At 37.8% G+C, this 246,375-nt stretch overlaps 1 protein-coding gene, 2 non-coding genes and 1 pseudogene across 8 annotated transcripts; 2 read left to right on the top strand and 2 right to left on the bottom strand.

Annotated features, from left to right (window-relative positions):
• Positions 1 to 18,705: 18,705 nt before the first annotated feature.
• Positions 18,706 to 204,626, bottom strand: DMXL1 (Dmx like 1). Of its 6 annotated transcripts, none has more exons than XM_063665156.1 (45): positions 204,556 to 204,593; positions 203,997 to 204,098; positions 177,522 to 177,647; positions 173,969 to 174,040; positions 170,721 to 170,799; positions 165,711 to 165,843; positions 161,146 to 161,212; positions 159,344 to 159,522; positions 156,612 to 156,801; positions 154,477 to 154,645; positions 140,661 to 140,873; positions 134,209 to 134,462; positions 133,416 to 134,100; positions 133,205 to 133,326; positions 123,680 to 123,769; positions 122,964 to 123,066; positions 120,641 to 120,760; positions 120,132 to 120,353; positions 117,218 to 118,900; positions 115,594 to 115,701; positions 102,968 to 103,137; positions 102,360 to 102,457; positions 100,854 to 101,019; positions 99,775 to 100,036; positions 96,364 to 97,454; positions 95,686 to 95,877; positions 92,414 to 92,490; positions 90,260 to 90,387; positions 89,496 to 89,744; positions 77,871 to 78,049; positions 73,806 to 73,948; positions 71,331 to 71,416; positions 69,837 to 70,038; positions 64,406 to 64,523; positions 60,932 to 60,994; positions 50,928 to 51,014; positions 47,336 to 47,457; positions 46,851 to 46,992; positions 43,163 to 43,223; positions 34,412 to 34,539; positions 30,451 to 30,543; positions 28,749 to 28,840; positions 27,357 to 27,409; positions 23,243 to 23,460; positions 18,706 to 20,837 (listed from the first exon to the last, which is right to left on the bottom strand). In XM_063665156.1, exons 2-45 carry the CDS (start codon positions 204,081 to 204,083, stop codon positions 20,613 to 20,615), a joined length of 9,147 nt encoding a protein of 3,048 aa, XP_063521226.1. In that variant the 5' UTR covers positions 204,084 to 204,098; positions 204,556 to 204,593; the 3' UTR covers positions 18,706 to 20,612. The 6 variants fall into 6 exon arrangements, with proteins under 6 accessions (XP_063521226.1, XP_063521227.1, XP_063521228.1 ...); XM_063665157.1 differs by having other exon boundaries at positions 204,396 to 204,566; XM_063665158.1 differs by lacking the exon at positions 60,932 to 60,994 and having other exon boundaries at positions 204,556 to 204,626.
• LOC129037619 (U6 spliceosomal RNA) lies at positions 128,619 to 128,725 on the bottom strand. The gene has a single exon (XR_008502863.1). It is a non-coding gene; the product is annotated as a U6 spliceosomal RNA (small nuclear RNA).
• Positions 141,640 to 143,321, top strand: LOC129037547 (septin-7-like; annotated as a pseudogene).
• Positions 204,627 to 206,318: 1,692 nt separating the features above from the next.
• Positions 206,319 to 206,422, top strand: LOC129037743 (small nucleolar RNA U13). Its single transcript, XR_008502968.1, has one exon. It is a non-coding gene; the product is annotated as a small nucleolar RNA U13 (small nucleolar RNA).
• The last annotated feature ends 39,953 nt before the right edge of the window (positions 206,423 to 246,375 follow it).

Raw genomic sequence — 246,375 nt, 5'->3', positions numbered from 1 at the left:
CTCACAACAATCTGTGATATAGATCCTGTCGCTGTCCCTGTTTTACAAAGGGAAAGGGAGACATCGTGAAGTAAATAGCCTTCCCAAAGAAAGTTACACGTTTGGGAAATGGCCGAGTTTGGCTTGGAGAGAGGAAAGTAAACTCTTGATAGGTGAAATAGACAAAATCACAACACATTTGGGTTTAATGCAAAAGATAGAAACATACACAAGGTACGGAGGTTTTTAAAAGAGGACCTTGTCCTGTGGTTATAACTGGGGAAGGGCGTCAGGGAGATCTTCTTGGAGTAGGTGATGTCTGAGCTGGGTTTGGAAGAAGAAATGGGAGCTTCAAAGGCAGCTTATAAGTGAAGAAGAATCACAGTAAATTTTTCAAGCCTGAATAAGGATGGAGGAGAAGTGGAATGGTGGCCGGAATGAAGCTAAAACAGTAAAACAGGACCAAACTCAAGGGCTGTTTTCCTATAGAAACTAAACAACATTAATTTGACCTTTGATTGGTAGGAAGCCAAAAGGGTTTTAAGCACAGGAGATATGTCAGGTGTGGTTCTAGAAAGTTTAATCTGGAAACATAGAAGATCCCAGAACCAAGAAACTTGCTTAGGAAATATTGAAATATGTCAGGGTGAAATACTTCAGTAGGCAGAATTAGTAGAGTTACAGATAGAGGTCCACTTCTTAATCCCTGGAACCTGTAAATATGTTATCTTACATGGCAAAAGAATTTTTGCAGGTGTTACCTTCTCATTCGGTCATGGAAAAAGAATAAAGAAATTTTGCAGGTGTGATTAAGATTGATGCCATTGAGATGGGGGATTATCCTGGATTATTTCAGTAAGCCCAATCTAATCACATGAATCCCCTAAAATGGAAGAAGAGTGGGTCAAAGAGATACAAAGTGTGAGAGGGACTCAACCTGAACCATGAACGAAGGACTGTGGATAGCCTCCAGGAGCTGGGAAAGGACCTTAGCTGACAGCCAACAAAAAATTCACTTTCTTTTTCTGGTCTAGACTTGCATTTCTTCCACAGTCCTACAACAGCAGAAACTGAATTCTGCCAATAACCCAAATGAGCAAGGAAATGCATCCTCCCTTAGAGTCTTCAGAAAGTAATTGAGCTCTACTGACACCTTAATTTTATCCTGGTGAGACTAATACTGATTTATGGCCTACAGAACTGTAAAGTAATACATTTGTGTTATTTTAAACCCCTAAATTTGTGATCATTTGCTATGGCAATAGTAGAAAACTAATACAGATGCTGAGGGCCTAAACTATGTGGATGGAAAGGAGAGTATGCATTCAAGACTTACAAAAGCCTGGAGATTGAGGGGATGGAGGGAGTGAAGGAAGGTGAGTCATGTAGGTAGATTTAAAGGGTTTCAGGACTGGCAGGGTCAGTCGTTGGTGGTGTCATTCAGTGGAAAGAAAGAAAAAGATAGGTACTTTCTATATACCTCTGGATTCTGCAGTAGTGCAACTAAACTAGGATTTAAAGGATTAAAAGGGTTTGTAGACACCCAACCTCTCCCATCCCCAAATAATCAGAAACTATCTCTGAATGCCAATTGAGAGTTCTAATACTGGATCTGCTTTGTTTAAGCTGGATGACTCTGGGCAAAGCACAAAACCTTAATGAGACTTAACTTCTACTGTGTGAGATAGAAGGAGAAGCTCCATCTGCATGATTGCTGTGAGAGTCACCCAGGATGTCATGGTGTTTGAAACCTCAACCCCAGAAACTTTCACCATTGCTTGATTTTAGTCTCCCTTGTCCCCGGCTGCACCCTATAGCAGCACCCTCGGAGCCACCTCTACCTTTACCTTTATTATCTGTATCTCTGACATTCTATACCCCAGCTACAACCTCCCACCCTTGATCCCCACACTCTTCTTTTATCTGATCTGATTTATCTGATCTAGATTTGCATTTCTTCCACTCAGCCTCTTTTCCTATCCAGCCTAACTCCGAGAGTCAACACATCAGTCACTCCCTTGCTCGTCCTCCCTATTCCTTTTATCCCATTCCTTTATCCCATTGTCCTTTCCCTATACCCACCTGGCAAATCTTTTTAGCCATCCACATTTTTCATATGGACTACTTAACAACCAAAAAGTGTGAAACTTGGTACCACTACAGATTTATGACCTCAAGTCTCCACTAAGCCATCCTGCAGCCTGCATATCCTCCAGCATCATGGATGGGAAGGAGAAGGGGTTTAATCTTTTTACTATGTCCTGAAGACATTTTTCCCACTCTCTTGATATATAATTTCACTTCCTAGTTCACAGGAAATTTAGAGATCATCAATAGAGAATTGTCCTGACATCATGCCCCAGCCACCCAAAATGCTCTCTGCATCCACATTCATCTTGACTTCCTTTCTTCTTGTCTCAATGGATCAGAGCAAACTCATTCACCAGTTCTCTGGGTCCTCCATGATCACTTTCTTCTATCTACAGAGGCCGTATTCCATTAACTATTCATTCCCTTTTATCCTCAATCTTTCATTTCTATACTTCCCCTGCAAAACATAAAAATGCTAAAATTAAAAAAAAATACAAAATTTAAAATTCTACATGGAGGTCCCAGTCTCTCGGTATGACCCACTTGCTAGAACCATCTAAACCTAAGAGACGAGAGACTCTAATGGTAGAAACAATGCAGAGTGACCATTGTCTCAGTGTTTACTTTTGGGGAGGAATGGAGAGTGGGGCACCCCTGAAATCTTAGGCAACTTGCATCCTATCAGTGGGCTAACCGCCCAATGTATTTAGAAAACAATTCTATGGCACTGGCTTTTGAAAAAAGAAAAAGCGTTATTGCAAGTTGACTGGCAAGGTGGTAGGACGCAATGCTCAAATCTGTCTCCCCAGGCTGGGGTCTGGAGGCAGGGTTTATAGGCAGAGGATAACCGTGAGAGAGACAGAACAATGCAAGGAGGCATGATCTGCTTGGGTCATGCAAAGAGGTGATGCTGGGTCCTTGGCTCTTAAATCCATACTGCAGCAAAACACAGTACCCCTCAGTTCTTAATTCCATCCCCATTCCTCAATCTGAGTACTTAGATGTGGTTGGCTCCAGGGTCATGAATTGGGAACACTTCATGTTTATCTGGTCACGCTCAGGTTATGTGACTTGCAACTCTGGGGTCCTTTGCATTGAGAATCAATTCATCATTTTGTTACTAATGAAATTGAATAGGGCTTTTTTTCCTCTCCGCCTTATTTCATAGTGTGATGATGTTTAGAAATTAGCAAGATAACTAACTTTGCTGTCTTATTTGGGCCAATAGATACTTGGGTCATTTCCTTTTCAAGCTAGCTCTTTCGTGTTTCCAATTTGGGGCCAATAAAACACATTGGAATCTAGAAGCTCCTAATAATTAGTCCATTACTCAATGGCTAAATATATTCTAAAATAATTGTAGCTACATCTAAATTGATGAATCCTCTCAGACCCAAAAACTCCCAAACTCCATAAATCACATGAAGTAGAGATAGCTGTTACTGTAGCTGCATGCTAAAAATACCTCTGTGAATGCCTTCTATTTTTGTTTCTGTCCAGCTGAAGGTAAGGAAACTAACTCCAGAGAAAGTTGTGAAGTTTTAAAAAATCTTCTAACCCAGTTTTCTTTTGTACTCTTCTCTTTTGCTCCAAGCCCCTACTCTGCTTACTCAGAAGAAAGCATCTTCTTTTTGAGTGTAAGGAAATAATTGTGTGGCACTGTGATACATGCAATAAAAAATCTATGCACAAATAGTCTGGGAGGAGAGAAAAGAAGTAGCTCACATTCCCTGGGAAAATGGGGAAGATTTCACAAAGGAGGTTCCATCCAGTTGAGTCAAAAGGATGAACTGGAGTTCACCAAGCAAAGGAGGATACTATGGGCAAAAGTAAGAGAAAAGGGAAAGATAGGTTTAACATTTTCCAGCAAGCTGCAAAGTACTGAAGCAAAGATGTGCAACTTAAATGCAGCCCACATAAAGGTTTATGTAGCCTTTGTACCTTAACTACATCTTTGTGGGAATGTGCCAATGAACATGGCTGATTCAAAGCATGGCTGTAATTTCACCATTCTTCCAAATTACTCTTTAATTGTCCACTGTTTCAACTCTATCTTTCAAGTCCTATTTATTTTTGGAGGATTATCATAAAATCTTATCTTGTCCTCAAAGTAACCAGATGAATGAGATAAAGAGTATAGTTTTTTTTCTATTAAATAATAGAAACTCTGGGATAGAATAAGAATCTTAAATAAGAATTTAAGATAGTGATCTCTTCCCATTGCTTTAATAGACCTCAATCGCCTCTCCTGGCTATTACGTATCACTAGTGACTGTACCTCCATTTTAGAGTATTTTTCATTCTTTAAGCAGAATTATTTACCTCCTATGATAACGTGGGCACAAAAACACCTCTCTTCCTAAGAAAGCTTGCTAGAACTATAGGCTGCTTCAAAATGTGACTTTATCTACAGCTGTCCCCACTTGAGTCAGCCACACTCCCCATGAAACCAAGTTCTCTGCGTGTTTCTAATTGGTCACCCCTTAAGACATTCTTAGGAATTATAGTGTTGTCTGTAGCCGGAATCCTTATTTTTCTATGATTGCACCATTGGTTTCTCTGCATGGGTTCTTCCCCACCTGAACTATTTTCTCCTTTTGGACCGTCTCAAATCTCATGTGAATCTATCCCAAATACCACAATGACCAGTTTTGTTTTGTCTTGTTCTTGAAGACACAATTTTACTTTTTCAGCTCCTTTTAGCGCCTTTTAAAATAAATAAATATAGCTTAAAGTCCTGGCTCTATTGACAGAGCTATCTTGTATACCTCTGCTCACCAAATGCTAGTCCACGTTGGGAATGCTCTACTTGATTTCAAGCAAGACAAGTTCCCATCTTAGTCCTGTATTGCTCCAAGCACAGCACCCTTACCTAGTAGATTTTGACTTCCATGTTGTTCTCCTTCAATAGCCTTACTTCTTTCATTATAAATACCAATCCTCAGGGTAAAGAGTTGGTATACTGCTTACTATCATGTATGAGTTCTCACTCTTCATAGCAATGGCCTTCTGGACTTAAAAAATTTATTCAACATCGTTGTGGATTAAAAATGATCTCAGCCGGGCACGGTGGTTCACGCCTGTAATCCCAGCACTTTGGGAGGCCGAGGCGGGAGGATCCCAAGGTCAGGAGATCGAGACCATCCTGGCTAACACAGTGAAACCCCATCTCTACTAAAAATACAAAAAATTAGCTGGGCATGGTGGCAGGCGCCTGTAGTCCCAGCTACTCGGGAGGCTGAGGCAGGAGAATGGTGTGAACCCGGGAGGCTGGAGCTTGCAGTCAGCCGAGATCGCGCCACTGCACTCCAGCCTGGGTGACAGAGCGAGACTCCGTCTCAAAAAAAAAAAGATCTCAAAGTAAAGATATAGCCAAGATTTTAGTTGTTATTCCCTTTGTTAAGATCTCAGAAGGATTTAAGGGTGTGCCATGTAGACCTTTTCTGTGAGACACTAGGATTTCTAAGAATCTGAAGGTGGTACACCACAGCAATCTCACACGTGGCCCAAGGTAAAGAATAGCCTGTCTCAGAAAAAAAAATACTGGTGTGGCTTTTGTCGAGTGGAGGGGTTTATAATTCAATATATAAGAAATCCACAAAGTTTTAAAAAGAATTTTACTAGATTGAACTGTAAAAGACAGGAATCGCATAAAATTTAAAGAAGCCTTTGAACCTTCAAACTTCTATGGCCAGAAATCAGGCTGAGAAGACTAATCAGTTGAAACCGTGGTCCACTTTTATGGAAAAGGAAGAATGACTGGGAGTGGGGATGGGGTGGCGGGAAGCCCAGAGGGAGGAGCCAAGATCTGTGGAGAGTAACTCCCAGGAAAAAGGGTTATTCAAGGAACTGGCAACACGTGCCTATCTAAATTTTAGAATCTCTATGGACCAGGGACTGCTATGTAATTCTAATGTTTCCTCCTTTTTGAATGGGAGAGAGCTCTTCTATCTTTGTTTCATCACTGTATGCTTGGTGTGTAGGAGGCACACAATTTGTCTCTTTAGTTCACCAGTCTTCAGAATGAAAGGTATCATACTTTTAAAACCTCATTTAAGAAGCCTAGTAGAGGCCGGGCACAGTGGCTTAGGCCTGCAATCCCAGCACTTTGGGAGGCCAAGGTGGGCAGATTACTTGAGGTGAGGAGTTCGACACCAGCCTGGCCAACGTGGCGAAACCCCGTCTCTACGAAAATACAAAAATTAGCCAGGCGTGGTGGCGGGCACCTGTAATTGCAGCTACTCAGGAGGCTGAGATAGAAGAATCACTTGAACCCGGGAGGCAGAGGTTGCAGTGAGCCGAGATCATGCCACTGCACTCCAGCTTGGGCGACGAGACTGTGTCTCAAAAAAAAAAAGCCTAATAGATACTTGGACCTGATTTAAATAATGGGGATCCTGAGGCTTGAGTCTGGTCCTAATGTCCTGATGATGTGGTAGGATGAAACTACTAGAGTTTTATAAGGAGGGAGTTTATTTTGTATGTAAGAGAAACATAATTTATGGACAGAGGGTGGACTGTGGTAGATTTTAGGTGGACACAACTAGTTCTTTGACACTTTTACCCATCAGAGATGGAGGGTATGGCCTCCTCTCTTAAAGCTGGATGGGCTCTGTGAAGTTTTGACCAATAAAATATGATAGAAATGACATTGTGCAAGTTTCTAGGTCCAACCTTAAGTGACTGTTTTCTTCACCTATCTCTTGGAACATTTATTCTTGGAGCCCTAAGCCATAATGTAAGATTGTCTGGACCCTGTTGAAGAGACAGTATGGAAAGGCCCTGAAACTACATGTAGAGGGAGAGTTCCGCCTGAGCCCATACTTCTGGTCATGCCCTCTAAGGTGTGTTAGTAAACCTGTCTTTGGCACTCCAGACTAGCTATGCTGCCTGCTGACTATTACTGGGCCACCCCACTTGATGCCACATGGAGCAGCAGAATTACCCAGATGAGTCCTCTGAATTCCTGACTCACAAAGCCATGGAACATTACATTATCAAATGGTTGCTATTTTAAACCACTAAATTAGGGAGTAGTTGGTTACACAGCATACAAAGTTTAACATTTAATTAACACTACATTTGATGATCAAATTATTGTAAATTTGACCAGTGGAAATGCTTTTGGTTTGTTCTGGCACAACTAAAAAACTACATGATCACTACAACAGACCAGGCGGCTTAAACAACAGAAATTTATTTTCTCACAGTACTGAAGGCTGGAAGTCCAAGATCGAGGTAATACATCTGGTTTCTCTACAGGCCTCTCTCCTTGGCTTGCAGATGACCACTTTCTTGCTGTATCCTCACATGGTCTTTGGTTTGTGCATGCACATATCAAACATCTGTCTCTCTCTTTAGTCTCTGTTCTTACAGGGAAATCAGTCATATTGAATTAGGGCCCCACCTGTAGGATCTCATTTAACCTTAATTACCTCTTTAAAGGCCTATCTCCAAATACAGTCACAGTGGGGCTTAGGGATTCAATATATGAATTTCGTCAAGGACACAATTCAAGCCATAACAATCATCTTCATAAAGGATATTAAAAATAACGCCCTTTGTATTATGATTGTCATACAGTTTACTTCTACTTATGCATTAATAACTGTAAAAAGTTATTTTTTGCTTTAAACAAATATATATATTATATATATATATATATAATATATATATATATATTTTTTTAGACGTAGTCTCGCTCTGTCACCCAGGCTGGACTGCGGTGGCGCGATCTCATCTCACTGCAGCCTCTGCCTCCTGGGTTCCAGTTCCAGCCACGATGCCCAGCCATCTTTTGAAAAAGTTAAAACAGAAGAAAAGTTTTAAAAATATATGCTCACTTATTTAGTATATTTGGGACTCTTAATTTTTAATGTAGATCCAAGTTTCCATCAAGTATTCCTTTTAGCCTTTTAGCCTGAAGAAATTCCTTTTTTAATTTTCTTTTTTAAAAAAATTTGACTCCTTAAAAAAAGGAACTCTTGGCCAGGCACAGTGGCTTACGCCTGGAATCCTAGCACTTTGGGAAGCTGAGGCGGGCAAATCACAAGGTCAGGAGTTCGAGGCCAGCCTGGCCAATATGGTGAAACCCCGTCTGTACTAAAAATACAAAAATTAGCCGGGCGTGGTGACGCATGCCTGTAGTCCCCGCTACTCAGGATGCTGAGGCAGAAGAATCGCTTGAAGACGGGAGGCAGAGGTTGCAGTGAGCCAAGATTGTGCCACTGTACTCCAACCTGGGTGACAGAACGAGGCTCTATCTCAAAAAAAAAAAAAAAAAAAAAGGAACTCTTTTTTTTTTTTTTTTTTTTTGGTTTTAACATTTCCTTTTTAACTTTTAGGTTCAGGGGTACCTGTGCAGGTTTGTTAAATAGGCAGACTTGTGTCACAGGAGTTTGTTGTACAGATTATTTCATCACTCAGGTACTAAGTCTAGGACCCAATAGTTATTTTTTCTGCTCCTCTCCTTTTTTCCACCCTCCACCCTCAAGTAGGCCCCAGTGTCTGTTGTTCCCCTCGTTCGTGTCCACGTGTTCTCATCATTTAGCTCCCACTTATAGGTGACAGCATGCAGTATTTGGTTTTCTGTTCCTGCATTAGTTTGCTAAGAATAATTGCCTTCTCCTCCATTCATGTTCCCACAAAAGACACAATCTCATTCTTTTTTATGACTGCATGATATTCCATGGCATATGTATACCACATTTTCTTTATCCATTCTGTCATTGATGGGCATTTAGGTTGGTTCCATGTCTTTGCTATCGTGAATAATGCTGCTGTGTGAATAATTCACATGCTGTGAATACATGTGCATGTGTCTTTATGGTAGAATGATTTATATTTCTCTGGGTATATACCCAGTAATAGGACTGCTTGGTCAAATGATAGTTCATTTTTAGCTCACTGAGGAATTGCCATACTGCTTTCCACAATGGTTGAACTAATTTACACTTCCACCAACAGTGTATAAGTGTTCCCTTTTCTCTGCAACATTGCCAGCATGTTGTTTTTTGATTTTATTAAAAAGTCAAAAAATGATAATAGTATCCCATTGTGGTTTTGATTTGCATTTCTCAAATGATCAGTGGTATTGAGCTTTTCTCATATGCTTGTTGGCTTCATGTATGTCTTCTTTTGCAAAGTGTCTGTTCATATGCTTTGCTCACTTTTTAATGGGGTTGTTTGTCTTTCTCTTGTAAATCTGTTGAAGTTCCTTATAGATCCTGGATATTAGATCTTTGTCAGATGCATAGTTTGCAAATATTTTCTCCCATTCTATAGGTTGTCTCTTTGCTCTGTAGAGAGTTTCTTTTGCTGTGCAGAAGCTCTTAAGTTTAATTAGATCACTGTTGTTAATATTTGCTTTTGTTCCAGTTGCTTCTTGGCGTCCTTGTCATAAAATCTTTGCCCATTCCTATATCCAGGATGGTATTGCCTAGGTTGTCTTCCAGGGTTTTTATAGTTTTGATTTTTATATGTAAGTCTTTAATCCATCTTGAGTTAATTTTTGTATATGGTGTAAGGAAGGGGTCCAGCTTCAATCTTCTGCATATAGCTAGCCAGTTATCCCAGCACCATTTATTGATGGGAAGTCCTTTCCCCTGTTCTGGTTACTGTAGCCCTGTGGTATAGTTTGAAGTCAGGTAATGTGATGCCTCCAGTTTTCTTCTTTTTGATTAGGATTTCCATGGCTATTTGGGCTCTTTTTTGATTCTACATGAATTTTAAAATAGTTTTTTTCTAGTTTTGTGAAGAATGTCATTGGTAGTTTGACAGGAATAGCACTGAATCTTTAAAAAACATCCTTTTATACTTCTTGTAGTTCAGATGCATTGGCAACAAATTACAAATTCACTAGTTTCTTTTGTCTAAAAGGGCTTTGTTTTGCCCTCATGTTTGAAGGATATTTTTGCTGGATATAGATTTTTTGTTTGTCTTTGTTGTTTCCTCAGCACTTTAAAGGTATTGTTCCATTGTCTTCTGACTTGCATAATTTCTGAGAAAAGCCTGGTTTATATTGTTTTTCTTTGCCTAATATATTGCTTTCTCTGGCTACATTTATCATTTCCTCATTATCACTGATTTTCAGCAATGCCATTATGAGGTATCATGGCAGTATGTATGTGTGTTAATCCAGTTATGGAGGCCAGGCACAGTGGCTCACACCTGTAATCTCAGCACTTTGGGAGGCTGAGGTGGGCAGATTGCTTGAGCTCGAGAGTTCGAGATCAACCTGGGCAACTGGAGAGACCCCATTTCTACTAAAAATACAAAAAAAAAAAATAGCCAGGCGTGGTGGTGTATGCCTGTAGTGCCAGCTACTCAGGAGGCTGAGGTGGGAGGATCACTTGAGCCTGGGAGATGGAGGTTGCAGTGAGATGACATCATGCCACTGCACTGCAGCCTAGGCAATAGAGCCAGACCTTGTCTCAACTATGGGTTTTTGAGTTTCCTGTATCTTCAGGTTTATAGTTTTCATCAAGTTTGGAAAATTTTAAAGCTATTTTTTAAAGTATTTTTTCTTCCTCTTATTTTCATTCTCCTGGGACTCTAAGTAGATGTATCATACCACTTGGTATTATAGCATCATTAATTGATCAGTGTTCCTTGCTCTCTTGTATTTTTTCTAATTTTTTTTTTTACTATGTTTGCTTTCTCTTTAATAGCTTCACTTGCCATGTCTTTAAATTCTCTGATCTTTTCTTCAAAAGTGTTTTAGAATTAAGCCCATCCAGTGAATTATTTCAGATATTGTATTTTTCATCTCTAAAAGTTCAATATAGTTCTTTCTACCATCCGCTTTTATTACATTAATGTTTTTCCTCCGATCTTGTGCATACTTACAATAGCTGTTTTACAGCCCTTTTCTATTAATTCCATTATGTGTCATTTCTGAGTCTTTTTTCTTTTATGCTTTTATTGTTTTTAATTGACACAATTATACATACTGATTTTTCCCCTCATATCTTATGTCATTTTTTTTATTTCCTTAAGTTGGACTTCACATTTCTCTGGTGACTCCTTGATTAGCTTAATAATTGACCTTCTGAATTCTTTTTCTGGCAATTCAGGGATTTTGTCTTGGTTTGGATCCATTTCTGGTGAGCTAGTGTGATTTTTGGGGGGTGTTAAGGAACCTTAATTTGTCATATTACAATTGTTTTTCTGTTTCCTTCTCATTTGGGTAGGCTATGTCAGAGGGAAAATCTGGGGTTCAAGGCTGCCATTCAGGTTCTTTTGTCCCATGAGGTGCTCCCTTGATGTAGTACTCTCCCCCTTTTCCTGGGGATGTGGCTTCCTGAGAGCCAAATTGTAGTGATTGTTATTTCTCTTCTGTATCTAGCCACTCAGCAGGGCTGCCAGGCTCTGGGCTGCTACTCGGGGGTGTCAGCGCAGAGGCCTGTGATGTGAATCATCTTCAGGTCTCTCAGCCATGGATACCAGTACCTGCTTTTGTGGAGGTGGCGGATGAGTGAAATGGACTCTGAGTGTCTTTAGTTGTAGTTGTTTAATGCACTAGTTTTGTGCTGGTTGGCCGCTTACCAGGAGGTGGTGCTATCAAGAGAGCATCTGCTGTGGTAGTATAGAGGAGGATCAGCCAGTGGGCAGGGCCCTGGAACTCCCAAGAGAATATGACCTTTGTCTTTAGCTACCAGGTTGGGTAGGGAAGGACCATCAGGTAGGGGCAGGGTTAGGCATGTCTGAGTTCAGACTCTCCTTGGGCAGGGCTTGGTGCGGTGGCTGTTGGGGATGGGGGTGTGGCTCCCAGGTCAATGGAGTTAGGTTCCCAGGAGGATTACGGCTGTCCCTGCTGTGTCATGCAGGTTGTCAGGGAAGTGCGGGAAAGCTGGCAGTTACAGGCCTCACCCGGTTCCCATGTAATTGAAAAGGCTGATCTCACTCTCACCGTGCCCCCCAACCAACAGCACCTAGCTGGTTTCCAGGCGGTGGGCAAGCAGGGCTGAGAACTTGCCCCAGGCTACCAGCCTCCTGGGTGAGGAAGCAAGCAGGGCTTTCACTCCTCCCCGCCTATCGGTCTGCACACTGGATTCACACCATCCCCAGAGTTCTGGCCAGCAGACTTTGTGTTCAGTTGGAAGTGTTACAAAGTTCAGCTGGAGGTTTCTTTCTCCCTGTGGTCTTTTCCCTGTTCCTCTGGCAGACCTTCCCAAGGATACCTGTGAGACAAGTCAGAAATGGCTTTCGTGGGGACCCAGAGAGCCCACAGGGCTTTTCCCACTGCTTCCTCTACCCATGTAATTTGCTTGGCTTTCTAAATTGTCTTAGCTTCTGGTAAGGTCAAATCCTTCTCCTATGATCTGAACCTTCGGGTTCCCCAGTGAGGGTGTGTGTTCAGGGGCAGATGATCCCTCTTTCCCACTTTCACAGTTTGGGCACTCACAGTATTTGGGCTATCTCCTGGGTCCTGCAGGAACAATCCACTTCCTTCAAAGGGTCTGTGGATTCACTCATCTTTCCTGGTATATTCCTGCAGTAGTTCTTGGAGCAAGAGTTCACAATGTGTCTCCACCCACTGCTCTGTATGAGTCGGAGCTGTGATTTAGTCCTGCCTCCTATCCGTTTTTTTTTTTTTTTTTTTTTTTTTTTGGTGTCCAAGGTATTGAGGGGAGTTGCTACAATCCTCATTCCTACCTCCATATTGAAAAGAGAAGTTCCTCCTGGTTTTCAGCTAATCCTAGTTGGGGAATGGGGTGGTAGAGGCCCAATGTTTTCTTCTGTTTTCCAGGTGGCCATCTGTTTCTGTTCCCATCCAGATTTATGTTACTCCTCTGAGACACTTTGGCACTCTCCCTCTGTTTTATTTTTGTTTGTTGTTTTTAAAATGTTGTGTTTTGTTTTGAGACAGGGTCTCACTGTTGTCCAGGCTGGAGGGCAGTGATGCAATCATAGCTCACTGTGATACACCTCAAACTCCTGGGCAATACTCCTATCTCAGCCTCCCTAGTAGCTAGGACTACAGGAATGCACCACTCACGTCTGGCTAATTTTTAAATAATTTTTTGTAGAGATGGAGTCTTGCTATGTTGCCTAGGCTGGTCTCAAACTTCTGGCTTCAAGGGATCCTTTCACTTCATCTTCCCAAAGTAGTGGGATTACAGACATGAGCCACTATGCCCAGACTAAAATGTAGTTTTCATTGTTTTGGTTGTCCTTGTGAGAGAGACAAGTGCCAGAACTTCTAGTCTGCCATGTTTTCTGTTTCTTTTTTTTTTTTGAGACGGAGTCTTGCTCTGTCTCCCAGGCTGGAGTGCAGTGGCGTGACCTCTGCTCACTGCAAACTCCGCCTCCTGGGTTCCTGCCATTCTCCTGCCTCAGCCTCCCGAGTAGCTGGGACTACAGGCGCCCACCACCGTGCCCGACTAATTTTTTTGTATTTTTTAGTACAGATGGGGTTTCACCATGTTAGCCAGAATGGTCTTGATCTCCTGACCTCGTGATCCACCCGCCTTGGCCTCCCAAAGTGCTGGGATTACAGGCGTGAGCCACCACGCCTGGCCCATGTTTTCTGTTTCTACTGACTGATATTTCTCTCGTATGAGTCACATTTTTCAGCTTCTGTTCCTGTCCAGTAATTTTTGATGGGGTGCTGACATTGTCCCAAGCAATTTCAAAGAACAGCAGGGAAAATTCCATTCAGCTTCAAGGCCTGAGAATAACCCTGTGATTCAAAGCTCTGCTCTCTGGGATTGCAACTCCTGGCTCTGCACCCAGAGTTCTGCCTTCCCGTAAACATTGCATATTTGTCTGTGTTCTTTATCTATTATTTTCTCTACAACAATTTTTTACTTCATTTTTTGGCTCATTTAATTTCTGTCCTCTCTGTTACGTGTGTGCTTTCAGTCATATCTCTTCTCCCTTGGGCCATCTCTAATTTAGCCTTGATTTATGAGATAATTTTGCTGTTTTCATTCCTGAGTAAATGCAGGTCCTGTAAATGCAGCCTGGGCAAGAGACCCTGTCGATCAATTAATAAGTTAGAATGTTTTGAATTACTGCTTTCCTCTGTTTCATGAAATTATTGACGGTGGTTTATATTTTTATTTTTGAGACTGTCTCACTCTGTCACCCAGGCTGGAGTGCAGTGGCACAATCATGGCTCACTGCAGCCTTGGTCTCCCCAGGCTCAGGTAATCCTCTCATCTCAGCCTCCTGAGTAGCTGGGACTACAGGCACTTAACACCATGCATGACTAATTTTTCTATTTTTTTTTTTTTTCTTTTGTAGAAGGGGTTTCACCATGTTTCCCAGGCTGGTCTTGAACTCCTGGACTCAAGCAATCCTCCCACTTTGACCTCTCCAAGTGCTGGGGTTACAGACATGAGCCACCCCTCCTCCCCCGCTTTTTTTGAGACATGGTCTCACTTTGGACCCAGGCTGAAGTAGTGGTGTGATCACTACTCACTGCAGCCTCAACCTCCCCAGCTCAGACAATCCTCCTGCCTCAAGTAGCTGGGATCACAAGAACGTGCTACCATGCCTGGCTAATTTTTAAATTATTTGTAGAGATGGGGGTCTTCCTGTGTTGCCCAGGCTGGTCTTGAACTCTTAGGCTCAAGCAATCCTCTTGCCTGGGCCTCCCAGTGCTGGGATTACAGGAACTGGCCACTGCACGTGGCCTAGAGCGTTTTTGTATGTTCAAAGAAACGTTTTGAGAGTAAATTTGTGTGGACTTTTTTTTCACATGTGGTGTAAACTATTCACGTTACAATAGTAAACAATCTTATGGACAAGTGTAGGAAAGAATGTGGGGGGCTGTTTTGTTCATTCAGGAGCGCAGTGCTTTATTTGTAAAATGAATCACGATTTCCTTTAAAAAAATCACACACCTTTATGGAGGATATTTTTGGATTCTTTGATATCTTGTTAAATGACACCTTCATTTACTTCCTTTTTTCCCTTCACCAATAAGCCTCCAAAGGACATCAGTTCCTCTGAAGATGGCCTATTTCCGAACTAATTTCCCAAAATATTCACATCTAATCACATACAATTTCCAACTCTATTTTTCAGTAGCCAGTTATTTGTTCTATTTCACCATTCAGAATGAGACCCTCTCCTTCTAAACTCCAGTTCATATTGTGTCAGTACCAGTAGAATCCTTCTGCACTCTTCTATGTACCCCTTTTCCAATCATTTTCTGCTACAGTGTGGGGTCTGGGAGACTCAGATGTTTATTGCCTAAATTATATGTAATTTAAAGGTTGCTGTCTTCTCTGCCATCTAATATGCTTAGGTATGGTATCTGAGTGATTTGTTCTTTTTCTTCTTTAAAGGGATTTGTGAAACAGTTGAAATTTAGGTGACTGTCATTACTGTATAAGAATCTTGGGCTTCTGACTATGAGGTACAGGGCCATGGTGAATGCTTATATAACTTATTAGGGGGATGTGTTGGGGTGAAGTCTAGCCCTCGCTTCATTTGCTAAGCTGTTTCTTGTGGAACTGCATTATCAGAAGAAGTGCCTCATTTGTGGGGCTACATCCATCTACACATGAAATTTTCTCTAATGTAAACTCCAGATGGGGCATTCCTCCCTGTCATAAAGCTTCTCATTAGGAAAAAGCCCTATGAGATCTTAAAATACATTGCAAGTATTGTAGCTTGCTTACTTATCTTCATGTCTGAATGGCTATAGTAATCTGATGCATTTTCTGCAAAACACAGAATGAAACACCCAAATACAGACAACCAGATCCTATTTTAAGGAATTATCTTTGCTTGTGTTCAGAATAAACTGAAAAAAAAAAAAAAAAAAAGGTATGGCTTCAGAAAATAAATATGCTGCAATTTCAGAAATGATGCTAAGAGTAGATTCCAAAGGATTTTTAAAACTTATTTAACATATGTCCAGGGATACACCATACTGGCTGAGTTCTGTTACACAGGTCATACCTGTACATTGAATAGAAAATTGATTGTCCATGAATAAAGCATTTTTTCCACTGTGGAGTGAAATGTGTTGTCACACCAATTGTTTCTATTACTCAACTGTATGTGCAGTGGAAGAACTTAAAAGTGTTTTTGTTCCAAGGACCCCTGTGAAACAATGTGACACTCTCAGTGTTAGTTCCTTGAGTAATGGACCATATATATGCAATGACAGCCAAGCAGAAAGAAAAAAACATCTTGGAAAGCTCAAAAACAGATTCAGCTTTGAAAATAACTGTACTAAAATCTACACACATTTCTAGAATACTAACAGGCACATTCCAATAATCTATGACCAACTTTTTCCAGGTACTCCAACGCAGCAATCCCCAACCTTTTTGGCACCAGGGACTGGTTTCATGGGAAGACAATTATTCCATGGAGCCAGATGGTTTCAGGTGATTCAAGCGCATTACACTTATTGTGCAGTTTATTATTACATTGTAATATATGATGAAATAATTATACAACTCACCATGACATAAAATCAGTGGGAGCTTGTTTTCCTACAACTAGATGGTCCCATCTGGGGGTGATGGGAGACAGTGACAGATAATCAGGCATCACTCTCATAATGAGTGCACAATCTAGATCCCTTGCATGCGCAGTTCACAATAGGGTTCCTGCTCCTATGAGAATCGAATGCCTCCACTGATCTGACAGGAGGCGGAGCTCAGGTGGTAATGCAAGCAATGGGGAGCAGCTGTAAATACACATGAAGCTTTGCCCAACACTCACCTCCTGCTGTGCAGCCCAGTACCAGTTGTGGCCCATGGGTTGGGGACTCCTGCTCCAAAGGGTAACATTTTAACATTCAGCTTAAATAAATTTCACCAAAAATATCTCAACGATTCAAAGAGGAGTGTTCCTGACACCAGATCACTTTATTCAACAGAGCAGCTCCCGAAGTCATGAAGTACTACTTGGTTTAAAAATAAAGCTATTTTTTCCCATGTACTCACATTCAACAAAACTATCTCTGGTATTACTTTACTGAGTGAGGTTTAAAGGAGTTTGGAAAAATATTACACCCTTCTTCCTTTTCCCAATGCTAAAAGTTTTGGGTATTTTTTCCACACGCATTTCTTTGTTCATATATATTTTAAAAAATCTAAACAATACAGGATATTGTATTTTTTGCTCTGTAATTTTTTTTCCTCATCAACCTCTTCTCAGGCCAACAGATACATATCTAACATTCTTTTTAGTGGTGAGAGAATATTCTATAATATTACATATATGTACCACAATTTATTCAAGCATTTACTTGATAATTAACATTTAGATTTCCAGTTTTTTATTTTTTATTTTTGAGACAGACTTTTGCTCTGTCACCCAGGCTGGAGTGCAGTGGCGTGATCTCGGCTCACTGCAACCTCCACCTCCTGGGTTCAAGCGGTTCTCCTGCCTCAGCCTCCTGAGTAGCTGGGACTACAGGCACACAACCCCATACTCCACTAATTTTTGTATTTTTAGTAGAGATGGGTTTCACCATGTTGGCCAGGCTGGCCACAAACTCCTGACCTCAAGTGATCTGTGCTTGCTTCAGCCTCCTAAAGTGCTGAGATTACAGGTGTAAGCTACCACGCCCGGCCTCTAGAATTTGTTTCAATAAACATCTGTGTGCTTACATTTTTGTGCATGGAAGCTTTTATTTTTATAATTTCTCAGAAGGTTGTTCACTGAAAGTTACGTGTATTCGATTTTAATTCACACCCAGATAACTTTGCCAGCAATGTTTCTGCCAATTTCCTTGCATCTTCACCAAAATGGATATTGTCACTATTTAACCTTAAACCAATCTGATAAAAACTAGTATTACAGTAATACTTTTTAAAAAACATTCCATTAACCCTTATAATGAAGATGAACATACTTTGTATTTGTTGACTTTTTCAATGTCCTGTTCTGTGAATTGCTTATTCACAGTGTGACCACTTCTCCAATAACTTAAACTTCTCTTTGTATACAGGGACACTGACACGTTTCCTATTAGTATACAAATATTTTTTCTAGTCTACTTGTTGTTTTAACTTTGACTCTGGTCCCTGCCATATGACATTTAAATTTTTTATTAAGTAAAATATGTCTGTGTTTCCAATCTTGTTAAAAAGATCACTTCCACCCTAAGGTTGTATAGACTTTTCTTTGAATGTGTCTTTGTATTGTGTTTCCATTGTTGAGACCAATGTGAGAAATTTCTGCAATTTTTAAAAAAAATTTTTTTTTTTTCAAAGAAGGGAGGGCAAGGGCAAAGAGCAAGAAAGGAGGATGGAGATGACTGGTCCATGGTTTTAGTTAAGAAAAATCCTAGATATCAGAAAATAAGATTTGTTAATGTTGTGAATCCTTATACGATCACAAAGCCACATTCTTAGGAAACACACAATTAAAAAATGTATTTTGATGTATCCACTCCATTAATGTGGATAATGAAATTTTACATATATGTATATCATTTTATACTTAAAACATTTCAACAATTTTTATTCCCACCTTCCTTGAATGCTGCTTACCTATCAACTTAAAAAGACTGTAGAAAAGAACAGGGTATTTGGGAAAGTTATTCCATCCTCCTTACATTAACTAAATACAAATATAGAAATTCTTGATTTTAAAATGTCACATATTTTAAGTCAGCTAAATTGGCAAAGATATTAAAACAATAGTACACCCCTTAAAAAAGTTTCTGCATGATTGTTTATTTAAAATATTATGACTCTGGATGTAAATACATATGGGCTTACATAATGTATGATTATCCATATAAATGCTCAATTAAAATATTTAGTTTATCCTTAACACCTTTTGTTCTAATAAGCATAATAGTAAATATTTTATCTCATTGGAAGTGTTTAAAGCTGTTTGAATCTTGATTTGTGAAGAAATTACTGAAAAATAACTTAAGGTTAACTACATCAAACAATACTATTGTTTGCAATGCTGTCAGATTTCTCCATGGCAAAACAGTCACATATTGTTATTGCACAATTTATAGGTACAGGTTATCATGTGCATATAAACTCTCTACATAATGACAGTGTTTTCACTGCAACTTGCTCAACACACTTAAAATTGTTGAAATACAATTTACAAAATCTTTAACAACATACTTTTAAGATAAAAGTATCCTGAGGATATTACAAAATTCATTTTACCAGCCCTTCATTTCCTTGCTTTGACTCTTTAATTTCCAAGATAATCGTTGCCCATATTTTATTACATAAAATGCTATTATTATATATCTCCTATTAAACAAAATATATTTAAGTTAAATAGTATATAATTGTCCCATAAACACTTAGTCCCATCTGCCTGTAGTCTCATTGGTTAAAATCAAGTATTTATCAAGTTTTCTATAATTCTGAATCAGAAAAGGTACAGCACAAAACAGACAGAAACAGGGTTAGCACATTTAAGTTAAAAGCATTGTGCATTTTAAATATTTTGGTCATATTTTATAATAAAATATTTTGGCAAAAATAAAATATAAGGTTTAGTTTATTTTCTATTAATGGTAGATCTGGAGAGTATTTTACATTTCTAAATAGTATCTACTTAATTTGACTGCTTTCACATTTGTTTCTGAAAACACTGCTATTAGCTTTTCAGAATTTTGAGATTAAAAGCACCTAAAAATAAGATAAAATAAAATTTAAGTAAAATATTTGTTTGATGCTCAAAAAGTTGACAAATTCACAAACTTACTTTAAGTGTCTTACATGATATATGCCACCACAGAAACTTTATTGCCTGCTAAGACTTATCTGACTAAATCTAATCTTTAAAATAATAATCCTGACAGTCTCCTTGAAACTTACTTGAAAATTAGGATGCGAATTCAAAAATTTTTTAAAAATGAAAAGCACAGTTGCAAAAAAAAGTTATTCTGGTGGCAATAGTTGTTATGGCACAAAAACACATGAAAAAACAGTTTTCACTAATATATACAACTAAGTTCAAATAAGATGTGTAAGATACACACACACACACACACACACACGTATACATACATATAACTTGGGTTCCAGAGGGTAAACTACTGAAAACCTTACATAATGAGCCATCTGGCTCATTTATCACTGACGTCTCAATGACAATTTTAATGAAGATGTTCATTATTTTTTTCATTCTTACTCAAATATCTATCATTAATTAAGAGAAGAGTTTGAGATGTATAAGGCTAATAAAGGAAGTGAGAGTGTGATGAATTAAGTGATGAGTATTATGTACAATTGCCTTTACAAAAAAGGTATTTTTACTGTGGAAGAAATTCATGCAGAGATGCCTGTGGAAAAGTATCAATAAGAAAACAAAACACCTTTAACACTATGACATACTGATTATAATATACTATGATATGTATTATTACAGCATTACTTACACATTCTACTTTAGGCAATGTAATCTACTTCTGAATGACCTTGTTAATTTTTAAGGCATCAGTGCATCAAGGGCAAAGCTCCATAAAATAAATATAAAAACAAGAAAGCATTAGCTAATTTGTGGCATAGAGAATGATCACTGTATATTACATCTGTTGGCCACTTCCATGTAGGTAATAAATTGTACATCTTATTGTAAAAATGTTATAGCATAAATTTCACATCATTTTTCAACACTTCATTTAAAGGGCTAAACTGATCTGGCAGTATTCTCATTTTCATTGTTCCATCAGCTCCACAGGAGAAAATGTGATTTGCAGGCCCTGTCTCAATTTGCATCACTCCAGTTCCAATATTTCTAAAAATGGACTGCCGAGCATGTTCACTGACAAAAGTATGGAGCAGACCAAAGGTAGAGAGACTCCAAATCTGAAATATATTAAGAACAAATGGAAAATTAGGGTTGATGATGACCTTAAGAAATCAAATGAGGCCAGGTGCAGTGGCTTATGCCTGTAATCACAGCACTTTGGGAGATCAAGGCGGGCGGACCACCTAAGGTAAGGAGTTCAAGACCAGCCTGACCAACACAGAGAAGCCCCATCTCTACTAAAAATACAAAACTAGCTGGGCGAGGTGGCACATGTCTGTAATCCCAGCTACTCAGGAGGCTGAGGCAGGAGAATTGCTTCGAACCGTGAGGTGGAGTTTGTAGTGACCCAAGATCAGACCATTGCACTCGAGCCTGGGCAACAAGAGTGAAACTCCATCTCAAAAAAAAAAAGGAAAAGAAAAGAAACCAAATGAAAATTTTAGGCCTACATTCCTGTGCAGTAAGGAATTTCCAAAACAAAAATAGACAAAAATCTGTGTAGGCCTAGGATCATGACACCTTGATTCTGTATAGAGTGTTGTAATTTACCAATTGCTTTAACACAAAATACTTAAAAATCCATCCAGTAAGAGAGTAAGAGAAACAATGTAGGTAACAAAGAGGTTAAGTGTACAATGCTACAGAAACTTACAATACTATAGGGATTAAAATCAAGGTTTCCTATCTCTCAGCAGAGCTTTTGCTGTATAGTTGTACAGTAAGGTAATCTCTTCTTTATATTATTGAATGCTCACCAGGGATCAGAACAGCTAGAAAGAGGGAAGTACTTGACACCTAGAGGCCCTCTGACCAGGCAAAGCTATGTTTTAACTATAAGACAAAGTCAATTATTACAATTTCAGGATACTTACTTTACTAAGATTTTGTTATTTCCAGCCGTTATAGAAATAAATGTGCCTGTTTGTAAAGCAAATTATAAGCATCTTTACTTATGTGAAGAACTTAAATGCTTTCAGGACATGTATTTTAGGTTTAGCGAAACCAACTTATTTCCTGGTTTTATTGGAGATCATTTTTCTAAACGTTTATTTACTCTAAGAAATTCATTAATTCATACTACCCTGCATATGAATTTGTTAAATTAGGGCTTCCGAATACATTGTATATTTCCAAGACTTTTTTTTTTTTAACCTTGATTAAACAATAAACCACAGGATCAAAGTACAAACTAAAGAACCAATCTAGGCCAGGCGCGGTGGCTCACAACTGTAATCCCAGCACTTTGGGAGGCAGAGGCAGGCAGGCGGATCACAAGGTCAGGAGATGGAGACCATCCTGGCCAACATGGCGAAACCCAGTCTCTACTAAAATACCAAAAATTAGCATGGTGTAGTGGCGCACGCCTGTAGTCCCAGCTACTCCGGAAGCTGAGGCAAGGAAATCTCTTGAACCCGGGAGGTGGAGGTTGCAGTGAGCCGAGATCGTGCCACTGCACTCCAGCCTGGCGACAGAGTAAGACTCCGTCTCAAATAAAAAAGAACCAACCTAACTATGGCATATTCTAAACTAGAGAGTCAGTCCAAATAAGAAAGTAGTTTCAAACTGAAGGAAAATAATTCTGTTGGTATATATATATATTTGATTTTAAGAAAAAGGCTTTTAAAAATTCCATAATTCTAGTCTTTTCCTGGTTGAGAATTATGAAAACAATTTGCTGGTTTTAAAAAACCCATCTGATTCTACTAAATAAGTGCTTAAATTAATAAATTCGATGAAACTAAACCCCCCTAGTCTAGGGTTGCTGACCATTAAAATAACACAGAGATTAGTCTAAACTGATTTACCAATTACCAAACAGGGCCAAAAGACCCTGCATTAAAATTACTAGGTGTGTTATTAAAATGCAGATCCCTGAGTCTTGGACTTACTTATCAACTGAGTATTTCTGGGATGAGACCCAGCAATTTGCATATTTAATAAGCTGTTTAACATTTTTAACAAGCTGCTTAACATTTGAAACAACCTGTCTTAAGTTTTCAACACAATGGACTCTGAAAAGAACTGCTAAAGGCAAGGTTTATCCAGAATTCTTGAATTAGGACTGAGTGACTAGATAATAATATATATGAAAAAATGGCGAGCAATGTGGGATAAAAGAAAATATCAATACATTTCTCAGCCCCTGGAAATTAAATTCAGTAAATTATGTAACTCTGAACATGGAGTCAGGACAAATTCTAATATCTGAATTATGTTTATATCCATGGAAAATTTGATGTTTTAGTATGAATTAAACATATTTTCAAACAACTGAAAAACAAAATTTTCAAGTTAAATATTCCATTCATTGAAAGATTAAATAGCAATTAGCATTGCTGACTACAAAGGAATTAATATAACTATTATTTAAATAGACTGATGTCATCGCTACGATTAAAGAGCTAAGGTTTCTGAAGATTTCTTTTCATTTTGTAGATGTTGTGGCATCAACTATATTTACCTTTATATTGCCTTCGGCAGATCCTGTAACAAAGTACTCTTCAGTTGGATCAACAGCAATGGCTTTAACAGGAGAATCATGGCTCTGGAAAAGCTGCCTCTGTTGTCGTTGACAAAGGTCAAATACATATGTAAAACCTTTTCTGCCACCTGATATTAGTAGCTGATGTTTTGGAGCATATGCTAAAACTGTGGCTCCACTGTCATGGCAGGTAAATGCTGAAATTAAAAAAAAACAAAAAACACTTAACAATAAAAGAAACAGACTTCTGGCTTTTGGCTAAGGTGAAATAATAGACCAGATTTGCAATCTTGCCTGAAACAATTAAAAAATCAAATGAAATATAAAAACCAACGATTTGAGACACTGGATATAAGGTAATGAAGAATGATCTCTGAGAGATGGGAAACAAACTGGCTGAGTCATAAAACTGCCCTAGCTTACTACTTAGAGTTTTCTGACCATGGCACCAGGAGAGGAAACCTGGTTGAAATGGTTCCATACCAGCCTCGGTGGAGTACTCAGAAGCATTTGAATCCGTAGCGGAGGAAAATCAGCCCTAGACCAAATGCTGCTTTGGTCCTGTTTAACCAAGGTCCCCCAGATTCAACTGTTTCCAAGTAAGTTAGACTTGTCCCTGAGCAAAGCTCAAGAACATTTACAGAATACAAAAATAATAGGCAGTTAATGAAGTAAAATTCACAATGCTTGCCATCTAATAATAAATTAACAGGAATGTGATAAAGCAGAAAATATAACCCATAAGGAGAAGAAAAATCCATCAACTGAAACTAACCCAGAAATGACAGAGATGACAGATTTATTAGGTAAGGAAATTAAAAGTCCATTATAATTGTAAGTTAAGTAGAGGCATGAAAGGCCGAAATCAAAATTTAACAGGTTAAAAACAGCGAGGCTCAAGATAAAAAAGGAACTGGATGGGATTAACAGCAGATTAAGCCTTGTAAAATAAAAGATTCATGAATTTGAAGACACAGCAGTATCAGAAATATAAAAATACCCTATTATTTTTCTTTAAAAAAGAGTCCAGCCGAACAAATTTTAGGGAAAAAAATCTGCATATAGCTCAAAGAGAATATTGCATAATGAACAGTGAGGATTCTGGAGTTAGATTGCCTGGGTTTCAATCCTGGTTTCTGTGTGAGATTAAATGTGTACTTCTGCTGAATTACTTACCTAAGTCTCAGTTTCATCATTTGTAAAAGAGATTATCACCTACCTAATAGGGTTGCCTGAGGATTTAATTATGCAGATCATGTATAGTCCATGGCATAAACTAAACACTTAGTTATTATTGTAAGACTTGAAATAAAATTAATTATAGAGAAGGAACTTTGACCAGCACTTTAAGATATCACTTCCCAGAGGAAAATGCACACTTTTTAAGTAATACCTTGATGAGCACTGACAAATGAATACATCTGTGTAACCATCATTAAGATTAAGGTACAGAATATTTTCATCATCCCAGAAGGTTCCTTCATGCCCCTTCATGGTCGATTCTCCTCCCCAACAAAAGCAATCACTATTCTGACTTCTATCCAATTAGTTCATTCCAGAAGTTTTATTATTTTGCATATGACATGCAGGTTTATGGTCCATTTTGAGTTAATTTTTATGAAAGGTGAGGTCTGTATCTGGGTTCAATTTTTTATATGTTGACATTAAATTGTTCTGGCATTATTTGTTGAAAAGACTATCGTTTCTCCACTGAATTGCCTCTGTGACATTAAAGATAAGTCTACTATATATGTGAGTCTATTAGTGGGCTCTCCATTCTGTTCTATGATCTATATGTATATTCTTAAGCTAATACCACAATGTCTTGATTACTGTAGCTTTTAAGTGTTGAAATCAGATAGTATAATGTGAGTCCCACAAGTGTGTTTTTCTCTAGTATTTGGTTGGCTATTCCTTTGCTTTCCCATATAAACTTCAGAATCAGTTTGTTGATATCTACAAAGTAGCATGCTGGAATTTTGATTAGGATTGTGTTGAATCTATAAAATCAAGACGAACTGACATCTTAAGAATATTGAGTCTTCTAATCTGTGAATGTGGAGTATCACTCATTTATTTAGATCTTCTTTGATTTAAATCATTTTTATGGTTTTCTGCATACAAACCCTGTACATATTTTGTTAGATTTATGCCTCAGTATTTCATTATTTTGGGTGCTATTGTAAATGGTAATATTCTTTAAATTTCAAATTGCAATTGTTCATTGTTGATGCATCAAAAAGCAACTGAATTTAGTACAGCTGACCCTTCAACAACACTGGTTTGAAATGTGTGGGTCCACTTAGATGTGGTTTATTCAATAGATATATTGGAACATTTTTTAAAGATTTGAGATAATTTGAAAAACCTTGCAGACAACCCACATAGCCAAGAAATACCCAAAAAATTAAGAAAAAGTATGCCATGAATGCATAAAATATATGTAGATACTAGTCTATTTTATCATTTACTATCATAAAATATACACAAATTATAAAAAGTTAAATTTATTGAAACGTACGCACACAAATAGCTTGTAAGTGGTGCCATTGACAGTCGAGAAATGTAAACAAAAATAGTATGAAATCATAAGTGCATAAAATTAATTACAGCACATACTGTACTACTGTTATAATTTAGTAGCCACCTCCTGTTGCTATTGCAGTTAGCTCAAGTGTTGCGAGTATATACTTAAAATGTTGTGTGATGCTAATCATGTCCATGTGAGCAGGTCCTCTCTCCAGTAAACTGTATATTGCAGTGAAAAGTGATCTCCTGTGGTACTTGTGAATTTTTCATTGTATTTAGTGCAACAGTGTAAACCTTGAATAACACCATGGGAACCATACAACATGCCACTAGTAATGCTGGAAGTGCTCCCAAAAAGCAGAGAAAGGTCAAGACATCACAAGAAAAAAGTTGAATTGCTTGATATGCCCCACAAATTGAGGTCTGCAGCTGTAGTTGCTTGCCATTTCAGACAGATAATTCATCTTTTTTGTTTTTTTTTTTTTTTTTTTTTTTGAGACGGAGTCTTGCTCTGTCGCCCAGGCTGGAGTGCAGTGGTTCGATCTCAGCTCACTGCAAGCTCCGCCTCCCGGGTTCACACCATTCTCCTGCCTCAGCTTCCCGAGTAGCTGGGACTACAGGCACCCACCACAACGCCTGGCTAATTTTTTTTTTGGTATTTTAAGTAGAGATGGGGTTTCACCGTGTTAGCCAGGATGGTCTCGATCTCCTGACCTCGTGATCCACCCGCCTCGGCCTCCCAAAGTGCTGGGATTACAGGCGTGAGCCACTGCGCCCGGCCTCAGACAGAAAATTCATCTTGTAAACAGATGACATAAACTTTACAGTATCAATAAATACAGTACACTACTGTATGGACTCATGATTTTCATAACATTTTCTTTTTTCTAGCTTCCTACATAACACATATACAAAATATGTGTTAATTGACTATATTATTAATAAGGTATCCAGTAAACACTAGGCTATTAGTAGTTAAATTCTGGGGGGAATAAAAAATTATAATATAATTTTCATCTGTGCAGGAGTCAGCATCCCAATCCTTATGTTGTTCAAGGATCAACTGTATATCGACCTTGTATCCGGGGACCTTGCTATACTTGTGAATTTCTTTTGTAGATTCTTTGGGATATTTTACATAAAATTATGTTTTCTGTGAATAAAGACAGTTTTATTTCTTCCCTTCCATTTATATACATTTTATTTCCTATTATTGTGTTACTGCATTAGCTAGGACTTCCAGTGCAATGTTGAATCGGAGTGGTGAAAGGGGACATAATATTGAGTTTACATCATGTTTACAGTGATAACCTGTGGCTATCAGATTCAAAGTAAAGACAAATGATTTTTATATTATCGATGTCTCACTGCCCCCCATCAAGGTATAGTGAAAAGTTAATTATGTATATTGCATCTTTTTGTTTTCAAATCCTGCCATCATGGGCAAAAGAAATCTCACGGGTTAATAAATATATGTGTCATTAGTAACAAATCCATTTATAAATAATATTTAGCTTATGAATTTCCTGACTTTCAAAATTTATAAAATGCTTTGAAAACTTACCATGGACTAAACTATTGGCAGGTGCTACAAGAGTATCCCACAAACATACGTTTCTGGAAAAAAAAAAAAGATTACTTCTGAGTGACACAAAAAGCTAACAACAGAATAAAAAATATGTCATATATAACTGTGTGACCTTTAAACCTTGCTGTCACAGAAGGTTCTTAAAATTATAAAAGCAACAAATACAAGTAACCAACAAATTTATATGAAATTAATTTTTATATAAAAAAAGAGTGCAGTGGTGGAATCTTGGCTCACTGCAGCCTCGACCTTCCGGGCTCAAGCAATCTTCCCACCTCAATGTTCTGAGTAGCTGGGACTACAGACGTGTGCCACCATGTCTGGCTAATTTTTTAAATTTTTTGTAGAGATGGGGTCTCCCTATGTTGCCCAGCCTGGTCTCAAACTCCCGGGCTGAAATGATCCTCCTGCCTCAGCCTGCCAAGGCACTGGGATTACAGGTATGAGCCACCATGCTCTGGCCACAATTTTTTTTTTTTTTTTTTTTTTTTTTTGAGACGGAGTTTTGCACTCTTGTTGCCTAGGCTGGAGTGCAATGGTGTGATCTTGGCTCACTGCAACCTCTGCCTCCCGGGTTCAAGCGATTCTCCTGCCTCAGCCCCCAGAGTAGCTGGGATTACAGGCACCTGCCACCAAGCCTGGTTAATTTTTTGTATTTTTAGTAGAGATAGGGTTTCACCATGTTGGCCAGGCTGGACTCAAACTCCTGGCCTCAAGTGATCCGCCCACCTCGGCCTCCCAAAGTGCTGGGATTACAAGCATGAGCCACTGTGCCCGACCCACAGTTTTTACAGAAAATTTAAAGCTACTATTATAGCTTAAAAATTTGAATAACTTTAGATTAACATGCATTTACAAATAATAATATATGAAGGCTGAATATGGAAACTTCTTTTTGTATTCACTGAATCTCTAACAGTTGGACTGACATACATTAATAGGAGAGATGCTGAATTTTCTTAAGCAACAAAGAAAACTTGTTTCTACTGTGTGGGGGGACCAATATACATAAGAAATATCTACGGAAGACGAGCTTAAGAATCTATAGTCTTACAATCCTGTTTCTAGTGCAAAGTGTGGCCTTACCGATAAATATAAAAGCTAAGCAAACTTAGTGGATCTCAGAACTCAGTTATATGACAGAAATCAAAAGAGGCAGACAGACATTGGGGCAGGAGATGACACTTTCTTACAACCACAGCTTTTGGGGGTGGGGCTGGAATAACATGGCCAATAAATAATAGTTTTTAGAATAAAAATACTGTATCTAAAGCCATAAGTAAACTTTAGTCAAACACAAGGACAGAAACAATAAAAAAAAGTTCAGCTATACTTTCTCATACTTCAATTTTAGCTATCATCTCTTACCTATTGTCAGTTGAAAGACCAGCTGTAGCTATCAGAGAGGAGGAACTAACGAAGACAAAATCATTGGCTGTTTTGTTATGACACTGCCAAGTCTGGAATGGTTACAAATAATACGTGTTACTGCTCTCACTAAAAATGTCATAACCAGGTAAATGTATTCTTCAAAAGTGATCATGTAGTTTCTGGCTTTTTTAAAACCTCTGTATCATTTTTTTCCTTTGAACTTTAGAAAAATTGTAAAAGTAATACAGAGAACTTTCATATACCTTTTACCCAGATACAGCAACTTTTTAACATTTTGGCACATTTGTTTTGCCTCTACTTCTCTTTCATATTTGTAGACACCCACACATACACACACTTTTCCTGAACTATTTAAGTAGGCTGCATATATCATGACCCATTATGAATCTCTTTGCTTTTGTTCAACCAAAAGTTCAAAGGAAAACATAAAGAGGTTAAACTTAAAGATTTTCCCCTAGCATAATGAAAATTTCTGTTTCAGAAGACAGAAACTAGAATTTTAGATGATACCAGACTTTTGTTAAATAATTGACATATATTTTTCAAAAATATTTAAGCTTTTAAAAATTCAAGTACATGAAAAAAATTACTAATAGTTTTAAAAATTAGAAAACATATAGCATTTTTCAATATTCTACCAAACAGTACACTTAATTATGAGGTTTCTTCATTTATAAAAGCTTCAAAATTATGTTTTAGATATTTCTCTTTAATAAAAAATGATTTTTTTTAAGTATCCCAAAATCACCACACCAAAGATTATTCCTTTGAGCCACCTCCCCATTTCCCCTGGAACACTACTGGAGCTGGGCTAGATGATGTATCCTTGAAACAGACAAAATCCTCTTAATCTCCAAAAGCCAGTTATTCACAATTTAAACCAATTCATTTTTTTTAAAGTTAAAAAAAAAAACAGTCCCTTAGATAACAAACTTATACATCTAAATCTTTAGGCTTAATAAAAATATGAGAAACAGCTAATATTCTTTCAAGGTACCCTAATCAATCCTCCCATGCTTGCTTGCTTTTACTTAGATCAGTACTGTATTCTAGCAATTAACCTTGGGCAAATTACCAGAATCTTAACCTATATTCTTCATTTGATCCCAGCCAAAAAGCCAAGAAGTGACTAATCTATATTCTTAACTTTTTTTCTGATAGGAATTGCTTAGTCCTATAAAGAGTTTCACTGAAGAATATGAAATATAAATTCAGTATTCTATGAAGCCACAGAAAGTTCATAAAAGCCTGCATAATCCTGAATTAAAAGAGATGAACAAGAAAATAACAGTACCAGCTATAGGATGTCCCTGTCACTTTGTTTGTTCATAAGAGATAATTGCAGAAAAATAACCTGGTAATCATTCTATTTAGGCATAATATAATAACCAGCTTAGTGAGGTTAGAAAAGGGCTCTAGTAATCCATAGGATGTATAGGTATCTGGGGGTATCATGTTGCTTCTATACATGTCGACTTTCCAAATTATCAGAGACTAAGGAATTTTATGCTTCACAGAGTAATTTTCATATAACACAAGGACAGAATCTTACAGTAAAGTGACTGAGAACACAGGACTACATTTTATTTATTCTATATTTCTTGTCTCAAATACATATTCTTGGTTTATTTAAAATGAAAATTCAAATTTTATTTAAAGGTAGAAATTCTTGGCTTACCAGGTATGGCTTAGGCATGCTTCCAGTAACTGGACAACATTTCCAGTTTGTTTGATACAAACTTAAATATCCATCAGCATCAACTATTCCAAACTTAGAGAAAGAAAATATTTAAAAGTATTTAATATAAATATAAAAGCATATATTTATCCTTACCCTCAGTGTGACACCCATATTTTGACTCATAAACATTTGATTGTATGTCATTTGATTTTTCACTTCACCTATACATAGATCTATTTCAGAAAAACATTCAGCTACTACTTTAAAAATCCCAGAGTGAACATTAAGAGAACAAACATCAGACACCCATTTTATTACAGTGGGCTCTAGCATAGTCTATGTATTCTCTGTAAGTATTACAAAAACAGGATACTGGATTAACAGATTATGCTATATGACAGAACTTTATCATATATAAGAAAGAAAACTGTTCATCTCCAAAAAGACAAAATAAGGATTTTCAGAAACAAACAATAAGGAAAACACATGAACAAGAGTACAAAGTACAATGATATAAGGATTATCAAAGTAAAATAATTCCGCTGTGGGAGCTCAGGGCAAGTCTGACTGGTAAGATGTCAAAATAATCCACTAAGGGACGTATGTGATACAGATCTTGAAGGATGAGTAAGACAGCTAAAATTTTTTCCTTTGATTATAAAAATAATGCAGCTTATTATAAAGTATATAAAATAAAACAAATGTCTGCTTTGGACTCCTACCCTCCTCTGCCTCTAGATCTAACATCTATTAAAAATTTGATGTGTTTCCCTTCAGATTTGTTTCTATGAGTATTCAAAAATTCACAATATAGCATTTAAAAAATTGGGATAATAATAATACCATTACACAATTACATTTTTGATTATAGCTATCTTTCCCTGGTAATTACACATAAATTTAGCTCATTCTTTTGCTGTGTGTAGTATTACACTGTACAGTGGTATTATAATTTAAAACTTTCCCCATATCGTTTTCAATTTTCTGTAATACAAAAAGGGCTGGTTTGAACATTCCTATATATACATATACCTTTGCATAATTATGTAGGATAGACATCTAGAAATGGGAAAGTTTTGTTAAAGAGCATCACTTAAAATTAATAGACTATGCCACAATTAAATCCTATGTGGTAATATAAATGGATACAGTCATTTTTCTTACACTTTAGTTAACATGGGGTATTTTTAAAATCTAAAATACTTGTTAATTTTATGCAGACAAGAATAAGTCTCAATTTATTTGCATTTCTTCAATTATTAGTGAGGGTAGAAGGCTACTGGCCAGGCATAGTTTCTTGGTAAACTGACTGTTAATATCTTTTATCTATTTCTCTACTATTTGTCTTTGAAAAAATTTGACTGATATGAGTAATATTATGAATATTAACCTATTGTTTTTATATTTGTTAATAATATTTTCCCAGGTATATTCCTTTTTCTAGTTTATCTTACGTTTTCTGCAGTAGATCTAGGTATGTTCTTCAGAAAGGGTATACACATGGAATGCGTTAAGTCTCTGTATACCTAAAAATACGTTTATTTTGCTAGCAAATTTGAATGATAGTTTGGATGCACATCAACTCAGTTCCCATTCCTTGTCCATCAGAATTCTGTGGATATTGTTCTCCTACCTATTTGTGATAGGCCAACGACATTTAGTGGCAGGGTGGGATGTGGGTTGTAAGTAACCTTTTTCATTCTCACTCCTTTTTAGAACCTTATAAGATTTCCTCTTTAACTCTAAAAACCAAAAGTTACACAAACAGGATGTGTGCAGGTACGTGTTGTTTCTCAATACTTGGTAGGCCCTTTCTCTTACAATATTCTATTCTTTGCTTTGGGGAAGTATCTATTATTCCTTTGAATATTGTTTTTCCTCCATTTTTTTTCTTCTGAAATATTTCCTAAATTGTCATCATTATGGGATAATTTCTTAATTTGTGCTTCCCAGCAACAAACCTGATTTTCAACTATTTCCATTCTGCTGTTCAGCTTTTCTAATAAGTAGTTCCCCCACTGACCACATTTTTGGGAATCGTATTTTTAATTTCCAATAACTCTTTTCTGTTTTCCTACTGTCCTTGTTTAATGCTAGTGTGTTTTTGTTTTATAAATGTAATATATTCTTGAATCTCTGAGGAATTAGTCCTCATAGGTTATTTATTATTTATTCTGCTTAATACCCCTTTCCAGACACTTAGCTTTTCTGAAATACTCACTGGTTTTTGGCAGTGTATTTCTATTCATAATTGAATATCAAATTCATCAGAATTACTGTGATACAGTGTGGGTCATCTCTTCCATTTACCTTAAGAGGCTTCCCTACTAGAAGAGATAGCATGCTTAGGGGCTGTGCTGTTAGACTTCATCAAGGCTAAGATGAATGAATAGTAAGTTGACTGCCTGTCAAAGATACTTGGGCAGGCAAAGACAAGCGGTTTTTTGTGCCTTAAAATAGCCTATGCAGAAGGCTGTAGTGAGTGTTAAAGCCGAAAAATAAAGTCACATTATAGAAGGTCTTAAATACTTGTTAAAGAAGTTGACATGAGGAGCCTTGAGGGTTCTTGAAAAAAATTATAATGTGATCTCACCTATATTGTAATCATGTAGCTATGTTTTTTGTTATATAATACTGTTGGCAAGATGCATTAGAGAGATAAGGGTTCAGGTGTAGAGATTAGTTAGGAGCAATATAAAACTGACAACCAAAGTTGAAATGCATGACCACAAAAAGCACATTGATAGAGAATACAACTGAAAGTACAGTAGAATTATACAGGCATCTGTACTAAGTTCCCTTAATTTCCCACTAAGGAGCTAAGAATGTTGCTAATTAGTATTAAGAAACAAGCTCTCAAAATTTTGTTTCACAACTACATAAAATTATATTGACTTTTGTGAAATGAAAATAGAGCCATGTGACAAACATGGCAGACAAAAAAGGTTGCAGCACACAATGATAAAAGGAATGTGTGAAGAGAATTTAATGTGTGAGGGAGGCTGAGGGGAAAGAAAAGGCAAGGTGGAACCATCAGTTGAAGTCTGTGAGAGTAATTTTTGGTGCAGCATGGCTCTGAAGACAAAAAGAAGATTGATTTACTCTTTAATTACTTTGTAAAGGGCTAATAAGATATTAGGAGCAAAAAGAGGCAGTTTGGGCTGGCTGCGGGTGCACTGCCTCTGAACTAGCCCTGCTTCACAAGGAGCACTACTGTTCAATAAAAGATTGCTGTCTAACATAAAAGTCGGGGGGCAGTTTGAAGAAAGGATTGTGAGAAGTGAAGACAGTAAAGGATGCTCTAGAGCAGGTCTGGCAAACTTTTTCTTAGGTGGCCACATAATAAATATTTTATTTTGCCAGCTATAAGGTCTTTGTCCTCCTGAACTATGCTGCTGTAGTAGGAAGTAGCCAAAGAAAAATAATGAATGGGGGTAACTGTGGTCCAACAAAACTTTATTTATAAAGCAGGTGGCTAGGATGTAGTTTGCTGATGTTGTTCTGGAGCAGTACCTCTTAAAAAACTTTAATATTTGTACAAATCACAACAATATCGGGTTAAAATGCGGATGGTGATTCAGTACATCTGGAGAAGGAACAATAATATGCATTTATAATAAGCTCTAGATGTTACTTGCTGCTGGATCACACGTTGAGTAGGTTCCAAGGGATAAAGAGAGTAGGAGCATTTAATAATAAAAAGTGTGTAATATAAGGTGAACTTATAATCGTTTGGTCATTAAGAATCACTTAACTGAGTTTTAATGGACACCTATATAACATACTTCTAGGAAGAACAAGTGAAGTTAAGTGTTCTTTGAGAAGAATTTAAAAAAATCTATATAGATCAACACTTTACTACTACCCACGGAGCTGTTCTTTTCAGAAACCCAAACTAGTGGAATTCATAAACCTCCAACACAATAAATTTTTTACCATTTACATTTTTATATAATACCTTATTTCCCTGATAGTTAAATCTCATTCTTGTAACTCTTGAATTGCCACCAGATCGAAAACAGGTTATTTGTTGAGAATGGCCCCATTCAAACATTCTGACACTTCCATCTTGAGCTCCTGTCAGATCTGCATTATAAGAGGGCAAAAATTACATATTTATTTCAAGAATCCTTGGGAAAAGTTATTTCTTAATCCTATGTGAAAATCTTTATGAAAGAAACATCTAAATCAACTTATATAAATTTACCTTTGTATGAAATTTCAGTTGAATACTCTTCATCATAAAAATAGTTATACAATACACTTTCATTTGACTAAGAACACATCCTCAAATACGATAGGAGCATTTAGATCACAGCTCCATAAATTTTATTTCCCTTTAAAGTTATCTCAATGATGTCTTAACAGCCTTTTATTTTTTATAATAAATTATATATTACTCACTATAACAAATTCTTAGGTTAGAATCAATCCTTATCATACTATTAATGTTTAAATGTATATACATTTTTCTTTGAAAAAAATCAGATTAAAGAAGGTTTTAAATGCCATACTAAAGAAAAAAATCAGTTCTAAAAGTTATCCTGAGTTACCTAATATCTCAAATATATATTATCTGTTTTTTTTTTATTTTGTAGTGTGCTTTTTTTTTTTTTTTTTTAGAGACAGGGTCTTGCAGTGTTGCCCAGGCTGGTCTTTAACTCTTGGCCTCAAGTGATCCTCCCACTTCAGCCTCTAAGAGGCTGGGGTTTATAGGCACGTGCCACTGCACCGGACTTGTTGTTTCACTGAGAAATATGAATAAGATAAATGACTATTAATTCTTCACGTTGCCATTTATTATTTGTGTTATACTAGGAAATTTACTTAATCTCTCTGAGACTATTTCCTTCCTGTAAAAAGGGACTAATGATATATAAGTCACTGGACAGTTGTGGGTAGAAAATGAGATCACATATATAAGGCACTCAGAAATATGCCTAACATATAATACTCAATTTATAGAGTATAATTATCAATATTAATGTGGTATGGAGGTAGTAAAAAAATTACATTTATATAAAACATCTAGCACTTGCTAGTCACATATCAGTCAAGTTTCCCTCATTCCTTATCAAATATGTAAAATAAATGAACTTCAATTGGTTTGAAATGTTTTACTATTGGGCAGCGGTAGGAGGTAGAGTTTTTTGAGACTAGGTATTTGACTGGCTCTACTCCCTTTCCCCCAGTGTGCTTGCATAGCTTCATCAGAAAAATAAATTGGGGTGGTTGCACTAAAATCGCTCAACTTTGTTATTATTATTTATGATGTTAAAAAAATTAAGAGCTGGGTTTGGTGGCACACATCTATAGTACTAGCTACTCAGGAGACTGAGGCAGAAAAATCACTTGAGCCCCGGAGTTCAAAGCTGTACTGTGCCTTGATTGTGCTGTAAGTAGCCATAAAACTCCTGCCTGGGCAACATAATGAGACCCTGTCTCTTAAAAAAATTAAAAAAAAGAAATTAATTGGGAGGCTATTAGGCTAAGACAGCTCCAGGGCCTTGCATGCCTATATGAGCAAATCAAAACTCAATTCAATGTAAACAGTAAAATGAAGCTTAAGCTTAACCAATCAAAAACCACCAACTAACTTCTAACTAGACGCTTATCAATTAGAAACCCCCAACTAACCTCTAACTAAGGACTTTCCACTTAACCAATCAAATACTGTCTTTGTTGTGCTTCCTTGAACACCTTATAAAAGTTTTCCCCTCATGCCACCTCGGTGAAGCCTTGATGGCTTCTGGTCTGATGTTGTCCAGTTCATGAATTTGAGCTGAATGCTCAAATAAACTCATTAAATTTTTAATGTGCCTATGTTTTAAGAGTTCTCAGCAGAGGAACATGAAGGAGACCCCCTGATGATGACCTCCAGGAGCAACAAGCAAGCAGGCACAGGTACCTCCTGGTAGGCCCAGTGTCCTTACTGTTTTTCACTGTGCATTTGAAGGTTACCACTTGACCTGAAACCTGCAACTTTTATCCTTTAAGCATTTTTCATCCACATCAGGTCTAGAAGTCAGACTGAACCTGACTGGATTGGGTCCAGTCAGAGGCCTCAGGTAGATAAGATTTTGGAAGGACAAGAAATCATGGGTTCATCTGAATTTAAGGAATTCAAAAACTCCTCCAACTGGAACTCCAGCTAATTTTATGTATAAACATTATGGACCCAGAACCTGTGCTTTCCTAGAGAAATGAGTATATTTACCAAAGACAATTTAGAATTATGGTGGCAACAGGGAAGTTTTTAATTTACACCAAATTGTCCATCTACAGGAAGCACTAAATAAAAGGGAATCTCTAATGCTTCACAAACAGTGGGAGGCATTTTTTGATTGGTATGCAGAGCCTACTAGAAGACTAAATAAATTGCAAATTGTCTCTCTAAAAGAGTCTTTACAAAAGACAAACGAGAAATCTTAAAAGTTTTCAACAAATACTAGTAAAGTTTTAGCAATCTGGGTAGGTAATCTTGTCCTATTTTCAGAAACACAATTTGGATCCAGATATCCTATTTATTTATTTATTTATTTATTTATTTATTTATGAGACGGAGTCTCGTTCTGTCGCCCAGGCTGGAGTGCAATGGTGCAATCTCGGCTCACTGTAACCTCTGCCTCCTGGGTTCAAGTGATTCTCCTGCCTCAGCCTCCTGAGTAGATGGGACTACAGGCGCGTGCCACCACGCCCAGCTAATTTTTTGTATTTTTAGTAGAGGTGAGGTTTTACCATGTTAGCCAGGTTGGTATCAATCTCCTGACCTTGTGATCTGCCCGCCTTGGCCTCCCAAAGTGCTGGGATTACAGGCGTGAGCCACTGTGCCCGGCCCAGATATCCTTTTTATAAACGACTGAGTTTGATATTTTATTATCTGGCAGATCACTAAAATTTAGAAGGAAAACTATAGAATCCGCTTCTCCCTGTATGTTTGTGTATGACTTTATATATGTTAAATATATGTAATATTTTTCTATCACCAGATGGTATTGTCAAAATTAATTTTTAATAATTATATATAATGGGCTTAAAATAAGCACTTATATAAATTAAGTATTCCTTAAACTTTTAGAAAGATAGAAACAGACCCAAATGTTTTTCAAGTTCATCTGATGTGGGATAATCCTTGGTAAATGAAAGCTAATTTAAGTTTGTTGGTTTAATTAAAGCAGGCATAACCTTAGAGTTACCAACACTAAATATAATGTGATATACAACTTTTATCTTACTTAGGCTTACTAGTCAAATACACTCATGTTATCTTTGTTAAAAAATTTGTCAGCAAAAAATAAATAATAACTAACTTGATGGCTGGCCTTGTCTGGTGTTATGTCGACTTCAAAACAGTTTTCCAAATCCCTTTGACAACTTATACCCTTAGTATTTCATTAAGTTAAATTAAATGATGGATATTAATTGAATATCTAGATCACTTCCAAATTACATAAAATACTAAAACATCAATTGCTAAACATAAGCTTATCCACTTTTGGCTTCTTATTGCAGAAGAATAAAGATATTTGGGTCTGTTAGTAAAGGTGTCCTGCAACACACTGAAAAACTACACTATGAAAAAGAACATGCTTCTGTAAATTATGAAAGATATAGATGTGCTACTCTATAGAATGCTGGTGTGACTGACAGTGCACAACTGCTTATTACCTAGTTTTCACTAGAAACTAACATCACTAACAGTTAAGAATTCTAATCAATATATGTAATTAAAACTACTGAAAATAGATAAATAATTTTGTATGTCAGGAAAGTAAGATGTTTTTGGAATGTGAAGCTATGAGGTATGAAGGATGTTTTTCTTATGGGAAAAAGAATAATTTTTGTCCTAAAGCAGACTGTTCCATATTGGGAAAGAGGAAGAGTACGGAACAAAATATGCATGGATACAAGAATGCTATATAGGGTTTGTGTAAGAGGAATTTGGAAAAATAATTTTATGTGTGGCCAAGCTGGCTAATATGTGTGTATTTATATATGTTATTAAAAGAATGATGAGCCTTAATATTAGAAGTACATTGGTGCAAAGTTTTACTGGAGTATTGGTTTTCTCTTGACAAGAGATTGTGAAAGGTTTTCCTTTACCTTTTAAGCAATCTGACTACAAAATCGAGATTTTGTTTTATCAAGATAATTTCCTGTGCTTCATGTCTTTTTAGGTCTTTGATTACCTAAGACCTAATGTTAATATTATTATTTTTACCTTTTAAGCAATCTGATTACAAAATCGAGATTTTGTTTTTTTTGTCTTTTTTTTTTTTCCTTTATTGTGGAGAATGAGGTCTCCCTATATTGCCCAGGCAGGTCTTGAACTCCTGGGCTCAAGCTATCCCCACACCTCTGCCTCCCTAAGAGGTGGGATTACAGACATGAGCCACCGCGCCCAGCTGAGATTTTGTTTTATCAAGATAATTTCCTGTGCTTCATGTATTTTTAGGTCTTTGATTACCTAAGACCTAACGTTAATATTAACATTATTATTAAATTAGCTATATTTCAATATTAAAATATCTAAGGTTTTTTTCTACAACATTAAAATAGCTAAGGATTTTTCTGCAACAACATAACTTTCTGTATTTGCCTTTGAAGTCTTTTAATTATCACTCTAGTTAAATATTTTTCCACAGTAACCTTATTATAATCAAGTGTTTTAAACTTTGATATTTTTGACAAATTTCCCAAAAATACATTATAAATGAAGTACTTGTGACCTCACTCTAACTTTGCGAGTTTCCAAAGGGCCCTTGGAATATCTCAAAAAAAATTTGTTCTTGCTCCCTCTAAAAAGAAGAATGTTAAAATAATTAGGCTTTGTTAAAACTAATTAGGCTTAATTGATATGTTAAATTGCATGGGAAGCATTGTCAAATAACGGTGATACCTTCTTATATTATATTTGTATGGGTATATACTATTAGATAAGTATTCCAGAAATTGCATGAAGTTTCTAAAAATCTGATGTGTCCTTGTATAATGTTATCAGCCACACTTCCAGTTATTTTGTTAAAATATTGTATGCCACAGAAGCAATCAAATTTACTTGTCAATTGTGCATTATGATAATGAATTGATCTTTAGCTATGGCCATGTTAAGTCTTTTGTCACTGACAGATGGTTATTGTTTCTCCTGATCTTCACTGAAAGTGTTTGCAAGTAACTATAATTCTAAAGTGCTCTGTCTTCAAGGAGATTCATAAAAAAGACTCTGAAAGGTACTGGTTTCTGGTAACATTTAGATCCTATCATTGGACAGTGTAAGAACTTCCAGAACTCTAAGGGAACAAACTTATAAATTCATTAAACTGCTAACCAAGATCAAGCCGAACAAGAATTAAGTATGAGAGGCTGAATAACTTATTGAAGAAAATCTATGGTTTTTTAAGAATTATGGTTTTGAAACATTGCTAGTTCTTTAATATTTTGTTTTCCAGATTTAAGAAAACTTTTTTCTTTTCTCTTAAGATATTCAATAGTTTATGGAAATTTGGCAAAGTATGCCTTCGTGAACAAAGATAAAACAATTACTTTTTCTCCCTACCTGATCCCTCCAGAATTCGGAAGCTATTAGTGAGTACTCTTATTTTCATGGCAATATAGTTATTTGCGTAAGTTCAGTAAGAATCTGTTTTTTACAGCTTGCCAGGAGTAAAAGCAAAAAGAACCTGTCCTTCTTATAGCAGGACATAATTGGAAACATGGGTCACATTACCAAGGCTTTGACTCATATATCATATTGGAGACTATGCACAGAATCAGATATGACCCAGACAGTTTTAAGGAACCAAAGGCTGACAGAGCAAATAAGACACCTTGAAAAAAAACCAAAAAACAGAAAAACTGGCCTGGTACTGTACATATATAGTCCCTTACATGGTTGCCTTACAGAAGAGTAAAGACTATCACTTCCTGGCAGACAAAGGAACCCCAGGATTTTCTGAGGACCTCAAGAAAAGAGGAATTCACCCGAATCTATAGGACTGCGGGTGAAATCAGATGGCAAGTCCTTCGCTTGGCTTCTGAGACTCAAGAGGTTTTTAAAAGTCTTATCTGAGATTCCTTATTAATGTTCCAGCAGAGCAGCCTTCACTTTTACTCAGCTAGATATAGAACCTATCAAGTGTATGATTTCAACAAATACTTATTAAAAAGGGAAAACACATTAAACATTTTAGAAGGGGAAAAAAATTAAAAAGGGAAAACACACTAAACATTTTAGAAGGGGAAAAAAAATGACCCAGTGTGACGCAAAATACATATTTGCTCTTTGTCCCTGGATCCTGGCATACAGCTACTAAAATCCATGGAAGAGCACCTGAATTTACGCTAATGCAGTGACTTAGATGGGGTCCCACAGATAGCCTAAAGCACTGAAACTTTCAGTTCCACTCGCCAACCTCCAGAAAAGGGTGGGAAAGGGAGCTGGAGATTAAGTTCTATAAAAACTCTTGAACAAGGAGATTTGATGAGCTTCTTGGCTGGTGAACACATGCATGTGCCAGGTTTGTAGCGCACCCTAACTCCAAGGGGACAGAACCTCCTCTGCTTCGGAGTCTTACAAACCTCATTCTATGTACTTTTCATCTGTTTCTTTTATGATTATCTTTTATAATACACTGATAAACGTAAGTAAAGCGTTTTCCCTGAGTTCTGTGAATCAGTGTAACAAATTAATCAAACCCAAGGAGGGAGCTGTGGGCACTCTGATTTATAGCCAGTACGCCACATGTGTAGGTGAAAACTGATAACCTGCGATTGGTGTCTGAAGTAAGGTGCAGTTTTGTGGGACTGAGCCCTTAACCTGCAGGATATGATTCTGACTCCAGGTAGACTGTGTCATAATTAAACCAAATTATAAGGCACCCAGCCAGTACTTGGAGAGGTAGAGAATGGCTTGGGGTGGACAAAAGCCAACACATCTGATATCAGAAGTGTACATGACAGCATAGAGAAACAGTGTGTTTTCTACTCAGAAAATTATAAAATGTACTAGGCTAACTTCTAAAAAGTTCTTTAAGAATTTTTCAAAAGATCTATTCCAAGGAAAGAAAACAGCTATCTTGAGGTATCTGAACTTCAGACTAATATTTTTAAAAATCCTGTCTCATAACATTTTCACAACACGAAGTGTTTGTTATCAAACTAAATTACTACCTGTGGGACTTGTTTGTGACATGAAAAGATATACTGAAAAAAAAAATCCAGTAATTAAATTAGCTTTTAATTTTTCAGGTGTCTTATTTGCTAGTTATAGCAGTTCTCTAAACAGAGAAAGTATTTATCTCTCAAGACAGCAGTAACTGATGCTACCTAACACCTCTGACAATAGGTCCATCAATTACCTTTGAAAAATCGAGCGTGGCCTCTTTAAGTTTATGGGCTTAAGGTATAGGATATTTACACCTGCCAGGACACATGGTATGGGACTGAGAGAAAAATGGGGTCCCTTCAGTATCTCAGAAAACTTCCAAACCAGACTGCATAGAATAGGGTAGTTTTAAGCAATATCAAGTATTTCTTGATGTGGAATAATATTATTTAAATTTTATATATAAAACACACTTTGACTCCTTACACTATAGGCTTCATGACTGTTTTTTAGTTCTCACTTGACATTAAACTTGTAGGTAAAAAATACACACTTCTAGTGATGAATAAATTTGATGTAGTGAAAACAGACACATTTTTTATGTTATTTTATACCTCTACCATAAGTAACAGATGTTATTCTCTTCATTTTACATATATGGTTCTCTTGAGCCTTGTTTTGTACAGAGTATACAACTTTGATAATAGATTATTTCAGCATTTATCATAAAAGAAGCAGAAAAGAATACTGATTTTGTTAACTGCATTTTAACAGAATATCTCCCAAGAGAAAAGTTTGTAAAGTTTTTAATAGGCTACTAAACTGGCGGGACATGAATACCCATTAATTAACATGCATTATTCTTGTTACTATGTAGTAGGACAACTTGACGAAGGGCATAACTTAAAAAAAATATTAAAAAACTTGGGATACTCACACACCAGTATGAGTATTGATTCCAACCCACCAGAATCAATACCTCCAATAAATTCCCCATTAATTAAGTTCTTGGTTGAAGGAAGAGAAACTTTTAAGATTCCTAGGAAGATTAACTGAAAACACATATATTCTGCCTTAGAATAGAAAAACTTACTAATAATAATTTCCTATGTTTACTATTAATGTGTCTCACAAAAGACCAACTGAAAAAAAGTAATAAAATACAAACTGAGTATAATGAGGTAATAAATAATTGAGGTATGGTTGTGGCTTATGTAATAAAGGTTGGCAGTGTTTCTATTATTAAAATAATTATTCACTATAATTTAGCATGATCAAAGAAATCCAGAAATGTTCAAAGATAAAATGTGTTAACTTAGAAATACACAAATTTTGTGTATTGGTAGTCGCAAATTTTGATTGGTACTCAAAACGTCAAAAAATTTACTTCATTAAATCAGCCTTCTCTTTTAGGGAAATATCTTTTTCTATTTTTACCCAGTTTTGAAATCAAGATTTTATTTACTGGCAAATATTCTCTAGAAAAAAAGTCAAATAAATGCTTTCAATTAAAACAAAAAGGTTCCCATACATTTCTTATAATAAAATTACCAAAAATAGATTTAAGAATAAGAAAGGACAATTGCTAATTATTATTCAACTTACAGTAAGGAAGAGTTGGATGAGAAGTCATTCTTCTAACATTATTAATGGCTTTCTTAATCATCTGGTAAAATAGAAAAATGATTTTATAGCCATAATAAAAAGGATTAAACATTTAAATTGTGACAGGAAATTCAAATAACATTCATTTATTTATTTTTACATGAGTTCATAGCTATCATTATGGGTGCTAAAAATACTAAACATGATAACAGAAATTTAATAGTGCAGCTCTTATATTTGCACATATATTCTGGGCATTACTGACTAGGATCTAAAGATAAATTCCTCTCAAGAATTTAGTCTTCCCTCCTTTCTTGTCAATTCTTTTCTGATCCCATTAAATTTATTATTCAGTAATAATCCTGAATAGTATAAGTTTAAAAGACAGGAGCATGTGAAAATAAAAGAAGAGAAAATTACATAAATTTAAAAACAGATAGTTTGGAACTATGTATTTACTCATTTTAAAGTTATGCTTTGAATAATTTAACTAGCCTGTCAAGTAAGAGTAAAACAAACACATAAAATTAAAGGAAAAATGTATAGAACATTTCCGATTTATATAGCATCATAACTACAAATATATGTTATCTTAAATTTGTAGCATCAGTCTCAGGTAGGTTTTGTTATTGTTATTCTTTTGGATTTTAAATGGTTCAATTAGCCTAAAGTTGTGGAGAAGGTGGGGAGTTAGTAGGGAGAACAGAGACTAGGCCACAGAAAAGATGAGGGATAAATAAAACTGAAACACATATATGGATGCAGTTATACTCCAAAATAGCAGAAGCTGGTCATAATGATTTTTTTTTGCTATTAGTTTTTATCATTTGATAAACTGAAAGGATTAAGAAAATATTTTATCAATTCTCTAGAAAAAATAAAAACCTGCTGCATATGACTTCTGTTTAGTAAACTTCATATTTAAATTCCATGTTCTTCTTAATTAAAGAAATGCCTGAAGGTTCCTATTCTTGCTTTTGTCTTCTTTTTTTAATATTCACAGGAGAACCAGAAGTAAAAAAATACACAAATACAGGTTTAAAAAAGTTTCTGAAAGCATATGTAAAATACGTAAAATCATTATTTTAGAAGATCCATGTAAAAAAGAACAACCTTATTCTACTGGTGTCTTTTTGTTGAGGGTAGAGTGAGGCAATCCCAACCCTTATGTTAACAAATCACAGTTATCCGAAATAAAAAGATGTCATAAGATTTAGGTAGGAAGAAAATTCAATCCTTAGTGTTATGCCTATGGTAGATTTCTGTATTACAATGCTTTGGAGTATAGACACATTTTTCTGAACACCTACTATACGTCCAATACCATCTAGTTAGAAATCATCAATCTGCAAGGCAGGCAGAATCCAAGCTCTTGAAGAGCTTAGATTCCAGGGCATATAAAAAAGACAACTTGAGGCAGGGCACGGTGGCACATGCCTGTAATCCCAGCATTTTGGGAGGCCAAGGCGGGTGCATCACTTGAGGCCAGGAGTTCAAGACCAGCCTGGCCAACATGGCAAAACCCCATCTCTACTAAAAATACAAAAATTAGCCGGGCATGGTAGTGCATGCCTGTAATCCCAGCTACTAGGGAGGCTGAGGCAGGAGAATTGCTTGAACCTGGGGGGTGGAGGTTGCAGTGAGCCAATATTGCACCACTGCACTGTGGACTGGACAACAGAGCGAGACTCCATCTCAAAAAAAAAAAAAAAAGACAACTACATAATGAATAATTTCAATAACTGGTAAGTGCAAGGGATAATAAAGATGATAAAATATAAGGTGACTGGGGGTAGAGTGGGTAGGGGCAAATGCCTTAATTAGGGAAGCCAGGGAAATCTGGGGGGATTTCAGTTGAGATGTGAATGGTACAACAGAGGGATAGAGCATTTTAAGCAGAAGGAAAGGCAAGGGCTCCTGACAACCATGAGCGTAATATGTTCAAGAGACAGAAAGAAGCCAGTGTAACTACAGCAAAGAGAATCAGATGTAGAATAAAGGGAGATGAGATGGCAGAAGGTTAAATTTTGTAGGGCCCTATTAATGACTTGTTATTTAAAAGTTGTATTGGGAAATCTGAAATTTTTTAGAAAGTGAGTGACAATCTGAATGATGTTTTAGAAAAGAGTAACTGGCTGCTACTGTGTAAAGAACAGAAGTAGGAAGAGACCAACAAGAAAGATGTTACAGGAAGAACTATATTGTAATCTCTGAGGTTGGAATTCAAAAAAGTGCCTATTAGTCCTATTCACTTCTTTGGCATATATTCCCTTTGAGTTCTCCTTTAAAAGAATATAATATCAGTAAGTTTTACCAATGAATTGTAACATATCTGTCAGCTGGAAAAATTATTTAACCACTACTGAGCAAGTCATTTCATTTGAATAATTACTAGATTGCTTTTCAAGTTCATTTTATTCCTTAAAACACTGCTACTTGAAATCACTGAACTAAGGAGAACAGAGGGCTTTAAAACAAGCTCTACCATACATTTAACAAAGTGACATAAGTTGATCCACTTGACCTTTCTGGATCTCAAGCTTCATCTGAAGAATGTTTAAGTACGAGTAAATAACAACTACAACAGATACTGCAAATTATAAGGTTATAGCAACTATAAAGGAACTGCATTAGGTACAAAATATTACAAGGTATTATTAAAGATAACTGAGATTTTACTTGAACAATTACTCATACTAATTAATGAAAAATAATTTTTTTTTGGCCAAGGAAAGCATTCTACAGGACTTATGAAATTCTGAAAAACCCTACCAACTTTCTTTGCTTCTTCAAATCTGTTCATTAGTTCCTACAACCTAAGTAATAATAAAGGAAACTCTTGGAAGTACAAATATGAATCACATCTCTAGGTAATCAGGGCTAAAACAGATCCTCCATCACTACAGAAAAATTACGTTTCAGTTCATCATTATATTACTTTTTGCTTAACTAAAAAATTATATTGTTTTTGTTAAAAAAAAAAGAATATTTGTCCTGGCATTTAAAAAAGTGATACTTAATATGGATATAGTTATTAATTGATATCCATTAAAAGATACCTAGACAAGGGGTTAGCAAACTTTTTTTTATAAAGGACTGGATAGCAAGTGTTTTGGCTTTATGGGCATTTACTTTCTGTTGCAGATACTCAATTCTGCCACTGTAGTGTGAAGGCATCCACAGACAAAATAGAAACAAATGACTATGGCTGTGTTCCTATAAAACTTTATTTATAAAAAGACACTGAAATCAAGTTTCATGTAATTTTCATGTGTCAAAAAATACTATATTTGTTTTTTCAACCACTGAAAAAACAATGTATACACCATTTCACTAAAATGTATACACCATTCTTAGCATATTAGCTATATAAAAACAGGTCATGGGTAGTATTTGATCTAAGGGGAATACCTTGCTGAAGCCTGATCTGAACCATGTTTCAAATAATTCTTAATTAAAATATAGCTCTTTGGTTTTCAAGCAAAGTATATTTTTAAAACAATTTATTATTACCCTTTCAAATGAAAACATGCTATTCTTCATTATCAAAATTTACAATTTCCAACATGTAAGACTTACTAAAACTTTAGGAATTAAGAAAAATGTTTTAAATCATCCTTTATCCATTAACCTAGAGGAAAAAAATAAAAGTTACATATAACTTAAATTTATTTTTAACTTTACATACCACAGATGCTCCTCTGCCAGTCTGTGTACTACCAAGCCATGGCATGTTGATTGGAGTGCCAGGATTGCTATGTGTATATGGAGTTGTACCTTGAACAGCTGTTAAATCATCACGAGCATGTATAACCAAGAAATCTTCTGATCTATAAAGGAATGTCAACCAGAATAAAAACAACTCATCATTTCTTTCTTTTTTACACTTGAAAGGTCTAAAATTTGAATTTATAGTTCCCTTTAAAATTAATTTTCTTCAGCTCTTATTTGTAACTCACAATGACCTCATACCTGAACAATTTCTGTTCCCTTCACTTACTCTTCTCTCAATTCCCTTATTTAAAGCTCTTGCCACCCCTCATTCAGCACATCAGCTTCTACTCTGCTTACAATCTATAAATTGCTTTAAAGAATCTTTTGAAAGTTTTAGTTCAGTAAATATAGTCACTCATATTGCAACATTACTAAATAAAAACAAAGTATGAAGGGTACCCTTTGGTTTCCACTTCTATATCATCATCTACCCAAGTGTAGACCTGTGTGGCCAGAATTCCAGAAACATCCAGTTCTTGAACATCATGACTGGAAGCGATTGCTATGCAGTTTCTATTTGCCTGAAAAATAAGTCAAACGGTAATTTTAAAAGAAATAGGCAAAAGAGATAGTATATGAGCTGCTTTTGAAAATGGTAGTTTTGAAATAACCTCTAGCAGTGATAACTAAAGTACAGGATGTACAGCATTCTTACTTTTAGTGAAATAATAAGCTTCAGTTTGGAGATATGTTTATGTTCTAGGAAAAGTACATCCAATAGAAAGCCAGTATAAATGGCAATACATGCAGCATTTTATTTCCTCTCCCAGTACTGTCTTTCTAGACTGCTAGAATGCTATGATTGCTCTAAGGTTTGCACAATTCAGAAATGTGGAGGAAGATGCTGAAAAAGATAGGAACCTGCAGGGTACAGAAAGGTGAGGGCAATAAGGAACTCCAAACTAAAAACATAATTATTAATTATTTAAGTAAAACAACTTTCTCCTAAAGCTTTTCAATCTTAGGCAAAAAAAAAAAAAAAAAAAAAAGAAGTGGGAAAGGGTCACAGAAAAAAGGTGTAGGGGCAGAAATATAGTGGGAGAAGTATGCCAGAAAAAGATCACAAATGAAAAGTTGCTAAGGTTAAATGACATGAAATTTTAAATGCCTATGAATCAAAAATGTACATCTTGGCTGGGGGCGGTGGCTCACGTCTATAATCCTACCACTTTAGGAGGCTAAAGCAGGCAGACAGTTTGAGCTCAGGAGTTCGATAGTAGCCTGGGCAACATGGCAAAACACTGTCTCTACAAAAAATACAAAAATTAGTTGGGCACGGTGGCATGCACCTGTAGTCCCAGCTACTTGGGAGAATGAGGTGAAAGGATTGCTTGAGCCCAGAAGGTCGAGGCTGCAGTGAGCTGACACTGCACCACAGCCCTGGGCACCAGGCATGAGACCCTGTCTCAATAAATAAATAAATTAATTAATTAATTAAATGTGTACCTTTGAAACAGAAAACAGGAAGATATTGACAGCAAAGAGAAAATAGGATTACCATTACTGCTATGTTAGATTCTAACATAAACTATTAAGAAAAAACTGAGACCTTAGAAATAAATGAAAAAATGACATAGCTAGATTATTGGGTGGTAATTCTCCATGGGTATCTCAAATTCTGCATGTTTTATAAGTGAGTCATGTCTGCCCTTTTTTCTGCAGTATAATTGCCAGGATGTTTGTATAACTATCGTCTCTCCCTCCAGAGCAAAGGGCAAGTATGCTTACTATCTATTATAAAAGATTTGGGTTCCCTAAACTCAGCGATCCTCTCCTGTAATATAACCTACTATGTGTGTAGGTAAGGTAGGTATCATCTGGCCCTCTTCCTGTCATTCTCTGGAAATTGTGGCTCAGGTAACCAGTGTAAAGTGCTGATTTTCTGGTTATTGCTTTTGCTGTTAGACATAAACTGTCCTTTGTCTCTGATCCAAGAGTCGTATGTCTTCTAACAGCATCCACTAAAGTGTTTAATGGATCAATTAAACGGACTGTTTAAACAATCCACTGCCTGCCTCAAACAGAACTGTTTCTGTGGCAACTAACAGAAACAGAAAGCTAACTGTTAGTTTTAATTTAAGGTAAAATCTGAGACCCTTCATAGTTTTCAACACGGGTCGTTCCGAACTAAACAAATGGCAAAAAAGTCTCAATGGCATTTAAAAAAATGCAACTTAAAGCAAAAGGTATTATTTCTCAGCTGCAAATTTAGTAAGGATATTAAAAATAGCAAATCAGCTGGGCGCAGTGGCTCAGGCCTGTAATCCCAGCACTTTGGGAGGCCGAGGCAGGCGGATCACTAGGTAAAGCAATCGAGACCATCCTGGCCAACCAATATGGTGAAACACTGTCTCTACTAAAAATACAAAAATTAGCTGGGTGTAGTGGCGCACACCTGTAGTCCCAGCTACTTGGGAGGCTGAGGCAGGAGAATCGCTTGAACCTGGGAGGCAGAGGTTGCAGTAAGCCAAGATCGCACCACTGCACTCCAGCCTGGGCAACAGAGCGAGACTCTGTCTCAAAATAAAATAAAATAAAGTAAAATAAAATAAAATAAAATAAATAAAAATAGCAAATCTGGGGAAATAAAAATTAAACAGGCATATTCATAGACAGTAACCTGTAGACTTTATATATGTGAATAACTATTCATTACCAGTACTTATATATAAACCCCCAAGAAGAAAACAACTAGTTTCTTTTATAGCACAGAATATTTTAAATCATATTTTCTTCAAGAAAGAGCAGGTAATGCAGGTATAGATAATAATTTTTTTTTGTAGAGACAGGGTCTCACAATGTTGCCCAGGCTGGTATCAAACTCCTGGCCTCTAGTGATCCTACTGCCTTGGCCTCCCAAAGTGTTGGGATGACAGGTGTGAGCAACCACACCTGGCCAATAATTTTGTATTTGACATGTATATATAATATCATGTCATATAGATATTACAACTGGCTAAGGGGCTGACTCCAGATTTGCCTGTTTCAAACAGAGCTGTTTCTTTGACAACAGAACTGTTTGAAGCAGGCAAATCTGGAATCAGCCCCTTAGCCAGTCTTTGCTCAACAGTGTCTAAGAAGGAAATTAAGTGAAGGACACAGAACAACAAAGATACTGTCCAGAAGAATTCAGAGAAGACAGACATAGCACAGAAAGATAGAAAACCGACTGGTGAAAGGATTACTAAATGGGTAATTTCCCTGTATATCACACTTCCCTGTATATATTACAGGGTATGTATCTACATAACATTTAACAATTATTTTAAAATTAGGAACATATGAACATTTTATATATACGTATACAATATCTCCTTTAGGTATCTTCTAGGAATACATAAAAAGTAGATACACATATCCTTTAAGTTAATGGAAGGAAAACAAAAGAATAACTAGAAGTCATCAGGAACTATACAGCAAGGCAATCAGGGGAGACAGAAGGGGAAAATGATTAAGACAGATTTCAATCTTGGACTATAGTACCTAAGGCCACCTCTTCTGTGAGGAGCATATAGACATCTAAGGAGGATGTTAAGTAGAAATTTAAGAAATACTAAGAAAATACACATGTTGGGCAGCTATTGGAGGTATAAATCAAAGAGGGAGAATTTGAGTCATATATAAGCTTAAATCTTACCAAATACCCAGAACCACATTTGACATATTCATAAGGAATATAAAAAACTTTTTCTGTGGGTTAACTACTATACTACACTGTATAAATTCTAAAGCAATTGTCTATATATTTGGTACTTCTCTCTGCATAGTAATAAAACATTATGTATTTTATCAGCTGTATCTCCAAAATCATATAATAACAAAATCACATTATGAAATAATATCATTTTATAAAATTAAAAAAGTATCCAGATTGCAATTTAAGGAACTGGAAGCAGCTTTGGGAAAGAAATACTGGATAAACTGATAAAATAGAAGATATTATCCAACTATAAATACTTAATAAACAAAAGAAGAATGTCTATGTACTTACCTTATTAACAGCAAATGCAGTAATGATATCAGATTCCTTATGAATAATTCTTGCTTTACCTCCAGGATATCCCAAATCTGCTTCTATCTAAATAAAAGGAAACAAAACACAAAAATGCACTGATTTTAGTAATAGAACTAATAATATATGCCAATCTATCAATCAGTACTTGCATAAATTATTTTAAGAAACTAGATATTTCAATTCTAAAGGTATTATTGTATATGCTAATTATCCCTAAAACAAAATTTGACAAGGGAAATTTAAATTTCTTCAAACTTGCTTTTTTACACATAAAAAAACAGCTGATACAACATACAACTTCATTAAGTGGCTATCCTCCCGAGATACAGTTAATTAACTTTAAAGGATCAACACATTCTAATTATTAAAGCAAAATGTATTTACCAAGTTTCTTAGCATTATAATTCTTTAATATTATTTTTTAGAAATTTAAAAGGTCAGATAGTCAATATTTTAGGTTTTGCAGACCACAAAGGGTCACTGTTGCATTTTTTCCAAACCCTTTAAAAATTCTCAGCTCATGGACTATATAGAAGCAGGTGAGATTTGGCCAGATGGCTGTAGTTAACCTTTGATTTATAGAGAAACCTGAAATCCTGAAAGGCAATGTAACTTGCCCAAGTGAGTAATCATTTTAGTAGCTAAATAAACCACCATTCTAAGTACTTTAGATGAGGGACATATATTTGACTTTCCGCTTACTCCAGACAAAGTGTATACATCTTTGGACTTAGAAAAGAATACTATATAAAATCGACACTTACTAAAATAAGCTGAAAAGAGGAGGCAATTAAAGAGTTGAAATGTTGCCTAATATAAGACATTATTTCATATTATCCTGTCTTTTTTTTTTTTTTTTTTTTTGAGATGGATGCTCTTGTCGCCCAGGCTGGAGGGCAGTGGCCCACAGTCTCAGCTCACTGCAACCTCTGCCTCCCAGGTTGAAGCGATTCTCCTGCTTCAGACTCCCAAGTAGCTGGGATTACAGGTGCCTGCCACCACACCGGGCTAATTTTTGTATTTTTAGTAGAGACAGGGTTTCACTATTTTGGCCAGGCTGGTCTCGAACTCCAGACTTCAGGTGATTTGGCCGCCTTGGCCTCCCAAATGCTAGGATTATGGGCGTGAGCCACCACACCCAGCCATTCTAACTTTCAATCTTTTAAAATGAATTAGGTTTACAGACTTATTGTGAAATGCATAAATTATCTGAAATCAGCATACAATAAATTCACTTACGGCAAAATTTTTATAGAAATATCACCAATGCCTGGCCATTGACCACAGAACTGATCAGAATATGCAGTGTTTTAAAAATAGCAACTAAGGTCAGGTGTGGTGGCTCACGCCTGTAATCCCAGCACTTTGAGAGGCTGAGGTGAGTGGATCACTTGAGGTCAGGAGTGGCCAACATGGAGAAACCCTGCCTTTACTAAAAATACAAAAATTAGCCAGGCGTGATGGTGCGCATCGGTAATCCCAGCTACTTGAGTGGCTGAGGCATGAGAATCACTTGAACCCAGGAGGCAGAGACTGCAGTAAGCCAAGATCGAGCCATTGTACTCCAGCCCAGGCAACAGAGCAAGACCCTGTCTCAAAAAAATAAATAAATAAAATAAAGGCAATTAAGATGACTGTTCAATTGGAAAGTTCAAAGAGACTTACAAGATAACCAAACCAAAGTACCCCTGCACAAACAAAAATCAGTCGCCAGATATAAAGAGTCAAATATATTCTAATCTAAAGTATAATTTGCTTAGGAAGAATTTCAGTATTCGCTGAACATTCTGGCTGACTTGAGGATCAACTTGTCTTCTAAGGAAAGTCTCAGCTCTGACTACAAAAGGCTGATCATCCGTTAACGATGTACAAGTCAAATTCCATAATTTTATGACAAAATTCCAACTTACCCACCAATCTGCCTGGTGTCTAAAGTATACTAAATGTTCATTCTTAGGTTATGAAGAAATTGGCAACAGAGAAAGATGATGGCTCCATGGAATAGAGGGATGTGCCACTTGCTGGTAATGGTTGGATGGGGGATCATACCAGTTTCACCTGGGGAGCTTTTTCAAACTTTACATGTATGGGAAGAAAGCTCCTGCAGGTATGAACTTCAAAAAACCTTTCTCTATGTAGGAATACATTCCTGTCCTCGTTATTTACTAAAAACATTGTTTCTCAATAAGGTGGTGTCAAGATAACCTGAATAAGAATCAACTGAGGTGATTTTTTTAAAAATACAAATATTCTGAACCCCATGTCAGATACATAATCAGAATGTCATGGGGGTGGGTCAAAGAAATAGTGGTATCTCAGAAGTCTTAACTTAAATTTGTGAATGACCATAAGTGGCAGAAGATAAGATTGGAGATAAAGGTAGAGGTTCAGCTCTTGCAGGGCCTTAAAAGACATAATAAAGAGTTCAAATCCTGTTCTAAGGCAGAGAAACCATTGATGGATTTTGAAAAGTCAGGCTACTGTGAGATAAAACATAAAGGGTTTGAGAATGACTATCAGAAAACCAGTTAAAAGGCGACTACAGTAGCTGAAGTATGAGATCATAGTGGGTTGGATTAGGGCAGTAGGAATGGTGATAGTGATAAGTGGCTGGAATTGGGATACATTTTGTTAATGGACTGTAATCATAGTGTGAATAAAAGAAGGAAAGAAAAAGGATGAATCCTAGTTGTCAGGCCTGACAGGTGGGTGAGCAAAGGTACCATTTACTGAGATGGACAGAAGTGAAGGAAACAGTGGGGAGTAGGTTCGGAGCAGGCAATGTCTGGAGTTGGGGAAATTAGTTGGGACTAGAGAGATTTGAGAGTTGTCAGCATACAGATTATATTAATATTTAAACTGTAAGATAACCCAAGGAGAGAGTACAGATAGGAAAGATAAAAAGTTAGAGAAGTGAATTCTGGGGACACCAATATTTCAAGGATGGGAAAAAGGACAATTCAGTAGTTATCAATTAGCTAACATAAGAAATAGAAGAGTTTGATATTATGGAAACTGAGTGAGGAAACAATTTTAGAAAATGTTATGGGTCAACACTACCAAATGATTATTAAGAAGATGAATCATATGAAGATAGATAATTGACTACTAAATTTAGTATACTGGAAGTCAATGGTGACTATGTCTAGGACAATCTCAGTGGAGTAGGCTGGAGATAATTACCAAATTAGAGAGAATGTGATATCTGGTGAATAAGAAGGGGAGTCCACAGGGAAAGGATCACAGAGACATTCAACTGAATTGATAATGTTTTATTTCTTAAGCTGGGTGGTTTGTTTATGGTGTTTCAATATTATTGTTTAAATCTTGAAGGACTTTACAGGCAACTCTAAGTGAATTTTGCTACATAGGAGACTAGAGAAATGGAGTATTTTTTAAAGGCAAAACATTAAAATATATTTGCTCATGCTGATGAGAATAATTTGAGAGAGGTAAACATTTATTGACAAGGAGAGAGGGAGATGGGCTTCAGTTATTAAGAACTGAAGACAAGTCCTTGGGTAGGTGAAAGCAGATAAGATCTGTGCACAAGTGAAAGCTCTGGCCTTGAATAAAAGGGTGACAGTTCACTCACTGTTAGAGGAGGCAGAAGAAAATATCTGCATACAGAGCAGAAATTAGATGATGATGGGCAGGTTAGGCTAAATCACTGCTGACTGCACTTATTTTGACAGCAAAATATATTGATCTGTGGGGAGTGGGAAACAAATACTGGAAGTTTGAGGAAACAGGGAAAAAGTATGAAAATGAAAATGAAAAAACAGATTTGCTATAGAGCAATTTATTATGACTGCAGAGTAGTTTTATATTAATTTGGGATTTGTGCTAATAAATTTAAAGTGAGGCAAGCTCCAGGGTTTCTGCTTTTCCTCCAAACATGTTCAGCTGCTTGAGTGCAGGCACAGAATAGGACAAAGAGTTGGGTTTAAGAAGGTTTGGGAATTTTCAAGGCAAGTAGGAAGAACAGGGATAAGGATGTTTGCAAGTGACTGACTGATTCCATGATGGATCATGAAATCTAAGCTGGGAAGGGAAGGAAGTAGGAACATGATACAGTCAGCTAAAAACAGAGACAGAACTTGCGTGTGCTATGAATATAGTTTTATTTGTTAAAGACCTCACGACATAACATTATAGTTAAAAAAAAAAAATCACAATGAATATGGTCTTAAAAGATCTCCTAAAGTTTCAAGTCACACTTTGTAAAGATGTCATGCTTTGATTGGGCTGGACATGTAAAGAAAAAACAATCCAAATATTAACGCTAAAAGAGATTTAAAGAGATTATGCAGATCAAAAACTAAACACAGAACTGCTATATGATCTAGCAATTCCACTTCTGTATATACCCCAAAAAACTGAAAGCAGAGATTCAGACATTTGTATATTAATGTTCATAGCACCATTATTCACAATAACCAAGACACACACAACTCAAATGTCCACTAACTGACGAATGGATAAACAAAATGTATGAACATACATTAGAATACTATTCAGCCTTAAAAAGAAAGGAAATTCTGACACATGCTAAAATATGGAAGAACCTTAAAGACATTATGCTTGGTGAAATAAACTAGTCACAAAAGGATAACTATTATACAATTCCATTTATATGAGGTACCTAGGGATAGTAAAATTCATAGATACAAAAAGCAGAATGGTGGTTGCCTGGAGTGGGGGCCAGAGGAATGGGGAGCTGTTGTTTAGTGGGCACAAAGTTTCAGTTTGGAGAGGATGAAAAAGTTCTGGAGATGGATGGTGTGTTGGTTGCAGAGCAGTGTAAATGTACTTATGGCCACTGGGCTGCTTTACAAATGGTTAAAATGGTAACTTTTATGTTATTTATATTTTACCACAAAAAGGAATTATGCAGAAACTGATCTGAACTTTGCTTGGGTTCCACAGAGCTGCCATTAGAAGCTGGAGGAGAAAGGGATAGTTATAATAGATTAACACTAGGATCCTACGGAATATTTCAATTAGAGAAGCAACAGGTTTAAAATTATCAGCCCTAATTTTACACGTCAGTAAATGAAGCTCCAAGAGTGGAAGAAGTGAAAGGTCATACAGCAGATCCATGGAAAAAGTGACTGAGACCCTGGGTAGTCAGTGGTAATTTTCATTTACTAAAACCTACAATATAAGGTTGTGTACTTGGAATACTTCATTGCCACTCTAACGACACAAATATGAAGTAAAATGATATCTAAAGAATACTGAAGGCATAACTGAAAGAAAATAGGAAGCAATCAGGTGAACATAAAATGGTGTCAATACCCCAAATATTAGGGAATATAAATACTACAGAAGACATAATTTGGTTTTCAAAGTCATAGCAGAAGAAGGAGAGGCAGCATCACCATGTATTCTACACATATTTTAATAGGGCAACATGATAACTTTATGCCAGTAAGTCTGACAACAAATGAAATGTACACTTCTTGAAAGACATGTACTACCAAAACTGACTCAAGAAATAGATAAACCTGAATTGCCCTATATCTGTTAAGGAAATTAAATTTGTCATTTAAAAAACTTCAGGATTCTACCAAACACTTCAGAAATAACACTAATTCTATAAAAATTATTCCCCAAAATTAAAGAGGACAGAACCTTCGTCAATTCATTCTAAGAGTCTAGCATTAATCTGAGACCAACACAAACAACATTGTAAGAAAACTACAAACCAATATCCCTCATGAACATAGATGTAAAAATTCTTAAAATTTTATCAAATGTAACTATATATAAAAAGGATAACACATCATGACCAAGCATAGCTTATGCTGGGAATGCTAGATTGGTTTAACATTAAAAAAAAAAATCCTTAACCTATCATACTAAAAAAGAAAAAAGGATGATCATTTCAATAGTAGGCAAAAAAAAAAAAATCATTTGATAAAATCCAACATCCTTTCCTTATTAAAAACTCTTAACAAAGTAGGAATGCAAAGAAATGTCCTCAAACTTAGGGCATCTACAACAAACTTAAAGAAAACATTATACTTAATAATAAAAGACTGCTTTCCCCAAGATCAGAAACAAGATAATAATGTCTGCTGGTGATCACTTCTATTCAACATTGGACTGGAAGTTGTAAGTCAGAGTGATAAGGCAAAAAAAAAAAAAAAAAAAGAAAAGAACTTAGAAGAATAATATATTTGAATGACTTACAATACATGACTTCAAGATTTATTATAAAGTTATAGTGATAAAGACAGTGAGCTATTACCATAAAGATGGATCAATGGCCCAAAACAGACTCCAGAATTAGACCTACACATCTGTGTCAAATGATTTTTGAAAAGGTGAAAGAGGTAGTTTAGTGAAAGAAAAGATAGTCTTTTCAACAAATAATGCTGTAACAATTGACATACAGATGCAAAAACAACAACAGTAACAAAGAACTGAGGTCTATACTTCACACCATGTAAATAAATTAACTTGAAGTGGATTATAGACCTAAATGTAATACTGAAACTCAAAAACACTTAGAACAGGAGAAAGTTTTTGTGATCTTAGGTTAGGCAAAGATTTCTTAAATACAACACCAAAAAGAAAGTGAATAACCAGAACTAACACATTAGACATCATCAAAATTAAGAACTTCTGCACTTCAAAAGAACTTGTGGCCGGCTGCGGTGGTTCACGCTCCTAATCCCAACACTTTAGGAGACCAAGGTGGGCAGATCACTTGAGCCCAGGAGTTTGAGACCAGCCTGGGTAACATTGTGAAATCCAGTCTACTCATCTGCTAAAAATATAAAAATTAGCCGGGTGTGGTAGTGCACACCTGAGGTATGAGAATCGCTTGTACCCAGGAGGTGGAGATTGCAGTGAGCCAAGATCATACCACTGCACTCCAGCGTAGGCAACAGAGCAAGACTTTGTTTAAAAAATAAATAAATAAAATGAAAACACCTTGTAAACAGAATGAAAAGACAAGCCATAGAGTAAGAGAAAATATTTGCAAATCACATTTCTGATAAATTACTTTTATCCAGAACATACAAATAACTGTTAAAATTGAATCAAGAAAACAAGCAACCTAATACAAAATAAACACAAGATTTGAAGGCAATTCATGCAGAAAGATAGACAAATGGCAAATAAGCATGTGATAAGATGCTTGATGCAAATTAAAACCACAATGAACTACTACTACATACCTACTAGAATGGTTAAAATGAAAATATAGACTACACACCAACTGTTGGTAAGAATGTGATGAGAGGCTGGGCATTGTGGGTCACACCTGTAATCCGAACACTTCAGGAAGCTGAGGTGGGAAGACTGCTTGAGCCCAGAAGTTTGAGACCAGCCTGAGCAACATGGAGAAACCCCATCTCTACAAAAAATAAAAATGAGCTGGGCATGGTGATACATGCCTGTAGTCCCAGCTGCTCACAAGGCTGAGGCAAGAGAACTGCTTGAGCCCAGGAGGTTGAGACTGCAGTGAGCCGTAATCACACCACTGCACCCAGCCTGGGAGACACAGCGAGACCCTGCCTTTAAAAAAAAAAAAAAAAAATAGAATGGGATTTCGTACACCATCCATTGAGAATATACATAAATGGTACAACCACCTTGGAAAATATTTGAATAGTTTCACAAAACGTTTAACATATACCTACACATGATCCAGTCTTTCTACTCCTAGGCATTTACACAAGAGAAATGAAAGTATTTTTCCATAAAATGTGACTTTTGCATGAATATTCAAAGCAGCCTTATTTGGAATAGGTCCAAAATAAAATCAGCTCAAGTGTTCATTAACAGGTAAATAAACTATGGTATATCCATATAATGTAATAAGCATCATAATAAAAAGAATGAACTACTAAAACACACAACATAGATGAATCTTGAAATAATTGTGCTAAGTCAATGGACACAGACTAAAAACCAAAAATGATGTATTATATGATTCTATTTACATAAAATTCCAGAAGACAACAAATGAATCTTTAACACCAGCAAAAAGTTTGGTAGCTGCCTGGGGAAGAGGGTACAGGTGGGAGAGAAAAAAAAATGGAGAGATTAAATTCTGGGGACTGATGGATATAATCATTATCCTGGTTGTGGTGATGGCTTCGCTAGTGTATACACATGCCAAAATTGAACAAGTTGTACACTTTAAATATATGTAGTTATTTTAGGTCAGGCATACCTTACAAAGACTTGTTTTTAAAACTATGTAGCAGTGGGCTTGGAAAAATGCTGGCCAAAATGATGTTAACCCTCCCCTCAAAAAGACTGCATTTTGATGTAGCATGAAGCCGACTATAGAAATACATTATGATTATTAACATTTTATAAACAGTATCAAAACAAAAATGTTTGTATAAGAATTCCTGATATGTGGCTGGGCACGGTGTCTCACACCTGTAATCCCAGCACTTTGGGAGGCCAAGGCAGGCAGATCACCTGAGGTTGGGAGTTTAAGACCAGCCGGACCAACATGGAGAAACCCTGTCTCTATTAAAAATACAAAAATTAGCTGGATGTGGTGGTCCATGCGTGTAATCCCAGCTACTCGGGAGGCTGAGGCAGGAGAATCGCTTGAACACGGGAGGCGGAGCTTGCAGTAAGCTGAGATCGCGCGACTGCACTCCAGTCCGGGCAACCAGAGCGAAACTCCATCTCCAAAAAAAAAAAAAAAAATTCCTGATAATGTGTAGACAGTAATAAGTAATCATCAAAACCCAGGCAAGGAAAATTGTTAACTGATTAAAAGTTTGAATTATATTCCCTCAAAACCCCCAAAGGCCACTAGATATTTTCAAAGTATGAATGACATATAAACTTATTTTGCAAAGTTTTAGTTATAATATACACCTGATATCAAATCAGGCTTTTTAATTAATTGCACAGAATTATTTCTCCTATTTTACCAAAGGATTCCCGTTGGAAAGAATAAGGGGTAGAAATTAGTAACCTTAAAAATTTTTTTGAGCAATTTTTCACTTAAAAATCACTGCTGAGATTGTTCTAAATACAGAATATGAAAAACATGAGTTAAATATTAACCTCATAAAGTCATAGTTGAATTGGCCAGGCGTGGTGGCTCACGCCTGTAATCCTAGCACTTTGGGAGGCCAAGGCAGGTGGATCACCTGAGGTCAGGAGTTTGACATCAGCCTGGCCAACATGGCAAAACCCCATCACTACTAAAAATACAAAAAGAATTAGCCAGGTATGGTGGTGGGCGACTATAATCCCAGCTACTCGGGAGGCTGAGGCAGGAGAATCGCTTGAACCTGGGGGGCAGAAGTTGCAGTGAACCAAGACTGTGCCACTTCACTCCAGCCTGGGCAAAAGAGCGAAACTCCATCTCAAAAATAAAATAAAATAAAGTCATAGTTGAATATGCAATCATAGGACACCTAGGAGTTATTTCATAATTATACAGATTCTCATCTTTTGTGCTTTGGTTCTCAAGTACCATGAACACTTACAATGTATCCTTAAGGCACTTTGCTACATGCTATTGCTACCAGTAAAATAAATGCTATGTAACAGTATTTACTATATTTTTAGGAATATCATTAATTCCTAATTTTAATTTTTTAATATCATTAATTAATTTTAATATCATTAATTCCTAATTTGAATTTTACCTTCAAAAGTGATATCTGCAGAATTAAAACAATACTACTAAACAATTGCTATTGTAATCACATGTATTAAGAACTTTAGTTGTATTTACTCAGAAAAATTTGTAGCCAAAACAAGATACATTCAACTCCCTTTAAAATTGCATTCTCTTATGTAACAAAACAGAAACCACTTTTACAACTGCAGTATTTAAGTTGTTAAAATAAAAGGAGAATAATTTGAGGGAACAATACTTTAAATCCATTGGAAACAAAGACCAGTTTAAAACTAAAATGCAAATGCTTTGTTCTTTTGTGAAAGAATGCAATTTCTAATTTCAGTTGAATGATATTTTGTACCTTATTGATGTTTGGCTCCTCCATCATAGAATTTTTGATGGTTTCACTGTTGTCCTCTAATGACTTCATCAAGAAAGAATAACCACATGACAAAGAGTGAAGATGAGCTGTACCGTGCAAAATACTGGGGATTGTTTAAATGTTATATTTTAAACCAAATTTACTAGAAAAGAACATTATATGGAGTTACTATTCTTAAAATTTCATACACCTTATAAGAAGCATGTGTGAGGGTGCATGCTTAGCGAATGAGCAAAACTTAATCCCTCAGAACTCATTAACCACCACTATAAATTTTATTCTATCCCTAAGAAGTTTTTACTCAATTTCGAAATGTTGACATTAAAGCACGATTGAAACCAAAATACTTTATATTAAAGTAATCAGAGCTACTGCTGTCAGAGTACTATGAACAAAGTCGAATTATTCTCTTACTCACTGCTATGTCTTATTTCCACATCTGAACCTTCAGGAAAATCTCTTGATTAGAAAATTTCAATTTCTACATTTATCTAATTCTCTTACACTGACGAAGCCAGAAATAGTCAATAAATTGCTGGGAAGCACATATACTTCTTAAAAGGGAACAGTAGTACTTATTAAAGAAAGAGTTGTTCCAAGACTTTTAGTTCTTCTCAGAAAGTCAAACAAAACAAAACAAAAAAAAAACAGAAAAAGGAATTGGGAACAATGATGGGAGTTGTCAAGTCCCAATTTTTTATTAAGAATGACTTAATCTAATTGCAGTTGTCTGTACTTTCTATTTAAATACAAAGAGAAGACATTCTATTTTAAAACACAGGTACCAGTAAACTTTACCAAACAGGAAAAGAAAAGATCTGAGAAAACCAGGATTTTAGGGTCAGATGAAGAAACCGTAAAATTTCATTTTCAAACACATAAAGAAATAAAGAAACAGCAGTTCTCAGAATACTCTCCCATCACCTGCCATCCAAAATACAGGGCCTGTCATATATGTATCTCCTAACCATCTGGAAAATCACAGTGACTTTGACTAAATATTTAAGCATAATCATCATTTTAGAAAAATAAGAGATGGAAGGTGATTTTGTTAATACTAAAAATAGGCTAATAACCTTCCCAGTAAAGATTAATTTCACACAAATTCTATATTCTATTTAATTCCATTCAAATCTATGCTTTACTATATAACATTTTTCTTTTCATATTCTTTATCAAAAAGACACTATTTTAAGAGTATCACTATCAAGAATAAAACAACAAAGCAATAACAACAAACTTTTAATAACTACCATTAATTGTGTGAAGGTTTAAATAAGTTAAATCTATTTATCAAAACATTGCAAAGTAAGGGCTATTATAGTCATTTTGCATTAAAAAAACAAAATTCAGAGAAAATATTTAGCTTACTGATAGTCACAAAACTGTTAGTCCAACATTCATATTCATGCTCCTGATTAAAATAATTACAATAAAAATAATTTTAAAATTTTCTTGAGATATTATGAAACTCCAAAGAATAACAGAAATTTTAAAATGTGTAGTTATACTTATTATTTGCTATGTTTATGTATTCTGGCTTGACTATACTACTCTATTTCTTTAATGAGTCTATTCCTGAATCAACTAGACAATCTAATGGCTCCAATAGTTTTTTTGTATTGTTTTCAGAACTACTTCATTTCCCAAATACCCAAATATATCAGCAGTAGAAAAATAAGATTTTTGTAAGATTAATACAATATGTCAATTTTTTTAAAAAAAGATCAAATAAACAAATGAAATACATTCATGTTTGTCTAAATTTCAATATTACACCAAGGTACTCCAGTCAAAAGTCTTCTAAGTCAGCAAGAATACTACATACTATTTCCTGACTTGGTCGATTTGAATATATTTACAAAATGAGGCAAATAGTAAATAACAGCATATACAGTTTCCACTTAAAATTGGTGCTTAAATTGAGAGACAATGAGATATATATGTAATTTTCCTTTAAGGCAGAAAGGTTAGATGTCAATCTTGCTTTTTGCTTACTTGTCTATTGTGAAGCCATTCAATTTATTTCTTCAACTGAAATATCTTCAGTGTTTCCTCCAACTTCAAAAACTGTTCAAAGCTTGCTGTCAGACTAGTTCAATGCTACTCAAAATGTGGTTCACATACCAAATGTCAGTTCTGAACTCTTCATTACCAGTCCAGGAGACAAAAAGAATTGACTACATCACTGTATCTACTGATTAGTTCACCTGAACTTTTCAGTAACAAAACTTTCCCAATGAAAGAAGCAAGTTCCCCATATTATCAAACTGATACTTATTACTAGCACTAAACTAAATGACAAAAAAAAAAACCCATTATGATAATATTAAGGTATAAGCAACCAGTTACACTATAGGTTAATTTGGGTTTGTAAAATTTCATTAATTTAAGCATAATCCACAGAAAAGAAAATGTACATATTTAAAAAGTTGGCTGGGTGCAGTGGCTCAAGCCTATTATCTCAGCACTTTGGGAGGCCAAGGCAGGTAGATCACCTGAGCTCAGGAATTCAAGACCACCCTGGGCAATATGGTGAAACCCTGTCTCTACCAAAAATACAAAAAATTAGCCGGGCATGGTGGCATGCATCTGCAGTCCCAGCTACTAGGGAGGCTGAGGTGGAAGGATCGCTTGAGCCTGGGAGGCAGAGGTTGCAGTGAGCTGAAATGGTGCCACTGTACTCCAACCTGTGTGACAGAGTGAGACTCCATCTCAAAAACAATAAATAAATACAATAAAAATTTTTCAGGCCGGGCGTGGTGGTTCACACCTGTAATCCCAGCACTTTGGGAGGCTGAGGCGGGTGGATCACGAGGTCAGGAGATCGAGACCATCCTGGCTAACACAGTGAAACCCCGTCTCTACTAAAAATACAAAAAAATTAGTTGGGCGTGGTGGCGGGCACCTGTAGTCCCAGCTACTCGGGAGGCTGAGGCAGGAGAATGGTGTGAACCTGGGAGGTACGGAGCGTGCAGTAGCTGAGATCGCACCACTGCACTCCAGCCTGGGTGACAGAGCAAGACTCTGTCTCCAAAGAAAAAATAAATAAATAAATAAATAAATAAAAAATTTTCAGTATACAATTAAACTTCTAAGTTACAATTAAACTTCTAAGATAGACTTCTTTTAACTGTCACATGAAAATCATAGAAAATTTCTATCTTGTCTCTTAAATTGATGATCATGACAATTCAAAATACAAGATGCAGAATATTAACCATTTTTTTCGAGAAAAAAAGTCCCAAATACATTTGAATTAATTAAATTCAATTGATTTATGAAAATACTGCCCCTCTTCTAAATTACACTGTTCTAAGCATTAATTGCCTATGTTTATGATATAAAATGTGTTTTCAAAAAATCTGTAAAATACAACTCATTTTAATGGTTACATGATAATATAAAAGACTTCAATAATAAAATAGTAAACAAGTTTTAACTTATACAGACCTCATTTAGACACCGTTTCTTTGTGAATATATTTTTGATAAAGGTTTCCTGAATTTCTTCCTGCTTCACCAAATACTGCCAAAGCCTCTTCACAGACAGTGCCAGATGGTGTTTGGATCTACAGAGAGAGACAGCAAATTTAATTATAAACTTCAGAAATTTCTGATTAACTTGATAACAATTTCTTGGTGCCACATAAATTATAATAAATTAACTGCAATCAGACCGTATGACTGGAGGCAGATCATGTCGCCAACCTTTTCCTTAAAGGATTAGTAAATAATTTAGGCTTTGTGGACCATATGGTCTCTGTCACAACTACTCAAGTCTGATATTGTACAGGTAAAGTATCCCTTATCTAAAATACTTGGGACCAGAAGTATTTTGAATTTCATATATTTTCAGATTTTGAAATATTTGAATATATGTCTAAATTAAAAATTCATTTATGTTTCATATACATCTTATATGCATAACCTGAAGGTAAGAAATTATATATATATATATATTTTTTTTTTTTTTTTGAGATGGAATCTCAATCTTTGGCCCAGACTGGAGTGCCACAGGGTGATCTTGGCTCACCGCAACCTCCACCTCCTGGGTTCAAGCGATTCTCCTGCCTCAGCCTCCCGAGTAGCTGGGATTACAGGCACCTGACACCATGCCCAGCTAATTTTTGTATTTTTAGTAGAGAAAGGGTTTCACCATGTTGGCAGGCTGGTCTTGAACTCCTGACCTCAGGTGATCCACCCACTTCGGCCTTCCAAAGTGCTGGGATTACAGGCAGTGAAGGTGAGAAATTATATTTTTAATAATTGTGTGCATGAAACAAAGTTTGTGTTAAATAGTTATATGTGGCATTTTCTACTTATAGCATCATGTTGGTGCTCAAAAAATTTTCAATTTTGGAGCATTTTAGATCTGAATTAGGGACTGTCAACTTGCAGTGGGAAAGCAACTACTGCCAATATGCAATTGAGAGCATTTATGGCTATAATCCAATAAAACTTTATTTAAAGAAGCATGGAGAGGTCTGGATTTCACCTGTGGGGATGGCCATAGTTTGTTGATCCCTAACCTAGGGCCACAGGATCTAACAAAAGAAGGTATGCTTTACCAAAATCTCTGGGATATAGCTAAGGCAGCATTAAGAGGGAAATTCATAGCACTAAATGTCCACATCAAAAAGTTAGAAAGATCTCAAATTAACAACCTAACATCATAATGGAAAATATCAGAGAAGCAAGAACAAATAAACCCCAAAGCTAGCAGAAGATAAAAAATAACAAAAATCAGAGCTGAAATGAAAGAAATCGAGACACACAAAACCATTCAAAAGGTCAATGAATCCAGGAGTTGGTCTTTTGAAAAAAGTAGTAAGACAGACAGACTGCCAGCTAGACTAATAAAAAAGAAAAGAGAGAAGATACAAATAAACACAAGTAGAAATGACCAAGGAGATGTTACCACTGACCCCACAGAAATAAAAATAACCATCAGAAACTACTATGGACACCTCAATGCACACAGACTACAAAACCTACAAGAGATGGATAAATTCCTGGACACATACACCCTCCCAAGACTGAACCTGGAAGAAATGATTCCCTGACCAAACTAATAATGAGCTCTGAAATTCAATCAGTAATGAATAGCATACCAACCAAAAAGGGCATAGAACCAGATGGATTCACAGCCAAATTCTACCAAATGTACAAAGAAAAGCTGGTACCATTCCTACTAAAACTATACCAAAAAACTGAGGAGGTAGAACTCCTCCACACCTAATTCTATGAAGTCAACATTATCCTGATACCAAAACCTGGCAGAGATAACAACAAAAAAACAAAGCTGCAAGCCAATATCCTTGATGAATGTCAATACAAAAATCCTCAATAAAATACCTGCAAACTAAACCCAGCAGCACGTCAAAAAGCTAATTCACCATGATCAAGTAGGCTTAATTCCCAGGATGCAAGTTTGGTTCAACATATGCAAATCAATAAATGTGATGAATCACATAAACAGAACTAAAGACAAAAACCACATAATTATATCAATAGATGAAGAAAAGGCTTTTGATAAAATTCAACATCAATCTATGCAAAAACTCTCAATAAACTAGGTATTCAAAGAACATACTTCAAAATAGTAAGAGCCATCTATGACAAACCCACAGCCAACATACTGAATGGGCAAAAGAAGGAAGCATTCTCCTAGAAAACCAACACAAGACAAGGATGCTTTGTCTCACCACTCGTATTCAACCTAGTATTGAAAGTCCTGGCCAGAGCAATCAGGAAAGAGGAAGAAATAAAAGGCATCCACATAGGCAGAGAGGAAGTAAAACTATGCCTGTTTGTAGATGACATGATTCTATATCTAGAAAACCCCATGTCTCAGCCCAAAAGCTCCTAGATCTGATAAACAACTTAGCAAAGTTTCAGGATACAAAAATCAGTGTACAAGAAATCACTAGCATTCCTATAGACCAACAACAGCTAAGCTGCGAGCCAAATCAGGAAGGTAGCCCCATTCACAACTGCCACAAAAAGAATAATATACCTAGGAATACAGCTAACCAGGAGGTGAAAGATCTCTACAGTGAGAATTACAAAACACTGTGCAAAGAAATCAGATAAGACACAAACAAATGGAAAAAACATCCCATGTTCATGGAGAAGAAGAATCAATATCATTAAACTGACCATATTGCCCAAAGCAATTTACAGATTCAATGCTATTCCTAACAAACCACCACCAACATTCTTCACAGAACTAGAGAAACCTATTTTAAAATTAATATGGAACATAAAAAGAGCCTGAATAGCAAGGCAATCCTAAGCAAAAAGAACAAAACTGGAATCACATTACCTGATTTCGATGTATACTACAAAAATACAGTAACCAAAACAGAACAGTATTGGTACAAAAACAGGCACATTGACCACTGGAACAGAATAGAGAACTGGGAAGTAAGGTGACACACCTCTGGCCATCTGATCTTCGACAAAGCTGACAAAAACAAGCAATCAAGAAAAGACTCCCTATTCTATAAATGGTGCTGGGATAACCGGTTAGCCAAATGCAGAAGATTGAAACTGAACCCCTTCCTTGCAACATACACAAAAATCAACTCAAGATGGATTAAAGACTTACATGTAAAACCAAAAGCTATAAAAATTTTAGCAAACAACCTAGGCAACACCACCCCGGACATAGGAACAGGCAAAGATTTTATGACAAGGACCCCAAAAGAAATTGCAACAAAAGCAAAAATTGACAAATAGGATCTAATTAAACTTAAGAGCTTCTGCACAACAAAAGAAACTATCAACAGAGTAAACAGACAACCTACAGAATGGGAGAAAATATTTTCTAACTATGTACCTGACAAAGGTCTAATATCCAGCATCTATAACGAACATCAACCAATTTAAAAAAGAAAAACAAACAACACCATTAAAAAGTGGGCAAAGGACATGAACAGACACTGACTGCACAAGAAGACGTACATACCAATGAGCCTAAGAAAAAAGCTCAGTATCACTGATCATTTGAGAAAAGCAAATCAAAAGCACAATGAGATACCATCTCACACCAGTCAGAATGTTATCATTAAAAAATAAGAGTATTTATAAAAAATAACAGATGCTGGGAAGGTCGCAGAGAAAAGGGAACACTTATGCACTGTCAGTGGGAGTGTAAATTACTTCAATCATTGTGGAAAGCAGTATGGTGATTCCTCAAAGAGCTAAAAATAGAACTATCATTTGACCCAGCAATCCCATTACTGGGTATATACCTAGGGTAATATAAATCATTCTACCATAAAAGACACATGCACACAAGTGTTTGCTGCAGCATTATTCACAATAGCAAAGACATGGAACCTAAATGCTCATCAGTGACAGACTGGATAAAGAAAATGTGGTACAGATACAAGAAATACTATGCAGCCATAAAAAAGAATGAGATCATGTCTTTTGTGGGAACATGGATGGAGCTGGAGGTTACTATCCTTAGCAAACTAGCACAAGAACAGAAAACCAAATACTGTATGTTCTCACTTGTAAGTGGGAGCTAAATGTTGAGAACTTGTGAACACAAAGAAGGGAACAACAGATAGTGGGGTCTACTTGAGGGGGAAGTGGGGAGGACAAAGAGGATCAGAAAAAAAAACTATTGGGGGCCAGGCATGGTGGCTCACAGCTAAAATCCCAGCACTTTGGGGGGCTGTGGCAGGCGGACTGCTTGAGCACAGAAGTTTGAGACCAGCCTGAGTAACAAGGTGAAACCTTGTCTCTACAAAAAATACAAAAAATTAGCTGGGCGTGGTGGTGTGTGCCTGTGATCCCAGCTACTCAGGAGGGTGAGACAGGAGGACTGTTTGTGCCCAGGAGGTGGAGGCTGCAGTGAGCTGTGATCGTGCCACTGCACTCCAGCCTGGTTAATAGAGCAAGACTTTGTCTCCAAAAAAGGAAAAATAACTACCGGGTACCAGGCTTAGTACTACCTGAGTGATGAAATAACTTGTAGAACAAATCCTCATGATGTGAGTTTATTTCTGGGTTCTCTATTTTGTTCCACTGGTCTATTTGTCTATTTTTGTACCAGTACCACGCTGTTTTGGTTACTGTTGCTTTGTAGTATAGTTTGAAGTCAGGTAACGTGATGCCTTGTTCTTTTTGCTGGGAACTGCTTTGGTATTCCAGCTCTCTACTGGTTCCATGTGAATTTTAGAATAATTTTTTTCTAATTCTGTTAAGAATGATGTTGGTAATTTGACAGGAATTGTGCTGAATCTGTTGACTGCTTGTTGTTTAGTGCTGTAAACTTTCCTCTTAACACTTTTGTGACCAGCTATTTTGAAAAGCATTGTTCTAGAGTAGGCATCAATAAACTACAGCTCGCAGTCCAAATCTAGCCTACCTACCATTTTAAGAAATAAAGTTTATTGGACAAAAACTGAATATATTTGTGTACATGTTGTCTATGGTTGCTTTTACTCTACAATGGCAGGGTTGAGTAGTTATGACAAGAACGTACAGCCCAAAAAGTAAAACTCCTATCTTAAAAACAGTATTCAGGGCGGGTGCGATGGCTCATGCCTGTAATCCCAGCACTTTGGGAGGCTGAGGTGGGTGGATCACCTGAGGTCAGGAGTTTGAGACCAGCCTGGCCAACATGGTGAAACCCCATCTCTACTAAAAACACAAAAATTAACCAGGCGTGGTGGCAGGCGCCTGTAATCCCAGCTACCCAGGATTCTGAGGCAGGAGAATTGCTTGAACCCAGGAGGCAGAGGCTGCAGTGAGCTGAGATTGTGCCACCGCACTCCAGCCTGGATGACAGAGCAAGATGCCATCTCAAAAAACAAACAAACATAAACAAACAAAAAAACCCAACTAGCATTCATAAGAAAACCTACTTGAAAGGAGTGTTTGTAGGTTCCAGTAAAGCTTTGTGGCGAAGAATTGCAGGACCTGCAGACAAACTCTCTTCGGTGGTATGACTTGCGATATAATTTTGAGGTGGCCCACCATGAATTTCAAGTCGTCGGAGAAGAACTTGTTCCCAACATTGAAGAGTTTTTAGAACCGCATGACAAAGAGGTGAACTAACTGGAAGCTCTAAAATGGGAACATTGACTCATATTAATCTTATGCAGTAAAATGCCATATTCAATTTTAAGAAAGACTGAAATGAGAGAGGGGAGAGCAGATGCAGGGAAAAAAAAAAGACTGAGATGAAATATTAACATACACTTTGGCAGGGAAGATGTGAAAGGTGAGGTAGGCAAAGAAACCCAGTGGATTACAAAAGGTATGCCATAAATCTGTGTAAGTATTTCAACATTACTGCTTTTGACTTTAATATTACAAGAAAAACGTATCTGAAGATTATGAAAATATGTATGTGGGGAAAATTAATTGCTTTAAATCAAACTTGTCCAACCCATGGCCCACAGGCTGCATGCGGCCCAGACAGCTTTGAATAAAGCCCAATACAAATTCATAAACTTTCTTAAAACATTATGAAATTTTTTGTGATTTTTCTTTTTAGCTCATCATCTACTGTTAGTATGAATGTATTTTATGTGTGGCCCAAGGCAATTATTCTTCTTCCTGTGTGGCCCAGGGAAGCCAAAAGATTGGACACCCCTGCTTTAATTTGTATCAGACTAATTTCTGTACGGCATATAACTCTTTAAGATCTATAGAAAATGAAAACAATACATAAAGTTAAAATTAAATAATACTTGCCATGGAACTCAGCACTTAGCAGTTCTGCCCATTCATACTCTTGAATCCTGATCTCACTTTCAACTTTTAGTTATTCCTACTACTTACCTCCCTATATCTAAATAACATGCTTAATACTTAATTTTTCAATTTTAGAAATGACCTACTGATTTACTACTACGGCGTAATGAGAATAAACTCCTCTGTCCATCATTATGATAGAGTGTCATAAAAATCTTTGGTTAAAGTGGCATTCTTGTGTTTACCTTATCACATATAGAGAACTATAGTTCATAGCAGAATCACTTAGTATGTTATCATGCCCCTTTCTTTCCTGTACAATCTTTTCCTCCTTTGAAGTTAATAATTGCTAGCTTTTGCATTTGCTTAGTTTTCTCTCCATTGTAAAATCCCTCAACACTTGGCTAGAGTATAAATAGAATCTCAATATAGTCAATCACATCACATTCAGTGCCCTTGATTTCTTGGACGTTGCCATCCTCAATCACCTAACAGTATGACAGATACATTTACAGATGGTTGGTTTAGTTAAAAGAAATCTAACCTCTATAACAAGAAATCACTAAACTTTTCCCCCAGTCCAGACAAAAAGAAAAAAAAAAACAGAGCAGTAAGTCAAAAGCAATGGCACCATTAGCTCATGTTGAGCTATTTATTACCTGCAAGATCATGACCTGCAAAGGGATAAAAAGTCTTCAAATTGTTGAGTACCAATTGCACCATCGCCAACCGCATCAAGGACCAACTAAAAATAAAGCAACGATGGATCTGTTAACGATTTCTATAGGGATTTAGAAGAGTATACTACCCTTTGACTCAACAAATTCCACTATTAGGAATCAACCTGAACATACCCCTCTACGAAAACAAAATAATATATGCGTAGAGGTAGTCATGTCAGCATTATCTACAATAGCAGAAGTGTAGAAATAACCAAAATTGTCCATGAGGAGAGTACCTGTTGAATAACTATTTTTGACCTACGGAATATTATGGTAACCATAAGGAAGAATGAAGAAGGATCTCTAAGTGTTAATATGGAGTAAGTTTTGGTATGTACTAATAAATAAAAAGCAGGTAGCAGAACACTATATGTAGTATGCTACCCTCTCTACAAGAAAGCAGGGGGAATAAGTTTAGATAGATGCTTTTGCTTATTTTTGCAAACAGAAGGATAAACCAGAAGCTAATAAAAGTGGTTAGCTGTAGAGGATGTGCAGAAGAAATTGGATAAAGAGAAGTTTAAGTAAAACTTGTGATTTCACATTTTTATATAGTTTGATTTAAAAAAATGTCAGCTTCTCTTTTATTTCAAGTGGAACATATTTATTTCTTAAAGGATTGAATTTTTAGTTATTTTTTAATGGTAAAATACAAAAACATAAAATTTACCATTTTGGCCATTTTTAAGTTTATAGTTCAGGGGCATTAAGTACATTCACATTGCTGTGCAACCACCATCACCATCCAACTCCAGAATTCCTTTCATCTTGCAAAGCTGAAACTCTAAATTCATTCCCCATTCTCCCCCCACCGCCAGCCCTTGAAAACCACTATTTTATTTTTATTCTTTATGTATTTCACTATTCTATGTACCTCATGTAAGTGAAATCACATACTATAACCCTTTCTGTGACTGATTTATTTCACTTAGCATTATATCCATGTTGTAGCATGTGTCAGAATTTCCTTCCTAAGGCTGAATAATACTCCGTTGAACGTACATAGCACATTTTGTTTAGTAATTCATCTGTTAAAACGCACTTGATTGTTTCTTCCCCTCGGTTACTGTAAATAATGCTGCTAAGAACATAGGAAGTACAAATACCTGTTTCAGTCCCTGTTTTCAATATTTTCAGGTATATATCCATAGTGGAAATGCTGGATCATATGGTAATTCTATTTTTAACTTTTCAAGGAAACAGTATACCGTTTTCCACAGTTGCTGCATCATTTTACGTTCCCACCAAAAGTGCACAAATACTCCAATTTCTCCTCATCCTTGCCAGCACTGTTTTTTTTTTTTTTTTTTTTTGTAGCCATCCTAATGTGTATGAGATGTTGTCTCATTGGGAAACTGATCTGCATTTCTCTAATGATTAATGATATTGAGCATCTTTTCACATGCTTATTGGCTATTTTCATATCGTCTTTGGAGAAATGTCTATTCAAGTTTTTTGTTTATTAAATTTTTTTTTTTTTTAGAAATATAGATGGGGTTTTGCCATGTTGCCTGGGCTGGTCTTGAACTCCTGGGCTCAAGTGATCTGACCACCTCGGCCTCCCAATGTGCTGGGATTACAGGCATAGGCCACCACGCCCAGCCCTTTGATCATTTTTTTAATTATTTGTCTTTTTGTTGTTGAGTTGTGCAGTTTGACTTTTAAATGATTTATATATTCAAAAAGTAAAATTCATTCAGCAGGGGGAAAAAAACCTCAATAAACCAGGAAGTAAAAATCTCATGGTAACTTTTAAATAAAGAATGACTTCAACGTCCCTCATATATTTACTTCTTTTGGAAAATTTACATTTTTTATCACACCATTAACATACCATGTTTTAGTAAAACACACATATGTTTTAGATGTAAACATATCAACAGAGACTAGATAATATTCCATCATTCATGAATGTAAGAATAACGCAGTATTGGAGCTAGAGGTGAGCATTTAGAACATTTATATGACATACAGAGTACTTTTTGAAGATAGTACCTATTGACATCTTATAGTACTAGTGTTCTACTGAAAATATTTTATATTTTCTAGACGAAAACAGTAGAACTTGTTTATGTTAGAGCCCAAAATGCAAGGTATAATCTTGGAGCAAGATGTGTGAGGAATGATGCAAATTATGGATGGTCCATTAATGGACAACCAAAGGTATGTGATAAATTATTGTTAAGGAAAGGAATTTAACAATTTTAACTAAAGAAATCTGAGTTACAACGTGTTATAAAGTCAACAGAGAAATTATTGTTAAGGAAAGGAATTTAACAATTTCAACTAAAGAAATCTGGGTTATATGTTATAAAGTCAACAAGCTATTAATTTTGCATGTAAGTTTTTCAAAAATATTATTTATATAAACCATTATTTTTAAAAAGAAATTTAAAATAAAATATTCCGTACCTATATGAATTTGAATTAGAATGTTCCTGGAGATGGAAATCTGATGCTAAAACATCATCATCATCATCATCGTCATCATCATCACTTCCCAGACTCTCCTCTGAATCATATTCGGCTCTACTTTGAGAAGGGGGTAGAAAAGGCTAAAATAAAGAAATCATGAAATTTAGCAGCCACATATCTAATTTAATACATTCAAACATATAGTCTAATAGTAATAATTCATCTCATTTGCAGATACTTCATTATAAGAGAGTTAAGTAACTATTATCTTACCATCCTATGCCTTTGACATCACTTGATACAATTCCATTATTTATTCATCCATTCAACAAAAATTTATTAAGTATCCACTGTGCGGCAAGAATTCTACTTGATTTAAGAATTTTTAAGACAGATACAATCACGACCCTCATTTACTTTTTACATGTTGGTGGAAAAAATAGGCAAATAACAGAAAACTAAATACAAACTGTATTATGTGCTACAAAGAAAAGAAATGGAGAATAAGGAGAATTGAGATAAGCTGATCATGGAAGGCCTCTTTGAAAAGTATGAGAACTAAATGACAAGAAGGAACAAGCCATATAACAAGAGGGAAGAAAAGCATTTTAGACAGGGGAAAAATAATGCGGAAAGAGTTTGGTTTGAAAATAGTAGTTTGATTGAGTCTGCTAAGCAAAAAAATGTTGGGAGAAAGGTGGGAGAGAATAGCAAATGACGGTTCAGACGGGGTCTTGTAGGCCATGGTAAAGGAAAGTAAGGGAATGCCACCAATAAGTTGTAGGTAGAAGACAGGTACTGAGGTTTATATGCTAAGTATATCACTATGATCACTCTCTTACGAGAGAAAAGCTAAACGGCAAGGGTAGAAATGGAGACATCAGTAACTAAAACAGGAGGTGGCAGGTTGGATATAGGTGGTTAGTAATGAAGCTAGAGAGAAGTAGTAGATTTAAGATATATTTTGGAGAAATCACCAACAGGCCTGCTGATAGATTCGGAGAACAAGAGAAGGTGAGGAAAAATGAATGATTCCTAGGTTTTTGGCCTGAGCAACTATAAGGATGAATATACAATTTCATAAAATGGAAAGACTGGGTATGAGAGGGAAGGTTTTGGGGAAAATCGATATAAAATGCCCAAATCATGAAGACCAAGATTCATGTGTCAAATAGAAGAGGAAGGATGAAGAAAGAAGATTATGAAGGAATAAATAGTAAGTTTAAGAAAAAAAGCTACAAGAGACTGTCATCAAGAGAAAAGGAGAGAAAAGCTTTTCAATGTGGGAGTAGTGAAGAATGTTGAATGATGCTAAGAAGACAGATAAGAAAATAATTTAAAAGTTTCCACTACATTTGACATGGATATCACCTGAATCTCAACAAGAGCAGTTTTAATGGGTGTAACTGGGTCAGAAAGTTATATAAGTAAGTATGAAAGGGACAAAAGGCAGTAGAAAGCAAATGTGTCTAGTTTTGAAAAGCTGAATGTCAGTGGGAACGGAGAAATGGGATAGCAGCTGGAAAAAGTTTCAGGGTCAAAGCAGGGGTTTGGAATGGGAGATACTAAAGCACATTTCTGTCCTGATGTGAAGGATTCAACAGAGAGGAAGAGAACTGAAAACACAGGGGAGAGTAGAGAAGAAAAGAAAGAATGCGATTCAGAGTAAAACTCGAGAAAAGGTCTCTGATAGAAGGACTCTCCCTCCATTATAACAGGAGGAAATAAGACAGAAGCAAATGTAATTGATCTATAACTTTAAATTGGGATGATGAAAAAGTTTTGTCTGATTTTATTTTTCTCAGTGACTTACAAGGTGAGGTCATCAATTAAGAGTGAGGATAGGATGGAAGGGGAGATGCAGGAAGTTTGAAAAAAAGGTTGTAAAACCTTGGAAGACCAACAAAGAAACACAGCAGGAAGAGTGGAACTTCTGGAACAGCTGAGTAAAGACCTTGGTAAGTCCTTTCTCCAAAAAGCAACAATAAAATTGAACAAAATTGTAGAAAACAAACAATGGCTGACCCATGCATATAACACATAGAGAAGTATTTATTTTTAAAAATCTATGGGATCTGATCTGGGTAAAACAGTGAGAACTTGGTCAGGAGCTGTTCCCATCCCACCCCAATCTCTGTGGTGTAGGTGTTCCACCAGTGTCAGCAGGACGGGCTGTGACGACTAAAAGTTCTGATGCCCTGCCAGACAGGATTGTCTTTAAAATTCTAGGCCCACAGGCACTATCAAAAGCAAAAGAGATCTCAGTAGCAAACAATTAGGGAAGGTAACATCTCAACTACTTTGAGGTTGTGATATTGATTGGGTGTAAGGGCAGACCCTAGATATTTAACAAAAAGATTCAGAAACAAGATAGCTAAAGAAGGCCTTGCTAACCAACAATCCTATATCCAGCAAAACTTTCCATCAAAATATGGAGGTGAAATAAAGATATTCCTAGATAAATGAAGTGCTTAATAAACATTTGTTGAATATATGAATGAATAAATGACTCAAAAAAGGGCAGTGAGGAACAAGGAGACACGAATGCCCTTCATTACCCTTAAGCATGTAGGATATGAGAAAAATAAAAGCCATAGCTTAGCAGGCCTGGGAGACTTGTGTCACCAGAGAACAGTTAGAGATAGATGTCAATTTGTGCAGGAGAACGTCTGGAAATTGAGAATGTGAGGGATGTGGCTGATGACACAAAAAGTGAAAGATACTTATATAGGCAGTCGTTTTGCACAGTACTGCATGCCTACAAAAATGACCATGCACGCAGAAACTATACAGAGCAATAATAATGGGAAAAGTTACAAATGTTTTGTGACCTTTAAAGATATTTGTCAAAACACTAAAAACTCTTACCATCAGCTATAAATGTATAGAAAAAGTTTTTTTAAATAAACTAATTTAACATACTGTAATTAAAACATTAGGAATACAAAGAAATAAAACATTTTATCAAGAGTAGTTTGAACAGCGATTGCCTTCTATCTCTGTAACTCAGGATATGAAGCAAGCATTTCTTCTGTGCCTTAAACAAACTGCCACATTTCTAAGATTTTATCAGCTTCCAACATACTGTTCTTTGCATTTTCAATGTTGTGAATCCCTTTAATGTAAAGTTTTTTGGCAAAGTCACTATCTCTGAACATCTTCATCATTTTATCACAACTACTTTCTACATTTGTAAGTTCACTTTCACTAAATTCCTCTGGCTGTTCATCTAGAGTCTTTCAAATGGCAGCACTGTCAACATACCCACAGTTGGCTATTTTCTCTCTAACTTCATTTATGTTCAACTTGAATTTCACTCTCAGTATTATCATTTTATGGATGCACTTTCATCTTAGTTGGCCACTTCCCTCTTTTGATCAAATCCAATTTTGTACACTATCATATGGGTTTATCACAGGAGATGAAGCAAAACAACTGCATGCTTTGCTGTGTATGAACTGAGTAACAGGTGCTACATAATCAATCACTGAAAGACTTTAAAAGAACTGACATGATTGGTCACTGATCAAAAAGTGCATATTTACAAAGTGATTTCTAGAATGAAGCGCTAGCAGGGATGTTCACTCATATTTAATGTACTGTGGTAACAAATCTGAACCATGTTGTTGAGGGAATAATGTTACTTAACACTGGTAATTGAAATTTATGCATTTCAGAATAATGAGAGACTGCTGTAGTATTAAAAAAAAAGTATATGGATAATAGATGACCAGAGCACTTTGATTCCTTAATCACCATCAAGTACATTAACACGAAGATGTTACGCAAATTCTCTTTTATCTTATAAGAAATATAAACAAATGCAAAAGCTATTGTTTAAAATGCAAACGTCATAATTTACCAAAAAACTGCCTTAAAAACTATATGAAATATGGTCAAAATATTCTAGGGTATATATTTTTGGAATGTAGCCTCATACTAATGAAAATTTTCTAAACCAAAGTGGGAAAACATTTGGAAGCACCAAAAATGACACTTATTTCTGATATTCTCATTTCTATTTGACTATGAAAATATTGATCTAGATAGCACTTTGATTACCTTAGCTATGAAATAGTCCCAGATACTGAGCTCAGGTGGGATGAACTTTTCTTTAACTGCCAGTGACTCCTGGCTTACTGGTGCTGAGGAAGGGGTCAGTGGGGCAGATTCTCTGCAAGACATTTTTGACGGCCTAAAACGTTTGTTCTGTTTTTCTCCTTCTTCAACTAGTGAAGAAACTAACAAAAAGAAAAGAAAATGTTACTGAAGTACTATTCTCATTGCATTTATTTCACCTGTGTTTATATACGATCTAAGGTTAACTACAAATAAGCACACACAAAAAAATAAGACTAAGATTATGAAAGTACACAGCAGGTAAAGTAGAGGAAGACAAAAATCATTTCTGTCTAGCAACCTCTGCTTTTTCCTCAATTTGTCCCTCACTCTCTAAATGCTGACTGACCTGTTGTATGTGAAAAATAAAAGGATGTAATATCCGCCCATAAATCAGTCCACAATTTAACTAGGAACATGATAGGAAATTTCCAACATCCTTCTACTTTGCTTTTTTTAAAGATTATCATGGGATGTCACTGTTAATTAAAAGCAACAACTCCCTTCTGAGATTCTTCCGTAATGATGTGGCCTTATATCTAAAACTATATTTTTCATTAGAAAATATAAACAAAATTCAGGCACCATAACTACTTAAACTGATTCAAACTTTCGGAAATGGCTCAGAGATAGAATTTTCTAGTCAATGGAATTACAAAGAAGAAAATAATGCAATTTTGTTGCTTTATTTTGTGAACACTCTACAATTAGATAGTATTTTTTTAGTATATTACCTCAGAATACTAAAGATACTAGCATTAAAAAAGTTATACAAATCTTTAATCAACCTTGAGTTACAAAATGCAAATCACCAGTAGCCAATCAAGGATTTTGCAGACAAAGGCATGATCTAATACACCGGCAAACAATTCCACATTAAGGCACACCAATATTCTCCTTTAATGGTTCCAATGAGATTTTACTCACCTTCCAAAGGAATGCAAATACTTGTGCTGTAATACAATTTGGTTTTATTGTTTGAAGCGTCTCAGCTTGCAGACACAGCATGCACATGCATTATGACAAGCTATAATCAAGCTGAGTTTAACACAGTAATTTGGTTATTTCAGAAAAAGGCAAAGATGAATAAAATATTAGTATTCTAAGAGATTACTAAAAAGTGGCATGATTACTACTTAATCTTTCAAATGATTTTAAAAGGAACTGTGAGATTAAATGTGCAAATTTTTTTCTTTGTTCTTACTAACATTTGATAACCAACAATCAAGTTTCCAGTATTACTGCTGCATACATTAACACACATTCTAAAACTTAAACGGTAGTTTACCAACTTCTCATCAAGTGAAAAGTGAGAACTATAGAGGTATTTTTTTACCTTTCAAAAACTTAATGCTAAGTTTTAAGATAAATTTATCAATTTATCATTTGGCTTTAACATTACTGTTTTGTCTTTTTTAAGAGATGGAGGTCTCCTTATGTCGCCTAGGCTGGATTTAATCCCTTAACTCAAGGGATACCCACACCTCAGATGCCTGAGTAGCTGGGGCTACAGGCTTGTGCCACTGTACCTGGCTGTTTTTATGTTATTAAAAAGCATGTGAACCAAGAAGTATAGACAATCTCTGAAAAAAATAAAACGTACAATGTTAAATTAATAGATTTTTGCCAAGATTAGTATGTCATAAAAATAGTTTTCTTTTTTTCTTTTACTGACCCACTGGTAGATAAAAATAGTTTTAAAAGTAAAATATAAGAGAGTTTTTAAAGACAGAAACATTTGAAACTACAAGCTGTGAATCCAGTCACATGACATGAAAATACTAACCACACTGGGAGGAAATGTTTAAAATTTACAGACTCAACACCAGGAAGTATAAAACCACTTATTAAAACACTTTTTGGCTGGGTGTGGTGGCTCACGCCTATAATCCCAGCACTTTGGGAGGCAGAGGCGGGCAGATCACCTGAGGTCAGGATCCAGCCTGGCCAACATGGTGAAACCCTGCCTTTACTAAAAATACAAAAATTAGCCAGGTGTGGTGGCATGTGCCTGTAATCCCAGCTACTCGGGAGGCTTAGGCAGGAGAATCGCTTGAACCTGGGAGGAGGAGGTTGCAGTGAGCCAAGATCACACCACTGCACTCCAGCCTGGGCAACAGAGCAAGACTCCATCTCAAAAACAACAGCAACAAAAACAACACTTTTAATGAAGCAGGACCAAAGGAAAAAAAATTGGCAGTTTTACAGTAATGAATGTGTATTACTTTAGATGCTTTAACTAAAAGGACCTTAGCGATGCCACCCAGTAAACAAGAAACGACCTGTGACTTGTCAATAGGGTAGTTACTCCCTCTTCTTTGTCCTCCAATTGTAGGAAGACTTAAGGCAATTTTATGCTTTAATCCTGCTGGGTCAGATTGGTCGTGAAGCTTAGGGGCACCAATAAAAACTATAGCTGCTGGGTGTTCAACTGGTTGTTTTTGAAAATGCTAATAATCAAATATCAAGAACGTTTGCCACTCCTTGGGTGCAAACTAACCCTATGGTTATATTATTATGGGAAAACAGCTACTTTATTAGTAACAGAAGAAAGGAAATAGTATTAGGGAGAAATTAAGAGCAACTTGAATATAGAGTTTATGAATTTTAAGAGGTATAGGGAGGCTAGAAAGTGGCTGAAGAAAAACTAAGGCATTCACAGGAAAAACAGAATCATGCCCTGACATAAATTTTAAAAATAAGTTTCAGTTGTTTTCCCTGGAAGTACTTTTTTTTTAAAAAAATTATACTTTAAGGTCTATCGTACACGTGCACAACGTGCAGGTTTGTTACATAAGTATACACGTGCCATGTTGGTGTGCTGCACCCATTAACTCGTCATTTACATTAGATATATCTCCTAATGCTATCCCTCCCCAATCCCCCCATCCCACGACAGACCCCAGTGTGTGATGTTCCCCTTCTTGTACTTTTTAAAACAAAGCTTCCATGTCAAGATAGTAGACAGTACAGACAAATACACCTTCCTTCCCTTAAGAATCCTTTCCTCACCCTCAGAATATCTGCACTGTGGTTTTCTAAGAATTATAAAAGTAACTCCCCAAAGAACCCAAAACAGAAATGGGAAATGGCTAACAGGCTACACATAGGGAAGGGGAGGAGCAGAGGAATAAGACCACATTCCTTCCTATAAATTCTTCTGTACTACTAGACTTGTTACCACACACATATATTGCTGTGATTAAAACTAAAATATAAGGGGAAGGTTTTTAAGTTAATATTTATTTTTCAGTTTATCATTTAAAATCAGCACAATGAAATTAATATTCTGAATGTAGATTTAAATGTCATTTCTTTAAAAACTGAACTTAGAGTTCAAGACCAGCCTGGGCAACATGGTGAAACCCAGTCTCTACAAAAAAATACAAAAATTAGCTGGGCATGGTGGCACATGCCTGTAGTCCCAGCTACTTGGGAGGATCACTTGAGCCCAGGAGGTGGAGGTTGCAGTGAGCTGAGATCACACCATTGCACTCCAGCCTGGGCAACAGAACAAGACCCTGTCTCAACAACAAAACAAACAACAAAATTACTGAACTTAAAGTAACCAGCAGGTCTCACTCTCTATTTCTCAATCTAAGGCACCCATATTCACAGAGCTATTCATGAGTGTGCCAGAGTATACATGAAGCTTCAGGAGGCACATTAGTCTGGACCTTCAAACTGAGCCCCCCATATATGAAAAAGATAAAAGTCACGTAAGTTTAAGACAAATAGATTTCAAATTTATTTCTTGCTTTCAGCAAGCCAATTCAGTCTAAGTCCTCAGTCTCCTAAGAGGTATATATTAACCTTTATCTTCAGGTAAAAAGTGTGAGAACTACAAATGTACGTGAACACTAAGTATAAAACAAATCCTCAAAATTAAATGTAAAACATGATTTTCCCAGTAAACTTCAAATATTCCAAAAATAAAAGGATTAAAGAAGCAATTAATTGAAGGTACTTCTTAATCATCAAAGAATAAGATTAGTGATTAAAAAAAAAAAGTCTGGCCAGGCACAGTGGATCGTGCCTGTAATCCCAGCACTTTGGGAGGCTCAGGCAGGCAGACCACGTGAGACCAGGAGTTTGAGACCAGCCTGGCCAAAATGGCAAAACCTCATCTCTACTAAAAATACAAAAATTAGCCAAGTGTTGTGGTGTGCACCTGTAGTCCCAGCTGCTTGGGAAGCTGAGATACAAGAATCACCTGAACCTGGGAGGCAGAGGTTGCAGTGAGCCAAGATCATGCCAGTGCACTCCAGCCTGGGTGACAGAGTGCGACTCTGTCTCAAAAAAACAAACAAACAAACAAACAAAAAAGTCTGGAAGATGATACTATCCAGCTTTTAGAAAGACTGACCCTCAAAGTCTTCCTAGGATCATTGCCATATGCAGTATCTTGAACATGGCTCCATAAATATCTATAAAAATGAAATAATAAATATCTTAATAGAAAGCAGTGATTTGTCTCCAAACCACAGAGCAAGGCAGTCTCCATAATAATTGGTGTGCAAAATGATTCACCAGAATATGGAAGGAAAATACTACAACTTCTATTTAGATTTATTTTTTGATAAATAGGGGGAAAGGGCAGAAGGAGAAGGGAAGGAGGTAGAAAAGAAGAAAGGGACAGGGGAAGAAGTAGAGGGAAAGGAGAAGGGACAAGAAGAAAGGAGAGATAGGGGCAGGGAGAGGAGAAAGCAGAGGAAAGAAGGGAAAGAAGGGAAAGAAGGAAAGTAAGGAGAAGAAACTAAATTTTGTCAATGTTTAACATCTGGATCGATAGTAGTAGATATCAATATACATATATTGAGAATTTGGTCAAGCATGTTTTATGGATAAGGTAATGTATTCAAAAGCCTGAAGTCACTGCCCTAGAGTAGTACTTACTTTTCAATCACTCTGAATGCCACAACACGGTTCTGTATATAAGATTTCAACCCAAACTCAACAAACTTATTGAAAATGTGAATGGAATATACACACACAATGGAACATTCAGCATTAAAAAAGAAGGAAATTCTGTCGCAAGCTACAACATGGATGAACATTACACTAGGTGAAATAAGCCAGTCACAAAAAGACAAAACACTATATAATTCCACTTATATGAGGTATATAAAGTAATCAAATTCCTGGAAACAGAGTAGAATGGTGATTACCAGGGATTGTATGAAGTGGGGGAATTGTTTAATGGGTATAGTTTCAGATTTGCAAGATGAAAAGGTTACAGAGATTTGTTTCACCACATGATAGACTTACTACTAAACTATATACTTAAAAATGGTTCACTTGGTAAATTTTATATCATGTGTTTTTAGTCATAATAAAAAACTATAATGGAGAAAATATATTCAAGCCATTTTGCTGCAGGACCTAGGACTTAGAAATATTAGAAAACTGGGTTGAAGAGAGAGATCACATGATTGGTCTCAGTAAGGTACACAGAAATATTGAATTAAGCAGGACATGGTGGCTCACACCTGTAATCCCAGCAATTTGGGAGGCTGAGGTGGGAAGATCACTTGAGTCCAGGAGTCCAAGACCAGCCTGGGTAAAGTGAGACCTTGTCTCTACAAAAATAAAACCTAAAAAATTAACTAAGCTAATCAATGATGGCCTGCACCTGCAGTCCCAGCTACCTGGGGCACCGAGGTGGAAGGATCACTTGAGCCCAGGAGGCCAAGGCTGTAAAATGAGCTGTGATCGCACCACTTCACTGCACTCTGTCTGGGCGACAGAGCAAGACCCTGTCTCAAAAAAAAAAAAAAAGAGAAGAAAACATTGAATGAGGGAGTCTAGGTCAGATAAACGAATGTTGCATTTCTTATAGGGTTAGTTTCTTCTTTTGTCATCAGGCTTTAGCAGTGAAATAAAAGATTATATGTAAAAATCCATACATGCACATTTCTTGGAGTTTCTTTTATCCTCTATGCTTTCTCTACTCTTGTATAAAAATTTGCCTTCCTGAGTCATTTGTAAAATGAATGAATACTTTTTAAACTTTAAATTAAAATTTATATTATATGGTCTTCAATGAAAAGTCTAACAAAAATGTACTCCTGGCCAGGCGTGATGGCTCACACTTGTAATCCAAGCACTTTAGGAGGCCAGGGCAGGCGGAACACTGAAGGTCAGGAGTTTGAGACCAGCCCAGCCCGTCTCTATCAAAAAACACAAAAATTAGCCAGGTGTGGTGGTGCACGCCTGTAATCCCAGCTACTTGGGAGGCTGAGGTGGGAGAATCGCTTGAACCCGGGAGGCGGAGGCTGCAGTGAGCTGAGATCACGCCACTGCACTCCAGCCTGGGCGACAGTACAAGACTGCCTCACAAAGAAAAGAAAAGCAAAGTATTCCCTTCCACAGAATTAGTTACTTTGAAGTTCAGCAGTCTTTTAAAAGTTCCTTATAATAAACCACCAGTTAAATGTTTGGCATATTCAATTATATTTTAAATCACCTATTTTGTTTTATATTTTAATATGCTCAAGTCTTTTCTGGTCAAGATATTTTGCTGTTTTGCTTATTTTGCTAAAGGAATGTTAGCAATGACGTGATAATCACTGACTACTGAACTCAGAACTTTCATTTTTACACAAGTTTTATAAGAAAAAGCAAAAAAATGGATTTTCTGATCTGTTTTAGCGTAATAAGTCAGAAATAAACTTTATGTCTAGAATATCATTGGCAATCTCATAGTAAAAAATACATGACATGCTTACCACAAATAAAATGTTCATTTTATATTTCCATTCCTCAACTTGGAGACATAAAAAAATCATTACTACGAATTTATTAAGATAAAGAGATAATTCACAGTTCTTATAAATGCAAGTATCACAAAACACAGTAACAATTCTTACAAACATTGCTTTATTTATAATACAGAATGAAAAGCAAAAGTATGGATTTCTAACTGTTAGCAGAAAAAGTAATTTTTTGAAAATTGCTATTGCTTAGCTGGTTCTCTTCTTCAAAATTGACCATAAAAAAACAATTCAGAGCTCCATGAACATACACCTGCACTACAGTTTCAGTTAATTAGAAAAATCAAACTCTTCATTAATATATAATGTGGAATTCACAAAAAATAATGTGATTAAAAATTAAGTACATTAACATTTTTGTTAAGAATTTTGACCTGCCAGACTACAGTCTAATAAAAATCTATCATTTTCTTCAGTTATGAAGCTTAACTTATCTTTAAATATTATGTTACTACAAGAATACATTAAGTATATAATAGATATATAGAAAGAAATATAATCTAGTTCATGAGGCCATCAATGCAAAGAAAATTTAAATCCAAATTTATAACAGAACAAGGAAAACAAATGATGGCTTTCAAATTCCTCTCATAATACAGTACCTAAACTTACGGAACACTTTTAGAAAATATGTTTAAGGGTATTTCATCTTCAATATACAATGTATTTCATCTTCAATATACAATGTATTTCAATATGCATGTATTTCATCTTCAATATACAATGCTTTGACACTGGTTTGAGTAGTCAGGAAAATGAAATATTCTAGATTTGTCAGCTTTCATTGGCCAAATTTAAAAGATAAAAATTTTTAAATATACATTAATTTTAACTGGATTCAAGTCAACTTTTCTAAAACACACAGTTTTATTCCCTTGGTCACCAATGTATATTGAACATTACTTAATGCAATTAGACTCCTGGTACATCATGATTATGATTAGCAGTAATCCAAACACACAGGACTGCTTACCTACAACCTAAGATTTATCAGGTTGCTGTCCTGCCTCGGTAAGTTTTCAGGGCAACAGAATAATGCCTTAAAAAAACTGAGATTTCTGAACGTTACTTTATATTGAAAGACAATGCTGCTAGTAGTTCCTTGTCTTGGTTGACTTTCTGTTCTGAGATTTTCTCTCTCTAGTTTTCAGTGGATCCCTACTCCATAGGACCTTCACTTCTTTCCCTTTCTCTTCGCTTGTTTCCTTTTCTCTTTCTGCCTGCTCCTTTTCTTTTCTTTTTTGAGATGGAGTCTCGCTCTGTTGCCCAGGCTGGAGTGCAGTGGCGCAATCTCAGCTCACTGCAACCTCCACCTCCCAGGTTCAAGCGATTCTCCTGCCTCAGCCTCCTGAGTAGCTGGGTCTACAGGGACACGCCACCACGCCCGGCTAATTTTTGTAGAGACAGTGTTTCACCTTGTTGTCCAGGCTGGTCTCAAACTCCTGACCTCAGGTGATCTGCCCACCTAGGCCTCCCAAAATGCTAGGATTACAGGTGTGAGCCACCATGCCCAGCCCTCCTGCTCCTTTTCAAATTAGCTTGGCTTTGAAACCAGCAGGCCTTTAGTTCTCATCATTCAGTGAATATATTCCTTTTTTTCTGGTTAGCAAATGGACAAATCGTACCATTCATGTTTTCTTTAAGTACTCCTTCAGTTACTTCCATGATTGTATTTAGAATACTTTCTGGGTACTCAAGGACAGATGAGCACCACATAACCTGGATATGACCATATCCAGCCCTACCACTAAGTGAACAATATGTTTTAAGTATTCCTTTTTATCAGCTGAGGTTAAACATATAGATGCAGATAATTTTAGGTCACTTTATTTTTTACTTGGGGTTAAATAAGTGGTAGGATACAGCTTATGACGGATTTATAATGGCCCCCCCAAAATAATTTATGTAATGGTATTTTTGCCTACAACCAATAACTAGAGTGGTTAATAAGATTGGTGCAAAAGTAACTGCGGTTTTGCTATTGCTTTTGCACCAATCTTATACAAAGATCAACCTGGACTTTCAGTAAGGTTCCTTACATATATCTGTGCTCAGGAAAAATGGATGAAATTGAGACCTGATGGCTAGTAAGAATGTATTTTCATTTTCTTTTTTATGGATATCTGGACATTCCTTAGCAACAATTTATCCCTTTTTAACATTTTAAATCAACAAGATCAGAGTCTTAACAAATGAATTTTTCTCAGAACATATTAAAAACATGGTCAAAATTAATTTACCAATTTTTAATTTAAAATTAAACTCAACAGAGCTATGGATCTTACTTTCCTTAGACTTTGAAAGTTTTTCCTTAATTGAATTCAGATATCTCAAGTATAAATATAGTCCAAGGCAAATTTCATGTGAAATTAGTCTTTAAAAAAAACTATACAAAAAGCACAATAAACAACTTTTTAAAAAACAGAAAAGGAATGTTACAAAAACAAAATACTTAATATTTTAATAAGCAAAGGTAAATCTGGCAAATAAGGTAAATTTGCATATGAAATCTGACATGCATAAGAAGAAAAAGTAGAAGTAAATGAGTTTAATTTAAGGCAAATGGGAGGGACGAGAGAGAGAAAACAGCCATCAAAGTAGTAAGCAAAGTGTGGTAGGTGGATGAGTAATAGGCAGGATCCTATCAGGTTTCTGGAGAAGTCATGTTAGCATTCTACATTTTCAGTATTTTACAACAGCAAAAACTGAATTAGCCCCTAGATTGGCTCAAGGAAGCTAAGGGCCATGGCAGGGAAGATTATAAATTATCCCTCTGATGCCACTTACACTATTTCATAAGTACAATTTGTGGTTAGGTCAAATACTTTAAGAGACCCACAGTGAGCTCTATGTCCCAAAATATTAACTTTAGTTGTTCTTAAAACCTGAAATTCCTTTAACAGGCAAGGCAAATATTCTATTCCAAATAGAGCAATAATAAAATGCTTCTACTTGTAAAGCAGGGGTTGGCAAATTGCAATCCAACAAATAAATAATGTTTTATTAGAAGACAGCTATACTCATCTGTTTACAAATGGTCTATGGCTGCTTTTGTGCTACAAGGGCAGAACTAAATAGTTGTGAAATACCAAATGGACTCCAAAACCTAAAATAGATATTTGGCCTTTTACAGAAAAAGCTAGTTGAACTCTGCTGAAAGTTATAAACTGAATTTGCCTCATGGTAAGTATTATACATAAAGAAATTCCTGCCTGTTTTTTCTTGATGGAAGAAAGAGGCAGGACCCAGACTAGAAAGTATGAGAGTCCTAGGTACCTGAAGAAACAATTTCAATTAAGGAGAGGAAGTAGAAGGTAGGCCATCATGATTTTTTGCTATATAGTCATGCAGGGCCACAGGTTAGTGGAAACTGCTTTTGAAAAGTATAATATATGCCAACATTGCTACTAATAACTTTTAAATATTTTAACAAGATAACAACTTTTCTAACTTCTTTTTAATATGCTTCATTCAAAGAATATTCATCAATCATGGTATAGATTTTGGCAATAATTTTTTTCCCAAATAATGAAGCCAAATTCAAGTTTTTCGTATTCTCTCATGTCCCTCACCAACTGCTTGACCTCCCAAAACATATATATCCAAGCCCACATACACCTATATGTACAAGCATATGTTCAGTGTAAACGTCAGGGAAGAAGTGAATGAAAATTCATAAAGAGATAAATAACCTTGCTGAGCTTCTCTCAAGTGTATGCATAGGGCTTTTTTTTTTTTTGGAAAAACATTTAACATTTTCAATTTATTCAACATCAATATAGAATGAAATAAGTTTTCAAGTACTATATATTAAAAATAAAGCTACTCCTCATGCCCTCCATAATTGGAAAACCAAGATTATCACACATGGGCTAATACATGAAAAAAATACAGTTTTAACATTAGAAAGTTTTTAAATGGGGATACAATTGTTTAAAAAATTTACTTTTCATGGTATTATGAACACTTAGAAATCCAAAAACTCCAATGGCCAGAATCATAATATGCAAATCATAAAGCAGCCTAATTTGAAATGTTTTTCTAGTCATTTCAAGCCATAGTCTGATTTTCTATGATTAGCACTGACAGTGTTATATTTTTATACACTTTAAAATGTTAAAGTCTAAGGGACAGAAATATAAAAAAACAAAGAATTTAAAAGCAGAATAAAATAGCAGAGAGTTTTCTAAACTGCTAATCATTGTTTTAAATCAAAAATATGGCTTGATCAAAGGAAACTTCTCAATTTTCTATAAATGACAAACAAAATAAAACTGGCCCACTGTACCCCAACCCCTCAAAACAACACAAAGCAAGCTGAATGATAAAAGCCTATTTCTAAAGCTCATATCTTGCCTGCAAGACTGGGAGGGCTATGAGAACTGATGGCTGAAAGAGCTTTGGAAAAGCCCACACATTCCATGGAGAATACCACTACCTGGTGGGGGCTAGGCATAGCAAAGTGCCTTCCTGCCAAAGAAAGAAGAAAGAATCTGTATTTGGGATAGAACAAAAACCAATATTACAGTGTGTTTCAAAACAAAAGTTTCAACAGCAAAATATTTAATAAATTTACATAAGATCGTTCTAATTATTGGTACAAGAATATCTTAAAGATTAAAAACCACACCAGAAACTTTAATACTGCATTTTCACCGTATGACTATTTGTTTATGCTTTTTGCAAATGGTCTGTAACAAGAACTTTCTATAACTAAATTAAAATGTCATTACGTTTGAGAATGATATCACTCAGATAAATAAAGCTTCAGTCCTAAAAAAAATTTTAAACTCACCAGGTAAAGTTTTTGAATGTGTCTGTTCTTTGCTAGGAACATGTGCACCTCCACCAAATACAGCAGACCACATTTTCTCATTTAGAGGATGGGCCACAATCCGAAATAGCTCATTACTTGAATGTGTGGCCAGGCCATGGATGAAGAGACTAAGATACACTGCTGTGAGAATTTCACAGAGCAAGACTGTAAGCCCTGACTGGGCTTCCTCGCCAGAAGAATTCAAAAGTCGAATTAGACAAGTTATTCCTAGAACAAACAAACAAACATAGCTGTCACTGACTATAAATTTTTAAAATTTTAAAAATTAACTATATTTTTCTAATTTTAGGAAAAAATGTATTGCATCAGGATTTAATACTGTATCTTCTTCCCTAGATTCACAGACTAGTAGGGTTATTACAGTTAAGCACAAATGAGCTATTTGAGAGAAACATTAAAAATCTTTAATATTAAACATTAAAATCTTCCATGACTAAGATCTCATAGATAAATTTTCATAGAGGGGTTTTTCTAGTATGTCAAAAGCAAAATGATTTAAAAAATGGTATTACAAAACATTTGAGTTATATTAGTATAATGATCAAGGGAATACTAATGTTAAGTAACTGTGTAATTCAGAATGAGTGGTGAATACTTAACTGGTATCAATTCTAACAATATTTAACAATGATTATCATGTGGCAAAACTAAAATAGTCTTTTTACTTATCTAAGATTATAAATAAGACTAAGAAAAAACTGATTTATACATAAAAATTATACCTGGCCATTGAGCTGGTGATGTATTGGGAGTTAATGCTTCATCTAAGCTTCCTGTTTTCAAAGAATGTCGATGAGGAAGCAGTACTGTCTGATATACCATTCCAGTAAACTGATTTGTTTGAAATGAACTAAGAGAAGAAAACAATATTTAAATCTATGATAAATTTTATATAATATTTTCATGTTTCAGATCTAATTTCAAGAGTATCAATTTTTATTTATTAATTATACTGCTAGTACATCTAAGTAGTATAATGTACAGTCTAGTGCTATATAAAAACAAAGTATCCTTTAAGTGTAAATATACACATTTTCTAAATTAAAACACATTTTAAGGGACAGAATAAGTACAAATGAGAAAACTAAATCGCTATGTACCACAAGAAGCAAGATTACATATTTGACTTAAAAACATAGTTATCTGGTTGAAAATGAAGTCAGTTTAGGCTCACTTTTATGTACAATGGCTAGCCTACCCTACATCAGGCACTGTAGCAGGTACTAGGCATATAAGGAATAACAATGTTTCTGTCCCCATAAAATTTAATAGGGGAACAAAACACAAATAATGTTATCATACTACTCTTAAAAGATGAAACCTATGCATACGATGCTATCAAGGCAAAACAGAGGAGTATTTCACACAATTTGAGAATTCAGGATAAGCTTCCCCAAGTAAAAGATGCAAAGCGAAGACTAACAGATGAATGAACAAAAAAACTTGCAGCTTGACATAAACTATGAAATACTTCTGACAGAAAATGGTATAAGGAATTTCCTTTAGAAATTCCTATATCATACATTAGGTACATGAATATAATACTTAAATATAACGCATTTATTGGTGTAAATCTGTTATGATTGGCAAATCTCATTGGTTATAACATTTTGATGCCTTTGTAGTTTCTCTTGCTTTACTTTCCAGTTTCAAGATGGCAGAGTAACAACAAAAAAACACTCCCTCATTCCTATAGAAATCATAGATAGGAAAGATAAAAAGAAGTTAATGAAAATAAAGCCTAAATAATAAGAAAGTGAATTCTTGAAGGATCAGGGTTAAAGAAATAAAGTGGAAGCTACCTTGGGAAATATACAACCAGAGTGGTAAGTAAGGCTACCCATAGAAAATTCAAAAACATAAAATGGACAGACAACCAAAAATTAACAAGGAAGGCTGACACCATGTAAGAAATAACAAACTCAACAAAAGATCTTCATCTGAGAAACCCAACTTATCAGTAAAGTACTCCATACTCAAAAAAATTTTTTTAAATCAAGAAATGTTATAGAAACAGAAGCAAATACTAAATTCAACAGGAGATCCTGAAAATGAAAAATAGAATTTCTAAAATATACATTATTGCTAAATCAGACAGGACATTACTGAATAATGAATCCGTGTTTGGAAAATGAAGCTAGAATTTCTCCTGAAATGAAACAAAAAGAGATAAAGAAAAGGAATATAGGACGGGAAAGTTAAAAGAACATTAAGAAATGACCCAGAAGTTGCAGTATCTGTTTAATAGGAAAGATAGAAGAGAGATGAGACAATACTTGAAGAAATAGAGTATTTCAAAGAACTAAAGATAGATATAGAAAGACCCCAGAGGGTAACAAACTATTTTTTTAAAGCCTAGAAAAATTACAGTAAAACTTTATAACATAAAGAGAAATACAGAGAAATATCCTATACATCAATTATGCGGTAAAATTTTTCTCAATTCCAAGTTACTCCCTCCCCTGTGGTCCCTGAGCCTTTTACTATCTACTGTCTTATTATAGTTACCATTTTAGTACTATGTCATATTACATACATATCATTTATCAACTCACATGTTTGTTTCTAACTAGACTGACCCTAAGAAATAGACCTTATCATATTATTCGCGTTAAAATTCTCAGTGCCAATCACAATGTCTGACATAAGGCAGTGACCAGTAATAGGCTGCTAAATAAGTCATACAGAATAAGGGTTTGAGATTCATTTGCCATAAAAATTTCAAATATGAACAAAAAGTACTCAAAACCTCAACCATATGCTTTTTGCATTATTTAAAATAGACTGTTATATATAGTTCTAAACCACTAACATACAAAATATGAAACCTCATTGCTTACTGTAAGCATTCTTAAATTTCATAAAAAGATAGTTACCTGTAGTTATGACTACCACAAAGGCACTGATAAATACAAGCAGAAAGTGAGGCTGCTAAAGTATGCATTACATACACCTGGAAAACAAAAACAAAATTACTTTAAGTAAAACCTTTTTAAAGTACAGATTTTTTTTCAAGACCTAATATAATCAGCATTTTTAAAAGAATGAAAAAATTTTTGATTCTTTGCCTTCATAAACTATTTCCTTTTTTTCTATAACACTCATTTTTATCTACATGAGTCTTACTACAGAAAATTTAAAGAAAACACGCTAAAGTCTTCAGCAGAAATTATAAAACACATTTGCTACCTAATTTCTTTTTCTAGAGCAAAGGGGAACACATGTCAGCTCTCCAGTAGAGCATGAACCATGTATTAAAGTAAGCCCTCCAACACTCAATCTGCTTTTTCCTCAACCAAAATATGAAGAGACAGCCTGATAACTGACAGTTCACCAATGGACAGGTCACTGAAGAATATGCTACCACATATTCTAGTTACCTTAAAAACAATTTGAAGAGAGTGAAACTAGAGAAAAGAGAAAGGATATAAGGTATGAAAGGCAGTAACTGAAAGGCAGTGGAGTCAGGCATTTGTTTTAAGGAAGAGAAGACTCTAAACATGGCATGGCAAGGGCCGTAACATTAGGCAGAACTGAGGATGAAGGAGAAGCTTCAGCTAGGTAAGAAAGCAAACTAGACCAGAATATTAAAAGACCAGATTCTTCATCTGATTGTGAAGTATGCCAGTCTTTTTGTAGATAAAAATGGAAAATGACAAATCAAATCTAATTGCTAATTTTTCCTTCAAATGTCAATAAAACGTGGTATGAATTAAAAGATATTATATAATTGAAGATGACAAAAACTATGTATGGGAGCTTGCAAAAATGATCACAATATTTTGCAGCTTCTGCAAGAGAGAGTTGGATGTACTTCTCCACTCACTGAATCTGAGCTGGGCTTCACTTGTTTGACCAAGAGGACCCAACAGAAGTGAAGGGTGAGTTCTGAATCTACACCTCAAAAAGCCTTGCAAATTCTATTCTTGCTGCTCTTGAACCCCTGAAATCACCATTTGAAAAAAATCTAGGTGTGACTGGGCCATGGGGTGCACAGACATTTGATCAAACGTAATTCTGGGTGTCTGTGAGATGTTTTCAGACGAGACAAACATTTGAATCAGACTGAATAAAGCAGATTGTGCTCTGTAATGTGAGTAGACTCAATTGGCAAGACCTGAACAGAACAAAAAGGCTGAGTAACTCGCATCTAACTGCACTGAGCTGGGTCATTGCTTTTCCTGTCTTCAGACTTGAACTAAAACATCAGCTCTTTTTGGGTCTTCAGCCTGCTGACTTTCTGACCTGAACTTAAATTACAGCTCTCCTGGTTCTCAGGCCTTCTGATTTGGACTGGAACTACATCATCAGCTCTCCTGGGTCTCCAACTGCAGATCTTGGGACTTTTCAGCCTCCAAAACCACATAAACCAATTCCTTATAATAAATCTATCTCTCATTTTATATATATATATATACACACACACATACATACATACATACATCCTACTGATTCTGTTTCTTTGGTGGATCCAGACAAATATATTAGGCTTGCCTGTGGAGGATGAGATACATATGACCCAGATTCTCCTGTCAGTGCTGTCAACATGTGCCAACCAACAGAAATGTAAATGATGCCATCTTAGATCATCTAGAACCCGATTAACCCACCAGTTGACCAAAGATGAATGAGAGAGTCCAGACATTAGTAGAGATGGCCCAAACCAAAGAACTAATGAACCAACTCACAGAATTATAAGCAAAATAAATGATGGCTTTTTAAGCCACTAATGTTTCAGGACAGTTTTTTTTTTTTTTTTTTTGGCGGGGGGTGGGCGCGGAGTTTTGCTCTTGTTGCCCAGGTTGGAGTGCAATGGTGCAATCTTGGCTCACCGCAACCTCTGCCTCCCGGGTTCAAGTGATTCTCCTGCCTCAGCCTCCCGAGCAAATGGGATTACAGGCATGTGTCACTATGCCTGGCTAATTTTTTGTATTTTTAGTAGAGACAAGGTTTCTCCACGTTGGTCAGGCTGGTCTCGAATTCCTGGCCTCAGGTGATCTGCCTGCCTCGACCTCCCAAAATGCTGGGATTAGAGGTGTGAACCACCACGCTGGCCTCAGGACAGTTCTTAAGCAGCAAAAGGTTAACTGATACACCACAGGTATGCTATAATTAGTTTTAAATATGAAATACAGTTTGGCTAAAATGAGCACAATCTGAAAGAAATTAAATTCCAAACTGTATAACAAGAACTATGGGCATTTATACTACAGAGCAGTACAGAAAAATAAGTAGTGAAATTTAATTACAAGGATTAAGGTAACTAAAGAGGGTAAAATTGTAGGACAGTCCACCATCAGGCAAACAGAAAATCGAATTGGTGTGATACAACCTGTGAGGTAGATGAGAGCTATATGATAGACTATTAAAAAAAAAAAACCAGAAAAAACCACTAGGGATATATGAAAATGGTCAAAGTCAGTTATACTTCAAAGGATTTCAATATGTCTGAAAAGTAAAGATAAAATATGACATTAACAGCAGATAAAGTAATGATGAATAGGATGCTTTGGTTGATTAGAAAATTAACTATAACAATATAATTATTGCATGCATTAGAATCACACAAGGAGCTTCTTTAAAAATATACATTCCTGGGACATACTCTCACAAACTGATCGAATAAGTTTGGAGTGAACTTGAGAATCCAGACTTTTAACAAGCACTGCAGCTGATTCTGTTGTAGCTGGTTCACAAAGTACTGTCTACCCTAGAAGAATGACAGGGGCAAATAGTTCACATTATCCTTAAAATGTGGATTTCTTTAGTATTAACAAGGGAAAACTTCATTTACATATTAGTGCCTTTACATTAAAATATTAAGTTTCTATATTTAAAAAACAATGAGCTTTTTGGTTAAATGTACTACTAAAGCACTCATATGCACCTATTTTTCTTAAAGCAGCTAGACTAAATAACTAGGCATTGTGATAAAAAATTCAAGAACTCTATTGGGTGTAAGTAACATGAGTAAGATAAGCCAGTCTACAACCAGATTTCTTTAATAGGAGTCAACATAAACTTGACAATGTAACAACTGCTATGCTTAGTCTGATGTTTAAAATTACTTAAAAAAAAACCTTAATATTTATCTTGTAATTTTATCATTGTATAGACGAATTAAAAGCTTGAAACCAAGCATACTTACTTTATTGCTTTGGATATCAGGGTGGGGTGGTGAATCAAAGTTTACTATGGCATGAAGAATATCATGTGTCAGATTACTAAGGTGCAATAATGGATTGGCAACTACTGTTTTGGCATTGGCTGTACAAGCAAAGAGGAGAGGCACTGAGGTTTGCTCTGACAGAGGGCTAGAAAACAGTGGTTCTGATGTTTCCTTAAAAACAAAGAGGGATAAAAGGTTAACCAGCTATTTACAGTTACAAACCATTACTTCAGTAAATCAAGGGCTCTTTAAAACACTTCAAAACAATTAAAAAATAAAAGCATAATACAAACTTAGAAGGGATGTGAAGAAGTCAGCATTCCAATAATAATATTTAAAAATAAGAAATTGAGGGGCACAGAGAGGGAAAAAAAAAATAAGACAATATCCTCTTGCAATAAGAAGTCTGTCACCCTACAAGGCATTCAGACAACACTTTGGAGTGTGAATTAAGCAGGTCATAAGGCCTGATACTGAATCATCTGAAACTACTATAAATACTCTACTAATTCATAATATGAAGGACCACACAAAAGGGAGCATTCCCTAAAGCAACTGTAATGAAGAAAATCAAGTCTTAGTATTCAAAACCAAAAAAGAAACACCAAAAACAGTTTTAGACATGTACTATTTTTGACTATCAAGTAAATTACATACCTGCTGAGATTCTTGCAAAAGCAAAATCAATTCCATTCTTACAGATGCAAGACCCCCACCATGGGATCCATGAAGTATGCAGTAACTAAGAAACATTCTCAAAAGTGACTGATACTTCAAGAGCCACTGTCTTTTTTCCTGAAAATTTTCTCTCAGTTGTTTCACTTTTGTTTGGTGAGGCAAATCTTCAGCATCCTCATTTAATCCAAATTCATCTTCATTTCTGCCAAATGCAGACTGTAGTTCTTCAGCATCTGAGCAAAAGTCACAAGTCCTCTGAAGAGCTATCACCTCTTTTTCAAGCCAGTGGTATAGTTGGTAACGCAATTTTCCACCATCTATTTCATAGCCGGTAGATAAAGTACGAAGTTCTACTGTGAGAATCTTTAAACACGCTCTAAATTTTAACTGAACTGCAATTATATCTTCTGATGGATTTAAAAGGTCATTTTCATCTAGTGTGCTGAAAGATTCTGTGTAGTTAGAACTTATGTCATCCAATTTTTTATCTGTTTTTCTCTGTAAAGGTTTTAGTTCTTTCATTGAAATAGGGACATCCTCATCTTCTTCATCATTATCACTGTCCCATTTTAACTCTAAAGAGTCATCCTGAAACACAACACTTGGTTGGCTCCAGTCAAAAGAAAGAGTGGAGTTTGATTGCTTCTCTGAGGAACCCTCTGAAGAAGATCCAAAACCATTTATCAGTGACTGTGACCAATCAATAGCAGAAGACTTATCTTCCCTTGCATCCAACTTTAATGGAGAAGAAGGAGAACAGTCTTTACTAGTATCCAGAAAACCAGAAGCTCTATAAAAAGGTCTTGTTTTCTTGATGACTTTAGGCATCTTTGATAATACTTCCAAAGCCAACATTGGGCAGCCAGCTTTTAAATGAGCACTGGCAGTGGTAAAAAATAATCGTCTTTCACTTAAATTAATTGTTCCTGCCAGTCCACTTTTTCCTGTTAGACTCATATGTGTGGAAAATGTATCAGATGATCCAAAATGACGTTTCAGCAAAAGAGGATGTGTTCTCAGATAATTGTAGAAATTAAAAACTGTAGGATTACAGGATGATAAAACTTGATCTGAAAGTAAATTCATTTTATGAGCCAAGAAAAGTTATGAACTGTGTGTTTGTATTGTAGTGTCTTTTCTCTATCTACTATGACACCTTTATCCACAGTCTTTTAACAAAATTTTACTAATAGGCCACAATGATCCACGGCACTGAAGAGACAACAACACATTTATAATGAACATGTTCTAACAAAGTAGGAAAACAAAGATTATGCTGCTTTCCCATTGAAACAAATCTCTTCAGGTAATATTCTAGGATAATTTAAAACATCCAGTTATAGACTCTTAGTTCTTTTTCTTGTACTTCCCTGAACACTTCTCCTCAGTCTGCTTTGCTAGTCCTCCTCATCTTCTCTACCTTTGAACGCTGAGAGTCTCCTAGGGTTCAACTGCTGACTTATTTTCTATCTATATTCCCTGAGTTGAATTCATATAGTCCCATGACTTTCAATAACATCTACACGCTGATAACTTGGACATCATTTCTATCTCCAGTCCCAACTTCACACTGAAAACCTAAACTCCTATATCCAAAGGCCTACGTTTCATTTTTACTTACGTGTATAAACTCTTGCTTTGGGGCCTTTTTATTTAGTGTGCCCTTGACCCAAACCACTCTTTACCTATATCTACACTGATTAACTCACTCATTTCAACCAGTTCTCTGCTCAAAGTTCACCTTATCAGAGAAAGCTTCATGATCTAAAACAATTCTTCCCCATATCATCTACCTATTGTTCAATCTAAAAAGCTGAGTTACCTTTGACTCCTAATTCCTTTACACTCCTTATCAAATCCAGTCCTACGTAATCAATCTTAAAATCATATCCCAAATCCAACCACATCTCTCTGCCTCCATTCCAATCATTCTGGTCCAAGTCGCTATTATTTTTTGCAATATTCTTCTAGAAGAATACAAGTTTAATTCATAATAAAAGTATGTAAAAATGTACTAGTCCCAAATCAAAATACAATTTTTACATGAATATGTGTAAGTATAAGAAAGTGGGCCAGGGCCGGGTGTGGTGGCTCATGCCTGTAATCCCAGCACTTTGAGCTCAGGAGTTCAAGACCACCCTGGGCAACATGGTGAAACCCCATCTCCAGCAAAAATACAAAAAAATTAGCTGGGCATGGTGGCACACACCTGTGGTCCCCGCTACTCAGGAGGCTGGGGTGGGAAGATTGCTTGAGCTTGGGAGGTGGAAGCTGCAGTGAGGTGAGATAGCACCACTGCACTCCAGCCTGGGTGAGAGTGAGACTCCATCTCAAGAAAGAAGAAAAAGAAAGAAGAAAGAAAAGAGAAAAGAAAAGAGAAAAGGAAAGAGGAAGGGAAAGGGAAAGGGAAAGGGGGCCAGGCACAGTAGCTCATGCCTGTAATTCCAGACTTTGGGAGGCTGAGGTGGGAGGACAGCTAGATGCCAGGTGTTTGAGATGAACCAGGGCAACAAAGCAAGAAATGGTGACTAAATTTTTTTTTTTTTTTAATAAAAACACTAAAAAAAGAAAGTGGCTGGAAAAGGCATTTACATTTTCCCTCCATTACATAGAGGCTAGTTTGAAAATCTTTAGCTTAAATGGCTAGGAGACTTAAACAAATGAGTCACACACCTTTCTCAAAGGTTTAGAAAGTAAGGCAAAGGCCACTTCCTCATTAAATGATAGCACATAAAAATCTATGAACTAGACCCTTTTCCAATTAGTATTCCAAATAATATAATACCTATTTTATCAGCTACCAAACACAATTCAATCTATGAAAAAATATCTGAAAAGTAAATCTTATTTTTATATGCATCTATATAAAGAATTCCATTTTATACTGGCCTCTAAGAAAGCTTTAGCAAAGAGGATTTCTAAAAGAAAAGGTACTAGTAGACTCAAAAGAGTACATAAGCTCTACCAGTTCATAACAAGACAGTCAAAAGTTTATCTAGCTAAAGATTTTCTAATCACATCACTTTTTTTTACACTGAACACATTTTTCACTGTAAGAATTCTAAAACTGATTGACAAACACACTAAATTCAACCTAAGATTTAAAAACTGGCTTTATAGCAGTATTTCTTCAAAATGTTTATATTCAAGTGTTGACAATATTTATGTTCAATATTTATGTAAATCTATTTTGTAAAAACAGAAAATCCAATGTTGTTTTCAAAGGATTTATCTTTCTGGAGGAAAAAACCAACGAACCAACCAAAAACTGTTATAAAGACCATGAATTCAATTTGTTTGTATTACCCTTACTACCTAATAGAGTGATCTGCACATGTAGCAATTACCAATAATACTCTTAATCATTAACATCTTAGACGTGCAGCTTACCATCATTCTCTCTGATAGGTTGCTTTATTAATGTTTCCAGAGCACCACTATAATCTTCCAAAATCCAATATGCCACGCTCCGAAGAAAAGGATCGTGATGCATATTTATGTTCAATGAACACAGTTCACTGTCAGGAGAATCGATTCCCAAAACTTTTTTACGTAAAATAGATTTATATGCTGCAGATGTATCAAATTCAGACTCATAGAGTCTTGCTATTACAAGAGCCAACTGAACGTCATTCAATTTCTCAAGACATACCTTTAAAAAAAATATTGTTTTTAAATAAGCAGAAGCAGGTTTCATTTTAGGATAAATTCAGTTAACTAACTAATAACTAGAAAAATATAAAGCCTTATAAATATCCAAAATTAGCAAAGAAGGATGAGAAACAAAACATATGCTGCTTGCTTTTAGCAAATCTACTTGACAACATTTAATAACTGCAAACCTACCTTCTAGTACTAAATATATACATACATATGTGCAAAACTTAAACTAAATGAGGAAACAATGGATAATTTAAATGATGTCAATTTAAGCTATATTATTTTATTTTTGTCTTGAACCTCTACTATTCTCCATCCGCCCCTGGAGACTTTAGTCTCCATATTAAAAGGTTGTTTTGAATTACTTGTATGAAACTCCGAGCAAAAGGGCAATTTGAGACAGAAATGTTATATCTTAAATATTCATAATTTTTTTAAGGTTTACTAAGAAATAATCAGTTAAGGATTTTCTAACATTCATCAAATAATACAGAGCCAGATATGGGGTTCAAATATGTTTAAACTGGTAGGACAAACCTTTTAATTTTTTGAATATTCTTAAGAGTCAAATCAATTACCTATCTCTACCAACTAACAAACACCATTTGGTTAATCTTAATTCTGTATAAATACCGTTCAAGTTAACAGTCAAATTTTTAAATGTCTTTATTAAATATTAACAGTTATTTCAGATATTTGGCCTTGTGTTATTTCCAATAAAGTTGAATTTAAAAAAATAAAAATTTAAGCACTATGGAGCTTTAAAAGATGACATTGCTATTCTTTCCTATTTAAATTTCACTCATTACCTCAATTGCATCTCTGAGGCAACCAGCTAAAAGAAAAAATGCTGCAGAATGTTCAAATCTTTGTTTGCCTAGCAAAGAAAAAGCATTCTTTAAAGCTGCTTTACGCCACCTCTCATCCTCAAAATTGTGTCCAAAAAACTGTGTCATCCTGGTGTTTTTTTCAGCTCTATAAAGGAAAAAAAATGATGTGAAAATTTTGGAATACAATTTTTTTTACATCAGAATCAATTTTCTAAAGTTAGGATTTGGCTAAGTCTAAATAGAAACATCTGCCAGTTCATAACTTACTATGTATCTGCTTCTTTTCCCAGTAAAAATTATATTAGGTAAATATTTGTTATATAAGTCTCAGAGATTACAAAAAATGTTTCTTTCTAAATACAAAGAAAACTACATTAGCAGGACTGTGAAAATTATTTTTAAATCCATGCAAAATGTTTGATTTATATTAACTTGTGTGCCACCATTGAAACTCATCAGTATCTTTTCACCCCTGCCATCTGAGAATGACCTAAGAGATAAAAATCTAAAGAACGTGCCTTGAATCAAAACAACCGTAAATCATCAAGTCTCTTAGAAAACCGATTTGTTATCATGATTTTTCCCCCAAAGGGGAAACAGATTTTGCTGTTCATGTGGGTCATCTGGAAATAAACTCAAAACAAATGATGAACTATTTATGATAATCACGTTCACCAGTCTTGCTCAGAAGTGAGAGAGAAAAATTCTAAGTGAATTCAGCTCAGAAAGAAGGTGGGGCCCACAGGAAGGAGATAGTTTTGTGGGGTAAGCTGGCCCATAGTGCAGAGGTAAATGCCTGTTCCAGACTCCACCATTTAATTCATCTTCTTCCCTGTCCAAAGTGTAAGTTTCTGGTTTAGTTACCTGATATGGTTTGGCGTGTCCCCACCCAAATCTCATCTTGAATTCTCAAATGCTGTGGGAGGGACCCAGTGGGAGGTAATTGAATCATCGGGGCAAGTCTTTCCCATGCTATTCTTGTGACAGTGAATAAGCCTCAAGAGACTTGTTGGTTTTACAAACAGGAGTTTCCCTGCACAAGATCTGTTTTGTCTTGTCTGCTGCCATGTGAGACATGCCTTTCACCTTCTGCCATGATTGTGAGGCCTTCCCAGCCACGTGGAACTGTTAAGTCCAATAAACCTCTTTCTTTTGTAAATTGCCCAGTCTTGGGTATGTCTTTATTAGCAACATGAAAACGGACTAATACATTACCTTTGTTTTATAGGAGCATAATGAGAAGTTCTTAAGCAAAATATTGTTTCTGGACTGATAAATCTGAAAACAAATTAAACTGACCTCATCAGGTTTCTTCCACTCTGAAAAACACTTGGGGCTTTTTCCTTATGAAATCTCTTTTAAATACAAAACAACTAAGAATCTACATGAATCAACATCAACAAGAACAACAAATCTTACTTCATTCATTTACTTCTTATGAACAGGTTTTCACATTGAAGCACCCTTTTTTTTTTTTTTACCTACCTATATAATCCCCAAATCACAGCTTTCTTTTTCATTGCAAGGTAAAAAATGGCAGCATCTAAAGGATCATTCTTTCTATAAAAGGCTGCTTTAGCTACCTATAATCAAAAAATATTGATCAAAATTTCACAGAAACAGTTTTGAACAAGTAATTTCTTTCATATGCAAGGCTGGCACATATCCGCTGAAGGTTTAATAAAATTTTAAAAATATGTATATGAATAATGCGTGCATTTATATATAAAATAATAACAAAAGTGACTTACAGTGGTGGCTTCAATGGATACAGAGAATAATAGGACTATTGCCTTTCATTACAAGTTCTTCCATACTATTTTTAAATTTTTCTAAACATATACATATATTATTTTGTAAAAATCAGACATATACTACTAACAAGTGTGTCAATTAAAAACCTGGGAATTAGAATACACATTTTAAAACTTTAGATATTTTGAAACACGTTATAAATGAAATATAAAGACTATTCAAAAGCCTTTTGCTGCTTCAAAAACAAGAGGGAGTAATGGCAGAGAAGATAGGAAATGCCATTTAAAGAAATGTCCAAAAAATATTAATTCACTTATACACCAAAATAAAACACTTACTTTTTCTATGCATTTGCGTAAGATGCGGGTATTCCGGACCCACCACCCCACACCCATAGCTCTTAGTTCAGACCAAGTGGGATCATCTTTCTGCATGGCTGGCAACATGTTCAGCAGTTCTTCTTCTGCTACTGAGTGAAATGCCCAAGCAAAATGACTTGTAGACAGGCCTGAAGAAATGTAAAAAATGATGTTTATAAGAATTATAAATATGCTTATATGATTATCAGAAATGTATGTTCCATATTTTCAATATAAATGTGTAAACTTCTATGAGACTCACAGTTTAAGATTGGAAATATGGGCTTTTTTAAGTTTTTCCTTCTTCAAATAACTATATCAATATTGTTCAAATAACCAATGAGCATATATATGTTTTGCAAAAATAGCATATTTTTTGAAAGGAAAAGAAAAAATGCTTATGGCAAATTCCACTGTGCTGATGTATTTCTGATCCTTTTTAAAAAATGAGAAACACTTAAAGCATTATTTTATGTTGATATATTTCTATCTTCAAAGCTGCTTTTCACCTTCGTTTGGTCAACATTTGTTTTGTGGATGTAATTCCACGGAATTAATAAAAAAAAATCAAGTAAGCAGTTCAGGTTGATGAATTAGGAATAGCACTGCAAAGACTCCAGAATCATAATGCATACATTAAATTCCAACTCTAGCCGGGTGTGGTGGCTTACGCCTGTAATCCCAGCACTTTGGGAGGCCTAGGTGGGTGGATGACTTGAGGTCAGAAGTTCGAGACCAGTCTGGCCAACATGGTGAAACCCCGTCTCTACTTCAAAAACAGACAATTAGGCCGGGCGCGGTGGCTCATGCCTGTAATCCCAGCACTTTGGGAGGCCGAGGCAGGCGGATCACGAGGTCAGGAGATCGAGACCATCCTGGCTAACACGGCGAAACCCCATCTCTACTAAAAATACAAAACATTAGCCAGGCGTGGTAGTCCCAGCTACTCCGTAGGCTGAGGCAGGAGAATGGTGTGAACCCAGGAGGCAGAGGTTGCAGTGAGCCGAGATTGTGCCACTGCACTCCAGCCTGGGCAACAGAGTGAGACTCTGTCTTGAAAACAAAACAAAACAAAACAAAACCATACAATTAGCTGGGCATGGTGGTATGTGCCCGTAATCTCAGCTACTCAAGAAGCTGAGGCAGAAGAATCACTTGAACCGGGGAGGTAGAGGTGGCAGTGAGTCAAGATCGTGCCACTGCACTCCAGCCTCAGCAACAGAACTCAAAAATGAAAATAAAAACAAAAATAAATTCCAGCTCTATTGTTGACTATTAAGTTGGTACAAAAGTAATTGCAGGTGGTTTCTGCCATTAAAAAAAGCAAAAACTACAATTGCTTTTGTACCAGCATAATATATTCATATAATCTTTGGATAAGTTATGTTGTCTTTTAATGCCTCAATTTCTCTGTATGTAAAAATGCAAATAATCATGGAACTATCTTATAACATAGTTTTGATAATTAAATAATATAGTTATAAAATTTAGAATAGAATCTGGCACACAGTAATTATTACTCCATATCGCCATATTAATAAGATATTTGTATATTTATACAACATCATTTATGTCAGTAATTCTCTCCCCAGTGGCCTACACATGTTTATTGCTCAGCTTCTATTTTCACTTTTCATAATACATTTTGTTTAGCATTACTAGGTAAAGTAAATGATTAATTATAGCATGCGGCTTTGAGATACATGACCTCAAATTTTTAACCTAGGCCAAGCAAGGAATCACCTCCCATGCCAAGCAATGTGAAATGCTTTCTATACGGAACACTTTGAAAATAAATGAAAGATAAAAACAAAACAAAAAAACCCTACATTGTGAATGGACTATTATTCTAAATCAAATTTTTGGATTCCTGTTCTCTCTCCAGCAACTTCAATACATTTTCATAAATAATTAAAGAATCTGATTTAGACATCAGTAAGATGACAGGAAAAGAAGTCCCAGGTTTCATTCCTTGCTATGATTTGCATATTTATATCCCTTCAGATTTCATGTTGAAACTTAACCTGCAATGTAACAGCATTAAGAGGCACAGCCTTAAGGAGATAACTAGGCATTGCCCTCGTGAATGGGATTAACGTCCTTATAAAAAGGATCAAGGGAAATAGGTAGTCCTTTTTACCAGTTCCATCATTTAAGGATGTACTAACAAGGTGTCAACTATGGAGCAGAGATCAAGCCCTTACCAGACACCAAATTTGCTGGTGTCTTGATCTTGGACTTCCCAGCCTGCAGAAATATGAAAAATAAATTGTTCCTATTTATAAATTAACCAGTCTATTTGTTATAGAAGCCCCAAAAGACAGACACCCCCGCACAAAGAGAGTTTAAGTAGCAACTAGCCACAGACTAGAAAATGCCATTTTACCCCCAAACTTGGGAATGAGCTGAGACACCTGCGAGGACCACAGAACCAAACAAAAACTGCAGTAGAAGGGTAAGAGTAACAGTCTCACTTCGAGCACACCATCTGTTCCCATCCAAGCTGATTTGCGGGACAAGAAGAAAATTCCCTAGATCCACAGTTTGTACAGTGGGAAAAGAAAGCCACGGTCAGACATTGAGCTTCCCCAGTGTTCTAAAATGTTTCCCAGGAAGCTCACGCTGGTCTCCCCTCAAGGGAAACAATGTGGGCAATGTCACAGCTAGATCATCTGGTGTTGGGTAGAAACAAAGAAAGGAGGTAGACCTTATAGCAACTAGCCTACAGATGTTGGTGGTAGCTCTGTGTTCCTGCCAGTGGTAGCATCCACTTAGAGGTAACAGCCAATAGCATATCTTACCTGCAAAGTCAAGCTGGTTGCTTCCAGAAGTATGGTAAAAAATTCAACCTGGCTTCAGTCCTTATTTGGCCAACCTCCACATTCAGCCTCAGAGCCCACCCCAAAGCCCCGCCCAGACTGGTAGACACCTACCTCAGCATATTTCAGCAAAGCTCAGGGGCTAGACCTGCCCAACCAGAGAGTTCAAACAGTGGCTTCGCTCAGCCTCAAACACCACTCCCAGGTCCTACCCAGGCAGGGAGACACCGATCACTGTGTACTTCCTTAGAGGACAGGCCTGCCCAACCTGGGAGGCCAAACAGGGGCTTGGCCCAGCCCCAGGCCTCACGCCAAGGTTCCGTTCAGGCAGGAGGGCAAGCTTCAAACACGCATTTCTATAAAACACAGCCTCTGAATCTGTCCATCTGGAATAACAACTCTGCCTAACCTCGGGGCCAGCCTGCAACCCTGCCCAACTTCAGAACCCAAACGATAATACTGCCTGGCCAGAGAACACATCCTGTGACACAGCCCAATTAGAGACTATCACAGTGCCCAGCCAGCAGCTCTGACTGACAGCAGAGACCAGCCAGTGGTCTTGCCAGACAGCAGAACCTAGAGAGTAGCAACATCCAACCTCAGAACCTAAAGGCAGGGGTCTAGCCACCTAGAGAAACCAACCGCAAGCCCTGCCTCCCTGGGGTCATTTCAGGCTGAACCACGCATAATCAGAGGCTAGATTTAATAGTGAAGCTCTATCTTGGCCAGAAATCACCTATAAAGCCCAGAAGAAGTTGCTGTCTCCTCAAATGAGCAGACCCCAAAGCAAATACATGAGAATGGTGAAGAATCAGGGAATCATTATATCTCAAAAACAAACTAATAAATTTCCAATAATGAACCCAAAGGAAACAGATCTATGAAATGACTGACGAATATTTGGAATAATCCACTTAAAAAGTTCAGTGAACTACTTGAATATATAGAGGAAAATTAAAATAAATTTATTCTTGTTTAATAAATCCTACTCAAATAGAAACCGAAAGAGAATGGGGGTAGCTATACTTAGACAAAATAGACTTTAAGTCAAAAACTGTAAAAGGAGACAAAGAAGTATGTTACATAATGATAAAGGGGTCAATTCATCCAGAGGATATTAATAATTATAAATCTATATGTACTCAACATCAGAGGCACTTAGACTTCGAAAGCAAATATTAAAGAAACTAGAGGGAGAGATAGATTACAATACAGTAATAATAGGGGGATTCAATACCCTACTTTCAACAAAGGACAGATCATCCAGACAGAATGTTTAGTCTCTCAGACCAAATGTACCTAAAAGACATGCACAGAACATTCTACCAAACAGCAAGAGAATACGCATTCTTTTTGTGCACACAAAGAATATTCCCCAGAATAGATACTATGTTAGATTACAAAGCAAGTTTTAAAAAATTCAAGTGTATGTAAATCATGTCAAGTATCTTTTCTGATCACAATAGCATGAAACGAGAAATAAATAACAGGAGAAATCTTGGAAAAGTCACCAATTTGTGGAAATTAAACAACATGCTCCTGAAAAAAACAATGAGTCAAAGAAGAAATCAAAAGAGAAATTAAAAATTATCTTGAGACAAACAAATACAAAAACAGAATATGCTAAAATTTATGGGATGCAGCAAAACCATTTCTAAGAGAGAAAATTACAGCATTCAATGCCTCCCCCCATATATATATATCTCTCTCTGTCAAATAAGCAACCTACTATTATACATCAAGGAACTAAAAATAGAAGAAACTCAGCCCAAAGTTAGCAGAAAAAAGGAAATAAAGATCAGAGGAGAAATAAATAAAGTATAAACTAGAAAAATGACAGGGAAAAAAACCCTAAAAACTTTCCCGTTTTCTGGAAAGATAAATATAATTGACAACTCCTTAGCAAGATTAAGAAAAAGAAGGGCCAGGAGCAGTGGCCCATGCCTGTAATCCCAGCACTTTAGGAGACGGAGGCAGGCAGATCACTTGAGGTCAGGAGTTCGAGACCAGCCTGGCCAACATGGCAAAACCCTGTTTCTACTAAAAATACAAAAATTAGCTGGGTGTGGTGGAGCAAGCCTGTAATCCCAGCTACTTGAGAGGCTGAGGCAGGAGAATCGCTTGGACCCAGGAGGCACAGGTTGCAGTGAGCTGCGAGGCGCCACGGCACTCCAGCCTGGGCAACGGAGCAAGACTCTACCTCAATAAATAAATAAACCAAAGACTAAAAATAAAATTAGAAGTTAACGAAGAGACACTACAACTGATACCACAAATAATCATAAGAGATTAATATGCAGATATATGCCAACAAATTGGATAACCCAGAAGAAATAGATAACTTCCTAGACACAGACAACCTGCCAGAACTGAAATATGAAAAAATAAAATACCAGAACAGATTGATGATGAGTAAGGACATAAATCAGTAATACAAAGCCTCCCATCAGGCCGGGCATGGTGTCTCACGCCTGTAACCCCAGCACTTTGGGAGGCCAAGGCAGACAGATCACTTGAGGTCAGAAGTTCCAAACCAGCCTTGCCAACATGGCGAAATTCTGTCTCTACTAAAAATACCCCAGCTACTCAGGAGGCTGAAGTAGGAGGATCACTTGAAACCCGGAGGCAGAAGTTGCAGTGAGCCGAGATTGCACCGCTGCACTCCAGCGTTGGGTGACAAGAGCAAGACTCTGTCTCAAAAAAAAAAGTCTCCCATCAACCCATCAAAAGAAAAGCCTAGAATCTGATCACATCACAGATGAATTCTACTAAACATTTAAAGAAAAACTAACACCAATCCTTCTTAAACTCTTCCAAAGAACAGAAAGGAAAGAAAAGTTCCTCTTTTTATGAGACCAGGATTTCCCTGATGCCAATGCCAGGCAAAATGAATTAAAAAAAAATTATAGGCCATTATCCCCGATAAATACAAATGTGAAACCCTCCACAAAATACTAACAAACCAAATTAACAGCACAATAAAAGGATCACCCACTATGATCAAGTAGGAATTATGCCATGGGTTCAAGATTAGCTCAACATGTGCAAATTAACTGATGTCATTCTGTTCATATTAACAAAATTAAGGACAAAACCATATGATCCTCTCAACAGATGCAAAAAAAGCATCTGATAAAATTCAACATCCTTTCATGACAAAAACTCTCAACAAATTAGGTGTAGAAGGAATGTTCCTCAACACAATAAAGGCCATAAATGACAAGCCCAGAGCTAAACATCATACCCAACAGTGAAAATTTAAAAGCTTTTCCTCTAAGATCAGAAAGAAGATAAGGATGCACTCTCTCACAATTTCTACTCAACTATGATAGTACTAGAAGTCCCTGCCAGAGCAATTAGACAAGAGAAAGAAATAAAAAGCCATCCAAATAGGAAATGAAGAAGTGAAAATGTCACTATTTGCTAACAACACAATCTTACATACAGAAAACACAAAAGACTCCACCAAAGAAACAGAACTAATAAACAACTACATTAAACATGAAGGATACAAAATTAAAACGCAAAAAGCAGTGGCATTTCCATATAGTAACAACAAATTATCTGATCTGATTTAAAAAATAAATAAAATAATCTCATTAATCATTGCTACTAAAAAAAAAAAAAATCTTAGAAATATATCAGCCAGGCCGGTGGCTCACATCCATAATCCCAGCACTTTGGGAGGCCGGGGTGGCAGGATCATTTGAGCTCAGGAGTTTAAGAACAGCCTGGGCAACACAGCAAGACCCCATCTCATTAAAAACAAAAATTTAACCAAGGAGGTAAAAGAGCTCTAAAATAAAAACTGTAAAATATTGATGAAAAAATTTGAAGACACAAATAAATGGTAAGATATCCAGTGTTCACAGATTGGAAAAATTAATTTGTTAAATTTCTAATTTGTTAAAACATTCAAACTATCCAAAATGATCTACAGATTCAATGCAATCTCTATCAAAATACTGATGTCATTTTTCACAGAAATAGAAAAAAAAAACCCTAAAATTCATTGGGAATACCAAGAAACACCAAATACTCAAAGTAAACTTGAGATGAAAGAACAAACCTAGAGACATCACACTAACTGATTTCAAACTATATTACAAAGCTAGGGTAATCAAAATAGCATGGTACTGGTGTAAAAACAGAAACACAGACCAATGGAACAGAATAGAAGGTGTGGAAATCAACCCATGCATTTATACTCAATTGATTTTTGTCAAAGGTGCCGGGAACACACAATGGGAAAGGATAGTTTCTTCAAAAAATGGTGCTGGGAAAACTAGATAACCACATGCAGAAGAATGAAATTGGACCACTACCTTACACCATATACAAAAATAGGTCAAAATGGATTAAAGACTTAAACATAAGACCTGCATTATAAAACTACTAGAAGAAAACACAGAGGGAAAACTACATGTCATCAGTCTGGGCAATGATTTTTTTGGATATGACACCAAAGGGACGGGCAACAAAAGCAAAAATGAACAAATGGGATTACATCAAACTGAAAATGTCTGCATAACAAAGAATACAATTAGCAGAGTGAAGAGAAAAGCCGTGGATTGGGAAATAATATTTGCAATCTGTGTATCTGATAAGGAGTTAATATCCAAAATATATCAAGAACTCGAGTAACCCAATAGCAAGAAAACAACTCAATTAAAAAATGGGCATGCCAGGCACAAATGGTGCACACCTGTAGTCCCAGCTATTTGAGAGGCTGAGGCAGGAGGATGGCTTGAGGCCAGGAGTTTGACTCCAGCATGGGCAACAGAGTAAGACCCTCAACTCTTGGTGGGGGGGGAACCAGAGGGACAAATGAACTGAACAGATATTTCTCAAATGAAGACATATGAATGTCCAACAGATAAATGAAAAAAGTGCTTGATATCTATAATCATCAGGAAAATGCAAATTAAAGCCATAATGAGATAACAACTCACACCTGCTAGAATGTCTATTATCAGAAAGAGAAAAAAACAAACAGTTTTCATAAAGAAGTGGCGAAAAGGGGAGCCTCATACACTGCTAGTGGGAACGTAAATTAGTACAGCCATTATGGAAGAGGGTATGAAGGTTCCTCAAATATCTAAAAATATTCTGGGACAATGTTTTATTAAAAGAGAAGAAAAGAAAAAAAATTTTAAATAAAAAAATACAAAAGAAAAAATTTAAAAACAAAATTACCACGATCCACCAATCCCACTTACGTGTATATAGTCAAAGGATGTGAAATCAGTATGTTGAAGAGATAGCTGCACTCCAATGTTAAGTGCACTTTTATTCATAATAGTTTAGTTATCAAATCAACCTAAGTATCCATCAATAAATTAATAAAGAAAATGTCGTATACATAGGCAGATCTTGGAGATACCATGGGTTCGATTTCAGACCACCACAATAAAGCAAACACTGCAATAAAATGAGTAACACAATTTTTTGTTTCCCAGTGCATATACAAGTTATGGTTACATCATACTGTGGTCTATTAACTGTGCAATAGCATTATGTCTAAAATGAGTGTACATACCTTAATTAAAAAATACATCATTGCTAAAACATAACTATCATCTGAGCCTTAAGCAAGTCATAATTTTTGCTGATGGAGAATCTTGCCTTGATGTTACCGGCTGCTGACTGATCAGGGTAGAGGTTACTGAAAGCTGGGATGGCTGTAGCAATTTCTTAAAATAAGGCAACAATGAAGTGTGCCACATAGATAGACTCTTCCTTTTATGTAAGATTTCTCTATACCATGTAATTCTATTTGATAGAATTTAGAACTTTCAAAATTGGAGTCAGTCCTCTCAAACCCTGCCAGTGTTCTATCAACTAAGTTTACAGACTATTCTAAATCCTTTGTTGTCATTTCAACCATGTTCACTGCATCTTCACCAGGAATAGAGTCCACCTTAAGAAACCACATTCATTGCTCATCCTTTAAGAAGCAACTCCTCATCTGCTGAAGTTTTTTTTTTTTTTTTTGAGACAGGGTCTCCTCCTGTTGCCCAGGCTGGAGTGCAGTGGTGTGATCATGGCTCGTTGCAGTCTTGACCTCCTGGACTCAAGTGATATTCCTATTCAGCTCCCTGAATAGCTAGGACTACAGGCACGTATCACTAAACCTACCTAAATTTTTTTCAGAGATGGGGTCTATGTTGCCCAGGCTGATCCTAAACTCCTGGCCTCAAGCGATCCTCCCACCTCAATATTCCAAAGTGTTGAGATTACAGGCATGAGCCATCGTGCCTGGCTCTGCTGAAGTTTTACCCTGAGATTGCAGCAATTCAGTCACATCTTCAGGTTCTACTTTTAATTCTAGTTCCCTTGCTATTTCTACCATATCTGCAATTACTTCCTCTACTGAAGTCTCGAACCTCTCAAAGTCATCTGTGAAGACTAGAATCAACTTCTTCCAAACTCTTGTTAATGTTGATATTTTGACCTCCTCCCATGAATTACGCATGTCCCCAATGGCATCTAGAATGGTGAAGCCTTTCCAGCGGTTTTCAATTTACTTTGTCCAGATCCATCAGAGGAATCATTATCTAATAGCAGCTATAGCCTTATGAAATGTATTTCTTAAATGATAAGACTTAAAAGTTGGAAGCATTCCTTGATTCATGGACTGCAAAATGAATGTTGTGTTAGCAGGCATAAAAACTATATTAATCTCCTTGTACATCTGCATCAGAGCTCTTGCGTGAACAGGTCACTGTCAATAACAGCAATATTCTGAAAGGAAATCTTTTTTCTCAACAGAAGGTCTCGATAGTGGGCTGAAAATATTCAGTAAATTATGCTATAAACAGAGGTGCTGCCATTGGGCTTTGTTGTTCCATGTGTAGAGCACAGGCAGAATAGGTTTCACATAATTCTTAAACACTCTAGGATTTTCAGAATGGTAAATGGACATTGGCTTCAACTTAGTTACCAGCTGCATTAGCCCCTAACAAGAGTCAGTCTGTCCTCTGAAGCCAGGCACTGACTTCTCTCTAACTATGAAAGTCCTAGATGGCATCTTCTTCCAACAGAAGGCTGTTCCATGTACTTTAAAAATCTGTCCTTTTGTGTAGCCACCTTCATCCATTATCTTAGCTAGATCTTCTGGAAAACATGCTGAAGCAAGTGCTGAATGACATAGAAGCTTCAGCATGTTATCCAGAAGACCTAGCTTCACCTTCTACTTGTAATTTACGGAGAAGGCTTCTTTCCTTAAACCTCATGGACCAACCTCTGCTAGCTTCAAACTTTAATTGTGCAGCTTCCTCACTTCTCTCAGCTTTCATGAAATTAAGACGAGTTACAGCCTTGTTCTGGATTAGGTTTTGGCATAAGAGAATCTTGTGGCTAGTTCGATCCATTTAGACCACTCAAACTTTCTCCACATAAGCAATAAGGCTACTTTGCTTTCTTATCATTTATGTGTTCAATGGAGAACATTTAGTTTCCTTTGGACCTTGTCCTTTGCATTTACAATTTGGTAAACTGTTTGGCACAAGAGGCTTAGCTTTCAGCCTATCTCGGCTTTCGACATGCCTTCCTTACTAAGCTTAGTCATTTTTCTAGCTTTTGATTTAAAGCGAGAGATATGCAGCTCTTCCTTTCACTTGAACACTTAGAAGACATTATAGGGTTGTTAAACTGTCCTAATTTCTATATTGTTATGTCTCAGTGAATAGGGAGGTCTGAGCAGAGGGAGAAATACAGGGGAATGGCTGATCAGTGTTGTAGCCACAGTACACACAACATTTATTGATTAAATTCATTGTCCTACATAGGCGGAGTTCATGGCACTCCAAAACCATTATAATAGCAACAAAGATCACTGATCACAGATGACAGAAAAAGTCTGAAATATTGTGAGAATTACCAAAATGAGACACAGAGACATGAAGTGAACATATGCTGTTGGAAAAATGGTGCTGACAGACTTGCTCAACAAAGGGCTGCCACAAAGCTTCAATTTGTAAAAACTGCTGTATTTGCAAAATGCAAACTAGCAGAACACAATAAAAAGGAGTATGCCTGTATACACACTGGAGTACCAGTCAGCCTTAAAAAACGAAATCTTGCCATTTGCAACAACATGGATGAACCTGGAGAACATTACAGTAAGTGAAATAAGCCAGTCATAGACAAATATTGCATGATCTCACTTATCTGTGGAACTGAATACAATTGAAATCAAAGAAACAGAGAATAAATGGTATTTGCCCAAGGCTGGAGACAGCATGAGAAGGGAGACATTGGTCAAAGGGTACAAAGTTTCAGTTAGGAGGAATACATTTTTGATATCTACTGCACAGCATGGTAGCTACCTTTAATAATAGTGTATTGTATATTTCAATATTGCTAAGACATTACATTTCAAATATTCTTACCACAAATATGTTACATATCTGAGGTGATGGATATGTTTAGTTTGACTTAATCATTCCACTTTGTGTACATATATCACAACATTACTTTGTACCCTATAAATACATACAATTTTAATGGGCTAACTTACAATTTAAAAATTTTAAAGAGAATTTGGCCTGGCAAGGTGGCTCATGCCTGTAATGCCCAACACTTTGGGAGGCCGAGGCAGGTGGATTGCTTGAGGTCAGGAGTTCAAGACTAGCCTGGCCAATATGGTGAAACCCCATCTCTACTAAAAATACAAAAATTAGCTGGGCGTGGTGGTGTGCGCCTGTAGTCCCAGGTATTTGGGAGGCTGAGGCAGGAGAATCACTTGAACCCAGGAAATGGACGTTGCAGTGTGTGGAAATCACACCACTGTACTCCAGCCTGGGTGACAGAGCAAGACTCTATCTCAAAAAGAAAAAAAAAAAAAAGAAAAGAATTTGATTTAGAATTTTCAACTTTACTTTTTTCAAAGCTATATGCAAAATGAGAAAAAGATAATAGAAAGAGAAACAAAGAGACAGAGACAAAAGGTACGAGCAAGAGACTGAGACCAAGGAGCAGAGGCTAAAAGGCTAAACTGCAAAGTCTCAATAACACTTTTTAAACCTATAGTTCCAATAATGCTGAAAGCCAGCTCTATTTCTTGAACTTCCCGGGAGATGAGCCAAAAAACATGCTGTTTTGTTTAAGTGAACTTAACTGAGATTTCTCTTACTTTGAACTCTCTGAGACAATGTTATTTTCTGGTACCTACAATAATCGTTTAATAAGAATCTATTAAGTTATGCTAAGACAGTTCAAAGTCTAAGATAGTTCAAAGTAAGAGAACTAACAGTATCTGAAATAAAGCACTATAGAATACATGAAATATACTAAACTAATATCTGAAATACATATATTATCAGTAGTTTTAAGTGTGGGTAAATTTACACTTTCAATATTCTGTACTCTGTGAAACATTTAAAATTTGAGAATGTATTATAACAAAAATGTTATTCGAAGTTTGGTGGGAAAACCGAATTTAGATAAATGTCAAAAAAAAAAGGAGAAAGACAATCTAAAGAAGAAATTAAAGAAAATGAAACAATACTAATTTGCCTTGAACATATCATGCATTTAAAAAGATAACACAGAATATCCCCAGTATCTGTTTCTTCATTAACTCCTTTTGCCTACCATTAAAAATTCCAACGTTTTAAGCAAAGAAGATTATGAGGAAATAAACATTTTAACAAATAAAGGAAACTTAAAATGTGTTAAATTTGTCATCATTATCATTTTTGGGTAAAAACAAGTTTAAAAACTCCCAAGTCTCTCATTTTCTACTCGCTTTATTTCCCTTTAATAGATTACTATCAAAATCACCTTGGTGAAGGAGTTGAGCTCGATAGGCTGGAAGGGAAGTTGTAAGAAAGGTATGGAGTCGAACAGCCAAAAGAAATTTTAACCCACATTCATCAAGAGTTTCTCCACCTGCAATGGGAGAAAGGGGAAGCAATGTATTAAAAAAAAATTGTAAGCAAAAGAACACCAAATATAGGCATATAACATTCTTAACCTGATCAAAAAAAAAGTTATCAGTCTAAAATATTTTATAATATTTATCTTTTTCTACACAATTTTACATTACAGAAAAAATAGTATAAAGAATTGGAAAAATAATAAAGAAGAGAATAAAGAGAATCTGATACTCTTTATAAACTGACCTCTTCTGACTGAAATCTTATTTAAATTAAAATGTGACTGATTTTTGAACAGTTTAATCTTTTCTGTGGCACATGTACAGTATTATCTTTAATCAATACAGTTTGTTCGAATCATACATCTACCCCAATAATCTGCTGTTAACACTGGAAGAAATAGTTCTATGGTAGGAGGGCCTGATATTTTTTCCTTGAAGCAAAAACTAAAAACATAAAACACCTATAACATATTCACATCAAAAATAGTATCTACTAGTAATATCTCTAAAAGCGTCAAGATTCATAACCAACTTAATTTTTCTTAAATTTAAATTTTGTTATTATATTAAATTTACCCTATATTTTCCTTTCTAGTTTCGTTCAAAGGGATACTGACATATATATGGTCCACAAGGCTCAATTTGTTCATTTCAGAACTTACTTGAGATTTTATGGGAAACTGTTCATAACTCAGCAGTATTTTTTTTTTAAATGCTCTCTGGGTGAGGAAAAGACCTAATTACATTATGCTTTTCTAGGTAGGAGCATACACTAATGCTAATTTTAAAAAAATTCAATGTTTTAAAAACCAAATTATAATTGTTAATAGTGGATTATTACAAAATGAGGGAAAAAAACCCAGAAGTCACCTTCTATTTTTAGGTACCTAAAATAATTGTTTAATAAGAATCTGTCAAATTTTGCTAAACTCAGAAAGATTCAGTTGGATTTTTTATACTAATAAGCAGACAATTAGTAAAAATGACCGGCATAACGAGTCTTTGTGCACTTGCTCATAGTACTATGATTTACAGGATAAATAGTGCATATTAAGAGTTTGCTGTTTATGATAGTCTCGGGGGGGGGAAAAAAGTTAAAACTGTTGTGAAGGTAGCAAAGATGTTTCCAAAAAAAACCTTCATGGTATTTTTTTTTTTAAGAGACAGGATCTTGCTCTATTGTCTAGGCTGTAGTGCAGTGGCACAATCAATTCACTGCCACATCAACCTCCTGGGCTCAAGCATCATCCCACCTCAGCCTCCTGAGTAGCTAGGACTATAGGCATGAGGCAACCTATCTGGCTAATTTTTTTTTGTTTTCATAGAGATGGGGGTCTCAACTATGTTGCCCAGGCTGGTCTTAAACTCCTGGGTTCAAGTGATCCTCCTGCCTCAGCCTCCCAAAGAGCTGAATTTATAGGCATAAGCCCCTATGCCTAGCCAATGGCATCATTTTAATAAAAATTATTTAAAATCATTTTCTGTGAAAATAAGTAAAAATGTTATCAGTATGGAGTTTAGTTTTACCTTGGCTTCTGTCTCGGCTTTCTCCAATATCAGTGCTTGTAGTTGCAATTGTATCTGCTAAGGCCATCAAAGACATCTGCTCCATCCGGCTGAGTCCTGGTAAACTAGAATGAAGTAAGTGGCCAGAAAGAACCTGAGCATGCTCAGGTCCAAAGTAAGTCGGGCTGTATTGTGAAAGGTCAATAACTCTAGGCTTTGTATTTTCTTCGTCTGTCTCTAACATATCAGTATCAGTCATTAGAAGTTGAGTCTGAAAAAGCTCATCATAACTTTCTTTTGATAATTGGTTTGATTTACTTAAGGTACTCTCATTACTAGATTTCTCCAAAGATGAGTAACAGCTATCATCATCTGCTGCAAGTAAGGCATATAAAGGAAGTGGAGGAACAGAATCTATTTCTGTGTAATCTGTATTTTCAGCCTTATTGAATGCCTGGGGGTCTCTGGTAGTGCTTCCACTAGCACTGATTGTGAGAGACCTAAGGCGGCGTTCATGATTAGATTCAGCTTCATTCAGAGCCACAACTTCCCCAGCAATGCACTTAACAAGATGGGACAAGATGGCCTTGGCTCTCCGAACTTTACCAAGATCCATGAGTTCCAAAAGCTGCAAGGGATGATACTGAGGTAGAGTCGGGGAAAGTACATGAGCTGCTTCAAAAAGACCTGAATCTTCCATATCCACTGAAGGATCCAATGCAGTCTTCTTTCCACAGATTTTCTGTGCAAGACTGGTCATGGATCGAGTCAGAGTTTTCTTTGGAGGATGTAACCCAGAACTGGAGTTACTCTGTTTTATTAAACTTGTTATAGATGGAGTGCTCCCACTGTACGAATCTGTTATAACAGGTTCTTGTTTAGAAGATGGCTGCCATTGGGAATACACATGCATTTCACAGTCCATTCCTACCACAAGGATGCCATCCCGGACCCACGATAAAGAAACAGGAAAAGGTGGGGAGCCATCTACAGAAGAAACCAGGTCCACACTTCGTAATAGTACAAATTTAGAAAGGGGCACAACTTTGGCACTCTCCCAGAGAGGAAATGCCAGGGTTTCCTTACCAGTTTGGTCTTGTACCTTGCCAGCCAGGGGTCCATACATAAAAAGTTTTGATCCAATTCCTACAGTCAGGATATGAGAACCATCTTCTCTAGACATCCAATCTAAGTGAACTAAATGCTTTGTGTTTGATGTGATATTCTCTTTACTAGATAAATACATCTCTTGTTTATTATAGGCCACTAAATTGCTATCAACACTAATGCCAGAATCCAATACTGTGCTTAACTCATCTAAATGAATTGTCTGTTCAAGGACCCAACATGAACCTCCTGTTGACTCACATTCAAAAATACTTACATGCATCACAAAGTCCTGGGAAGATCTACTATTAGATGCAGGCTGCTTATAAGCTACTGCTAAACGATTTGTATGTGCACAGCTAACTTCTACAGGCCTACCAGGTACAGTTATACTACTATTGCTCTGAAGTCCATCTTCAATAAGTAATGGCCATTCTTCCCAAATGTATGCAAGATCAATTTTTCCATTCTTTGATGTGGCAGATTCTCCATCTGTTACTCTGCATCTCCAGAATCTTACTTTCTCATCTGAACATGAAGTTGCCAATAAATAAGGAGCACTGCATGCAGGATATATAGAAGATGAACTCAGATGTCCTAAAATAAAAATAATCCATTAACACAATGTCAAATTTGGTTAAATACTTCTCTTTTTATGTACTTACGATTTTAGTCTTTTGTATTAACTACTGTTAAGAACATGACAGCCTATATTTATTTAAGTTAAGAAGGGGCAGCAAGAATAGTAAGAAAGAGGCTTTTAATGACATCAGAAAGGTATATAAAAAGAAAGTATCACCAAAACCTAGAGTTGAAAGGGAACTCTGAGATAATTTACTTCAATTCTTGAAGGTTAAACATCTTGGGCCTAAATCAAACAACTTAGGAATAGGCAGAATTTAAAAACTTGAATTCTAGTTAATCCAGAATTTGTTTCACAGCTCTTTGCTAGTTTTATACATTATAAATCTAATTTTAAAGCTATCAATGCATTTTTTTTTTAATTTGTCAACACTCACTGGCTCCTTCTCTTTCACATTTTTCAATATAAATGTGAATGGCCTATGTTTACTTAAGTACTGAATGGTCACTTTACAGGGCCCTTCATGATTGAGGTATATTTGCCATAACAAATGCTGACAAGATTCCTAACTACAACTTAACATTTGCTTAGACTTAAAGTAATCATGCACTATTAGTTTCCTAAAACAGGAGCCTTGATTTTTATTGTTGATTAGTATTCTTGATACTCCACAACAGTGGTTCTTGACCTTTTGCATGCATAAGAATCACTTTAAAGGTCTGTAAGACCAGGCCACTGGGCCCCATCCCAGAGTTTGAGATTCAGCAACCCTGGGTGGCCCAAGAAATGGAGTGGCCCATTTCTAACAAGTTTCCGGGACACTGATGCTGCTAGCCTGGGGACACTTTGAAAAACACTGCTCTAGAATAAGGATAACAAACATATAGCAGAAACCACACAATCAGAATCATGGCTCCAGGCAGCTATTGCCAATACCATCAAAGTTTGCAAATAAGGTACAACTTAGTTACCATCTCCGCTCTAGAAACTGTCCCTTTGTCTTCCCAAAAAGACAAAGAAAATTTGTTTTAGAAATCAATATTTAAGACTAGAACTGGCTGATAAATGTCAGAGTAATCTGAAAACATAATGAGAACTGTAAGTCTTCAATTTAGGGTACTTGAATATATTATTTCCATTTCTAGTTCTGTGTGGATTTAAGAGGTAGTTGCAGCACCTATTTTTAAATACCTGGTAAATACTCATGTGTTAGAAAATTAGTCTCTTTTCATAAAATTTACAAACCTGCTGATGGCTTAATACTTATTATCTCAACTCCTTCTGGTAAATGCAATTCTTGGCTATAAACCATTTCTGAAAACAGAGTCAACTTGCTGGTACTCTGGAGATTTGCTCTGCAAGTCTGATACTTTTGTGAAAAAGGAGATAGGATCTTCTCTGGAGAAGAAGAATAAAGTTCTTCTGGGGGCCAAACTGCTTCGGATAATTTTGTATCTACTTTTTCATCTACAAAACATAAGAACCAAAAACTGAGGCAGGGGAACCCTATAAATATTGCAATTGCTACATTTTACAATCCAAAACTGCCTTGTAAAAGATACAATAGTAAACACATTAATATGATTCTTCACAGAAAGAAAATAAGAAAAGCTTTTTGAATTAATTGAATAATCTACAGTTATCAACATTTAATGAGAATGGCTTTAAGAAATATGTCCCAAATTATCTAACTTTGTGTAATTTGTTAACTTACACCTATTAAAGTTACACAAGCACACACACAAAAGACTCACCTAATGAGACAGGAACTGACTTTAGATGTAAATTCCACATGTGTAACAGTGAACGGTTGTCTTGAGTGCATTCTATTACAATTAGGTAGAACTTCTCAGAAAATCCATTAGGTAAGCTGCCTGTTGGTATTAATGATATTTTTCACTGTTACTATGTGTAAAAGAGACAACTTGCTAAATATGCCAAGTTAAAATAATTGGACTTTAAAAAAAGAAAATTAAAAACTTTTACCTAAGGCTTCAAACACAAGTGGTATTATATATTCAAATCCTTTACCACATGAATTTGTATTAACTTAAAATTTTTACAGTAATATGTATGCTATTTCATGTTTGAATTGATAGGTTTACATTCATCATCATCAAATTGTTCACAAAGATTAAACCATAAGAAGTAGGAAATTTCAAAACAGATAGGAACTACGTAATATACACTTCAACTCAACATATCATGATGAAATGGTGGTGCCAAACATTTTTCAAATGAATAAGTTCTATATGGATGACTTCATGATATTTATCCAATGGCCAAACTGTAAGTTTTCATTATAAAACATATCATTCAAGAAAATTTGTCTTCGTCCAAATTGCATAAACAGTACACGAGTTGCTCAAAATAAACATATCTTTTTAAAATACATCAGAAAAATCAATGATTTATTACTGCCTGAAAAACCTTTTTAACAATAGATTTTAATCCAAGTTTTCTTCATTATAATCCATTATTCACTATGTGCACAATTAGGTAAACGAAAATTACATTATAAAAACAAAATAAATCATAGAACATGTAAAACATGAGAAAGCAGGTATTATTAGAGCACAAAGACTTTGCCCTTTTATAAATTTGCATAGGAAAAAAATAAAAAAAGGTAACCATAAATGTTTTAAATCATCTTGTATTGAGAGACTAAATGAAAAGGTAACTTTGGTAATGTATTCTAAGTTAGGCATCCAAAATACAGAAATTAAAAGAAAAGGATAAAGATTATAACAAAAGAAAAAAGAATAGAAATCAATCCTAGTTTTGATAATTTCACTAACAAAAAATGCTCTAATAATGAAAATATTTGTAAAACATTTTTCTTCTTCATAATAGAGCAAAAGAAATGAAACCATAACTCCTTAGGTATTTTCTAGGAAACTCTAATAATGAACATAATAGTTTTTGGGTAAAAGTAAAAATTTCCTTAATATTTTAAGAAAAATCTTAGCCTTAAAGAGAATAAAAATACATTAAAAATTGAAGAATCCGAAAAAAGAAAATGCTAGAATACAAGAAGAACATAGAAAAACTCAACCTTATGCAAAGGAGAGTAACTTCTTTTAAAAGTTTTAAAGAGACTTAAATTGTTAACAATATTAACATGTTCATTAATATTTTAATATGAAAAGAAAGGATAGTTTTGTTTATACAATAAATAATCTTATCTCTTACACCTGATATCTTTAATCCCCATTTTTAGCATACTTCCAACATGTTCAGAGTTTTAAAAAAGACATAAATAAAGTGTATTTGCACAGCTCATTAACTCAGGGAAAACTGATAGAAGACTAAAAGCAATGGTAAGAAATTAGATGTCAACATAAAAGTGCAGAACTCTAAGGAGTACTTCTCATAAAAGAAGAAAAATGGAAAAGGTGGCAGAAAGACATGATGTAAAAGAGAAGAAAAAAGTCTGAACAAATGGAGAAGATATGAATCTTGATAACTTCTTTGTGCAACAGGCACATACTGTATAATTGATTTTTAAGATTGTGATATTCAAGAATGCCATTTTTGAGTTTGGTTTGGCTCTGTAATCTCAAGTGATGACCAAGAGATTTTAGCTTTATTTTACTCAGTGTGCCTTCATGTAAAGTAATAATTAATGTTGATGAGAGGAGTTTAACATTTTAAAAACTGTTTTATTATAAAAACATTAATTAAGACAATTAATTTTTAAATTAAGGACCTTCTAGCTTGAAGTTTTAAGCTACTTCTTTAAATTATAAATTTTCAAAAGGCAGGAGGTCCATAATATCCAAATGGATGGGTAGGACCCATTCCATGCAAAAAGCTCTCACATGTTAATAATAAAGCATTTCTATTATGCAGTTTAAAAAACATACAACCAAGATGCCCCTTTAATTTTGTTCATATTTATTACCTGGTTAAGAATAAAAAGATACTCATATTTATGATAAATATTCAATAAACAAACCTACCCCAAACAATTTTTACTTCAAATAGACTATGTAAAGCATTTTACCAATTCATCTTTATTAACTGCCTAACGTACTGTACATAGTATTTCTCATTCCATAAATAATTCTTCCTTACCTGCATTAGATAAAATGCTGTCTTTGCCAAGGCTTTTCTTCTCAAGGTTATTCAAAATGAAGTCTTCTTGAAAAACATGAAGCAGTTGGGTTTTTCTGCCATGCTGAATATAAATAAATATCAACGTAAGTTGACCTATGTGTTATTTACCTAATGCTAAATAGCCAGAAAAATAAAACTTCATAATGAGATATTTAAAGGCAGAATAAGTCAAAAGTTCAGCAGAACATAAGTGCATGGCACCTCCATTAGATTAAACAGATGAATATAAAAATTTAGGTCAAGATGATTTGCTTTCATTACAATGAGTCTTTATAAGTAAGAAATAATATCCACCAATGTTTTTTATTTAGCCACAAATGGGAACCTAGTTTTCTTTTCAGTGATTTTCAATAACCACGGATGAGGAACCTAACACCACTTTATTAAAGCTAATGGTAATATGATAATATTAATATTTGTAATATGTTTGAGTCAAATTTTGAAAATTTATTTGGTTGTGAATATAGTAATGAGGGTAATTTGTTTTCTAGTTTGAAGTCTAGGAAGTAAAATATACAATAGTATGTTATCTATTATGTGATGAGTTAATTACTGAATCTACTTTACCTGTAAATATATAGCAAATTTTCAAATTACATTAATATACAGATTTTACGCAAAATGCTTTCATAAACTTTTTTTTAATATACCTCCCCCCCAAAATTAATACTTACAAGTTTGGTAATGGGATCTAATGCAATAATGCATCCTGGCCTGGCTGTTGATTGTTGACTGACGATGTTAAAGACTTCACCAACATATTTCTGTTTTTTTTAAAAAAATTGATAATTTACTAAACAATTCATATGCAAATAAGAGTAAATAATAAAATTTCAGGCATAACAGATAAATGACAATAAAATTCAAGTGGGCCTAAATATAGTCCCTTTCAACTATAAAAATTCTAGGTCTTTAGTCTTTATAGGAATTAACATACAAATGAAAAAGCATTACAGCTCAGTTGCTACAGAGAAAAATAAAAGCAATGCTTGATAACTGCTAAGGAAAAAAATTACATCCATAAATGTGAAAAATTAATTTCAATCTCCTAGAAATGTTCTAATAATTAGTGCTTTTTAAACATTAATTTTGAGGTAAGAAGGATAGAGCAAAAGAAACAACATTACATACTATTCAAATATGCTGATTTCTTGAGCCATTCATGTCCTGACTACTTTAGTCAAGGTCACACTGCTAAATTCAGTGGTCTATTTTCAAATCTTTATCAGACTTGCTTTATCAGCAGTATCTGATCTTGGTAATCATTCCTTCTTCCTCCTTGAAATATTTTTTTTCTTTTGCCTTCCATTATACACCACATTCACTCTTGTATTTCCACCCTACTTTTAACAGAGCATTCCAGCATTCAATCTTTAATTTTTTTTAACTTTCATTGTAGGTTTGGGAGTACTTGTGCTAAACTCATGTCACAGGGCTTTGTTGTACAGATTATTTCATCATCCAGGTACTAAGCCTAGTACCCGATAGTTATTTTTTCTGGTCCTCTCTCTCCTCCCACCTTCCACCATGAAGAAGTCCCCAGTGTCTGTTTTTCCATTCTTTGGGTTCATGAGTTCTCATCATTTAGCTCCCACTTATAAGTGAGAACATGCAGTATCTGGTTTTCTATTCCTGCATTAGTTTGCTAAGGATAATGGCCTCCTTAAAGAATGGCCTCCATAAAGAAGTTGCTTTGTGAATGCCAGCTCCACCCATGTTCCTGCAAATTACATCATTTCATTCTTTTTTATGGCTGCACAGTATTCCATGGTGTGTATGTACCACATTTTCTTAATCCAATCTGTCACTCATGGGCATTTGGGTTGATTCTATATCTTTGCTATTTGTGAATAATGCTGCAATGAACATTTGCATGCATATGCCCTTAACACAGAATGATTTATACTCCTCTAGGTACATGGCCAGTAATGGGATTGCTGGGTCGAAAGGCAGTTCTGTTTTTAGCTCTTTGAGGAATCACAGTACTGCTTTCCACAATGGTTGAACTAATTTACACTCCCATCAACAGTGTGTAAGTGTTCCCTTTTCACTGCAACCTCACCAGCATGTTTTGTTTTTTTTTTTGACTTTTTAATAATAGCCATTCTGACTGGTGTGAGATGGTGTCACGCTGCGGTTTTTATTTGCATTTCTCTAATGATCAGTGATATTGAGCTTTTTATCATGTTTGTTGCCACATGTGTGTCTTCTTTTGAAAAGTGCTCATGTCCTTTACCCACTTTCTGATGGAGCTGTTTTTCTCTTGTAAATTTAAGTTCCTTACAGATGTTGGATATTCAGATCTTTCTCAGAAGCACAGTTTGCAAATATTTTCTCCTATTCTGTAGGTTGTCTATTTACTCTGTTATGATTGCTTTTGATGTCTTTGTCATGAAATCACTGCCCATTCCTATGTCCAGAATGGTATTGCCTAGATTGTCTTCCAGGGTTTTTAGAGTTTTAAGTTTTACATTTAAGTCTTTAATCCATCTTGAGTTTATTTCTGTATATGATCCAGTTTCAATTTTCTGCATATGGCTAGCCAATTCTGTCAGCACCATTTATTAATGGAATCCTTTCCCCACTGCTTGTTTTTGTCAGGTTTGTCAAAGATCAGACAGTTGTAGGTGTGTGGTCTTGTATCTGGATTCCCTATTGTGTTCCATTGGTCAATGTGCCTGTTTTTGTACCACTACTATGCTGTTTTGATTACTGTATCCCTGTAGTATAGTTTGAAGTCAGGTAACATGATACCTCAAAGCTTTTTTTTTTTTTTTTACGATTGCCTTGGCTACACAGGCTCTTATTTTGGTTCCATATGACTTTTAAAATAGGTTTCTCTAGTTCTGTGAACAATGTTATTGGTAGTTTGATAGGAATAGCATAGAATCTGTAAATTACTTTGGGCAGTATGGCCATTTTAATGATACTGATTCTTCCTATCCATCAACATAGGATGTTTTTCCCATGTGTTTGTGTCTTCTCTGATTTATTTGAGCAATGTTTTGTAATTCTCATTGTAGAGATCTTCCACCCCCCTGGACAGCTGTATTCCTAGGTATTTTATTCTTTTTGTGGCAGTTGGGAATGGAACTGTCTTCCTGAATTGGTTCTCAGCTTAGCTGTTGTTGGTGTATAGAAATGCTAGTCATTTCTTGTACACTGATTTTTGTATCCTGAAACTTTACTGAAGCTGTTTATCAGATCTAGGAGCTTTTGGGCCGAGACATAGGGTTATCTAGATATAGAAACATGTCATGTACAAACAGTGATAGTTTTACTTCCTCTCTTCCTATTTAGATGCCCTTTATTCCTCTTTCCTGATTGCTCTGGTCAGCACTTCCAATAATATGCTGAATAGGAGTGGCAAGACAGGGCATCCTTGCCTTGTGTCAGTTTTCAGGGGGAATGCTTCCAGCTTTTGCCCATTCAGTATGATGTTGGCTGTGAGTCTGTCAAAGATGGCTCTTATTATTCTGAGGTATGTTCCTTCAACACCTAGTTTATTGAGAGTTTTTAACATGAAAGAATGTTGAATTTTATCAAAAACCTTTTCTACATCTATCGAAATAATCATGTTTTTTGTCTTCAGTTCTCCTTATGTGATAAATCACATTTAATTTTCGTATGTTGAACAAAACTTGCATCCCGGGAATTAAGCCTACTTGATCACTGTGAACTAGCTTTTTAATGTGCTACTGGATTTGGTTTGCCAGTATTTTGTCAAGGATTTTTGCATTGATATTCATAGAGGATACTGGGCTAAAGTTTTCTTTGTGTGTGTGTCTGCCAGGTTTTGGTATCAGGATAATGCTGGCCTCAAAAAATCAGTTGGGGAGGAGTCCCTCCTCCTCAGTTTTTTGGAATAGTTTCAGTAGGAATGGTACCAGCTCTTCTTTGTGCATCTGGTGGAATTCAGCTATGAATCCCTCAGATCCTGGGTTTTTCGGTTGGTAGGCTATTTATTACTGACTCAGTTTCGGAGCTCGTATTAGTCTGTTAGGGAAATCAATTTCTTCCTGGTTCAGTCTTAGGAGGGGGTATATGTCCAGGAATTTATCCATCCCTTGTAGGTTTTGTAGTCTGTGTGCATAGAGGTGGTCGTAGTAGTTTCTGATTATTTTTTTTATTTCTGTAGAGTCAGTGATTAACATCCCCTTGGTAATTTCTAATTGGGTTTATTTGGATTTTCTATTAGCTTAGTTAGCAACGTACCTATCTTATTAATTTTTTCAAAAAGCCAATTCCTGGAATTGTTGATCTTTTGAATGGTATTTGGTGTTTCGATTTCCTTCAGTTCATCTCCGATTTTGATTATTCTTATCTTCTGCTAGATTTGGGGTTGATTTGTTTTTCCCTCTCTAGTTCTTTCAGTTGTGATGTTAGGTTATTAGTTTGAGATCTTTCTGACTTTTTGATGTGGGCATTTAGCACTATAAATTTCCGTCTTAACACTGCCTTAGCTGTGTCCCAGAGATTCTGGCATGTTATATCTTTATTCCCATTACTTTCATAGAACTTCTTGGTTTCTGTCTTAATTTCACTATTTACCCAAAAGTCATTCAGGAGCATGTTTTTAATATCCATGTAATTGACTGGTTTAAGCTATTTTTTAAATTCTGACTTCTATTTTTATTGCACTGTGGTCCAACAGTGTGTTTGGTATGATTTTGGTTCTTCTGCATTTGCTGAGGATTGTTTTATGTCCAATTATGTGGCCCAATTTAGAGTATGTGACATGTGGCAATGAGAGCAATATACATTCTGTTGTTTTGGGTGGAGAGTTCTGCAGCAGTCTGTCAGATACATTTGGTCCAATGTTGACTTCAGGTCCGGAATATCTCTGTTACTTTTCTGCCTTGATGATCTGTCTAATACTGACAGTGAAGTGTTGAAGTCTCCCACTATTATTGTGTGGGAGTCTATGTCTCTTTGTAGGTTTCTAAGAAGTTGTTTTATGAATCTGGGTGCTTCTGTGTTGGTTGCATATATATTTACCATAGTTAGGTCTTCTTGTTGAATTGAACCCTTTACCATTGTGTAATGCCCTTCTTTGTCTTTCTAATCTTTGTTGGTTTAGAGTCTGCTTTGTCTGAAATCAGGATGGCAACCCGGCTTCTTTCTGATTTCCATTTACTTGGTAGATTTTTCTCCACCCCTTTATTTTGAGCCTATGGGTGTCATTACATGTGAGAGGGGTCTCTTGAAGACCACATACCACTGTTTTTTTAAATCCAGTGTGCCACTCTATACCTTTTACGTGGGGCATTAAGCCTGTTTACATTCAAGGTTAGCACTGATATGTGTGGATCTGATTGTGTTATTGTGTTGTTAGCTGGTTACTATGCTGGCTTGTTTGTGTGGTTGCTTTATAGTGTTACTGGTCTGTGTATTTAAGTGTGTTTTTATATTAGGTGGTAGTGATCTTTCCATTCAATATTTAGTACTCCCTTCAAGACCTCTTGTAAGGCAGACTCCCTCAACATTTGTTTATCTAAAAAGGATCTTATTTCTTCTTCACTTAGGAAGCTTAGTTTGACTAGATATGAAATTCTTGGTTGAAGACTTTTTTTTCTTTAAGGATGTTGAATATAGGTCCCCAGTCTCTTCTGGAGAAATATGGAACACTTCACAAATTTGCATGTCATCCTTGCACAGGAGCCATGCTCATCTTCTCAGTATTATTCCAATTCCAGTTTATGCGCTGCTGAAGTGAGCACACATTCAATCTATTACTTCTTAAGATGGTGTCTCTCTCTGTCACCCAAGGCTGGAGTGCAGTGGTGTAATCTGGGCTCACTGCAACCTCTGCCTCCCAGGTTCAAGCAATTCTCCTGCCTCAGCCTCCCAGGTAGCTGAGACTACAGGTTCCTGCCACCACATCTGGCTAATTTTTATATTTTTAATAAATGGGGTTTCATCATGTTGGCCAAGCTTGTCTCAAACTTCTGACCTCAAGTGATCCACCTGCCTCGGCCTCCAAAAGTGCTGGGACTACAGGCATGAGCCATCGCTCCTGGCTTAACACTTCTGTTTTCTAACTATAGTCTCATCCTTGACAATCTCATCCACTTCCACAACTTCAAATTTATATGCTGACAACTACTGCATATTTTCAGGCCAGACCTCTTTCTGAACTCCAGATACTAACCTACTATGTCTTTTGGACGTAAACAGGCATCTCAAAATTAACATGACCAAAGCCAGACTCTTGAGTTTCCCTGCCCCTCAAAACCTGCTACCTCTACATTCTTCCACATCTCAATTCACAGCAATTCTATTCTTCCTAATATTCAATCACAAACCTTGGGAGTCCACTTTTTTTCTCACACACATACCGCATCCAGTCCATTCATAGCTATTCAATGTTCTAAACAACATCTTGAATTTGGCCATTCTTATCATCTCTGCCATTACCACTTGCTACATTCTAAGCTCCTTTTTTCCCTCTCCTGGACTACTGTAATTGGTTCCTAAATTGGTCTCTCTGGATCTACTTCTGCATCCCACATCTAATCTATATAGCCACCAGAGGAATCATTTAAAACCTAAATCATTTCATACCTCTTCTATAGTTTCCATGTTATTCAGAGTAAAAGCTGAAGTTACCACAATGGCCTATCAGGCTTCATATGACCTGGCCAGGCTAACTTTCTGACTTTATCCCTGACTATTTTCCACCTCACGTGCTCTGCTCCAGCCACAGTGGCCTTCTTGCTGTTCCTTTACATACTGTATTAGTCCATTTTCACACTGCTATAAATAAATACCTGAGACTGGGTAATTTTAATGGACTCACAGTTCTGCATGGCAGGGGAGCCCTCAGGAAACTTACAATCATGGCAGAAGATGAAGGAGAAGCAAGCACCTTCTTCACAAGGTGGCAGGAAAAAAAGCATGCAGGGGAAACTGACACTTTTTAAACCATGAGATCTTGTGAGAACTTGCTCACTATAATGCAAATAGCATAAGAGAAATGGCCCCCATGTTCCAAGCACCTCCCACTAGGTGCCTCCCTTGACATGTGGCAATTATAATTCGAGATGAGATTTGGGTGAGCACACAGCAATAAACCATATCAATCCACCCAAGACCCTCCCAAATCCCCTTTTCACATTTCAAAACCAATCATGCCTTCCCAATAGTTCCCCAAAGTCTTAACTCCTTCCAGCATTAACCCAAAATTCCAAGTCCAAAGTATCATCTGAGACAAGGGTAGTCCCTTCTGCCTATGAGCCTGTAAAACCAAAAGCAAGTTGGTTACTTCCAAGATACAATGGGAGCACAGGCATTGGGTAAATATTCTGTTCCAAATAGAAGAAACTGGCCAAAACAAAGGGGCCATAGGCTCCATGCAAGTCTGAAACCTGACCAGGCAGTCATTAAATCTTAAGCTCCAAAATCTCCTTTGACTACATGTCTTGCATCCAGGGCACACTGACACAGGGGTGGGTTCCCACGGCCTTCAGAAGCTCTGCCCCTGTGGCTCTGCAGGGTACAGTGCCTGTGGCTGCTTTCACAGGCTAGTGTTGAGTGCTTATGGCTTTTCCAGGCACATGGTGCAAACTGTCAGTGGATCTACCTTTTTGGGGTCTGGAGGATGGTGGCCCTCTTCTCCCAGTTCCATGAGGCAGGCCCCAGTGGGGACTCTGTGGGATGCTCCAACTCCACATTCTCCCTCTGCATTGCCCTAGTATAAGTTCTCCATGAGGGCTTCGCCCCTGCTGCAGACCTCTGCCTGAACATCCAGGTGTTTCCATACATTCTCTGAAATCTAGGTGGTTGCTGCCAAGCCTCAACTCTCACCTTCTGCACACCCACAGGCCCAACACCATGTGGCAGCCACCAAGGCTTGGGGCTTGCACTCTATGAAGCAACAGCCCGAGCTGTACCATGGCCCCTTTTAGCCATGGCTGGAGCTAGAGCAGCTGGGAGGCAGGGCACTGAATCCCAAGGCTGCATGGAGCAGCTGGGCCCTGGGCCTGGCCCATGAAACCATTTTCCCGCCTAGGCCTCTGGACCTCTGATGGGAGGGGCTGCCATGAAGATCTCTGACATGTCCTGGAGACATTTTCCCCATTGCCTTGGCTATTAACATTCAGCTCCTGGTTACTTATGCAAATTTCTGTAGCCCTTCAATTCTTCTCCAGAAATGAGTTTTTCTTTTCTACCACATGGTCAGGCTGCATATTTTCTAAACTTTATGCTCTGCTTCCCTTTTAAATGTAAATTAACATAAATTTCAATTTCAAACTATCTCTTTGTAAACACATATAACTGAATGCATTGAGAATAAGCCAGGTGACCTCTTGAATGCTTTGCTGCTTAGAAATTTCTTCTGCCAGATAACCTAAATCATCTCTCTCAAGTTCAAAATTCCACAGATCTCTAGAGCAGGGCCAAAATGCCACCAGTCTCTTTGCTAAAGCATTAACATGAGTGATCTTTGCTCCAGATCCCAGTAAGTTCGTCATCTCCATCAGAGACTACCTCAGCCAGGACTGCATTGTCCATATCACTATCAGCATTTTGGTCAAAACCATTCAACAAGTCTCTAGGAAGTTCCAAACTTTCCCACATCTTCCTGTCTTCTTCTGAGCCCTCCAAACTATTCCAACCTCTGCCTGTTACCCAGTTCCAATGCCGCTTCCACATTTTTGGGTTATCCTTACAGCAGTGCCCCACTCCCGGTACCAATTATCTGTATTAGGCTGTTTTTACACTCTATGGAGGAATACCTGAGACTGGGTAATTTATACATAAGTTTAATTGATTCACAATTCTACATGGCTCAGGAAGCCTCAGGACTTACAATCATGGCAGAAGGCAAAGGAGAAGCAAGCACCTTCTTCACAGGTGTCAGGAGAGGACACGTGCACAGGGGAAACTGCCAGTTTTAAGACCATCAGATCTTGTGAGAACTCCCTCACTATCATGAGAACAGGATGGGAGAACTGCCCCCATGATCCAATCACCTCCCACCAGGTCCCTCCCTCAACATGTGGGGAGTATAATTCAAGATGAGATGTGGGTGGGACACAGAGCCAAACCTTATCACATACCAAACATGCTCTGGCCTTGGGATCTCTGAACTGGCTGTCTCTTTTCCCAAATCACTCTCCCTTTAATAAATATCTACATATCTAGTTCCCACATCTCCTTCAGATCTTTACTCAAATAGTACTTTTTCTGTGAAATTTTCCCTGACCAGCAACTTACTTGGCAATTCCTAATTCTTCTGCAACACTGTTTCTATCCATAGTATTTTAAATTAATATATTTTATCTGTTTTCTTCCTATCTCCTTTCACCAGAATATAAGCTCTATGATACAAATTTTTACCTGTTTTCTTCACATCTAAATTCCCATTACTTAAAAATGCCTGATAAATAGAAGACCCCCCCCCAAAAATATATTCATTTCTACTGTAATACTATATACATGTTTTGGAAAACCTTGTGTTCTGCAAAATTATGCATTAAAATTAACTCACAGAAAAAAATAGGATTGGAACAGATCACTGACATTTATGCAACTCTGTAAGCCGAGCATTAACAAATACATTAATTGGTAGTCAGGGAGATGGCTTGAATCTCCTAAATAGAAAGCTTGGTACAGCTGAAGGCTGCCTCTGGGAATACCAAAAGAAAAATCGCCAAAACCAGAAAAGTGGAAATGCTTGCTTGTTGGATGTTCTAAGACAATGCAGTCAGAAGGTTGTTATTAGGTGGGTATGAGAACAAATGTGGCCTGTCATAAGGCAAAAGCCTTACAACAATACCGAAAGAACTCTTGTCTGAACTGTAACCAAGCTAAGGGCTCTTTCTTTTCATGTTTAAGATTAAAATTCTATTCTTGTTGTTCCAGCTCCTCCTGCCTATAAAATAATTGCAGGGGGGCCGATACAACTTCTACATTATACTGTCAGTAGTCCTCATTTATCTATGAGGAAAGAAGTGTTACAGAAACATATTACAGGAGACCAGACTCCATTTTCTTTCAAAGAGTGAAAGAAATGGTTTCCTTTTAAAGGAGCTTTGAATCATTACAAGAGGACAATACAAATGTGAAAAAATAAAACAAAGATACAAATGCTTATTACAAATTATAGGTCACAATTGTAGAACATGCCCAATAAATATAAAATATCTAAAAACATAATATTATATACTTAAGCTGTTTTAAAGTACATTACTTACAGAAATTTCAGGGTTAGAAAGCTCAGATAAAAGTTTCTTAGCATCAATAACTGCTTCATATAATCTCAGATATTGTCCATCACTGGCTACAAAGCATGCACTAGGAGAGTTGCAGTATGCACCTAGAAAGTATTTACAAATATTAAAATTTCACCCTTTAATGATAATGTCAGCAAATCTAAATTACTGTAATAAAAACCAGAATACTTACCCAGACAATAACTGGGTATAAGAGTGGGCAGCCATGCCACATTGGAAAAGGCAGAAACATGAAGAGAATTAATCCGGGCGAGCTCAGAAACTCCTCCAGAAAAAGACAATGGCCCAACTGGGTCAACCCTCCAAAGAATAAGCTCACTGTAAACTGCACTGGGATCCTGAAATGCCACGTCAACAGCGCTTTTATTTTGTTGTGTCAAAGAGCATTCTTCAATATTTAGAGCATCAAATGGTTGCTTTGGGTTATCGACATCTGGTGTCCTTAATGCATTATGGTGTGATGTTGTCAGCAATAATGGTAATACTGAGTGGCAAGCTAAATCATTAAGGTGAAAACGATGACCACAATATCTGGATTTGTGGGAAATACTGAGAACAGTAGAAAAAGCAGATTCCTCGGCAAAACTGACCAGCCACTGATTCAGAGAACCATCAGCGTGTTTTGAAATCATCATAACATTAGGGGTAAAAATACTTAATTTTAAACTATTAGATGATTTATTGTGACCAGAAGAAATAAGCATTGACGTGGAACGGGTGAGGCCAGAAGGTTTTTGTTTCCCCTGCTGAATAGCCAAGTCAACATTCTTGGTACAGGCATACATCATTATGCTTTTACAGAGAGAGTTTGCATCACCTGTGGGGAAAGCTACTGGAATTCTGGAAACAAAGGACACCTAGAATTAAGAAAGCAAGTGTTAGAACATATAAAATTATATAAAGAGGTATTAGAAAACAGTACCCACATAAACAAGGAAGTAGCTCTCCAGAAATAATAGTAGTACCTGTACTTGACGAAACATACCAGGCTGGTATTCATCCAGCCAATCCACATGCCAAACTAGCAAAGAACCATCCATGGGATGAATACTAAAGAGCATATCTGCATTTTTACTCCATTCAGACAGAAGTACTTCAATCTGATGATCAATGGCAGCTGACGATAATGACGTAAAACTTGAGTTTGGTACCATTTTATCACGGCCTAATTCCTTCTTTTCGGGATTTATTTTCAGATCATCAACACCATCATCCGTTTCTATAAGCAAAAGAGTTCATGAACCAAGTAAATACAAACAGGTTATTACTATAAATTAAGAATTACCGAGCTTCTGGATAGCTGAACAAATGGAGATTTCATGCCTAAGGAGAGCATGGAAGCTCCGTACCCCTTCCGCCATACCTCACCCTACACATCTCTTTATCTGTATTCTTTGCAATATACTTTATAATAAACCAGTAAACGTAATGCTTAATGATAATGCTCCAGAGCACACTTTGAGATCTAGTTTCTTATCTACTTTTGCCCTTGCACAGATGAAAGGAGAAAACTTGGACTTTCAAAAAATATAAGTATCATTTGTTACTATAACACCTACCAAGTAGTTCAATTTAATCATTTACCTTTGGTGGTGAGTTTCATAGCCAGCAGCAATGCCAATATAGGACTAACTGTCAACCCAGAAAAGGGACTTGCTCCATTATTTGAACAACTGAGACAAATTGTGGAAGTTTCTTTTTTTTTTTTTTGAGACGGAGTCTTACTCTCGCCCAAGCTGGAGTACAGTGGCGTGATCTCAGCTCACTGCAACCTCTGCTGCCCGGGTCCAAGCAATTCCGCCTCAGCCTCCCAAGTAGCTGGGATTACAAGTGCCTGCCACTGCGCCCGGCTAATTTTTGTACTTTTTAGTAGAGACGGGGTTTCACCATCTTGGTCAAGCTGGTCTTGAACTCCTGACCTCGTGATCCACCTGCCTCGGCCTCCCAAAGTACTGGCATTACAGGCGTGAGCCACTGTGCCCGGCCAAGTTATGGAAGTTTCTTAATATGACAGTGGTATATGCACCTTATCTTCATTATAACAACACAAAATCAATCCAGCAATCTATAGACGACAATAATACTTTTATTAACCATGTGCTCAAGACAGGGGCCTCTTTTGCCACCTTATAATAATAAAGAGCCTATAGACATAATTTATAGCCAGATCAATTGTTACATATTCTAGTGTAGAGCCTTTTCTTATTTAGTGAGATGTGGGGATATCACCAGAATGGTTCAATCTATCACAGCCCCCACAGAGTTAGTCCAGTCATCAAATATGAATGAGATTCTATTTAGTGGATCAGCATCAAACTGGTACTTTGATCCCCTTGAGCCATTAAGTATTGTACAATATGCCCAGATCTGCATAAAGAAGACTCTTTTTATTTTGAAGAAGTATATATTTTTCTTCAGATTATGTTTTATTTCTTTGCCTTGAGTGTGAGGAACATAAAATGCCTTAGTAAAACTAATACAATTAGTACAAACACACACACAAATAAATATCTTTATAAATGGATTCAAGATGAAAAACATAACAGTTTTCATATTAATAAGAAATGGGCTCTGCATTAAAAGTAACTTTGCTCCAGGAATATAAGGTCACTGAAGTTCACTAAGTAATCAGCAGCCATACAGGACTGAGTCAGTTATCACTGGTAGAAGACCCAATATTAAACTGGAAAATAAGTAAACTGGCTTCTCAATGCAGATGTTCTATATTTAACCACTCAGCTAACCTTTAGTAACACACACTACTTTTCTGGACCTCAGTTTTGCTCATGGTAAAAAGAGGGAATTGGAACTGGAACTAAAATTGGGACTAAGTTTTTAAAATAAATTATTTCAGTGTAATTTGTACTTTAAAGTACCAGGTTTATCGAAACCTCAGTATGCTACATTAGTTATCCTCTAGGTGTATGGACTTGTAACTGCTATGGCATCTTAAAGAAACCATTTCAAGGGAATGCATTTATGGTGCCAATTTCCAGGTTTCCTTCAACACCTTAGTAATAAAAAATAAACTGTATATCAACTTATCAATACAGGTAAATATGTATATTCTTTCCTCTTTCAAAAATCCCAGTCCCCTCACCCTCCCCCAATTCCTGGTTAGCAATATAGAGCCTTTCTCTGAAGAGACATATATTTTTTTAAGTTTTGACTGTTTACCAGATTTAAAAAGTAAGTCAATATCCTTGATGAACACTGATGTAAAAATCTTCAATAAAATACTGGCAAACCGAATCCAGCAGCACATCAAAAAGCTTATCCACCATGATCAAGTGGGCTTCATCCCTGGGATGCAAGGCTGGTTCAATACACGCAAATCAATAAATGTAATCCAGCATATAAACAGAACCAAAGACAAAAAACACATGATTATCTCAATAGATGCAGAAAAGGCCTTTGACAAAATTCAACAACGCTTCATGCTAAAAACTCTCAACAAATTAGGTATTGATGGGACGTATCTCAAAATAATAAGAGCTATCTATGACAAACCTACAGCCAATATCATACTGAATGGGCAAAAACTGGAAGCATTCCCTTTGAAAACTGGCACAAGACAGGGAGGCCCTCTCTCACCAGTCCTATTCAACATAGTGTTGGAAGTTCTGGCCAGGGCAACTAGGCAGGAGAAGGAAATAAAGGGTATTCAATTAGGAAAACAGGAAGTCAAATTGTCCCTGTTTGCAGATGACATGATTGTATATCTAGAAAACCCCACTGTCTCAGTCCAAAATCTCCTTAAGCTGATAAGCAACTTCAGCAAAGTCTCAGGATACAAAATCAATGTACAAAAATCACAAGCATTCTTATACACCAATAACAGACAAACAGAGAGCCAAATCATGAGTGAACTCCCATTCACAATTGCTTCAAAGAGAATAAAATACCTAGGAATCCAACTTACAAGGGACGTGAAGAAGGACCTCTTCAAGGAGCACTACAAACCACTGCTCAATGAAATAAAAGAGGATAAAAACAAATGGAAGAACATTCCATGCTCATGGTTAGGAAGAATCAATATCATGAAAATGGCCATACTGCCCAAGGTAATTTATAGATTCAATGCTATCCCCACCAAGCTACCAATGACTTTCTTCACACAATTGGAAAAACTACTTTAAAGTTCACATGGAACCAAAAAAGAGCCCGCATTGCCAAGTCAATCCTAAGCCAAAAGAACAAAGCTGGAGGCATCACGCTACCTGACTTCAAACTATACTACAAGGCTACAGTAACCAAAACAGCATGGTACTGGTACCAAAACAGAGATATAGATCAATGGAACAGAACAGAGCCCTCAGAAATAACGCCGCATATCTACAAGTATCTGATCTTTGACAAACCTGAGAAAAACAAGCAATGGGGAAAGGATTCCCTATTTAATAAATGGTGCTGGGAAAACTGGCTAGCCATATGTAGAAAGCTGAAACTGGATCCCTTCCTTACACCTTATACAAAAATTAATTCAAGATGGATTAAAGACTTAAACATTAGACCTAAAACCATAAAAACCCTAGAAGAAAACCTAGGCATTACCATTCAGGACATAGGCATGGGCAAGGACTTCATGTCTAAAACACCAAAAGCAATGGCAACAAAAGCCAAAACTGACAAATGGGATCTAATTAAACTAAAGAGCTTCTGCACAGCAAAAGAAACTACGATCAGAGTGAACAGGAAACCTACAGAATGGGAGAAAATTTTCGCAACCTACTCATCTGACAAAGGGCTAATATCCACAATGTACAATGAACTCAAACAAATTTACAAGAAAAAAACAAACAACCCCATCAAAAAGTGGGCGAAGGACATGAACAGACACTTCTAAAAGAAGACATTTATGCAGCCAAAAAACACATGAAAAAATGCTCACCATCACTGGCCATCAGAGAAATGCAAATCAAAACCACAATGAGATACCATCTCACACCAGTTAGAATGGCAATCATTAAAAAGTCAGGAAACAACAGGTGCTGGAGACGATGTGCAGAAATAGGAACACTTTTACACGGTTGGTGGGACTGTAAACTAGTTCAACCTTTGTGGAAGTCAGTGTGGCGATTCCTCAAGGATCCAGAACTGGAAATACCATTTGACCCAGCCAACCCATTACTGGGTACATACCCAAATGACTATATATCATGCTGCTATAAAGACACATGCACACGTATGTTTACTGCGGCACTATTCACAATAGCAAGGACTTGGAACTAACCCAAATGTCCAACAGTGATAGACTGGATTAAGAAAATGTGGCACATATATACCATGGAATACTATGCAGCCATAAAAAATGATGAGTTCATGTCCTTTGTAGGGACATGGATAAAATTGGAAATCATCATTCTCAGTAAACTATCGCAAGGACAAAGAACCAAACACCGCATATTCTCACTCATAGGTGGGAATTGAACAATGAGAACACATGGACACAGGAAGGGGAACATCACACTCTGGGGACTGTTGTGGGGTGGGGGGAGGGGGGAAGGATAGCTTTAGGAGACATACCTAATGCTTAATGACGAGTTAATGGGTGCAGCACGTCAGCATAGCACATGTATACATATGTAACTAACCTGCACATTGTGCACATGTACCCTAAAACTTAAAGTATAATAATAATAAAAAAAAAAGTAAGTCAAGATATACAAATCAATAAGAAAAAAAAAAAACTCAGCAGGAAATTAGATAAAGGGCATTAAAAGGTAAGCCACAGAAGGGCAAAAATATAATAAAAGATATTCTGCTTAATTTGCATCAAGAAAACGCAAAGTAAAACAAGATGTCCATTGTCCCCTTATCAACTGGCAAAAAAAAAAAGGAATATAATGAAAACATCCAGTGTTGATAAGGATGTAAAGCATATATTTAGATACACTTAGAGGAAGTATAAACTGGTAAAACATTTCTGGAGGGCAACTGTCAGAAGTTATTGATAGTTAAAATTGCTATACTCCCTGGAAATTCCCCATCTAGAAATCAAGATTATAGAAAAACTCACACAAAAATGAAAAAGACAAGTCATTGTACCTAGAATAATGAAAAACAATTTAAATTAATTTAAATGTCTGTCAATAGAAGACCTGTTAGACATTTCTCTTAGACATGGAATACTCAGCAGCTGTTAAATACAATGATAAGAAAAACTACCCATTACTGACTGAATTAAAACAAAGCACAGTCCGGGCATGGTAATTACAGTCTCACGCCTGTAATCCCAGCACTTTGGGAGGCCCAGGTGGATGGATCACCTGAGGTCAGGAGTTCGAGACCAGTCTGGCTAACATGGTGAAACCCTGTCTCAACTAAAAATACAAAAATTAGCTGGGCGTGGTGGCGGGTGCCTTAATCCCAGCTACTCAGGAGGCTGAGGCAGGAGAACTGCTTGAACCCGGGAGGTGGAGGCTGCAGTGAGCCAAGATTGCGCCACTGCACTCCAGCCTGGGTGACAGAGCAAGACCCCATTAAAAAAAAACAAAAAACAAAAAACAAAAAACACAAAGTGCAGAACATTATTTCTGTATAAAAATGAACACCCATAGTACAACTTTTAAGTGTCTGTATTTAGATGTTTGTATGAGCATAAGAAAAGAATCAAACTGGAAGGATACTTATCAAACAACAATGTGGAAACTTTATAACTATCTGTGTACCTGTTTGATTTTTCTTCCCTAATGATCATAAATAATCTTGAAATTAAAAATTAAACAAATTAAAACAAAACTTAAAAAAAAAAACCAAACACATTTATGAACCACAGACTGTCAGAGAGATGGCTAGCTGCCCACCACAGTTCCTTACTTCCCATTTCTCAGTATATAAAGCCTACAGAGTCAGGAACTACACTGTGAATTCCAGCTGAATGTTCTTGCCAGCTGAATGACAGTGTAAGTGATATGTGTCAATCAAGGTAGTTGAAAAATAGCTATGCTTTCTTTCTCTCTACCTCTCTCTCTACACCAACTGAAGGCCAAAGGCAGAGAAATTTAATGTCCTAGTTTTAATGCTTCTCAAACTTTAATGTACATACAAATCACCTGGAAATTTCATTAAATTGCAGATTCTGGTTTGGTGGGTCTGTGTGGACCTTGAGACATGCATTCTAACAAGCTCCTGGGTAACACCAATGCTGCTAGTCTACAGAAGGTCCTTTATATGGGAAAGTCCTAAGGGCTAACAAAACCAGAAGAATGAGAACCCGCAGTCCTTAAATAACCATGTGGAAGAAAGCCACCGGTAAGAGAAATATCTACATTAGATTATTAAATGAGCTAGTCCATGTTTGGATCATGTCATTGCAATTTTCAAGTTTATTACAAGTAGCTAGTTTTACCCTAATATGAAAATGTTTGCTATTTTGAACAAAACTTTAAATTTTTCTTTCTTCTTAAAGTTTTACCTTCATCAGATTTTACATCTGCCTGATTAGAATCTTCTACACTGGCTTCAGAAGATGGTTGTTCAAAACTTTTTCTAAGTTGCTGTAAAAAAACTTCCATGGACAAAGTAAAATGCAGTTCTTTATTGTTTAGCCAGTGTACAACAAAAGGTCCAGTCTTCTCTTCATTTTCATTTAGACTCAGAGATGTAATAGATGGAAGAAGTGGAATGTCTATAAGAGAAAAAAAGATAAAATTAAAATTTTTACCTTCTAGCATATAAAACATCCATGTTTCATATTTTTATTACTATTACATTTATATTTTGTTTGCCTGAAAGTCTTTCTCCTTCACTTTTTAATTTTATTTTGAGATTTTGTTTTTTTGAGACGGAATTTCGCTCTGTTGCCAGGCTGGAGTGCACTGGTGCGATCTTGGCTTACTGCAAACTCCGTGGTTCAAGCCATTCTCCTGCCTCAGCCTCCCGAGTAGCTGTGATTTTACAGGCACACGCCACCACGCCCAGCTAATTTTTGTATTCTCAGTAGAGATAGGGTTTCACCATGTTGGCCAAGATGGTCTCGATCTCCCAACCTCGTGATCCGCCTGCCTCAGCCTCTCAAAGTGCTGGGATTACAGACGTGAGCCACCGCGCCCGGCCTATTTTAAGATTTTTTAAATACTATTTTTTAGAGTAGTTTTAAGTTCATAGCAAAATTCAAAGGTACAGCCATATTCCCCATCCCACATATGCATAGCCTCCCACATTATCAACATCCACTACCAAAGTGGTACATTTATTACAATTGATGAATCTACACTGACACATCACTATCACCCAACGTCTATAGTTTACCTTAGGGTTCATTCTTGGTGTTGTACATTCTATGGGTCTGAACAAATTTATAATATTTCATTTATCTTTAAATCTCTGGAACACATTTTATTTAACCTCTAAATAAGATTTCCAGCTGGGGCTAGTCATGGAGTAGGGAGGGGATGTTGGTCATCAAGAGATCTGCTGCTGAGGAGAGAAGCATCAACAGCAGCATGGTAGCTCAACAGAAGAACCCTGCAGTCTATGTGGGATTTTCCAATCTCCCAAATCAAATATCCAGAAAATCAGAGAAGAGAGGGTTGGAATTCATACTTATGGCAGTGGGTAAATCTGGATTCGGGAACTTTACATTAACCAACTCATTATTCCTCACTCTGTATTCTCCAGAGTATCCAGATCCTTCTCATAGAATTAAAAAGACTGTGCAGGTGGAACTATGCAAAGTTTTAATCAAAGAAGGTGGTGTTCAGTTGCTGCTCACAAGAGTAGATATCCCATGATTTAGAGTTGCAATGGGTAACAGTAATTGTTGGTTACTGACTACACTGATAGTAAACTGAGGACCACCTAAATGGAGAATCATGATAAAACAGATGTCAGATGCCTGATAACAGGGTGCAGTGTTGTTTATACTTCATTGCTCCTTCAGGACATGGACTTAAACCATTGGATACTAAGTTTATGAAGCTTTTGCTTGAAAAAGTGAATATCATTCCCACTTATTGCCAAAGCAGACATGCTGATACCAGAGAAATGCCAATAGTTTAAAAACAGATAATGAAAGAAAGCTAAGAACATAAAATTAAATACATGAATTTCCAAAAACACATGATGAAGAAAATAAACTTGTTAAAAAGATAAAGGACTGGCTGGGTGCAGCAGCTCATGTCTGCAATGCCAGCACTCTGGGAGGCCGGAGCAGTCAAATCACTTGAGGCCAGGGGTTCGAGACCAGCTTGGTCAACATGACGAAACCCCATCTCTACTAAAAATACAAAAATTAGCCGGGCATGGTGGCATGTGCCTGTAATCCCAACTACTTGGGAGGCTGAGTCACAAGAATCACTTGAAGCCAGGAGGCAGAAGTTGCAGTGAGCTATCGGTCACTGCACTCCAGATTACCAGACTAAGTAATTCTGTGAGTAATTCTGTAAGTTTAAAGTTGAACTAAAATTCTATCCTGGACAACCAGCTATCACCAGGCTTGCCTGGGTGACAAAGCGAGACTCTGTCTCAAGAAAAAAAAAAAAAAAAAAAAGGATAAAGGACTGTTTACCACTTGCTGTGGTAGCCAGTAATACTACTATTGAAGTTAATGGCAAGAGAGTCACAGGAAGGCAGTATCCTAGGGGTGTTGCTGATGTTGAATATGGTGAACACTGTAATTTTACAATTCTAAGGAATATCTTGATAGGAACACACATACAAGACTTGAAAGATGTTCCTGATAATGCCCACTACGAAAACCACAGAAGCAGAAAACTGGCAGCTGACTTACAATGGAGTTGATAACAACAAGAATAAAGGGCAGCTTACTAAGAGCCCTCTGGCACAAACGGAAGAGGAAAGAAGAGAGCATGTAGCTAAAATGAAGAAGATGGAGATAGAGATGAAGCAGGTGTTCAAGATGAAGGTCAAAAAAAAAAAAGGTCAAAAACTGAAGGACTCTGAAACTGAGCTCCAAACAGTGCGAAGAGCAAAAAGGAATATAAGCACAGCACACAGAACTAGAGGAAAAACGTCATCAGTTTGAGAATGAGAAAGCAAACTGAGAAGCTCAACTCAACAACATATTTTAGAACAGAACTCTTCAAGACCCCTGGAAAAGAACAATAGAAAGTGAAGATCTTTCAAACTCTCTATTGACCACTAGTTATGCATTAGTTGCCAACGCCAGCTTGGACATCAGTGTTAGATCAATCTGTCTAATCAATCTGCACAAGTTCTGTCTATAATGATGGATTTTAACAGCAGGACAAAAATATTTTTTTGTTATTGATGGAGATTATGATGCCTTGAATTGTCCACGGTGTTGTGCACTTAGAAAGTAACAGCTCTAAGTAGTACATTTCCTACATTTTCTTTTTTGTCTTTTATTGAACAGATACCCTCAATTTAATGCAAGAGAATATTTTATTGTTATATAGTCATGTCCTGGTGGTATGACTGTTGACAGGATATTCCAAAATAAAAGGATGCTGCAAGGTTTTCAATGAGGATAAATTGCTATGACGCAAACTTTTTTGATAATTATAATATAAAGGTTCCATTCAATGCAGCATATACAATAATGTTTTTATTTTATTTTATTTTATTTTATTTTTGAGACAGAGTTTCACTCTTGCTGCCCAGGCTGGAGGGCAATGGCACAATCTCAGCTCACTGCAACCTCTGCCTCCCAAGTTCAAGCGATTCTCCTGCCTCAGCCTCCCAAGCAGCTGGGATTACAGGCATGCGTCACTACGCCTGGCTAATTTTGTATTTTTAGCAGAGACGGGGTTTCACCATGTTGGCCAGGCTGGTCTCAAATTCCTGACTTCACCACCGCCTCGGCCTCCCAAAGTGCTGGGATTAGAGGCGTGAACCATCGCACCCAGTCAATAACATAATTTAGTCTAACACAGTTGACTCTTCCATTGTTTAAAAATACACATGAAAAAAAGAAAAAAACCTATATGCTTACAGTGCATACAGACCTTTTTTATAGCAACCTTTGTTTGTTTTGGATTATTTAAATATATATTGGCTGGGCGCGGTGGCTCACACCTGTATTCCCAGTGCTTTGGGAGGCCAAGGTGGGTGGATCACGAGGTCAGGAGATTGAGACCATCCTGGCTAACACGGTGAAACCCCACCTCTATTAAAAATGCAAAAAAGTAGCCAGGAGTGGTGGCAGGCGTCTGTAGTTCCAGCTACTTGTGAGGCTGAGGCAGGAGAATGGCATGAACCCGGGAGGTGGAGTTTGCTGTGAGCCAAGATCACACCACTGCACTTCAGCTTGGGCAACAGAGTGAGACTTCATCTCAAAAATAATAACAATAATAATAATTATATATATATATATATATATATATATAAACACACACAAAATCCTCATTTAGTGCCCTCCTTAGCTAGAATCTCATTAGTAATTCATTTTTGTAACAGCATTTAATTTAGATATTTTCCATATAGTGGCCCTGCTAAAATAGAATACAGCATCTTTCTTATGGTAGTAACCAACAAGGAAACTTTCCTTTAACTTCCTTTTTATACTTTTGGTAAGTAGCAGGGGGGGAAATGCATTTATAGATCATTTCTAGGCAAAACTGTAAAGCTAACGAACCAATCTTTTTCTATTCATGCAGTCTCTTTCACTAGAAGAGAAAAAAAGTCTTTTTACCCTTGAAGAGAAAAAAGTCACCATTCTGTATTTAGCTATATTCATATATTGTATTTCTGTATTTTTGTTTCTGTCAAAAATTCACACAACAATGTTGTGATGTAAAAGAAAAGATTTCCAACATAATGTTTGCCACTATTATTAATGGTAACAGATTTAAACAGTAAATTTAATGTATCTATTGCAAAGGAGATTAAATTATATATTCTAGGTCATATAGTATAATTTATTTAACCATAAATGTTTAACACTGAAAAATATTCACATGATAAAATGTCTATAATTTGTAGCTCTGTTAATAGAAATATCTTAATTTATAACAAATTTTGGTAACAAGCAAATTTTAAACTGATCCACAATTAAAAAAAAAAAAAAATGTTGGCTGGGTGCAGTGGCTCACGCCTGTAATCCCAGCACCTTGGGAGGCCAAGGCAAGCGGATCATGAGGAGGTCAGGAGTTCGAGACCAGCCTGGCCAACATGGTGAACCACCATCTCTATTAAAAATACAAAAATTAGCCAGGCATGGTGGCGCGTGCCTGTAATCCCAGCTACTCAGGAGGCTGAGGCAGAAGAATCCCTTGAACCCGAGAGGCAGAGGTTGCAGTGAGCCTTGATTACACCACTGCACTCCAGCTTGGCGAGAGAGCAAGACTCTGTCTCAAAAAAAAAAAAAAAAGTCATCACCATAATGTCAAAGGAACTAGTAACATATGTATCTTAATATCAACAACAATTAGTTTTTACTTAATAGACTGACCTATCAACCTCTTTAATGAGCTAATTCTAAGATGGACTGCTTATTTGTTAGCATCAAGACTGAAGTTGAGGTTCCCTTCTCACACTCAAGGAAAGCATTCAAGACAGTCACCTCAGCTAAAAAAGTATTTGTTCCTTGGTATTACTTACTTTTTTTTTTTTTTTTTGAGATGGAGTCTCGCTCTGTCACCCAGGGGGCTGGAGTGCAGTGGTGTAATCTCAGCTCACCACAACCTCTGCCTTCCAGGTTCAAGCAATTCTCCTGCCCCTGCCTCCCAAGTAGCTGGGACTACAGGCGCCTGCCACCACAGCCGGCTAATTTTTTTTTGTATTTTTGGTAGAGACAGGGTTTTACCATGTTAGCCAGGCTGGTCTTGAACTCCTGGCCTCAGGTGATCTGCCCGCCTCAGCCTCCCAAAGTGTTGGGATTACAGGTATGAGCAACCACGCCCAGCTCCTTGGTGTTACTTTTGATATGAATGTTAAACTGAATACACTGAAGTACAAATCCAGTGAATTGCTGCAAATAATCCCTAATTAGTAGAAGTAAGCAAAAATTTAAGTATCACATTAAATCAAACCTGGATCATGTTGGTGTCTGCTAAACTGTAAAGGCTAGAGTGAACTCAAGGAGTGTAAACAATTTTCTCCAAAACAAATCTACGTTTTAAAAGAAAGGTAGAGAAAGGCCAGGCACGGTGGCTCCCGCCTGTAATCCCAGCACTTTGGGAGGCCGAGGCAGGCGGATCACAAGGTCAGGAGTTTGAGACAAGCTTGGCCAACAGGGTGAAACCTGGTCTCTACCAAAAATATAAAAAATTAGCTGGGCGTGGTGGTGGGCGCCTGTAATTCCAGCTACTCAGGAGGCTGAGGCAGGAGAATCGCTTGACCCAGGAGGCGGAGGTTGCTATGAGCTGAGATCACACCACTGCACTGCAGCCTGGGCAATAGAGCAAGCGTCCATCTCAAAAAAAAAAAAGAATATTCCATAATAAACAAAAATTCATCAATAGTTGTTAGTGGTTGTTTTCTAGGGAGAGGGAAAAAGGTGGAGTAGAGGTGAAACGAGGCTTTTACTTTTCACTTTTTGTGCAAATAACACCTTATGCAAATATGGCCTTTAATGTTTTCCTCAAGTAATATTCCAGGATCTACTTTAAATGCTCCAATTGTGACAACTAGTTTTTATACTCATAAAAATTATTTACTCGAGGCAGACAGAATGCTTGAGGCCTAGAGTTCAGTATCAGCCTGGCCAACATGGTGAAAACCCATCTCTATTAAAAATGCCAAAATTAGCTGGGCACGGTGGCACATTCCTGTAATCCCAGCTTCTTGGGAGGCTGAGGCATGAGAATCGCTTGACCCCGAGAGATGGAGGTTGCAGTGAGTCAAGATCGCATCACTGCATTCCAGCCTGGGCAATGGAGCAAGACTCTGTCCAAAAAAGGCCGGGTGCGGTGGCTCACACCTGTAATCTCAGCACTTTGGGAGGCCGAGGCAGGCGGATCACAAGGTCAGGAGATCGAGACCATCCTGGCTAACACAGTGAAACCCCGTCTCTACTAAAAAATACAAAAAAATTAGCCCAGCGTGGTGGCAGGCGCCTGTAATCCCAGCTACTGACGAGGCTGAGGCAGGAGAACGGCATGAACCTGGGAGGCTGAGCTTGCAGTGAGCAGAGATTGCCCCACTGCACTCCAGCCTGGGAGACAGAGCAAGACTCTGTCTCAAAAAAAAAAAAAAAAAAAAAAAAAAAAAAAAAAAAAAAAGGAGGGTTCCAAGATGGCCGAATAAGAACAGCTCCAGTCTATAGCTCCCAGCATGAGCAACACAGAAGATGGGTGATTTCTGCATTTCCAACTGAGGTACCAGGTTCATCTCATGGGGGCTTGTCAGACAGTGGGGGCAGGACAGTGGGTGCAGCCCAACGAGCCTGAGCCTAAGCAGGGTGAGGCATCGCCTCACCAGGGAAGCGCAAGGGGTCAGGGAATTCCCCTTCCTAGCCAAGGGAAGCAGTGACAGACGGCACCTGGAAAATTGGGTCACTCTCACCCTAATACCACGCTTTTCCAATGGTCTCAGCAAATGGCACAACAGGAGATTATATCACGCACCTGGCTCAGAGGGTTCCACGCCCAAGGAGCTTCGCTCATTGCTAGCACAGCAGTCTGAGATGGAACTGCAAGGCGGCAGCAAGGCTGGGGGAGGGGCGTCGCCATTGCTGAGGCTTGAGTAGGTAAACAAAGCAGCTGGGAAGCTCAAACTGAGCAGAGCCCACCTCAGCTCAAGGAGGCCTGCCTGCCTCTATAGACTCCACCTCTGGGGGCAGGGCATAGCTGAACAAAAGGCAGCAGAAACCTCTGCAGACTCAAATGTCCCTGTCTGACAGCTTTGAAGAGAGTAATGGTTCTCCCAGCATGCAGTTTGAGATCTGAGAACGGACAGACGGCCTCCTCAAGTGGGTCACTGACCCCCGAGTAGCCTAACTGGGAGACACCCTCCAGTAGGGCCAGACTGATACCTCACAGGGCTGGGTACCCCTCTGAGACGAAGCTTTCAGAGGAGCGATCAGGCAGCAAGATTTGCTGTTCAGCAATACTCGCTGTTCTGCAGCCTCCACTGCTGATACCCAGGCAAACAGGGTCTGAAGTGGACCTCCAGCAAACTCCAACAGACCTGCAGCTCAGCGTCCTGACTGTTAGAAGGAAAACTAACAAACAGAAAGGACATCCACACCAAAAACCCATCTGTACGTCACCATCATCAAAGACCAAAGGTAGATAAAACCACAAAGATGGGGAAAAAACAGAGCAGAAAAGCTGAAAATTCTAAAAATCAGAGTGCCTTTCACCCTCCAAAGGAACGCAGCTCCTCTCCAGCAACGGAATAAAGCTGGACGGAGAATGACTTTGATGAGTTGAGAGAAGGCTTCAGACGATCAAACTTCTCCAAGCTAAAAGAGGAAGTTCAAACCCATCGCAAAGAAGTTAAAAACTTTGAAAAAAGATGAGACGAATGGCTAACTAGAATAACCAATGCAGAGAAGTCCTTAAATGATCTGGTGGAGCTGAAAACCATGGCACGAGAACTACTTGATGAATGCACAAGCTTCAGTAGCTGATTTGATCAACTGGAAGAAAGGGTATCAGTGATTGAAGATTAAATGAATGAAATGAAGCGAGAAGAGAAGTCTAGAGAAAAAAGAATAAAAAGAAACGAACAAAGCCTCCAAGAAATATGGGACAATGTGAAAAGACCAAATCTACATCTGATTGGTGCACCTGAAAGTGACGGGGAGAATGCAACCAAGTTGAAAACACTCTGCAGGATATTATCCAGGAGAACTTCCCCAATCTAGCAAGGCAGGCCAACATTCAGATTCAGAAAATACAGAGAACGCCACAAAGATACTCCTCAAGAACGGCAACTCCAAGACACATAATCCTCAGATTCATCAAAGTTGAAATGAAGGAAAAAATGTTAAGGGCAGCCAGAGAGAAAGGTCGGGTTACCCACAAAGGGAAGCCCATCAGACTAACAGCTGATCTCTCGGCAAAAACTCTACAAGCCAGAAGAGAGTGGGGGCCAATATTCAACATTCTTAAAGAAAAGAATTTTCAACCTAGAATTTCATATCCAGCCAAACTAAGCTTCATAAGTGAAGGAGAAGTAAAATCCTTTAAGGACAAGCAAATGCTGAGAGATTTTGTCAACACCAGGCCTGCCCTAAAAGAGCTCCTGAAGGAAGCACTAAACATGGAAAGGAACAATCAGTACCAGCCACTACAAAAACATGCCAAATTGTAAAGACCATCAATGCCGGGAAGAAACTGCATCAACTAACAAGCAAAATAACCAGCCAACATCATAATGACAGGATCAAATTCACACATAACAATATTAACCTTAAATGTAAATGGGCTAAATGCTCCAGTTAAAAGACACAGACTGGCAAACTGGATAAAGAATCAAGACCCATGAGTGTGCTGTACTCAGGAGACCCATCTCATGTGCAGAGACACACATACGCACAAAATAAAGGGATGGAGGAGATCTACCAAGCAAATAGAAAGAAAAAAAAAAAAAAGGCAGGGGTTGCAATCCTAGTCTCTGATAAAACAGACTTTAAACCAACAAAGATCAAAACAGACAAAGAAGGCCATTACATAATGGTAAAGGGATCAATTCAACAAGAAGAGCTAACTATCCTAAATATATATGCACCCTATACAGGAGCATCCAGATTCATAAAGCAAGTCCTTAGAGACCTACAGAGACTTAGACTCCCACACAATAATAATGGGAGATTTTAACACCCCACTGTCAACATTACAAAGATCAACGAGACAGAAAGTTAACAAGGATATCCAGGAATTAAACTCAGCTCTGCACCAAGCAGACCTAACAGACATCTATGGAACTTGCCACCCCAAATCAACAGAATATACATTCTTCTCAGCACCACATCACACTTATTCCAAAACTGACCACACAGTTGGAAGTAAAGCACTCCTCTGCAAGTGTAAAAGCACAGAAATTATAACAAACTGTCTCTCAGACCACAGTGCAATCAAACTAGAACTCAGGATTAAGAAACTCACTCAAAACCACTCAACTACATGGAAACTGAACAACCTGCTCCTGAATGACTACTAGGTACATAACAAAAAGAAGGCAGAAAGAAAGATGTTCTTTGAAACCCATGAGAATAAAGACACAACATACCAGAATCTCTGGGACACATTTAAAGCAGTGTGTAGAGGGAAATTTATAGCACTAAATGCCCACAAGAGAAAGCAGGAAAGATCTAAAACTGACATCCTACCATCCCAATTAAAAGAACTAGTGAAGCAAGAGCAAACACATTCAAAAGCTAGCAGAAGGCAAGAAACTAAGATCAGAGCAGAACTGAAGGAGATAGAGACACAAAAAACCCTTCAAAAATCAATGAATCCAGGAGCTGGTTTTTTGAAAAGATCAACAAAATTGATAAACCACTAGCAAGACTAATAAAGAAGAAAAGAGAGAAGAATCAAAGAGACGCAATAAAAAATGATAAAGGGGATATCACCACCGATCCCACAGAAATACAAACTACCATCAGAGAATACTATAAACACCTCTACGCAAATAAACTAGAAAATCTAGAAGAAATGGATAAATTCCTGGACACATATACCCTCCCAAGACTAAACCAGGAAGAAGTTGAATCCCTGAATAGACCAGTAACGGGCTCTGAAATTGAGGCAATAATTAACAGCCTACCAATCAAAAAAAGTCTAGGACCAGACAGATTCACAGCCGAATTCTAACAGAGGTACAAGGAGGAACTGGTACCATTCCTTCTGAAACTATTCCGATTGATAGAAACAGAGGGAATCCTCCCTAACTCATTTTATGAGGCCAGCATCATCCTGATACCAAAGCCTGGCAGAGACACAGCAAAAAAAGAGAATTTTAGACCAATATCCTTGATGAACATTGATGCAAAAATCCTCAATAAAATACTGGCAAACCGAATCCAGAAGCACATCAAAAAGCTTATCCACCATGATCAGGTCGGCTTCATCCCTGGGATGCAAGGCTAGTTCAACATACGCAAATCAATAAACATAATCCGTCACATAAACCAAACCAACGACAAAAACCACAAGATTATCTCAATAGATGCAGAAAAGGCCTTTGACAAAATTCAACAGCCCTTCATGCTAAAAACTCTCAACAAATTAGGTACTGATGGGACGTATCTCAAAATAATAAGAGCTATTTATGACAAACCCACAGCCAATATCATACTGAATGGGCAAAAACTGGAAGCATTCCCTTTGAAAACTGGCACAAGACAGGGAGGCCCTCTCTCACCACTCCTATTCAACATAGTGTTGGAAGTTCTGGCCAGGGCAATTAGACAGGAGAAAGAAATAAAGGGTATTCAGTTAGGAAAAAAGGAAGTCAAATTGTCCCTGTTTGCAGATGACATGACTGTATATCTAGAAAACTCCAATGTCTCAGCCCAAAATCTCCTTAAGCTGATAGGCAACTTCAGCAAAGTCTCAGGATATAAATTCAATGTGTAAAAATCACAAGCATTCTTATACACCAATAACAGACAAACAGAGAGCCAAATCATGAGTGAACTCCCATTCACAATTGCTTCAAAGAGAATAAAATACCTAGGAATCCAACTTACAAAGGACGTGAAGGACCTCTTCAAGGAGAACTACAAACCACTGCTGAATGAAATAAGAGGACACAAACAAATGGAGGAACATTCCATGTTCACAGATAAGAAGAATCAATATTATGAAAATGGCCATACTGCCCAAGGTAATTTATAGATTCAATGCCATCCCCATCAAGCTACCAATGACTTTCTTCACAAAATTGGAAAAAACTACTTTAAAGTTCATATGGAACCAAAAAAGAGCCTGCATTGCCAAGTCAATCCTGAGCCAAAAGAACAAAGCTGGAGGCATCATGCTGACTTCAAACTATACTACAAGGCTACAGTAACCAAAACAGCATGGTACTGGTACCAAAACAGAGATATAGAACAATGGAACAGAACAGAGCCCTCAGAAATAATACCACACATCTACAACCATCTGTTCTTTGACAAACCTGAGAAAAACAAGCAATGGGGAAAAGATTCCCTATTTAATAAATGGTGCTGGGAAAACTGGCTAGCCATATGTAGAAAGCTGAAACTGGATCCCTTCCTTACACCTTATACAAAAATTAATTCAGAATGGATTAGACTTACATGTTAGACCTAAAACCATAAAAACCCTAGAAGAAAACCTAGGCATTACCATTCAGGACACAGGCATGGGCAAGGACTTCATGTCTAAAACACCAAAAGCAATGGCAACAAAAGCCAAAACTGACAAATGGGATCTAATTGAACTAAAGAGATTCTGCACAGCAAAAGAAACTACCATCAGAGTGAATAGGAAACCTACAGAATGGGAGAAAATTTTTTCAATCTACTCATCTGACAAAGGGCTAATATCCAGAATCTACAAAAGAACTTAAACAAATTTACAAGAAAAAAACAAACAACCCCATCGAAAAGTGGGTGAAGGATATGAACAGACACTTCTCAAAAGAAGACATTTATACAGCCAACAGAGACATGAAAAAATGCTCATCGTCACTGGCCATCAGAGAAATGCAAATCAAAACCACAATGAGATACCATTTCACACCAGTTAGAATGGAGATCATTAAAAAGTCAGGAAACAACAGGTGCTGGAGAGGATGTGGAGAAACAGGAATGCTTTTACACTGTTGACGGGACTGTAAACTAGTTCAACCATCGTGGAAGACAGTGTGGCGATTCCTCGAGGATCTAGAACTAGAAATACCATTTGACCCAGCCATCCCATTACTGCATATATACCCAAAGGATTATAAATCATGCTGCTATAAAGACACATGCACACATATGTTTATTGCGGCACTATTCACAATAGCAAAGACTTGGAACCAAGCCAAATGTCCAATAATGATAGACTGGATAAAGAAAATGTGGCCCATATACACCATGGAATACTATGCAGCCATAAAAAAAGGATTAGTTCATGTCCTCTGTGGGGACATGGATGAAGCTGGAAACCATCATTCTCAGCAAACTATCACAAGGACAAAAAACCAAACACCGCATGTTCTCTCTCATAGGTGGGAATTGAACAATGAGAACACTTGGACACAGGAAGGGGAACATCACATACCAGGGCCTGTTGTGGGGTCGGGGAAGGGGGGAGGGATAGCATTAGGAGATATACCTAATATAAATGATGAGTTAATGGGTGCAGCACACCAACATGGCACATGTATACATATGTAACAAACCTGCACATTGTGCACATGTACCCTAGAACTTAAAGTATAATAAAAAAAAAAATTACTAAAATAGTAAGTCCTGGCTAGGTACAGTGGCTCAGGCCTGTAATCTCAACACTTTAGGAGGCCAAGGCAGGTGGAACTCTTGAGCCCAGGAGTTCGAGACCAGCCTAGAAACATGGTGAAACTGAGTATCTACTAAAAATACAAACAATTAGCTGGGCATGGTCGTATGCACCTAAAGTCCCAGCTACTTGGGTGGCTGAGATGCGAGAATCACCTGGCCTTGGGAAGTCGAGGTTGCAGCGAACCATGTTCGTGCCACTGCACTCCAACGTGGGTAATGGGAGTGATTCCTCATCTCAAAAATAATAAGTACTTAAATTTTCAAATTCATAGGCAGACCCAGATATTCTAGATCTCTTAGTCTAATAGTACATATTTGACTACAGAGATAAGTTTCTTAATTCTCCCAGTAATAACTTTTACATATTTCTGCCCTCTTCACAGAATTGGCTCCAAAGATCAAGTGCCAAACACAAAGATTTTAAGAACTATAGGATCATTATAAAATACTACTTTTAGAGGTTGGGCATGGTGGCTCATGCTGGTAATGTCCCAGCACTTTGGGAGGCCAAGGCAAGAAGATTGCTTGAGGCCAAGAGTTTGAGACCAGCCTGGGCAACACAGTGAGACTCCATGTCTATAAAAAATAAAAATTGAAAAAATACAATACTACATCTGTAGTACTAACCTTTATTAAGTAACAGTTCAAATACCAATTTTTGAATAAACTAATAATGAACTTCAACGCCTTATCAAGATCCTAAATCTCAAGTCAAATCATGGCCTTAAAGGGCAAGTAGAAATCAGTGAGCTTGCTACAATGAAAAGTGGGCTAAGAAAGTCACCTCCAATATTTTACTTATTTGAAAACTAAAAGTATAACTTACTTGTTATAAAATCAATCTATTCAATTTCAGAAACATGTTTTAACAATGTTTCATTACCTGTGGCTGGGTTGATGCTGGCTGCAATATGAAAGTGGCAAAGTGCATTGGCATGCAGTGGAGTGTTCCTGTGAACATGATGAGGATCCTGCTGATGTGGCAGATATCCCGTATGTGCTACCAGTGCAAGTGATCTCCTCCGACCTCTACGAAAATGTCTCAGATTTACCTGTGTGAATAGAAACAAAACTAATACCTATATTGTCAAAAGTCGTATATGTATAGGTTACATAATGATTGTCAGAAGTTACACATATCCTAGTTCAGAACATTTTATATGTTTTATATGTAAAAATGCCTTTTAACATTTTATATGTAAAAACACCTTTCAATATTTTGGTATAGCAAATCTGAATCCTGAAGAATAAAGTTATGACTTAAAGTACCTGGCTGTTCTCTTAATCCTCACACAGTATTTTGCAATTTTTATTAGGCTTATTTTCTTAAAATGTATTTTCTAAAATCAAATGTTAAAAATTTTTTTTCCAATACTATTGTTTGTGAATGGTATCTCTATATACACTGTCCTCTTTTGTCTATAGCTAACTCCTTGTGACCACATAGTATTAAATAATATTACCACTGCACTTGGGACATTTCATAATTTACAAAGCATTTTCATAGAGATCATCCCATTTGATGCCATGAGGCAGGCAGTGCAAATATTGTTATTCCCATCTTTCATATGATAAAATAGTCTATACAGATCCCAAGATCATCTAGCTAAGAAGAGGCAGGGCAAAAGGTAGAACAAGTCTTCAGATTCCTGGTCAGTAACTTCTTGCAGCTATTACTACATGTAACCATTCTATTCGTTGTTGAATCAATATAGAATTTATTATACTGTGAGGCATCAGAATACTATTCAAATTAGAAAAACAGTTGCTGCATAATCATACAAAGCATTCAAAGATAAATGTTTTAAAATCACTTCTGTTTTCAGGGCCGGGCATGGTGGCTCACATCTGTGATCCCAGCACTTTGGGAGGCCAAGGCAGGCAGATCACTTGAGGCCAGGAGTTCGAGACCAACCTGGGTGGGAGGATTACTTGAGCCAACATGGCAAAACCCCATCTCCACTTTAAATACAAAAATTAGCCAGACGTGGTGGCATGCACCTGTAATCCCAGCTACTCGGGAGGCTGAGGTGGGAGAACTGCTTGAACCCGGGAGGCAGAGGTTGCAGTGAGCTGATATCGCCCCACTATACTCCATCCTGGGTGACAGACAGAGACTCTGTCTCAAAAAACAACAAAACAACCCCCCCACCCAAAAAAAAAATCCACAAAAAATAAAATCACTTCTTGTTTTCAATATTAAGAAAATAACAGGCCGAGAGCCATGGCTTATGCCTGTAATCCCAGCCCTTTGGGAGGCCGAGGCAGGTAGATCACTTGAGGTCAAGGGTTCGAGACCAGCCCAGGCCAACACGGTAAAGCCCTCTCCCTATTAAGAATACAAAAATTAACTGGGTGTGGTGATGCACACCTGTAATTCCAGCTACTCAGGAGGCTAAGGCCAGGAATACAGTGAGCCAAGATCTTGCCACTGCACTCCAACCTGGTTGACAGTGTGAGAATCTGCCTCAGAAAAAAAAAAAAAATTTAGAAGAATCTGTATTACTATTCTACTACTGTTTCTCAGCCTTTAGGCTACGATCAAATGTATTACTATTCTACCTTTAGCGTGTCCAAAAATCAAAAATTGACTTTTACTTTCAATATTAATTTGTAAAGACCCCCAAGTTCTGGGGGTGGGGTGGGGTTTCTAAAGATAAAATGGTAGAAGAACAGAACAGGATAAACTACTCAAGCTCTAAGAAGGAAAAAATAAGTTATTTTTAGAGTTAAATCTTTGCATTCTCAGATTTTACTTCATGTTACTTCAGCTAAGTCAAATGTAATCATCCTTTTATCATCATCAGTAAACCTAAGAGTAACTTCATAATTACAGGTAGTTTTGTGTTCCAGACAAAATCTAGATAAAAATATGTTTTTTGAACCAAATAGAACTGAAAATTTTCTAAGAATTATTTTGCTAGGATATAGATTTTTTATAACATTACTTTGTTACCAAAAAGGCAACATACCAAAGGTTTTAAAACTTGTAGTAAGTAATGTAACAAAAACACTCACTTCTAAAGCATTTTGAACTCGTTCTTTACTGGAAGCATTTCTCTTGAAGTTATTTGTTAAATTAATTGATTCAGTCCAATGGCTGCAGTCACCGCCGTATAGCAAACAATCATTTGGTAAAAATGTCTCTACCCAAAGACGACACACATTATCTTTGCAGCAAGTCAACAGTACATTACATACAGAAGCCCTAAGGAATGAAAAGATTTTAGAAGCAAAAATACAAATGTCACATAGTATCACAGACAATTCTACAATGTTTCTGTAATTACTTAAATGTACCAACTAAGGTACCAATGAAGAAAATATCAATATGTACAGATTTCATCACAGCAAATGCTTGCCAACCTATTTCTTTTCTGCCTAGAATTTAGTAGTTCTTGTTTCAATAATCTTGCCAAACGTTCTTTCTTTTTTTTAAGAGATGTGGTCTCACTATGTTGCCCAGGGTGCTCTCAAACTCCTGGGTTCAAGCAATCCTCTGGCTCAAGTAATCCTCCCGCCTCATCCTGGGATTACAGGTGTGTGCCACCATCCCAGCACTCAATAAGATTCTTTTTACATCTAAAAAAACAAAGACTGAGATTAAGCCACAATCTCTCAGTTGACACATAAGAAATAACCACATCTTCTAATAAAATTTTCTGATTTATTGAGTGGATAGTTCTTTGAATTATATCATATGCTTCATTTCTACTTCCTATAAAGGCACCTGCACACTGTCACAAAAAGCTACAGTAACTACTGAGTACACTTATCCTCTCCTTGCCTAACAGATGCCCAAAGCAGTGAAATGCAAGAATTGAATATTCATGATAAAGTACTAAACACTTCTCCCTCCTTAGTCATCCTTGACTTTCAGTTAATTTCCTTTTTGCCACCTCCTTAAAATAAAAGCAAAAATCAATTACATATATGTTAATAAGTCCCATAAGCATCAAGAGCTCAAAGGCTGAAACCCTATCAAGGACTACCTTCCATCAGGGAATTCAGTAAGTTTAGAAGAAAGAAAGAAAAAGTCACAATATTTTGTAGTAGTAACTTGTTCCAGCATACATATCTGATTTTTAAAAACGGAACAATCTGCAGGTTTTATCAGTAACTCAGTGAGTTAAAGTAAATGAGGAAAGAAATCAAAATATTGTCTAGTAGCCACTTTGTTAAACATACCTACCTGACTAAAAAAGAAGTTGCAGAAGAGAAAGGAGAACAGCATGATTTGTAGGTTGCTCTCTCCTTCTCCTTCCCTCCTCCATTCTTGCATCTCTCTCCCTCTGGCTCCCTCTCCTCTTTCTGTCTACTTCCTTGTCTTCTTCTCCCTTTCTACCTCCTCTCCGGGCTTCCCTCTCCCACCATTCCTTGCTTTCACAGCCATTCCAGGCCACCTTCCCTTTCTACCTCTCTCCTTCTGTCCCCTACCTCTCCCTTCCTAGCATCTTTTTTTCTTTCCTTCCCCAACCCCTTGTTTCTCCTCCTGTCCCCTACCTCTCCCTTCCTAGCATCTTTTTTTCTTTCCTTCCCCAACCCCTTGTTTCTCCTCCTTTCCCCATCCTCACACCCATCTCCCTCCATTTTTTCTCACTCTCTTTTCTCTATCCCTGTCCTGGCTATAGCTACACTATAGCTCAAAACATCTAGTCAGCAAAATTCATAAAACAGTGAAAAGGTAGGAAAAAAATGCCACATGGTGTGGCCAAGTTGAAAATGGCCATATGGTACAAAATGGGATTTCTGGCTGCGCACATGGCTCATGCTTGTAATTCCAGCACTTTGGGAGACTGAGGCAGGCAGATCGCCTGAGCTCAGGAGTTCAAGACAAGCCTGGGCAACATGGCAAATCCCCATCTCTACAAAAAATCCAAAAAGAAAAAAATATATTAGCCCAGCATGGTGGCACACACCTGTAGTCCCCGCTATTTGAGAAGCTGAGGCGGGAGGATCACTTGAGCCCAGGAGGTGGAGGTTGCAGTGAGCCATGACTGGGGCACTGCACTCCAGTCTGGGTGACAAAGCAAGAAAGACCCTGTCTTAAAACTAAACAAAACAAAAACACATAAAAAACAAACAAAAACAGGGAATTTATACCTGTATTTAAGTAATAGGTCTCTATAACCTACTAAAATTCAGTATTATATTAACTCTTTCCAGAACTACAGAAAAAAAAAAGAAGGTACTGAGGGTATGTATGTGTGTGTCACTGTGTGCTTTTGTGGTTAAACTTATACCTGTTTCAAAGAAGAATAATGTAGGGTATTAACCTACTCTCTCTTTTCCTCAGATATGCTGGGTGCAGTCAAATAAACATACAAGAACTCATGGTATATCCTCTTAATAAAGCTATTTTTTAAAGGAAGAAAACCAGGGAAGACATACTAGAAGGTACAAGACGACAGAATATTTACGTAAAAATATAAACAAACAACAATCTGGAGAAAATAGATGACAGAATTAGACACAAAACACAAAGAAAAAGAAAATATGTACAACTCTGTGACTTAAAGACATCTGATATGGAGTAAACTATCCCAGCTTAAACTCCTTTAATATGGCTCTTATCCTAAGCATCAAACATAGTTGACCCACAGCCAGAGATGTGCAGGCCAGAGACTATTTAATATTACTCTAATCTTCAGAAGTCCTGTAACTATGGACTCTCAAAAGTGAGAGAAGCAATCAAAGTAACCAAGATGATGTTCCCTTAATATGTGGGGGAAAATGACCAATCCACTGACCTAGGCATATATTTGCTTGTTTTACGCCAGGAAAATCCATTTACTGCTCGAGGATGGGCCAGATACACAAAAGAAAAGTCAATTTCTCCTTGGGATTGTTTTTCTGAACTTCCATCTGGAGAAGTAACAGCTGTCCGCCAGTTTTCTACATTATACCATACCTTCAAAAGACAGTCATCCTAAGGAAAAAAAAAAAAAAGAAAAAAAACACAACAGAAAAACATGCAGATCAGAATTAAAGATTAAATCAAATAGCAAAAGTAAGAATTTTCTCCCCAATGGCAAGAACTTGGGGATGGGAAGAGACGTTGGGCACAGAGGAATTAAGAAAATTCTGATTCTGGCACTTTTCTATCAGCATTGCCTAACTGTGCTTTAAAAACTGAAGTGTGTGAATGTGTGTATTCTGTGTTCAAGAAAAATGCTTGTTAATTACTAGAGTATGGGGAATGGAGTCATTCAGGAAAGACTGAAAGATAAAATTAAGGATTTCTTTTCCAGTAAGCCAAATATTAAATAAGAAATCAACACCACTAGCAGACTTACGAAGACTGCTAATTATTGAAAAAAAAAGATACTTTTCATGAATTTTCATGTGACTTTTCAAAGAAAATGTTGATGATGAAAAAAAGAGTTAATATATAAATACTATATAAAATATTCTATGTACAATCAAATTTATAGTCCTAATTTGGGAAATAAAGGAAAAGCAAAGGAGACTAGAATGTACCAGGTACTGCTTTTAAGCTATAACTGAGTTCCCACCTGTAAAGTCAATCAGAATAAACAGCTCAACTTCTCTCCTAAAAAACAAAAACCTTACTGTGGTTTTAGAGTATCTTACACTCTTAGTTTGCAGAAGGCTTTGAGCCACGAGAACAATAATTTGACTTATTAGCAGCTCATGAAATGCTCTATGAACTAATGAATAAAAATAACTTCAAAGAAATACATTGCTTTAAAATAAATAGGTAATAAAGTATGCACACTAAAGAAATGGTTACTAGTATCTTTCTAGAAAGCCTATGAAGTCTTATATATTAAAAACAGCCTAATATACATCAGCTAAAAGGTAATATAAATTGAAGCTATGCTTTATTGATTGTATACTACACGAAAGGCACTGTGCCGGTCACTCTATACTGCATATATTGTCTAAATTAATCCTATGATTAATGACCTATGAGGTAGGTGTTTTTATCCTCATATTACACATGAGAAAAGAAAGGCTCAATAAGATTAACTTGTCCAAGATGATAAAGCTGGTAAATGGCAGATTTATATTCAGATCTGCCCCTAAGTCTATGTTATTTCAATTATATCACACAGTCTTTTAACACCACAATAATGGAGTCAATTTTTGCTACTTAAAATTTTTAATGGCCGGGCATGGTGGCTCACGCCTGTAATCTCAGCACTTTGGGAGGCCGAGGTGGGCGGATCACGAGGTCAGGAGTTCAAGACCAGCCTGGTCAATATGGTGAAATCCCGTCTCTATTAAAAAATACAAAAATTAGCCGGGCGTAGTGGTGCGTGGCTATAGTCCCAGCTACTTGGGAGGCTGAGGCAAGAGAATCGCTTGAATCTGGGAGGCGGAGGCTGCAGTAAGCCGAGATTGCGCCACTGCACTCCAGTCTGGGTGACAGAGTGAGTCTCCATCTCAAAAAAACAAAAAAACAAATTTTTAATGGAAACTAGTATTTTCAAGTTAAATAAATAAAAGAATGAAGCCAGTTAATGTTTTTTAAGTTTCAAAGTAAACTATAACCACATAATTTGGCAATAGCATTTTCACAATTTACCTTCCCAGCAGTGGCAAAAAATTCTCCATCTGGTGAAAATTTCATTAAATGAACTTGGGAAGCAGTTCTGTAAATTAAACAGAGAAGGAATAATTTGCAATGAAAACTAAAAAGAAAAAGTTCAATATTCTCAAAAATATAAATCAGCAATTGGTTCAAAAGACAGAAAATGTTATAAGTTTCACACTCACATCTTTGTGTACCTGAAAAATGAACTAGTTAGTAAGATAAACTTTAAATATAAAAACATACATCCACAGACTCACGGAAGGAACGGCTTGTCAAAATCTTTAAAGCCTAAAACGAAAGTCGTAACTTTCATTCCCTTAGAATGAGAGAGAATGGTTTCATTTTTTAAATCTGGAAATCTAGTTTCCAAAACCATGGATCCCTACATGCCAACGTACATTTTCATGGATAATATATAATAAGTTTGCCTTAGGGTAATACTTACCTAATTAAAGATTATGTGTGGGTTAACAGGGGACTTGCAGCAATTAGGGATTCAGCCTACCAGCTTCACCTATATACTTGGTACATACTTGCCTTTTCTTCTCAAAGGAACTTTGGTTCATTTCTCTTCATTGCCTTCCCTTACAGCTACTCATATATATTGATCTCAAGACACTCACCACTATCACTACTTTCCTTTTCTTTGCCCAAATTCATGATTAGATAGGTCAATTCTAAATTTATTTGTAAAGATATCCAAAGAGGAATTCTGTCACATTTCATTTCAGATACAAATAACTTCTTTTTCTGATTTTAAGCATAATACATTACAGAAAAGTTGATACAGGTAGATAAAAAGCAAATGAAATCATTTACATTTTTCACCAATACCACTACATCCTTTCCTCAGACAAAGCCAATGTTAACATTTTAATACATAAACTTCCAAATCCTTCTCTCCACTCTCTCTACTTTCTGCAGGAAAAGGTGGGAGAAGTAGGGCTAGAAACTGAAGTCATACTTATCACCCACTAAAAAACATGTCACGGGCTGGGCACAGTGGCTCACGCCTGTAATCCCAGCACTTTGGGAGCCTGAAGTAGGCAGACCACAAGGTCAGGAGTTCTAGACCAGCCTGGCCAACATGATGAAACCCCATCTCTACTAAAAATACAAAAAATTAGCCAGGCATGGTGGCATGCCCCTGTAATCCCAGCTACTTGGGAGGCTGAGGCAGGAGAATTGCTTGAACGCAGGAGGTGGAGGTTGCAGTCAGCCAAGATCATGCCACCATACTCAGCCTGGGTGACAGAGCAAGACTGTCTCGAACAACAACAACAAAAATATGTCACGAACATCTTTGAATATAGATGCAAAAGATGTGTATACGTGTGCAGCTGTACAGATCTACATTATTACTTTATTGGCTTATATTCCATTGTATATGTTTACATATATATACAAACAATGATTTCAAATAATTTTTCACTGCTGTTTTCCAATTTTTGCTGCAACAACAAAAAAGAGAAGTGAACATGCCTGCACACACATTTTTAGAACATCTGGTTAATCCTAAGGATATCCTTAAGACAAAATATTATTATTTTTTTTCTTTTTTTTACTGAGATGGAGTCTCACTCTATTGCCCAGGCTGGAGTGCAGTGGTGTGATCTCGGCTCACTGTAACCTCCGCCACTCGGGTTCAAGCTATTCTCATGCCTCAGCCTCCCAAGTAGCTGGGATTACAGGCATGCGCCACCATGCCTGGCTAATTTTTGTATTTTTAGTAGAGACGGGATTTCGCCGTGTTGGCCAGGCTGGTCTTGAATTGCCGACCTCAGGTGATCCACCAACCTCGGCCTCCCAAAGTGCTGAGATTACAGGCGTGAGCCACCATGCCCGGCCTACAGCTCTTTCTAAAGAATTATTTATGCAAAATTCTGTTCCCTTTCTACATGTTAATCCATTACCTATCTGAGGGGTGCAAAATACATGGAACCAGCTCATTTGAAATCTCCTCTGTAAATTCTACATATGGGATATCTGCCTTACTTTGGTATGTGATATTTATGCTATCACCACTTCATATAAACCTAGTCAGTTTCACTTAAATCCTGTTATACCAGTTTACTGGTTTATTTTCTGTCTACCCCTATCTGTTCTTTGCAATATTCTAAGCATCTTTAAAGCTGCCTGGAACCATTCAACAAATATTTGTTGAATGAATGAATGAAACCTGGAAATCTTATTTAAAGGATATGAAAAAAATTAAGCCTGTTGAATCATACTTCCAAAATGTGCTCTAGAAAGATATTATCAGGCCGGGCATGGTGGCTCATGCCTGTTAATCCCAGCACTTTGGGAGGCTGAGGCAGGCAGATCAGGAGGTCGGGAGATTAAGACCATCCTGGCTAACATGGTGAAACCCCGTTTCCACTAAAAATACAAAAAATCAGGCCGGGCGCGGTGGCTCACGCCTGTAATCCCAGCACTTTGGGAGGCCGAGGCGAGCGGATCACAAGGTCAGGATATCGAGACCATCCTGGCTAATGCGGTGAAACCCCGTCTCTACTAAAAATACAAAAAATTAGCCGGGCGAAGTGGCGGGCGCCTGTAGTCCCAGCTACTCGGGAGGCTGAGGCAGGAGAATGGTGTGAACCCGGGAGGCGGAGCTTGCAGTGAGCCAAGATCGCGCCACTGCACTCCAGCCTGGGCGACAGAGCGAGACTCCGTCTCAAAAAAAAAAAAAAAAAAAAAAAAAAAAAAAATCAGCCGGGCGTGGTGGTGAGCACCTGTAGTCCCAACTACTTGGGAGGCCAAGGCAGGAGAATGGTATGAACCCGGGGGGCGGAGCTTGCAGTGAGCCGAGATCACACCACTGCATTCCAGCCTGGGCGACAGAGTGAGACTTCATCTCAAAAAAAAAAAATAAAGATAATATCAACTGTACTCCCTTATTGACAGTATACAAGAGCACCTATTTCTCTAAACACTATTAGATAAGATTCACCCTTTTTCTGAACATTTCACATTCTTGATTTCAAGTGAGATCACCTCTTATTGCACTTATTTTTAATATGTTCTATACCTTGTTAAAATTTTCTCTCTATTGCCCAATGTTGCTTACTATTGTTATACCTGTTCTTTTCTAACTAATTTAAGGCCTACTTTTAAAAACGCATTTGCCCAAAACTGCACATATTTCTCCTCATGTTTGTGTTTCTTTCCTTGTGGACAATATGCTTTATAGAAATGTTTTATTGATACGGTTAGAACTGTTAATTTTTCCTAGCCTATCCATTTCCAGTTTGGGTGTCCTTCTTAGTCTTTCCCTAACTCTAAAGCAGCATTTCTTGTCGAACAGCAATATAACATAAATGACAAATGTTAGCCAAATATGTAATTTTAAATTTCCTATCAGCCGCATTTTTAAAAAAAGTTAAAACAGGCGAAATTAATATTTTTTATTTAACCTAATATATAAAAACATCATTTCAACATTTTTTTAAAAATGTTAGAGATATTTTACACTATTTTTAATATTAAACTTTTGAAGTCCAGCACATCTCAATTTGGACTAGTTGCATTTCAAGTGCTCAATAATAACATGTAGTTAGTGGCTATCATACTGGACAATGTAGCTCTAAAATATAAAATTTCACCTGTATTTTCCTCTAATATTTGTTTCATTTTATAGAAATTTTTTCCTCCATCTCACATTTGTTTTGGTATCAGGTATGAAAGACTCTAACTTAATTTCCCATCTACAGAGCTAGCTAGTTTTCCCTGCTATAAAAGACTACCTTAAGGCTGAGCACAGTGGCTCACACCTGTAATGCCAGCACTTTGGGAGGCTGAGGCGGGTGGATCACCTGAGGTCAGGAGTTCAAGACCAGCCTTGCCAACATGGTGAAACCCCGTCTCTACTAAAAATACAAAAATTAGCCAGGTGTGGCGGCACGTGCCTGTAATCCCAGCACCTCAGGAGGCTGAAGTAGGAGAACTGCTTGAAACAGGGAGGTGGAGGTTGCAGTAAGCCTCACATCATTGCACTCCAGAGCCTAATCCTGGATCCTAATCTGTCTGTTCCTACATCAATAACAAAATGCTTGATCATCTGTGGCGTTAGAATTCATTTTACTATACTGTATATCTTTATTCTTCTTTTCTTTCAGAATTTCTCTGACTTTCCCATATTTGTCCTTTTAAGTAGAGTTTAGAACTATGCTTAATAGAAATTCCACTCAGATTTTGGCAAGGATTATGTTCAATATATAGATTATGTGGGAAAAATAGATTTCTTCACAATAGGAAGTCTTCCATTCAAAAGCATGAAAGTCATCTATCTTTTCATATAATTTGGCAAGTTTGTATTTAATGGTCTTCATGTAAGCCTTACACGTTTGTTTCTTCCTATTTTATTTGACATTTTTAAAAAATGTATTTGTAGAACACGGGAAATAGAGAATTATCTGTGTATAACAAAAAGCATATCAAAGACTAAAAATCAATACTTTTTATGTCAGTGTGGTTTTACACAACTAAAATACATTTATAATAAAACCACACAGAACAACAGGTTTATCAGTTTACTCTCCTGATTAATTGCTTACTTGCAATGCCAAATGCATCTCCAATCTCCAAAGTTAAGATCTGTTTTATTTAAATTTTCATCTTCAGTTGGCTTCTCCAAGTTAGTATTGGACCAGAGCTGCAAATAGCTGGAACCAGTTAAAAGACGACTGCCTAAAAAAAAATATTATTCATCATTTATTATTTAGGTATTTAATAGTGACTTAATTTACATGCTCAAGAATTTCATATAAAACAACTTCTAAAAAAAGTCAAATATAAAAAAAAATTTTGAAGAACGGAGGAGAAGGCTGTATTTTAATTTTGTTAAAATAGCTTGAGATAGAAAGGAAGAAATCTTATAATCTCTCATTTAACAAGTATTTAATGAGCATCTTCTTTGTTCCAGGCACTGTGCTAGACATTGGAAATACAATGACAAACAAAACACTGTCATTTTTCATGAGTTCATATTTCAGTAGAAAGACATGGAAATATGATACCATGTAGAAGTGTTACATACATGATAGAAATGCGTGCAAAGCTTTATGGAAGCCCACAGGAAGGAGACATTAATGTGTACCTGTAGTAAAAGGGCCAGGAAAAGTGATGAAATGCAACCTGGTCCTTAATGGATGAATAAACAGAAGAGACAGGCATTTCAGAAAGGAAACATAACATGAACAAAGGCATGAAGACATGTAAGTTCATATATTTTCCCAAGAATGCCTCTTAATCTGGTATATGTTAACGAATAATGTACACGGAAAGGCTAGAAAAAAATTACTATGGAAAAAATGCCAAGGTGAGACTGTGAAGAGTTTTTCAAGTTCACAGCGTTTGGACTTTGTTATAGGTAGTTGGGAGTAAAAGATTTTCAAGTGGCAGTGGGGGATTGTGGGGGAGTTGTTACAAAATTGGATCTGTATTTCAGAACAAGAGGGCTTAACTGGAAGAGGGGCAGTCAACAGATGGAGAGGCCTGTGAGTCTCCCTCTATTGAGATAACATATAAAAATCACACATACAATATGTGCATAAACTTTCATCAAAATTTCAAAGACTCTAGTATACAAAGAAGGTTAAAAATACTTTTTAGAAAACAACTCGAGACAGACAACATCAGGGAAAACGTAAGTGTGTGGTTAACCAACTATTAAACTATTAAACCTGGTTAATTAACTACAGAAATTCAGATGGTAGGCCAGACACAGTGGCTCACACCTGTAATCCCAGCACTTTGGGAGGCCAAGGCGGGTGGATCACCTGAGGTCGGGAGTCCAAGATTAACCTGACCAACATGGAGAAACCCCATCCCTACTAAAAATATAAAATTAGCCGGGCATGGTGGAGCATGCCTGTAAACCCAGCTACTCAGGAGGCTGAGGCAGGAGAATCACTTGAACCCAGGAGGCAGAGGTTGCAGTGAGTTCAGATCACGCCATTGCACTCCAGCCTGAGCAACAAGAGCGAAACTCCATCTCAAAAAAAAAAAAATTCAGATGGTAAATAATGAGGATCTCAACCAAATATTTAAAAAGCAAGCAATTGAAAGCCATTTCAAAAAGTATTGTCAAGGCTGGGTGCAGTGGCTCACACCTGTAATACTACCACTTTGGGAGGCCAAGGTGGGAGGACTGCTTGAGCCCAGGAGTTCAAGACCTGCCTGGGCAACATAGTGAAACCCTGTCTCTACAGAAAAAAATTACAAAAATTAGTTAGACACGCACTTGTAGTACCAGACACTAGGGAGGCTGAGGTGAAAGGATCACTCAAGCCTGGGAGGTCAAGGCTGCAGTGAGCTATGATTGTGTTACTGCAGTCTAGCCTGGGCAACAGAGCAAGACCCTGTCTCAAGAAAAAATCAAAAAAAGAATTGTCAAGATTTGACACCAAATAAATACAGAAAAAAAAACAAGAGGTTTAAAGGACAGATTCCAACTCTATGACTTGGGAATTAAGTAGAAGGTCGTGCTATCATTCATACAAAAGACAAGCAATTTCGGCAAAAAAGCTGACAATAAAGATAGCATTCACCTTGGCAATTAAAGACTATAGATTTGTGTATTTCTAGAATAATCACTTTGTTTAATTTTTTGCAGAGACAGGGTCTTGCTATGTTGCCCAGGCTGGTCTCAAACTCCTGGGCTCAAGCAATCCTCCCAACTTAGCCTCCCAAACTGCTGGGATTACAGGTATGGGCCAGCATGCTTGGCCCTCGTTTTCTTGTTTCAAAAGGAAAGTGGATCTCTGGCATAGACTTTAGATCAGAAATCCCTGTCTCTAAATCCCAAGTAAGATGCTTAATTAGCCATGTGAATTTGATCTAGTTGGGTAATTTCTGAGCTTCAGTTTTCTCATCTATAAAATTTGAGGTTTAAATACAGTTGTTGTAAGGATTAGCTATATAATATGCACAAAGTCTCTAGCACAGGCCAGGCACTAAGCAGAAGCTCAATAAATAGTAGAGCAACTAGATAGAAGATTTCATAGACAGGAGGGAAAAAAAAGCACAAGAAGTAATGAAACATTCCATTTAAATATGTTGATTATTCCACTTTTGAACTTACCAACAGATACAAGTTTTCTTGCTTAATATAAACTGAAGACAAAATTAAGATATCCCATAAAAGATTAAGAATTTAATACAGAATACAAAATTAATCCCAGGTATGGAATGGAACAAAAGTAGGTAAGATATAATAAGGTATACTGATTTCAAACTCTAAGAATTAGATATTACAGATATTAAATTACATATATTAAAGCAGGATATTATGGATAGTAAAGCAGGAAAAAAGTATAAAAAGTCTAAAACAGAAAATCTTATGATTTAGGCAAGATACAATAGTAAATTTGGACACAAAAGAAAGGCATTAATCAGTTTACCAATATTTTTATCTCTCTCTCTGATGACTTCTATGTCTCAAAGATAACTTTTCTTTTTTTTTTTTTTTTTTTCCTGAGACAAAGTCTTGCTCTGTCACCCAGGCTAGAAAGCAGTAGCACAATCATGGCTCACTGCAGACTCAACCTCCTGGGCTCAAACAAGCCTCCCACCTCAGCCTCCTGAATAGCTGAGACCTCAGGTGCCAGCCACCAAGCCTGACTAACTTTTCAAAAATTTTTTTGTAGAGATGGAGTCTCCCTATGTTGCCCAGGCTGGTCTCAAACTCCTGGGCTCAAGCAATTCTCCCCACTCAGCCTCCTGAAGTGCTGATACTACAGGCTTGAACCACCGTGCCCAGCCCCAAAGATAACTTTTTATGTTCGAGATTCAAATGTCTATATATTGCTTTATGATACACAAGCTTCTCAAGGTCCATATATACAATTAATACCTTATGTTCCACACTACCTCTAACTCCTACATATTACTCTTTGTGTGGTCATAGATACTCTCAAAGTAATTTCAAATCCAGTTGTCAAGTAATGTCAATTCTACTGCCTAAACACATTTCATATCCACTTACACCTTTCACTATTCATTAATTCATTTAATATTAATTGAGCACCTACTATGGAAAAGGCATTGAAATAAGTTCTTATTTCTCATCCAGACTAATGAGAATACAACCTCTCCAAAGGTCACTCCTCCTCCTGTTGCATTTGCCACTGACCCTTCTAACTCACTTCTAACTCTCAAAAACATAAATCTTATATCACTAGCCTCTTTTGAAAACCTATAGTTTTTAGACAACCATAAAGAATTAAATTCAAATTTTTTAGCATGACTTTAAAGGTCTCCTATAACACGGTAAGGTCTTATCTCCTTACCACCACTGAGACTCAGCACAGTGAAGTACTAATCCTTATTATAATGTATCTTATGCTTTCTTTCTCTGTGCCTTCCCTCACTTTCATGAAATGGTAAAAATGGCTCCCAATAAATTATGTATCCCTGTGTTGATGTCTCCATGTAATATGACTTTGCCATATCTTTCATCAAGAGGTGGAGTCTATGTCTCCCATCCCTTAATATTAGCTGGACTTGTGACCATATAATGTGGCAGCAATAACATTCTGGGACTTCCTTGCAGCTTCTACTTTCACTCTCACAATGCAGCCACCATGTAAAATCCAGGCTGCCCTGCTAGAGAGAGCCATAGAAGAGGCCATGTGGAGGAGAACAAAGGCATTCCAGTAGATAGCAAGCAGCAAGGCCCAGATATGTGAACAAAGCCTTTCTTGGATCTTTTAGCTGCAGATAAATTGCTTCAGTCACTACCACATGGAACAATAGATAAGCCATTCCCACAGAGCCTTCCTGACCAACAGAATCATAAGCAATAAAATGACGGATGTTATAAGCCATCTATCATTTTGGAGGATGCTTTTCTAATGCAGAAATAGATAACTGATACATATATTCATTATATTTTCTTCCTTTTTTTTTTTTTGAGACAGAGTTTCACTCTTGTTGCCCAGGCTGGAGTGCAGTGGCATGATCTCAGCTCACCGCAACCCCACCTTCCAGGTTCAAACGATTCTCCAGCCTCAGCCTCCCAAGTAGCTGGGATTACAGGCACGCGCCACTACGCCCGGCTAATTTTTTGTATTTTTAGTAGAGACAGGGTTTCTCCATGTTGGTCAGGCTGGTCTTGAACTCCCGACCTCAGGTGATCTGCCCACCTCAGCCTCCCAAAGTGCTGGGAATACAGGCGTGAGCCACCACGCCCAGCATATATTTTCTTAAATTTCACTTTTTTCCTGTTCCATCTATGCAATGAGAGTTTAGCAACTCTCATTGCTAAACTCTGTTTACTCTCAGGTCCAAAGGCTCCTTTTCAATGAGACCTTAATTCTCCAGAGAAATATCTCTTTCCAAAAACAATGGGTATCCTATTATGGCACTTAGAACATTCTCTCATTTCTTACAGTGCATATCTGTCTTCATTTCAGTATAAACTCTAAAAGGGCATAATCCATTTTACTTCTTTGGTATTCCCCACAATCTCACACACAGCAGAAGTGAAATACATGAGAGTAATAAAAATAAGAACAACTAAGCAAGTGATATTTCATTTTAGTTAATCCTGCTTATTTTCTTACCTGTGGGATCCCAGGTTATATTGTGTGCTATTGATTCCAGAAAAAATTGGCCACTTTTCTGCCACTGACTATATAATTCCTAAAATTGAGAAAAGAGTCATTTAGCCCATTATGATTGGCATATTTTCTCTGTCAAATGTGTACGTTTATGCTTGTTATTCTTACAATAACACAGGCAGTCAATTTTAAAGATAACAAAATGTTCAATTCGGTCAACAAAAATAGAGAACACATGATAAAGAAGGTATGTGAGAGAATATCCATAACTGGTGGTCAAAATTCTATCTTTAGTATAAACAATCAATAACCATATGCTACCTTGGATAACAGTCTTATTAGCCTCAGATTTAATTATTACTTTATTATTATTACAGTTAAAAATTTAATTTTAAATGTGTCTGTGGCTTTACTATTTGACGTTTCCTTCTCTTTTACTGTTTTGTCCCCATCTGAGATCATAATAGTATGTGGGAAAATTCAGAATAAAAGATGTAACATTTTGATACTACTATATAATTTATGGCCTTACAACTTCTTAAAGCGAAATTTTTCCCTTTTTTTCTGCCTGCAAATCAGTAAGAAATATACAATGTACATGTCCTCTGACCCAGAACACACACACATACAAATAAATATAACCTATGTTTGACCTTATTACATGTGACATACTCTGATATTTTCTCTATTTCATTCTCTTTTTAAATTCAGGTTGTGGCCTACACTAAGTTGAGTTCACAGCCCAATTACAGATTGAGATTCATACTCTCTTAATGTGGTGGCTCTCAAACTTTGGTACAACAAATAATAGCCTGAGATGTTACTAAAAATTCAAATTTCCAAGACCTGTGCCCAAAAATTCAGGTTCAAAAGCTTCAGGATGGGGCACAGAAACCTGTACTTTAACATCCCAGGTGATTTTGACATAGGTGACCTACAGAATATGCTTTCATGAAACACTGCCTCGCAGGAATGTCTTTCAATCACAGTACATACCAGAACCCTCTCTAGAACAAGACATATAAGTGCATAGACACAATCCCACAGCTACAGATTTAGAAATTCCCAGGGCAGGATCTGGGCACATGTATCCAATGGTAGTTGTGATGTGCAACTCTCATGAAGACCACCACCTTACAAGAATACTCCATAATATACAAAGAAAAGGAAAGAATATATTTTTACAAGGATCTAAAGATTCTGAGACTATATTTTAGAATCATAGATTTTACACATCTTTCAAGTCTATAACTTTACCATTTGATCCACTTTTGCCCTTCTTCATCAAGTTTTTTATTATCCTTTCTGCAAAGTCAGTGCTGATAAGCCAATAAACCAGCCTCTTTTTGAGTTTTATAGATTACATTCATCAATTATAATTAGTAAAGGAGAAAATGGGCAAACACTGAAATTCTCTATTCTATCCTTCCCAATAAAGGCATTTTAACATAACATACTGATTTTCAAAAGCTACTTATTTTATTTAATAAATATTTATTGAGTATTGAAATACACTGTTCTGGGCTGGGTGGGGTAATCACCTTAAAAAATTCTTTTTAGTACTGCCAATTACTAATTCTTAAGGCTTTAAGAGGCTCAAATATTGGATTCACTAGGCAATCTATAAAAACAAATAGAAATCAGAAGTGTGAACACTATTTCCATGAAATTTAAAGATAAAAATTAACTCAGAAAGTAGTTTTCATTAACACAAGGTAACGAAAGAACACTCACACCTACGAATCAATACAGATGGTTTTACTCTTAGTTCTGTGGCTTAACAGCTGCTTCACTGGTCAAGTCACTATATTCTTTGAGCCTACTCCACTGCCTTATTCGTAAAAAGAAGAAATAATAGCTGCACAAACTAGGTTTGAAGTAATTTGTAAAATACTAATGAGCTAAGTGAAGATGACATGAAAACTATCGAAAGATATATAAAGGTATGTCTGCTATTAAAACAGTTTAGTCCTTTATAATTAATACATTCCTAAACCGTCTTTGACATGTTAGCCTAATAATATTCCCATCAAGACTGAACAGATATTAATCAATTTGAGAGTTAAGCAAAGAATTTCATAAGGCTGACTTACCTAAGACCAACTAGCTAGATAGACCCAGAAATAGAAACCAGTCCTATGACTCCCAATACACTGCTCTTTTTTAAAAAAAAAAAAAAATCTTTTAATTTTAGGTTTGGGAGTACATGTGAAGGTTTGTTACATAAGTAAATTTGTGTCAAGGGATTTTCTTATACAGATTATTTCATCACCCAGGTATTAAGCCCAGTACCCAATAGTTATCTTTTCTGCTCCCCTCCCTCCTGCCACACTCCACCCTCAAGTAGACCTCAGTGTCTGTTGTTTCCTTCTTTGTGTTCATAATTTCTCATCATTTAGCTCCCTTACAGTGCTCTTTCAATGACACTATACTTATCTTCTTTCAGATGGTTTGTTTTTATTTTTATTTTAGAGACAGGGTCTCTCTGTGTCACCCTGGCTGGAATGCAGTGGTGCGAACATTGCTCACCGCAACCTCAAATTTTTGGGCTCAAATGATCCTCCTGTCTCAGCCTCCTGAGCAGCTGAGACTGTAGCCATGTGCCACCATACCTGGCTAAACTTTTTTTAAAATCTTGCCCAGGCTGGTTTCAAACTCCTGGCCTTATACAATCCTCCTGCCTCAGCCTCCCAAATAGAGAGGATTACAGGCACGAGCATTAAAGAACCTATAAAATCTGCTAACATGATCCGAATATTTATAAACTATTGGGTAACCAGTTTTCAGAACTATTTCTGAGTACAGCTTCCTTATTAAGAAAAACATTCATTGACCTGTTAACGACTGTATTACATGATCTAAATAATGCAAGAAAGTTAAGCCCTGAAGAGGCAGAAAACCTGTATAAAGGTAGATTATGAAACAAAGGAAAAAGTACCACATATGGCTGGACAACGGTATTTGATACTAGCAATAAAGTAGTGCCAAACTTTAGGTTACTGACTTGAAATATTATAAAATTAAAAATGTCAGAAATAAAATAATAAAGCATTTCAACAATTCATTGGCACAATTTATTTGAGTTCTATTCCAATGAAAAATTTATTTTTAATATCAAAATGGAATTTAACATGTGGGTTCAATTACAGTATATAAGTTATACCGATCTACTCGATGATCACTCTGATTTTACACTCTTTCAATACCTAAAACATTTCAATTCCTAAAAGAAGAAATCATAAATTACTGACCAAATTTTTCTTTTGTTTCGGTAGGTTAACTGGTTCAAAAATGGAGATAACATTTCCATAAGATGCTGCAATCTTTTAAAAAGAAAAAAGGAACTTATTAGGGATATGTTAACTTACTTATGAATCAAAAAAAGCAAAGAAATGAATACTCTAACTTTAAATATGCCAATACACACAATTTCATTCACTGATGCTTAAGAATGTCAGTTTTGAAGACTATCACATCTGCATTAGACTCCTAGAACTGCTACTTACTACGTAACTAGCCACTTAATCTCTCCAAACGTTAGTTTCCATAACAGTGTTCATAATATGTACAATACTATCTTCCTAACAGCATTATTTTGAGGGTTGAAATAACATTTGTAAAACACCTAGCATATAAGTGACAAACAATATGCACAGTAAATGTTAATTGTCGTCATCTATCCTCTAAATTGACAATTCTGTCAGTGTACATTAACTTTTCAAAAATATAACTTAGTTCTATTCCTCTGGAAACTCCCTGAGTACATTTTAAAACATATTCTACTTTATCCTTTGAATTTACTTTTTAAAGTGATGGATCATAACCTTTCCTGGCTCTGTTTTATAAGGTAACTACTACTATAACTTGAGTGAGTCTCATATAAAGAACATCAAAATATTGGAAATCAAACACAGAGAGAGATTAAATGAATGAATCAGGGATAGAAAAAAGAACATATGATCTAGTAAAGAGAAGGTAAGAAATGAGGACACAACAAACATGGAGAAAAAACTGTGAATGGATATTTTAAGCGTTCTGAGTTCTTAGGATATAGATATCACTTGTGCTGCATTGATCTGGAGGAAGTGTTTAGTTTGGGCCTTTAATTATGGGTGGGATTTCAAAAAGCAGTGAGTATTCAACTTTATAAATAGGGCATAGTATGAAAACAGGTGTAAAGATTAAAAGAGGCAATGTATGTTTAGAGGTGAATGACCACCATCCCACCAAGAAGAGAGTGCTCCTTATAACAGAATAGTGTACCTGAGACTAAAAAGGCAGATCTGAGCCAGGTTGTAAAAGGCCTCACACCAAGGTGAACAATTTGAACTTTTCCAACGTAATAGGCTAAGAATACTTTGAAGCTGATGAATAAAAGGATAAATGAGGATTAATTTTCTCAGAAAAATGAATTAGGTGGTAGTACAGTACAAAGAAAAAAACAGTAATAATAAAAATACAGGTGCCTATGATGTTAACATTTCCTTCTTTTTTTTTTTTTTGAGACGGAGTCTCACACTGTTACCCAGGTTGAAGTGCAGTGGCACAATCTCAGCTCACTGCAACCTCTGCCTTCCGGGTTCAAGTGATTCTCCGCCTCAGCCTCCTGAGTAGCTGAGATTACAGGCGCCCGCCACCACACCCAGCTAATTTTTTTTTGTATTTTTTAGTAGAGACGGGGTTTCTCTATTTTGGCCAGAATGGTCTTGAACTCCTGACCTCATGATCCACCTGCCTCGGCTTCCCAAAGAACATTTCCTTTTTAAATGTAAACAGTCAGAAGTCCCCAGGTACCAGAACCTGCCAATTTTCTTCCTGATACTTTAAGGAACCACTATGATAATACTGATATCTGTAAACGAAGAAAATATTTCTTCATTAGAATGATTATAAAACCAAATGAGTTCTTAATTCCTCTTTTTGTTTTTCTTTGTAGAGATGGGGTCTTGCTTTGTCACCCAGGCTGCAGTGCAGTGGTGCCATCAGAGCTGACTGCAGCCTGGAACTCCTGGGCTCAAGTGATTCTCCCGCCTCAGCTCCCCGGGTAGCTAGGACTACAGGAGCATACCACCACGTCTGGCTATTTACTTCTTATTTTTATTTTTGTAGAGACAGAGTTGCCCCAGGCTGGTCTCAAACTCCTGGTCTCAAGCGATTTGCCCACCTTGACCCTCCTAAAGCTCTGGGATTACAGGCATGAGCCACCACACCTGGCCATGATTTCTTCATTCTAACCTGGACTGTCATATAGTCTATCACAAAAAGATAGCTCATATTGGAAAGTATTAAATTAGATTTTTAACATTAACCAGCTCCATGTGAGCCTAGATGGTATTAAGCAAGTTTTTATACAGTTAAGAAAGATTACAGAACAAAAGAGCTAGGAGATCAAACAAACATGAAGAGAATGAAAATAAAAATTTCAAGGATAGGCTGGGCGCAGTGGCTCACGTAATCCCAGCACTTTGGGAGGCCGAGGAGGGCGAATCACAAGGTCAGGAGATTGAAACCAGACTTACCAACATAATGAAACCCCGTTTCTATTAAAAATACAAAAATTAGCCGGGTATGATGGTGGGCACCTGTAATTCCAGCTATTTGGGAGGCTGAGGCAGGAGAATTGTTTGAACCCGGAAGCCAGAGGCTGCAGTGAGCCGAGATTGCACTACTGCACTCCAGCCTGGGCAACAGAGCGAGACTCCATCTGAAAAACAAAAAACAAAACAAACAAACAAAAAACAAAAAAAAAAATCTCAAGGATTTTCAGCATTCCATAATAAAGATCATTTTCGTTGTATAGTGAGAAGTCATAAAAGGCCACAACAAAAGATAGGGGACACTTGTAACTATATTAAAGGGAAGGACTACCATGTAACAAAAAGAACAGTAGTCCAACAAATATGTGAAGATTCAGAAAACAGAAACTCTTTTTATAATTAATAGCTTTAAGTCCCAGGTGGCAACTTTTAATCCTAGAAAGTTTACCTCAAATGAAGATTAGATTTAAAAACAAATGATTGGGTCCATGGACTCTTAATATGACCATTTTGATTGCTTACACAAAATGTTCTAGTGGAATCATATATTTGCGAAGTTCAGTCCAGTCTAGCTACAACTGTATATAGGCCTTACCATCTACGCCTATATGGAGTTATTTTAAGCTATATATTATGCTGCCTTGCCTAGTAGTATGACTTTCTCATTTTGGTACTACAGGAACTGTATTTAACCTGATCTAGAAGAATTTTATACTTTGTTTCTTTTGTTTATGTTGTTGCTATTTTACTTTCAAGGTTACCTTTCTACTTTTCATATGCAAATAGAAGTCCAGATAAAGTTTTTCACTTTTCTTATGGGCTTAGAATATTATAAACTCTCGAAGAGTTTTTCATTTCCACAAAAAGTTACACAGCCCTTGTTACACAGAAGTTACAAGGAGATAACTACCTGTTTACAGACAAAAAAAAAAATACTCTAAATCATTTCCTTTAGTTTATTTGTAAATATTGAAGATTTACTGTTACTCCTTTTCCCCAATCCAATCACCTTTTAAATATGTAAGCTTTAGACTCATTCTATATCAGTAAGTATTATATTTCTTTCTCAGAGAAGATGATGCTATAACTTAAAATTATATAAGAATAGAATTTCTGGCACTCTACAGAATGCATCTTAGAGAGCCAAAAATTTTTCTAGCTACACTATCTTTGAAACAAAGCCAATTCAATAGGAAATACACACTTCAGAGATTATCCTGACAAAAACCATATTCCAAACAAATTTGTATATTAGAAGATTACAAACCTTGCCTTGTTGCATTGAACAGTCTACACATCCCACTTGAATATTTCCATGTTTAGCTCCTGGGATTATCTGTAATCTTTCAAAATCGCTTCCCAGTATTACAATGTCACATCCAGATGCATAAGCCTAAAAAAAAAAATAAATAAAAATTATATAAGTGTCAAGGAAACATTTACTATGTAGAATACTAGTATTAACTATCATGTTTTAAGGCAGGGAGAATAAATGTTTTAAAAGACCAATTTTAGGTGTTTTCTTAAAAAAAAAAATCTACATTTGGCACTATTTCCCTTACCTCCCCATACATAGCCTATTAGCAAATTCTGTCAGTCCTTTCTGCAAAATATGCATCAACTCTGAACTCTGTCCACTTTTTTCTTTTTTCTTTTTTTTTTTTTTTTTTTGAGACGGAGTCTCGATCTGTCGCCCAGGCTGGAGTGCAGTGGCGCGATCTCGCCTCACTCCAAGTTCCGCCTCCCAGGTTCATGCCATTCTCCTGCCTCAGCTTCCCGAGTAGCTGGGACTACAGGCGCCCGCCACCACACCCAGCTAATTTTTTGTATTTTTAGTAGAGACGGGGTTTCACTGTGTTAGCCAGGATGGTCTCGATCTCCTGACCTCGTGATCCGCCTGCCTCGGCCTTCCAAAGTGCTGGGATCACAGGTGTGAGCCACCACGCCCGGCCCACTTTTTTCATCTCCAGTGAATGCTACCACCCTTGTCTAAACTGAACCATGATTATCTCTCTCCTATTCTACTAATAGCAAACTTCCATTCTTGCCTCCCTCTAATGCATTTCCACGAAGAGTGATATTTGAAAAATGTTTATTGCACCAAGTAATTTTCCTGCTTAAACCCCTCAACAGTTTTCCACTGCACTTGGAATAAAATCTCAACACCTTACCATGGTCAATATCCTAAATGGTGGTCCTTCTATAAACCCATCTCAGGCTATTCTTTCCTTCTCTCAGTTGGCTCTTGTTTCTGTTCCTTTTTACATCTCAAGGTGTTTATCTGCCTTTTATCTGCCTGGTCTTTTCTAGTTAGCTGCTTTCCAACATTCAGGCCACAATTCCCAACCCCTATCTCTCCCATTACTTTCTATCACATTACTGTTTATTTTCTTCACGGCATATATCACAATTTTTAAATGTCTTGTTTATTTTCCATATCTATTATTAAAAGTTGAATTCCAAAAAGGAAGGATTCAAGTTTATCTTGTTCTCTACTCTAGTCCTCAATTCTAACACAAGGGCCTAGAATGCAGCTAATAATTTATAAATGGAATAAATGAAGCATTTAATTTCACAAAAACAGTCACCACAACAAAAGAAAGTATACATAGTTCAAGACTTGTTGGCAATCATTTCATAGCTCTTTTTCAATTTTACAACAGTTAGCATAACTCTCCCAACTAGAACTCTTCTTTTGTGTGTCCTTTTCCCTACCACCTTCTTTGATCACAGGAGTTTTTTCCATTACAGGGTACATGGTTGTTCTCCTAGGATTCATAGTATAGACTGGCACACATTACAACAATAACACATCTAACACAAACTGTTTTCCAACCTGAGTTCATGAAGTTTTTATCAACTCTCTACTTGCTCCTCATTTTTGTGAAAGCACATATATTTAAAAATTATACTTCAGGCTGGGCGTGGTGGCTCATGCCTGTAATCCCAGCACTCTGGCAAGCTGAGGCAGGTGGATCACCTGAGGTCTGGAGTTCAAGACCAGCCTCACCAACATGCAGAAACCCCGTCTCTACTAAAAATACAAAATTAGCCGGGCATGGTCATGCATGCCTGTAATCTCAGCTACTTGGGAGGCTGAGGCAGGAGAATCACTTGAACCTGGGAGGTGGAGGTTGCAGCAAGCTGAGATCGCGCCATTGCACTCCAGCCTACGCAACAAGAGCAAAACTCCGTCTCAAAAAAAAAAAAAAAATTATACTTCATATATACCTTATCTTAATTCCTACCAAAACCAAAATTATTCTGTATACTCTATCAAAAAATATTAAAAATGGGACTTGAGAGAACATACAAATGAATGTGCTATATGGAAAAGAAAATCAAGGCCCAAATAAGTTGATAACGTCTTAGTGGCAGAGTGGGGCTTCAGAACCTGATCTCTTGATTCTTGGTCTCCTGCTATTTCCATGGTACCAACAGGGCCTTCCCTAGTTAACATGCTTGCCTGGAATTTTACCTAAAAATAAGAAAGAATAATCAAGTATGATTCCACTAGTTTCACAAAGTGAAAAGAACTGCCTCAAACAAACAAAAAAAATCACATGATGATCTCCTCTCCTATATAAATATCCATGATGGGATCATAAGGCTTGTCATAAGACCATTAGCAAGAATAAATTCCAAAGGCTAATTTTAAGAGAAGTTGTCTTTCAAATAATTTAGAAACTAATTTTTCTCCTTGATATTAAATTTTGAGAATACTGATTGTCACTGTTTCTCAAAATATTGTGTTGAATTTTACTTGTTTACAATTTAGATTTGCTCCCTTCTAAACAACATTTTCAGTTTCCTTTCAGTGGAATAAAAAACTCTTATCTTCATAACTTCACCTTTGTTATACCTGAAATTATCTACCTAATTTCAGATATTACGTTGCAAGTATTTTGTCAAACATGACCCAAAATTTTCCCACATCAAGTCTATATTAATTTTGAAGCCCACACAAATTACTATTTAATACAAATATTACACTTGCAGAGTTGAGAAATGTAAAGTAATCCCAGAAATAAACACTTAGTACTATACAGAGGAAAATACCAACTCATAACACAATTACCACTTCATCATTCAATGACTTATCTAGTTCTGAATTACCCTTGTTCTTTTGCTGCTGCTGCATCATACTACTACTATTCGACTTTTTCTCAGCGATGGTACTAGAAGTTACAAAGCTGTCTCTGTAGTCTCGGTAAATTTTAAATCAAATAAAATTATGGAACTTGGCTGAGCATGGTGGCTCACACCTGTAACCCCAGAACCCTGGGAGGCCAAGACAGGTGAGTCGCTTGGGTCCAGGAGTTAAAGACTAGCTTAGGCAACATGGCGAAACCAGCTCTACGGAAAACACAAAAAATTAGCTGGTTGCAGTGGCGCACACCTGTAGTCTCAGCTACCCAAAAGGCTGAGGTGAGAGGATAATCTGAGCCCAGAAGGTCAAGGCTGTGGTGAGCATCACTACATTCCAGCCCAGGCAACAGAGTGAGACCTTGTCTAAAAATAAAAAATAAAAAATAAAAAAAGATTGTGCAAGTCTGCAGTTACTTCCTCTACTGAAGACTTGAACCCCTCAAAGTAATTTGTGAAGGTTGAAATCAACTTCTTCCAAACTCTTGGTAGTGTTGATATTTTGACCTCCTCCTATGAATTGCAAATGTCCCTAATGGCATCTAGAATGGTGAAGCCTTTCCAGAAGGTTTTCAATTTACTTTGTCCAGATCCATCGGAGGAATCATTATCTATAGCAGCTATGGCCTTATGAAATGTATTTCTTAAATAAGACTTTAAAAATTGGAAGCATTTCTTGGTTCATGGACTACAGAATGAATGTTTTAGCAAGCATAAAAACTACATTAATCTCCTTGTACACGTGCATCAGAGCACAGGTCATTGTCAATGAACAGCAATATTTTGAAAGGAAATCTTTTTTCTCAGCAGTAGGTCTCAACAGCGGGCTGGACATATTTAGTAAACTGTGCTGTAAACATAGGTGCTATCATCCGGGCTTTGTTGTTCCACTTGTAGAGCACAGGCAGACTAGGTTTAGCATAATTCTTAAAGACTCTAGGATTCTCAGAATGATAAATGGGCATGGGCTTCAACTTAAAGTTACCAACTGCATTAGCCCCTAACAAGAGTCAGCCTGTCCTTTGAAGCTTTGAAGCCAGGCATTGACCTCTCCTCTCTAGCTATGAAAGGCCTAGATGGCATCTTCTTCCAACAGAAGGCTGTTCCATCTACTTTAAAATATGTTCTTTCGCATAGCCACCTTCATCAATTATCTCAGCTAGATCTTCTGGATAACATGCTGAAGCTTCTACATCACTCAGTGCTTGCTGCTTTACCTTGCACTTACAGGTTATAAAGATGACTTCTTTCCTTAAACCTCATGAACCAACCTCTGCTGGCTTCAAACTTTAATTTTGCAGCTTCCTCACTTCTCCCAGCCTTCAAGGAATTGAGAAGAGTTAGGGCCTTGCTCTGGATTAGGCTTTGGCTTAAAGGAATGTTGTGGCTGGTCTGATCTTCTAGCCAGACCACTCAAACTTTCTCCATATAAGCAATAATGCTATTTTGCTTCCTTATCATTCATGTGTTCAATGGAGCAGAACTTTTATTAATAGTTTCCTTTGGAATTTGCCCTTTGCATTTACAACAGCTAACCAGCACAATAGGCCTAGCTTTTGGCCCATCTTGACACACGCTCCTCACTAAACTTAATCATTTCTAGCTTTTGATTTAAAGAAAGAGATGTGCAACTCTTCCTTTTACCTGAACACTTAAAAGACACTGTAGGGTTGTAACTATTCTAATTTCTATATCATTGTGTCTCAGTGAATAGGGAGGTCTGAGCAGAAAAGAGATATGAGAGAAAAGCCAATTGGTGGTGTAGTCACAATACACAAAACATTTATTAAGTTTACTGTCCTACAGGAGTGCAGTTCATTGGCACTCCACAACCATTACAATAGTAACAAAGATCACTGATCACCATAACAGATATAATAATAATTTTAAAAGGGGCCAGGCATGGTGGCTTACACCTGTAATCCCAGCACTTTGGGAGGCCAAGGAAGGCAGATCACTTGAGGTCAGGAGCTCAAGACCAGTCTGGCCAACATGGTGAAATCCAGTCTTTACTAAAAATAGGAAAATTAGTTTTTCAGTAAAGAAAGCCTCATAACTCCCTAATTTTTACAACCACTCCTGTAGACATTCAACCCCAAATTGAAGGATTCAGTGAACGAACTCCTGAGACACCCACATTTCAAAATGTGCAACTCGCCCTTAATTTGAAAAGTTAGGGATAAACCATTGAGCAAGGCCAACTAAGAAGCTGAAGTTCAAACACATAGAAACATGAGAGAAAATGCAAAACAAACAGAAAAGAGCTTCCAACAGCTCTTAGCACACAGTATAATTAGACCAGCTCCAGCACAACTGGCCACAACCTGCAGTCAGAATTAATCCAAAACCAAATTCCTTATCTCCCCACATAAGTCACTATTTCTGGGAAAGCCTCCATCATTTTCTCATTAGCATTGGTTGAGAACCTCCAAGCCATCTCTGACACTCTCCCTCAAGCGAGTTTCCCACAGGTGCCAAATCCTACTAATTCTATCTTGAGAACTCCTCTTCCTTTCTCCTGTCCCTGCCCTAGTTACCTCTCACCAGGCCTAGGGCAACAGCCTCTAAACTGGTTTCACTTTCTCTCTCTTCCAACCCCAATACAATTCATACCATGCCGCTGTATCTATACTCTTTATTATTATTATTATTATTATGGTTTTGAAAGCCCACATAATAAAAAATTTACCATCTTAACCATTAAAAAAAAATAAAAATAATAAAAAATAAAAATAAAAATAGGAAAATTAGCCAGACATGCTCATTTGAACCCAGGAGGCAGAGGTTGCACTGAACCAAGATCGTGTTGCTGCACTCCAGCCTGGACAACAGAGCAAGACTCTGTTCAAAAATAATAATAATAAAAGTTTGAAATATTTTGAGAATTACCAAAATGTGACACAGAGACACAAAGTGAGCGCATGCAGCTGGAAAAATAGTGCTGACAGATTTGCTCAACAAAGGGTTGCCACAAAACTTCAATTTGTAAAAATCATAATACTTGAAGTACAATAAAGGAAAGAGCAAGAAAACAAGATACGCCTGTATTCAAGAAAACTGAAAACATGTCCACACAAAAACCTGTGCATCAATGCTCATACCAGCATTATTCATAATGGCCACAAAGGGAAACAACTCAAGTGTCCATCAACTGTCAATGGCTAAACAAAATATAGTATATATCCATACAATGGAATATTATTAAGCCATAAAAAGTACTAGTAACTGCTAGAACATGGAAGAACTTTACAAAAGACCACACATTTTATTTCACTTATATGAAATGTCCAGAATAGACAAATCCATAGAGTCAGTAAGGTAGTTGGTGTAAATAAGCAAACGAACAATGTAAGTGGCTGTACGATGGCAGCTGCCAGTGGCCGGGGTAGTGGCAAATAGACAGTGATTGGTAATAGACACGGGATTTCTCTTGGGGGTGAGGAAAATGTTCTATAATCAGATTGTGGTAATACACATTGTTAATAAAAACCACTAAAATTTACACTTTAAAAGGGTGAACTTTATGGTATGTAAATTATATTTCAATAAAGCTGTTATTTAAAAAATAATAATTGTGGCTCCAAAAAGGTGTTTCACTTGCCTCCAAAGAAAATGAAAAACAGATTCATACAACATCGCACCTGTAATCCTGCCTAATCAAGAGGCTAAGGAGAGAAGATTGCTTGAGCCCAGGAGTTTGAGATCAGCCTGGGCAACACAGCAAGACCCTATGTGAAAAAAAAAAGAAAAAGAATTTTTCTTAAATAAAAGAAAAAGAAAACCCAAAACAAATATACAGTGCTGAAAGTATCACCAGAAATAACCCAGAAATCACATATGAAGACAAGACAGTTCCTGGGGCCACAGGAATGAAAAAAGACAATTTTCAGAAACGAAAAAAGACAAAGAGACTTTCACATTCACAATACCCCTCCCCCAATTCTGCCCAGCACCTAGGGCACAGAAAATTTCCCCAAACATTGTTTCTACACTGGAAAAAATGAGATTATGGTGAACAGCCAGCTTCCCCACCATCTTGGGTTCTCTAGCAGGATATCTGTCCCAGCCCTAACCCATAAGAAGCATCACAAGTGCCTAAAGAAACATCTCTGAGGACAGGGAGAAACAAAGAGGGCAGGCAGTATTATTATCTCCATCCCTGAAAATACTGCTCCATAACTCAGCCAAAGGAGATGCCACATGAGAGAGGCTGTTCAGTAGTAACACCACCCTGTAGGAGGTTTGTCCCACAGGTTTCCAGCACATGAACCCTCAGCCAGCATTCCCCCTCTGGTGAGATACCTCCTGTGGGATCTCCTCACTTTAGGAAGGGCAGCCCTTTGATGGTTTACTAGAGCCAGGGTGAACCTGGACTTAAGGCAACACCTGGAGCCTAAAAAGGGGCAGTGGCTTAGCAGTGAAGAATCTCCAAGTAAAGACATCCAATATAAACCAAAACAAGCCAAAGACTAGAATAAATAACTAATCCATAAATGCAAAGACACAGGTGTGCATCCACAGAAACAGCAGGCCAAGCAGAGTGGATCATGCCTGTAATCCCAACACTGGGAGGCCAAAGCAGGAGGATCCCTTGAGCCTAGGAGTTTGAAACCAGGCTGGGCAGCACAGCGAGACTTACCTCTACAAAAAAACAAAAATAAAAACATTAGCTGGGTGTGGTGGCATGTGCCTGTAGTCCCAGCTGCTAAGGAGGCTGAGATGGGAGGACAACTTGAGCCTGGTAAATTAAGGCTGCAGTGAGCTGTGATCTCACCACTGCACTCCAGCCTGGGCAACAGAGCAAGACACTGTCAAATAAATAAATAAATAAATAAATAAATGCAGCAAACAGGGAACCATGATCTCACCAAACAAAGCAAGGAACCAGTACCTGACCCTAACCAGTAGGCAATATGTGAGCTCTCTGACCAAGAATTCAAAATAGTTTTAAGGAAACAACTATTCAGTGATCTCTAAGATAACACAAAAAGCAATTCAGAAATTTATCAGAAAAAGTTAATAAACAGATTGAAATATTTTTTAAAAATCAAACAGAAATCTTGGAACTGAGAAATACATTTGCTGAACTGAAAAATTCATTAGAGGCTCTCCATAGAAGAACGGATCAAGCAGAAGAAAGAATCAGTGAGCTCAAAGACAGGCTATTTAAAAACACACATAGGACTGCCGGGCGCGGTAGCTCACGCCTATAATCCCAGCACTTTGGGAGGCCGAGGCGGGCCGATCACAAGGTCAAGAGATCGAGACCACCCTGGCCAACATGGTGAAACCGCGTCTCTACTAAAAATACAAAAAAAATTAGCCGGGCATGGTGGCAGGTGCCGGTAATCCCAGCTACTTGGGAGGCTGAGGCAGGAGAATCGCTTGAACCCGGGAGGCGGAGGTTGCGGTGAGCCAAGATCACGCCATTGCACTCCAGCCTGGGCAAAAAGAGTGAAACTCTGTCTCAAAAAAAACAAACAAAAAAAAACACAGAGGAGAAAAAAACAAAAAAGAAAAGTAATGAAGTTGTCTACGAGATATAAAAAATTACCTCGAAAAATGAAAGCTAAGAATTGGCATTCAAGAGGGATTTGAACAAGAGAAAGCAGAAAGCTTATCCAAAGAAGTAATAGAAAACTTTCCCAAACTTCAGAAAGACATAAATATCCAGGTAGACAAAGGCCAGAAAACCCCAAACAGATTTGACCCAAATAATACTAAACCCAAGTGGCCGGGCACAGTGGCTCACACCTGTAATCCCAGTACTTTGGGAGGTTGAGGCAGGCAAATCACCTGAGGTCAGGAGTTCGAGACCAGCCTGGCCAACATGGTGAAACCCTGTCCCTACTAAAAACACAAAAATTAGCTGGGTGTGGTGGTGGGCGCCTATAATCCCAGCTACTCGGGAGGCTGAGGCAGGAGAATCACTTGAACCCGGGAGGCAGAGGTTGCAGTGAGCTAAGATCTCGCCACTGCATTCCAGCATGGGTGACAAGAGCGAAGTCCTTCTCAAAAAACAAAAAAGAAAAAAAAAAAACTAACCCCAAGCATAAAATAATCAAACTCTCAAAGGTCAAGGACAAAGAGAAAATCCTAAAAGCAGTACAAAATCTGGGTGCAGTGGCTCAAGTCTGTAATCCCAGCACTTTGGGAGGCCAAGGCGGGCAGATCACCTGAGGTCTGGAGTTCAAGACCAGCCTGACCAACCTGGAGAAACCCCAACTCTACTAAAAATACAAAATTAGCCGGGTGTGGTGGCGTATGCCTGTAATCCCAGCTACTCAGGAAAGCTGAGCCAGAAGAATTGCTTGAACCCAGGAGGCGGAGGTTGCGGTGAGCCAAGATTGCGCCATTGCGCACCAGCCTGGGCAACAAGAGTAAAACTCTGTCTCAAAAAAAAAAGGCAGTACCAAAAATGAAGTGGCTGTGCACAAGACTGATGCTGGTAATCCCAGCACTTTGAGAGACCAAGGTGGGTGGATCACTTGAGGCCAGGAGTTTGAGACCAGCCTGGCCAAAATGGCAAAACCCCATCTCTACTAAAAAATACAAAAATGAGCAGGGTGTGGTGGTGCGCGCCTGTAATTCCAGCTACTCAGGAGGCTGAGGCATGAAAATTGCTTGAACTCAGGAGGCGGAGGTTGCAGTGAGCTGAGATCGTGCCACTGCACTCCAGCCTGGGTGATGGAATGAGACTCTGTCTCAAAAAAAAAAAAAATATATATATATATATATATATCTAAAGGAGCTCCAATTTGTCTGGCAAAAGATTCATCAAGGGAAACCACATAGGCCAGGAGGGAGCTAGATGACACTTTCAAAATGCTAAAAGACAAAATGTTGTCTTCTATAAATATTGTAGCCAGCAAAGTTATCCTTCAAATATGAAGGAGAGATAAAATATTTCCCAGACAAAGGGTGACGAAACTCACCACCATTAAGACTTGCAAAAATGCTAAAGGGAGTTCTTCAATATGAAACAAAAAAAACCACTAACATGCAAAAAAAAATTGTTTTGGAAGATATAAAACTCAGTGGAAAAATTAAGTCAAAGACAAATCTAAAAGAATACTGTAATTGTGGTGTGTAACCTATTCATAACTCTATTATGAAGCCCAAAAGACAAATCTATCAGAAACAATATCTATAGTAACTTAAGAGATAGGCAATATAAAAACATGCAAATTAAGACAACTGAAAGCCAAAAATGTGAGTATAGAATTTTATTTTTATTTGTTTCTATTCTTTGAGATATAAACTGTCATATCTTTCAGAAAATAATGCACTTCAATAAGATGTTTTATGTGAGCCTCATGGTAGCCACAGTGCCAAAACCAATAATAAATTCTTTAAAAATAAACAGTAACAAAGTAAAACACACTATCAGAGAAGAGCATTTAACCACAAAGGATGACAGTAAGAAAGGAAGAGAGGAGTAGAAAAACAACCAGAAAAACAACAAAATGCTAGAAGTAAATCCTTACTTACCAATAATACTTTTTTAAAGGCAAAACCCACAATTACTTTTGCAGCAACCTAATAACACAATGTAAAGGGGCTTTATTCTCCCATGAGAAGGCACAGAGTGGCTGAATAAATGAAGAAAAAAGAGCCAACTCTATACTGCCCACAAGAAACCCACCTCACCAATAAAAGCATACATAGACTGAAAGTAAAGGGGTGGAAAAAGATATTCCATGCAAATGAAAACCAAAAAATAGCTGGACTAGCTATACTTACATCAGATAAAATACACTACAAATCAAAGACAGAATATAAAGAGACAAAGATTACTATATAATGATAAAACAGTCAATCCAGAAATAGGATAAACAATTATAAATATCTCTATCACCCAACACCAGAGCTCTCAAGCATATAAAGCAAACACTGCTGGGCGTGGTGCCTCATACCTGTAATCCCAGCACTTTGGGAGGCCAAGGCTGGCAGATCACCTGAAGTCAGAAGTTTGAGGCCAGTCTAGCCAACATGGTGAAACCCCATCTCTACTAAAAATACAAAAATTAGCCAGGCATGTTGGGGGTGCCTGTAATTCCAGCTACTCGGGAGACTGAGGCAGGAGAATCGCTTGAACCTGGGAGGCAGAGGGTGCAGTTAGCAGAGATAGCGCCATTGCACTCCAGCCTGGGCAACAGAACGAGACTCTGTCTCAAAAAAATAAATAAATAAATAAAAATAAAGCAAACATGAATAGATCTAAATAGAATGCAATACAATAACGTAGGAGAATTTAACACCCCACTCTCAGTAACAGACAGATCTAACAGAAGAATCAACAAAGAAACATCAGTTAAACGATACACTAGATCTAATAGGCCTGACATTTAAAAAACACCCACCTAACCGCTGCAGAATACACATTATTTTCATCAGCACATAGACTATTCCCAAGAATAGACATATCTGAGGTCACAAAACAAGTCTGAACAATTTTTTTAAGAACAGAAATTATATCAAGTATCTTTTCTCACTACAATGGAGTAAAACTAGAAATCAGTAAGAAAACCCTCGGAAACTTCACAAACATGCTCCTGAATGACCAATGGATCAATAACAAAATTAAGAAGGAAATTAAAACTTTCTTAAAACAAATGAAAATGGGAATATAACATAACAAAATCTATAGGATACAGCAAAAGCAGTAATAAGAAAAGTTGAAAGCAATAAATGCTTACATTAAAAAAATAGAAAAAAGAAAAAAAGTAGAAAGACTTCATATAACCTAATAATGCACCTCAAGGAACTTGAAAAACAAGAACAAATCAAACCCAAATTTGTAGGAAGAAAAAATAAAGATCAAAGCATAAATAAATGAAATAGAGACAAAAAAAGATCAACGAAATGAAACTTTTTTAATGAAAAGTTAAAGAAAATCAACAAACCTTTGGCTTGACTAAGAAAAAAAGAGAAGATCCAAATAAGTAACAAATTAAATAGAAGACATAAGAACCAGATCAAAGAAATAAAAAGAATCCTTATGAACAACCATATAACAGCAAATTCAATAAAATCCAGAAGTGAGTGGATAAATTCCTGGACACATACAACCTACCAAGACTGAACCATAAGGAAACAGAAAACCTCACCAAATCAATAATGAGTAATGAGATGGAAGCCATAATAAAAAGTATCTTATCAAAGAAAAGCTCAGGACCTGATGGCTTCACTGCTGAATTCTATCAAACATTTAAAGAAGAACTAACACCAATTCTACTCAAACTCTTCAAAAAAACTGAAGAGAAAGGAAAACTTCCAAACTCATCCTATGAGACCAGCATTATCCTGACACCAAAACCAGACAAAGCAACAACAACAACAACCAAAAACTACAAGCCCATATAACACATGAAGACAGATACAAAAATTCTCAATAAAATACCTGAAAACCAAATTGAACAACACATTAAAAGATCATTCACCATGATAAAGTGGCATTCATCCCAGGGACACAAGGATGGTTCAACATATGTGATATGGTTTGGCTCTGTGTCCCCACCCAAATCTCATCTTGAATTGTACTCCCATAATTTCCATGTGTTGTGGAAGGGACCAGGTGGGAGATAATTGAATCATGGGGGCGGTTTACCCCATACTGTTCTCAACGGTAGTGAATAAGTCTCACGAGATCTGATGGTTTGATAAGGGGAAAACCATTTTGCTTGGCTCTCATTCTCTCTCTTGCCACCGCCATGTGAGATGTGCCTTTCACCTTCGGCCATGATTGTGAGGCCTCCCAGCCATATGGAACTGTAAGTCCAATAAACCTCTTTTGTAACTTGCTCAGTCTTGGGTATGTCTTTATCAGCAGCATGAAAAGAGACTAATACAATATGTAAATCAATAAACGTGATATATCACCTTAACAGAACCAAGAACAAAAACCATATGATAGTTTCAATAGATCCTGGAAAAGCATTTGATAAAATTCAACATCCCTTTATGATAAAAACCCTCAACAAACTGGGCATAGGAGGAACATTCCTCATAATAATAAAGATTATTGATAAAAAACCCACAGCTAATGTCATTCTAAATAGGGAAAAACTGAAGATTTTTCCTCTAAGTTCTGGAACAAGAATGCCCACTTTCACCACTTTTATTCAGTATAGTACTAGAAGTCCCGGTCAGAGCAGTTAAGCAAAAGAAAAAAATAAACGGTAACCAAATTGGAAAGGAAGAAATCAAATTAGCCTTGTTCACAAATGATATGATTGTATACTCAGAACAGCCTTAAGATTGCACCAAAAAAACCTGACAGAACGGATAAACAAATTCAGTAAAATTCCAGGATGCAAAATCAACATACAAAAATCAGCAGCATTTCTATACATCAATGGTGTATAGAATAGCATACACCATTGTATGCTCACCAATGGTGAGCAATTTTACAAAGAAATCAGAAAGCAATCCCATTACAATAGCTACAAAGAACAGAAAAAAATCCAGAATTAATTATTATTATTATTTTATTTATTTATTTATTTATTTTTGAGACAGAGTCTCACTCTGTCGCCCAGGCTGGAGTGCAGTGGTACCAATCTTGGTTCACTGCAGCCTCTGCCTCCCGGGTTCAAGCGATTCTCATGCCTCAGTCTCCCGAGTAGCTAGGACTACAGGTGCACACCACCATGCCTGGCTAATTTTTTTGTATTTTTAATAGAACAGGGTTTCACCGTGCTGGCTAGGGTGATCTTGAACTCTTGGCCTCAAGTGACCTGCCCTCCTCGGCCTCCCAAAGTGACGAGATTACAGGAGTGAGCCCCTGTGACTAGCCAGAATTAATTTAACCAAAGAAGTGAAAGATTTGTACAAGGAAAACTATAAAACTCTGATGAAATAAATTGATGCAGACACACAAAAAATGGAAAGATATTCCATGCTCATGGATTGGAAGAATTAATATTGCTAAAATGACCATACAGAAGACAATTTGAGGATTTTTTTTTTTTTTTTTTTTTGAGACGGAGTTTCACTCTTGTTGCCCAGGCTGGAGTGCAATGGTGTGATCTTGGCTCACCACAACCTCCACCTCCCAGGTTCAAGCAATTCTCCTGCCTCAGCCTCCCGAGTAGCTGGGATTACAAGCATGTGCCACCACGCCAGGCTAATTTTGTATTTTTAGTAGAGATGGGGTTTTTCCATGTTGGTCACATGCTGGTCTCAAACTCACAGCCTCAGTTGATCCACCCGCCTCAGCCTCCCAAAGTGCTAGGATTACAAGCGTGAGCCACAGCACCCAGCCAAGGATCGTTTTTTCTATTTCTGTGAAGACTATCTTTGGTATTCTGATACAGATTACATTCTTCAAAGAAATAGAAAAAATGACCGTAAAATTTAGGTGGAGCCACAAACACCCTAAATAGCCAAAACAATTTTAAGCAAAAAGAACGCTTTTGGGGAAAAGGGCAGGCACAATGGCTCACGCCTGAAATCCCAGCATTTTGGGAGGCCGAGGCGGGTGAATCACTTGAGGTCAGGAGTTCAAGACCAGCCTGGCCAACATGGCAAAACCCCATCTCTACTATAAACACAAAAATTAGCCAGGCGTGATGGTGTGCACCTGTAATCCCAGCTACCTGAAGGCTGAGGCAGGAGAATCGCTTGAACCGAGGCGGCAGAGGTTGCAGGGAGCCAAGAACGAGCGACCGCACTCCAGCCTGGGCAACAGCACAAGACTCCGTCTTAAAAAAAAAAGGGAGGTGGAAATATATGAACAAACATTTCTAAAAAGAAGACATACAAATGGCCAACAGGTATATGAAAAAATGTTCAACATCACAAATCATCAGAAAAATGCAAATAAAAACTATAAACGTATATCATCTCACCCCAGTTAAAATGGCTTTTAACAAGAAGACTGGAAATAGCAGATGTTCTCAAAGATGCAGAGAAAGGGGAACCCTGGTACTGTGTTGGCAGGAATGTAAATTAGTAAAACCACTACGGATAACTGTATGCAGGTTCTCAAAAACCTAATAACTGGTCAGGCACGGTGGCTCAGGGCTGTAATGCCAGCACTTTGGGAGGCCAAGGCAGGCAGATCACCTGAGGCCAGGAGTTTGAGACCAACCTGTCTCACATAAAACCCCATCTCTACTAAAAACACAAAAATTAGCCAGGCGTGGTGGCACACACCTGTAATCCCAGCTACTCCGAGGCAGAGGCAGGAGAATCGCTTGAACCCAGGAGACGGAGGTTGCAGTAAGCCAAGGTTGTGTCACTGCACTCCAGCCTGGGCAACAGAGCAAGACTCTATCTCAAAAAAACCAAAAACCTAATAACTGAACAACCGTATGATCCAGCAATTCCATTACTGGGTATATATCCAGAAGAATGAAATTCAATACATCAAAAAGACATCTATGTGCCCATGTTTATTGCAGCACTACTCACAGTACCCAAGATAATAGAATCAACCTAAGTGAGTGCCCATCAATGGATGAAGAAAATGTAGTATATGTACACAATGAAATATTATTCAGCCATTAAAAAGAATGAAATCCTGCCATTTGCAGCAACAAGGATGGAACTACACTTTGGGAAGTCAAGGTGGGCAGATCACTTGAGGCCAGCAGTTTGAGACCAGCCTGGTCAACATGGCGAAACCCATCTCTACTAAAAAATATATATGTGTGTATTTACGAAAATTAGCCAGGCATGGTGGCACATGCCTGTAATCACAGCTACTGGGGAGGCTGAGGCACAAGAATCACCTGAACCTAGGAAGCAGAGGTTGCAGTGAGCCAAGATCATGCCACTGCATTCCAGCCTTTTTGAGACTCTGACAAAAAAAATAAACAAACAATAAAAAGGATGGAACTGGAGGTCATTCTAAGTGACATAAGCCAAGCTCAGAAAGACAAATATATCACATGTTCTCATTCATATGTGGGAGCTACAAAAGTGGATCTCATAGAGAGTAGACTGATGGTTACCAGAGGGCTAAGGAGGTTGGGGGAGATGACGAAGAGAAGTTGAATAATTGGTACTAATAAACGGTTTGATGGAAGTCATAGACCTAGTGTTGGACAGATCACTACTGTAACTGTAGTTTACAATAATCTATTGTATACTTCCAAACAGCTAGACGAATTCGAATAGTTCTAGCATAAACACAAATATTTAAGGTGCTGGATATGCCAAGTACAGTGATTTAATCTTTACAAATTATATGAATGTATTAAATTATCACATTTACTTTGAAAGCATGTACATCTATTATGCATCAATTAAAATATAAAATAAGGCCCGGCATGGCAGCTCACATCTATAAATAATCCCAGCACTCTGGGAGGCCAACGCGGGAGGATTGTTTGAGCCCAGGAGTTCACGACCAGTCTGGGTAATACAGTGAGACCCCACTCTACAAAAAATTTTAAAAATTAGCCAGGCATGGTGGGACGTGCCTGTCGTCCCAGCTACTTGGGACACTGTGGTGGGAGGATCTACTTGAGCCAAGGAGGATGAAACTGCAGTGAGCTGTGTTCACACTATTGCACTCCAACCTGGGCAACAGAGTGAGACCCTGTCTCTAAAAAAATAAAATAAGCCAGGCATGGTGGCACATGTCTGTAGTCCCAGCTACTCAAGAGGCTGAGGTAGCATGACTGTTTAAACTCAAGAGTTTGAGACTGCAGTGAGTTATGACTGCACCACTACACTGCAGCCTGGGAAACACTGTAAGACTCTGTCTCTAAAAAAAATTAAAAATAAATAAAATAAAAATTGATTTTATAAAACATTCTAAGAACATGTATATATGTGTATGTATGTATGTATGTGTGTGTGTATATATATACACATATATACACATATATACATATATACATATATACACATATACATATACACATATATATACACACATATACATATACACACATATATACATATATACATATACACATATATACATATATACATATATACACATATATATACACACACATATATATATACATGTATATATATATAAAACCTTAAGAAAACTTCCTCTGGGAAATAATTATGACAGTCAGCAGTCAATTCAGACAACAATAAACTTAGGCTCCTGAAGGGCAAGAATCATGTTTATTCATAATGCTTTCTCATATTTTTAGATAGCAGGACCCCAAATGCAGTAAAAACTCAATTTTTATTTCCAAAGGAACTCTTTTCTTAAATCCTTTATAACTTAAGGACAAAAACTACCTTCAAATACACATAAGAACAAAATTCTCCATGCACAGACTCAATTTGTCCTCATTAGTTAAAAGGAAAAGGTTAAGCAAGGGTACCTCTGGTTAAAATTGGTAAAGTCTAAGTTGGTCTTCCATCTTTGTTTCCGCAACTCTATATCTTCTTCACATTAACTTCTCATCTACACTTCTTACATCCAATACTTAGGAGTTCTTATTCCTCCTATAAAAACAAAACTTAACCAGAAGCCAACTATATATACCTGTTAATTGACTTAAGTGTGAAGATGTTTGAGTCAAAGTATGTTCTCAAGCAGTTTTTACACATTAAAATATGTTTTATTTTAAAAAGGTTCTGACTCAGGTAAAGATTTTAGCTACCAATAAACAATGCCTCGCACACATATGGCATCAATAAATGTTAGTTAAATGAATCAAGGAAGAGTGCTATTTCTGTGGGGAGTGAATGGAAAGCTGAAATCACACTTTCTTACCCTAAGGCCTTCCAAGAAGTCACCTTGATTTGACTTTTTGAGGATTTTAAGCTGGGAGTGAAGAAGGGGAGGCAGCCCAAATGCAGCTGTCTTCTTTGCCTTGCCCAGAAGAGACAGCTTAGCCCTTGGAGCTCTTCTGACTCCAGCACAGGTTTTCTTTGTCCCATTTGTTCTCATGTATTTACTAGGCCCTACCTTGCCAGCTGTTTGGAATGCAACATGAAGTCACTGCCCCTAGAGGTAGTACAATTCTAGTGGGTAACAACTAAAAAAGGAATTATAAGATAGGCTACAAATAGGAAGATCATCTAGTCTGACTAGGGACATCAAAATCAAGGCTTTAGGAATGAGTTAGCCAGATTTACATCTTTTTTGCATAAGGAGGGGTAATTGAAAAGTTGCCTGAAGACCTTGTGAAATGGCTTGAAAATAAGAAAGCATTTCTTACTGTGTAAATGGAAAGACGTTAGATATAGCTAAAGTTTAGGGAGGCAGCTATCGCAGAGGGGAGGAAAAGTGATTAGAGACTAGAAAAGTACAGTAAAATGCATTGGGAAGAATTCACACTTTATCCTAATTTGCCTTTTAAAATGATTCCCTCTGGCAATATTGTTTAAGCTGAAGACAAGTATGATTAAATACAGGGACACAGGTTAAAAGGCTACTTCAACAGAGTAACTGCACTACTGAAAAGACAAGTGGAAATATATTAAAATTACCCAGAAAACAGAATCTACAGGGCTTGATTGATTGTATAAGAAAAATGTGGGAGGATTAGGTGTTAGTTAAGGATATTTCCAAATCTTTGGCTTAAAAAAAAATAGCTGGATAATGGAACCATTCACAGAGATAATGAACACAGGAGGACGAACAAAACAAATTGGGGTGTGGGTTGGAAGGTGCACCAAGGTAGGGGAGTTGACTGAGTATAGAACACTTTATTTTACTTAAATTGTTTTTGAGAAGAAGTCTTGCTCTGTCGCCCAGGATGGCGTGCAGTGAGGCAATCTTGGCTCACTGCAACCTCTGCCTCCTAGGTTCAAGCGATTATCCTGCCTCAACCTCCTGAGTAGCTGAGATTATAGGCACCCACCACCACACCTGGCTAATTTTTTGTATTTTTAGTAGAAACAGTGTTTCACCATGTTGGCCAGGCTGGCCTAGAACTCCTGACCTCAAGCAATCCACCCCCTCAGCCTCCCAAAGTGCTGGGATTACAGGCGTGCAGAACATTTTTAAATTGATTATTTGTAGCCACTTCAAGTGGAACAATCCAAGAGGTATTTAAAATTATCAATATGAAGCTCAAGACAGGGATCTCACCATCACAGACTATACACCAGGAGCTGCATGTAGAATGAAAGGAGAAGAGGACCAAGGCCTGGTAGGCCCGACGGTCACCAATATTTAAGGGACAGACAACAAAGATATCTTGCAAAGAACATTGAGAATGACTAAGGGGGTGGGGTTGGGGGGCAAGTATGGTATAACTAAGCCAAGGAAAGTGAAGGAGAAAATGATCAACGTAACAAATGCCAAAGAGAAAGCAAGGTACAAAGGAGATCTGTTGATTCGAATTAGCATCAATGTGGTTACTGGTGACTAAGGAGAAAAAAGCTACCAAAGTATAGTGAGTTAAGAAGTGAGCAGGACATAAAAGTGGCATCAAATACAGATAACTCAAGGACTTTGAAGTCAAAGATAAAGAGGGATGTGGCAGCAAAGGATTTTATGGTTGGCTGTTTTTCAAGATGAGAGTTTTAAGCATGTCTTAGAACCTCTGGAAAGAAAAAAGTAGAGATAACTTTAGGGCTGAGCTCCCAGAGACAGCCTGAATAGATAAGATCCAGGGCATCAGGAAGACTGATTAACCCTGGACAATTCTGGGGGACATTTGTTTTATTGTACCAGGAGGAGAGAAGGAAAGAATGGATGCTGATGTAAGTGGATTTTTCAGCTTGTAGTCAAAAATGAGGGAGCTGCCATCTGAATGATTCCAGGTGGCAAGTTTATATGAGTTAAGAGAGCATTGGGGTGGGAGGTTTCAGAAGGTACAGGAAAGGAAAAATGAGCAGACTGGTGGGAGGATTCCTGGAAAGCTGTGAGGTCCCATTTGAGGTTGGCAAACATGACTTTATTTTCCACAGGAATTTCTTTACATAGTCTAGTAGTGCTCACGAGATATATAGGAACAAAAAAGAACATGAGACTGATCAAGTGTGTGGAATTTCATCAGACTGGCGCAAACAAAAAGGGTCCAGAGAGTTAAAGGATACTGGCAACAAAGAGTGTTGCTAAATTAACTCATGCTAAATTATATAAATTTTAAAGTTAAAATGTGTAGCAATAACTGTGAAACAACAGGTAATAAGGTCAAGAATTAAAGTCTGATTTCCATAGTTATCTTCATCCTGCAACACAGGCATATGAACACCTTGATCTGAATATCTCACAGACTGGGTGCAGTGGCTCATGCCTGTAATCCCAGCACTTTGAGAGGCCAAGGTGGGAGGATCACTGGAGCCCAGGAGTTTGAGACCAGCCTGGGCAACATAGTGGGACCCCATCTCCGCATAAAATAAAAAATTAGCTGGGCATAGTGTGGCACACACCTGTGGTCCCAGCTACTTGGGAGACTGAAGTGGGAAGACTGATTGAGCCCAGGGGATTGAGGCTGCAGTGAGCCGTGATCCCACAACTGCACTCCAGCCTGGGTGACAGAGCAAGACTCTGTCTCAAAAAAATAAATAAAATAAATATCTCACAAATATGTGCTAAGAACAGAGGCATCAGTGGCTGGACAAATAATTCAAGCTCCAAGTCCATATAAGTGGTCTCATTTCTAAAAGAAAATGACATACTAAATCTCCAGTTTCAATGTTCTCCTTAATACTAGAAAGTTTGTGAAAATAAAAGTGAAAATATGAGCCAGGTGCAGCAGCACAGGCTTGTAGTCCCAGCTACTTGGGAGGCTGAGGCAGTAGGATCACTTGAGGCCAGAAGTCTCAGACTAGCCCTGGCAATACAGCGAGACCTCATCTCTAAAAAATTGTTTTAAATAAATAAATGAAACAGAATGGGCTGTGCATGATTTTAAAATAATCCTTGTACCACTAAATTCTTAAATAAAAAATAATCCGTCTACCTGATTTTAAATAAAAACCTAAAACAGCCCAGGCATGGTGGTTCACACCTGTAATCCCAGCACTTTGGGAGGCTGAGGCAGGTAGACTGCTTGAGCTCAGGAATTTGAGAACAGCCTGGGTTACATGGCGAGAACAGCCTGGGTTACATGGTTACACCTGTAATTACAGGGAGGCTCACCTGAGCCCAGGAGTCCCAAACCAGTCTGGGCAATATAACAAGATTCTGCCTCAAAAAAATAAAATAAAATAGCACTGGGCCTGCTGGTTCACCCCCGTAATCCCAGCACTTTGGGAGGCCAAGATGGGAGGATCACTTGAGGCCAGGAGTTCCTGGTCATGCCCGGTCAATACAGTGAGACCCCCATCTCTTTTTATTTAAAAATGTTTTAATTAAAAAATAATAAAAGATCTGTAATCAGAATAATCTATTACTAACCAATAAAATTAAATTGACAGATGAAAATCCTTCCATTAGGCACATACAACATTAGGTTTATCAACTTTAAGAATAAACACGATGCACAGGAAGAACTGAGTCACATGTGTGCTATCAAGCATATAATCAAAATATAACTTTCAACTTTAAATTTTGGCAGAGAATCTTCTCAAATATTCTAAATTTCAATAAAATTCAAGGCTGTAACAGTCAGTATTCTAATTTTAATCAACAATACCAGGTAAATACCCCCAAAAAATTCCTTTCTGGTATATGTCCTATTTAAATGACATAGATTTTAAGTTTGGCATGCAGCAATTATTAACTTTAAAATATAATAAAGTATTGAGAACTAGTATCATTTCAATGATTTTAAAGGTACTTAAACACTATAAAACTTTATGTTTTAAAACAGGCCAACATATTTTAAAGTCCAATTTAGTACCTGCAATATTATATGCACCACAAACATCTTTCTCTTTCTTCGCATGTGAATAGTAGCAATCTTTCCCCTTCTATATTCTCCCCACCCAAAAAGATTCACATGCCCCCTTTCAAAAAAAAAAAAAATACCTTCCCATCCTCCCAATTTGGCAATCGTACTTCTACCAATAAAGGTTTCCTTAAAGTGAACAAAACAGAGCTAAACTCAAGGATGCTTATTACAGAAAGCTGAAGACGACGACTACTTATTCAGCCCTATTTCTCTAATGACACTCACATAATTACAGTCTTTTGATGTCTAATCTAGATTCCCTTAGCTAGAAACACTGAGTTTTCTAATACTAAAGGGAAATTGGAGCTATAACATATTTGCTTTCCCTCCCATAGCTAAGATGTTTAAATTCCAAATCAGAGACAGTTAGTCTTATATATTGGCACAATCTTTCTGTCTCTTGGAAATTATCTCCCTTTCCATATCATTCAAATCACAGTTTCAACCTTAAGTATGGATAAACCACAAAAGAAAAAGAAAAAAAAAAGTATCATATCAACAGTATGCATAAAAATAGAATCTAGAAATGTAGATTCTAATTAACTAGTCTTCTTTTTAACTTGTTGCCTTTTAAAAACAGAAAACATTTAATTCTAAAAACAAAAATTGCAGGCTGGACATGGCAGCTCACGTCTGTAATCCCAGCAGCCTGGGAGGCCAAGGCGGGAGGATCACTTGAGCCCAGGAGTTAGACACCAGCCTGGGCAACATAAGGAGACCCCCGTCTCCGTTTTCTGTTTTTTTTTAAAAGTCCAGATTTCTCACATACTAAGATCAGTAGGAAATTAACAAGGAAAAAGGCATGAAGGAAGCACTCCAGTAAATAAGGAAAAAATAAATAATTTTTGCTTAGCATACCTAAAGTCTCCCCTAGTTGCTCACTTGATGTTGATGATAAAATGCCTAACAACTGACTTTGAAAAAGAAACTAACAGGCAGGGCGCGGTGGCTCACGCCTGTAATCCCAGTACGTGGGGAGGCTGAGGCGGACGGATCATTTGAGGTGAGGAGTTCAAGACCAGCCTGGCCAACATGATGAAACCCGTCTCTACTAAAAACACAAAAATTAGCTGGGCGTGGTGGTATGCGCCTGTAATCCCAGCTGCTTGGGAGGCAGAGGCACGAGAATAGCTTGAACCCGGTAGGCGGAGGTTGCAGTGAGCTGAGATCGCACCACTGCACTCCAGCCTGGGTGATAGAGTGATACTCAGTCTCCAAAAAAAAAAAGAAAAGAAAAGAAAAAAAAAGAAACTAACAGGAATATTTTATTTGGACTCAAATCTAAATGATTAAAGCTATTTTTAAATACAGCAATTAATAATTATATTACTATAAGGTTTCTCTATCCATTTTTCATTAATTCAACCACGATTTATGAAGTATTTTCTATTGTTAGGCATTACAATAAATATAACCTTAATTTTATGAAAACTGACATTTTTGAGAGTTTTACATGTGCTAAACCACGGACTTACAGCTTAGCACTTTTTCATGTAACAACTCTATGAATAATACTATTTTAGTCCCATTTTACAGAAGAGAAAAAAAGAAATTCAAAGAGTAGAACTTGCTAATGGATAAACAGCTAATTATAAGGGACCACATTGGAAATCAACTCCAAGTAATGACCTTACTGTTAGGTTTAAACACTCTTTCAATCACTGTTCTAGGTGCTCACAATGAAGCCTGGGAAGTCATAAACATACAATCTACCAGGCAAGACTGGTTAATGATAGAATAAAGATGCAAAGAAAGTGCTCTGAAAGCACAGGAGAGATGGTCATTGCCCACAAGAGGTTTTCTTACTAAGAGCAAAGTCAAAACAGCTTGATGCCTGTTGAGGTAGTAAAAAAGTATCTAATACTTAGATGAACCTGCGTTGGTAATTTCATATTTTCAAATCTAGAAAATAGGAGAAGTGGCATTCAGTTTCATTTCCATTTAAAACCTGTCAGGCTTTATGAGCAAAACAAGATCTCACATCTTGTAATCTTTCAAACCAAGAACACGTAAGTTATCTGCAAACATGCAAAGGGAGGAATTACAAAAACAGGACTGTCCTAAGAGAAGGCACAAAGTACCAAAAGGAATAAAAGAATTTTTCAAGGAATAAAAGAACTGCAAGAGGAAGATGTCATGCTCCACTTCAAGTAAAATGCAACTGAGAGATATTTTAGTCTTCACATACCATCTACCATTAATGTTTACTATTTTCCTATCAAAGAAAGTCAAAATCAAAAGAGGTTAAAAACAACACACAAGGCTGGGTGCAGTGGCTCCTGCCTGTAATCCCAGCACTTTGGGAGGCTGAGACGGGTGGATCACCTGAGGTCAGGAACTTGAGACCAGCCTGACCAACATGGTGAAACCCCACCTCTACTAAAAAATACAAAATTAGCAGGGCATGGTGGCACATGCCTGTAATCCCAGCTACTCAGGAGGCTGAGGCAGGAGAATCTCTTGAACCCAGGAGGCGGAGGTTGCAGTGAGCTAAGATTGCGCCATTGCACTCCAGCCTGGGCTACAACAGCAAAACTCTGTCTCAAAAAAAAAAAAAAAAAAACACTCAAGAAGTAAACAATAGATTCTGCCTTTTAACATGAGAGAAGAAAAAAGGGCGATTTAAGAGGGATAAATTTAAGGTGTATATAAGTGTCCAGGATAACGAGCGTAATCAACTTAAAGAGTCAAGGATGGATAGGCTGCAAAGGAAAACCCTAACTGTTAAATCCTTAAAATTCCATCAAAACTAAAGAGAGCTGAGCTCTCTTTATACTTAAAAATTTATTTTTAGTTTATTTACTGAATGCTTCCAGAGACCTGGAAGAAATCTGCAGTAGACTTGGTGGGAGATTAAATCCTACTCTGTGGAAATGAACTTTAAAATTCAGCAGAACTGAGCAACAAGCTACATGATGGTACAGGATGACCATCCATCTAATCCTCCTTGGCACATTAACTGATCTCTCCTTAAAAATAATACACAGACATTCACCAAGGTTTTATAGAGGAATGCATCCAGGTATATAAACAGGCCATCATACTGTATATGCTTTGAAGTTCACACCACTGCTTACATAGATTGTGAATGCCTTCTTAGAAAAAATTCTTAGGGCTGGGCATGGTGGCTCACGCCTCTAATCCTAGCATTTTGGGAGGCTGAAGTGGGAGGATCACTTGAGCCCAGGAACTCGAGACCAGCCTGGGCAACATAAGGAGTCCCCTCTCTACAAAAAATAGAAAACTTAGCCAGGCGTGGTGATTAACATCTGTAGTCCTAGCTACTCAGCAGCCTAAGGTGGAAGGATGGCTTGTGCCCGGGAGGTCGAGGCTGCAGTGAGCTGTGATCACGCCACTGCACTCCAGCCTAGGTGACAGACGGAGACCCCATTTCAAAATTTTTTAAAAAGCAAAAGTTCTTAGAATTTACACTGGAGAAAGCACTCATATAAATTTAGGAAACGACAGAGAATGCAACAATACTATCCTATAATTTCCCACTAGGAAAACCTTCTAAGGATGATGTTTACTTCCCTCTCAAGCAGCAAGAGCAGAGAGCAATGCCCAGGTGTAAGGAAACTATAGTTGCTCACTGGGACCCTCAGAGCTCACTCTTTTCCCAAGTATTCAGGCTGGGCAAACATTTAGAATTGGAATCCCGATAAATTAATATGTGTATGAGTCAATCTAAAGGAGAGATACAGTCTCTATTTGAAAACAAAATGCTTGTTGGCACAATTCTAAAAGTACAATTCAGGCATTAAATGCCTACACCATGTTAAATGCTGAGTATTATTTATTCTGAGCAACAAAGACGACAGAAAAATTAAAAGCAGAGAAAAAGATTAGAAATTTAAGACTCCTAAACCTGGGGCATTGGTTACGTTGTTTACTTTGTGTCACTTATACAAAATTAAGTTTTACTTTTATTTTTTTTTAAAGAAAAAAAGCCTACAGCACTCAGTATTCCCAGGCAGTGACAAGTTTTACTTTTAATCACAACTAAAGAGGTATCTACACAAAATTGTAGCAAAAAACATTAGCATTATAAATTTATGTAGATGAAAGTATCACGTGCAATTACTGACTTATATTTTGAAATTGTTATTAAAAAAAAAACTATAGTTAAGGCAGAAAAATGCCACTATACTGACAAGTAGCCCGAAGTTTGGTGCCCTCTTCTTGTCAATATGTGACCAATGAAAAGCAAGTTAAGCAACCTTAACCTGGGATTACCGGGTTATTGTAAAATATCCAAGAAATATTTTTTAAAATGAAAAGGCTTTTTTTTCTTTCCGACGTTATTTCTCAGGGAATTTGAAAAGAAAATAAATGAAAAGCACTGTTTTCAAGGCTAGTTGTTGATAGCAAACAATTGGTAATTGTTTTGAGACACCCACTTTTTAACTACAAAGATACTTGACCTTAACTTAGAATACAAAATGAAACCAATCTCCACTATTCCTAAATTTGACAATTTGAACCTATAGAATGGTATAAAAAAGCCCCCAACTCGTTACTCAACAAAGATTTTTGGACAAACGACTTTGGCAAAGCACCCTGGCCCAAGGAAGACAGACCAAAAACTTTAAAAATCCTACAAAACATTCTAACTTGAGTTCAGGCTCCATACAGTACCTCACTGACCGAAACGGTTTTGCTTCCTTAGTTCTCAAGGGCCAGGTCTGCCGGGCTGTGGGTGGTAAGGACCCCCCTGGGGCGACAAGCCGCTCGCGCCTCCGCCCGTCGTTCTGGGCCAAGCTCGGCCCGGAATGACGGGCAAAGGCCGGGCCACGGGCGACGCGAGGGCCCCCCTCACTCACCGTGAAGCGCTGGTCGCCAATGCTGCCCACGGAGAAGCAGTGGTCGCCAGGGTTCACAGCCCCGGTCAGCACCTGGTGCAGGTTCATGTCGGCGCCCTAGTCCTGCAACGGACACCGCATCCAGCTCATGCCACGGGTCAGCGGCTGCTTCCGTCCCTCCTTCCCTCAGGGGCGGCGGCCGCTCTTCGCTGGCGACAGCAGAAGCAGCGACAGGCGCCTGGAGCCGGAGCCGCTCAGCTGGGGCCCGCGGCTCATCCCGAGCCCTGGAGGGCGAGGCCCGGAGGGGGCGGGTCGGCGAGAGGGCGGAGCGCCGCGCTCCTTCGCGCACCTGTCACTGCCCGCGCTGGCCCAGGTGAAGCTCAGGGTCCCCTCGCCGGCCACGACCCGGGGCCGACTCACCGGCCAGGAAGGCCGCGCTGTCCACACACTTCCTCTGGACCTCGGGCAGCCGCTCCTGACCCAGCCCGAGTGGCGCAGGCAGTACGCGCTCGCACTCCCCGCCTGACCTGTCCCTTCCCGGCACCGGTGCCCGCCACCCCCACAGTCCTCCGCCACTCACTACGCGCCTCTGGATCCCTGCGGCCGAAATATCGCGAGACTTCGCTCGGGGAAGCTGCTGCTGTGGTAAAGAATTCACTTTTTTACCACAGCATGCGTATCAGCAAGTGAACATAAAAACGCCTCTTCTAGTCAGAAACTGGCCAATCTCAACCCCCGGTCCACCTAGGGCTCCGCCCACCGCCGAGAATAAGCCAATCTCTTTGAGGCTTGTACAGGAGAACGCCGTGCGTTTGAGCTTGAACTTGATAAGCCTGGCAGAAGCCTGATGAACCCAGGTTGAGTGAGACGTGGTAAGTTGTGCTTTAGGTTAGGGCTTAATCTAACTGTTGGGCCAGAAAATTTGAAGGGGAGAAGTGCATCCTAAATGGAGTTGCAGTTTCCTCGGTTCTGGTAGGACTACAAGTCCCAATACGCACCGCTCCCCCGGGCGGCCCGAGTGTCTCTAAGTAAATGTGACCCTTCAGTCGTCTACGTTAGCAGCTTAGTGGTTTCTCCAGCCTTGCGCGTGTTCCCAAGTCCCTAAACGGGACGGTTTTTGAAAGGCTCGAACACTTGACAAGTAGTAAAGTGGTATTTTCTTAGCCTAAGTCATCTTAACACATGATTTGAAATAGTGGTGGTAATAACAACACACCAGCCTGCATTGAGCGTTTGTTTTGGAAAAGAACCTAGGAATTCCAGAATGATCAGAGTCACAGCTACGAACTGTGAGATTCAACTCTCATTGTATTTTGACACAGGTTTTGTATTATAATTGACAAACATCTGTTTATATGTCTCCCTCTGTATACCGTAAGCTTCTCTGGAATAGAGAGGAACAGGACACAAGTCTGTCCCTAATGTCTAGCACCGCACCAGTCCCACCCATTCAAGGTGTTCTGTAAATGTTGCATGAATGTGTATAGAAACTCTCCAAATAGGCCGGGAACGATGACTCACGCCTGTTATTCCAGAACTTTGGGAGGCCGAGGAGGGCGAATCACGAGGTCAGGAGTTCGAGACCAGCCTGACCAACATGGAGAAACTCTGTCTCTACTAAAAATACAAAAATTAGCCGGGCGTGGTGGCTCCCACCTGTAATCCCAGCTACTCGGGAGGCTGAGGCAGGAGAATCACTTGAACCCGGGAGGCGGAGGTTGCAGTGAGCCAAGACCCCCGTTGCACTTCAGCCTGGGTGACAGAGTGAGACTCCGTCTCAAAACAAACAAACAAACAAACAAAAAACCCTCAAAAAAAACTCTCCAAATAGGCCGGGCACGATGGCTCACGCCTGTAATCCCAGCACTTTGGGAAGTTGAGGTGGGGGTGGGGACCACCTGAGGTTGGGAGTTCGAGACCAGCCTGCCTAACATGGTGAAACCCAGTTTCTACTAAAAATTTAAAAATTAGCCTAGCGTGGTAGCACGCGCCTGTAATCCCAGCTACTCGGGAGGCTGAGGCGAGAGAATCACTTGAACCTGAGAGACGGAGGTTGCAGTAAGCCAAGATTGCGCCATTGCACTCCAGCTTGGGCAACAAGAGAGAAACTCGAAAAAAAAAAGAGAGAGAAAGAAAGAAAAGAAAGAAACTCCCCAAGTAAAACAAGTGGTTTTTAGAATTTTACTAAATTTATTTTTTATGTGCTTTTGTTGTAGTATAAAGACTTCAAACTGTAATAATACTTGGGTGGGACGAGTACTAGTAAATTTATTTCCTTTTATTTTTACTACGTTTTTTGCAATGTACATTTACTTTGTCTTACAATAAAAAGCTACTTACACGATACTTTTTAGTTCATAAGTGTGATGATTGTGTGTTCACACGTGAGTGAGATGTCCCTCCCTCAAACCTTGTTGTGGCATCATGTGCACATTACCCATCTGATGTGGGGAAAAAAAAACCCGAAACTTATAAAAAAAAAATGAATTTCATTATCTATTCCAGGCTTTTCATAAGGGACAAAACTTAATTTTTCTTTTTTAAAAATATGTTTATTTTTTGAGGTCTAACATACCTACGGTTTGACTTGTCTTTTATTTTTTCAAATTATGCTTCAAGTGCTTTTTAATTTTCTATTTTAGACCCAGAACCAGGATTGATGTACTTGTGTGGGTCCCACATAAATTCTGTGGCTGGCCCATAATTTAACATGTTTACTCATTCTATTTTGCCCAATTGTTAGTTTTGAAGAGCATTCCACGTATTAGAATAAAACTGAGCAACAAGAGGCCGGGTGCGGTGGCTCACGCCTGTAATCCCAACACTTTGGGAAGCCGAGGCTGGCATATCATGAGGTCAGGAGATCAAGACCATCCTGGCTAATACAGTGAAACCCCGTCTCTACAGAAAATACAGAAAAAAAAATTAGCCAGGCGTGGTGGTGGGCACCTATAGTCCCAGCTACTTGGGAGGCGGAGGCAGGAGAATGGCATGAACCCAGGAGGCGGAGCTTGCAGTGAGCAGGGTTTGCGCCACTGCACTCCAGCCTAGGCGACAGAGCGAGATTCCATCTCAAAAAAAAAAAAAAAAAAAAAAAAAATTCCCTTTGCCTCCAAGATGCACCTCCTCATAGATCATCTCCTAATGTCATAAAATTCCCCTAATAAGGTTCTGTCGAATCCTAAATCTATTCCTGACTTATTGTGCAACTTTGACATGACTCTGACCTTATGGGAAGATTAATAAGAGGGTGGAGGAGGTGAAAGTAAATTTTAGGTTGTTTGCCCCTCATCCTCCCCTTCCTGTTTCCTTACTGCGGGTCTAGAAGGCAGCACTGCATGCCTCCATTCCACTTGCTCAAAGTCTCCACCTTCCTTCTACCCAAGGCTCACAAATCCACCTGCTAATCCAAGAAATCCAGGAGAAGGGCCTGGTAGTTAACACCTGCAATCCCAGCGCTTTGGGAGGCTGAGGCAGGAAGATCCCTGAACTCAGGAGTTCCAGGTTGCAATGAACTATGATCATGCCACTGTACTCTAACCTGGGCAATAGACCTTGTCTTAAAAAAAAAAAAAAACCCGGAGAATTATTGAGTCTAATTATCCCCTCAACTATAATTGAATTATATCATTCCATCCTTTGAATGCTCACTGACTGTGTGCTTTGGTGGTTTTCTTTTTTAGTTTCTAAAAACAGTAAGAGAGGAAGGATGGCTCTACAAAAAAAAAAAAAAAAAAGTCTTGCTGTATGCAGCACCAGTAGTCCCAGTTACCCAAGAGACTGAGGCAGGAGAATCAGTTGAGAGTCCAGGAGTTCAAGTCCAGTCTAGGTAAAATAGTGAGACACGTCTCTAAAAACCAAATAAAAAATTAAAAATAAAATAAAGGAAGTCTTTTCTTGTATAGTTTGCATTATTACTAGCAGCAAGATCGCTTACATAACCGAAGTGCTATGTGGTTTCTGAGACTGGCAGGCCAAAGATAAGTTTTGGTTTTCAATACTAGTCTTCAAGAGGAGGGGGAATTTTTTTTTTTTTTTTTTTTTTGTTGGGGAGACAGAGTCTTGCTCTGTCACCCAGGCTGGAGAGCAGTGGCGCCATCTCGAGAAGAGGAGGAATTTTATAAGAGTCACTGGGTGGTGATAGTGTAGAGAAACCCAAGCAGGCCAAATTCTGAGATTCTTGGAAAGAAAAGGAGCATACAGGAAGCTAGCTCAGATTGGGAAATAATCATGCCTCTTGCCCACTCTTGATTTCTTGAAATCCTTGTAATTACCCTCCTCCCCCACCCCAAACAGACCAATCTAAATCCCTATTCTTGGCCAGGGGTGGTGGCTCACATCTGTAATCCCAGCACTTTGGGAGGCCCAGGCAGGCGGATCACCTGAGGTCCAGCGACCAACATGGCAAAACCCTGTCTTACTAAAAAATATAAAAATTAGGGCCGAGGGTGGTGGCTCATGCCTGTAACCCCAGCACTTTGGGAGGCCAAGGCAGGTGGATCACGAGGTTAGGAGTTTGAGACCAGCCTGGCCAACATAGTGAAACTCCGTCTCTACTAAAAATACAAAAAATTAGACAGGCGTGCTGGCAGGCACCTATAATTCCAGCTACTCTGGAGGCTGAGGCAGAAGAATCGCTTGAAGCTGTGAGGTGGAGGTTACAGCGAGCCGAGATTGCGCCATTGCACTCCAGCCTGGGTAACAAGAGTGAAACTCCGTCTCATAAACAAACAAACGAACAAAAAATTATCAGGGTGTGGTGGCACGTGCCTGTAGTCCCAGCTACTCGGGAGGCTAAGTCAGGAGAATCACTTGAACCTGGGAGGTGGAGGTTGCAGTGAGCCGAGATCGCTCCACTGTACTCCAGCTTGGGCGACAGAGCGAGACTTTCTCAAAAAAAAAAAAAAAAAAACCTATTCTCCCAGGGCCTCTGTCACTAGATCCACCTATAGGGGCTTCAGTCCCCACTGCTAACACCGATAGATGAGGGAAGTTAGCAGTAAGGGAAATTCTTAGTGTCATAACTAAGCCTAAATCAAGGGGAGTATGTTGCTTGAATTTCACAAGCATTCTAACCTCATTATCTCATAAAAGTAATATGAGGGTCTCTGTGCAACGAAGATGTTAGTTGCTCTGGAAACTTGCCTCTACCGCCAAGAGCAACCTTGCCTACAGCAAAATTCATCAGGAATAGTATAGGTTAAATAGATATTTGATAGCCTGGGGTAGTGACCCATGCCTGTAGTCCTAGCTACTTTAGAGGCTGAGGTAGGAGGATCACTTGAGCCCAAGAGATTGAGGCTGCGATGTTCCATGATTGGCACCACTGCACTCTAGCCTGGGTGACAGAGGAAGACCCTGTTTAAAAAAAAAAAAAAAAAAAACGAATTTGTACAAATAATCCAAATTTAGAAAGATGTGAACAGGAACTACTGTATATTCTTATTTTTTATCTCTTCTGCCTGAGGGAAGTGGAAATAGCTGCTAGAGAGTGACAAAGAAAAAAGAATTATATACACGTGCACACACACACACACACACACAAACACACACTTTTTTTTTTCTTGAGACAGAATCTACTCTGTCACCCAGGCTGGAGTGGAGTGGCACCATCACAATTCACTGCAGCCTTGACCTCCTGGCAGGCTCAGGTGATCCTTCCGCCTCAGCCTCCCAAGTAGCTGGGACCACAGGTACACGCCACCACGCCCAGCAAATTTTTGTATTTTTTGTAGTGATGGGGTTTTGACATGTTGCCCAGGCTGGTCTCGAACTCTGGGCTCAAGTGATCCACCCACCTCGGCCTCCCAAAGTGCTGGGATTATAGGTGTGAGCCACCATGCCTGGTCACACACACTTTTTATATGAGGAATGTAAGCCCTTTTAAATTATCAGGCCCAGAAAGGCATTAAAATGAGACAGCATTCATATCCTATCTCTCCTTGAACTATGTAATCTCTTGAAACTGCTTTTGCAGCTGGGCGCAGTGGCTCACGCCTGTAATCCTAACACTTTGGGAGGCCGAGATGGGTGGATCACCTGAGGTTGGGAGTTCGAGACCAGCCTGGCCAACATGATGAAACCTGTCTCTACTAAAAATACAAAAATTAGCCAGGTGTAGTGGCGGCTGCCTGTGATCCCAGCTACTGGGGAGGCTGAGACAGGAGAATCACTTGAACCCGCTGGAGATTGTGGTGAGCCAAGATCGCACTCCAGTTTGGGGGACAGAGTGAGACTCTATCTCAAAAAAAAAAAAAAGAAAGAAACTACTAGCTATATTAGCTGTTGCTACAAGTAACTATAAATTAATCTAACAATGCCACATTCTGGACAGTATAACCCACACACTGTAGCTCAACAATGTATAGCCAATCACTAATCAATGTTATTTCTGTGAACTGATGAGAATTGCTGACAAACAACTTTGTATAAGCCCACTCCTTGACCCCTTTTTGCCTTCAAAAATCTGCTTGTAGCACTGGGCGCGGTGGCTCACACCTGTAATCCCAGCACTTTGGGAGGCCAAGACAGGCGGATCACAAGGTCAGGAGATTGAGACCATCCTGGCTAACACAGTGAAACCCCGTCTCTATTAAAAATGCAAAAAAATTAGCCGGACGTGGTGGCACGCGCCTGTAGTCCCAGCTACTCGGGAGGCTGAGGCAGGAGAATGGCGTGAACCCGGGAGGCGGAGCTTGCAGTGAGCTGAAATCGCGCCACTGCACTCCAGCCTGGGTGACAGTGAGAATCTGTCTCAAAAAAAAAAATCTGCTTGTAGCAAAGGTCTGAACGGAGCACTTCCCAAGACAATTTGGAAGTGTGTCCCAGGCAGCTGTTCTCTACTTTGACCCAAATATACTCTATATTAATTCTGAGGCTCAGCTTCTTTTCTTTTAGTTTGACAAGAGAGATGAATAAAAAGAGAAATGAGCAACCACAACCTGGGCTACCTCTCGTTAGCAAGCATATAGGCTCCAGGGCCCTACAATGAATTAAGGGAATGGTCCAAATTCCAGTAATTCGCATGTGAAGAGGATTATAAGTCTGGCAAGTATCAGAGAGTTCATTAGAAGTAGATTACATAAATCCTACACATTTCACAAAGTGGGACATGGGAACCAAGTCTAGCAGTATAGACACCAGTTAGATACCATGGGCAAATTAAAAAGAAATATCAATTATGTAATCATTGTAGTCATTATGTGAATATTAATAAAGTAACTATTCTAAGCATTCTGTATTGACTCATTTAATTCTCATGTCAACCTGAAGAGATAGATATTATTATTCCCTCCTCCCCCATTATTTTCCCCTATTATTTTCTTCCTTGTACAAGTAAGGAAACTGAGACAGAGTAAATTTCCTTGCCCAAGTCACATAGTTAAGGGGTAGAGGCAGAAGTTCTTAACTGTTATGCTATACTGCCTCTATGCAAGAGAAAAAAAAAGGAGGAGGGTTAAAAACGAAAAAAATCTAGCATGCAAAATCCAGAAGCAAACAAAGCATAGCTCTCCCAAAAGAAGAAAATTTCCTCCGGTAGCTTTGCATGGTACTGTAATAACACAAATTCAATTACACAAAACCTCAGAGATGAGATGATAAAATAATAAAATGAGAAGAAAAGGAAGATTTCAGAACTAAATAAACAATGACATAATTTTACGACATTAATAAATCAGAGCAAGAAATACACAGGCGTGGCTGAAAATCAAACCTCTTCCTTTCTTTATCTTTATCTCTATCTTTAAGATGGGGTCTCGCTATGTTGCCTAGGCTGGTCTGAAACTCCTGGGCTCAAGTGATCCTCCTATCTCAGCCTCCCAAGTAGCTGGGACTACAGGCGTGTACCACTGTGCCAGGCTGAAAATAAAACTTCTGGTGTAAAAGGAAAACTTATGATAATTATAAAACTGCAAAGATAACTAATATGATAGCAAATGAAGAAGATAAAATAAATATGAAGAACAATAATAAATATATAAATTGTGAATATAAAAATTAATATTATCTGTCTTACAAATGGAAAGTGGGAGCGTAATTCTTGGAAAGAAGAGAATTACTTTAAAATGATGGAATATATTTACTTATTTTAATTTTTTAAAAAATGTATATGTAAATATGTTCATTATCGAAAAATCTGAAAATACAGAAGAAAAAAAGCAGGTAAAATTCATTTAAATCTTGGGCATGGTGACTCACAATTGTAATCCCAGTACTTTAGGAGGCCAAGGCAGAAGAATCGCTTGAGGCCAGGAGTTCCAGACCAGCTTGGGCAATATAGTGAGACCTCATCTTCAAGCTTGTGTTCTTTAAAATGAAATATTTTGACCAAGCACAGTGGCCCATGCCTATAATCCCAGCAATTTGGGAGAGCAGGGCGGGATAGCTTGAGGCCAGGAGTTCAAGACCAGCCTGGGCAACATAGAGAGAGACCTCATCTCTATTTTTAAAAAAGCTTTTATACACATTTTTTTACCAAAAAATAAAAATGGGATTATAGCTTACAGACATTTTATAATCTTTTTAAAAATGCAACAATTTGTTGTGAACATCTTTGCTTATAAATAAATACACTTCTCTAGCATCATTTTTAATGAAAACATAGTAATCCATTACGTGTATATAACACAAACTATGCAACTAGTCTCCAGTGGGTATGCATATTTTCACAATTTTTTTCTTTTCTTTTTTTGAGACAGGATCTGTGTTGCCCAGGCTGGAGAGCAGTGCTGCTATCAGAGCTCACTGTAGCCTTGAACTCCTGGGCCCCCTAAAGTGCTGGGATTACAGGCATGAGACACTGAGCTTGACCCCACTTTTACAATTTTTGATGAATATTTTCAAATTACCTTTCAGAAAGGTATTTAGCAGTTAATCTATTTTGGTTGCCCACCACTCTACACTGTTCTGCATCTCCACTACCACCTCCTACTCATAGCAACCCCTCCCACTCAAACCACAAGGAAAGACACATGACCAATAATAAAAATACTCAGTAAGATTTATGCAATATATTCTGCTTGACAGGGATTGTTCTGTGTATTTCTACACAGAATGCAATCTTTACAATATAATCCCTAGATTACAGATAAGGAAACGAAAACAGTAAAGGTCAGTAATTTCCCAAGGTCACACAGCTAGCTGGGATTTAAGTCCATTATGTCTGGCAGCACAGAACACATGCCCTTTCCCACGCAGGTCTATACTGCCTCACCTCTGTTTCCCTGGCTACTGTAATTGACTCAGGGATGAACCCCAGCTGGGTCAATCAGAATCTTTCTCCAGGATTTTCTGCTGCATCTAGCAGGGAACTCTTGCATTTTTGAAGGAATTAAACATTGTCCCTGAACATAAATGACCCCTGACTGTTTTAGGAAGAATGAAGAAAGAAAAGTAGAGCTGAACTCCATTTTTGATATTTACTGCAGGGAGTAAAGGGAAGCCATGACAACCTCACTTGAACTCTTGGTCCAGTCCTGTTTAATGTCCATCCTACCCAATTATGTGAGCACAAAATCCTCCCCACATACTTTACATATATGTGTGTGTGTGTGTGTGTGTGTGTGTGTGTGTATATATATAGTGTGTGTATATATATATAGTATATATAGTGTATATAGTGTATATATATAGTATATATATAGTGTATATAGTGTATATATATATAGTGTGTACATATATAGTCTATATATATATATAGTGTGTGTATATATATATATGTAGTGAGAGAGAGAGAGATGAGTCATGCTATGTTGGTCTCACGCAATCCACCCACCTTGGCCTCCCAAAGTGTTGGGATTACAGGTATGAACCACCATGCCCAACCTCTACCTACTTTTTTTTTTTTCTCTTAAGTTGGCTTGAATTCCATTTCTGTCACTTTGGATCACAAGACTAATACATGATAACTTAAATTCCCACCCACATGAGAGTTCCAGTTTTCCTGCATCTTTAGAAAGTATTAAGCATGTGAATTAACAGAGAGAAGAACACCAGAGATTAGAGAAAAGCAAGAATATGATTCCTGAAAGGTGCTTAATACATAACTTGACAAAACTAACTTTAATTGCCAGCAGTAGGATTTTTAAACTTTTTTTTTTTTGAGACAGATTCTTGCTTTGTTGCCCAGGCTGGAGTGCAGTGGCACCATCTCGGCTCACCGCAAGCTCCGCCTCCCGGGTTCACGCCATTCTCCTGCCTCAGCCTCCCAAGTAGCTGGGACTACAGGCGCCCGCCACCACACACGGCTAATATTTTGTATTTTTAGTAGAGACGGGTTTCACCATGTTAGCCAGGATTGTCTTGATCTCCTGACCTCGTGATCTGCCTGCCTTGGCCTCCCAAAGTGCTGGGATTACAGGCATGAGCCACCGCGCCCGGCCAGAAAAGGATTTTTAAAAACGAAAGTATAGACACAAGATGAAAATTCTACAGAAAAATATGTAACAGAGTTCTGAATGAATAGAAGAAAGCAGAGTTGAGGAATGGGTGAATTGCTTAATCTTTCACCTGCCGAGTTTTCATTCCCTGTACAGCAGAAGGAAAAAAAAAAGAACTTTTTTAAGAAAGAAATTCAGTAAGCAGCTTTCTGAAAACACTCATTTGGGTCACTGAAATTGCTAGAAATGCAAATATCCACAATACCTTTCCCTGTATTCTAGAAGAACACTTCCATATTCTCTGTGCAGAGGCTTTTGATTATAGTTCCTGGATTTAAAGCATCCAAAGAGAGAAAGCTCCAGGTTTGCACATACTGCTTTAATTAAACAATAATGGATTTTTAGTAAGTAGGGTCTTTTGCTCTCTAAATCTAAAGAACTAAAGGTAGATAAAAGAAACATCTTTTGCTATAAGTGAAAAAGTAATTTTTACTCTACTGTATATATTTCTGGGGAGAAAAAAATCTCACCCTCAAGCTTGTGTTCTTTAAAATGAAATATTTTGACCAAGCACAGTGGCCCATGCCTATAATCCCAGCAATTTGGAAGGGCAAGGCAGGATAGCTTGAGGCCAGGAGTTCAAGACCAGCCTGGGCAACATAGAGAGAGACCTCATCTCTATTTTTAAAAAATGAAATGTTAAAATATATAATGGCATTTTTACATATTTCTAATTTTTTATTATAGATAATGCAGTCTGGTGTCTGACATATTACATTTGTTTGCTTAATATTTTTTCTAGAAAAGTTTTTGTCCTGGAAAAAAAGAGGGAAAACATTTTGAAGATTTCTTTTAGAAAAGTAATGGAAGCTGGGCGCGGTGGCTCATACCTGTAATCCCAGCACTTTGGGAGGTCAAGGTGGGTGGATCACCTGAGGTCAGGAGTTTGAGACCAGCCTAGCCAACATGGTGAAACCCTGTCTCTACTAAAAATACAAAAATTAGCAAGGCATGGTACAGGCACCTGTAATCCCAGTTACTCGGGAGGCTGAGGCAGGAGAATTGCGTGAATCTGGGAGGCAGAGGTTGCAGTGAGCCAAGATCGTGCCATTCCACTCCAGCCTGGGCAACAAGAGTGAAACTCCGTCTCAAAAAAAAAAAAAAAAAAAAAAAAGAGAGAAAAGAAAAGTAGTAGTGGAAACTAGCCAGTAATTAGCAGGGTTGGATGACTAAGGAAATGGTATTTTACTAATGTAGTAAGATAGGGAGAAAATAGTAGGATAAGCCATTTTGGGCAGTTAAGGCTAAGACTAATTTTAGCATTAGAATTTGAAGTAATCATGGGGCGTCTATTACAGAAGATAGTTGGGAAGGTGGGATTGGGGCTCAGGAATGCTGTCAGAGCAGGTAATACAAAACCAAGAGCTGTCTTTTGTCAAGAGTTTAGCCTCAGGAATGGAGGAGATTTCCAAGGTAGAAGGTGAAGAACGTGGAGTGGAGAACTGAGAACTAAAGTTTAGTGACTACCCAATATTAGTAGTCAAGGGGTCAATTCTTCTAACTAGTCAGGTGGATGAGAGGGACATTGAGGAACAATGGTTTTAGGAAGTGCCTGGGGGGGAAAAAGTTTGCTGCTCAGAGAGTAAAAAGAATTGAAGTCTAAGAGAACATCGGATTTAGGATTTTAGAAAGTCATTAGTGACTGTCAGAAATGTACTTTGGTAAAGTGGAGGTTATCAATGTTAGATTAGATGATGAAGACATAAGGAGACCTTCACTGTGTAAATTGTCTTTGCCCTTTTACTTACTTTTTGTCCTTTCCTCAAGCGGGGTCCTGAAATAGGAAATCTATGAAGAAAATGGCAAGACTCTGAAGAATTAGCTTGCCATGAGGGACTCAGTTGGAGGTTTGAATCTGACCTGGAGACTGAGAACCCTTGAATAGATGAAGACAGTACCTTTCTTTTTCTTTCCTTCAATCTTTCTTTTTAAATATATTTGTTTGGTTGTTTTTTAGGGACTAAGAAGTTTTTAAATTGCCCTGATATCTACAAGGCTCTCACAGGAAGAGGTGCTGACTGGAGAATACCTACATTACAATAGATAAAAAGGCAGTGGCTTCCTAGGCTGCAGAGAACAAGTCCTTTCTAGCAGTGGCTCAGAACCACTGTTTTGAAAAGTCTAATTAGTTTGCTTCTCTGACCTTGATTGCTACCTTTAAAAGAAGCTTTAAAGCCTGCTCGGTCTCCTAAACTTGCCAAGCCCTGCTGCCTGGGTCTAGTCAGCAATCTTGCCCTGCCCAGACCTCTTATTGTCTGACCACAGGGCTTAGCTAACCCCATTTGTGTCACACCCCACTGCTATGCCTCCTTTGGAAAGGCCTATCTAAGAAGTAGCTCCTTATATAAATGGAAGGACGTTAAAGACTCTTGATGGAGTAAACACCCAGGAGATAAGGAATCAAGGGTGGAGGGATTGGTCTTGGACATGGTAAATGTAGAGATAGAGACTATCTAGTCAGAAAGGTTAAACTTGATAGTCTTCATTCTACAAAGTAGGATGCAAATTCTTTTCAAAGAGGAACTGTGAATTGTATAGTATGTGAATTATCTTTCAATAAAGCTATTTTTAAAAAGCAGAGAATGTAAGAGATGGAATAGAAGTAGGAAAGTATTGAGTTTAAAAGTCACATTCATATTACAATGGCAATTCCTGGTTATGGATCTCTTTAATGATGTTTCTATACAGAGTGAATGTAGTAGTCTGTATGTTTCTCTCTTCCTTTTTAATTGAAATATTAGATTGCTCCAAAGGTTTCCATACAACCTGTTCAACTTTCTAGCAGTCGTTCCAGAAAAGGAACAAATGAAGCCTAACCATATGTTTACTAATCAACAAATGCAAACATGATGGCTATGCTAAATATTCTAATGCATAAATAATATTTATATTATATGTGTTAGGCTGTACATAACAAACTAGGCAACTAGCAGTGGCTTAAATAAAAAATATTTATTATTAAATATATATTATTGTAATATATTATTAAATATATATTTTATAAATATTTATTGTTAGGCTGTGGCATGTGCCTATATTCCCAGCTCTGTATGCCAGAGGAGGCTGAGGCAGGAGGATCCCTTGAGCCCAGGACAGGAGTTTGTAACCAGCCTGGGCAACATAGCAAGACCCCGTCTCTGAAAAATAAAAATAAAAGTAAAGACATACAATTGAGTCATACAACAAAGATAGTTCCAGAATTGTTCAGCAGCAAAGTGTAGGCTTTCCCCTGATGGGCACACATTGGCTATAGAAGCACCAAATGTTTTGTTCTCACCACACAACATACAGAAAAGCAGGAAGGTGGGGAAGGAAAAAGGCATGCTTCTCACTTTCTACTTTTATCAGGAAGAAAAAAATTTCTAGGAAGCTACCAAGCAAACTTCCTATTATACATCAATGGCCAGAAGGGGACCACATTGCAAACCCCTAGTTTCAAGGGTGGCTGGCAAAGTGAAAAATTAGGTTTTTTAGCCTTAGAAAAAGAAGTGCATGAAAGGAGCGGCTGGAAATGGCTGTTGGGTAGGCAACCAAACTGTCTGCTGTATTATTCATTGGGGAAAAGGGTAATAAAACCAAGAAATATTTGCTTGAGGAATGTCAGATATGAACAGATTTCATTTAAACTCACAAAGCTCAGAAGCTGAGAACAAAGATTTGAGATTTGAGTAGCACACTTGAATAGCAAGCAAAACTTCAAAAACCAAAACATGAACCTGGTTATGAAAATAAATCTGATTAAGGTAGCTCTGTGTTTTGGATTCTACTGAGTTTGGGAGGACTGCAAATTTTTTGTAGTAGTGGCTAACTCTTCCTGGAATTCTCCCAGATGCTCAGGAGGCCAAGCGCCTGGGTATCTGCATCTGAAACAATTTAGCCTGGGATTTTTTTCTTTTTTCTTTTTTTTTGAGATGGAGTCTCACCCTGTCTCCCAGGCTGGAGTGTAGTGGTGTGATCTCAGCTCGCTGCAACCTCGGCCTCCGTGGTTCAAGCAATTCTCCTGCCTTAACCTCCCGAGTAGCTGAGATTACAGGCATGTGCCACCAGGCCTGGCTAATTTTGTATTTTTAGTAGAGACAGGGTTTCTCCATGTTGGTCAGGCTGGTCTCGAACTCCCGACCTCAGGTGATCTGCCCGCCTCGGCCTCCCAAAGTGCTGGGATTACAGTCGTGAGCCGCCGTACTCAGCCTTATTCCCCGTCTTAATCTGCCTTTTGTCAGTTTAATTGAAAGGCCCTAAAACTATGCTATCAGGGATAATTTCTATAGATCATTACTAGAGATCATTACTAATTTATATAGATCATTAATATGCTATTGGAAAATTTCTATAGATCATTTCTGGAAATCATTAATATAGAAATGATCATTTCTATAGGTCATTACTAGAGATCATTACTATAGATCATTACTAATTGAAAGGCCCTAAAACTATGCTACCAGGGATAATTTCTATAGATCATTACTAATTTCTATAGATCATTACTAGGGATAATTTCTATAGATCATTACTAGAGATCATTACTAATTTATATAGATCATTAATATGCTATTGGAAAATTTCTGTAGATCATTTCTGGAAATCATTAATATAGAAATGATCATTTCTATAGGTCATTACTAGAGATCATTACTATAGATCATTACTAATTGAAAGGCCCTAAAACTATGCTACCAGGGATAATTTCTATAGATCGTTACTAATTTCTATAGATCATTGCTATGCTATCAGGGATAATTTCTATAGATCATTACTAGAGAAGCTTCTCTGTACATGTGGAGCAAAAGTAAAAACAAAAACAAAAAACAAAAAAAAAGAAAGGTCCTCATTGATGTACCTAAGAGAGTAGAGGAAAAGTTTTTATCCTCCTCAACAAGCCTGTCATTTTTCACAAGTGGTGCTATTGGCATTTTGGCGGGACAGTTCACTGTGTGGGACTAGTCCATAACCAGTAGTATACACACATTCCACTTCCCCACTGTCCCCCATCTTACAATATGTCACCAAAATTGCTCCACACATATCCTAAGTAAGATTGCCAGATAAAATACAGGAAGCCCAGTCAAATTTGAATTTCAGATTATTTCAGAATAATTTTTTTTTGAGACAGAGTCTTGCTCCGTCGCCCAGGATGGAGTGTAGTGGTGAGATCTCAGCTCACTGCAACCTCCACCTCCCAGTTTCAAACAATTCTCCTGCCTTAGCATCCTGAGTAGCTGGGACTAGAGGTGCATGCCACCACACCAAGCTAATTTTCATATTTTCAGTAGAGACAAGGTTTTGCCATGTTGGCCAGGCCAGTCTCAAAACTCCTGATCTTAGGTGATCGGCCCACCTTGGCTTCCAAAGTGCTGGGATTACAAGACGTGAGCCACCATGCCCCGCCCAAAATAATTTTTTTAATAAGTTTTAAATATTTCATGGGATATACTTCTTACTAAAAATTATTTGTTGTTTGTCTGAAATTCAAATTTTTTTTTGTTTTGAGACAGAGTCTCCCTCTGTCACTCAGGCTGGAGGGCATTGGAGCGATCGCAGCTCACTGCCTCCCAAGTTCAAGCAATTCTCCTGCCTTAGCCTCCCCAGTAGCTGGGACTACAGGCGTGTGCCACCACAGTGGCTAATTTTAGTATTTTTAGTAGAGACAGGGTTTCACCATGTTGGCCTCCCAAAGTGCTGGGATTATAAGTGTGAGTCACCATGCCCAGCCTCTGAAATTCGGATTTAACTGGGCCTCCTGTATTTTTAAAATATATTTTATTTTTTAGAGCAGTTTTAGGTGTACAGCAAAATTGAAAGGGAAAGTACAGAGATTTGCTGTAAATTTCCTTATCCCACACAAGCACAGCCTCCCCAATTATCAACATCCCCAACCAGAGTGGTACATTTATTACAACTGATGCTCTTTTATTCATCATTATCATAGTTTACATTAGGTTTCACTCTTGGTGTTGTATTACACATTCCACGGGTTTGGACAAATGTATTGTAGACCAAAAATAAAATTCTAAGGTGCCCCAATCATCCAAATGGACTTCCTTCTCAGCTAGGGCACTCTTAAAATTTAACCTGAGAGACTGGTTTAGGCCATGATGGGAAGTGGGGATTGGACATACCTCATTATACCTTTCCAGCATTAACAACACAGACCTTGAAGTCTGATAAGAAACATTTACAACTGATTCTCTCTAAAGCCTACTATTTGAAGGCTTCCTCTCCACAACCTCTTACCTTAACCAGACATTCTTTTCTGTTAATCCCAGGTCTTTATATAAACTCAACAAATTGTTAACCAGAATTTTTTTTTTTTTTTTTTTTTGAGATGTAGTCTCGGTCTGTCACCCAGGCTGGGTGACACCACACGCGGCTAATTTTTGTAATTTTAGTAGAGACAGGGTTTCACCATCTTGGCCAGGCTGGTCTCGAACTCCTGACCTCAGGTGACCCGCCAGCCTTGGCCTCCCAAAGTACTGGGATTACAGGCGTGAGCCACTGCACCTAGCGTCAACCAGAAAATTTTTAAATCTACCTGTAAGCTGGAAGCCCTGCTTCAGGTTGTCCAGCCATTCTTAAATGTATTTGATTAAAGTCTCATGTCTCCCCAAAATGTATAAAACCAAGCTGTGCTCCGACCACCTGTGGCATATGTTCTCAGGATCTCCTAAGGGCTATGCTGTGGGCCATGGTCACTCATACTTGGCTCAGAATAAATCTCTTCAAATATGTTACATAGTTTGACTCTTTTCATCGACAGTATAATGATAATATACCCACTGTTACAGCATCATGCAGGGTAATGTCACTGCCCTAAAAATCCTCTTTGCTCCAACTTGCTATATTTTCATATGTTAAATCTAACAACTCTAATCCTTAGGCTTCCTAGAGTGGTAACACCTCTTATGAGAACCACCTCCTCTCAGAAAGCCTTGCCAACTTGCTCAACATTCTAGAGCTCAAAATGTTGCAATCATCCATTCATTCAGCAAATACTGATTTGCAACATTTTACGGTGTTTACCGGTTGGGCATGTTGGTGCATGCCTGTAAATCCCAGCACTTTGGGAGGCCAAGACAGGAGGATCGTTTGAGCCCAGGAGTTTGAGACCAGCCTGAGCAATATAGAGAGACCCTGTCTCTACAAAAACTAAAAAATTAGCCAGGCATGGTGGCATGTGTCTGTATTCCTAGCTACTTGGGTGGCTAAAGTGGGAGGATCACTTGAGCCTGGGAGGCTGTGGCAGCAGTGAGCCATGATCACACCACCACGCTCCAGCATGAGCAACAGAGTGAGACCCTGTCTCATTAAATAAATAAATAAATGTTTAGTAAGGATCTTATGCTTTACTAGATGTTATAAAACACAAAAATAAATAAGAAATAATCCTTGATCTCCAGGGACTGTTGAAAGCTGGCTCCCCCAAATCACCTAATCAATCTGTTAATAAGACAAAGTTGTTTATTGCTTACTGTAGTGAGAGAGAACACTACTTCAACAGTCTTAATAGTGTCTCAGAGAAGGAAGAACAGAGTTGGGATATTTATTGAGATGTTGAAATTTGATTTAAGGCAAGCCTTTTAATTCCAGTATGTGTGATGGTGTTGATTAGGATTAGATATAGATCATTACATGAATTAAATGGATTTATAGTTTAGAATTGGTACACACAGCAAGGTAAGAATTTTGTGGTGAGATATGGGATGTAAGCTATTTGATAACTTCTATTAAAGAGTTGATGGTTCTCCCAGGAAATTCCACTGTTTGCTATTTTTTAAAATTAATTACTTAATTTAGAGACAGGGTCTCACTCTGTTACTCAGGCTGGAATGCAGTGCCATGATCTTGGCTCACTGCAGCCTCAACCTCCTGGGCTCAAGCAATCTCCTACCTCAGGCTCCTGAATAGCTGGGACTACAGGCGCATGCCACAACACCTGGCTAATTTTTGAAACTTTTTCATAGAGATGGGGTCTCGCTCAGGCTGGTCTTGAACTGCTGGCCTCAAGCAATCCTCCTGCCTCACCCTCCCAAAATACTGGGATTACAGGTGTGAATCACCATGCCCAGCCCCTTGATATTTTAGATCAAGAGTTTATATTTCTTTGCCTTTTCCTGGGAAAATCAACAACAGTCCTGGTCAATTACGCCTAGAATTTTATTGAGGTGCACTCCTACTTTTCACAGTTCCTTAACCAAGAATTCAAAGAATGTAAGTTTCTCAGTGATTCTACCTATATTCAGAATGGAAGCCGGGTGTGGTGGTGCATGCCTGTAGTCCCAGCTACTCTGGAGGCTGAGGTGGGAGGATTGCTTGAGACCAGGAGTTGGAGACCAGCCTGGGCAACATAATAAGATGCTGTGTTTAAGTAAAAAAACAAATAAACAACAACAACAAATATAAACAACATAAACCCCAAATGTAGATTACTTTTTGTTGTGTTCTAAAAATGAGGTAAATCCTAAGACTGATTCCATCTCTTTACTTGCTGTTTTAGCTCAGAAATGCCATAAGGTTTCCAAAGAGAAGTTATAATTTTATAAAAGTAAAGTTCATTAGCTAGGACATGATTTATCCTTAGTTGGTTCAATCTGCTATAACAAAATATCATAAACTAGATAGCTTATAAAAAACAAATTTATTTCTCACAGTTCTGGAGACTGGGAAGTCCAGGATTAAGGCAGATTCAGTGTCTGCTGAGGGCCCTCATTCTCACTTCACTTCATAGTGCCTTCTCCATGTGTGTTTACATGGTGGAAGGGGCAAGGGTCTCTCTGTGTCTTTTTTTATTTTTAAACCAAACTTTCCTTACATAGAGTTTTTTAGAAATGGGGTCTCACGATCTTGCCCAGGCTGGACTCAAACTCCAGGGCTCAAGGGTCCTCCTGACTCAGCCTCCCTGATAGCTAGGACTACAGGCACATAACACTGCATCTGTCTTGTGTCTCTTTTATAAAGGCACTAATGGCCAGGTGCAGTGGCTCACACCTGTAATCCCAGCACTTTGGGAGGCCGAGGGGGGTGGATCACCTGAGGTCAGGAGTTCCAGACCAGCCTAGCCAACATAGTGAAACCCCGTCTCTGCTAAAAGTACAAAAAAATTTAGCCAGGCATGGTGGCAGGCGCCCGTAATCCCAGCTACTTGGGTGGCTGAGGCAGGAGAATCGCTTGAACCTGGGAGGCAGAGGTTGCAGTGAGCTGAGATCATGCCATTGCACTCCAGCCTGGGTGACAGAGCAAGACTCCATCTCAAAAAAAATAAAATAAAATAAAAGGCACTAATCTCATTCATGAGGGCTCAGCCCTCATGACCTCATGACTTCAAAGGCCCTACCTTCTAACACCATCACCTTGGGGCTTAGGATTTCAACATACAAGGTTTCTGGGGGGTACAGAAACATTCAGACCATAGCACATCCCAAGGAGATAAATCCTTCTGACAGATTATAGGCCATTTGAAACTTTGCTAAGCCAGTAACTAAGACACAATTAAGAGGACTCCTATTTGACACTGGCTTTTTCAGGCAGTGGGCGCCCAACAGTGTGTAGAAGTCAAGGGAAAGCTTCCCCTCTGCCTTCTACGTTTTCACTGAAAATTAACTTACAATAAGCAGATTAATAGGAGAAAAAGGCATGCAAAACTTAATAACATGCATATGGATAGAGGAGCCATATACAAAGTATGAGACTAGAAGAGGAGCCAGATGGTCGAGGCTTATATAGATTTATGGAGGCAGATACTATTTTGTAAATGAGACTATTCTGTAGATGAGACCAAGAGTTGCAACCTATGGGAAGGTGAGAGGCAGAATGGCACAGAGACAAAGCTCGTCTCATTATGCAGATAACGTCTTCCACATAATCTCTGGGCCCTGCCCTCAGATGAATAGACAAAAAGCCTGTCTGGGTGTGGTGATTCCCCATAGCTTCTCTTCTCTAGGTGGCTAATTTTTCCTGGTTATTTGATGAGATTCCTAGGGAGGGGTTCTTAAGTCAATTGCATTTCTTTTTTTTTTTTTTTTTTTTTTTTGAGACAGGGTCTCACTCTGTCACCCAGGCTAGAGTGCAGTGGCACGATCTCAACTCACTGCAACCTCCGCCTCCCAGGTTCAAGAGATTCTCCTGCCTGCGCCTCCCAAGTAGCTGGGATTACAGGCAAGTGCCACCATGCCTGGCTAATTTTTGTATTTTTAGTAGAGACGGGGTTTCAGTAGAGATGTTGGCCAGGCTGGGACAATTGCATTTCTGTTGGAAGAATTTTTCTTAGTCCCATACGAAAATTCCAGAGGAGAGTCCCTCTTGGTGCTTTGGGAAAGAGAATGAGAGACAGGGAGGTAGCATAGAGATAGACTTTAAGTCTGCTTCTTCAGTGTAGCATGTCAAAGCACCATATTTTGGGGTATCATTTTCTTTTTCTTTTTTTCTGAGACAGGGTCTCGCCCTGTTGCTCACTGCAGCCTCGAATTCCTGGGCTCAAGCAATCCTCGCACCTTAGCCTCCCAAGTAGTTGGGACTACAGGTACATACCACCACACCCAGCTAAATTTTTATTTTGTTTTTTGTAGATACAGGGTTTCACTATGTTTCCCAGTCTGGTCTTAAACTTTAAACTTCTGGGCTCAAATAGTCATCTTGCCTCAGCCTCCCAAAGTCCTGGGATTACAGGTGTGAGCCATTGTTCTTGGCTCAGATATTATTTTGTGAGCTCCAACAAGTGTCTGTTCAAAGAAGCTATATGACTTAACTAGTCTTTGTAACAAACCGCTTCTTTGGCAATCTAAATATGAACGAGTCTTTCTTGAGTTAAAAATGAGCCCTTCCTCAAACCTGTAATCCCAGCAGTTTCGGAGGCCGAGGTGGGCGGATCACGAGGTCAGGAGATCAAGACCATCCTGGCTAACACGGTGAAACCCTGTCTCTACTAAAAATACAAAAAATTAGCCGGGCATTGTGGCGGGCACCTGTATTCCCAGCTACTCGGGAGACTGAGGCAGGAGAATGGCGTGAACCTGGGAGTCGGAAGTTGCAGTGAGCTGAGATCGTGCCACTGCACTCTAGCCTGGGTGACAGAGTGAGACTCCGTCTAAAAAAAAAAAAAAAAAGCCTTTCAGTAGCTTTGTGTGGTTTGTCTGAGTAGCCACAGCAGCAGCTAAACTAGTAGAGACTTCAGCCGTTGTTTTTGTTTTTGGAGTCTCCTTTAAATTTCATGGTCCTTCATGCTGTATGATCTTTGGTTCTCACTGAATATATACAACATTTCTTAGTAAATAAGCTTATCTCTTATGAAATCCTATTACTTTCTCTGTTACATATTTCTAATCATTGTTATAATCTTGGAAAATCCTATTACTTTCCTTCCATCACCTGAAGAAAAGGAAACTCTTGACTGTCTAACCTATGTTTGTGAAATATCTGTGCATTAAATAGATTAGAAATTCCTTTAGAAAATCCAGACTTAACCTTGTTTGTTGGTGGGTCATATTTTAACATTAAAACAGAAAAATGTCACTTAGGCTACACTGTTAAAAAAAATAACTAAATTCACCCCTAAAATACAACCCCTTGCCAGAAATGGCAGAACTTGTAACCATAATAGATCCATTTCCTGATGCACACAGCAAGTCAATATGCTGAGACACTATGTTGCAGCAGAGAAAGGTTTAATCAGAAGGCTGCCAAATGAGGAGATTGGAGGAAACTTCAATCCATCTCCTCAAGGGGCTTGGGGCTAGGATTTTTTTTTCTTCTGTTTATTAGGGTTTCCATTAAAAGCATTACATTTCCATTCTTTACAACCATAAAAGAATAAATAATTTCAAAGGATTGCTTGATAGGAGACTTCTGTTTTAAATGCAACTTGGAAATATCCAGGAAATCACTGGAATAAATGTACTTAATAGACCCAATGTTGTGAAATTCTTTTTAACCATTTTCTTAAGCACATAAAAATATATAACACTTCCTCCAACATCTTTTGAAATACAATTTGGTTTGAGGTTTTTCTCTATAACATTTGCCGTATAAATATTTCTTACAATGCTTTTTCATTGCCTGCCTGCCTTCCTTCCCTCCTTCCTTCCTTCTTTCCTTCTTTCCTTCTTTCTCTTAGTGCTGAGGCTGACTTCTTAACACCAGTAGATTCTGACCCCTTTCATTGCTTTAATCTGCCAAGGAGGTGCAGTTTAGAAACCGAAGGGAAAAGCAGGGCTTGATCCCACAAAACACTCAATCTCAGTTCCACATGGGTGGGGAGGCTTCGCAATCATGGCAGAAGGTGAATGGGGGGCAAAGTCACATTTTACACGGTGGCAGGCAAGAGGGGGCTAGGAATTTTAAGGGTTTTAGATTGGGCTGAAGTATGGATATCATTGATTGATCAAAGAGTGCAGGGTGAAGTCATGTGACAGAGAGATGAAAAAACTGTATTATCATGCTGATTCAGTTCCTCTGTGGTTCCTGCGGGGGGGTCTTTAAACTCATTGGCATCAGCTGTTCTGCTGGAATTCAGGCTGTGCTTCAGCAAGTTTTTTTTGTTTTTTTTTTCCTGAGATGGAGTCTCACTCTGTCGCCCAGGCTGGAGTGCAGTGGTTCCATCTCGGCTCACTGCAACCTCCGCCTCCTGGGTTCAAGTGATTCTCCTGCCTCAGTCTCCTGAGTAGCTGGGATTACAGGCACCCACCACCATGCCCTGCTAATTTTTGTATTTGTAGTAGAGACGTGGTTTCACCATGTTGGCCAGGCTGGTCTTGAACTCCTGACCTCAGGTGATCCGCCCGCCTCAGCCTCCCAAAGTGCTAGGATTACAGGCGTGACCGTCCATGTGACCTGCTTAAGCAATTCTTAAACAAAACCTTATGATTCTAACATCAGAAATCCTATTGATAGGAAAAATGGGAATGCAAATTGTCAGTATCTAGTGTTAGATGACTTTTGAGTACAAGGAAGTGGGTCAAAATACAGCCTGATAATGCTTAATTATAGCTATATTTCTCTCCAGAATTTTTGTTAACCCTGCGAGGACAGCTTTAAACTCACCGTGCTCACTAGAGCTTGTCAGCTAGATGAGAATGTTAACATTTACAGAGAAAGTAGATGTGTTTGGGGATAGTTCATGAGTTAAAGTGCTCCTGAGGGTTCTTGACCTCAGGAGGAGCCCAATTAAGAATGGCCAGCTGGGTTGGATGCAGTGGCTCACACCTATAATCCCAAAACTTTGGAAGGCTGAGGCGGGAGGATGGTTTGAGACCAGGAGTTCAAGACCAGCCTGGACAACATAGTGAGACCCTGTCTCTAAAAAAAAAAAAAATGTTTCAAAAAGTAGCTGGGCATAGTGGCATGCAGCTGTAATCCTAGCTACTCAGGAGGCTGAGGCAGGAGGATTGTTTGAGTCCAGGAGTTTGAGGCTACAGTGAGCTATGATCATGTCACTGCAGTCCAGCCAGGGCAACAGAATGAGACCCTGTCTTAACAACAACAAAAAGAATGGTCAGCTAATTAAAGAATTTTGAGTATTCTAGTGTTTCCTAAGGAGGTAGCTATTATTAAAGTAGGAATGCTCTGGCACTCAACTAAGATCTTAGCCCTCATGATACTTCAAAAAGCTACATATTTGAAGAAGATCAAGGAGTCTGCAAAATGCCAGCATTCAACAGAGCTCACAATCTGGCTATATGGGAGAAGCATGTAATCAAGTAAATGCAATAACCGATATAAATAATCTTACAGAAGTAACCTGTCAGGCAAACAGGATTTGCCATATGAAAGAAATCGTCAGTTCTTGAGAAAGGGAAGGAAATAGTAATGGATATGGAACAGTTTCTTCTGGACTCTTCTGGAAAGGGAAGGCTTTCCAGGCCAAGTGGGTAGCATAAGCAAAGGCAGCTTAAACAAGGTTTATGAAGCAGCTCGACCAGTCCAGGGACCTGCAAACAGTTTGTGTGGCAGGTCCAGGGATGTACAAACAGTGTGTATTATCTCTTCTTTGTTACCAAAGAACATATTTTCCAAATGTGGAAAATATGTGTACCTTGATCCCTACCTTAAATAAAGAAATTTGGAGTAAGGGAAAGGATTTGGTAAAAGCATAATTTTGTATTAGTACATAGAATGTTTTAGCTGAAAAGCTTCTGATTTTTGCTGTTATAAATATATCTTGATTCTGATAGTCTCACTTATTTCTTTTTCTTTTTTTTTTGAGACACAGTTTCATTCTGTTTGCCCAGGCTGGAGTGCGGTGGCACCATCTTGGCTCACTGCAACCTCCGCCTCACAGGTTCAAGCGATTCTCCTGCCTTAGCCTCCCAAGTAGCTGGGATTACAGGTGCCTGCCACCATGCCCGGCTTTTTCTGTATTTTTAGTAGAGATGGGGTTTCACCATGTTGGCCAGGGTGGTCTCGATCTCTCGACCTCGTGATCCGCCCGCCTCGGCCTCCCAAAGTGCTGGGATTACAGGCGCGAGCCACCGCGCCCGGCCTCACTTATTTCTTAATTGCCCTAAAACGTAGCTTAAGAATTATGCCACATATTCAATTCTAATGATATACTTTCTCCCACCATCACCCAGTTGCTGCAATATTTTAAAACCTCATTCTGGATTCTGGATAATCATAAATTCATGAGAATGTGTTTACTTTTAACCAGATGTTATTCAACTGGAAAGCAGTTATGTTCTGATATTCAGAATATTTACAAAGATGTCCTGTATTCTTTTTTGTTTGTTTGTTTGAAGCAGGGTCTCTCACTCTGTCGCCCAGGCTGTAGTGCAGTGGTGCTCAACGCAACCTCCGCCTCCTGGGCACAAGCAATCCTCCCACTTCAGCTTCCTGAGTAGCTGGGACCACAGGCTTACGCCACCATGTCCAGCTAATTTATATATATTTAGTAGAAATGGGGTTTCACCATGTTGCCCAAGCTGTTCTTGAACTCCTGGACTCAAGCAATCTGCCCTCTTTCACCTCCCAAAGTGCTGGGATCACAGACATGAGCCACCATGCCCGGCTGCCTGTATTCTTATACTTGAATAACAAATACATATTTTTTATGTGCCTGTGTATGTGCTTGTATCTGTGGATGTGTACACACAAATATCATTTCTGTTTTTGTAGTATCATTTTGTAACCTAAACCCAACATTCCATGCTATCATCTGATGGTTTTCTAATTATTGTTATGTAGCACTGTTGTTAGTAAACACTGTACATGAGGAGAAGTATTACAGTAAGCCAACTGAACCATAATTCAATGCCCTTACTCAGTATTTTTTTAACTTTTTTTTTTTTTTTTTTTTTGAGTCAGAGTCTCACTCTGTCGCCCAGGCTGGAGTGCAATGGCACAATCTCGGCTCACCGGAACCTCTGCTTCCCAGGTTTAAGGGCTTCTCCTGCCTCAGCCTCCTAAGTAGCTGGAATTACAGGCACCCGCCACCATGCCTGGCTAATTTTTGTATTTTTAGTAGAGCCGGGGTTTTGCCATGTTGGCCAGGCTGGTCTTGAACTCCTGACCTCAGGTGATCCTCCCGCCTTGGCCTCCCAAAGTGCTGGGATTACAGGCGGGAGCCACCATGCCCAGCCTTACTCAGTACTTTTACTGAGTAATATAAAGATATTGTCATATTAATGTAAATATAAAGAGTATAAATATATTATTTTCAGAGTATAAGCAATGAAAAACCTAATGATGGAAACAGAAACATGTCATATCCTTTTTTTTCCTTTTAGTTTTGGATCTCAGGTTTAGAGGGTTAAGATAACTTCATTGTTCATGGCACATTGCCATCATTTGCTTTACTTTTTAGGTGAGAGAAATATTTTACATATGTTCTCCCATTCCCTAGAGTTTAGATCAAAATGAAATCCTAGAAATGCTCAAGAGTCAGAGAGACTAGGTTCTGTGCCACTTAATAAACATTAATCTTAGGAAAATGATTTGACATCTCTAAGAGTTCATTTTCTCTGAATTTTCAATATGAACTGGATGTGGTGGCTCATGCCTGTAATTCCAGAACTTTGGGAGGCCAAGATGGGTGGATCACTTGAGCCCAAGAGTTCAAGACCAGAACTGGGCATATAGTGAGACCCCATCTCTACAAAAATTATGAAAAAATTAGGCATGGTGGTGTACACCTGTAGTTCCAGCTACTCAGGAGGCTGAGGTGGGAGGATTGCCTGAGCCCAGTGGGGTAAGGCTGCAATGAGCTTTGATCATGTCACTGCACTCCAGCCTGGGTGACAGACGAAGACCCTGTCTCAAAAAAAAAAAAAAAAAAAGAACTTTGAATATGGACATATGGACAAAGAGTAGTCCAGGCTAGGAATCCCAACTACTATTATGCCATGCAACTTTAAGCAAGTTACTTTGCAAAACTGTGACTCTGATTCTGCAACTGAGGAATGAAAATGACATTGCAATTGTACATAAATAAGATTGTGAAAATTTAAAGCACTGAATCAATGTTAATTTATGTCATCTCATTGAAGAATCTAGTTATGTTTATAATCCTGAAGGTAAGTATAATTAATATTTTGTGTTTATAGTGTTTCTTCCACTCAGGTATTAATAAGCCATTTCAAAGGTGAACAAGCATAAAGCATTTAACCTGCCCAAAGTTATGGACTCAGTTAAGACGGTGACAGGAGGAGCAAGTAACTGATGGACAATTAGAAAGAAAATTCATCTTTTGTGAAGGAGTTCATGTTTATTCCTTAATAGTAAATTACAAGTCCTCAGTGAACCTTACCAGCTGCTCCATTAGGAAGAGGGTGGCACTAATGACCAGACTTTCAGTGTGAGCAGATATTAGGGGTGTCTAGGCTACTTGAATAACCACGGCCATTCCTCTCTCTTTCATGCCTAATTCTGACTAAAATTTAGCTCCCCATTGGGCTAAAAGCAAAGGAGGAAAGATTTTGTTGTAAAAATGATGGAACTCCTGAGGCTCTTGGAAGGAACTGTGCTTTGACCCTCATTTCTCAAGGCACAAGATTCATCGTTATTGGCTCATTAGCCTCTTTTAGTTGAGGGGCTCCACAGAGCAGTGGTTAGGCTTGGGCCAGACTGCCTGTGTTTGAATCCTGGCTCTGGACTTCACTGGCCATGTAACTTTAACCCCTCAGGACTTTACTAGGGATGACCAAAACAGCACCTGCCTCACAAATTAGATCAGCACCTACAACATATTAAAGGCTCAATTAATATTAACTATTAGTTTTATAGCCCAAACTGTATGCCTAATTGGAATGTGGTTACCTGAAAGGTAGAAGTTGGTAGATAAAATTAAATTAAATTGAAATAATTTATATGTGTAGTTAAGATACCAACATGTATCACCTTATTTTTACTTTTTTTTTTTTTTTCTTTTGCCCAGACTGGAGCACAGTGGTACAATCTCGGCTTGCTGCAACCTCCACCTCCCACGTTCAAGCACTTCTCCCGCCTTAGCCTCCAGAGTAGCTGGGACTACAGGCACACACCACCATGCCCGGCTAAATTTTGTGTATTTAGTAGAGACAAGGATTCACCATGTTGGCCAGGCTGGTCTTGAACTCCTGACCTCAGGTGATCCACCCACCTTGGCCTCCCAAAGTGTTGGGATTCAGGCGTGAGCCACCCCCACCAGCGTGTATCACTTCATAGTCATATAGATCATACCAATATGTTCCTCTTCATCACTAAAATCCCAAAAGTTTGTACAGCAGGGTAAGTACATGGGCTTTTTGGTCAGCCATGATACTATGTGTCCTTGTCTTGGTTTCCCCATCTGTAAAATGGTAAAAACAGTGCCTTCGGCTGGGCGCGGTGGCTCACGCCTGTAATCCCAGCACTTTGGGAGGCTGAGGTGGGCGGATCACTTGAGGTCAGGTGTTCGAGACCAGCCTGACCAATATGGTGAAACCCTGTCTCTACTAAAAGTACAAAAATTAGCCGGGCGTGATGGTGAGTGCCTGTAATCCCAGCTACTCAGGAGACTGAAGCAGGAGAATCACTTGAGCCCAGGAGGCGGAGGTTGCAGTGAGCCAAGATTATGCCACTGTACTCCAGCCTGGGTGACAGAGGAAGACTCTGTCTCAAAAACCAGTGCCTTCATCATGGAGTTATTTAGATAAGAGAGGTTTAGATAAGTAAAGTGATTAGCTCAGTTTCTGAAAAACAGTAAATACTTAATATTATGTTATTAATAGTAAATGTTAATGGTTATCATTGTTATTTTAAATAAAATAACAAAGTGGCTGAGGCAATGGCTCACACCTGTAATCCTAGTACTTTGGGAGGCTGAGGCAGGAGGATCACTTGAGCTCAGGAGTTCTAGACCAGCCTGGGCAACATAGTGAGATCTCTTCCCTATTAACAAAAGAAAAAGAAATAAATAAAATAACAAGACATATACGCCCCTTCTGGTATTTCCTCATTTTAACTATCATTATCAAATTTAAATGTGGTCAGAATTAGGGCCTGTCATTGTAAATTTAGTCATTTATAAACAATCATAGAACAATCCTAAGTTTGGTCCATAGTAGACACTCATATAAATATTGTTGATGAATGCCCCTGTTGGTACACTGAATGTTTAACTTTTCTCTGTGAACCTCACAGCTCAGTCTCTAAGATATTGTTGTTTTGTTTTACCTTACTGTTTCAAGCCAGTTTAGCTGAGGGAGGTTGTTTATGCTATCACTAGATCCTGCTGTATCTAATCCCGTCTTGATCTGAATGTTAGAAGCAGCTGAAAGAAGTATAGCAAGTTGGCGTTAGAGTAGACATTGAGAAAGTATGCAGGGTTTAGGAAAACATTTTTAATAGTAATAAGAAAAGAAGCCAGGCACGGTGGTTCACGCCTGTAATCCCAGCACTTTGGGAGGCCGAGGCAGGCGGATCACCTGAGGTCTGGAGTTCAAGACCAGCCTGATCAACAAAGTAAAACCCCGTCTCTACTAAACATACAAAAATTATCCAGGTGTGGCAGTGCATGCCTGTAATCCCAGCTACTCAGGAGGCTGAGGCAGTATAACCACTTGAACCCGGGAGGTGGATGTTGCGGTGAGCCGAGATCATGCCGCTGCCCTCCAGCCTGGGTGACAGAGTGAGACTCTGTCCAAAAAAAAAAAGAAAAGAATAAGATATTCTTTTCTTGGACTTAAATGCCTCATATGTATGTTGGAGTTTGAATTACCTTCTCTATGGGCCAACTCTGCGAAATTTTAGTTAGCATTTTCCTTCATCCAATTTACTCAGCTTAAACATCATTAATGTCTTAATAGATTAAAATTAATTGTAGTATTAGCTTAGGCAAAATGCAATAAGGAAGGTGAACATTTAGCTCCCTTCTTCCTCAAATGCATTCCAAAGCACAATAGGGGTTTTACATTATGAATTGCTCTCAAATACTCATAGCACTGCCACCCATCATTTAAAGAGAGAAACATTTTTTAAAATTGTAATAAGTTAACAAAATTTTTTTTCTTTTTTTATATTCTTTTATTTTTTTACTTCCTCTATGCGGGCCAAGATGAGAAAACAAAAGATTTTAGCAGAAAAAAAAATTGCCATTAATTCCCAAGGGGAAGCAAAGTTGTATGTACCCATTCATATACTGTACTTACAATAGATTGTTTATTAAATTTTGTTTCCTCTACCACAGCCCTTAATCTAAACTTTATCTTCATTTACAGTGGGTCAAGGATGTTGCTATGGCAATGCCAGTACTCATAGCACTAGAAAGTGGCCAGGTCAGAATACCACCAGCTATGCTTCTGTGTGTCCATAGCGCTTTGTTCATGGTGTTTATCATTTATTAGCTGTATGATATTTGTTTGGTTATTTGTATACCTGTCCAGAGACAGTTTATATAATTCCTGCTGCCTGGGACAATCTATTGGAAGGAGGGAAGAAAAGTGTGTTGGTATAGAGCTAGAGATAGGGTCAGAGAAGTGGGCCTAAAAAAGTACTATTGCCATTATGTTCTCCTGCCTCTTACATACACCCAGCTGCCTGCAGTTTTGTGTCTCTATCAAATTTCTTGATACTAGTATTAAAGAAAAGTAATTCCAAGATTTTTTTTTTTGTTTCTAGTGGATTCAATCATTTTAATCCCCATCAGTAGTAATAATACTGAAAGTATATATATATATATTTTTTGAGACGGAATATCACTCTGTCACTCAGGCTGGAGTGCAGTGGCATGATCTCGGCTCACTGCAACCTCTGCCTCCCGGGTTCAAGCACTTCTCCTGCCTTAGCCTCCTGAGTAGCTGGGATTACAGGCACGCACCACCCCGCATGGCTATTTTATGTATTTTTAGTAGAGATGGGGTTTTACCATGTTGGTCAGGCTGGTCTCAAACTCCTGACCTCGTGATCCGCTTGCCTCGGCCTCCCAAAGTGCTGGGATTACAGGCGTGAGCCACTGCGCCTGTCAGAAGTATTTTTAAATGCAGGATTTAAAATAGGCTATACTGAATAATTCATAATCTATTATGTATGCTCTTGTCCATCTCCTTTATCAAAGTTTGGTTTTTGTGTCTGTCAGTCTTGAGATTAATAAAACCTTCTGAGGTTTAAAAACAAAAAGAAGCTTAACATTATTTTCCCTTTGTACTTTAACTTAACCTTTTATCCATAAAGGTGAAAGATTTAATTTTGGAACCACACCCATTTTTCACCCTAAGGAGCATATTAAATAACATATGATGGGACACAGTGAAATATAACTGTTGAGATGGCTTTTTGGAGTACTGTTCTTTGACTCCAAAAGACACTTGATTGACTGCATTCTTCCTGATTGCAAGATAGCACAGCTTATTAACCTGAGGGATAGGATGGCATTTGCTGTATATTTTACTGTTTTAAGAATAGGGTTTTCCCAATAGATTATGTTATCGGTCTTCATAATATTTCAAGGGAAACTGTTAGTTTAATTTAAAAAATTCTATTTCCTTTTTTTGAATAGATAGTACATTCATATGTTTTAAAATTCAAAAGATTCAAAAGGATATATAGTGAGATGTTTTTCTCCTGCCCTTGTCTTCCAGCCACCCAGTTGCTGGAGGTGATCACCGTTTTGGGTATTCTTCTAGACATATTCAAATATATTTTTTTTTCTTTCATGAGACGGAGTCTTGCTCTATCCCCCAGGCTGGAATGCAGTGGCGCAATCCTGGCTCATTGCAACCTCTCCCTCCCAGGTTCAAGCAATTCTCCTGCCTGCTCAGCCTCCCGAGTGGCTGGGATTACAGGCATGTGTCACCACACCCAGCTAATTTTTGTATTTTTACTAGAGACAGGGTTTCACCATGTTGGTCAGGCTTATCTTGGGCTCCTGACCTTGTGATCCACCTGCCTCGGCTTCCCAAAGTGCTGGGATTACAGGCGTGAACCACCGTGCCCGGCCTAGACATATTCTAATACTGATTTTCATTTTATTTATTTAGATTTATTATTTTTTTTATGGATGGGGTCTTGCATTTTGTCCAAGCTGGACTCAATCTCCTGGGCTTAAGAGATCTTCCCATCTTAGCCTCCCAAATAACTGGGACTACTGGCATGAGCCATTATGCCTGGATTGATTTGTTTAAAATTATTTTTTCTCACTACAAGGACAAGGACTCATACTGATTTTTGTCACATCTCATTTAATCTAAGCAGACATTTGGCTCAGCCCCTAAATGCGATTCAGTTTTTTCCTATAAGAGTTGTTTCTCCCCGCTGGCCATTTGCTATAAATTAGTTTATGAAATGGAAAAATTCAGTATAATTAAACTCCCATTTGAACAAACTTAATAGGATGCTGGTTTTAAATAATGTTTAAAAGAAGCCAATTGCTAAAAGTGTAGATCACAAAGATTTTTTCAAAAAATAATAAAATGGCTGGGCGTGGTGGCTCATGCCTGTAATCCCAGCACTTTGGGAGGCCAAGGCAGGCAGATCACCTGAGATCAGGAGTTCGAGACCAGCCTGACCAATATGGAGAAACCCCATCTCTACTAAAAATACAAAATTAGCTGGGCGTGGTGGCACATGCCTGTAATCCCAGCTACTCTGGAGGCTAAGGCAGGAGAATCGCTTGAACCCAGGAGGCAGAGGTTGCAGTAAGCTGAGATTGGGCCATTGCACTCCAGCCTGGGGTAACAAAAGCGAAACTCCATATCAAAATATATATATATATATATATATATCATAATAATAAAGCAAGTGTCTTCTTGGGTTGGTTTGTTAGTGAAGAGGATGACTTTTATATCAGGAAATTCTTTGTTGTTGCTTTAATCTTGTCATATGGGACAAAATTCATGTCAGATTAGGCTTCAAATCCATTTGCACAGTGCCCTTTCTTTTTTTTTTCTTGAGACAAGGTTTCATTCTGTCACCTAGGCTGGAGTACAGTAGCATGATCACAGCTCACTGCAGCCTCAATCTTCTGGGCTCAAGTGATCCTCCTCCCTCAGCTTCCCAGGTAGCTGGGACTACAGGCATGCACCACCATGCCCAGCTAATTTTTTCTTTTCTTTCTTTTCTTTTTTTTTTTTGAGAGGAAGTCTTGCTCTTGTCCCCCAGACTGGAGTGTGATGGCGCAATCTCGGCTCACTGCAACCTCTCCCTCTTGGGTTCAAGCAATTCTTCTGCCTCAGCCCCCCGAGTAGCTGCGATTATAGGTGCCTGCCACCACGCCAGGCTAATTTTTATATTTTTAGTAGAGATGGGATTTTACCACGTTGGCCAGGCTGATCTAGAACTCCTGACCTCAGGTGATCCACCCGCCTTGGCCTCCCAAAGTGCTGGGATTACAGGCATGAGCCACCGCACCTGGCCAATTTTTTCTATTTTTTGTAGAGACAGGGATTTCAATACATTCCCCAGCCTAGTCTGGAACTGCTAGACTCAAGTGATTCTCCTGTATCAGCATCCTAAAGTGCTGGGATTACAGGTGCGTGTCACCACACCCAGCCCAGAATCCCTTCTTTTATCTCTACATCTCCCTGCACTTTAAAAGCAGTCATCGTAGGTTGGGCGCGGTAACTCACTCCTGTAATCCCAGCACTTTGGGAGGCCAAGGCGGGTGGATCACCTGAGGTCAGAAGTTGGAGACCAGCCTGGCCAACATAGTGAAACCCCTGTCTCTACTAAAAATGCAAAAATTAGCCAGGCGTGGTGACGGGTGCCTGTAATCCCAGCTACTGGGGAGGCTGAGACAGGAGAATCGTTTGAGCCCAGGAGGCAGAGGTTGCAGTGAGCTGAGATGGCGCCACTGCACTCCAGCCTGGTCAACAAACAGCAAAACTCCATCTAAATAAATAAATAAATGCAAGCAATAAACGGCTAGGCATGGTGGCTCACACCTGTAATCCCAGCACTTTTGGAGGCCAAGGCTGGTGGATCACCTGAGGTCAGGAATTCAAGACCAGCCTAGCCAACATGGTGAAACCCTGTCTCTACTAAAAGTACAATAATTAGCTGGGCATGGTGGTGGGCACCTGTAATCCCAGCTACTTGGGAGGCTGAGGCAGGCGAATTGCTTGAACCCCAGAGGTGGAGGTTTCAGTGAGCCAAGATCGTGCCATTGCACTCTAGCCTGGGCGACAAGAGCGAAACATAGTCTCCAAAAAAAAAAAAAAGCAATAACCTTTTCCTTAGCCTATCTCCTCTATCCTGCCAGCATTTGCGTTTTACACGTTTTTAGAGTTGCCCAGTGCGTCTATTTCTGTTTACCTCACTTCTCTGTTCTTCTTTCCCGTTTTGCAGCTGATTAAGGTCCCAGCATACAAACACAGAGCATAAAGAATTAATTCCAGAATAGTCACGTTGGATATTCTGGTGTTTGGGAACAAAACTTTTATATAGCGCTTTCCATTCAGTATAATTTGTTGAACCATGTAAACTGCCTTACTATTTATGGGTAATTTGTTTGGATATGGGAGTTGGTTCATAAAATAGAAACTTAAATTGTACAGGTATTTAGTGAAATTGGACTTTCTTTGATGATACAGGTCTGTCTTAGACTCTACCACGGGAAATTATTTGTGAGGTGATCCTGAAGAAAGGTACATGGTCCCACTCACAATGAGTTCCCTACTGGGGCCCTGCAAAGGGTATTAATAGTGAAGATATAAGGTAAGGTATTGTCCTCAGGGTACCTATTGGGTCCACAATAAGATTCCTTTCTTTTTTTCTGAGACGGAGTTTCGCTATTGTCGCCCAGGCTGGAGTGCAATGGCGCGATCTCAGCTCACTGCAACCTCCGCCTCCTGGGTTCAAGCGATTCTCCAGCCTCGGCCTCTAGAGTAGCTGGGATTACAGGCACCACCACCCCGCCCGGCTAATTTTTGTATTTTCAGTAGAGACAGGGTTTCGCCACGTTGGTCAGGTTGGTCTCAAATTCCTGACCTCAGGTGATCCGCCTGCGTCGGCCTCCGAAAGTGCTGGGATTACAGGCGTGAGCCCCCGCGCCTGGCCAAGATTCCTTTCTAATGAGGGCTTTTGGGTATTTCCTGTGGTTAATACCATTTTGCTGGATTCAACAAGGACTTACCTTATATTATGTTACATATACTCTTAGGGCAAGGTCCCAGAGTTTTATTAGTTCTGTCACTATAAATTTATACTAACAGAACATATACTAACTAAAAAGAACAAGGTTTTCATTTTTCATTATCAAGTACTGTAACCAGGCAACCAGGAATTTGATTAGAATCTGCTGTTTGCTTGGCACACAATCTTACTGACCTCATAGGCCTCTACCAACAAGGTTAGAGATTCCTGTGCCAATATCATACTGTTCTAGAATTATTGGATCTCTTATGGTAACGTATCTTTTTCCCAGTGAGCTTTAGATCAAGTTTTTTTCTACTTATTATTCACTTTTTAAAACCACACTGCTTTAAATGGGTTGTCTGAAATACGTCTCTTACTAGCACAATCTTACATTTCATAATTTGAAAACAAGGGTATCTGAGCCCAACCTATTTTTTAGTCTATGTGAGAACTAATTATTATGAAAGTTTAGACTTGTATACAAAATATTAGTGCTTTATTTCTGGTATGTGTTTTCATAAGAAACTTTATCACTAAAGGACAAAGTAGCAAAAACTCTGTGATCAGATGTTCTTGTTTTATAACATCTAATAATTTTATAATTATATTTTCTGCCACAGTGTTATTTGTTAGATTACTTATAAGGTAGTTATCTTACAAGCCAGGATACCAGATAGTAATGACGGAATTAGTAGAAAACTATTGACTTGTCACCGGGCATAGTGGCTCACGCCTGTAATCCCAGCACTTTGGGAGGCTGAGGCATGCAGATCACCTAAGGTCAGGAGTTCGTGACCAGCCTGGCCAACATGCTGAAACCCCGTCTTTACTAAAAATACAAAAATCAGTTGAGCGTGGTGGCAGGCATCTGTAATCCCAGCTACTCGGGAGGTTGAGGCAGGACAATCACTTGAACACAGGAGGCGGAGGTTGCAGTGAGCCGAGATCATGCCACTGCACTCCAGCCTGGGTGACAGAATAAGACTCTGTCTCAAAAAAAAAAAAAAAAAGGAAAAAAGAAAACTATTGACTTGTCTAATGTACTTCCTATATAGGCTATCATAAATGCAACAGATATCAGTATATCTTGGGAGGCCAAGGCGGGCGAATCACCTGAAGTCAGGAGTTTGAGACCAGCCTGGCCAATATGGCAAAACTCTTTCTGTACTAAAAATACAAAAATTAGCCGGGCGTGGTGGCATGCACTTGTAGTCCCAGCTACTTGGGAGACTGAGGCACGAGAATAGCTGGAACCCGGGAGGCAGAGGTTGCAGTGAGCCGAGATCATGCCACTGCACTCCAGCCTGGGTGACAGAATAAGACTCTGTCTCAAAAAAAAAAAAAAAAGGAAAAAAGAAAACTATTGACTTGTCTAATGTACTTCCTATGTAGGCTATCATAAATGCAACAGATATCAGTATATCTTGGGAGGCCAAGGCGGGCGAATCACCTGAAGTCAGGAGTTTGAGACCAGCCTGGCCAATATGGCAAAACTCTTTCTGTACTAAAAATACAAAAATTAGCTGGGCGTGGTGGCATGCACCTGTAGTCCCAGCTACTTGGGAGACTGAGGCACGAGAATAGCTGGAACCCGGGAGGCAGAGGTTGCAGTGAGCCGAGATCATGCCACTGTACTCCAGCCTGGGTGACAGAGTGAGACTCCGTTTCAAAACAAACAAGCAAACAAAAATCTATGTCTTTGCATTGCATTTTAACAATGTCTTTAGGTATTTGAATCCTTCTAAATTTATTTATTCTCCAACAAGTTATACAAGTTATTGTTAAAAACTAGTAGGAAAATAGCTATGTTTTAAAATGTTCTTTCCTTCTATGATTTCTGGGGTTTATGTTTAAATGATTCTCCTGACAATTACTTTAGAACTGATAGGTAATGACTCATTGGAACAGTTGTACCTCTGACTCATGGAGAATCTAGTATAAGTCATTTGACTCATCTGCTTCTCCCATTTAGGAAAAGTCACTATAAATGTATCATAAGGTGCTGTGAAATGCCTGACTGCACAGATAAAAGGTGCTAGAAAATTACAAGGTTGGAGAGTCTTATGTTAACATGTAGTTTTATAAAACTTCAAAAATGTTTTAATTTTGGTATAGATCAATTCTGTAATAACCTTTTTATGTAGGGGATAAAAACTTTTCCTCCCATATGAAATGTCTTGTTAAGAAATTTTGTAGCTTCTGTAGGTTTCTGGTCATTGTGTTAAATAAAATAAATTGAAACAAGGATTTCTTGTTGAATTTAATTTAGTTTTTTTGCTAATTAAAAAAATCCACACAATATCAAAAGCATACCATAAATTAGATTAATTAAATCAGTTGCTTATTTCACTTTAAAGTAGAATTAAGCCTATCAGTAGCATAAATTTTTAAAGATTCACAAATATTAGCCTCCTAAAATGACTTCAACTAAACAGAAAGTATGATTTAATGTGTAAATGATATGCTTTTATTAGAATAACTGAAAACTTTTTAAAAATGATAGACTTTTTAAAGAACACTTACAGATTTACGGAAAAATTGAGAAGATAGTACAGCATTCCCATATACCCCCTACCACTTTCTCTATTATTCACATTCATTAATATGGTATATTTGTAGGCTGGATGCAGTGGCTCACGCCTGTAATCCCAGCACTTTGGGAGGCCGAGGCAGGCGGATCACCTGAGGTTGAGGGTTCAAGACCAGCCTGACCAACATGGAGAAACCCCGTCTCTACTAAAAACACAAAATTATCCGGGTGTGGTGGTGCATGCCTGTAATCCCAGCTACTCGGGAGGCTGAGGCAGGAGAATCGCTTGAACCCGGGAGGTGGAGGTTGTGGTAAACTGAGATCGTGCCATTGCACTCCAGCCTGGGCAACAAGAGAAAAACTCTGTCTCAAAAAATAAAAAACAGAAACAAAAATGTATATTTGTTAAAATTAATGAACCAATATTGATACATTGTTCTTTACTAATGTCCACGGTTTATTTATATTTCTTGGACTTGATATGCTTTTTCTGTCCCAGGATTTCATTAAGCATATCACATTACATTTAGTTATTATGTGCCCTTAGGCTCCTCTTGCCTATGACACTTTCTCAGATATTTTCTGTTTTTGATGATTTTGACAATTTTGAGGAGTACTGGTAGTTTGTAGCATATCCCTATATGGAGGTTTCTCTGATTGTTTTCTCATGATTGTACTGAAGCTATACAATTTTGGGAGAAAACCACAGAGGTGAAGTACTATTTTCTTTTTTTCTTTTTTGAGACAGAGTCGTGCTGTGTTACCCAGGCTGGAGTGCAATGGCGTGATCTCGGCTCACTGCAACCTCTGCCTCCCAGGTTTCAAGCGATTCTCCTGCCTCAGTCTCCTGAGTAGTTGGGATTACAGGCATGTGCTACCACACCCAGCTAATTTTGTATTTTTAGTAGAGATGGGGTTTCTCCATGTTGGTCAGGCTGGTCTCGAACTCCTGACCTCAGGTAATCTGCCCGCCTTGGGAGACTCTGGAATTATCATTCAAGTCAATTTATATGCATTGATGCATCTCATATACTGTACTCAGCCTTCTTCTGGGCTGCTCACTGCACATATGCCGCAGAGGCTTTGGAGATGCAGTGGCCAGAAGCAAACTTAGTGAACAGAACAGTTCCATTCCTGAGAAAGGCAAGCATTTTTTTTTCATCCCACCACCAAAAGTTTCTAATTGATGGGATAAATAGCAACCCTACATTATACCCCAATTTTTGCTTTCAGAAAGAAACGTATAGCCTTGCAGATTTGAAGGTTTTTAAATATAGTAAGCATTAAATGAGTGGACTTCTCTGTTGTTGGCCTATATATTATTATTGTATTGTCTCTTTTTTTTCCTTATGAAAGCTAGGGCTGCTGGTCAAACCTGAGTTCCTGAAACCTTTAACCCTACTCAGCCAATACAACCGATAACATTCCTGAAGGTATAGTTAGATCCAGACTTTATGGTGCATGAAGATTATACAGTTTGAGAGGCCCTCTTCAAAATAATAGACAAAATTACATTCATTTCTTAGAAGGGGCCCAAGCAATGCGAAGCACTGAAGCTTAAGGTTTGTTAGCTTTATGGATAAGTCTGCCACTACTAAGGAAATTTGTGAAAGTGAAATAATTAATGAATATAAAATAACACCAAAAATGTATATTCCTGTATATGTGTGTGTGGTTTCATATACATATATTTATATATATGAGAAACAAAAAACAACATATTCATAGGAGCACTATTTCTATGTGAGGTTTTGTCTCCCATCTCCAATACAGAATCTAGTGAGTTAGATTGGACCATCTAAATGGTCAGATTTGAATCTCAGATTTTACAATTCTTTTTTTTTTTTTTTTTTTTGAGACAGAGTCTCGCTCAGTCGCCCAGGCTGGAGTGCAGTGGCGCCATCTCGGCTCACTGCAACCTCTGCCTCCTGGGTTCAAGCGATTCTCCTGCCTCAGCCTCCTGAGTAGCTGGGACTACCGGCACCCACCACCACACCCAGCTAATTTTTGTATTTTTAGTAGAAACAGGGTTTCACCGTATTGGCCAGGCTGGTCGAACTCCTGACCTTGTGATCCACCCACCTCGGCCTCCCAAAGTGCTGGGATTACAAGCGTGAGCCACCACGCCAGCCTACAATTCTTACATAAAATGAGGTAGAGAGAAATGTGCTAGACTGGAAAAGAGCAAGTGTAAATACCTAAACTTAAGCTGGCCTGCATTACTAACCTAGACACTTCCCTGAATGAGGATCAGACCTATTTTACCTGAGCCTCCTAGAAGAGAGGACACCGAGAGAGAGATCACTCCTGTGAGTTCCATTTACCTTTGAAAGCATCTTCCTAAAACACTGTAGGTTATCTTTCCTCCTGTAGGGCAAGGGGCCAGGCCGGAGCCCTTTTGTGTGGCAGAGCTAAGCAGCAGAGCAAAGCAAGTTGGCTAGGTGGTACAGGGACATGGAGGCTACAGAAGCAAACATGGTTTTCTGCCTTCCCCATCTCCAGACTACAAAATTAATCCTTCCATTTACCCAATATCACTTTCCTAAAATTTAGAAACCATTGACTTTTATTTTACAGAAGTTTTTGGATTGTTTGCTCTGATTGATCAAGATGTTTAATTCATCTGTTATTAATATAGTATTAGTTCCAAAAAACAAAAACTCAGTCTAAAATAATGGAGGGGGGTAAAGAAACTTATGGACTGCGAACTGGAACTACAACTCTATCTCTCTCTTTCATGGGTCAGTTTCTACTTCCCTCTGTGTTTCTGTTCGTTGTCTTCCCGGTGGCTAACTTCTGCTTACAGTTTCTGCTCCCTTTTAACTTCTGTGTGCACATGACTTGGACTTGTTATGGTACTATGCTCTGTGCTGGAAACATAGTGGTGAGTAAGGCAGCCCTGACTTCTCAGCCCCACATAGGACCCACAGTAGGATAGGGAATAAACACACACACACACACACACACACACACACACACACACACACACACAGTTGTGATGTGCTATGAAACAAAATTGTCAGATACAATGAAAGCTTACATTAAGACAGTGTAAACTGTGGATCATGATCTATGAGTGGGTCATGAAATCTATCTAGTGGCTTAAGACCAGTATTTTTAACAAAATAAATAATAAAAAGTCCTAGTAAATCACAGATAATAAGGATAAGTATTCTTTTGTGAAACTTTTATTTCCGCTTACATTGTCAGTGAATGAATATATAAATCCAGGGGCTTATGGAGTATGCTTTCAAGAGGAAAGATAGACAACAAACAAGATAAATTAGTAAAATATAGAATATATTATAAGATGACAAGAAGCTGAAAAACAAAAGGCAAGGAAGGGGAGTATATAAAATGTGAAGGGTGGGGGTTAAAATTTTAAAAAGGGTAGCCAGAGAAGACTTATTTGGGAAAGGACCTTGTGGTTAAAGATCTCAAAGAATTGAGGGAGTTAGCCATATGGATACTTGGTGGAGGAACATTCCAGGCAGAAGGAATAGTCAGTGCAAAGGCCCTGAGTGTGGCTGGCCAGTCTGAAGAGAAGCAAGGCCAGTATGACTGAAGGGGAGTGAATAGGAGGACTAGCAGGTGACGAGGAAAGAGGGTGAGTCAGGGTCAGCGGGGCAGATCATGTAAGGCTGTGTGATTTGTAGTAGGCAGGGCCTTGGTTTTGACTCTGAGGAGATGGGAAGCCATTGGATGGCATTGAGGAAAAGAGTGACATCTGATTTATGTTTTAATAGGATCACTTTGGCTGCAGGATTGAGAATAGTTTTAAGGAAGGCAAAGGCAGAAACAGAATTGCTAGAATGTAAACTCCATTAAAGCAAAGTTTTTATACATTTTATTCACTTTGTATCCCTAGTGCTTTATAATAGTGACTGGCAGATAGAGACAATTGTTTGTTTAAGAATGCATATTTTCATGTATGTGCACCAGATCATGATATGAAATATATTTCTTATGGTGGATCAAGGTCAAAAGATTGAAAACCCCTGTCTTAAAACTGACCTAGTCTTGGATCTCAGGAAAGGGATTCTCTGGGAATTGACCTTTTTTAGGCTGAGATCTGAAGAATGAACAGGAGGATGTGGGGGTGTCAGAAAAAAGTCTTTTTCAGAAGTTGTAAATTTGAGAATCATCAGCACATGCATAGTATTTGAAGCTCTCTGCAGGTGTTTTTGTCTGTGTGAAAGTAAGGAGCCAAATTAAAGCCATTGCTAACCACCTCCACTTTCTGTTTCTTATTTTGTATGCTCATTTCCTGTAACATTCGTCCTGTTGAAAAATAGTGTAGTCATTTATTTTTTAAAAAGTATAAATCTTGAAGGACGCTTCCTGTCTCACATCATAGTAATAGGAAAAGTCATTGAATTTGAAATTCAAATTTAGTTTATTTAAATGAGTAAGAAGATTCACAGATATTTTAGGTATGCCACATTTTCTGAGGCTACATCTTTTTATCTCTGAGTCTGTGATTCAATTTTGAATACTCAGAATATGCTTCTTCTATACAAGCACTGGTATGAGTTATATCATCTGCTCAAGGGACTAGCAATGATTTTCTTTATTTTTTTTCTTTGGAGGACTTTTGGGAAGGCATGATTGTGTGTTGAAATGTGAGAATGACATGAGATTTGGGAGAGACCAGGGGTGGAATGATATGGTTTAGCTCTGTGTCTCCACAGGGCAAAATAGGGACAGCAAGTCCTAAAGGAGAGGAGGCTTATACTTACGAATCTGAGATAAGAACTGTTTCCAAGAACTTTCTAAAAATCCTTTCACTTCTTTCATACATCGTTTGATAAGATTTATCACAAGATGGCGGGGCACGGTGGCTCACGCTTATAATCCCAGCACTTGGGGAGGCTAAGGCAGGCTGATCACTTGAGGTCAGGAGTTTGAGACCAGCCTGGTC

Source organism: Pongo pygmaeus, chromosome 4 (genome assembly GCF_028885625.2).
Source record: "Pongo pygmaeus isolate AG05252 chromosome 4, NHGRI_mPonPyg2-v2.0_pri, whole genome shotgun sequence".
NCBI classification, from domain to species: domain Eukaryota; kingdom Metazoa; phylum Chordata; class Mammalia; order Primates; family Hominidae; genus Pongo; species Pongo pygmaeus.
The sequence above is the reverse complement of the archived record's forward strand: the minus strand, read 5'-3'. Positions and strand labels throughout refer to the sequence as shown.

Coding starts and splice junctions, on each gene's coding strand:
- DMXL1 (XM_063665156.1), bottom strand. CDS start 204,083: ATGAACCTGCACCAGGTGCTGACCGGGGCTGTGAACCCTGGCGACCAC. Junction 123,067..123,679: donor TAGATCCCATTACCAAACTT/GTAAGTATTAAT, acceptor ATTTATATTCAG/CATGGCAGAAAAACCCAACT. Junction 118,901..120,131: donor AAGTATTAAGCCATCAGCAG/GTTTGTAAATTT, acceptor TTTTTATTTTAG/GACATCTGAGTTCATCTTCT.